General features: G+C 40.8%; 14 protein-coding genes and 2 long non-coding RNA genes across 28 annotated transcripts; 10 read left to right on the top strand and 6 right to left on the bottom strand.

The window, feature by feature from the left end:
- Window positions 1–218: 218 nt before the first annotated feature.
- On the top strand, window positions 219–2992 carry LOC143904557 (tetratricopeptide repeat protein 5). The gene is made up of 8 exons (XM_077419350.1): window positions 219–547; window positions 679–1029; window positions 1148–1390; window positions 1511–1564; window positions 1646–1831; window positions 1968–2140; window positions 2235–2379; window positions 2461–2992. Exons 1-8 carry the CDS (start codon window positions 464–466, stop codon window positions 2578–2580), a joined length of 1356 nt encoding a protein of 451 aa, XP_077275476.1. The 5' UTR covers window positions 219–463; the 3' UTR covers window positions 2581–2992.
- Tsl (membrane-attack complex domain containing protein torso-like) lies at window positions 2674–24205 on the bottom strand. Of its 2 annotated transcripts, none has more exons than XM_077419352.1 (4): window positions 23441–24205; window positions 6485–6822; window positions 5924–6259; window positions 2674–4994 (listed from the first exon to the last, which is right to left on the bottom strand). In XM_077419352.1, exons 2-4 carry the CDS (start codon window positions 6791–6793, stop codon window positions 4599–4601), a joined length of 1041 nt encoding a protein of 346 aa, XP_077275478.1. In that variant the 5' UTR covers window positions 6794–6822; window positions 23441–24205; the 3' UTR covers window positions 2674–4598. The 2 variants fall into 2 exon arrangements, with proteins under 2 accessions (XP_077275478.1, XP_077275477.1); XM_077419351.1 differs by lacking the exon at window positions 23441–24205 and adding an exon at window positions 6991–7766.
- Window positions 24206–24294: 89 nt separating this feature from the next.
- LOC143904559 (uncharacterized) lies at window positions 24295–28334 on the top strand. 5 transcript variants are annotated; one of them, XR_013258966.1, is made up of 5 exons: window positions 24399–24600; window positions 24771–26391; window positions 26795–27069; window positions 27356–27469; window positions 27537–28334. It is a non-coding gene; the product is annotated as an uncharacterized LOC143904559 (long non-coding RNA). The 5 variants fall into 5 exon arrangements; XR_013258965.1 differs by having other exon boundaries at window positions 26795–27052; window positions 27356–28334; XR_013258968.1 differs by lacking the exons at window positions 27356–27469; window positions 27537–28334 and having other exon boundaries at window positions 24295–24430; window positions 26795–27326.
- Window positions 28335–40400: 12066 nt separating this feature from the next.
- LOC143904592 (uncharacterized) lies at window positions 40401–50649 on the bottom strand. Its single transcript, XR_013258976.1, has 2 exons — window positions 50231–50649; window positions 40401–45089 (listed from the first exon to the last, which is right to left on the bottom strand). It is a non-coding gene; the product is annotated as an uncharacterized LOC143904592 (long non-coding RNA).
- Window positions 50650–50983: 334 nt separating this feature from the next.
- Window positions 50984–86120, top strand: Toy (paired box 6 protein twin of eyeless). 2 transcript variants are annotated; one of them, XM_077419393.1, is made up of 10 exons: window positions 50984–51734; window positions 56902–57211; window positions 65139–65391; window positions 65907–66087; window positions 69500–69776; window positions 71904–72068; window positions 72477–72547; window positions 77146–77369; window positions 77697–77959; window positions 80851–86120. In XM_077419393.1, exons 2-10 carry the CDS (start codon window positions 57199–57201, stop codon window positions 80937–80939), a joined length of 1536 nt encoding a protein of 511 aa, XP_077275519.1. In that variant the 5' UTR covers window positions 50984–51734; window positions 56902–57198; the 3' UTR covers window positions 80940–86120. The 2 variants fall into 2 exon arrangements, with proteins under 2 accessions (XP_077275519.1, XP_077275518.1); XM_077419392.1 differs by having other exon boundaries at window positions 50986–51734; window positions 72477–72559.
- Window positions 86121–86775: 655 nt separating this feature from the next.
- Window positions 86776–94082, bottom strand: LOC143904591 (transmembrane 7 superfamily member 3). The gene is given in 10 exon segments (XM_077419394.1): window positions 86776–87117; window positions 87190–87495; window positions 88513–88670; window positions 88797–88955; window positions 90247–90418; window positions 90685–90837; window positions 90840–90961; window positions 91400–91741; window positions 93830–93878; window positions 93880–94082. Coding segments are annotated over 8 exon segments (1065 nt in total). The 5' UTR covers window positions 93940–94082; the 3' UTR covers window positions 86776–87117; window positions 87190–87495; window positions 88513–88662.
- Window positions 94083–94232: 150 nt separating this feature from the next.
- On the top strand, window positions 94233–138079 carry LOC143904589 (ankyrin repeat and SAM domain-containing protein 1A). Of its 2 annotated transcripts, XM_077419389.1 has the most exons (18): window positions 94233–94465; window positions 102875–102955; window positions 103092–103248; window positions 103509–103654; window positions 103796–103918; window positions 106656–106882; window positions 107470–107686; window positions 109568–109780; window positions 110162–110432; window positions 110781–111467; window positions 114750–114924; window positions 129387–129707; window positions 129987–130111; window positions 130196–130579; window positions 132369–132683; window positions 133346–133504; window positions 133593–133730; window positions 133858–138079. In XM_077419389.1, exons 1-18 carry the CDS (start codon window positions 94362–94364, stop codon window positions 134473–134475), a joined length of 4461 nt encoding a protein of 1486 aa, XP_077275515.1. In that variant the 5' UTR covers window positions 94233–94361; the 3' UTR covers window positions 134476–138079. The 2 variants fall into 2 exon arrangements, with proteins under 2 accessions (XP_077275515.1, XP_077275516.1); XM_077419390.1 differs by lacking the exon at window positions 109568–109780.
- A 55383-nt stretch (window positions 138080–193462) lies between these two features.
- Window positions 193463–195658, top strand: LOC143904581 (uncharacterized). Its single transcript, XM_077419382.1, has 3 exons — window positions 193463–194452; window positions 194771–195001; window positions 195326–195658. Exons 1-3 carry the CDS (start codon window positions 194224–194226, stop codon window positions 195550–195552), a joined length of 687 nt encoding a protein of 228 aa, XP_077275508.1. The 5' UTR covers window positions 193463–194223; the 3' UTR covers window positions 195553–195658.
- Window positions 195659–200622: 4964 nt separating this feature from the next.
- On the top strand, window positions 200623–201927 carry LOC143904587 (uncharacterized). Its single transcript, XM_077419387.1, has one exon. The coding sequence runs from the start codon at window positions 200635–200637 to the stop codon at window positions 201487–201489; it is 855 nt and encodes a 284-aa protein (XP_077275513.1). The 5' UTR covers window positions 200623–200634; the 3' UTR covers window positions 201490–201927.
- Window positions 201928–204754: 2827 nt separating this feature from the next.
- On the bottom strand, window positions 204755–205814 carry LOC143904585 (uncharacterized). The gene has a single exon (XM_077419386.1). The coding sequence runs from the start codon at window positions 205741–205743 to the stop codon at window positions 204997–204999; it is 747 nt and encodes a 248-aa protein (XP_077275512.1). The 5' UTR covers window positions 205744–205814; the 3' UTR covers window positions 204755–204996.
- Window positions 205815–206929: 1115 nt separating this feature from the next.
- Window positions 206930–207857, bottom strand: LOC143904582 (uncharacterized). Its single transcript, XM_077419383.1, has one exon. It carries the CDS (start codon window positions 207855–207857, stop codon window positions 207072–207074), a length of 786 nt encoding a protein of 261 aa, XP_077275509.1. The 3' UTR covers window positions 206930–207071.
- Window positions 207858–208913: 1056 nt separating this feature from the next.
- LOC143904583 (uncharacterized) lies at window positions 208914–209844 on the top strand. Its single transcript, XM_077419384.1, has one exon. The coding sequence runs from the start codon at window positions 208998–209000 to the stop codon at window positions 209733–209735; it is 738 nt and encodes a 245-aa protein (XP_077275510.1). The 5' UTR covers window positions 208914–208997; the 3' UTR covers window positions 209736–209844.
- A 926-nt stretch (window positions 209845–210770) lies between these two features.
- Window positions 210771–212506, bottom strand: LOC143904571 (uncharacterized). The gene is made up of 2 exons (XM_077419375.1): window positions 211476–212506; window positions 210771–211340 (listed from the first exon to the last, which is right to left on the bottom strand). Exons 1-2 carry the CDS (start codon window positions 212269–212271, stop codon window positions 210862–210864), a joined length of 1275 nt encoding a protein of 424 aa, XP_077275501.1. The 5' UTR covers window positions 212272–212506; the 3' UTR covers window positions 210771–210861.
- A 917-nt stretch (window positions 212507–213423) lies between these two features.
- Window positions 213424–214847, top strand: LOC143904572 (uncharacterized). The gene has a single exon (XM_077419376.1). The coding sequence runs from the start codon at window positions 213581–213583 to the stop codon at window positions 214475–214477; it is 897 nt and encodes a 298-aa protein (XP_077275502.1). The 5' UTR covers window positions 213424–213580; the 3' UTR covers window positions 214478–214847.
- A 2089-nt stretch (window positions 214848–216936) lies between these two features.
- On the top strand, window positions 216937–218390 carry LOC143904577 (uncharacterized). The gene is made up of 3 exons (XM_077419379.1): window positions 216937–216942; window positions 217155–217663; window positions 218121–218390. The coding sequence occupies exons 1-3, from the start codon at window positions 216937–216939 to the stop codon at window positions 218341–218343; spliced, it is 738 nt and encodes a 245-aa protein (XP_077275505.1). The 3' UTR covers window positions 218344–218390.
- A 3409-nt stretch (window positions 218391–221799) lies between these two features.
- Window positions 221800–227525, top strand: LOC143904564 (UDP-glucosyltransferase 2-like). 6 transcript variants are annotated; one of them, XM_077419369.1, is made up of 7 exons: window positions 221802–222053; window positions 224632–224742; window positions 225217–225703; window positions 225804–226174; window positions 226303–226522; window positions 226601–226820; window positions 226979–227525. In XM_077419369.1, the coding sequence occupies exons 3-7, from the start codon at window positions 225217–225219 to the stop codon at window positions 227295–227297; spliced, it is 1617 nt and encodes a 538-aa protein (XP_077275495.1). In that variant the 5' UTR covers window positions 221802–222053; window positions 224632–224742; the 3' UTR covers window positions 227298–227525. The 6 variants fall into 6 exon arrangements, with proteins under 6 accessions (XP_077275496.1, XP_077275495.1, XP_077275494.1 ...); XM_077419368.1 differs by having other exon boundaries at window positions 224627–224742; XM_077419366.1 differs by having other exon boundaries at window positions 224563–224742.
- Window positions 227526–243793: the final 16268 nt, after the last annotated feature.

Raw genomic sequence — 243793 nt, 5'->3', positions numbered from 1 at the left:
TGTTCGTTTAAAATGTTTGAAAATTACTCCGCCATGTTGTATACGACTAGCATTAACAGAGAGAAGCCTGAGAGACAGTGAGAGAGGCCATCCCGGCCTGAGAGAAGCTTTCTCTAGGATCTAGGATCTCTGACGTGCGTTTCAAACCGCCATTACGAGAAGCTTATAACGATTTAATGCAACCATTTGCCGCAAGTGGCGTCATCGTCACCATCTCGAAATGGCCTTGAAAACGTCCTTGAGTGTAGTACTACTCCAAACTACAAACTCCATTCATAAATTCCATAACCTATACGCTTTTGTTTTGACTGGTTTTGACAGCTCGCAAATGACACTCCCGCGTTACGAGCGAGCTTGTACGATCGCGATCGAATTATGAGTGAGATTGCCCTCCCCGGAAGGCGTGTAACGCACAGTAAAGTAAATGTTTATTTGTTGCACATTGTAATATAACTCGTAAAGAATGTCCGCGATTATCGATGACAAGGTTGTCGCGGGTGCAAAGAGTTCAAATACTGTCAAGGAAGACCCGATTGTGGCGTTAACGGTATGTAAAATAGATGAGAATTTTTTTCTATGCCCTAAGTATATTTTTTGTTTTTATTTCATTTCCGTTTAATTCTGATTGATATATATGTATTGTCGTTCTCACTTACTGATTGTAGCAATCAATTTTAGGAAAGAGTGAAAGCTCTGTATCTCTTCCGAGATCGCTATTTTGAGACACATTCTATTGATGAAGCGATAAAAAAAAGCACCGACGTGGAGAAGGAGATGAAAGACACGCTGAGCAAGTTTGACGAGTGTAAAGGTTACGAGATTGATGGCTCACGTGCCAAGTATTACTATTTAAAGGGAAAGGCTTTGAACGTGGTGGGCCACGTCATTCCGCAGGCGGAAGAACTTTTGAGTAAAGCAGTGAAATTGGAACCTAAATTTATAGAAGCTTGGAACGAGCTGGGAGAATATTATTGGAAGAATGACGACATAAAACAAGCCAAAAATTGTTTCGTTGGCGCTCTGCAACATGTACGTTTCTTTCCTGTCTCATCCAATGCAGCTTTCATTAGGATTTAAGGATCAGCTGTGATAAAACAATTATTATATTGTATTATGTATACATATTTATCTTTTTTTTTTTTAATAGGATAGGAATAAAGCATCTTTGCGAAATTTGTCGATGGTATTTAGACAGGAGCAAACTTCATCCGACGAAGAGCGGATAAAAAATATTCAGCAAGGTGTGGAATATGCTAAGGAGGCCGTAAGCCTTGACACAACTGACGGATACTCCTGGGCCGTATTAGGGACTGCTTACCTGTCTTCCTTCTTCACAGTGGCGCAAAGTCCGAGTATGTTACGTTTATGCATGTCGGCATACATGCAAGCGGTAAGATGATGGATGAAAAATATTTGTTCACCATGTGTACATGATACTTACGCATGTATTACATAGATTTAGAGAGATTTATAGTAGATTTTTTATAAATGAAACCATATTTTTTTTTAGGAAAAAGATATTATCGCAAGAAGTAATCCTGATTTATTTTATAATAAAGCAATAGTAAGTTATTTTGACATCTGCCATCTTTATTTTGATATTTCTACTTCTGCTTGAAATTCCTTTTAACCTAAAAATTTATAGGCTCTGAAATATCAAGAAGAATATAACTTGGCGTTACAATCGTTCGAAAGTGCAATGGCGCTTGATCCATTATGGGAAACGCCGCGCAGCAAACGAGATGAATTACTAAAATATCTTAAAGATATACAAAATTCAATTAATAATAATGGATATGTGAAACCAAAACGACTATATCAATTGATACGGGTATTTATATCATAGAAATTAATAATAATAAATAGTTAACAGCTAGATACATTGATACATGTTATTAATGTATGTGATAATATAACATGTGATTTTGGCACAATATACATACTTATAGGTTTATGATTAAATGTAGGCATTGGATGTTAAACACTTAGGACCATACAAAGATGGAGCATACACATATGGAGGAAAGTCTGTAAAGTTAGATTTAATTCCGTTACGAGAATTAGCTATTGGATTGAATATAGAAAAAGTTGTATTTGGAAAAGTAGTTTGTTGGATTCAAGATTCGGATTGCGTCCCATTGTAAGTATTTACTTTTTATATTGCACAAATTATTTTTTTTTGCGTCATTTATCTATTTAAAGCCGTATAATTACTCGTTTTTTTTCTTATTCAGTGCTTTTTGTCTCGTGGACGAACAGAAGACATGTATTGTTGTCACTGTATATAATCTAGCTAAAGGCCGAGGAGTTACGGTCGGGGATTCTGTTGGTATACCAGAACCTTTTGTTACACATCAGAAATTCTCTTATATGAATAATGTTAGTGTTGTGTGCACGTTACAATATAAATCAAATTTTATTGAACATATAATAATACGTTTCTCTTTCGTTCTTTTTTAGGATTTTGATTACAAATCTATTCGGGTTGAAACCCCAATTGTACTTGTGGTCAATGGAAGAAAGTTAGGTCGAGAACAACAAGCCAGCGCAAATTTGCATACTTTTAAGAAGACAGATTAAATTTGATGAGTAATACGTTGATCAATCATTGGATCACGTCCTCGGTTATCCTCAGTTGCAAATAATTTTCAATCTTACCCTTATTTTTTAATATATATATATATATATATATATATATATATATAACAGTATGTATTATTTTTATAATATAATACTCATCAGTATATTTAAGGCTTTGTGCGATTCACGCCTTTTTAAAACAAATAATTGTTTTTTTTTAACAAATAAATTTTGTTATATGCGCCAATACATATTGGCAATAATAAAAAAAAATAAGCTAAAATATACACTACGTTACGTCAATTTCGTATTTTATAATAATGTATGAGACAATATTAACGTGCACATCTAAGCTGCCGCATTTTATAAAATTTGTAAAAGAAAAGATGGTAAAATATATATTTTTCTTTAATTGTGCGATGGTAATTACTACGCGCATGGTTCGCAAAAGCAGCAAATATATCTACCATTTTATAAAATCACAAGACTTCGATTGTATCTTTCATTGAAATTTATGACTAAAGTAGAAATGCCTATAGTATTTTATTTATGTTTTAAATTGTAAAAACATATTTTAATATTTTAATTCTTTATTATCAGATATTAAAACATTCTGCAATGTTCTTATTGGTTTCGAGCATTTCTGCGAGTTTTGATGCAAACAAGAAGCTTCAAAATAAAAGGCAAAAAAATTAGAAGCTACCAAAAAAGGTATGATTCGTTACTAAGAAACAAACAAAGGAACCGCGATTTGCGATTTGCGATTTGCAGATCAACGAGTCCTGTGGACTTGTGTTTTATTATCGTGAAAATAAAATCTATTATGATGAGCTTTGGTCATTGAGGCCTCTGATTTCGCCTAGATTAGCTAAATAAAGTATATACACGAAAGACTTCGATGGCAAAAACAGCCGATACTCAGAAAATATAGAGAACGCGATATATGTATTTACCTTACAAAACCATATTATTTTTAAAAGAATAGTAAAGTATAGGATGCAAAAATAATTTTGTTACTTTATAGTTGTGTATAATTTTCATCGATATTAATTAATATGTTGGAAAATCCAGTTTGCATATGATGTTATATATTTGTCGGTATCTTCTATTATGTATTATAGCACGATGTTATACTGTTTATTCCAAACACCTGCAAATCAAAATATTAAAACAGGGCAAGGATTGTCGCGGACGCTATCATAATCATTTTGCAAGAAGGAGGCAAAGGAGAGAAAGAGAGAAAAAAGTTGTTTGTACCCAGTCAAACTGTTTTGCAATACCAAAATTGATTTGTTGAGTACTTAATATAAAATTTCTTATAATATTGATTCATAGTTTCAATATAAATTCATCTATGAATACATCATCTTTTAACAATTTGCATGAAGAAATGTATAAGAGAAAACATTCTCTGGTTATACAAAAAACAACAGGACTTATTATAGTTACATTACCTACATGTAAATTCGCATTTGAAGCGAAATAATGATCCATTGACCCGATCTGCATGTGCAATGCATATCGGGTGAAATAAACAAAACGCACAAATCTTTTTCCATATATAAAATATATATGTCACTATCTCTTTTGTACGTCAATGGATCGATTTCGAGTAAAGAACTTACGGTACTGCGATACCACGTTCTTCAGTCAGATCATACGAATAATGCTTGTGATATATTAAAAATATTTTGTATAAAGAAGTTCTCTAATGATTACAATAATAAATACTTATTTATAACAATAACAGCATTTGTGCATTATTGTATATATGTGGCAGAAGGATATATCCGTCCGAGGAACCTTTATAGTCAGGCGTCGATGAGTCGCGACAGGCGCTGGATCGTCGCGATCATTCCCAGGGACATTCCCGTGGATCTCCACACCACGCCGAAAATTATCAGTGTCACTTATACATTCTCACACTGATATACGTACTTGTCGTTCGACGTCAAGCGCGCGAGCGACGATATTCTTAAATGCTTTCAGACCGTCCGCAACCAACGCACGTTACGCCATCACATGTTTACCTCCCAGAGCTTGAAATAGTTGTCGATCACTTCCAGAAACCACTGACGTCTTTTCGGATCCTTGAAAGCGGGCGCCAATGTTCGTAATTGTAATTGCAGTAACGCTTCATCGCCCAACAGGCTGTCCAGTTGCTTGAGCAACGCCGTGTCGCCGTGCAACTTTAGCAAACTGGCGTAAGTGAAGATGTAGTATTGCACCCGAAGACGTTGCACGGCCCATGCCTCCACGCTACGATTGCCGCTCGCCGATTGTATGGAACCCATATGCTCCGCGTACCACGGCGAAAAGTAATTGCTCAGCTCGACGGCCGACAGCTCCGAGACTCCTTGTGTCTTCAACCGTTCCTTTATTCGCGAGTATACCTGAGGAGAGTACACGAATACCTGGAAAGACAAAAAAAAACATTCCGAATATTTCATCACGCGTTTATCAAACGACATCCGATCTGTGTGTTTGGGACGACCAGACGCTCGCTGAGATGACCATGCCCAATTAACGAAGAGCAGAGATTGAGACCTCTAGATTGCGGCATCGTGTATTTCAAGCAGACAGTTACGCGATTTCACTTTTACTGACATTGGCGCGATGATGTAAACTATTAGCGAGAACTAGATTCGGTATAATAAGGAGTTTCTGTGCAGTTTATAAACGAAATTAAAGACGCCACGCATCCGTTAAGCGAGGAAGTGTATGATATATAAATGAGCTCTGTTTCACTTTTATCTAGCCGAGAGACTACATTGAGACTGTATTCTTTTCACGGCGAGCCGATCGCGATAACGATCAACAAATCGCATAATTAAGGAGGATGCGCCGATGCAAAGAAATGAATTTCATGCCTATTTTTATCATCGTTACGGCATTGAACTGGTTGATCGCAATATTATGCGTAAGTGCGCGTGCATAACATACAGTGCAATCTTTTTCTATCAGAAGAAACAATCTTCTAACCATGAAAATATTAACCCATTTTCTCTTTTTGTTAGAATAAATCCCATTAATTAATGAATTATTGCAATATTGGCGCATTTCCTTACAGAAATTTAATACTGTGATTATCTGGCTATAGTGATTAATTACTTACTTTTGAGTATTAGGAGCATTAAAAACAGCTTTTAATACTTAAAATAAGTAATTAATTACTAGTCAAATAATCACTTACAGCATTAAATTTCTGTAAGGGTTATATATTTCGAATTGACGATTATTTTTATTCTATAGAATAATTCTAGTTTTTATCATTAGCAATATATCGATGCCTTGCTTTCACAATCTGACTGTTATCTTAAAATTAAATACTTCGGTCGCTTACTTGATAGAGCGAATTTCCCGTGACATAGGAAGCGATGTAGTGCGAACCGAAGTTCCTAATGAATCGCACCACGCTCGCGGTATCGTTGACCGAGACGTTCTCGGTTTGCCGCAACACGGAATCGTCGAGGACGAGAGTCTCGGCGGTGCCGGCGAGTCGTTGATTATCGCGGAATCTAGCGACGCGCACTAGGACGTAACAGTGGTCGCCCGTGATGAAGGACGAGTTTATGCCGAGGTGCCTGGCTATGGCCGTCTTCGACCAACTGCCGGTGAAGGCACGCCATGGCCTCTCGAGCTTCTCGAAAGTGAAGTCACGGAAATAGGCCTGTAGCAGCTGTCTGTAAATATAAATTGTGCGAATATAGAGAAATCACGTCATGATTTATCATCGCTGAATATACCGTCTTCTCTCAAGCTTCTACTCACAATTAACAGATAATAAACTGAATGATTTTTCTACATGAAACTCGCATTTAGATTGCGACAATAGATGGCATGAAAAGTTTAAAATCATGTCATATAGAATCTATTGAATATATAATCTATTGTAAATAGTCACATGCCTGATATTGTCGCAAAACTCCATGTGGAAGTCGCCGTCGAAGACGGCGATGCCGCTTTTGCCCGATTGGCGTAGCTTGGGCGGTAACGGCGTGGAATTCTTGAAGACGTCGAGGGTGGGCTCGCGGAATATCCAGGTCTCCGTATCGTTGCGCGGCACCACTCGCATGCTGATGCTCAGATAACCGTAACGGCTGAAGACGTTCACGGCGCCGCCGATTCGCGGACGCTGCGACCTGGTAACGCGAGTGCCGATCAGCAACGCGAGCATCGATGCCAGGAGGAAGAGCCGCGTGCGTGACCACATCTCTGGGCGGCTACCTGGATCAGCGATGTCTGAAACACAAATCGCGAATCAAAACACGAAAATCAAATATAAACAAAAATAAGCAAACGATGAATGAACTATGAAGCTCATTTATCTCCTAAAGTATTTAAGATAATCTGACAGTCTTGACGCAATGTTCCAGATCGAAAGACTGAATTAATCCTGCTTAGGCTCACCCTGTGCAAGCGTATATCTCGGGTATCTCCATAAATTAAAATGCTTTCTTGCGATAATATCCACTGTTATTTCACCGCGCCGTAGATGCGAGAGAGATATTTCTTTTGTCCCATTCAATTTCGCACCGTGAAACAACATTCGCATCTTGCGAACGTTGGGATACTGAGAAGCCTATCTCGATTTGCGCGAGGAAGCTCGTCGTCGTCGTCGCAACTACCGGTCTCCGACCGCACGTGCACATCTCCGTGCACGAAGTCGTCGTTACCGCGTTGTAACGTATCTCGTTATATGGGTCTAGGTGTGCGGCCGTCGAGGTGTTTGCACGAGCGAAGCCAGCGGCCTTCATCCCCACCTGATTTGCACCAGACGAGCACCTTGATCTACCGGTGTTCTGAACCTTCTCTCCCTCTCTACGTGCATCTTGATTCGATAATTCACTCCTTCTTGCCGATCAGGAAGGACGGCGAGCGCACATCTTCCTCCAGACAGCGAGTGGGCGACCGACCAGCCTCGGCCGTCCCGCATACGTTTCGCTTCGTCGCGTCTCGATACGGAGGCGAACACCTTGCACGTTGCACGGACATCATAATAACGCAGACGATTGTCATAATTATCCAAGCTGCTTTGACGATCATTAACTCGAATTATGCTTTTGGAATGAGCAGAGAAACAGGAGGGTCAAAAGGACAACTGTATGCCAGCGTGCACATTTTGTGGATACCAGATGACGATGTTTATCATAACTGATGACACATTGACGTGGTTCATTTGGCACGATTGAAATTTGGGTGAGGAGTTACTGCTTACTCTACAATTTGAATTTGAACGGAGAGCGCAGTTACAAGTGGTTTATTAATGTACATAATTTTTCCTAGACTACTCCTCGAGGAATGTAAAAACGAGCTGACGGTAATAATTAGCAACTCGGCATTGCGAAGCACTTTGAATTTTGCAAGATCGCACTTTTACCCACTGGTGAATCTCAGCCAGTTTGAATGCAATTTGGCGAAACTTCGGGTCTGCGTGAAACAGAGCAGAGAAAGTTACATTTTCAGGCAATAATTTTTATAAAAAATTGCACGAGCTATCCCTCTCCGTCGTTATATAAACAAAGACATAATGGGGTTTTAGAAAATATCAGAAATTATATCACTTTTCTTTTTTCTTTCACTTTTTCACGCGCTGTTCAAAAAAGAGTCACGAGCCACGTGTATAATTCATAAAGTATCAACGCTTCGAAGTACAGCGATTCCGCAACTATAATGCCTTTTTCGAGAAGACAGGGCAATATATTACAATTATAAGAGGAGCTGGATTACACCAGATAAAAGGGTAAGAGGCCGTTAGAACGGAGAAACGGTTTTCTCCTGTGCGCCTCTCACGAGAGATGATTAATCCACGTCTCTTAATGTTTTCACTCAATTAAGCACATCCGCCCGTATGTAACGTATCAGAGACATCGATGCGTACCCGCACTCTGCACTCTCTGTCACCAGAATCGCCAAAGGTCCGAAGTGCAAGTCCGAAGTGAAAGTGAAATTAAACTGCCACTTCCCCCCCCGTGTGTGTGTACAGCCGCGAAAAAGAGACTTATAAAATTATGACAGACGCGTGATGCTTGCAGAGGTCATTAAGACGACGTTAAAAGCGGAGTACACGAGGTCCACGAGGAAATACGTGCACGTATTTTGCGTGAGGCAGCATCGATGTTCAACGAAATGGAAGAAGAGAATGATGCGGTTCGATAAGAGCGTAACCCGCTTTGGAAATTTCATCAAGAATGGCCATCAGCTTTTCGAAACAAAACTCTTGCTTTGCCCGCAGAGGTACGCCGACGAGCGAGGTAGTAATTAAGTTTTCTGTCGTCCAATCGAAAAGATGAAATTACTCGGCCTCGCAAAGGGGGAACAGATTTGATGAATTAAGTTTGGCGAGAACAACGAAGTCAGCCCGACCATTCTTTCTATCTATATCGAACAATCGTTTAAAGTATCATTTGAGTATATTTTTCTTTTCAGACGACAAAGGGTAAACACGCGATATTTTTATTTTTTCTTTACAAATAACATATTTATAAATAATTTACTCGCGATGAGAATTATTCAACCTTTCTGGCAACGAGTTTCATTTATAGATACGTATCTGTGAATAATGCATTCGTAACTGACCGTGAAACGCAGTACAGCAGATATAATAGATGATCGTGATAGAAATTAATTTAACGTTTAATGAAGCTTCGTGGGAGCGGATAATAATTAAATCGGCCATCGGTAATAATTAACGGAGAGACCGGAAAGTTAAATGACGTTTATCGTGCGTTACACGAGAGCACGTGCAATTGAACGCGCATTGCATCGACGTTTAACTGACATAACGAGTGCGCGATAGCCCGATTGAACCGCGGGCCGCGATTTTTATCTCTCGAACGACGCGTACACGCCCCAATTCGTCTTCCTCGTTGTTACCAGAGAATAGAACTGGCTTGCATCGTTTCGCCGTTCTCTCGGCGAATCGATTTAAATTAATATCCCCAATGGCCAAACGGATCGCATTTTCGTCGCGCGTTCGCTTTATACAGTTTGCCGGACTCAATCGCGGATACTCTGGGGTAAACTTTGACATTCCTGTACGCTCCTGTCTTCTTTGCCCCAGTGGCCTTTGTAGCCTATGAGAATACCACTTAAGCGATTAGCGCCAAGTTATAATTATGTAACACGGCTCGGTCGATTTTTATTTTCGCGCATAGAAGAATGACTCCGCGGATATGGTGAGATTAATTGCTTCGTTAATTTTATAAGACACTCGGCGAATATTCTTTTTCTTTTATTTAAAAATATTTCTTGATTTTTTTTGATGTATTAGCACCGTACGCGTTAATAAATTGTTTCGTTGAGTGTCGACAGGTAGAGGTTTAAATACGTTACGTTCTCACTCAAAATAACCGAGAGTAAGTCTCGGTTTATGTGCGAGATCTAACAGCGCTCGATATATCAGCCGTCAGCTTAAGCCGCACCATTTTTTCATAACTGCATACTATATGACTAAACCTCACCACTGGGTCAACGCAGTGAAGGTGAGTCACACGTGTGAGTTATTTAGCGCATATGTTTTGTGTTCCATTATTGGCGCGACGCGATACCCAATGTGGTGAATGTGAAATTTATTATCGCTGTGTCTGTGCGCTGTTTCCGCAACGATAGACGAAGTTTTGCCTTCGGCTTTAAACGACATAGCGCCGTCGTCGTTTGGCCCGGCGACACGTACGAATCTCCGGGTAATTCATCAGAGTAATAGGAAGTCGTTTATCGATTTATCTCAAAAAATAGATCGCTCCATATACCCAGATTCGGCGTTACCAGCCACGAAGGAAAGTATCCATGCATATTCATGAGATTACGACAAGAGCGTCGAGACGGAGAACGTCTCGATTGTTTCGCTTACTATCGCTTCGCCCGTCGATGATTGCGTCAAAGACGCTGGTTTTTCAAGACTGATCTATCTCAGCAACAGCGACTATTCGCGTTTGCCGTTTATGTAACAAAATATTTTACAAAAGCGCTTATTTAAATGTAATCTAGTTGTGATTAGTTATTTTGATGCAACATATGTACAACGCAAAATGTAATTTTTATTCTATATATCAACTTATTAATTCCGTGTAATACTCCTTTTTGATAAGTATTCTAAAATCACTTGCAGTACTACTATGTTTAGAATTCGTATTCGGACTTTATACTATGCATTTGTATTGTATACTATATAGTATTTTAAACCTTCAACTCTAGTGCACTTGAAAAAGGCGGTAATAGCGAGACATTGAGAAAAGCTAAGTCACCAAATTAGTAAAACGGAAGGAACGAGTTCCGCTTTCGCCGTTGCTTTCGAGCATGCGAGAGTGGTTTTCCAACTTGCGTGATTAGGATTTTACGAACATTCCTGTCGTCGACGTGACGTTGACATTGCGCGTTCTTACTTTCAGTTCCAAATCATTTTATCTAATAAATTAATCTGTAAATTCCAAACGGTAGTCTTGAAAGTATAAGTAGTCGACGACGCGCGCGCGCGTAACTTTTTTTTTACGACATGATAATTGTTTATTCAATGCTTATGCACAAGATTTTTTAAATGACAGACACTTTTGCAGTGACCAACACTTACCGAGTGTAAAGTAGAAAGTTACGTGAAATTTAACGTTGGTTCACGAGCGTAAACCGGCACGTTTCTGTACGCCTGATTGCTGGTGCATCGAACGATAAATAAAATTGTGTAATATGTACGCATGAGCATCTGCAAGATACCGGATGAATAATATCCCATACGTGTCTCTTAAAAAAAAAAACTGTACAAATCTCAAGCGATTTCTTAAAAGATTTGATTTATTTGAAATAAAATAAATAAAAAATCGCAAGGCGTGAAATAATTAGTATAAATAAAGTTGGTAATCGCAATACGAAAATATTATTATAAAGTAATTTCAAGAGCTTAGCAACACGTTATAAGCTCCATAATAAGATATACAAAAAATTGCAAATTTTTTGCATCCTTCTTATTTGCATCAATGAACAACAAATTAAACTGATATTATCAGCGATTTCTGTTGAATAATTTCCTAACTGTCAAGAAAAATCTACGCAGCAGAGAGTATTTTTTAATGTTAAATATCCATGTCTATTTGCGTCCGTACATATATATGTACGTCTAATTGTGCGTTTAGCAGTATATACCTATCAACATTGCTAACGATCGAGAGAATAACAAAATATACGTCGCATTTACATTGCAAACAGGGAAAGATAAATTCAGCTGTAATATAACGAGGAGGTTATATAAACCTCGCAAAGAATAAAAGCTATTGTAAAAGATTTCTGCTGCGGTACCTTTTTGAGAAATCGATAGAACGTAAGATGCAAGCTGAAGGATACGATAAGTCGATAGGGAACTGGAAGGTTCACTTGCCTCAACTTCCTATTAGCGTATTTCTACCATTACGATCGTAGGGAATTGCCGTGACGTAAAAGAAAAAAAAATCTCGGTCGAAGGATAATAATTGAGCGTATGGCCGGTTGCGATTCGCTTGTTGCGGTGATATACAGCGGCGCAGAAACCAATGGAGAAGAATTATTTAAGTAGCCTCGCGGTTGTAACTATTAAAAGGGGCACATATACTGCGTTGTCCTATTAGACGCAGGAAACGCGATCAGGCAGCGTCGAATGATCCAAACAACCGCTTTAGATCTAATTGAGGTAGGCCCAACTAAGCAGGACTAACCAGTCCCGCGGTTAACGCGGCGAAAATTTCGAAGCGATCGAACGTAACCATCATCGAACAAAACTGATTGTAAAACTCGACAGTTGAATTTAATTTTGTGCCGCTGTCATGGAAAAAATATGGGCACTGGTTACGGGAAAACTACAGGTGCACCGAGGTAGGTGTATGTACGTTTCGCTCGTTAGCAAAACCAGTTTTATGCCGTTTTGAGGTAGAAACAATATTTTCAAATAAAATACTAACGAGATCGAGATACGCGGTTGCGAAGTGTGGTATAAGCGGACAGAAGCGGATTCTTTCTCTCTTTCTCCCTCTTTCTTTGCTAAATAAATCAAGAAAGTTCTCATTTTATTTACAGTTTCAATTTGTGATCTTGCAGACATTTCATGCTACTTGTAAAATGATTGACATAAAATATTAAATGACGCATAGAATATTTTATTCTGAGGAAGATAATAATTTTGAAAAATGTTTAAAAAATCTTTTTCTCTTTTGTTCTTCTTAGATATCTTTTTTTGTAGATATTCTTAAATTTCTTTATTGTAGATATTTTTTAGATATCCTTGTATATTTCTATAAGAATATGGACATTGGACATTTATTTGTGCAAAATCTGGTCGATTAAACAATGGAATGTTTAAAATACATTGAGCAGTATCAACGCTTTTAACTAATTGCTTATTACAAACAACGCGCGCATAATTTTTAATGTGGAAACTAAACTAGGCTGTTAATTCTGTTTAAGATAAAATTTATGTTTAATGTGCAGAACATGTGCGTGGAAAGTAAAAGACTGCGATGCCTCAGCGTCTTGATTTACCGTACGTGCACTCGGATATTTTTGAGTAATTTAGCTGCAGTTTCATATATACATTCCGTATCATATTTCGAATGCCAAGCCGTTGTCGTCAAGTCTGTTAAGCACTATCATTTGCATATAGATACGTGACATGAAAACATCGTGATCAATAATCCGCATGAAGATTATCGGAATAATTTTAAATCACAATATGCAAGACGTTCACATTTTTCATTAATTGCTTGTTAACGTAAATAATTCGAATTTATTCTCAGAATTAGTACTACATTCAAGAATTAATTTGGGTTGCAATTTGGTGTATTTTCTACACTCAATGATATGTAATGATATATAGAAATCAAGCGTAAAAATTTATCAAAATATGTCCAGAAATCATATTAAAATATATAAATGTGTAAAGATTAAAAAAGCAGAAGAATGAGCTCTTAAAAGTTCTTATTCTGGGAAAATAAAAAAAATACGAACGGCTTACCCTACCGGATCACACAAGTTTACTCCATTTCCGTTGATTGGCTTTCCCCTTCGTACAGCAATGCCTCCCTCCCCGTGATGCTAATTGTTATGGGTCACTGACTGTACGCTTGTTACAAGACACTAAAAGATAACTCGACTTTTCAACGTTACCGTTCCAATAATCAACTGTGCACTTGTTGCACTACATTTTTCCGTTTCAATTAATTCCAATTTCTCGAGTAATCACGTCTTCTCTTCATTCGTGAATTGTGTCGTGTGTTGTAAATTAAAACTGAGCTCAAATTTTTTTTACGATTTTCGGATTACCTTCATTTGAAAACTTCCAAAAACGGATGCAGAATTTAAAAATACAACGTGTATTTGCGTATGATAATACGCGAATATATATAGTCCGCAAAATACAACATTTCTCCGAATCTAAAATTTTGCCATGTTTACAATGTAAAATTAATTCGATGTACGATTTCTCGCCGCTGCGTGATATCGATAAGTATTTTTTCGTAAGCGGCTATATCGCAAAAAACAAATTTAGCTGTCGTAGCTGATTTCGTAATCTGCAACTCATTTGGATGTGGATATTCACACATTTCTGGGAACGCGCGGAGGAAGATTAAATTAAATTGCGTTTCTGATTATTGGTATTTCTAGAAAAATATACAGGTAAATTGTCGTAAATGTTTATCGACGTTGTTCTACTAGTATGATCATGTTCGTTTGCATTAATAGATGTTATCTTGTGTAACACCGCCGGATGTAGTAATAAAAACAATAACCGCACTTGTCATGGTTAATTACACTGGATAATACACCAATATAAAAATCACAAATCTAGAAAGATGGCTATTTTGGATATTATGTGATAGTGTGTGAATGTGTAAACTGGTTTAACTCGTATCTTGCTAACGTTTAAAACATGATGTCACGAGAACGACGATATTTTAATTTCAATCAAAAGTAATCAGTAATAATCACTGACTAACACGCCTTCTTACGATTAAGAAACAGTAAAATTTTCGGAGAGGCATCGGAAATTGCCTCGCTGTAGTAACAAGTAACATCAGCGTCATCAGCGATCGATGCATGCGTATTGCGCAATGTAATCATTGAATCGCGGATGCAGTCGATTACAATCTGACGGACGACAATCTGCGACTTTTGAGCGAGTTAGACTTCTGACAAGCGCTTAGCCTTCTTTTTCGCGTAAAACCAATTCCGTATCCGTCGCGATCGAGGTCATTCACTCGACTGACGCACGAATGTAAATTAATCTCGTTGTCGCGTACGGTCCTGCAAAAGCAAGAGTTTATTTTTAAAAGTGCATTAAGAAATACAATACGAAGTGATCTCACCAATCTGCCTCGGGAAAGAGATATTAGCAGACTCGGTTTAAACAACATAATTTAATAAAGACGTGCTCTTAAAAAAATGTGAGCACATTTGTTGGTGATTTCTGGTATTTTGGGATTTATTGAGAACACCAATATAGAGAATATGAGAATATGCAAAAAAGAGCAGTACGTTAAAGTACTTTAAATTTTATAAACGTCTCGTTTGTTAAAAAAAAAGAATAGTATGGCATCGAAATTATGAAAAGCCGGAGCTGAAGAGATTTTTTAATCCTAAATAAATTCCTACGTAAAACGTATGTCGTTAAAGGATTCAGCCAAGGCTCTTCTCCCCATTCAAGCTGCATTCCCTTTGTCTCGCCAAACGAGTAAAACCAGATTTTTGCGAAATTGCGCGATCGAGGGTTGTTATTTCTCGTCGCTAAAGTGTTATTATCCTATCGGATGCGCGAAAAAGCCTTTCTTTTATGTCCGCGAGGTTCCTGCTGACATTTGCATAAGTATGTTAAATGGAATGCCCGTTTGTACTTAGAATGTTATATATACATATATGTATAAAGAGCATTATATTCCCGCAGATGCATATGCGACAACTATATAGCTGTGCAGGATGTGCAAAGCATGAACCAAAATTCTATTTGGGTTGGTTTAGTGGTAGAGCGCCAGACTCGTAATCTGAGGAACCAGGTTCGAGTCCACTTAGAGCCATGTAACATGGAAAAGTTTTTTTCCGAAAAACCGCGCCCCTCCGTGCAAGATGCGGAAAAAACTGGGCTTCGTCTTTCGGAAGAGACGTTAAACCGTTGGTCCAAAGGAGGAAACAGTAAGGTAGTGGATGAATTGGAGGTTAGGGTTGGGTACGTCCCATCAAAACGCCCTTTAAGGCCCCTTGGGGTATATAAAGTAAAATTCTTTATCTTATACACTTATTGTTAATCGCATAAAACTGCATCGCTCTTTGAATGCAGAACTTGAATATTAAACAATAAGTGCAAGTAACAAACTGAATCTGCTAAAAGCTCCGATAAAAACGCATCAATTTTTGGCACGTATCGAGAATATGTAGATTAAAAGTTTATAAATAGGTTCGAAATACGCGACATTCCAGTTATTACGTAAAGGTGATTGATATGTATATGTGGATCATATTTCTTATATAAGTCTGCTCCCTTAGTCGCACTATTATTATTCCTGTTTTGTTGTCATTGCATGTTACAGAACAATTGGTATCACCTAATTTTCCACCAAACTAAAGTAACACTTTTGACACTTCTTTACACCTGCATGCATTTCTACGAATCAATTTATATCCCTTTTCTTCAATTAAATATTTTTTATCTTCTTTTATTATACCAAGAAAATAAGTATTTCGAAATTTAGGTTTAAATTAATTTAAGCCTAAAATTGATCAAACATTACAAATAAATGTAGGATATTTTTTATTTTTATCCAAGTGTCCAATTTTTATGTCTTTCTGTTTCTTATTTTTCTTAACCGTACTGCATTTTACGTGTTCATTTACATTGTCTATTAGGTAATATAACGTCCGCGACATTATGGCTGATTACAAATGTTTCTCTAAGGATCCTCTCCGTCTATTATTAACTCAAAAGGAGAATATCACGATTTTATGGCGTGCCAATATACCTTACATAGAATTCCCCGTGACATTTACGCCAGAAGCGGCGACCGTATCTTCGCGAAGCAAAATGCCCTACCAGTCGGTGGAATGCATCTTCTCGACTTGGTCGTTATGGTTGCGACACGAAGAAACCCTGTGCAACATAGGGAGCCTATATATTCGCGAAGATCTTGTCGATAGTCACGTTTTTGTTAAGAATGTGTAAGATAATTTCGTAAATAGTATTTTAATTCTCGAAAGGGGATCGATTCATATAAATAAAAGTATTATTTATCGCACTAATTATGCGCAAATAGATAAAAATGGTTGACAAGTTGATAATTTACTGAAAGAAAAATATTTTTGCATGCAATCTCGTCACGCCCGTAGACTTATTAATAAACTGCCAGTGTTGGTAGGGAATAAATTCTTTCATTAATATGAAACTCGAGAACACAAAAATATCTTTGAGGCGTTAACTCTAAGTCACGAGGCACAATTCTTCGACTCGATCATGATTCTCCAGCCGTGATCGCTGACGATGCAAAATGCGAAGCGTTCGGGCATGAACCGACAAGTACTCTCGATGAGGCAAGTCTCAGAATTTCGCTTAGATAGATCGAAATTTTGCTTGCGCAAGAAACGCTGCGGTTTGACGTTCCGATACGATATACGATATATTGACAGAAAATCGAGTAGTTTTGACGAAAAGTAACGACTCGTGTTTCACGGGAAATGCTCGAGTTCACGTGTCCTCGCGTATCGATCTAATTCTTATCAAAATTGTAAATCGTTCCAACCCGTCGCGTCATGTTAAAGTTCACTATAATACAAGTTGTTGATGGCATATAATTAATATGATCAATATAAATCACGTATCACAAGCGACATGTCAAAGTCAATATCTCTAATATTTATGCTTGAGTTTTGTCCCGACACGATTCTTAGAGACTCTGCAGCCGCACGATAAGAAAACACGATAACATAATTGTTTGTAGAGCAGATCTTGCTAAAAACTTTTTCAAGATATTTTTAGATACATCATTTCCGTCTCCTTCGTGGCATTAGTTTCCACGTTGAGTAACTCGCAAATAGAAACGTCATAAATATAATTACCACGTTCATTAATATTTCGTTATCTCGGTCAACCCAGTGTCAAAAATGTAATGCACATGCACGTAGCGTGAGGCTTTAACTTTAGCATCGCGACAATTCTCGCGTTATCCCCCGCTGCGTTCGCGATTAATGAATAAAGATATACAGCCTGCAATCTGATTTGTGATTTCCTGGTGGACAGTAGGTAGCGTGTTTGCCACGATAGGCGCTATTTTGCGTTTCCCATGCAACGGCACATTACCGTCGCGTTAACATTTACATAATAGCGGAGTAACGTGTGACCATCGACGCCATACAAATGCGATAATACTTATGTCTCAGCGGTGCTTAAAACGAATTATTTTTTTATTCTTTTCAGGCTGCTTGATATAATCTGAAAGCTTAATCATAATTTTTATGCAGATTTGCCTTTGATGCCACATTGCGTAAAAACAAACGTATTTATTTCCTTGACGGGGCTTTTTAATATTTTTTTAATGTAATCAGCGACTCGTACGCTTTGACGGCCCATAACCGTTATCAATGCGGAGGAATCGCGTGCCCATGCACCTACGCACGGAATAATTAAAATAATGATAACGTGGGGACAGACGAAGGCGAGCCGCGCGCGCTGAGGTCAGCGAAGTAAGCGTAATCTACGAATGATCTGCTTCAATAACTCGAAAGTGCACACGCGGCCAGGTAGGTATCTTGGTCGCGAAGCCGCGTAAACGCGTATAGTACTACTGTATTACAAGCCTTGTTCCTGGTTAAAAATGTAGGTAACTGGCATAAGGACGGTCACAGCAGCGCGTTCGCGCGCACGTGTGTTATACGCAAACGGACCTACCGAGTCCGCGAGTCTCTCGCCATTTATTCCGGGTGCTGGCTGGCGTGAGATATCCGCGGCGCGGTATGGTATCGCGTGCGCGGCACGGTATCGCACCAGTAGAGTGTGAAAGTGCGTGCATGATGCGGGTGATAGATGTGGTGAAAACCGACGGGTAAACTCTTAAATGGCGATAGTCGGGGCGCTTTGTGCCCGTGCGCGGAATACCGTTCCCCGCACCTGCGAGACAATCGATTAGATCTATGAGTAATAAGCTGCTCGTAATGAACTCGCGAATAGCAAAAGCTGAGTCAGTCTCGTCACCCGACACTTTGTTGCAGCCGAAGATTAGATCCGTACGGGCAATAGGGGTTTCGAAAGCTAGATCTCTTACTACAATACTTAGAAGGCTGACTAATCTTAACTGATGACCTTTGAAGCTAAGCGTAGAGATAATCGTTTTTCTTCAACATCCTAATTTGCATCGATTATAAATTTGTCAAATATGCTTGTAGCTCTGTTAATATTGAAAAGAGTTTATTATTAACGATGATCACAGCATGTACGACAGCGCGATTGTACACGCGGATAGAAGTTATCGACGAAATTCTCGGGCAAATAATAAAATACATCCCGGTTCTAACAAGTGAACGCAAGTACATGATTTCAATAATGACGTGCAATCGTAGTTCGCAACAGGAATAAAAAAAAAAAACAGGAATAAAGAGACAGCCAATGGGAAATAAAAGAGTACGAATGTACACATCCTATCGTTAACTATCTCACTATTAATCTGATATAGATCTATAGTTTTCACATTATATTCAGCGGACTATGACGGCGAGAGATTGCAAGTAAAATGCAACATATAATTGCAAACGTCGAAACATAAAACTGTACAATATATATCGGCGTTAATTTAATTAATAAAAGTTAATTTTTATTTTGATAAAAAATATATATTTTGAGAGAAATATTAAGAAATAAAAGTTTTAACATATTTTTTTAGTTACATCAGTAAATTTATTAAATCTACATTGCAATATTTATTACTCATATAGTTTTGCAATATCCTTTTATACTTAAAAGTAGAAGAAAACACGTAAAGAGATACTTGTGTTAAACAACGATCAAAGTAAGTCTAGCGTCTCTATAATTTAGTAATAATTCATGTGCTTTTTGTGAACAACATATATCCTTATGTCTGAAGGTTTTCATCAAGGACGCGGCGGGCCGTCGTTAATTAACTGTAATCAATCAGGTGAGCGGCATCAATACCATGACCTAAATATTTCTTTAACACTTATATAATATAAAAACGATTGTCTTACTATGTGTCACAAACTATTAAGAAGATATTTAAGCAATTAATATTTGTTAAATTTCCTGAAAAATATTACACAAAACATTTCAATGAATATTTTTACGAATTTAATCAAATTTAGTGGAAATAAATAGAAGAATAATAACGTAAAAATAACTCGAGGATTACATATTTAAAAGTATTCACATTTCGTACAACGATAGAATATTATTATTCAAGTATATAATATTAATACTGATTATATTATCACAAATCTAACGTGTGCGAGCAACATCTGCATTCATTACCTCGATCGCGATGAAACAGAATTGCTTACGCGATGGTGAAACATCGATCCGATTGCCACAGAGTGTAAACTATCGCATTGAACTTGCGGTCCAGCGACATCAATGATGCTCGTTTATTATTCAAGGAGAATAGCTCGAATAAAGTAGACACTCCTATCGAATTTACATAATAAGATAACGTAGAAAACCACGTGGCAAATCAGCTGTTAATACGCAATTCACTCGCCGACGTTCACTGTGCCGCGGGTAAACGAACCACTCTCTTCGGCGTTGTCGAAAGTAGTTCAGCAATTTCTGGAGCAAATCAGGTGCAACAAATGCATCTTTTTCACACAGTTCTTTCGTATCGTTACGTAGACGCGCGGTTGAGACGACCGTCAAGAATATAGACATAACGTTGAAAGTGATTGTTTGATTGTCACGTAATACTGATAGAAACACAATTCGCGTATGTCAAACTGTAATAATATGCAAAACTAATTCAATTTACCTATCACGTACGTAATTCACGTTAACTGCGTTTAGCGTTAACGTTTAAACGTGGTAAGAGTATGAGCCAAAATGCCACGGCTTTCTTACGTAACGAAATATTAAGTACTCTTTCGGAAGAAGCAGCTATTAAATCATACGCGGTTAATTATACGCGCTGATGCGCAAGCGAGAAACGAATCTACGTACGAGTGAACGCGCTCGCAGAAATCAGAATCCGAGCATTCACGTGTTCGGCATGTGCAATCGCCGGGCGATGAAGGGGATATCCCTTCGGTAGTAATTGATCGTAATAAAAATCTATGGCGCGTAGCTTTTTGCGCGAGTTTATAAATAAATCGCTCTCGGTGTTCCTGTCTGGACCGTTTTATTAGTCTGACGCATAAATACGTGCGAGCCTTGGTGCGAGCACGTTGTAGACGAACAGCCGGCATGCTGCTTTCACCCGTCGAAGGTTGCATTCGTAATTAGATGGAGACGCGCGTGTATTCACAACATTTCTATTCGCTCCTTAATTTCTGCGTCTGATCCTTCGGCTCTCTATAAGCTTTCCCAGAACGAGTCTGACAAGGCTACCACATAACGATACCAGTACACAATACGTACCTCTCTGTTATTTCAGATTATTCGGCAAAAATAAGCGACTCGACGATAGCGACCGAAGGTTAATGTTTTCACGGCGCGGATATCGTGCATTAAAATTCTTTTGAGATCGCGGCAAGTCATTGCGGATGACTAGGACAAACTTCTTCGGCTCCCTAAGTACAATGAGTCCAAGGCTGATATGCTGCAATCTAACTTTCTGTTGAAGCTCTGCCTGCTCTCTTCGGCCTACCACTGATTGCTAAATATTTTGTGCTTTATTTCTCCTCCTACGTACCATATCTCGCGATAAAATAGGTGCAATATCTTATGCACTCCTGTCACCATTAAATTATATTATTTATGAAGATATATCCTATAAGTGTATCAGTAGATATTTCATCTGAACGTCATACATTCAAAATACAAATAAATAAAGTACGTTACATAATTCGGTAATTATCATTAAGATTCTTACTGTCAATAATTTGCGTGTTACGTGTCCCGATGTGATATATTTAATGAGACAAATTAACCGCGAGGTAAGCATTCGTTTTGTCGATCTAAATCTATATGACACTTACTACACGATAGTGCAAACATATATGGACGATCATCATCATTTTAAATTGTAATTTACTGCATCGTGAAGTCCCTCAAACATTGCAACGCACTCAATTTATCTTTATTAAATCTTCATTAATTCGAAAACGGAAAACTATAATATATAGCAAAATAGAATCTTTCAAGTACGATTGCATTGTCTCATTATCTTGTACCTCTTTTCTACAACTATGCAAGTGATATATACCTCTGAATTTTTATTTTTTAATTATATTACCTCGCCGCGATTTCTAGATTTTACATTACAATCAAATTTTAGGTAGATAGGTCATCCGTTGTGATTTTCATTAAATTTAGGTGCTTTGCGATTGCATAATTACAAATATATCCTATATTCGTCGAACGGTGAAATAAACGAAGCACACTGAATCGCGATTAGCGCAACTAATCCGGATAGAATTTCGATCGATTCCGTGCAATGGAACGCGACGCCAGCGTTCGGGGAACGATGTTAAATAACGGCGTTGGGTAATATGCAATATTGGAAGCAGCGCGAGTTCGCACATGCACACGTATTTATTTTCGACGCGATAAGTTTTCTTTCTGAAAGGAGGCCTAGTTTGTCATACCAGTTCGCGACAGCGACAGATCAGGCCTGTCTCTCAATCGCCGGCTACACAAAAATAAAACGTAATTTTAACATTTTTTGCATGTCCTAGGAAGTCCACTCTAAATTTTAAGTTAAAATTACTCATTTATCGTGTATGACTTGTTAATAAATTAGAAATGTTAATTAATTGACACTATACTTTACATTTATATTTGTTCTTTTGACTTTATTTTTCAAGTTATATTAACATACAATATTAATTATTTTACTTGAATTATGTGTAATAGAAACATTTAACATTAGTAAATTTAATTATTTTGTATAATGTCAAAGTTTACGATTATTTAAAAATTTACTTTATGTGCCAAATTAGAGACATTTCGCAATGTTGAAACGTCGTAAAGAACGTTTGTCTTAATTACTATGCCTTTCGTGGGTGCTTAACCAATGTCATAAAATCTGGTCGGCTTCTACCAATACGTTTCAGTTACACAATGTTTCAGTTAACAAATATTAAAAAAAAAAACGAAAAAGTTCCTTGCTTTTTCGCATAAAAAAATTTGGAAGCAATTAAAATAAAGAAATTGTTCTGATATGCTTTTAACTTTGATCTGCAGATCTTGCAGATATTTGTTTCGATTATAAACCTGAAATTTTGCATAAGAAACAATCGGACCGTAAATACCAGACATAAATTGATCAGATACGGTCTTGAGATTCGGCATTATCGAGAGAAAAATGTGAGCGGAAAATGAAAGCCGATTTTTACACAGGATAAAGAACATTCTTACGTATGTAAGAAAAGTCTTTCGACTATCTTTACATGATAGATGTAATGATCATGTAAAGATAATTGTATTACGTTGGCATTGTTGGCATTGTTGATGATTATGTCAGCCTCAATGTCTCATTAAAAAAAACATCTGTAACTGCATATTTTTAATCAATTATCTCATTCCTTAATTCTTATTAGATTCGAGGTTTTAGATATAATCGTTATCGTAATTAAATTTATTATTAATATTAACGATAAAACCGATTAAATGTGCTCTGCAAATTAAAAGTGCAATTGCGATTTTACATAGGAGCATTTTCCATTTAATCTTAATAATTATTCAAATCATGAGATAAAATCTTACCTGAATACTTTAAGGTTTCCCCATCTTCGTTACTTTATCCTTTGCAGCAGTCAAACGTCATACGATATAATTCGGAGCATTAATGATCATCGCTATACTGGCTCTTCAAGTACCCTCAAGTCAAGTGGCTTCTTCTTACGATCTTTGTCACGATTTGGCACTTACAAACATCTAACGAAAGGGTCACCCGAACTCCGAAATCGGCCAAACCTCGCAACGCAACCTCGATCGTTCTGTATGACGAATTCTGGATCATCCGGCTACCATGTTGCAGTGCTCACACACAGCCGATCATCGCGTACGATCGTACACCGATCGATCTATGCCGGAACGAAATCTCGTCGGCGATCTTTTGCGGCTGCATCCATCTCCCGAGAACCTGTCGGTTCTCGGACGATCGATAATAAACCGGGCACCGTGTTTCCGTCCACGTCCTCGTCTCCGTCACCCGTCTCGATGTCCGATACTTGTTCTCCCCTTCTCGCGGGGGATGCTGTAGGGGTTTGATCGCGGCGACGCGCTGGATCGCGATTCGATCGATCGATCGATCGGCGGATAACGAAACCGTGTCTCCGTCCACGGGTTTGTGCGGGCACGTGTGCGCGCACCTCGTCGAAGTGCTGGGTTTTCCCGATCCAACCGAGGTGGGGGACACTTCGGCGATTCCGCCGATGCTGGGCGATCGATCGATCTCGAGCGCGATCTTGACGCGGGCTCTCTCTCGCGCGCCGGGCCCCCGATCTAACCGTGGGCACCGAACGTCTACGACTGAAATCTCGAATCCACTCGCGGCGAGCGAACAAGCTGGCGAACGAGCGACCGCGAGAGAGCGCACAGCCCGTCCGTGTAAGCAGGGCTTATTGCACGGGATACACATGAAGGATATGTGCGTGTCGCGTGCGTGTACGTTAAATGTGTGCACGTGTGTAGTCACGCGCGATCGGCAAGAGAGGGGCGGTATATTTTGTTTCGCTGTGGGTGACAAATCAAGTAAGGACCTCGTTTTCTGCGGACCTCCGGCGCAGTCTCCGCCGGATCATCTTCCCCGCCGACCGCGATTATCTTTCAAGATTTGGTTGATACTGATAATTTTTAACAATTTGTATATTTGTATGCAAAACTGATATAATTACTGAGAAGATAATGGAGTATTATACGGGGTATCATTTTTTGAATATTCATTTATTTGACAATTTTCTTATCACTTGTATATCTTTACTATATCTTTTATCAAAAGGAATTAGTAATATTCTATAATTCACTAACACTATGCGAGAATATACGTTGGAATATGTTTCATAATGTCTTATTCCAATCTCTTTGTGCGTAGACCATTTCGGACGGCCTTCGCTGAGCAAGTAGGAGAGCGATGTCAATTATATCCCGGTGCATGTATGCGAGCGAAGGCGCCGTTCTTGGATCTGATTTACATGTCATTTTCCATTTTCGCTTAAGTATAACTCCGGCTGTGTCTGTTATCTTCATCTGGAAAGACTGCGCTTAAATGCCCCGGCTTGCCGGTCCATGAATGTGAAGCAGTGTTACAATGAAATAATAATTTTCTCGTGAAATAAAAAATTGTTTAGGGAAGATGGAAAAATGTAACGAAGAAAAGATAGAAAAACCTATAGCAGAATAAGACCAATAAGTAGGACGTATTGATTATCCGCTCCACTAATTGCACACGAATATTCAGTTATCTGTAATCCTGAGCTAATTAATTCTTTAACGCGGCATGAGTTATAATAGATGGCGCGCGTAATAATAATCGTTTCGCTCGGATTCAACGGACATTTCGCAAAAGGCTCGATAATGGTAAGCCGTTTCGTAATTTTCGGACTGGTTTGCGCCGTTTCATTACCCGCTAACTTCCTTCTTACGATAATGCCTCTTCCTGCCGTTCCTTAACAATAAAGCTTAATTTGCGCCACCTCTAGCGTCCGTTTCCGTTCTCACGTTCATTCGCCGGCAAATAGATTCAATTGTCTTTTCTCCCTAGCACCTTCGCTAGCACGATCGGGCGGAAGGGTATTTTAAAAGTTTGTTGACCAAAAGAGCGAGATGATTTTTTACGACCGTCTTCACCGGAGCGATTCCGGGTCCGGTTATTACGCGTTACGTGAGGTGTTACATGATCGCGAGTGCCGTCGGTGAAAGGCATTTAAATTTAACCCACGTCAAGGTACCTTGCAGGACGCGCAACTGTGTCAATGTTTCATTTCGTACCACCACGGGATGATCCAGTCTTAAGGACGCTCTTACTAAAGCGTATCACTAAAGCGTTCTACAAATTCAGTCTAGGTTCGTTTCACTCGCGAATAAGGGAACTTCTCGTTAGCATAGGTAATCATATATAATTATATTGCGATGGTAGTTTAATCTAAGCAGTCTTCTTAACGTTACTTCATGTTACAGGAAGTGTCACACATTAATATAAAAAAAACTTGATTAAACTCATCCAGGCGCGGACGAACCGGTTGCGATAAATATGACATACGTATTGCGTCTTAAAAACGAACCCGCATTTTCCATCCCAGGAAGAGAATATATGTGACCAACAAGAAAGGAATTGGTATCTCCGGAGTTAATAATTTAACACGCAACTCTGTTCTTAATGCCGCATGATCTTCAACTGAGATTGCGGTCGCCGCTATTTTCTGTCTTACACACAAACCGAACCGCAAAAGCCGCGTCTACCGCAGCGTATCGTTTCTTGTTCCAGCGGTCCTTTACACTTTTCTTACGTCTCTGAGAGAGGTTCTCGACACGTAGACCGGCTGGATTGCCGGCTCAAGACGTTCGGTGGCCATTGGGAGAGAAATGACCAGTCAAGGATGAAGGTCAGACCAGCCACGGATATCAAGTGTATACACGTGAACATGTACACGTTACTGAACGTGCGTCCGTACCTTACTCAAGATCCTGGACAAGACGTAAGGCCCTGTAATAATGTGAGCAGAGTTCATCACCCATTTTTTCTTATAAAATATCTTATATTATTGGAATTTTGTACTCTAAATTTGAACTGACTTCTCTATCAAAGAAAATAATTTCATTAATGATTTTATAACGATTTATTTATCATTAATAGCAAACAGAGTTGTAAGCAATTAAAAAACTTTTAATCATTTTTATCTGGAAGTATATATAGGATGATCGAACCAATTAGGTTTAATTACACATTTAATTCCAAGTTAGTTTCAATTTGCCCGATTTTTTATATGTTAGTTGCAAAGACATTGTAAATTAAATGTTAAAAATACATTAAGATGGTGAATAATTACGATTTTAGTAGATTAAATTATGATGTTCTATCTTAATCTTTTTCGGGTTTTATATTTTTTTACTTTTAAGGATGCTGCGTTAAACCCTCAATAAACTACCACTCGGCTTTCTTACGTCCGCGCGAGATAAGTGCGCGCAAGATTTCGCAGCTGCGACCGCTGCAAAATGATGCGGTAATTACCGGGCACAATGGCGAGAAAATGAGCGTGAAGAGGTCGTGTATAACGGACTGGACGGGAAGAGCGCATTCTGCGTGAAATTCTTTTCTTCGCGGCGTATCTTTACATCCTAAGCAACCTGAGAAGCGCACGGAACCGATAAAATTGTGTAATTGTATTCCTCGGGTAATAATTTTCGAAGACTTTGCCTTTATAGAAAACCTCTTCGACATAATTAGCGGCTATTACCAAACTATTTAAGTATCTGTTTCTCACGTATTATAGTGGGAAAATAAATTCCTTGAAGATAAGATGTTTAATTTTTAGATAATTGCAGCAAGAATTGTTAATATATTGCCTATACGGTATAAAGTAATTCATTAAGACAATATAAGATATAATTGATAAATTAGCCAATTTAAATATTATAAATATTTAATTTAATCAATCCTCATAAAATTTAATAATTTAGATTAGAAGATTGCTAATTCCATAAGAATATTATGGTGTGCAGCCAAGTGCACCAATTTACCAGATTATGGAGGAACCTAATGGAACCGGTTGCACGGTCGAGAGTCGATATTGTGTGAGTATATGCAGCCTTGAAAACGGGTGTTATCATAAGTGTAGTATCTGACCACATTATGTGCTAGTCCATAGCTTCTTCGATATATTCGTGACGGCGTGTTGTTATTACAAACAGAAGTCATTTCGTAATAAATCGAAAGTCCGTGTTCGATTAGGCGTGTTTTCCGAGGTATATAATATGGTATCAACATCACGTCTAAATGGTGTTCTCGAATAAATATCAAAATATCATCAAATAACAGAATAATCAATTTCAAGATAAAGTAACGTTTCGTATATCCTTACACTATGTTAGCCTGTGGCTCCTTCTTTTTCCACAATGCCGTGTAACCGTGTAAGAACTTGCGTGGCGCTACATAAAAATTTATCTAACATATTTTGCTTTCTCTTCGGTGTAACAAATTTATCTCGAGTGTTAAACAATAGAAATATTTATAATTCAGAGAGGCAGAGAAAATAAAAATAATAAAATTTTCTTTTTAAGAAATTTCCAAAACTTATATATTTTTAAACTTAATTATAAAAATATTAATTATGATTGAAGATTTCATTTATCGGCAACTATCTATATTCTCCAGTTGCATCTTCTTCTGTGATCTTGCCACATATTCGGAGTTAGAGATTCTTTCTTTATCAGCGAGCGGTTAAAAGCTGGAGATACCGAGAACCTGTTCTCATCTCGAACAGTTATCTGCTGAGTCGTACATATATTTCATCTCCATGCACCACATGCAGTAAATATCAGTATTCATGTTGTCCACGTTTGATATTTACAGAAAATGTATTATCGCTTATCCTAATGTAACATCAACCAAGATTTTGAAATAAATTTTTGTTTCAAAATTTATAAAATTGATTTGCGTGTATTTTAAATTATACTAATATTTATTGCGGTAGAAATGGAGTGTGCAAAATGTGCTTGAAGATCAATCTCCGAAATGTCTCCATCCCCAAAACCCCACGACCGTGGCCAACCCTCATGAATAAAAATTCAGCTTTCGCATAATAAAGATATTCTCGCGGCTCGGCCACTTGAGGTCGACGAGGAGGGTTCACGGTGTGCCCAATGTGAAACACGAAAGTCATCCATATAAAACATGTATATGCACGATGATCGACCTTATACGCTCATCATCAACGCAACGCGAGCATAGGCGTCTGTACGTGTTTCTTTCGCGTAGTGTTACAGAAAATCGTAACAGTTAAGTAAAAATTGAACTATCTAGCATTATTCAAAATATTTATTGACAGATACAATATTAAACGTAATTCAATAAAAATATACTAAATTTAATAACGTATAGAAGTAAATAAAGTTATTCTTGAACGCTGATATATATGTTCATTCTTGCAAACGTGTTATTGTTTTTTAAAACATTGTTTTAATTCATAAGAAATTAGAAAAAAATTCTGCTTTTGTCCCGATATCTAAATCCATACGTAAACGTAGAATAGAACGGAATAAATGCTTAATGCATTTAAAATGTTGCAATGTGTTATTGCCCCCCGTGGCGAACGCCCATGTATGATCGGAAGACTTATCCCCCGGAAATACAGCGAAAGAAAACGAAGGCGGAACAGCGCGCCGCTCCAGCTGGCCGTGTCGAATCTCCTTGGCGGCGAGGGCCACGACGGGCCACGACTGTTTTCAACCCCCTCGCTTTTATCGCGGCGCAGTCCATCATCATCGTCGACGACTTGTCAACCTCATTATGCTCACCGCGTCCCTGGTGATCGTTATTAGCTGGCGCAAGTGCGGGCCCCGCGATGCAAACCGGAGGCGACGTAACGCAATTCACCCCGTGTACGCATGACGTGACGGGGGGTGTTTGCACAGGAGAAGAAGGGCTACTGCCGCCGCGTGACGGTGACGGTACGGCGCGGCGGCAGCGACGGCGGCGGCAGCGCGGCGGGCCGAAGCGTGACGCAGCGTGACTCGTTTACTCACCACGGCTGCACAATACACTCGTCAGTGGCGCAACCGGCTTGCATTGCGTTACGTTGTATATACGGTGAGAGGGTGGGGTACTGCTGTTGCGTTAGATCGCCAGAGGAGAGCAAACTTAGCAGTAGCAACTACTTCTGAAAACTATGATGGGTATCAGGCGGAGAAAACGACTTCGGTGTGTAACGTATTGCTTTGCCCGATTCAGCTTTCTGCATGCGTTCATATCGAAAACAAAATTCGTGTATTATCGCTGCTTGTCTTCAATTTTTTTCAATATTTAGTATATGATCGTGTGAAAAATTAAAATAAATATAAAAATATAAAAAAGAAATGTAAAATCTGCAGCAGTATACAAAAATGTGAAAATAACGAGACAAACTTTCTATTGAAAAACTACAGGAGTTGAAATACTTCTTATGAAATGCTACAGGAATGGTTGGTGACACAATAAAGAGGATTTCTTCTCGCAGAAGAAATATTGAGCGAGATTTACCAGACTCTGGAGACGGCATTAACGAATATTCGTAAATCGCGCGCGATGATAGGCGCTTATAGTTTTTTTTTTTTGCGGGTGCCATGCGAGAGCATCAACGCGGGGCTTTGGTGCTCCCACGATACTGATTGATTACGCGACGACCGCCCGGCAGCCTCTCCTCTCGCATCGTCGACGGCGGCGCGGCGCGGCGTGGCGGCCGCTCGTTTTGTGCGCTGGTGAAAGGGAAGCCGATGCCTTTTGATACGGACGATGTTGGCCACTTGTACGAACTCATCGCTGCCTTTGATTCCGCTCATCCAGCAATATGCTATGCGCAGACATACAACGTGGAGGAATTTCGTGCCGAAAATGTCAAAATTTTGGAATCAGCGCACGGCTAATATTAATATCTTAGCACTAAATACATCTTTAACACTGTATTTGAAAAAAAATTTATATTATCTAATTTTATTCTTGACTTTTCATGCAAACGTTGTTTAGATTCATTTCTAAAAATTTCTTCTCGCTTTTGCAAAAATAAATGGCAGCATTTTTTTCGTGGAAACTTTCATATTAATATGAAATGCTAGCACAAGAGAGAGGGAGAAAAAGAGAGGGAAAAGGAAAAACAAAAAATAGATGGAAAATAGATTTTAAAAAATGTATTGCGTCAACAAATATAATATTCTGGTTTATTCAGTTTGTTTGGTGAGACAGAAACATACGTTTCATACATTTCGTATTTGAGGGGCACAATCCGGATGATGAGATACCGCGCCGAATTTCCCTACAAGATTACAATTGGCAGAATCAATTCTTTGTGACGCCTCTCGCCATTCTGCGCGGGTCCGTTACGCGATTACAATTAGTTGCAGCCTCCCCTATTCCCTGATTACATCGGTACGAAGCTTGGGGACAATCGGTACATTGTTATGGCATCGGCGTGCGTGAGCTGCTTTGAAGGATAAACTTTGTTACTTTCCGCAACGTTTTAGGAAACGTTTCATATTATTACTGACAATTATGAATATCATCTGACCAGCATCGGCAATATTATTATTAAATCGGCAAACAATATTCAAATACAAACCGAATATAGTGGCTCAGATTGCTCAGAAGATTAAAATTCAAATGTCAAATAAAGGGCTCCGAGAGCCAACGCAAGATTTTCGTGCTTATCTCTATTTCTTTGTCTTAAACAATATTAAAGTTGCTTTAACAATTGTAAAAGAAAGAGAAGATTAAATTATATCTTGTGTGATTAATTTCTACTTTAGATATTACATATTTCCACTCTCGTGAGAACATAAAGAACCATCTCGATGCTGCATCATGCTGCAATAAATTGCATAGTCTGCTATGATCAATCGTTCCGCGGATGCCACTTTCTATCATGACCGAAATATTCACGTGTTCGTTCGGCAAATAGCCCACTAGCTCGTCGCAAGCGTGCGTGTAAGCATTGGCGAAAGGACCTGGAAGAATTGTCCGTCTCGAAAGTGCGTAATTCTGTGCGGAGATGCCGGAGATCACGAAACCGTCGGAAAATATCCTTGCGAGAAGTATTATAACGCCGTATGCTCATTCATGGAGACCTTTTCAAAAGTGCGGAGATGATTCACCCTGACTATGCAATTTTCACATTTTCAGGCAAAATTCAACGAAAAACGGATTCAATGAAATCGCTACCGTCCGACCGAATTCGACATCATTATATAGTACAACAATTTCGTGAGTGTTGCAGGTGAATCAGTTCATAGAGATGTCGTACCTCTTTATTGGGGGCAATTTCTCGATGGTGACGAATAGGTAAGGTTTCTGAAAAAGTACCTTTATAGCATTCAGCCGGACAGTTCAGAGAGGACGCAGTCCTGTGGGACGACCGCATAGATCTTTTCATTTTGCGCCCAATAGACGACAATCGATAACTGTAAACTCGAACCTATACTTACTGCTGCTTGACAAAAAGAGCATTTGTCAAGTCTGTATCGATGAGCACTTCATTTCTCAAAAGAAGATATACTCTCTTAGGTTCCATAGAATTGCACGATGTGTCTATTTATTTTGATACATTCGCGTTTCAACTTCCGAAAGGTCACTCACTCGTTGTATATTTATATGTGAAGAAATATCTCATACAGATTATCTTAACCCTAGCTAGCCACAGTTATTTTCAAGTCCTTAATTTGCCACACTCCGCTCCGTGAGACCGCTCAACTTTGTCGGATTATTATTTTCATTCTAATTAATATTTGTAAACTTGTACTGTAGAAATTGGAAATGTAGACTTTGAATGAGGTATTTATCAGGTCAAAAAAATAATTTGAATTTAAATTGAACTTATAAGGAAACTAAAAAATTATGTTATTATGTGAAAACTATAGAAAAACATTCAACGGTCCACTAGACCGGAGTGTGGCGAGCTAGAGTTAAACTTACTTGTCTTACTCAAGAATAATCAGGAAACTTTATTGAATTTATTTGTAATTTCGCTGTTAATTAATTTATTAATATCAGAGAACATTGTCGCAAATAATTTTTAACGGTTCGCTCATTGATTGTGTAACAAGAAAGAAGAAAGATTATCGATTACGAAGCTTATAAAGCATGCCTATGGTGTCCACGATAACCGAATTTTAAGCCTCAAATATTTTTTTCTTCCTTTTTGCAGTTCACCAAAAACTTAAAGCCTCTAATTATTTGTTTCTTTTCTTAAGGGACGAGAAGCTAACCATCAGGGAGCTTCTGAAAAGACTTAAGGCAAGATAACCTGCTGAGTTTCCCTGCGAACTGCGAGAGCTGCCGGGTGCAACGAGCCACCTTGAGCCAGATCATTGTCATGTCCGTTGATCTTTCAGGGGCAATAGCCGGCTCGTGGACGCCAGTCCGGGGGTTTTTCGGCCTGGACACATCCAGTAAGTAGAGACCTGCACGCTCACCGGCGGGTCATTCGTTATGGTTACCGCTCGTGGGTCGGCCCCAGTGAAATCTTTGTCCACCGCGCGATCCGATCGCCGATGTGATAAACATTAATGAGTATTGATGTTGGAGCGCCGATCCGGACCGGTCATCGTGATATCGCGACCGATGGATCTCTTGCGACACAGTGATTTCTTCGCCCGACTCGATCGCTGGCTGGTCGGTGCAATTAACTGTGCCATATCGCTCGCGAGGGAAACAATATTATACGTTTGATTTTAATGTCTTCCATGTTGTGAGTATATATATTGCAGTCGGTTGCACCTACGCACGTTCACAGAATTTAACGTTTAATTTATCGTATCACTATGCTTTCAATAGATTTGGGTATTTTATTAGATCAATATCATTTTTCTCATTTTCTTCTTTCTTATGTGTATGATCTCATCATGAAAAATTTAAATCAAACTGTCTCTACTGCTCGTTAAAGAAGTCTCCGGAGCATACAGGCTCTATCGCGTCTCACCGGCGTTCATCGACTAAGCATCAACCAAGAACGTTCATCCCGCTTCATCACCTTTTCTATTGCCAATCGACTTTGCCGCCTCCGGCCGACAGCGATTCGTATCGCGGGGGAGAATAATCGAGTGGCATTTTTACGCTGTTTGCAAACTGTATCGCCGGCGGGAGGTCGAAGGGCGCGGGCTAGAGGGGGTGTTTTCAAGGGGGGTCCGCGCTATCGTGACGAGTATCGATGCGAGCAGTCGAGTACGATAGAGCTAGGGGTGCCGCGGCATGCAACTCCACCCTCCGCGTACGATCTTCGTGCGATGGCACATATGTGTACGTGTGCGTCTCGATTGCGTACGCGCGCGCTCCCACACACGTCTGCAGGTCGGGAGGGTGCATTGCCATTCGTTCGTTCTCGCAGCCGCGGTGAGGTAACGCGCAAGATGACGGTCGGCGAACATCAAAGCGACCGACATCTTTCAGAAGACCGGCACCCTCTCTCGCTCTCTCTCTCTCTCTCTCTCTCTCTCTCTCTCTCTCTCTCTCTCTCTCTCTCTCTCTCTTTCATTCTCCGATCCGCGAAGCGTGGTTCTCTCTCTTTCTTCGCGTCTCCCCCGCGTCCGCCCTCGTTTATCTCGCTTCTCGTCTCAACCGACGTCTCGGCGGAACCCACCACCGCGTCGCGTATGTATCGGGCATTCATTTCAATAACGAAGCACGAGAGAGCGGGAAACGTGAAAGTGCGCGATAGGCCGCCACGGCGCATACCGGCACACACTCTCTCTTTCTCTCTCTTTCGTTTATTTCTAAATTTCCCGTACTTTCGTGTCCCGCGTATTCTTTAATCCACGTTCGTCGGAGATCCCTCTTCGCGATTCTTATCGCGTCAAAGACCGGCATTATGCTCGTACGGCGACAACGTTCACCGACATCCGTTACATGTAATTTCAATATTTGTTACAACTTATGCTAGAAACTTCAACGAGATTATGCTTTAACTTATATTCCGCGCGTGTCTCTTTTTTCTTTTCAGAAACCGATACCTCTTGATCAAGTAGCTCTTTTCTATTTCGATGTAGTCCGCGAAGCAGAAAATCGCGGACAGAACTTTAAAACACAACACCGAGACAATTGTTCACATATAGCTTTGTTTGCTGGATTCTTTTGTCGGAACATTGCATATACAAGTTGCGGTAGAAACACTGTGTTTCGCCCTAAATTTAGCCCTAGGTAGCATCGTGGTAATTTTAGCGGACCGACATTTCCCACCAACAAGAGGAAATCAAACGGCTTTTGTTGTCGTATAGATTATCTGACGTGGTGAAATTTTTCAAAATCAGATAGCAAGCTTTGAGGAAGATTCGACAGCCACAAGACACATAATATTATTTTTCAGTCAGGTGGATTAGACTTAGGTAGAAAAAAAGAGGATTATGCGTATCCAAATATCCAAATCTCGGCTAATAACGAGACTGAAGGGTGTACCTGCATTGTAATATTTTAGCTTCGGTTCCCTTTCAGTTCGCTGTCGGTACCTACATATCTGAAAAGCGCTTCCGAAAATTATGGTTAAAATGGTTCTATAAAACGAACCGCTATATTAAGTTTATCGGAAAAGGGATTCATTATACAGAAAGGATTATCACCTCAATTTAAAGGTTCTATAGAAGTCTGAAGAAAAAATAACCTTGTTCGCTTTTGGCTCGGTTCTTTCTAAAGTATGAAAATCTTATAGGCGTTTGTATATTGTATATGTATACAAAAGATAATCTGATATACAATACAGAACGATGCGACAGAATGACCTGATATACAATTCGGTAAAAATCTTGCGATACTTATCATTAAGTATAGAACACATCGTAAACTTTCATACTGACTATCATATTTAATTAATATCATACAAATAATATATATATATATATATATATATATATATATATATAAGTATCGCAAGATTTTTACCGAATTGTATATCAGGTCATTGTTTATGAGTTTTCTCTTTCTAAAGTATTTTAATAAAATCGATAGAATTAATAACAATCTCTTTGATTTATACTTGCTTATTGGTCTATATATACTCCACATGCTCTAAAATAATTCTGATGTGATATTCAGTATGATATCCAGTTCAGTATCTCTTCTCTCATAAAAAATTAATATTATCATGTTAAGAAGAAATGGTCCATTACATGTATTCATTTATTTAATTTTTATGAACTCTCTCTTACTTGATGCATAGATATTTTTCTACGTTTCATGGATATTATCCGTCGTTTTGTAGCCGAATTTAAGGGAATTCGAGATACGAGAACATGCGAAATGTTTCGTACATTATAATGGTCCGTTGACACGATGATGGATCGTCTACCTTGACCGGACGGATAAATGTGCTTTCACACTAATGCGCTGAAAGTGTATAATCGTTGTAGCACGCGAGTACACTAACAAGGGTCAACAACTCCATCAAATCTCGAAGTCGTATAATATACTATCATAATTGTGTGTAAGCGATATAAACAACGTAGAAAGTGAAACAAATATCGACTGTATAACATACATATTCTTCTCAATAAATGTGAAAATAAATAGTTAAAATAAAACTAAAAGGCATGTTGCAGACCTAACAAAGAATGAAAATATGAAACATGATTTAAAAAAATTTAAATGTGTATTTTAAAAAATATGTCACATTTATTCAATTCTTATTTCAAATAATTTTTAAAAATTTGAATCTTAAGCGTATAAGAATCATGACAATCAAGCAGTGCAATTTGTAATCGCGGTTGTCATAATGGTTATTAAATTGATAGTCGTGGGCGTGTTAGGAAACCCCCGCGTGCCAGATCAATTCGTACGAAGAAGGGTGAGTCGCCACAATAAAAGGTCTTTGCACGAGCAGCTAGGAGTTAAGTCGTGGGTAATAATTACCGATCCCTCGTTAGCGCCACCAATAGACGGTCTCGCCCACCTGCCCACGTTATAATAATATAAGCCGCCTCTTTTGCGGTCGGTAGCCCTCGCACGTGCCGCCGGAACCTCTTTTATTCATTTTCTGCCCTTCGTTTCTCACCCTCTCACGCCCCCAGCTGAGAGCGCTCTATCGAGTCCCGATTCGTTTCCGAATATTCCAACATTCGGGCGTTAGAGATCTTGCAAGAGAATTCATGAATTCTCATATACATATATATATATATCATATAATGTGCATTTAATCTAAATAATAGTTTTGAATATAATTCCTTATATAAATAATATATATATATATATATGTATTTGTGTTTATTCATTAAACATGTGTAAAACTCGATAAGTTTACTCCTTATATCGCCATCGATTTCAAAGGTTTCGTCGTTTATTTTTTTATGGGTATCGATTATTCGTAACGCAAATACAAACGATGGATTTACGGATAGCCTGCATAAGTGTGAAAGTGACGAAACTATCGACATATAAAATACGTATGAGGATTATGCATAGGAATTGATTATTGACGGCTATTGCGGCAGCCTCCTGTCTCGAGTCGTCGGCTTAAAGCACCCTTTTCGCAATCCGCCTGATATTCTCGTGCAATCGCACAGGCTTCTCGCTCGGTTAATTGCGTTATTCAGAAACGATCAATCAGCAATTAGCGATCCACTGTCCAGCAGAGGACGCCGGACCGCTGCTATCCGCGGCATGAAAGACCGCTTCGGGCATACAACATAGAATTATGAATCGTACAATCTGAATAAGGCGCGTTAACCGTATCATTACAATTTCTAATCAAACGTCGGTGCTCGCGGCCTTAATTTGTAAAATTCGATTGCGAAATAACGAGTACAGAAGAGCGTATCAATTTTTTCCTACTAAAAAAAAATGGTGATTTCCTGTGATATTTTTCAATTCTTTATCTAAACGTGTTATATGATTATTAAATATATTTATAATACAGCCAACGAAACACTTGCTTCTTCACTTTACTGGAAGAAATCAGAAATAATTTTGCGTATAAATCTTCCTAGGCGCCCAGGAGCACGTGATAAATATACGCTTTGTTTCACAAAAGTTGTGTGTCTGAGAATAGTGACGTGGTTGGCGCAACCAGTTCCGCGCGTTCTCCAGCACCAATTTGCGACGTCGCGAGAAAGAAGACGCGGTAGAAAAAAAAAAGACCTAGTAGACAAGAGAAGCCCCGGCGGGGACCGGCGGTGAACGAACACGTGATAGCGCATGACGAAGGCATGATGGATGAGGGGGCGGCTAGTTTACGTGATCGGGACATGATCGCTCGCAGGCGGGGTGGTCCGTTTGTCCACCGCTACTCCCGTGTCCGTCTTTTCCCTTTCTGCCTCTCGAACGTGTGTCCTCCTCTCCCTCTGCCTCCCGTTTCCTCGTCCATTCCGTCGTCGTATTCCCTCGCATGTCGCATATACGTCGCGTCATACGCCGGAGCGCGGCCGGACGCACCCCTGTCACCGGACTGAGCGATCTCGTTGTCGTGTTCGGTGAATGCGACTATAAAAAGGACACGCGTACGATCTCGCTTGCCGATATCTCGTCGGGAGACCTTCGAGGTAACGTTTTCGCGGACTTTGCCCGCATCGACTCGCGCGATATCATTCGTGGATAGGAATCGATCTCGCCACCATTCGCGGAATCGAGACCCATACCTACGAATGTTTTCAGTGAGATAGGTCGTTTGAAAGTTTAACTTTACGTCCATGCATTTCGATCGTCTTCAGCTCTTCTTTTCCTTCAAAAATTTGTAAAAAGATTAAACTTTCCTTGACTTATATTACAATTTAATACCTTTGAACCGAATGATACTATTGGCTAACTGTGGGTCGGTTTTCTTTATACCAATTCAGGTCTTAAAATGACCTGTCTTATTTCACATCCAGCTAATACCTTTTATCGTGATGTCAGAAAAAAAAGTAGATCCTCTCTCTTTCTCTCCGTCGCTCTCCGCGCTCTCCCTACGACCCGCGAAGTCACCGCTGAAATTCGTGCGGACGTTGAAGACGGACATGGAGTTCACGCTGAGACGTCGGTCGTCCCGTAGACGAGCGCACGAGCTCCCGAGTTTGACGAGGGCACGGACAAACGGTCCGGATAGAGAGAATGCATACGAAGCGCGGGGCCAAGAAACCAGTAGCCTCTCGTCGAAGCGCCCCGCTGACCTCGTCCGACTCCCTCCGCGCCGAGAATTAGATGCACAGCGATGCTCTGACATGAGGAATGCTTTGCCCGATGCCGAGAGTCGGGAACGAGGTCCTTGCCTCCTACTACCATATCCCACGCTCTTTTTTCCATTTTCGATGATGTTAATTCTCGATATATCTGTCACGGCGGGAGAGAAGCCCCCGCAGGAGGAAACGAGGCATCTAATTTGAATGCTACTATATTAGTCGCTGCCACACAATGATTATAATGTGGATGAAACTGCGCCAACTTACCGCGGCGGTTTGTGAGCAAATCGAACGAGATGCTTTGTGTTTAGATATTATATAATATAACAACACACACAGAGAGCCTGAGATCGCGTCATTTCAATAAAATTCAGATAAAATTCAGATTTGTATTTATTGCGATGCTATTTTTCCATATACAAAAAATGAAATTTTTAGCTAAAATAATTGAAAGATAAATTATTCCTCAACATTACAATATCAAATTGTATAATATTTCATTTTTATAGGAACTTTACAACATTTGCCAATTGAAATAAAAAAAAAAAAATAACATTCTAAACCTTTCAGGTCAATTATTTTAATTTGATTTCGAAGTATTATTTTACGATAACAATAGCTGATAGAGGAAATTACGGGAGCTAAGGATATTAAGCTGAGATTCCGTTACGAAAACAAATCCCGAGACAAATATGTCTACGAAGGAAGAAATCCCGGGGTCATCGATTCTGCCTCGGACATTCGTTACTATCCAAAATCTAGTGAGATTAAGGGACGCGGCTCGATAAACGGGACGACCGCACAGAGATTGATATACGGAAGATTCTCACGAGCGGCTTCATCAATCGTGGAGTTACGGAAAAGGCGAATCGTTGTCGGATTAATTTCGTAGCATGTATTACAAACGTCACGATCCCGTAATGACCGATCAGAAGTCCAACTGTTTCGCGAAGGGTTGGAAAGTACAAACGGCCGCACTGTTGTCGTCAGTCATACACCGCGATCAAGAGAGTGTGTGCGCTCTGTGAGATTCTTTCTACTTTCAAGTCATCCTTTATTTGGTTATCGTTTATCTTCATCATGTGGAAAATATTTCAACATAGGGAATAAATAAATCTAATATAGAATTTTGCACACATTTTTATAATCGGACCAATATCACAAAATATCTTTTTCCTTTTATGAATTTAAATTAACACCTTTTTTATAAATAAAATATGTAAAAATATATACATACTGATGCTCTCTCGTTCTTTAAAAATAATATTAGAAATTTTAATAAAAATTTCAAACTTTATATTGCAAAAGTATTCTCTACTATTTATTTCGAAAAGGCGTAATCCACTTCGATCTTAACATTTTGTACAAAACACGCATATACACCGTAATAAAATTAGGATTCTTAATAAGAGCATAGAGGCTGAATACATCTGTGCGTATAAAGGAACAAAGATGTTTATTCGCCTGTACATATCGAGAATCGTAACGATGGAGGAAGAATACGGGTACACCCTATGTATGCATATATGCGCGTTGGCATATCGCACAAGTTGAGATAATTGGTCGTACGATCGAGACAAATATTATTTCTCTCCGGACGGAGTCGAGGGAGGATTATATTTGTATGATAATACTTCACACTCGGCTGGCTCCCTATAATGGAAGAGGGAGATCTATGCATTGGGGGAGCGCGCCCAGTGATTCGACTTGCTATTATACGATGTAATCAGTACTCCATAAATATCGGCGTACTCACCCACTTAACGTTAAGAATTCGGATAAGTGTTATGTTTTATAGGCGCGTCACTCCGATCATTTTAACGGACAATAAAAGAGATAATTATTCGACAATGAACATTCGGGATCGTTATTTCTTACGCATAAATCATAAATAATTACCTGTGTTTCAAAAATAAGATTTTTATTGGTATTGCATATTTCTACAAATAACAATAAAATATTTATCATGCTAGGAGTATTTAACGTAAGAATATAAAAAGTATACAAGAATTATTGTTGATCAATTCATTTTTTGTATAAAGTTATATTTTAGCTGCCTGGCAAGTTCATTGGAAAGAAAGAAGCAACAGTATCACGTAATTCCGAGTTCTTCGAAGATGACACTAGAGACGTTGCGTCTTCGGAGTGCCTTTGTACGGCAGGGTCGCAATCTGCAAGCAAGGAACTCTTGCTCCAAGAGATCGGATAAGAAGAAGAAACAAATCCGCTACCTTTGGGTATGAGAAAACGTGCGACGGCCGACGCGGTGTGTCTATCCCAGTAAGCCGTCTAGGAATGCGTCCTTCTCGCTTAGTCTCCTATTCTATTTCAATCAAGTCTCTATCTTTCTCTCTCTCTCTCTCTCTCTCTCTCTCTCTCTCTCTCTCTCTCTCTCTCTCTTTACCTTCTTTGTTTCCTTTTCCCTCTTTTTCTTCCTTTCTGGTTGCTCGCTGTCCAAGTCCAACACGACATTTGAGAAGCCTTCATCAGACCCCAATATTCAGGGCATATCATTTCGCCTGCCACCCTGTCGGCGGTAGATCAAATCAATCTCGATCGCGACGCGTTGCTCGACCCTTTTCCAACTTCTTGAGACGCCCGCGTTAATATTATACCGCGTGAGGTAATATTACTCATAGTATAATGAGCTCTCTCAGCTACCAAATCGGCTCAACTATACGGCTGCATTTCTAACAGGCTATGCTATAGTAGAATATAGCTCAGTATACCTAGAAACGATGAAACTAAAAAGAATTAAAAAATATACATTATACACAACAGCCAGATAATTTTTTATATATTCCACAGCGAAAAATAATTGCGGATGTTATCTAGTTCGTTGAATTCTTTAATCAACAACAATGGGTAATCAACACAATGCTAATTATTTTTTTGCGTTATTTATTTCAACAATGCGTCAGGAAAAAAGTTTAAACGTTCGCCAATATAAGCGCGCGACCGTGAGTGCAGATTTTCGAAGCTTGACGCGCATCGCTCAACATCTAGGCATCTAGGCATCATAGGCGCACGCATTTCTGCCGATGCACCTAAATCCGAGACAAATTGTGTCGGCAAACACAGGCATTGTTCGCGAAGAAAAAACCGCCGGAGCGTGTTTACGTCACGCCGCCCATTCTGAAAAGTAATCTACACCGTATTGTCGCGCCGGCGGTGTGCGCGCGCCCGGCCATCCACGAAAGACTTAGTGCCCTCCCTCCGCCCCTTTTCGCTCTTTAGTACGGGCTTTATAGTCCCCGCGATATTCACAAGGACGCCGGCCGCGGCACGATCTGTCACGGGCATCGAGACTCGCGGTCGGATGATCGCGCGTAAGCGCGTTATTCGCAGCGGCCTTTCAGACCTCGGCGGTATCGTTGCCTCTTACTCGAGGGGTTGGCACTCCGCGCGAGGGGTGGGGTAAGTCCCATCACGTCGGCACCGGTCGCCATCACCGTCGGGATTATCTTCGGGTCCTGGTACCACGCTGCTCTGCGGCTCTTCTTCTTCCCTTACCTGATCGCACTCTCTGAGAACTTAAGCGCTAAATTGTTACTCGAAGTAGCGAGACGAGACCGACAGAATGGAATTCACACGCATCCTACATTTTTGTGCCTAAATGCGACCCCGTTCGGTTTACAATTCAGTTTGTTTAGTAGAAATGTTTCACGAACAAGCATTTTTCCGCAGGGATTATTCGGTTATAAAGATATTGAGATGTACAAAGATTTATTTCGAGAGTTGCAGAACTGCAAGTTTCGACGAAAGTTCTGCAGAAAAAGTTATGGGCTTTCGTCAACATATATTCCAACTGCAAAAGGCTGAGCTTGCGAAAGCTCTCTCGTTTATGTTTCGTTTTTGTAAAGTCAGTAATAAACGAAAATATAATCCGACTTCGGGTTTATGCGATTCTTTTTATGAACTGCTTGATATTTTATGTGAGATACTTTTTAAATATCTTTTTAAAGTTTCTATAAGCTATAATTATATACGTAATGTAAAAAATTTACTATTCATTAATTCCTTTAGATTGTGTTTTATTAAAAGTTATTTTAGATATATATTGAATCGAGTCGGACATAATCTTAAATACATTTCTACGCTTTAGATTCACAGCTAAACTGCCAGAATTAAGAAAATACAATGAATACAATGACTAAAGCAAAAGAAGGACAAAGGTGGAGACACGCGCGGCTTGCTGGCCGTTTCTATCCCGTTGCAGCTGTGAAACGCGTACCATCGGCTTTGGTATCCACGATACCTAATTTTTAAGAGTATGTCCGGAAGGCGGGAGGGGGGCAAAGGAACCACCTGGAACCCCCGGATCAAGGGAGTGGAGAGACTATTCGGATGCGCCGATCCGTGCAACGAGCCGCCGCGAAATAAGGGATGCTCTCTCTCCTCCACCCTCCACCCTGTCCCCGGCCACCGACGGTTTTCGACAGTGCCGTAACGCGGTACCTCCGTCGCGTACCGGGGCCCTCGACCACCGCTTTTTGCGACCGGCGCTCTGTATACGCGCTCTATATACCATGTAACTAATACCGATGCTGTGTTTGGGGCAACCCTCGCCCGAAGGGTACGCCGAGACTTGAGCACGAGCATACTTACCGCATGTTGCCATAATGAGTCGCGGGGTAGAATGCGCGGAAGAGGGAGAGATATAGGGTGGGTTCGGGTCCCCTCTCCCGCTCCTGTTCTCTTTTCATTCAATGCCGCAAAGAGCGGCCGATGCCTTCAAAGGAAGATTAAAGTGCCGCGATCCTTGGCAGTTTGTTTATCGGCCAGCTTTCTCTTTCTTGCTCTGCCCGCGTTATCCTTTTTTTTTCTTCCTTCGTCTTCTGCTTCTCTTCTTTCATCCTTCATGCCTTCTTCTACGTGTACGCGCCGGATTCACCACGACGTATTATGAACCAATGGAATCGAAGAGCGCTTTTTTTCGCAGACAGAATTTTTTGTTTCAATTAAACGCGATGATATAATATTGTTATTTTGTGATCGAAGTCATCACTTGAAGAATTGTTATCTTATTGTCCGGATCATTTTCATTTCAAGCATTATCATTCAAAGCATTACTTTATTTAAAATATTACTTTTCGATCTTCATTTTTCTTCTTTTTCTCTTTTTTTTGGACGATGATCAATTTCTATCTTCTTTCTTCTATTGAAAAATTTTAATTTTTATCAATCACGTTATATATCACATATACAAATGCGCAGCTTTTCACGATGCACGCTGCTGATCTTTCGTCCCCGCTTTAAAATCATTGACGGCAATCCAATTTGTCAGTGCAATGTACATTTTCTGTAGCGTTGCTCGATAACTGTAAAAGTTACCCATCCCGCCGCTCAAAAAGCGCACGTAAAATCACCTCTGGACTCCGCAGTACGCAGTATACGCGCTGGATGTACAAGGGTTCAATCGCGGTTTTGCGAGGGGTTGGAAAGTCGGCACACGGAGGGACGCGGCACAGGGGATGTTTCGGAGAGTAGGGCGTACATACACCGGCGGAGGGAAAACATGGTGGCCAACTGGTTGCGGCATTCATCAGAGGCGGTGCTCCGCGTACCTTTTGAGATCTCGTCTTTTTTATCGTTCTCCGTGTACACGCGTACATCGGCACGAAGGGGAACGGCAGAAAAGAGCGAGAGCAAAAGAGAGAGAGAGAAAGAGAGAGGTAGAGTAGGGGGGCGACTGGCTCTATGAGAAAAACTCTCCATTGAGACTATCGACGAGAAAGGAGCCGCCTCCGTGTCGGCTCCCTTTGCGCGATCCGCTTCGATCCTACGAGGAATCATCGGGAGGTATTTACACCTTCTTTACGCCGGAGAACCGCACGCAGCGCATTATCGCCGGGCTCTGCTTAATCATGCGTGGCGCGCGCGCCCTGCCATTTACAAAGCCGCACGTACGTAATTGTAAACGTCGTCACAAAGAAAGCGCGCGCTTTTCTCTCCGCAGCCACGTTTCGTAAGATGGTCTCTCGCGTAAATATAAAATATCTTTGAAGTCGCATAAAAAAGATATAACACATTAATAATAACCGGAAAACCGCGTAATTGTAGCGCATATTCCGTGTCCCGCTTTTAGCATTAATTGCGATCGTTTTTAACCGGCGATAATGTCGAACGTGATTTTCCAGCATTTAGAATTTTCATCGAGGATCTTTTTTTTTTTTTTTAATAGTCGATAGCATCGTGAGATAATATTTTTCCCAGGGAAATGATACATTCCCGTGAATTGTCCGTTGTCCGGCCGAGAGACGCGAAAGTTAGCAGATAGAACGCGAGAAAAAGCGGAGATATGGCGCTTGCGTTGCGTTACGGCGAACGGCCCGAAGGGAGAATGGAAACAGGCGAACCGCGCGGCGCGGCGTGGATCAGAAGCGTGTGGCGAATCTCCCTCTCGGATGTTTCCAATTACGTTTACGTCTCTCAGTCTCTGCTGCGTCTCTCTCTCTCTCTCTTTCTCTCTCGCGCGCTCCATCCCCCTCGTACCGGTGTCTGATTACACCGCGATGTCGGGCAACGCATTCGCCGCAAAAGAGATGCACTTGCTGCCGCACCCGCGTCGTCCTTCGTCGCCGGGCGCCGAAGCCTGAAATCAGAGAATAATAAAATTCACCTAACGCCGTTTACGGCGGGATACGGGCGCCCCCGGACGCGCTTCCGCGTAGCGAGGCGCAGCTCGCAGAAAAGGGCAAATGCGAGGAGTAATCCGATACGTTACGGCGCAAGTTTCGCGAGGGTAACTATACGTGCTTCGACAAAGTTGGCCCTTTAAAGAGTGCCGATATATCGAGACGCGCTTTATACTCCTTTTCGTGCACATGTGGGACACGAATAGTCAATGGATACTGCTGGCATATTCAAATGCCCTGCTTATTCGCTTCCGTTTTAGAGGAAATGTTGCTGAATATGTGCAATTTACATGCATGTATTGTAGTTTATATATCCTCAATATATATACATTTTTTTTTTAAATGATGAGTGCAGCAGAAGCCGATATCGCATTTATATAGCAAATCGCTCGATTGCTACCCTCCCCGTTGTTATTATACGTACATGGCTAAATCAATTACTCGCAAATTGTAATTATTATTCTCCGCGGCGCGGCGGCGTATCTTTGTCCCGCGTTATTTTTTTTTTGTTCCGATAATCACATTGCGCCGGTCTCTTTTTGTCGCGGAACGAGACATTTAAAGCCCGCGAGCGCATAATCCATTGTTCACACGGATAATTTTATTAATGTACGTTAATCCGCGTGTTCCATGCGTTCAAATGCCCGTATTGCAGTTCGTTAACTTAATGGCGATTATCAGGATGAAATACAACTCGTAAATGCGCGAGGCGCAATCCGGATAAGCCGAAAGGCAATAAAGAGGAATTGCAAATGCTTCGGATGAAAATGCTGCCAACAATGCGGCCCCGATAGTATTCTATTCGTGTTAAACGTTCGAATAACACCGTTGCGCATGAAATCGGTTCGATTAAAAATACCACTAAGCGTCGGGTTGTTTTGCGGAATATTCGATATACAATAATAGGTCGAACTATAAGCGAAGCGTATACAAGTTTGCGAACGATACTGCGAAAAATCTATAATGCGAAAGAGATATATGGCGCGAGTAACCGGTACGATGTTCCAATAAGAAAACCTATGTAGCTATTGATTAATTTAGTTCTGCGCCGAGATAATTAATCCGAAATGTCAACGTATCGCGGACAAGCGCGGCATATGGGATTCGTCGCGTTTCGACGTCGACTTGATAAATCCAATTGTACGCGTCTGCTAAAGCCGAAAGGTACACGAAAGCCGAAAGACGCGCTACCGAACTTGGACAGCAACTTGCTGCCGCGTGTTTCACGGCTATCAGCCGAGAGCGCTGCCTAGCTGGAGGGCAATATTAGCGCGGAGGCCGCAGCGCATAAAGACGTTATTATCCTGACGGCTCTCGTTCGCTCGCCGCATTCACTCGCCGAATGCGGCACCGCCGTTTGTGAAACTCCGCGAGGCGGCTCGGAAAGAGAGCGTGTATCAGCGTCGAAGAGATATCTCGAGAAATTCCGCTTCCCGCTGAAACGTAATGTATTTATCTTGTAAACGGTGCGAATCAAGTTTTCAAGTATAACGAATTTAAGCAAAATATTGGTACAAGCGGATAAGCTAATTCGGCGGTAGCAAAGCTAAGAATCTTCGCAACTTGTGTCTTCGGGATTTGGCTTGCGCCTGCAGTTTCAAAATAAAAACAGACGCGCGAGGAGGCAAGATTGACCAACGAATAAGAAGGGGAATCATCCTCGCCGGAGAGTTTGGTCATTTTTCTCTAATGATCTCATTTCTTCCGCGTTAATCTGACAATCTGCCAATCGTCCGCTTATTTCAATGCCTGCACTTTGCAATTTTGTAACTTTTCGCCAAATCGACTCTATTATCATCTTCTGTTAACTGTAATCCTCTCCCTTTCGAATGTTACGAAGACCATTCACAAGTCTCATCAAATTTTCGTCAAACAATCCGCGTGCGTCGACGTGTTCGGCGTGTTCGTCGATTTTTGTTTTCTAAGCACGTCTGGCCGATTAATTGCGTATCGATCGGATGCACATATTTAGTGCCGATAGCGAGAGATCATTTGTACTTTGTGGATACTTAGATCCCTCTTGACACTCCTTGTGTACATACTCGCGATGAAGTCACGCGAATGTTCGCTTTAATCGAACATTCATTACTTGATACGATACACCGAAGTCTAGCCGGTTTTACAAATGAATTGACTTCAAGTTTTATTCTCGCCATATGTCATTATGCGGAAAAAGAAGAAATCCACGAAGATATATTTCGAGTCTTTTTTTTTTAAGTAGAAAACAATTGCGCATTAAAAGAAAAAATATTTTGTATACGATTTCTAATTCTGTTATTATACGACAATTATGTCAAGCCGACACAGTTTTCTATTTTTCACTCGCACATTATACTAATGGCAGGGAACAGCGTGGAACAAATCGTATTGTAAAATCAATTTCTCATCGTACAATACCGCTAACGCGAAGTTATGATTGGTGCGAATAATTGACAGGCATATATGCGCTTTTCAAATATAAAAATAATTGGCAGCCGACGAGTTTTTCGCGGGCGACGGACTTCATACGCTGCGACGAATGATCGAAATAATTTACGCGTCCGTGTCGGCTGCATTGCATCCGCGCAACTTTCTCGACGGCTCACATTGTATCTATACGTTGCGTTTTTTTTTGCCGCGTTATTTCTCCCGAGCGCGTCGTTAATCGCGCCGATTGCCGGCACCAGCGAGAAAGAGGCTAGGTACGCAGGTAATTGGCGCTTAATTGAACCCACCTGTTCCATCCGGCCGGGCAAAGGAATCTCGACTCTCTTATACGCTATTTATTTTAAGCGAAGGGGTTGGCCTCTCGATTACTTAGCACTTGTGTCAATTCCCTTAACGACGAATTACGGATTTCATAAAGATGTTTCTCTTTTAATCCCTTATAAAAATCGTTCTGCGCCAAAAATGCGTTTAAATTTGATAAATTCTATTTATCAAAAATGCGTTTAATTTTATAAATTCCATTAATCAAAACTGGACCGTCAAAATGGATTCCATTTATCTTAATATATGTGCTTCATTTTTATTGTATAACCATAATCAGAGCGAAGCATTTCTTCCATATAATCCTTTTAATTCCTGCAACTTTATCTTTTATAAATGTTTCAACTGCAAACTATAATTTTTACAGTACTGTAAATTGCACCATAAACACCACAAAATAAGTTATAAAGGAAACACCATCTTTTTTTTAGCGTCAGCAACCATCAGCAAACGTCATTTGTCAGATACATATTTCGAAAATGCATTCGCTCTAATTCCACGTTAATACGCCGTTTCGTGTGACTTGCCTTGTATGCGAAGTAATCGCTTTAAAACGCTCGCTAATTCTCAAAGAAAGAGCAAACGCCGGTTTTTATTCGCGGCCGCCATTATCTCTCATTAGAGTGGGCTCTTTTAGCGGAATCCCGTGGCGTCGTCCCTCTTACGTCAACCCGCGCTCATGTGTGCTGGGCCGAGAAAACGTGAAAGATAAAATAAAGGCAGGGGGGAGGGGATTCGAGAAAAGGGGTGCGACAAAGAAGGGTTGGACAAAATGTACCGACACGCTACTCGCGCATGTATGCGATTGCGCATGCAGACGGACTCGAGGAAAAAAATCAAATAAAATAAAATTGATGGGTTGTCGAAGGTAGATAAATCAAAAGGTGCTACGACGGTCGTGATGGACACTGCGTGTGAAAGCGACGTCGGGATGTCAAACTCTACGTCCATCCGTGTCGGACCGTTCTCGTCCGCCGTGCGAACTACTAAGTACGCATAAAGAAAATTACGCGTAACCGATAAATTAAGGTAGGCGTCTCGCTACGTGCTAGTCATGTGACTGTTTGTAGGTTTTCACGTTCAGAAATATATTTCAGACAATTTTTGCTAAGGGAAAATTAATTTTATGACGTATGGTGTAAAATTTCATACGTGACAAAGTATGTTACTTTTTCCAAATTATGTGATGTTTCTCATTTGACTCCGTTTTGATCAGCTGATCATGCGAGTCGTCGAGAAAGGTTACAAGTGAGGTTACATCTCCTTTTCGATTGAATTTTGACAATTACTGAGAAAGGGTTTCAAAACGCATGACAGGGGTGTCAATCACTATCTACGTCGGCTAAGAAAGACGAGCCTCATAACCTGCAACTACAGTGATTAGCCAGCGGCGTTGCCAAGTCTTCCCAACTTCACCTCGACCAAAAAATGTCTGCTCGATTACCGCATTTTCACTAAAATAAACTAAAAAATTAGCAGCGAAATTTCCGGTAAACTATATATTTTATGGTTGCATCGGATTCTTCGAAATCGAATGTACAAAAACAATGTTTTTTTCTCACTTCATCTAATCGAAAAATGCGAAAATATGTGATTGAAACCGTGATAGAGCCTTCTTTTTCGTGCCGTCTGTATATGAAGTAATGCAAACGTTGTGATTTTCGAGATCGATTTTCTAGAGTGTAAATAGTCGGTAAGGAGCCATAGAAAAAATTGACTGCAAAGCTGATCATATAATTTGATATAAAATCCAAAATCGAAAACTTTATCTAATACATGCCCTGACGAGACAACTATACCTTAAAACCTATATCCTATATTATCTTATAACGCTAAAGAAGTGAAGGGACGAAGATTGACACTATGAAGATAGAAAAACTGATTTCACACGTAAATCTTAACTAAAAAGGCCAGTAACAATTAATCATTCGTTTAATAACTCACATTAGAGTGAGTAGAGAATGATGCACAATTAGAGAACCAGCAAAAAAATAAACTTTTATTAGATATAATAAACGACATTCTCAAAATAAGGACTATAAAGTAAACTACGATACAGTAAACTATGCGCCGATCAATATGTTTTAATTACTTAGGACTGATTAATGAATTACAAGGATACTTTGGGGTCTAATTAGCGCTCTCTAGTTCTTATTAAAAAACTTGAAGAATTATGCTTCACGTTACTGTCGCGTTATGAAGAATTATTCTGAGGGAAGAAAAGTGGAGAAGGACTACTGAATTGAAGGCGCGGAAAGAGAGAAAATCCACGCGAGACTCAACCAGTGTCGCAATTTAGCATTTTTTTCACACACTCACGCGTCACGCGTGCACACAGTGACAAACTTACCTCGGCGACGTGAAAAGATCCGCGGGGAGCAGCTCGGCGGCGGGCAGAGACAGGGAAAGAGACGAGTCTCGTTGAACGACGACGGGCGAACGACGACGACGACGGCGTCGGCGACGGCGTTGCGTGCGAGAGTGGCGTCGCGACGCCGGGCGTCGGCGTGGATCTCGCACGCGCGCCGTGCCTTCCGCGTCGCGCGCCGAAAACAATGGCGTCGTCGGGGTTCTCCGTTCCGAACGGGGCACGGAACACCGCCCACGGCAAGCGCCGCCCCCGTCCGGCAACAGCGATCGGTGCGGCGAGGCCGCGAAAGCCTTCTTCGGGGCGCCGCGCGGAGTTGCGCGATGCCGCGCCGCGCGGCACAATTGCGGTTTATCCCCACCGTCGACGGTCGGCGAGCGCGACGGGCCACCGCCACGCCATCGCCGGCATGGCTCCACCCAGATACACGCTATGCCGCACTGATGGTCCTGGCCGAGAAGCCTCGTCAGGGACAACGTTGCCCGGAGGCAAGGCAACTGCCTGGTCGACTCCGCTCGCGCCGGCCGAAGGAGTGAGCAAGAGCGAGAACGGGGGGAGAAAAGAATGTGGAACGGAGACGGCGTGAGAGGAGCGACAGGGGAGAGCAGGGGGCAACGCCAACCGAAGGGAGATGGTGTATACGTTGTGTAGGGAACGCGCTTAGGGGTGGGGGCACGCCAAAATCGTGCGCCAGGGATCTCCGCATGCGGGAAGGCAGACTCTGGTGGTCAATCGGGCGCCGCGCACCGTAGCAGCGACGCGTCACTGCACCCCTGTTTTGGGAGTCGGGCACGTGCTTCTTTCCTCTCCACCGACGCCGCGCGTTCAACTGCATTCCGGTTGCTCGCAGGCAGAGCTCATCCGCAGCCAGCCAGGCGCGATAAACGCCGATAAACCGCGAGAAGCCGCGCATCCACGCCCGTGCCGAGAGACACCGCTGTGAGAGACACCGCACAGCTCCTCCTGGATATTCTTGCCTCCTTTGTAACGCGGTGTACGGCGTATTGATAACGTCGTTCGCGCCCTCGTCGCAACCTGACAGATAATCTCGCGAGCATTCCTGACGCTGACCCCGGTCTTTCGTCATCCGAGGATCCGTGTCCCGGTCTCGGATCCGTCGACATCAACGCGGTATATCGCGCTTAAACCGAAGAAAGTTGACAGCGCATCAATCGGCGTTAAATCAATTGCCAAATAGTGCGTGGATTCCCCGAGGTGGCGAGGTTCGATGTACTCTCGTTAAACTGTGCGATTATATTTAATTATACAGTGTGTCAGTGAGATCGCGGCAGTTGAGTCGCGGCGCACTCACTCGTCGGCAGCTGATTTCTTGAGGTTCCTCAACCGCGGGCGAACTGAGGAGCGTGTGGAGGCTCCGATCAACGGAAGCCGCGCCAAGAAAGTGCTGTGAACGGAGCAACGCCGTCGCGGATTGTGCTTTCAGCTGGTGGCTGGATCCGGCCTGACCACGGCCATTCTCGACACGGTACGTTCGCATTCAGTTTCGCGATGAAAAGACGATTCGCCCAACGGGACGTCTGACACATTTATTCGACACTACGAGCTCGAGAATCTCTCGCTTACAAACACGAGCCCTTTCTAAACACATGTAAAGCATTAAGAATAAAGCTACAACAGCTCACGTTACTGCTAAGTCACTGTTTAGTTTGGAGTTTAGAACTACTAGAGTTTAGAGGGCTCTTTAAAGCTTAAGTTTATATTTAGTTAACTAATCATTGTGTTTACTCCGAAAAATCGCGAGGGATTAGTTAGTATATTGCCTGTTGTGATATTTTCATAATATACCGTAGTGTTTGTGTTATTATCGTAGAGAGGAGAACTTTCACAATACTTTTCGCCTAAATTGTATATTTCTGTTTCTAATGAATGAATTGTATTCTTTTCTCATTTTCGGAACAATACAAATGATGCGAATGGCCTTTCATTCTTGATATTTAATAATTGATCAGTATGATAACAATATTTTTTTAAGAAAAAGAATTAAACTATTATTAATTTCAAAAAATGTATAATGTTTTGAGAGTATTTAAGAACATACTGAATTTAATAAATTATGTATTCTTGCAATTAGAATACGTTTCTGATGAAGAATTATTAATTTTCATGCAATATATTTTGTGAGTTTAAGCAAAGCTGTCGTCGGTTTAAGCATTTCATTCTAATTTATCAGATTACGAGATTCTCCTCCCTTTTATCTAATAAGAGCAGAAATATCTCATCTGGAACTGACAGAGAAGCGAATTTTCTCTGCGAGAATTATCTTTTATTATCTATAGAAAACTGTAATAAACCGAAATAGATGTAATAACTTGGACAGGCAGAGCACGGCGGGCGAAGGTTAGCTACAAATTGCGCGTGGCACAATGGCGTTGTTAACGCTCGAGTACCTCATTATGATCGCGAAAAAAGCTGTCGATCACAAGCGGAATGCGTCGGGCTTGTTTAACGAAAGTGCGCGAAGCATTACCGCGACGCCTTTTATTGCAACTTCGATTCTCTAATGCGCAACAGATATCCTATTCACGTTTTAGTCTCGTTCTATTTGATAGACGAGAAAGGCTCTCAGTGGACTATCTTTTCCATAATTGTGATTACATTCCACACTTTTATTGTATAACTAAATATTCGCAGTTAGATAGATGTTACTATTTTACTTAAGTTTCAATATTATAGTTTTAATATTTATTCTGTTTCGTGCGCTCGTAATTATTAATATTCCAATTTCAACGAGATAGATAAAGAGAAATATTAAGAAGTACATTGTGTATATTGCAACGTTCTTATTATTGTCTCGTTCGTGAGCAGAAAAGGACATTATGAAAGACACGCTAAATTACTTTTCATCAAAAATGCTTTTATATAGTTGCAGGAATCATATTTTACAATGTTTGAACTTCTCTGTACCGTTTCAGCTTGCATGTTTATTCGAGAAGCATACGAGATAGTTGCCATTATTTTTAGACGAAGGGAGAGAAACGAACGCGCTTCGCTCATTGAAAGTGATACAATCTCGGAAAATAACAGATGTCTCCTCGAGTGCTTAACAAAGAAAGCGTACCTCGGAGATTTCGTGAAAAGCCCTTTGTCGTGCCTGAAGCGTCGGCGGTGAACGGGAAAAAAAGGACAGGGCGGAGAAAAATCTTAGACTCAATTATTTACTAATTCCGCGTCCCTTCTCTTGTGGATATTCTGTTAAATTGATTCACGTTTTGTGTTTTGCGCAAGCCTTGTCTAATCAATTAAATTTGAAACAATAAAATATCGTTCAATATAAATTAGCTTCGCAGTAAGTATAGTCTCGCTCTGAGGCCACAGAATAATTGAAGTTTCAAATTTACGCGGAAAAAAAATCAAATTATATTGTTTAATACGCGCATGGAAATCTGATTCAAGCGGTGTTACTCGTCGGAGCACGACAGGAGTGTGCCGGGAAATTAAAAACGATTAACTCGCGTATCCGATTCGAATTAGCGCGACGTAGCGAGTACGCGCTCGCAGTTTACCGCCGGTGTCCTAATTGGCGCAAATTAATGCATCGCGCTTAAACTTCCGCCTTTCGCGCTCGACGGGATGCAGGTCGCCTGTGAGATATTCCGCTTTTGTGCGCCGAGAAGGTATAGCGCGCGGAGTCGCATCGTTTCAACGAGACTAAACGCAGCTCGTTCCTCAGATCCCCGTCGCGTTCTGCACGCCGCGCCGCCTCGGTTGTCCGGATAGCTCTGAGGCAGTTTTCGTTGGTATTTCATTCCACGCTCTGCTACCTGAAAATCCTCAAGTGCTCGCGTAAAGTACTCTACCATTTCCATGTCTCTCGAGCTTTTTATTCATTGAGTCGCGCAATTATTATAATCGCGATCAATCGTCGTTGCCGGCAGAAAATTTCGTCAATGTAAAAGAACTAAAATAATTTTGTTGCTACAACGTTTACACGCGGTATCATTAAACGCGATGCTCGTGCGAGAAATATTAATCAAAGCTTGCGCGAAGTCCACTTAAATAAATTATTTAATATCGTATAAAATAAATATAGTTTGCAGGGCGTATTCGCATTCGTCCGCGAAATACTTATGCAAATCTATCTGTTTTCATTCTACCGCTTAAGTGACGTAGATCGCCACCGCGGGGAAACGTACGTTTCTGTAATGTCAAGAGTTGCAGCAGGACATTAAGTATCAACGACTAAATTATTTATCCCTCTGCCAGTCGCGCGAAATCGCGTTTTGACAGTGTAGATCCAATCGAGATCTCGGTATAGGTGGAGAGTATAATACGGAGCTCTCTCTTTCTCTCTCTCTCACATATACTCTCTCTCATGCTATCGCTTGGAGAAGCAGGGTCTCGGGAGTGAGTCGCGACGAGACGCGGAATGATCTCGCGGTCGACCACGTTTAACGACCCTTGGCTCGCCGCTTTACAGCTTGCACTTTTCGATCCGGCCGGGCGCGCGGGTATTGATGTCCCCCGCTTTGCCGTCGGCCGTCGTGACGTTACCGCGACCGGGCTTGAAAGGAGCTAATGATCTACGAGTCTCGCCGAATGACAATTAACGCTCGTCCCGACGCACGCCGGCGTGCGATGATTAACCGCGATGAGATGAGGGGTACGCCGGAATGCGCATAGACGCGCTGCGCTCGCGGCAGCTTCGCGCGCACACGTCGGATTTCTCGATCGTCAGGATCGAAAAGGCGTTACGGCAGGTGTTCGATATAGTGCGACGGTGATTAGATGATTTCTCGTCTTGCATACTGATTTCGACGATTTCATTCTGAAAATAACTCTATCGGTTGATTTATTTGCCACGCACACGTTAATTATTTTTGTTTATGAAGAATGTCGTTCCATAATTATCGTGAATAAGCTTTGATAAATAGAAGATAGGGATATATATCGTTAGGAACGATGCTCATTTTTTATGTACATATATAATCTTCCGCGGTTTGTGCAGTTTTAAAAATAGAATAACCACTGATAAAAGAATAATGCTTTATTTCAAAGTCAACGTATAGTCTCAGAAAGTAATAACACTGTTGCGTTTACGAATACAGTGATTTATTGTCACAGAATATGAAATATTATGCAACGTATATCATCAATATCTAAAATTTATTCACGCGCTTATTGAATCACTTCTGTAACAACATCGCAAATTCGAACAACGGAAATCGCGTTTTCGGAAAGAAATTGGATTAAAATTCAATTTTCGATTTCACAATTTTTAAATTATAACGATCTTAATTGCATCAATTTTATAATAACGCAACGCAAACTTTCCTCGCGGCTTTCCTTCGCGTTATATGCATATAATTTTCGATTCGTTGTTGTGGCGCACAAAGTAATACGAACAAATTTATGCGGGACGTAATCAGCCTTGGAAAAATTCGGAAATTTACCACCGACACGGCAATGTTTATTATTTGCCCGGGCGTTATTTATTTTTTGGCGCACTTTGAAATTTGCTTTTGGCGAACCAGTTTCGACGGCGCCAATATTTGCCGCGCTTCGCGGGCGATAATCCCCCGAATTATGTTCTTTGAAGCCGCGTTATTTACGCGCTGTGCAGCGCATCGTGTCGCGTCGGCATCGCATCGCGCGACGCGCCGCGTCGCATCAGCACTGCGGAAAGGTATAAGGATCAATTGAATTTTCGTAAATTGCCGTGAATTTATAAAATTATTGTGAACGTATGTATTAAAATTATTTCGGCCGTTGCGCGCCAGCGTTCGTTGTTAATCGTTAACGCACCGGCTCGCCGTTCGCCGTCGGCTACGCGACCCGCCGTCGTTGGCTGAGTTTTTTTTTCATTTTTTGGCGTAACGCCTTTTTTCTCGCGTATCGCCAAGCAAAAATTTCGCAATGTGATTAAGAACGACGCGAAATTGTAAATCGAAATGCTCTCGCGTTTGTTAATAATCCATGCTCCCGATACGTTACATCGTTATGCCCGAAATTGGTTTTTGATCGCGCTCCGCACTAAATAATCATCGCGCAGCGATATATTCCCCGTGAGAGTTACGGCATTATCGGCGATATTATCCAGGCTCCGATAATATGGTATCCGCGTTATAACATGTTATACGAATTTTAACGTGTTTTCGATCAACATGTCGTTTTTGGGAAAACGATGGTGGATTTTTTCTAATTTTTTTTGTTCTAAGTAAAGCGCAGAGAGAGAGAGAGAAAGAGGGAGGGAAGAAAACGAGTTATTAGTACTTCCTCTTTTCTCTTAAAATTTGATCTTTTAGAAGATATTACCTGTGAAGATGTTACCTGTGGGTACAATCATAAGGATATTATTCTAATAGGAATAAGACTGCGTTTACTTTTCGAGAAAGTTAAAAGAGCAAAAACTTTTGTAAGAAAGGTTCTACAAAAAGCATTAATGCATATTGAACAGGTTTATTGACATAAGTACACCGCTTATCAGACGTATCTTCATTTTTGTCATATCAAGTAGCACAAGTGCATATTTATTCTAAAGTAAATACGTATTATTCAATCAATACTCTTTCGCTTCGATGTACGATGTTTTTCCTCTCTCTTTCCGAGCGGATTAGGCGCAAAAGCGTCTAATTAACAATAAGAGCCGATTGCAGCGGGAGAAACCTAAACCGAGCCATTTCGAATGATTTTAGCACTGTGTTAGCGTGGCCGGAGGTGGCGGCGGTGGAGACGGCGGCGGCGGCGGCAGCGGCGGCGGAGGCGGCAGTGGCACGCTCGGCGGCGGTCGGCTGAGCCTGCACCTTCGTCCTTGCGGAGGTAGCGGTGGCGGCGGCATCGCCGAAAGTGACAGCGCTCCGGAATACCCGCCGAGCGCTGCGGCAGCGCGGAGCAGGGAGGCGGCGGCGGCGGCGCTGCACGCGGCAAGGACCCTGTTGGGCGCGGGGGTGGCTAACCCTTGCTCGCCCACCCCCGAGCCGCCCTTTTGGAAGATGCCGCATAAAGGTCGGTCGAATCAATTTATTTTAATTTGCTCGCGAACGAGCGCGAGAAAACGAGGTGTTTGATGGCGATTGACCGGGAATAGTATTGACACGGCTGGTAGTCGGTAATCGACAAACAAATAGTCGATTTTCTAAATTCGGTCAGCAAATGAGCTTTGCCGGCAGCAACTCTTGTCAGTGGATGGAGTCCATTTGTGAGACCCATAGTTGATTTGTTCTGCGAGAAAACATTATCGATTGCCGAACACTTTTTGTTTAAGCGAGTGAGATAAACAAGGAAAACTTATGGCACTAGGAATTACAAGGGTGATGTAAGAATAATTTTTTAATCTTAATCAAAGAAGTAACAACCCCCCCAGTGAAGCATGCGAAATAAGATAAACAGATAAATGAGCAAATTTTTATGAAATTTGATCCACTTATTAATATTGCGCCGAGCTGAATGACGCATGACAAAGAAAAATTTGATTCTTTTTATGAATTCCCAGACTGTCGTGCGTCTTCGCAAGATCTTCAATTCTAGCGGCTTCTTACGAAGCAATCCGACTGTCATTTGGCAAGTTAAATAGAGTAAGAAGCGATTGCAGTAATCAATCTAAGTTCATTAACTCACAAGTATGCGCATCTTGCAGACCTAATTAAGTAGCTAAGAATCAATCGCATTAACTCTAACTCTAAGAGAACTCTTAGATAATATAAGATTTCTCTATATATAAAAACATATCTTACAGAAAATTTCAAGAATTACACATCATTTAACAAATATTAAAGGTACTAATGTCCTTAAATATGATGTTAAGTTTGATGTTCACAGTTTTCATACGATCTCAAGTATCAGAATAAAGTATTTTAGTAATTAATGTTAAAGGGCGACAACAAACCAATTAGTACATGACTTTGATGTTTGTTTTTGCGGCGGGTAGCGCATATTGTGTTATTGCCGCGTCGTACTATCATTCGCGGGACGATACTCGAGCAGGTAGATATATACTTGAACGCGAGTTGCTCCGTGTGTGTTCATCGTATTACCCTTCACATTACCCTTAATCTAATGGCGACAAGGAAGTCGTAACATACGCGGATCAAAGTTTTCTTAAGGTAGATGGTTTCGATAAGTTCGCAGCCCTTCCAGCGAACTCGTGATGAGTTATACGAGAGAAGAGACGAGTAAATACGCGTCCGCTTATGAGCTTAGGTGAGCTCGCGGTTACCCCCGGGGGTTAGTTGGTAACTTGACACGCCTTTGGTCGGCTTCTGTCGGGCCAGCGGCCCCTTCGTCAGCGACTCCGGCGCGGCGAAGGGTGGAGGCCCTCTTGCACCTCGAGAGATTCGTCCTCGCGACCCCCAAACGCGCGCACCACACCCGGCAACAATCGGTTAGGCTGGCACGAATCTCCCTTCCTTCGTACCCCCCGACAATAAGCGCGGGGGTCGCTTACACCGCCAATTTGTCTCGACGCAACGTAATCTTTCTCCGGTCGAGGAGTTACCCACACTTCGCTCGAGAACGCGGAGACGCGGGATCGCGTTACGCGACTATGGCCCACGCGAGATCATAATGGGACTTGTAGGAGGGTAAGTGCTTCCCCCCTCCCCCCGCTTTCTCTTCCTATAATGCCTTCTCCTCGCATTCGTGTATAGCTTCAGAGGCGGACAATGATCGCGTGGCACGAGCGCGCCCCTCTTTCATTCGTCCAACCACCAGTCTGCCTCCTCTCGCATTCTCTCTTTTTCTCCTACGCAATATATATATATATATATATATATATATATATATCAGGGAAAGAGAGAAAGAGAGAGAGAGAGAGAGAGAGAGAGAGAGAGAACGCGCGCGTTTCCTCTTACTTCGGTTCTCCATAAAAACCCCGGTAGCTATTGGAATCAAACGGCCGATTCAAGAGCGCTTTATTTCGTTCTCGTTGCTACACGAGATTTGTTAATGGTTATGGGCCCCGCGCGTTGGTTACGGGCTCTGGGATCGAATCTCACGCGTGCCAGGGCACAGCGAGAGGCTGCGGAGATTACCTGCCTCCGCTGCTTCCAAGGGGGTAATAAATGTCGGCGGCGCGGGATTATCCCCGCGACCAATCAATAGAGACCACGGCTCCGCAATACGTCCGCGAGGCACGCCGATAACTTTTGCCCGTATAGGTATAGGTATATGTAGAGGAACTTCGAACACGCCAGTTCTGCTCTCTGATCTGCGGCACATTCTGGTGGAAGATATACGGTATACGAAACGTTCCGTTAATTTAAAAATAATTGCACGCGAATTCTGGGACACACTTTGTGTACGAAAAACTATTGATCAATCATTAAATCTTAAAGATTCATTAAAGGTCATTAATTAAGCAATTAACTCTTTTGCAAGACATTCACGACATTTTTAACTCGCGATTGGAGAACGATGAAGCCAACTAGTTCACGAATGCGAAAGGCTTAAAAGTAATGTGTGACGGATTACATACGAACGACAGGCCAGTAATTGTACTTCGATGCATGATATTAAGGATTGCTGTCGCCTTTGCTCGTGTTACGACAATAGCTCCTTTCGCAATGCGCGTTTATCGAGCTGGGATTTCACGGTCCGTTATCCCGTTTACCGGGCGCAAAACTTATTTAACCGTTGCGCAAACGGGCGTCAAGATTATCGCGTTATCTCGCGTATTCCCGCGTGAGGCATCTTTGTTATCTGGTGAATAGTAACGAAGGCGCACGTACGATTACTAACCCCGCGGCCATGAGTTCGGTATTTACCCGCGAAAAGCTACGGGGAAGACGACACACACTTGCATGACTGCCTTACACACTTGGTGTCAATAATAACGGGCGCGGTAATGAGTATGCGCTACCGGGGGGATGGCGGCTGCTAATACTGCGCCGTCGCGGCGTCGCCTCTTAACACCGTCCGTAATGAATTCGTCGTCGCTCGGGAAGCGGGCGCGGGCGCTCTTACCGCGATTCAACTCATTAGAGAGCGTATGCCTGGCACGCTATCTTTGATGTCGTTGAAAGACGCATGAGATGAAGTTCTCTCACTCCGTAGTACTCGGCGAGTTTATCACGAAACGCTCGGAGGCTGTGCCCCGACTGCGCCCCCTCCCTCCCCCCACCCCGGTTTGCTCATCTCTACCGACGTGATAATAACGTTTAGCCGGTTGACACTCGACAAACGCGTCGACTTCAGACCGCCCCCGACGTTATGCCGCATAACAGACTCCGGGCTATCACCGGAAATAAGCGCGACTAGATCTTGTAAATGTTTCAGCGAGAAGCGTTAACGCGCGACGACAGCTTTGGAGTAAAATTTCTAAAGTGAACTAAAATAACTTCCGTTATAAATTATTTATCAAATTATTAGTTATTTGCCGTCACGTTTATCTTAATTTACAATGTAAATGATTGGATAATTGAGCCACGGTGAATGTTCGTTAATTCCCGATTGTACGCGCTTTTATAATGCCGTCAAAACCAGCAGACTCCACATGGTCTCTTTTTATTTTTCACTGGCAGAGTCTAATAATACGTTTTGTATTACCGCCAACCGAAATATCTGTTTTGTAATCGCTCCTATTATATCAAGCTCAGAGAGTTGGACGATTTATGTGTCTAATTAATGCGGTCGGCGGGCATAATTATATTATTTAGCGTATGCGCGACGCAACGACGAAAGGCAAAAGCAATTTGGCCGCGAAAGCGATATTTTTTATGGATGTCGACGGATAAACAGCAGTTCGTTAAATGAATTCGGACCGGCACACTCTGTAACTGATTACGTTCGGCCGGTTTCGAGTCGCAGCGCGGGACTAATTACCCGCAAACTATTATTACATCCCATTAAACAACTATTCCGCTGCAAACTTTCCGTCATCGTTGGAAATTGGAGTGGCGCATTAGCCGCTCCGTTGAGCTGTTTTGTTTCTATTATCGGGTAACGATCTATCGTTCCTTTCCAACGGGTTTAATGTTTGTTCGTCTACGAGTACGTACACAATGACTCACGAAATTGATCAAGTGTTTCGAGAATTTCGGACCGTGCCGTGCGTATACTTTCGCGACTTTTCGCGACTTTTTAGAAACGCACTTGGAAATCCAAGATCTCCAGGCAAATAAATCTTTCAGTTAACTTCCGCTGTCAAGCATCAGACCTGGCGAAAATTCCATTGAGGACCCAATTGCAAAATCGACTCGCGTGAGGTGTTACATCGATTCGCCGACGTCTCCTATTCGCGCATTTTAAATACCCGGCGATCGTTTTCGCGCTTAAAGACCGCCTCTCGCCCGGCGCGGAGATCGTAGTCCAGTCACTATATGTACAAAAAAACGGATTATAAAAGACATAATTCTGACCCAGGATTTTTCTTTTGGGGGGTGTTGGAGGGCTCAAGAAAAGCTTAATCTCAAGTCTTCGACCTCTGTTTCCCGCTTGCTTTTTCTACGGGAGTAAAAAATGTGAAAAAATGGTTTTTTTGCGATAACTCGGTTTCTAATAAAGTTACAAGGTCGAATCGGAGCTCATTTTAAAGCTTTTTTTATGCTCTACAAATTATATTGTATGACATTTTTACGTATGATCGATTGTTTTCGAGACATCGAACGAGAAAGAGAAATAAAAAAGTATGAGAGAGAGATACATTTAGTTTTTTTCTTTTTACTCATTATTGTCGTCCGAAATTGCAAAAATGCTTCAAATGAAACTTGTAGAGCGTAAAAAAATCTACAATTTTTATTTGTTATTTATTTCATTTCGTTGAAAATTACGCCTTGTAGAGCGCCTCAAAGTGGAGAGTCGTCGCCATCGCGTTAGCGGCGCGTTGGTTACGTCGATACGCGGCACCGAACGCTTTCGCTAAGATTTCCGACTTCATTGACGCAAAAAAGTAACATAATAGGTGTTTTTTATAGGATTTTTCCCGCTCTACATGTCTTTTTTAAATGTACATAGTGACTGGACTATCGAGGAGGGGAGGGGGACGTGTTTGGCGAGGGTGCGGCAAGGGGTGGCTCGACCGAGCGAACTGACGCGGAGAGGATCGGGGAGGACGAGGGTGCCGCGACGTCGTGCGCCGGGGTTGCACAGGATGGGATTTAATCTGTGTCCCGTTTTACGCTCAGCCAAGCGGAACCTTTTTGCCTCACTTTGCGGCGCGACTCGCTTTTGCGCCGCACCGCCGCGTAGATTAACGCGAAATTATATATAAAGAATGTGTGCGGCCGGCGCGGCGGGTGTGTGCACGGGTCGACGGCGTCGGGCTCGGGCGATATTCGAGCCCTCTCGCCGACATCATCCCCCTCTGTCGGGGGTGGCCGCCCTTCCCTTCCCCCCGCTCTGGGGAGGAGAGCGTGAGGCAAAAGACGATGAGCGAAAGGGTGAATCTCGCGCGCGTATACGTGCTACAGCTAAGTCGCGCACACTTGTCTCCTTTGTAACGAATTAAACTTGTGAAAAACAGCATAGACTTGTGCGCCGTCCCTTCAAAGGCGAGACGCGGCGCGGCGCGACGCGTCCTCGCTTTCACCGTCGCTTATTTTTAACACAAATTACTCTGTCGAAAGAAAGAAGTGATTCGGAAGAGTACGAGACCAAGTGTCTTCGGATAATACTTGTCTATATCTGAATAGTACTTTACCAATTATAATCTGAAAATCGCAATACACGAAATAAATTAATGAATTAAGATATTCTTTGGTATCTTTGGTATATTATATTATGACGGAATATTATAATTCGTGATGGTATTGTTGCTCTATAAACGTGACAGCTGCACGTATCCGCGGATCTAATATACGCTTTTATTAATTCGAGCAAAGGATGAATATTCATTAGCTCATCGTAAAAGAAATTGCGGAGAGTGTCGCTCTAATTGGTTTGAGGAAAATGTCTCGCTCTTATCGCTATCATCTACTTTCCGCCGTGTGCGTAATCAAAAGGGAACTTTATAAAATTCACCGAGGCACAAAGTTCGCGGAAAGCGGGGTGACGACTACGACCGACAAGTCGATAACAAAGATCAATTCCATCTCTGCAAAATCATTGATATTACATTCTGACATTCTTAATCGGTCGCCGTGTACCGATCCAATCCATTCGAGCATTTCCTAGATTCCTCGAAAACTTTGCAAAATACTTCTCAATATATTTCAAAACTTTTATCATTATTTTGTCGCGTAAAGGGGATCGCGAAATTAAATGCAGTTATAATATCGCGTCCTAAAAAAAATGACGTTATTTCTCTCTTCTTACATTCGCGAATCGCATCAGCATCCGGATGCAGGGGGTAGGATAAAATGGAGGGGTAAGAAGCATCCTCTCGAAAATTTCCGCGTTGCCTCGCTGCGGAATTATTTGTAACAAGACTCTCGACTCCAATTTCTCGCTTCTCGTTCTTCATCACCATATTCCATTCCTTTCAGCATGCTTGAAGCTCGCTTAAAAAGCTCTGGTTATAATGCAGGGACGACTGAAGCCAGGAAACCTTCCGCAATAAGTAGAGAATTGTAGTACGGATCTATTGCCAACGGAGATAGTTACGGATAAAAAAAGCCATCCGCCAGAGGTGAATCAATATAGGAATTAATAAAAAACACAAAATTCAAATTGTCAATTATAAAAGTCCCATAAAATTTTAAAACATTTATCATTAACTTTTAGAATTTTAAAAACTGTACAAGTACTCCTGTATCGCATTTACATATAAAACACAATTATTTTACATATATTACAATATAAAAACTTCACGAATTAACTCAATCTGATTCAATGATATAGCAATCATGAAGAATTATTATCTTCCGAAAAGTCGTCATGATTTTCTGTCGAAGGACCTTTCCGTCCTTCCACATTTTTACAACGTCGACTGATCGTAAGATGCGGCAATCTTCGATCCTTTCGCATCGGTGAAAATGAGGTACGACAGAAATGGCGTAAGGACAGAAGGAGGTAAGCCGAGAGGAAGGGACAGGCGGCGGGACACAGCGAGAGCGAGAAAACCACTTCGTGTCGTTATACGAAGTGGATTTCGCACAGCGACAAAGGCGGAGCGAGCCATCCAAGATTACATTCCAACTATTTCTTGTCGTTTTGCGCGGCGTAAAAGCGGGGATTAATTAAATTTGTTAATTGCAAGATGCATTTAGTAACGCCGGCTCCTCTCGAGTCTCCCGTCATTCGCGCGCGCGCGCGCGCTGTCACGACACTCCTCTCGTTGTGTATCTTTTTCCTCGCGTCGGCGACGACGCACCGCGGGAATTTAACAGTGATGAGACAAGCTGAAATTTTTGCCCGCATTAGGACATGTATATGTGAAAAGCCGTTTTGTTCACCATGAGAGATCCAGAGTCTTTTAAATTGTTTTTGTCATTGACACTGTACTCTCTGGGCAAATCGAATGCATTTTCGTTCATATACATGTAATATACATGTACATATATATGCGTCTGCATTGTAAGTTGTATCGAAACGGTATACAATTTTTGAAGCCTCCCACGTAATGATCGAATTGCACGATACCGTACCGTATATCTATTCGTTAGACCTGCCGCATTGTCCACTCGCGTCGCAATTACCGTCGTCGTCAACACGTCGCACGTATATCTACGCGATAGATTTCCGTTTCGGCGACTCCTCCGCGCGCACGTTACATGTTAACCGTAATAAGGTACACGGCAGCGCGAATTAATCGGCGCGCAAGGGTCAAACTGATCTTCGTTACGTGACATCCGCAGGGCGGCGGACCGTGTGATCGCGACGCAAACATCTCCCTTGGCGTTCGATCTGACGCTTTCGGATCCGTGCGACGCGGACGGGCGCGAGCGCTAATTAGACTAATAAGAACGCACGTATACCGGCGCGGTGTACTATCCCGCTGTTTACCAATCAGATGTTCTGGCGAGGTGACGTATACGTTTGCGCGCGTTTTGATTCACAGAGGAGGACTTGATGCACGGGGGTGGCGCGGGTATTGGCGGGGGTTCTATGGTCGGACAGAACTCAATATTTGGGTGCTCGGCTGCAGGACACAGCGGGGTTAACCAGCTCGGCGGCGTTTACGTCAACGGCCGACCGCTGCCGGACTCCACGAGGCAGAAGATCGTCGAGCTGGCCCACAGCGGTGCCAGACCGTGCGACATATCGCGCATACTGCAGGTCAGCAATGGATGCGTCTCCAAGATACTCGGCAGGTAAGTACCGCGCCGCGGATGTCGGTCTCCCTTCGAAATCGTGGGACGAACGCGTTCGGGAAATTAAACCGTTCTGCGATACTTGAGGAGCAACGGAATTTGATATATGCTATTGTCTTATATACTAGCTGATTCGATAAATCGGGTTCAATGGCCACAAGACACAACTGCTTGTATTTCCTCGAGGCAATTAGCGGCCAATCGATAAATTTGCGAGAGAATTCACAGAATTTTCTTCTATTTTTAGCGATTTATTGACGTTATAGATTTAAAAATAATTGGATATATATAATAATAAACGAATGTTACGTTGTACTTCCATTTTTTATACAGCAATATCTTCGTGAATGTAACATAGTTCCTGCAAATTGCGGAGTATTGACATAAAGCTAGCTTTCATCCACTGATTTCCCGTTTAAAAACTCGCATTTTTTTTTCGATAACTATGCTATGCTTAAAAGACCCGCTACGATGTAATACGCATTAAGCGAAAATAATAATTGTTCTTTTCGCAGGTATTACGAGACTGGCTCGATCAAGCCGCGGGCGATTGGCGGTAGCAAGCCACGAGTGGCGACGACGCCCGTGGTCAACAAAATCGCCGACTACAAACGAGAATGTCCCTCGATCTTCGCCTGGGAGATTCGCGATCGACTTTTGCAAGAGGGCGTTTGCAATAACGACAATATTCCCAGCGTAAGTAACAAGTCAGTTGTAAGATATATTTAATTCAGGAACATGCCGACTGTCAGGTGATTAATATTTGAAATCAAACATTTTGATTGATTGTACTTCGCTAGATATTGTAGACTAGAATGAAGCGAGTTTAGGTGAACAGATTACGCAAATTCCTCAAGGTTGCACGCACGATTCCCTCTCGTCTCGCGCATAAATTCGCGACGTGCGAATAAATTTCCCGCTGCGTTGGCGCCATACCATTGATTGGATACGGTCTAAGTTTACGCGTAATCCGCCGTCGACTTATCGTGGCGCGCAGCCGGTCGAGTGTACTTACCCGTCGGATCCGGCTACTCGACCCTAATCAAAGTCTCGTCAATACGATCGGCTGGGTGGGGTAATCGGTCCATTACGCGGACCTCGGCATTGTCCACCCTCTCCCGGGCGCTGATCGCCCTTCCCCGAAAACCCGAAGAATCCTCTCCGGTTGTACGTCCGTCCATCTACCAAACATCCTGCCCGCCCAACCTCCCTTCTCGACCGCGCGAAATATCCTCAAAGGTCGATCGTCCTCGTCTGGCTCCTCTGAGGACGCTCTCTCTACTGGCAGTATCCCCCCCCCCCCCCCATCCCTATCGACTGCTCGTCAGGAATACCGAGGGGGATGGCACGCGTACAAGTCGTTATCCATCGGCTTGCGGAGCAAACTCGCTTCTTGTCGGTGTGCTCCTAGGAACCGAATGAAGAAGGTTGATAGGAAATGTTGGGGGTTCCAGGATGATCAATCAGAACGTCTAGCACGCGGTCTTGTCATCAAGCGTGTAATGCGCCGAACAGTTGCGAGATTACATTCGAGAGCATCGCTCTATAATATATATATATCATCTCTTAATGTATTTAATATTTATCATATATATATATATTTTTTTTTTTCTCAAGTGACAAACATCACTCTATTAATGATAAGGAAATATATCTCACTCTTTTCAATATATTTACTAATTATCATTTTTTTGAAGTGACAAGCATTGTTCTATTAACGACAACGTATTGTAAAATTTCCTTAAAATAATGAAATAGTAAAATATAGAACCCCTATAGAGAGAAAGAGAGTAAATATTCGAATTTCTTGAAATCAGTGAACCAGAAATCAATCTAGAATTCTTTTCGAGAATAATTTTAAGTCGGAATCAAGAGAAGAGACGTTATTTGATCGACAGATCGTTGTTTCGATCGTTTCGATCTTTTCTCGGCTATACTGTTGGTGGATCGCTGGTAGCATTGGCGGTGACGTTGGCTATTGCGGCTGGTACACATGGCGTCGGGGGTTGGTGTCGGGGGTGCGCGCGGGGTTAGTCGGCGGCGAGAGCGGACGGGAGCGGGTAGAATCAGGGTGAATGGGATCAGTTAAGCGTGTTGCACAATTATTCGTGTCCGGTCGCGCGTGTAATGGCCTGCATCGACGCTGCGGCTGTTGTGCGGTGAGAGTAGAGCGGTCGCTCTCTCTCTCTCTCTCTGTCTCTCTTTCTCTCTCTCTCTCTCTCTCTCTCTCTCTCTCTCTCTCTCTCTCTCTCTCTCTCTCTCTCTCCCGGCATCCAGGCTGGATAGACGGTTTGATGACGGAGAGCCTGGTCCGGGTTAGCCGGGGCTAACTCGTCTCGAAACGTCGCTTCCGCTATTCGCCTGTTACTGTCTCATAGCGTTGGAACGAGTCGAGACGGTGGAAGTTACGTACGCTCGATGAGCTCCGGACGTGGCGAATGTGATCGATGAAAATCGACATTTCCCTAATATTCTAATATGCCATCGCGGAAGATTGGACTTAAACAAGATTCTACTTTTTCTTCGTATCTTCTAATTATTCTCATCATGCTGCGACTGCCTTTGCGTAGAAAACTATACGTTTAATTTATGAAGCTCCGGTATTACATCGAAGTGCAATATTCACTCGAATGTACCCGAATATGATCGAAGTCAGAGTTCCTCGTCTTTAATTCAGCTCTAATGGACGACTGGTGCAACGCGCGCTATTCTAACAGCGACGTTCTCTCGGCGTCACCCGGCCATTATTCCGTCGGTTTTGACTCAAACTATGCGAGAAGGATCGGCTTTGCGCACTCATGCCGTTCTCGTCGAAGCTTGTCGACCTCGTAATTAAGAAGCTCCGCTCGATATCCGACGTCCGCGCTGCATTAACGGCCATGTATATCCGGCTGCTGCATCAAGCTCGGCGTCGATTACAGAAGGGTGTGTGGGGGATGGGGTTGGCGCGTGTATGGAGCGCGCCGAGGACCATTATGTACAAGTTGAGAGCGCGATGCTTGGATCCCTGTGCTATAACGGCTGGCTCGTTATAACTTCGGAGTTAGCCAGTGGCTCGGTTGCGGGCGTAAGGTGAAGACGACAACGATGACGGCGACGACCGTCCCCCGGATTGGAGGGGGAACGAAGAGCCGTAGAGAACCGTTTTATGTAATAATAATTGGATGGCGGTGTCCTTTCATCTGGGTATGACCCCCTTCGCATTCTGCGACTGCGGGAGGACGAAAAAGAGGAGGCAAGATCCCGCGCAAGGGGCGGCGGCAAGGGACGGACAATCAGTGCGCGCGGCTACGACGACGGAAATGATTCTTGTGCGACAACGAGTGGCTGCGGTTGCGAGATTTTACAAAGAGCCTTGCCCCGATCCGCCGCGTCGGTCTCTTTTGCCTCTATCTTCCTTTCCCTTGATCAGGAATGGACGATGCGGAGGTATCTTGTCCACAGGGATACATATCGCGTATCATTAGTGCCGAAAAGCGACGCAACATTTTCTCTGAATTACTCGGTTTTTTTTCTCTAAGTTACGAATATTAGAAGCAAAATTAGAAAAATAATAATTGTTTCAACAGTTTTTGAATTATGAATTATTATTAAAGATTAATTAAAGACTAATTAATATAAATTAATTATTAAAGATTAATTAACATTAGAGAGTCAACTTTTAGATAACGCAGATTATTAACTAAATTATATATTTAGAGATATTTTCAATATTAAAGATTCTCTTAATAGAGATTTCATATTCGAGCTGTATCTTTGTAGCTTAATATTTTTGTGTGAATTTGGGAGAATCATTTATCGGTCAAAGTTTCACTTATTATTAATTAAAAATTCTGTTATCTGACCATTAAAATGCTACATTTCTTAAAATAATTTTGAATTTATAACAAAGACAGATATAATTTGCATAATAATAATTTGTATACTACATTTTTAAGACACTTTATGATGGTTACGAATTTATTTATAATTTTTATAAAAATATCGATGCCAGCAATTTGGACAAAAAAAAAACATAATTAGCGATATCTTTCATAGCACTTTTTTAATATTCAATAGGATTGAATTAATAGGCGATTCAAATTGATTCTAATTGAAAATTTCGTAGGTGTCGTCCATTAACAGGGTACTCAGGAACCTGGCCTCGCAGAAGGAGCAACAGGCGGCTGCGGTGCAAGCGCATCAGGGTGCCGAGAGCGTCTACGACAAGCTGAGAATGTTTAACGGGCAGGCAGCAGGCTGGCCGCCAGCGTGGTATTCGGCAACACCTCCCCATCATCCCCTGGCCACGGGAATTCCAACCGCGGCGACTCCTGGATCCGGTCAAACTCTTCTGCCCAGTAGTCAGCTTCACGGGCGTGACGATTCTTTGCTGAAGCGAAGCGGTAAGTACTTGTAGAAATATTAGGTGGATTCGCAGTGTTGGTTGATGTCGTATCTTAATTAACATTTTAAAGATCATGCAGATCAATATTTATTTACCTTCCTGGTGCTTTATCTTTTAATCTAAATCAAGTTTATCTCTCTCTTAAATAACAAAAAATAAAATCTATATTAAAACAGAAAATAATTTTATGTCGTGAATACGGATTATAAATGATCTTTCTTTCAAAAAAATGATTCCTATAATTTTAACATTAAAGTTCAAGATTGATTAAAACTTCGACGAACGAACATTTGTCTTTGTGGACTAAAATTTATACGATCTTGCTTTCGAAGAAATATCTTCGAACGATTGCACTCTGTCTCGTATCATCTCCCTCGATTCGCGAGAAATGTACGTTGCATTGTGCGATTCCGGATCTTCGACGCCTCGTACAATGCATGTACGCGCACATACGCGGTCGAGTAGGGAAAAAGGGTCCATCCTGCAGCGCTATAAGTCTAATAGGATCACGAAAATCGGGCCTGCGGCTCGGTTCTTAACTAGAATCAGTCTACGAGTGACGAACCCAGATGCGGCCGCTCTCAATAGGCAGATTACGTGAATCGTGATAAAGTGACAGGTAGAAAAGTGCTTTCACTGGCAAGTGTATTTCTGCGGATTTCGAAATATCATCGTCGATGCTTTTTCGCAGTCTCGGAATTCATTTCGCGGACCGTCTTTCAATTATATGTGTCAATCTGATTATCTTGACGGAATAAATATTCTAATATATCTGTATTAAAATATCTCATAGTATATCTTTTCGTACTAAATAACTTCATATGACGATAATAACACGTTAACGCTAATAAGTTAAATATAAACAAGACTGTAAACAATTTTTTTAAAAGTTGTTTTAAGGTGTATCTTAAATCGCGTCGCCACTTAGAAGGTAGTGGTTTATATGCCTTACTGAATACGTCAAAGTGCCGCTTATAGTGCACTTGGATGCACAAGAATGCATCGAACGGTCGATCGCGGCCACTTTGGCCACAGCGGGCATATTAAGCGGCCGGATTGCAGAGAGCATCGGGCTAATCTCTTCTCTTTTCTTCGGCCGGGCGTGCGTCGTCACCTAGAAAATTAAAGCCAACGATCCGTCTGCAGCGGACCGCTGAGGATCGTTCCCCGGTCTGGTCGTTACGCGCAGGGGTATTCGCGAGGAGGCTTGGGGGTGGATTCCGCGGGAAGGAGAAGAACGGGAGAGTTGATGGGTAGAACGATGAGGGAGGCGGGAAGAACCGGAGGGAAAGAAAGAGGCGTGTTTGGGGTGCCGGTATTTCTAGTCGAGGGGGTTTTGCAGGGTCGAGTCCAATTGGGGGTTGCGCGGGGGTTGAGATGAGCGAACGAGAAAGCGAGCAGCTGACGAACGAATGGTGTACATATATACATATATATTATATAGGTATTACATATATACATATACATGCAATATATATTACATAGACATGTAATACATATGTGCATACCTATGTACGCGCGAGCGTAAGGGTGAACGTATATATGTACATCTCTCCGCTGCCGTATGGAGGGACGGACACGGATAGAGCGGAGGCACGGAGGGACGCAGGGAAGGCACCGGGAGGAATGGAAAGAGACGAGGGTGTGGTGCGCGGAGGCGGAAAGTAATCGCGGCCCACGGGGCTTGACGAGGGGCTACCCTTGCGCGCGTACGAACCGACGCACCAACACGAGACGCGACCCCGAAGACCGGTCGCGCACGCCTGAACGCGCGGCGCGGTGTCTAGGAATCTCGAGAACGGCGGATCGCGTTACGGGATCGACCGATTGATGTGCTGCGGAACAGCGGGCTTTTTTTAATTAGATCGCGACGCTTCTCACAACGTGAGAGAAAGATTGCCCAAGTTTTTGAACAATTAATCTTTATTATTTAAGTTTTAGACGATGGAAAAATGATTAACGTTCGACATAGTTCAGAAAAACAGAATGACAGTTGTTATGTAAGATATATGATTGGACTTCAATTAAAACACGAAATGTCATTGTGTAATCGTAAATATGAAAGATATGTTTAAGATGGCTGAAACAATACATTTGAAGGAAAGATAATTAATTCTTGTTCCAGACACCGGATCTCTATTGTCGCATCAGCAGGAGACAACTTCGGACGGTAATTCGGAGCACAACTCCTCCGGCGACGAGGACTCGCAAGTGCGGCTGAGGCTGAAGAGGAAATTGCAGCGCAACCGAACTTCCTTCTCTAACGAGCAGATAGACAGCCTCGAGAAAGGTCAGTAGAAAATCCGAAAAAGTTATCAATCTCGATAATCAATCCTGATATTTGCGACTTGAGAAATCACGTCCTTCGACCTGGATTCTTTTTTCATTGCCCCTTTTTTAAATTTAATTGGACATAATGCTTGTTTGTTTATAGTTTTTTTTTTATTGGTACTTGAGCTTTAAATTAAAACTTTTTGTATACTCGTTTCTGATATAAAAAAAAAACTATACAGGTATATAGCTTTTTGTATATTCCGATATATATATAGAGATTCTTCCTCCATTTGGTCTCCGGCATCCGCTCGGTCGCGAAAAATGAAAATACGCGATGGCCGGCAAGCTTCGTGTATATCGCGATAATTAATGCCGACTACGCGACTAAATAACGAGCACTTGTTGCAAACTGGTTTCGTTTCAGAATTCGAGCGGACACATTACCCGGACGTGTTTGCACGGGAGCGTCTCGCCGAGAAGATCGGATTACCTGAGGCACGTATCCAGGTGAGTGTGAATGTGCGAATGCGGCGTGTGTGCGCTTCCTCTACCGACATTCGCTCCACCCACTTGTCCTCCTCTCTTCGGCCCCCCTCGCCCACGCAACGCTTTCCCCGGGCGCGTCTTTCTCTCTTCTTATTCCGCCCGTTCCTCCCGGGAGGGTCGAACGGCGTAAGTGCGACGACGCCCTTTCATTAAACGCTTTTAACGTGCGGCCACGTGGTCGTACGTGGGGAACATTAAACACCTCCGACCGGTTGAAAGCTTGATGCCGCCCGCGAGACTTCCAATGAGATTTTGTCACCTCTTTCGTCCGACTGCTTCGTCGCCATTTACGTATTCTTATGTGCGCGCACGGGACTTTTCTCGTCAGTTCTGCGACACGGGCAGAGATGCACGATTTATTTATTTGCTAGAATTTAGAAACGCGCGCTAGAACATACTAATGTTTCTCTGATAATAATGCATTAATCGTATTGAAAATTTTATATGTCACATTTTACTCTCGTCGTACAAGATTCCAAGATTTATTAGATGAGACACATTTTGATAAACAATAAAAATGCAGAAGAAAGGGAACACATAGTTATACAAATGTCTGAATGTTTTATTAGATTGAACATTGCGAAACGATAATTGAATTTCGACTGAATCCTTTCTGAAGGACTTTGAAATTCTACAAATTCGAAGAATCTTTGATTGCATCGACAAAGCTAAGAATCATGGAAAACGAGAGACAGAAATCTCGACGGAGCAAGAAATCATTTAAATTATAAGATCAGGAAAACTCACAAAATCTCGCATTTAAAGAGAGTAATATCGTTGTTCGTTTCCTTATAAAGTTTCCGCGAACTCTCTGCTCGCCATCGCTTTCCTGCAAAGCAAGTTTATATTCTTCATGTGACATGATGAAGGCTGCAACTGGTAGAGAAATTACGATAATCAAAGTAAAAAAAACGTAGATATTAACTTCCACGACAATTAAAAAATTAAATAGTTTAAAAGTTTTTAACTTTTTAAAAAGTTAAAAACTTTTTAACATCTGAATATCTAAATTGTCATAACGCATTTATTTCATTCTTATTACTTTATTTTTATGCTCTAAATGTTTGTATTGTCTAACTTCTATCTAGAATCAATGGATTATGTTAAGAGTCCTGTTTTAATTCATTACGTTATTATTCTGCATTTTATTATAAATAACTCGACAATTGCATTACAACGCTAGTTACAATTAAATTTTCGTCTCATTGCCATAGTAATCTGTTCTAACATTTATTAGCAACATGGACATGTTATTTTCAATACGATTAAGTTCTTGTTACGTATGTAACCACGTCCATAATACATGTTGATGTTGTTTAGCAACTCTCCTATTTCGATAATACCCTCTTACTTTTTAATCGTACAAGGGGTGCAAAATGCCATGTTGTATAATTATAATTAATATCAACGTCGAACCACTAATACGTAGCCTTATCGAACATTGTTTGGCCGTGTTCACTCTCCACCTCCTACCGCCTCTCACCTGCATCACCGCGGTATGAAGAGACGGAAGGGTCGACGAAGTGGCCGGTGGGGTTCTATGTGGTGGTATAGTACCGGGCGCGCTGAGCGTTATGTGGACGTACAAACAGTGCAAGACCATGTTGACGCATGTTTTCAAGCCTCGTTGGCTGGTATTGATCTTGCTAAGTGCAGGAAACCGGGAGTTCCGGCGTGGGAGGGAAAAGGAGAAGTTCGACGAGGAAGAGAGAGAGAGAGAGAGAGAGAGAGAGAGAGAGAGAGAGAGAGAGAGAGGGAGAGAAAGACAGAAAGGAAAGGAAGACCGAGCGAGACGGGGCGAAACCGAAAGAGAATGGAGGAGAAAAAAATAGTAGAGCTTGCTGGAGAGAACGAAAGAGGGAATCGCGGAGATCGCCGAGTTGGACCGATTGCCGGACGATCGTTGAACGGCGAAGTATGTGAAAGACGAAGAATGAAGTGCCGGGAATTCTAATGGAACACGGAACACATTACGCGGCACGCCGCAGCGCGGCACGGCACGGAACGGCGCGGTGCGGCATGGCGCGGCATGGCGCGGCATGTAAACGCGGCCCGCCCGAACCGCGAGGGATTGTGCAAAAGGCCTAAGAGGGTTCTCGGACGCAACCATGGCAACCATGGTCGTGTCCCCAGGGAGGTCGCCCTCCGATTGGCCCATCCCTCGCTTTTCCACCTATATACCTCGGCCATGGCCACGAGATTCGCCACGTCGCACTACCGTCACGTCGCCGGCCGATTATCATCCGCGGCATTCCCTAAGTCGACTCGTGCGAGCGCGATGGCTGATACGCTACGAGGATTAAAGCGGGATTTTTACCCCCCCCCCCCCAGAAATACCGCCGAATAAAATGAGTGCTAATAATAAATCATAAAGCTGGATATATATTAGATATCCGCGAGATTTGCCGTGATCAATATTAATATCGCCAGGCAATTTTTGCGAATAAAGATGTTTATTTTCCTCTCGTTTACATCTCTTTTCATCGGTAAAAATGGGAGATTTCGCAGCGTGACAGCGTTCGCACGCTTCATTAGTCCCAGAAAGTACCGGCGAAGCGTGTAAACGAGCGAATTTCTTACGCTTCCTCCAGTCGGCACATCGTGAATGAAGGTCGAAAGTTTCAAGGTCGGAAACCAGTGTCGGAAACCGGTCTCCGCGGCGCGTTTAGGCCGTTGACGACGGCGACGGCCGAGAGGGCTGTGTTCTTTGAGTAGGTAACACTAAGGACCGAACGCGTGTTCGGATCACGGACTTTCCCGTGAATCGATTCGGACGAGTTTTTGGGACGAGGGAGGACGATGAGTTTACGAGGGACGATAGTATTGGGCGGAAGAAGCCCGCTGCGGGCGAATGGCAGATATTTGACGGTGGGGTGGCCGAACACGATTTGCTGCGCCAATGGGAGGACAGGAGGATAGAATTTATTTTTTGATTCAATCGAGGACCCCCGTCATACTCGTAGCGCGACGTTATACGTGAGATTGCGGAAGGCTTGTATTTCTACGTTGATGACATTTCTTTCCGCTGCGAAAAACATCCCTCTTTTTTTCCTGTATATCGCGCACGCGATAATTCGTTACACCGAAATCGGACAGAAATGGAAATTGTTGTTATTGCTTTGTTCTCTATTTTCATCTCTGTGCGCACTAGTATGCGAAAACGTGCGGATTACTCTTTCGAAGCTTGCGCTGTAATCGCACGATTATCAGCTGTATTAAATATAAATTATTAGGTTTGGATTTCCTCTCTCGATTAACGATCGATTCGTTTGACTGCGTCAATAAGAATCGTACGACATTCACGTCAATTGACATTTACATGCAATATCTTGAATTATGGGACGAATTTGTAATCATAATGTTCGATAACAATACGGTTTAATCGTATAGAATAAAAGTATTAAAATACTTTTTTGCACATGAAAATAATTGAAGAATGCAACAAAATTCATATAATTGTATGTCTATGTAAAATTGACGCTACTGAACAGTATCACAATATATAGAAAAGAGAGGTGAAAGCTAAATGCACGGTTCATGGATTGCTCTAAGTGCCGGCGAGGGAAAACCGATATATCGAAGGGGACGAATCCTCTTATCGCCGAAAGGAATCACAAAAATCAGGAAATCCGTGCAGACGTAGCATATAGAGAACGATAAAGTCCCGATTTTTATTATACGAATCTCTCTATTTGGGATATCGCCTTGGTATACAGTGAAAGGACATTGAAGCCGCTATTAATACTTCAGTATTTTCATTTACACTGCCACTGTTTTTGCCATTTACACTCACAGTTTTATATAATTCTGACGTATACTCTTTATCTTCTTCTAATTATAGTTCTGCAAAGAAACAAGGAATCGATTGAATATATGCGTATAAAGGTTAAAGTTAATCGACGTTTTAAAAATCTAATAGCATCGCAGATAGAAATAATCGCAGACCTTCGGCCCGTCCCGATACTATTAATGCGAGATTGACGCAATTGTAACGATGTATTAATTACCTACCGGTACGCTCTTTCTCGGATATCGGGCTCGATGCAATTTGTAGTACTATCAGAAGCTTGAAAAGGGACGCGTATGAATTTGCGAAGGGGCGGGAGGTAAAAACATGTAAAGAGGATGCACAAGGGACCGGGGCGAAGGGCCAAGCGAGCAAGAGTAACTCAATTTCCCGTCTGACAACTGCTCAATCGTAATTAACAAATTGGAGCACCTCGTGCAAACTCGCGCGTCTGTTCGCACGAGATGCGAAAAGAGTGTCTGGGCGCTAGATTTCGCGCTACCTCGGATCGGATCAGAGGCAGAAAAAAGGGAGATAGGGAAAGAGAGAGAGAGAGAGAAAGAGAGCGAGACAATAGGGTGGTTCGGGGAGGGTGAGGGCGTTCTCTCCGGAGAGGAAGCAAAAAAGAGTCGCCGAGCGCGCGAACGAGTGCGAATGCGAACGAGTGCGGATGATGCGAAATACCGTGCCGGCGCGGCGGCGCCAAGTGTGCGGCCGCACACTTATCGTGACAAAGGCACCGTCATTGTGTCGGTTACAGGTGTGGTTCAGTAATCGCAGGGCGAAGTGGCGTCGAGAGGAGAAATTACGGAACCAGAGGAGGGCCGCCGTCGATCAGGTGGTCGCCGGTGGCAGCGGGGGTAGCAGCGGCGCCGCGCCTCCCGCGGCCACCCCTGCCACGCCACGGTTGCCCTTAAACGCCGGATTCAACGCCATGTACTCGTCGATACCACAACCGATTGCCACTATGCCTGACACGTACAGGTAAGAAACACTTTTTTACGTTAAAGCAATACGCATTGTCCCTCAAACGCAAAATTTATATGCGAAAAGAATAAATCTCGGTTCGAATTCATTGTTGTGAAAATTGAAAAAATTCTGCTGACATTTTGTTAAATTTTTTTCACACAAATCTCAACATTTCAATGTAAATATTCTAATAACTTCCCTTTTAAATCCTGAAATTCCGGGTTTTCAAATGTCATTACACATTACCATATAATTAGAGTTCATTTCGTGCATGCTAATGCATATGCGTTTGACGAGGAGTTGTTGGTTGCTTTTTGATATGAATGCTTTTATCATTCGCAGCTCGATGTCAAGCAGCCTGGGCGGGTCAATGGGTGGAAGCTGTCTTCAGCAACGCGCCGAGGGATACCCGGCGTACGTGTTTCACGAGCCTCTCCACTCGCTCACGCAGTCTTACTCTCACGCGCACAGCGCGGCCGCGGCCGCGCACTCGCAACCGCATCGGGGCATCCCGACGTCTCACGGTGGCACCCCCACAACGCCAGGGGGACAGCCCACCGGACCAGGTGGAGCACCTTACCAGCCGACGACCTCGACCGCAACCGGTGAGTTCTCGCCACGACTAATTTGCTGTGTTCCCTGCGTCTCGTGCTTTCAAGGTCACTCAAGAATAATTTAGGTAGTATTAGGAATAATTAATGTTTGCCGGAAGCAATCATCAACAACGATGTCGCTTAAGAAATGTACATGCGTCTTCCGAAACACATTCACTGAAAACAAAATATTCTCTCTCGAAAGATTCTTTCTTAATTTTCCTCCGATTAAATGCATTTAACATTACAATCGGTTATTATAGTTCTTAATTATTTCAAGAGCAAAAATTTTATATTATAATTATTGTCTAGCAAAAATATCAAAGCGTTATACTTATATATGTACCTCACATGTATGTATCTTATATCTGCAGCTATAAAATTATATCCTAACTTTTCAATTGTTTAGAGATCTTTAGATTATATTTTTAAAGTTTCATGCATTCATCGATACGAAATGTATACAGAAATACACACGTATATAGAAATACGAGAGTGTAATGATGAAACGAACGAATCCTCGCCAAAAACCAGTAGAGGTTTTCGTTTCCAATTTTCACCCAGCGCGCGATCGCCGTTTCTTCCTCGTGTTCTAGCCGGCTCAAAGCGCGAAATAAAGCGTCGAGAATTACCTGGGAGCCTCTTCACACGCAATCTACATAGTCCTGCTAACAGAGAGAGTGAAAGAGCGAGAGAGAGAGAGGGGGGGAGAGAAAGAGCGAGCGGGCAACGACGCGGTCGCGGCTCCACGCTCGCCCACGGAATTGTAAAAGGATTTTAAAACAAATCTCGCATGGCGCCGCTGGGCTGAATCGAAGAATGGGATGTTCGGCGGTTTTCCAACCCCGCCGATGTAGCTGGTGAATTTTCCATTTTCTCGACTCAACTTCTCTCTCACTCTCTCTTTTTACGTGTCGGCTGGCTCCTCTGTGTGTTCGGCTCTTTCTTTTCTCTCCCAACTCCCTTCCTCTATTATCCCTCTTCTCCGTCTATCTCCACATCTCACCCCCTCATCTTCCGTTTAGCGAAAGCCACGGAGGGTTGCGCCTCCTCTCACAGTCTTCGTCGCCTCTTCTCTCCCTTTCTCTCGTCCCCTTCGCCTCCTATACCCTTCCACCCTCGGGGGGTCGCGCTCGCTCCTTCGTGTCTATCCATCTATCCGTCCCTCTCGTCGCCCTCCGCGCCAGGCTCCCTTTCGCCTCTTTCTCCGCGTCTCTCTTTCTCTTTCTCTCTCTCTCTCTCTCGCTTCCTCTCCCTCCTGAGGATATACAGGGGTGAACAGAGGATGTGGATGGGTTGGGTCTCGCCTCGGCTGGGCGAGCGCTCAATAACGTGCGAACCCAAAGGGGAGGAAATACGGGGGTGCGCGGCGTACCTACAGGAACGGAGCGGAGCACAAGCCGGAATGGTGGAATACTGCGGAACACGCGCGCACTGTGTGTCCCACCCCGCTGTTCCTCTCGCCGTCCCGCACACTCTTCTCACGATCGTCTTTCTTCCTTTCCGCTCTTTCGCCCCCCTCCTCCTCCTCCTCCTCCTCCTCCTCCTTCTCATTTTCCCGCCACTCCTTCTGCGCTCTCTCTCTCTCCGCGTGGTCCTGCTCCTTACGTGCGGAACGAGCCGCGGGTTATCCATCATAATCGCTTTACGTGCACGAGCGCCGTAAGGACTTTCACCGCGCTCGTTAACGCCGCGCCTGTCCTGCCGGCTCAAACGGCGCCGTTTTCATAGTTAAGTAGCCGCCTCCCCCCCTGGAGTTAGCGCGGGGTTCGACCGCGGAAACGAGCGTAACCGCGCGAGTTTGCCTTGCAGTTGGCGGACGTGGTGAACGAGAAAGTCACGGATATTCGATTAATCCCCCTTACCATCGAGGTGACAACGTTTCTCGGATATGAAGTCGAAGATGGAGTTCGGGAGATTACCAAGATGCAATTGAATGTCAGAATCTAAGAAGTCGCGTGGCCGAGAAATTGTTTTACGACATCGATTGCCTTTGAATTAAACATGATTCGATATGATTGAATTATAGATTTCAGAAGCGCAAATGTGATAATTCCGCGCTTTTTTTTCATACGTTCGTGCTGTTCGTAAATTCTCGTATCGATATTCTAAATATCGTTAAGTTTCAGCCGAATAAAGGTAGGTTCCACGGTTAACGTAATTATGGCACGCGTCCTCGTTGTGACGATCGCCAAATTACCCATCTTGCATTTATGCCATAATTATAGCTCATGCGAGGAACGAAGTTACGACGCGGGGCCCCATAGAGCGTAAATGTTTTCGCGGAAGTTTATATTGGATTAGACGTAGCTCGTTAAGGTGTTTAATTCAAATTGCAGAAGTGCGCGAAGCCGCCGCGTGCTATCATAACCGAATCCTATTTATGCAACCGTCGCCGCGGGCGACACTCGCGAGTGCGTTTCATGTCGTTTCACGTAAATACGTCCTCGGTCCTCGGTTGTTTTTAGCGAGTTAGTCCCGCTGCGTTTCACGCGATTAATGACGCGTTCCGTGCTCGCGCCACGACCGTCGAGAGTCACTGGAACTGTATTTCCTTAATCACGATGATAATGAACGAAGCGTTACAAAGTGGTGAAATAAATCATTAAATAATAATAGGACGAAATTTAGGAGTAATATTTTAAGCAACAAAGACAATTACATTTTTGTTCTGAATATAACCCATCAGTTTTGAAACCGTCGAATAATACTCCTAGAAAATGAGATTTCTGTGTTTCTCGTACGTTTTAGTTCAGCACATCGTTCGTACCATTCGTATACCGCTTCACCCGTTCAGAATTACTTTTTATCTTCTCGTTCCGTTTTTCCGGAGCTTCGACAGCTCGCTCTCGTGCCGTCGTCGCAAATGCGCTCAATCCCCCGACATCTTCGAACTGTTCCAGGCGTGATATCAGCCGGCGTCTCGGTGCCGGTGCAGATTCCCTCGCAGACCCCGGACCTGGCGGGCAACTATTGGCCGAGGCTCCAGTGATCCCAGCTCTTCGGGTTCCCGCCCGCGAGCTTGCTCGTAGGCCAGGAGAGCCCGCCGCCGCCGAGCGCCACCCCGGGCGCGGTGTCACGACCGCTCCTCGCTTCCCTCGGGATACCGACGCAGTCGACGCAGCATCAGGCCCCCAGCACACCGGCGACCACCCCCGTGCACAACTCCGACACCAGTGAGTGAAACGACTGAATTTTTCGGTGACCCGTGACACCGTCGCGAGTGGATCCCTCGTCCCCGAGACAGGGCGCGGTGTTTCCTCGCGTTTGGCTGCCGACGGTGACGATTGCTGTCGCGACGCCACGTTGGCAGATGCGAGGATAGAGACGTTACGAGTTACGAGGAAAGCTCGTCCTTTCGATAGTTCGCGCGACAGCGTGACGCCGATCGCATCGAAGACGCGCAGTTAGTGTCGGTTGTGCGTGGAATGAACACAATTTCTGATGATGACCGATGCGAGTGTCCGAAAATTTTCTCCGTTGTCCAGTAAGTTGAAGAATTTCGTTAGTTTATTTTCGCGATTATTTATTTATTAACGGACGTTCTCCATCCATAAATGAGCAAGCTGACAAAGGCAGTCTTTTTATCAAGAAACATAGCTGAGAGCATGTTTGATAAATGGCAGTTGCAATTATCTTATAACGTTCCGATTGATCGAACAATTATTTAATTGTTCGTAGAGTTAATATTATTAATCGTGTAATTTCCTCGCATGTCGGATTAATAACTCGCGTCCTCGAATGTTTACGACCGTCAATTTTCTGAATGGCAATACCTATCTACGAAACTATTCGATTAGAATTAGGAGATAGGATAGGTTTCCCCTCCCTTCTTGAACAATTTGTAAATTTGCCAACGCCCGCATCGGCGATCGTAATGGAGCAGCAGCTCGTCGTAATTAAATCCTCTTTGAAATTGAACGAAAAGATTTTTTACCAACGCGATCTGATTACATAGAGCGGAAACTAGACAGCGCAATAAGTTTTATAATTCGAGCTGGAACAAATGGACTTTTACTCATCTTCCAATTCATGTCTGATCTAGATTTCGTAGATGTATACGCATGACCCCGGGTCACGCAGGGTAATTACCTATTCACGATAGTATGTGTAAATGATTTACGTTACGCTACCATTGTCATTACATCGAGAATTTTCGCGTGAAGAACCACATGTTATCATCACGTTTGTATAAAAACGGAATTTCCTTAAGACATTTGTTACATAATTTAAAAATGATCTCTCGCACGCATCTGCCGATAGCTTTGCTGCTGAGAAAGAATCTTTTTAACAAGCACGATAATGTGCCGGGAAAGTTATTTTTCACTTTGTCCAACGAAAGTGCGAATTCTCCTTTTTAGTTTCCCGAAGTCGATCGATGTCAAGAGCATTCATTAAATTTATAGCGGCGCTCTCGTTTTTCGGTATCGGGGAGCTTTATTACCGGATTTATTGGATAGCGCCGGGCGCATATTGTTTGCCGCACGTTGTATCGGTTTCCGGCAAATATTTTCCTTCGTGTAAGGGCGGCCGCGAACCGCGTGGAAATTGAAAGGGAGCCACAGACACGTAGGCGGCTCCCGCCGAAATATATTCTCGCGAGAGTTTAGGGTGGTAGGTCTCCCGATGAGGCTGATTTCGTTGCGGGAGGGAACGGTGTTGCGGGGGTTGATAGCTGCCTGGAGGGCGGCTTTTTTCAGCGAGGCCGGCCATCGTGTCTGTCGGCAGATATGGCGTCGGAAGACACCGCTCTCTCGAAAGGATGTTGCGGCCCCAGTCTGCGTCCGTTTGTGTAACAGAGTCTATCGATCGACAACTTATTCGCGAAAAATATTCCAGAGATATATAAAGGAAATAATTTGTTAATATATATATTTATATTTATTTATATAATATATATTTTTTTTATTCCCCTTATTTATATGTTTTTAAATTAAAAAAATTTTTCTGAGATAAAACGCAATTTTTTATATTTTTTTTCTGTCGTACATTTTGCTTGTTGTATCTGATAAGAATATTGTTATTATATTATTATTAATGCGAGTGGTTCTTCACGCGCAGGTTCGTCGCGCTTTGCAAATGCAACCGGAGCACACGCAAGAAAGATCGCCGCGTGTATTTCAAATTATGCTAGATTTAAACCTCATCGAGATCAGTGTGCAAGATTTATCGAGAATAGCAATATACAGTTTCAGATCCCCTTTTAACGTAATAAACGCGAATAGCACTTTCTTCAATTTCGCGTAAACTACACTCAACACATTTGCGAGCAATGATAGCAGGCCGAAATGTTCGATTTAAAAAGTTTTCATTTACACGTCTCTCCCACAATGTTCATTCCGGTCCAAGATACACGATTCTAGATTAAGACAATCCAATCCGTAGCTTGTACCATCGTTATTACCATAATGAAGGCACAGTGACGTGTGAGGTCGTGAGGAATAAACCGACGACGTAATCATAGGGAGGATTTCGTAAGTGTCACAGTAATGCCCGAAGGAGGCAAGTAGCATGGACGTTTGCGTCGGTATTTATTGCTATTAATGTAAACGTATCGCTGAGCTAAATGGACCGAGGAGGCAAATTCGTCCTTCCGAGCGAATCGCGAATATTGGTGCTCGCCGTAAACGAGAAATCTTATTGGCATCGAACTCGTTGATCGTCACCGCGCACACGATCGACGCACATTCTTGTCGATTATGCTGTATAAAGATAATTGTAAGATAGCATTTGTTACTCTCTTTAAACCAGTAAACTGTAAATTAGAAATAATTATCACTGTATATATACGTAAATAAGTTAGACGAATTCTCCAGTTACGTTCGAATCGTATCACACCTTATAAACTAACGCAACATCTTATCCGTGTATATTCAATGTTTTCCCTCACCGAAATGATGACACTCCGTTACTTACACCGTGCAGCAGCAGAACTTGAATAAAATCAAATGATCTGAGCCTACATTTATTCACCTATTCATTTCGCGAGACGTATCGAACGCATAAGCTTTTCGTTCGAAGACGAGTTTTGGAACGGATCTCAATAAACAAGATACAGTGTAAAATTAATCACCGACAAGAATGCGAAAAAAAATACAGGAATTTCGCATATAATATTTCATACGTATTATTTAAAAGAGTAATCCTGCGAATAAAGAGCGATTGCCTTTATTGCTATTTTAAAGCTTTTTACGAGCGATATATTATTACTTTACATTGTGGAGTTTCCCACAATAACAATTTCAGTAATCATAAAAATAAAAATTTGGCAATTCTCTCTCTCTCTCTCTCTCTCTCTCTCTCTCTCTCTCTCTCTCTCTATTATTCATAAAACTAGATGGTATAACTTGAAAAAAAAATCGCAAGGAGAAAATGTCAACCACCTGTGCGGCGGCCTTAGCGTGATTTCAATGGACGTGTATACGTGTGATCCATTTAATCGATGCATTTCGATCACCACCTAACGGGAGAGTAGCACGTTTTTTTAGTAATTGAGTCGCGCCGCACGATCGCGTCGAATAATTAGTCACTGATTCGTAGGTGTGGAAAAAACGGCGTGAAAACAGCGACTCGATATTTTCGAATTTTATCGTTCCAGAACTCGACGGCGGGTTTTTTCAGGAGGCATCAGCATTGTGTGTATGCCGATATTTTCTGTCGCGATGTGAATATTTGCATGAACGATCGTTTTATCGACAACGCGTGTCGTAATAAATGTAGGTGACGAACTCTCTACAATTAATCAGCAGCCAATAGATAACCGTGGACGATATATATTGTGTTAAACAGTAACGTGTGAAGTATGTGTAAAATTACGCCGCAGTCGGAGCAGCGTCGCGCGTCGCGCGTCGCTCGTTTCCCGTCGGCATTTACACGGTCACGTAGAGCTCGTGTAAACTTGTTGAACGTTTATACGTGAAGAGCACTTAATGGAGAGTGTACTGTGTACATTAGTAAATTTATATTTTTGGAAGAAAACGAAAATAAAAGCAGCGTGAATTGAAAAACGCTGATGGAAATTCTTCGGTGCCATTTGAACATAGCACTGATGTAAAATCGATCTCGCGACGATAAACTCCAGTTCGAGACAACTTTTATTTGAATCAGCCAATACCACTTCCTTGTTATAGAAATTTCATCCAGCGTGAAAAGAATCCTTGAAGAACTTCTTCCAACGTTAAATTAAACATATACAATTCTTTTATACAAAGAATCTTTCCCTCTTTTCTTGTGTTAGATTTATAAAATGTTTTATAATTTTGTTATCTGTATAAATATTACCATTTTATATATATATACATATGCGCATATATATGTAATTTCAAAAGTAAAATAGAGAAAGAGATAAACACACAAGAAAGATATAAAGCGCCCACAATTCAAAGAATTCACAGGGATCTGAAGTAGACTGGAATATCTGACATCTTTTTGTGAATAAATTTGGACATTTTGTTAATTAAATTTTTCAAATTATTATACACATATTTATACATTTATACACATTAATTAATTCTTCTTTTTTTTTAATTAAAGAACGAATTAATCTATCAAAATTCTGAATGTGGCATATGCAATTCTTCAGTACTTACAAAAATGACATAAAATCGAAAAAATAAATTGTTACGTTTATCGATGTTATTACTGCTCTACTCGAAGAAATATTCCAGAATGAATTGAATACGCATCCACTAAATGGTTGCGTATTATATTAGGTCTGCACGAAGATCCTCCGCAAACAGGCGCTGCACTTGCAACAGGCTGTGCATTTCGCGAATAGTAGATTGAAGTACTTCTCATTTATTACGTTACCTTTGTAAATCTGCGTTCGAATAGAACTTTTGCGAATTGAACGTTACCGCAATTTTATGCATGTGAAATGCGTTTCGGCGAAATTATGCTTTAATCGTTACACAACCAACATTACGCGGAAGTGGTTACGCGACTTTCTTATTATCTGTAATGATACTACTAATAACTACAATATATAAGTATTAACAAATTTATTAATGAGAATAATATATTATTGCGACAGTAATCTATGTAAGTGTTGTGAATAAATGAGATAATATTGTTGCTGTGATTAACTTTAAGATTGTAAGTAGTAGGAAATAGAGAACCACTGTTAGGTGTCACTGTCTCGATTCAATAAATGTTATTTCATTTTAATGCCAAATCATAATTCTTTATTTATAATATTATATTCTACATTTATATAATATTATATTTCACATTTTTATATAATATATTATATTCCACATTTATAATATTATATGCCACATTTATAATATTATATTCCACTAACGTTATGTAAGCTCTTATATAATAGATCATAATACATTGCACAATACTAAAAAAATATTTAAAAAACATACATATAATCACATACAATACATAATTAAATATTTAATAATGCTGCACAACTTTATGTAATTCACGACTATTAATTATAATACTTTAATTCATTTCCGTAAAAAAAAAAATTAGAAAACAAACATCGCGGTTATTAAACAAAAATAAAATTTTTATGTAAAAAATATAAAAAAAATTACATATTAAGGATCCATATCTAAAAAGTATAATATAAATGTTATGCGTCATTATTAAGCGTTTATATCTTGTTTAAAGAAAATATCACATTTTATTTTAATATTTAGAGCAACACGATAAGGAAAACAGGTTTGTATAATATTTTTATATCTACTAGAACTCTACGGGCGCGCGCTACCGCGCGCATACTCTGATTAGATAGCACATTACATTCAAAATGGATTTACTTGCCATCGCGGAAGACACAACAATAAACTTTCCATACCTTTTTTTAGAAAAACTAGTGCCTTTTTTAGATACGGATGGAATGGATGGATAAATATGGATTTAACACCGCTTCTTTATATAAGGGATACTTATACAAATACGTTATCAACTGAAATTTTTGCGACTTGAATCAATCTTTAACAAACAAAATTATATAATTACTCTGGAAACTGTAAACTAATGAATCTTAAAGACTTAAGTAATCATGACGATATGAACTTGACATTTAAGCTTGTTCTTCTTAGGCTTGTTCTTGTTCTTCTTGTTCTTCTTATGATTGGTAGGCAGCAAAGAAGCACACTGATAAGTCAATAGCAATATTGTCGGACTAAAGCAGAACAATATCAAAGTTACATCTGAAAACAGATTTGGTCAATAAAGTGTAATATCGAGTTATATTTACATGAAATAAAATAGCAAAGACATACGTGAAACTGGATGTGGATATATGCAGGCTAAATGATATCCAGGTATGGTTACCCTCCTGATTATAATAGTACTATTACTACTTTCGATATAGTAATTGTACCCGGCCATTACGAGATAAGTTCCGATGGATATCACCCAGGTAACCCTGGTACGATTATTATTAAGAAAACCAGATATGACACGGTGAAAATATAGTTCCATATAGGTCAGTGCCATCGGAATTGTGATTATTAAAAGTATAGAGATTATGATCATAATCCAGAATAACCAACGATTTCCCACGTATATGATCATATAATAATATGCTATAAGAAAGTGATAATAAATTATGCATTAGTGTACACATACATTTGTCTAGTAATTTCAACATATGTCGCTATCGCGCACGAAAATTTCGATAGTCCAATTAACAGACGCTCAGATACAACATAATCGTCCATTTTATGCTGGCGTGCGGAGTGAAAGCGGTCGGCCTAGAGTAAACAGCGATCACGATCATCTGTCGACGGAATAGAATTGGGCCCCGATTCGTCGCTCCGGTGCAGTTGCGCATGCATGCATCGCGTAATCTAAATAGGCCCTGGCGCAGAATAAATAAACGGGGACACAATTAGGTAAATGTGAATCTTCCAAGCTGGTTACACCGTAACGTGGGAGTCGCGCCGACAGGGTAGATCAGCATCGCGCGCGCGTGTGAGTGCACGCGCGTATCACGCGCGCGGCGCGGCGGCGACGGGCACATATTTTTGCGTTTGTGCCCAGGCAAGGGTAGACGAAGGGTAGTGACTACGCCGGTAGTCGCGGCGTTATGGTGAGTAAGGTGGGAGGCAACGTGAATGCGCGCCATGCCGCTTCTGCATGGGGGATTCAGCGGGCGAGGTTTCCACATGAGCGGCCAGCATTGATAGAAGCTACGGGGAGAAACTGACTGTGCGCCTCTCATCCCTTCGCCAAACTCGAACTAACTTCGGGGTGGCGGCGCAGCACGGTTCTATCCCTCCGCTTTTAAGCCTGGCTTTCATTATTTTCCTATAATTCGTAACAGCCCTTCGCGAGCACCGCGGCGTGGAGAGGCTACCTACAATTTCTGCCTTCGTTTCCCTATCCTCACGCGTCGAGTGTATCCTGTGTTGCATTTCGCGTTTCGCGTTTTAGCACTTGTGGCACTGAACGTGATAGTTAGAATGTAAATTAACTATTTGCGGGGAAAAAAGTACGAAGTGTTTTTTTTTTAAAAAGGGATTAACTGTTAATATATTCCTCATTGCAATATCGTTGCAAGCTGTGCAGTAACAATAACGCGGTTGAGACATAATACGTACCTGGAGTGGAAATATATGTAATGCCTAGGGCTATCAACATGATTGTCATATTGCGTAACCATTTCACGGTACTTCGGCTACATCGCGATAAGTCCTTCAATGAGCAGTATGGCGTGGTAATCATATCAATTACAATACATGTCAAACCTATCAGGATGCTGAAAGAGACAAAGGTCATTAAAGATCGCGCGTGTCTTCTCGAGAGGTAAGTTATAAGAGATAAGTTGTATTAAATATATATTGTTTCATTAAAATATTTCGATAAAAAACTGAAGTATGATTACTTCCATGGCTGAAATCTATGATTCTTGCTAAAGCGTATCCACCGATACCATGTAGCACCCAACAATTTAAAAGACTTATGCGACCGTATTTATGCTCTATAATAAATGACAGACACTTTAGGATCAGAAACAGTGCCAAAAACTTTGCGGCTGTGTCATCTGAAAAAAATGATGAATAATATGAACACGTGACACACATAATGAGAGAAACATGAGACATGTAATGTAACAGTAATTTTGCAAAGTTGCGATGTTTGAGAAATATTTCCGTGCCAAATTTGGAAAGATAGAGAAAAATAAAAAATAATTTGCATCTTACAATACTATCTGATTAACAGAGGCATAATTCTATTATCGTGAAATGTACATTTCGCAAAATAGTATATTGTGCACCAAGGGGCGAAAGTAGCGTTTTTCAGACGAGTGCATGTGAAGTTTGTGCTGTCACTGCTCACTGCTATCACTCGAAACCATTTTTTGCTCGAAATCCTCTTATTTTCTCTTTTCAAACAGTAAGTAACTTCTCTTTTGTTCTCTTTCCAAACAGTAAGTAACCACGACGATATATGCGCAAGCGCATTGCGGGCGATTGAGATCCATTACCTTTCTCTCTCGCACAATGTACATTTTTTTCTCGCACGATGTTGGACTCGATGGTCAATTCCCCTTCCATTTATGGGAGCTTTCAAGCAAGTGACACAAGTCGACACAAACGTCGTTTTATTTTTCTTTTTTGGCAATGAGTAACAAAAACATAAATCGACACTCTTGTGTCGACTTGTGTTAGTGTGTGTGTGTGTGTGTGTGTGTGTGTGTGTGTGTGTGTGTGTGTGTGTGTGTGTGTGTGTGTGTGTGTGTGTGTGTGTGTGTGTGTGTGTGTGTGTGTGTGTGTGTGTGTGTGTGTGTGTGTGTGTGTGTGTGTGTGTGTGTGTGTGTGTGTGTGTGTGTGTGTGTGTGTGTGTGTGTGTGTGTGTGTGTGTGTGGTTGTGTGTGTGTGTGTGTGTGTGTGTGTGTGTGTGTGTGTGTGTGTGTGTGTGTGTGTGTGTGTGTGTGTGTGTGTGTGTGTGTGTGTGTGTGTGTGTGTGTGTGTGTGTGTGTGTGTGTGTGTGTGTGTCACTTGCTGGAAAGCTCCCAATATGTGTTCTAAGATTTGCCCGTTACTTTACTTGCTTCCCAGTATACGGGGCAGAAAGTACCAATTTTTCTCCCTAGGGCAGAAAGTATATAACTACTTTCCTCCCTGTTTAGCGGGCAGAAAGTAACAACTATCCTCCGTGGCGTGAAATTGGCCACTTTTGCCCCTCTCTACAGGCAACAAAAGTCGGATTTTCCGTGGAGGTGTTGTGAAAAAATATATAATTTTTCAAATATAATTCAAACATTATTTGTTATCATTATGTTGCAACAAAATAGTGATTTAAAAAAAGATAAGACATACCTACTCGCATACCTAAAACTTGATAACTTTCCCGGAAGAGCTGAGGGTTGCAAGCGTACGTAAAGATCGGGACATAAGCTGAGGAGTAATTTTCATAAATAGCAACTATGGTATAAATGGATCCTATGCCGGTGCCGATGCCGTCGGAACGTCCCGCAGCACCACACGGAGTAGATGCTTCTATCTACCAAGAAATATTCTTAATCATACGTTAATTCTCTTTAATCATGAATTATCAAATATATTTTTTGAAGAGTAAACGAGTATCGGCAACTTTTGTCAGTGAGACCTTGCAGATAGCTATAATTACTGAATTACATATATATCAGAATAATTGAATAAATAGAATAATCAGTGAAAATAATGATGGTGCTATCAGGTATCAACTCTGGTTTATCGGTACTTTATCGAGATTGACATTTTATCTGTATGTATAATATTACGCGATACCTCGTCGCCGTTCCGCGCAATGTCTTGCGTGGTCAGCATACTTGCGATCGCGTCGAAATATGTATCAGGAGTAAAGTTCTGCCCAAGCAGATAAAAAAGACGGTACAACATGTATTGCACCTCGCTTTTTTCGCAGGAAATCGGTGAACCGCGGCGTCAGGGACGAGAACCGAGGCTGGCTCCGTGTCTACTGTTACTATTTCGTTTTCTGTATGGAGCTTTTGATATGGCGATACCTCGATATCGAATTCCATGTTACATCCACCCGGTATCGGCGCTGCGGAGAACAACAATCGGCCAATGAACGACGCAGATGGATTCTCTCGATACTCAACCAATTTTACCATCGCGCCCACACCGTCGAAAACGGTTAGCTATTCAACCCATTTACGCGCGACAGATAACAGAGATCGCGCCGCAAATTAATCGAATGCACATCTTGGTATGATTTGCGATTTATTTGTGCTATCGCGATCAACGTAACACGGCCATTTAATTTAATACAGCATATAATTTTTCGGTCTTTATCACGCAAATATTGTACTCTTGCGATTGTCCTTATACACATATAATATGGTCATTAATTTTATGTTACATTAATGGGCAAGCGTTGTGCCGCCGCCGCCAGATTTAATTCCATTAAATAAATGTTACTCTCGAAAAGGAAAGTGTGACGAAGACAGAGGTATATATTATTAATATTATTTGTACTTACCATTTTGACCGTACGTGACAATCACGAGCAACGCATCGAGATCGTTCACGTTGTAATGCTTTAAGAATACTTGTATTGGAGCTGTTGCATTGTGCGTATTTAAGTACAGACCAATGTTCGATCCGAATAAACTTCCGTTCGACACTTTACCAAGTAGCTCTTTGCCGTAAGATAACGTGGCATTATATTGAAATGTATGAATTTGTAAAATAATAAACCAAATATCTGATGGAACATCTGTTACAGTGATTTTCAAGCGATTAAATGGGGCTACATTTATTCGTTGTTTAAATGCGTCATTCTCGCTATGATTCGACAAAGATGCGACTAGCCCGACGCTGTCTGCAATACAATACATCAAACGTTGATATTAATGAAAATAATTACGATAATTACGTGCTACTTTATTATTAGAAATTAAACGTTTCTGTTATATTTTTATATCTTTAGAACTATTTATCTAATTTGCGACACGACACGAGCAAATTAATTATAGATAACCCTGTTCTAAATATAAATCAGTATACCAAAAAAATATACGACAGACGTCAAAACATTTGTATCATATATTTTGCAATAAAGTTTTAAATAAAGAATTCCACAATGGAAGCAATTCAATGAAGAGTAATTAATCGACTAGTATAAATCTCATTTAAATCACTAACTAGTATTAAATCTAATTTGAAACATCAGATCTATTTTTCCATAAACAATAGATTAATTCACATTTATCGACCGAAATCGTTGACATTATAATGTAGGAATATATTAGAGCTGATAATTTAAACTAATGAATAAATTACCCGAGTATTCAGATACTCATTATCCTAAACATAAATAATAAGCGAATATCCGAATACCCCAATCGGTATTACTTGTATTATCCATATTATTATAAGGTATTTGTATTATTTACTATTCGTTATTTGTATCGTAAAAATAATAAAGATTTGCTTATCCGTAAAAATAAGTTTTGAAATATTTAATCATTACGCTAAATAGATATAATAATTTACTTACACGTATTGAGTGTTTTTGAAAACAAATCAGGCAGCCAAACCGAGCATGCGATTTTACTAGATGAAGTACTCTCTTTCCAACGGCATGGTTGATTTTTGCTCAACCATACCGTTGTTCTTCATGGTCAAGTCTGATAGTGCGCTTGGCGATACGGTCCATTCGAGCGTTTGTGCATCGGAGATACAAACATGTTTATAATTGGAATTTGCTGGTGTTCAATGCACCGGGTTCGAAGGCTTTTTTAACCCTCCGTGCCACAGGTGGGAAAAAATAAAATAATAAACTAAGTATAAGGATCAAGAACTTTTTAATATTTACACAAGGAAAATAAAAATTTGCAATTGTCGATTTGCTATTTATATTCGTCTAGTTACTGCTCGCATACATTTAAAAAAATGCGTATACAAATGCCCGTATATGTTACTCGCATAGTTGAGATATAGCAAGCAAGTATTCGGATATCATTTATCTTTGAATATTACGTATATATTGTGAACAGCAAACGCGTATACAGATATCCGGGAATTTCTTGCACGTTTTGAAAAAATATGCGAGCATTAAATTATAAAATCGAGATTAGGCGACCCAACTGGCCAATTTCTATTTATTTGACTCACGACGTGAGTCGACGCGAGTCGACCTAATCGGGGTCGAAACGTCGTGAGTCAAATAAATAGAAATTGGCCAATTGGGTCGCCTAATTTCGAATTTGTTTTTATCTACGCACTGGCGGATCTAATAATTTATTCCATTGTATTAAATTATATTTTATACAATTAAATACTTACGTATTTCCCCTGAAATACGTATGAACAAGTATCTCGAATAGCGAGATTAGCGAGCAGGTATTCGAATACCTGAATATCATTGGCTACGTTTACACCCAACGACCTGATCGCGGCCTGAGCTATATTGTGACCCGAAGTAGGTCTAGTCCATCATTCGTTTACACCGAAAGAGACCTAAAAATTGACGGGATCGTATTTGGGATCGCCCTGAATTGCAGCGAATCCGAACAAGCAAATAAAGGCTGCATTCCGAAATTCACTGTCATCGGCAACTTTCAGTATATACTGAAAATCTATAGTATACGTGACGTAAAATATAGATTTGCAGTACTGACAGTGAATATCGGAATGCAGCCAAAGCTTTTAGGACGCGTCGCGCGTGATCGTGCGTTTACATAGCAAATGATAACGGCCTATTCCAGGTCGGTTCACTGACCTGGTTGAAGCCAGGTCGTCCGGGTCGCCTGTCAAGTGTTTACAGCAGGCGGCCTAAATAATTTAGGTTGAATAATTTGAGGTATAGGCCGCGGGCCTAAATTCAGGGTGTAAACGTAGCCGTACAGAAGATATTGCTTACAATTTCGTGAGAAGTTTGCTGAATATTGAGGTTATGTATGCTTACCAGATAATGATATACAATTCGTGTTTTCTAACATCGCCGTCGCGTTAAGTACCAAGGAACAACGGCAAACCCAATAGAAGGATAACAGCTCGTTTCACGTTAGCGTGCATCCCGCCACCACGTATATTTACTCGTCGAAATTGCTGTCCAAGTGCGAGCCGGGGTCGCGACGCAGACGCCAGCAACAGCTGTCATTTGACACTCGGCTGCTGTGTATACAGGCTCGCGCGCTCACGTTCGTGGCGCTCTTACGGCGGCGGTACGCACGACTCGCGCTCCATCTCGCTCGCTCCATTCATGAGCCGGGGTTCGCCGCCGCATCGCCGTCTCGCTCACCCTTATTACGTATTTATAGCAGAAGAGCAGAGTTTCTCCCAGTCTCCGGCGACTCGCGAGGCCGCCGGCTGGCGGCGCGTCAGTTCGCCCCAAGATGGCCACGTTGGATCAATGAAACGCGAGTAATCGTAGTGAAAACACAAATTGACAAGTGGTGCGGGCGAACACTGCGGCTTGATCGCGGTGTAAATGGACCATGGGCAAGGACCAGGAGCTGCTCGAGGCAGCAAGGAGCGGCAACGTCACCGTGGTCGAGAAGATCCTCGGCCAGCGTGCCAAGAGGAGTGGTCCACTGGCAAGGTGGGTGTCACCGTGCCTAGCCTAGACTCGACAACTTCTGCCTCTCTCGCCGTCGCCTTTCCTCGTTGCCGAGGTCATTTCCTCGTTCCCAGTTCCCGGCCCGCCGTTGCCGGACCCTCCGTTTGATGATTTAACGACCGACGACGTCTCCGTCCCCCTCCGCCCCCCTCCCCGCCCCAAGTCCGTTGACACCGGGGCACGACGTCGTCTCTCGCGCATTCCATTATCGGACCGCCACCGCACGCCGTGCTCATTTCGGCATACTCCGATTCGCGTCTCGCCGATAAGGTCGCCTCCGGGTCGTCGCCGAGAAGTTTCTCGACGGGCTTGTCCGATTTCGCAATTCTCCCCCCCCCCCTCGAGGCGGCTGATGAGGAAACTCACTCGAACCGGGTTAAATGAACTCCCACGATGAATGAACACCCCCCGACGTTCTTTTCTTTTCATTTCCCTTTTTTTTTTATGTCACGATGACGCTCGCGATGACGCTTCTTACGATAATTTCTTCACGCTCGATCGAACGTATACCGTGTCGTTATTCGATTAATCCGGTGGTTGTCGCCGCTCGCCAGGATTTCTGCCGTTAGTTCTACCGTTAATTATACGAATCATTGCTCGCGTTTCCACCTTTATTCCGACCGCCGCCGAGACGTTCGCGTTTTATCGAGATTTCCATTTCAATTTTGCAGGTCGATTAAATAACGTTTTGACGTAATGGTATTTAATATAATAATAAATATAGTTCAATATCGCTCCTCTCCCTCCCTCTCTCTTTCTCTCTCTTTGACATAGTAATTTTGTTTTATCAAGAACGTTCTATATGATTGTGTAATTGAATTATCTTGGTTATAACTGTTCTATTAATTAAAGACAAAATCAATATAACGGTTGAGTTTTGTCCTATTCTTAGAAGCATAACCATGCTATTACAGCGCACTGATTAGCAGCGTTCCGTTCGACAATTTTGTCCATTCGAACAACTCATGATTTTACCGTGACCATGAATCATATCGAACACGTACATACACCCAATGACGTTGCATGCAGATGTGTTGATACCGAGCAAGGACTTTGTTGTCAATTATCTAGAAGCCGTATACGCAAATGTTTCCCGTAACGCCTTTTTCTAAGCTCGTTAACGTGAAACAATCAGTATCGTTTAGCACTTATATCTTTTGCCATGCTACGAGGAATATGCAGCGGAACTGCACGGAAATACTTAAGGCAAAAAAATATGAGGCCTCATTAAAACATGAAGATATATCGCCTCTATTTCCGAGCGCTTCATCCGCAACGCACTTATCGAGTCACTCTGCATTCTATTTGAGGCGATAGATAGAGGGATCTATTTGGCGAGTGCAGGCATACTTCAAGGGTCATCGATAACACGTAGAACGCATAATAGGCCACCGCGAAGGAACGGAGGTCCATGATCGAGAGAGAGAGAGAGAGAGAGAGAGAGAGAGAGAGAGAGAGAGAGAGAGAGAGAGAGAGAGAGAGAGAGAGAGAGAGAGAGAGAGAGAGAGAGAGTCCATTTTATCTTCCCACACGTTGGAGACATTTAAGTCCTTCGTGAACGAATTAACGCTAATTGCAAACGATCTCGCGAACACATACATTACCGTGGGAATGTCCCCGTAATTTTCCACATTTATTCGCGAGAACGCGCGCTGACGAATAAAATCGGATAGGCGCGACCGGGCGCGTGTTTCGTCCCGACGAAAAAGTTCCACGCGGAAATAAATTAACGACCGCGGTGTGTGTACGCAGTGCCGTCATTATGGTCAAAATCGGAGCAAAACAATTGTTCATTCATCTGTCAAGCTGTCGTACGCTCGTCGAGCAATGCGATACTCGCATCGATTCGCGCGACGATAAAGCCCTAACTACACTGCTCTATTTTTGACGACGATATCATCGCGCGTCTAGTTATTTTGGACATGATATAAAGCATAGATTTCTCTTGCGATCGTCGTGAAAAGCGCATCTAGAAATAAATCGCTTTAATTCTTATTCGAGATGGTCGTCGCACGTTTGATGATGGGAGTACATTTTGCTTGATCAATAAAGACAATTTTTAAATCAATTTTATTCTAATTTAAAAATAGAAAAAAATAGTCTTCAGAATTCTTAGGACCATTTTGTATCAAGAGCAGAAGACAAATGTCAATACGAGTCCATTCAAGAGAGATTATCGTAAAGTCACGTAGTATAAAGGAGCTTTAATGCCTTGTACAAGCGTATTCAAACAGACGATTAGTTACCGGACGTGTAGAGCGAGTCGATTGAGCGCGAATGAATTTATTATCGCGCCGCGTTCTCGCCTCATTCAATTATACCGGTGATCGCCGACGGTGTCGTTCCGAACGAGTGACGCTCTCGCATAATTAGTGAAACACCGTCGTCTTACTCTCGGCGAGCGCTCTTTATTGACCCAGTGTCGCGAACTCCTCGACAGAGACGGACTTTGTCGACGCTACTTGCTCCTTCCCATTAATTAAGTCATGCCACGACGACGGCGCAAGAAGCTCACGGTTTGTTTTTCGAGAGACTCGTGCGTGCATGCGTGCGTACATGCTTGCGTGCGTGCGTGAGTGCGTGCGCACGTGCTACGAGCGCATTCACGCATTTTAAGAATGACTGCACCGTACGACGGTGCTAAGAGGCAAAAGACATCGAGAGTGAGAGAGAGCGAGGGAAAATCTGTTTATTATTCAGGGATAAGCTCTGGCCAGAACAAGTGTACATAAATATTATACACGTTATTGACAATGATATACACTATTCTGGATTATTTTTTTTCCTTAGACCATAATAGAAATCAAATTTCGAATTAGGAGGAATGATCAGTTATACATATAAGCATAAAAATAACGAGCAAAAAAAATTTTCGATTATAATATCGCCCGACTGTTTTTCTGCATCAAATATTGAGATTAAATTCTGATACAAAATACTTAATATTAGAAAACAAAGTGCTATCAACTTTTAACAACTCAATTAGTGGCATAAAAAATGTGTGATAAGTTTTTCATTATACGCATTTACGTAACAAGCAGATTTTACGATAAAAGCAACTGTCGCAACTGAAGAGCCTTGCAATTTTCCTCTATATCTTTCTCCCTCTATCCAAGGGCTGGAAGAGGGCGACGATTCGCCGTCGGTGATTCCTAAATGTATCGTAACGAACGCGCGCGCTTCTCCAACGAGTTGTCTCTCTCGTGCCTGTCGACGGCAACGCGCAACTTGTCCGTAACTACAAAGCCACCCCGCGGCAAGTTTGCCCGCGCGATTTCTTCTTCTCTCGTTATTCCGCGACCTCTTCACCGCCCGACACGCGCTTGCCTTTTTGCCCTCCTCGTCGGAAGATCACAGAAAAGCAATATAAAACGCGACCGCCCTGGAGAGAGCGTCGTCCCCGAGCTCCTCAACACTGTAGCCCGCCCGGCGAGGGAAGCTGAGAATATTTTGCGATGCTAATCGCGAAGTGGACGCACCACTTTTCGTGTACGAGCGCCCGCGAATGCGTGTTTATCCTTTGTTCGTCGTTCGTTCTTTTTTTTTTTTTTTTTACTTTGTATGTAGGTGTAATAATTTTAATCACAGCTTCGTTGAAAGACAAAGCTGGACAAAGCCATATGGGAAAAAAATCTCACGGGACAGAACGTAAGAAAATCGATACTGTAACGTGAATTATGTAATAATATCTATTTAGAGTAAAAATATTCGTACTTTCACGCGTGATATATAGTAAGTTGAAATTTGTCGGAAGTAATTTCGTGGACCAAATGTAAATGCGTATAATAATCAGAATCCGATAAATTGTAGTCGGTTGATTTGCTTGTGCTGATTTGTTTCGCAATATTTGGAACAATTGAAATATGTTTAAAATTAAATATATATATATACGTGCGCGTAATATAGGGGGAGTCCGGGAGACTTGACCATAGAGGAGAGTTGAACCACTACAAATATCTCGTTCGTTATTGTTGTATTATATAAATACAACAATATAATATAATACAGCAACTTAACAATTGCGCGCTTGGCGCAAAATTTGAACGAGATATTTGAAGTGGTTCAACTCTCTTCTATGGTCAAGTTTCCCGGACTCCCCCTATAATTTATTTTTTTTTTTTTAATTTATATTTATCGAGGAAAAATTATATATGTCTACATTTCTTAAAGATCGAAGTTCATTGTAATTACTACTTTTAGGACACTTGGCATAATTTGTACTAAATGCAAGTGTTTCGTTTTTTTCTTCACGGCACCTGTCGTCAAATATTTCCGAAGAAGGACATTTGGCTAGGTCAGCGCGTATCGTACCTCTCTTCTTTGCCGGAGGAAACTATCGATTGATGCCCCAGCACCCCTCACATGTATACACCCTCACAGCTTTCAGCTTCTCTCTCGCACGCTCGCTCCCTCTCCCTCTCTTTCCCATTTCAGCCCACTCTGCTTCTCTCCTCTTCATCGCTTTCTCTTTTGCTCCTTCTCCCTCTCAGCCTAGTTTCCCTCTACACTTTGCCTCCGGGATAAGGGTGCGTTCGCGCGCTAGGCACTCACGTTCATGCAGTCGAAAAGAGCTCTACCAAGCTCCGTTTATATCCATCCACGTTTTATATTTCTAATCCTACCCTGAAGATGTTTACGGAAGTTCCATTAATATTATGGTAGAGCGCGAATATGTCCCTCGTCGTATCATTCATTCATTACATAAATATTATTTCCGATCCTTTCTAAATATTTATAGCGATAACAAAACATTAAGATTCATGAAATCATTTTTTGATTTGTTTTACAATAGTATTACATTTATTTCATATTATAGTTTATGTAATTTTATGTTTGCATCAAGTGTTTTTAATGCACTCAAAATTACTTATTCACTTATCTCTGCATTACTTATTCAAGTTTATAATTTTTAACTTATTCAATATTTTTCATTATTTATATATATATATATATATATATATATATATATATATATATATATATATATATATATATATATATATAATATATATATATATATATATATATATATATATATATTCAATCTTTATCCTGAACGAGAGAGAGAGAGAGAGAGAGAGAGAGAGAGAGAGAGAGAGAGAGAGAGAGAGAGAGAGAGAGAGAGAGAGAGAGAGAGAGAGAGAGAGAGAGAGAGATTAACTTGCCGAAGATGTTGCTCATCAATATCATAGTTACCCTGTTTAGCCAAGCCTATATATATTTTCCTTTTTTTCGGAATTGGAAAGGAACAATAGCTACACACACACACGATTATTAACGCTGCTGGAAGCTGACCCACGATGGCCATTTCGATCGCGCAACTTCTTGATTAAAACCAACAAGAAATTACCATTATACGGTGTCCAACAGACGGCCTTTCCACCAATGATCGCGTCCTCCTCTCTGTATCTCTCTCTTGCCCCCTCATCTCATTCGTAATGTTCAGCGACGACGGGGGTACCGGACGATGTCCTTTTTGCAGACAATCTTCAGGGTTTAATTAAGGAACTTGGAAGAGCGGATGAACTCAATGAATGGGGCGGACGAAAAGTGAAAGGGCGACGCTGGGAGAACAGAGAGGGGTGGAGGGGCAGAAAAAGAGAGTCAAAATGTTCTTTACTAACCAGGATCGTAGCACGTGGAACGCTTCTCTTGATCATTCCATGGTATATGTGCAACTTGCGCGTGCACGTATGCGGAAACGCGCACGCATGACTGCACAACGCGTTCGTGTACACGGCTTTAAGAATTGTGTGCACCACCCTGTAGTGGTTGTAGTCGGGAGTCGGGACGTGGAAAACAAACACCCATCCCTGGCTCGACGATCGAAAGAGAAGGCAAAATAAAGAAAGACGTCGTTATGGGAAGACAGAAAGAGAGAGAGAGAGAAAGATAAAGAGGAAGACAAGTTGTCGAGCAATCGAGCATTACGAAGTCTAAAGCTTACAAATTACACCGTAAACGCAAGAAAAGAAAGAAAAAAAATAAAAGCAAGAAAAATACGTCGTTAGTAAAATCGATCATTAAAAATTTATTTTGCGAGAAGCTTGAAATCACTTTTTTTTTTTTAACACCGACGATGCTCGTTAACACTTGTTTTCATACCACACGATTTCCATTTTTGTTTGAGCGGTGCATACGTTTTGCCATGCCCCTGTAATATCGCTCTTATGCGATACAATTTTCTTTTTGATCTCTGCTACAATGGCATATAAGAGTTCCTCGAGGAGGCGAAGGGGAGTGTGCTCGGAGCTTTACGCCGATCGTCGCGTGCCGCCTACGAAAAGTCAACGATTTAGAGTGCGTGTATCCGAGGGGTTAATGACGACGTTAGTTAATGACGGCGTGCTTTGACGTGCCGCTCGTATACTGGAAAAAAGTCTCCCGCTTACGTAATTGTTTTGTAAACTGAGCGCGATGCTTTGACGGGAACGTCACGTGGGCGTGGGATTAAAATGTGTGTATATACGCTGTTTTAACGAGCAGGGAAAAGTTTCCTGGCATTTCCTCGCGCGAGTTTTGTGATCGATAATACATTCCAAGCGATTTAGATTGCTTGGAACTAATACGATCGTACATAATCAGTGATTTAATTATAGGTTGTCTTTTGAATCGAAATATCTCACTCGAATCGGTTGCTCGCTCGTTCTCTGCGGAACTTAATTGTCTCACGTAAATCGAATGAATATATTTTGCTATATGTATGTGCATTATAGCATCTATTATGTATTAAAGGTCATTCACATAAATTTCTGATATCCGATTTATCTTTTAGATGATAGAGGATGCAATGTACATATATATTTGTGCGCTTCAATCCTCATATCAAAGATATATAAGAGCTGCGCAAATACCGTGCTCGAGTTGTGGAATCTATTAGTCGCCTAATGTCAATATTATGCTGTCTAATAACATTTCTCATTAAGATGTACTTTGATGCGAATATACACGCATAGTATGCTACAAAAAGAGTCGATCGTGCATTGTACAGATTGTGAATTATTTTATTTTCTCAAGATATGCCACGTCGCAATATTATCATATATATGTGTCAATCACCGAAGTATTACCCTTTTTCTCGCAATCATTTCTTAAACTGACGCTTCTAACGCTTATGATGTTTTAATCGTTACCTACGAACGCGATGAGAATATAATGAGCAATGTATTTACTAGGTTAATTAGGTGTTGGCAATAAACTTACTGTTACGTGTCCAGCATTACAACAACACTACGTCGGGGATGACTATGTCGGTTAGGCAATAATATCGCACTTACAGCACGTACAATCGTCGGAACTTTATTACTGTGAAATGAAAACATTAATTGCGGCTTTTCATGTTGATCCATTATACCACGCGTAAATGCTCGGGTTTATGTCGCCAATAGATTCCTCATTACGGTCTTTCAAAAGAATTTGATCTCGATTATGCGCCGCTTAATTTTCTTTTTCACGGCGACTTAGTCTCGCCTGCCCTCGTGCATTTCGCAAAAATAAAAAATAAAAAAAGAATTCACTTTTATACAAACTTTATTCGAATCTTTTTTCGAATATTCTCGAAATCCAGTCAATTCAAGCGCCTTTGAACGCGGATACTCGACGCTTCGAGGACGGTTGAATAGCCGCCGGCTTTCCTCCCCTTTCGTTCCTCCAATCAAATCCACTTGGAGAGAGACGGGATAACGAGAAATTCCTCTATCGGCAAAGCGTTGCAGAAATATCTGGATATCCGATTCAATAAAAGGAAGCAGAAGAGGTGGCGAGGGCGGGAGTCATAAGTCGCCGAAGAGGAGCATCGCTATATAGCGCGCTCTCTTCTCTCTTTCGCTTTTCCCCGAGGGTGCTGTCGTTTACACGGTGTTTGCGGGGGCGCGACATTTATCTCCGCGCGAGCGCAACAAAGGCACATTAATGAGAACATGTGTTGGACGCAGGAAGCTTCATTAGCGAGTCTGTTCCTTTTCACGCGGCGCATTATGTCATCTAACCGTCTGCGATGCGCGGATGTACCGAGATACGCCGCGAGTCCGCGCCGCCAGTCGTGCACTCTCTTCGAATCACGAATATTAGAAATAGAACCAAGAAATATACAGCGTTTGATTCGACATCGAGTCATCAATAGCTTTTGAGTTAAAAATGATACAAAAATTTAATTCTTGGCAAATTAAACTTAGTTAGAATTGTCGCTATAAGATTGTCGCGTGGAGAGAGTTGAAGTATTTTATTTTCGATCCTATCTGGCATTTCTTTGCTCAAGTTAATTCTTGTGACTTAGCATTCAACACCTATAAAAAAAACCTTTAAAAATCCAGCACAATACTTCATACTTATTGTAAAAATTTTAATTTATCGATGTTCTGTCGTACGATTGAACGATTATTTTATTTGCAGTTTACGTCGAGGGCCAGGTGCTAATGTGCAAGACGCCAGTGGATATTCAGCTCTTCACCATGCAGCCCTGAATGGGCATAGGTAAAGTATGCGTTTAAACACTTTTAAAAAATGCTTTAGTATTTCTACTTTGTTAAAATTTTTACGCGTTTTTTCTTTTATCGAATTTAAAAATAACCATATCTTCTCTAACATTTCCTGAAACATTTATTTGCAGAGACGTGGTCAGATTGCTGCTCCAATATGAGGCTTCCACCAATGTCGTCGACGCTAAAGGTTCCTCGCCGCTTCATTTGGCAGCTTGGGCTGGGGACGCGGAAATTGTACGATTAATTCTCAATCAAGGCCCATCGGTACCAAAAGTGAATCTTGCGGTTAGTAATATAATGTTGATTTTATGAAAATTCTGTGACAATACAAACGCGTAAAACGACTTTAGGATGCATTTCAAGATTTTGTGGCACTCTCAGAATATGTTTTAAAGTATCTTCTCATTGAAATAATGTAAGAAATTTATTTTATGAATGTCAAAAGTAATATTTACTCCGTTAAGTGGAAATAGCTTCGATAAATGTCGCAAATCAATATGCAATATTTAGTTTAAAAAAAAACTCTAAATATCATTTGGTTACAGACAAAGGATAACGAGACTGCATTGCATTGTGCCGCGCAGTACGGGCACACGGAAGTGGTGGCACAGCTGTTGCAATACGGATGCGACCCTAGTATCCGCAACAGCCGCGGAGAATCCGCGCTCGACCTCGCTGCGCAATATGGCAGGTAAATCGCGCACATACGAATATATCTTTTTCAGTGACTCAACCACATATTTTTTTCGTGCGCACTTCATGATATTATCGCTTCGATCGGAGCAGGCTATAATATATCACCGATGTAAAGTAATCGTGGCGTTTCTTACAGATTGGAAACTGTGGAGTTACTCGTGCGAACGCATCCTGAATTAATCGAATCGCTTCGTAATTCTTCCTCATCTCTGATCTTCCCGCATACACCATTGCATTTAGCTTCACGCAATGGCCACAGGTAAGAGTTAATTTTTTTGGCGTATTTGAAAAAGAGTATAATTTATAATCGTTAGAGTAATTCATAAGTAAAATTGCTAGAAAGCGATAAAAATTAATTATTTAATGATACTGAGGTATCATGTATTTTGAAAATGTAGTGGCCTTATTTTCTCTTTTTATCTCGTACGAATCGATTTAGCGGTTTTAATTATATTCCGATGAAGCACGTACAATGCCAATTTATCATTGCATGTGCGGGTATTTTTGTTTATCTAAGGACCGCATATCACTTCTTCCCGCGAAATGGTCACGCTAATTATTGGATAATGCGCAACGTGTATTGTGTTCGAGTACAACAATGGATTCGTTCGAGCTAACCATAACGATGTCGAGCCATTTGCAGTGCTGGCCATTAGAGCCAATCAGAGAGCACCGCGTTGCGTAATCCCGTCGAATGCGATATATGCGTCCTACGACTGGCATGATCCGATCCTACCCTCTACTGGTTACACGTCCCATATTACCGTCCCGTCGATTGCCCTCTCGTCCCTCCTCGAGCCACGCGAATGCGTCCGATCGCATCACACCGGCAGCCGCTCTGTCCATCCGTGCGGATTGCTGACCGCCTCCCGATTACGAGAATCGTATTAATCACTGCCGCCGAAACGTATCGACCTATATTAATCGTGATGGCAGCAACGGCAAAATACTATTTGCGTCTCAAAAATATGTTGGTTTCTCGCATCACGCTGTTTATTATATCGAGATATCATATCATTGCATACACATAATGATACAATGATTAATAAGTCATCGATATTAAATTGGAGTGGAAAAACCTTCTATGTGAAATAAATAATGTCATAATCATAAATCATGTATCTTGTGCAATATTATTCAATTAACTGAACCGCGTAATGGGGTGACAAAGAAAGGAGCGGATAATCGATTACGTCGAACCCACATGATCAGATGGCGAAAAACTATAAACTGCTATATTTCTTCGATAATCGTGAAAAATCCTTTGGTCTCTTAGAATCGCGATAGCAAATATCATCTCGGTATCACACGCTGTAACATCTCCGTTATCTGGTCGTTTCGCATTTAAAATTTGGTGTCGAGCGATATACGTTCTCGTTTAACAGGGCGATGCTAGTCCGTAATCCCGCTGTGAGCTTTTTGTATAATCGACGCCACGGAGACGAGAGCGGTGGACAGCGAGGAGATGCATGATCGTAACAGTCCGGTTGGCAGTCGAATCGAATCGTGAATCGCCGCGAAACGGCAGTCACATTGTAATCGGGTATAACGCCGGTTTTTCTATGCAGCCTCGCAGCCGGTAATCGCTTTAACCGGCGTTTGCCGCTTATAATGCGATCGTATCGCGATATACAGTCCGGCGGCTGCATTTTCCGTCGATGCCAGCGCGCGAGGGTGCAGCAGAATTGGCCGGGGGGGTGCTGCTGGTGTGGGGTGGGCGTGAGAGAGAGAGAGAGAGCGTGCGGAACGTGACATTTTATCGCTCGAATTTTGGTTAAATAACGGCGCGCGAGACGTTTGCGCCTGTACGAGTGCGAACGCGTACGCACGAGCTGTTTAGGCGTTTGGGCTAGATCAGCGTTTCTCAAACTGCAGCTACAAAAAAAAAACGCCACGAGGGATGAGAAATAATGTATCAATGCATCAATAAAAGTCCATGTACATCTATTTACGTCCACAATTGATCGCGGATTGCGTGAATTTATATAATACGCATATCTATGCAATCATCAAATATCAATAATGAAGTAGTGTATAATAAAATCATATTCTTATATCTTATATTCCTGCTATATTTTACACGGCATTTAGCTAATGTATTCTTAACTATTTAAATTTCCTCTGTCCACTTTGGATCAATCTGTTGAATGTGTTAGTTAGAAGATTTTGATATTGCAAAGTTTGAGAGTCTCTGAGGTAGATGTACGCGCGCACGCGCGCACGCGAGCACGTACACGGGAGAGGGGTTGCGTACATTGCGACGGTCGAGCTCACGCACGCGTTTCACGCGCGCACCACGATATTTAGTGGATCTACCAGTGTGGGGGCTATATGGGGCTAGATCAGGAGGGGGATGGGGGGAAGGGACTGTGTGATGGCAGAGAGGGATCAGTTTGGGGAGGCGGACGCGGAGTAATGTCTATTATCGGATTCAATATCGATGCTCTCGGTAAGCCAGTATACAAATACCCCTATGCTACGGTAATAACAACATAGGTGCATGCGAATCCGATCTTCAGCCGCCAATCCTATATGCGACGGACGGCTGCGGTCACCGCAGTCGGTACACGGCCCATCCGATAGAAGGAAGGTAAAATCTGTGTTTCAATTAGGCGCCGATGGCAAATGCATCTCTGATAGTCTTAATGGCCTGTCGATGGATGGCAGTCGCGGGAGAAGCTTCGAGGTCGCTTAAATCCCCGAAGCTCTGGTTTCCCGCTCGAGATTTATTGTGAAATCCCACATGTCATAGTCGACAATTTGTTTTTTTTTTTTTCCTAATACTTTTTTTATATGTAAGCTGGACTTTATTTTCTAATTTTTTGCGTAAAAAGCATAACAAAATGCGAAGCTACTCAAAACGCAATCTCTCTTTACATAAACGTGGTACACGTAGCACGTAGCTTTGAATAATTGCAAATTTTACGAGCCCGTTACATTTTTTATTTGAAACGTAAAATAAAATGCAATAAAATGTTCGTTTAATTTTGTTGCAGAGCGGTCGTGGAGGTCCTCCTTGCCGCTGGAGTTGATGTCAATACGAGAACATCAGCAGGGACCGCGATGCACGAGGCCGCGCTTTGTGGCAAGATGGAAGTGGTACGGGCGCTTTTAGATCGCGGAGTGGATTTGGGCATTAGGGATTCTCGGCAAAACACGGTGCTTGATCTTCTGGGACAGTTTCCGCCGCATGTTACTCAAGATATCACAGCGGTGATAAAAAGTACGGCTGCATTCGCATGCAATTTATTTTCGTAGCATCACGATCGATATATATATATATATATATATATATGTGTGTATATATATCGTTTTATATATATATATATTGTATCGGAATATATATATGTGTGTGTGTGTGTGTATATACACATATGTAATTAGTGAAATTTCTGTTGAGAGAACGTACGTTTCTAGTTTACTGCAGCGTTTAATTAAATCGCTCTTAGCCACATATAAAGATTTGCGTGTATTTGCACAACGTTATATTAAGCACATGGAATTAATCCCGAAATCTGTTTCTGCACACATTACGTACGAATAGTGAAACAACACGTTTACAATTTTTATCGTTACAACTTACACATCGTACAATAACAATGATCATGACAATTCTTATTTTTTTAAATTGCTACATATTAGAAGAACATATTTAAAAAATTAATTTTGTATTTTCGCTATTTTATTTCCTTCTCATTCGCTGCTCTGCAGCTACAACGTTGCAATTTCGTTAGTTTTGTCTGAAAATATTTATAAGTATTTTTATACGGATGATTATTGTGTACAATTACAATTTCGATTTTGAAACAGGGCACCGGTCTTCCTCCGGTGTGGAAAGCGACGCCGATAGCGAGAACTTGCCGCCAATTCCGGTGCAGGGTGGCGACTCGTTGGGCAGCCCCTATGAAAATGTTCGTCCGGAGGATGATCTCTCCCCCGCGGAAGGAACGTCGCCTACTCAATGGCAGTTCTATCATAAGCCTCGGGACGACGATCGTCGCGTTTCCGGCACTTCCGTCATGTCCTTGTGAGTATTTTTCTTCACATTCATTGCATGTTGTGCGTTGCAATATTTTTTATAGCGTATATATCAAATCTTTCCCCTATTTTCCCTCATTGATTTCTTCCTACTACGATGTCGTGATAGATAATGATACATGTACAGATACATTTGTACAGAACATATAGTATAGATAATATATGTGTACGTGTGATATTAGCAAGATATTAATTCGGCAGTAACCAAATAATTTACATCATCAGCAAAATATTATGAGAAAATTTATACACATATATAATTGATATAAGATAGCATAACATAATTTAAATATTTCGACGTATAAATATTTATTAGAACGTATTAAATAATATCTAGCAACACACGTACGTGTAATAATCAAAACTATTAACAAATAAATTACATTCATTTATTACACTTAACGCAAATTTTAATATATATCAAATGTTCACATACATATATTCTCACATATAATCATTCGAGAGAATTGAAACTTTGCACGTAAAATTTAGTGAAAACGTATCCCTCTATCACTCAGACCATCTTTATAGAACTCCCTCGGAAAAAAAATAGAAAGCGCGATTGGATCGGGTAAGCGCGGAGGCTCGTAATATTTTGCAAAAAGGCTTCGTGCGCGCACAGCGGCTGCGGCTGTGCTTTAATATAGAAGATGTTGGACAAACAAAAGCGTAGACGTGGACGGAGCGCGGAGTGAATGAGTGAGTGCCGGCCAAGCACCAGGGATGATGACGGCTGGTGCTGGCGCTGCTGCTACCGTCGGTATCCGTAGGAGGTGGAGAAGGTTGTAGGTAGAGGTTCTCGAACCGAAAAGGGAACCTGGATATATGGGGCGGCGCCAGGGGGGGGGGTGAAACGCGAAGGTGGAGGAAGAGGTTGGAGGAGGTGGCACGGCCGCGTGTAGCCCCAGCGCGTTAAGCACCGCTTGGCTTGGTTTAATTTTCCTGATGTAGGCAGGCGAGATGGTGGGTCCGACCGCCTCGTTCGCCCCTAGGTCACCCCCGTTGCATCACCCCATTGGTACTCTGTGCCAGTGCTACCGCTCTAGCTGCTAAGCCCGACTGGTTGGCTCGTGGGGTACAACGAACGAGAGAGAGAAAGACGAAGACATAGAGCGATAGAGAGACGATGAAGGAAAACTCGGAGAGTAAGGGAGCGAACGAAGGAGAAAGAGGGATACGCAATATGTACGTGTGGAAGAGGGAGAAGGGAGCGAGAGAACGCGTGGGAGCTCCCGTTGATGTTCCCGCACTTCTACCATCAATGTTTGACGTCGGTAGCCCCGGCTTGGCCGCCTCGAAATGAATCTATCACGTTAAACAATGTAAATGTTAGCCCATCTCAGCATAAAACTAATAACCATTGCTCTCTCCCTCGTGGTACGAGCGCGTGGCCTCCGCCGACCCCCTCGGGGCCGCGAACTCCTTTTTCGCTTCTCTTTTCCGCGATCGTCGCGTTCCGTCCTCGTCGACGTGGCCTCATTAAAAAGTCGGCACTTGCCTGTGAATGTCTTTAACTGAACCATATTTTGTCAATGGGAGCAGCTGTCTTTTCTATAGCGCGCATACGATTTACATTTACATCCTTATACATATAATGCGATCACTCTTTGCTTTTGCGAATATTTTAATTTAAGCATTTTCGTTATTCGCGGAGCGATACGATTTAAATATTAAATAACATTAGTGTAATAAGATAGAACAATAAAACTTCGTCTAAATAAATTAAAAAATAATTTCATTGAGTAAAGCATAGCTGTATAGCAGTTATTCTAGCTTGAACGATATACGAGATTATATGTTGCTTGGCTTTGGATGTGCGGTTAATTGTTGGTAATCGATAACGGTTGACGTACCGGGGTGCGCGTTTCAGTGAAGACGAGCAGTACGGGGACTCGGTGAACGGAGTACGGAGGGCCCTCCAGCAGACAGAGGACTCCGACCCCAGTTCCGTCTTCGACAGCGTTTTTATGTCCCTATCCGACACTCTCAACTCTATAAATACTCTCGAAAGTTCCGACCAAACTCCTGAAGATATACCACAAAACACTACCAAAAGAACACCATTACCATTCGACACTACACGGTAATGACACGCAAGCATTTTGCATCACAGTTGCATTAGAAACAACATGAATACTTCATAATATCGAATCAACGTTTTCGAAGGTAGTCTTGATTAGCGTAGTTTACATGCATGTACTCGGCTGTAGAACATTTTGAAAATTATTCACGCGTATTTTGATGTTGAATACCGCATAATACTTCAGACAAATACAATTTCAAGATATGCTGTTAACGCGCAAAATGTAACGGCGTGTAGACGTGAGAAATATTTGTATTTCTTGCTGATTAATCGAGCGGCAGCGTACGTTTCCGACATTCTCGATCTATCGAGTCGATTTATCATCGACCAATAATAGATAGCCGATTGGTTCCGCTGAAACCCCGAGTTTTGGTTGTACAGGGGCTCCGACAGCGGACTGTACCAAACTCCACCCGTGCCACGCGGCACAATGGAGGGTAGCTTCGTATCAGAGGACCTGTCCTTGACATTGCCCACGGGATACGGGGGCAGAGAGTCCGACCAATTGAGCGTATCGTCATCCTCGAGCGTCGGCGGACCGAGCCCACGGGACCGTCGTTGTTTGCCCAACGATTCCAGCACCGGGATTTACTTGCCGATGGCACCCCTGTCCAGCTCGCTACACAGCCCCGCTTCCAACAATAAAGTCTCGGTAAGGTCCCCGGTTTATCTAAGTTATGAAGAAATATTCGATGACATGAATATATGTTTTCGATTAAAATTAAAGAGATAAAATTGCCTTGCGCCCTTTCTCGAATTAATCGCGAATTAAATTCAACAATAAAGTCTCGGTAAGGTCCCCGGTTTATCTAAGTTATGAAGAAATATTCGATGACATGAATATATGTTTTCGATTAAAATTAAAGAGATAAAATTGCCTTGCGCCCTTTCTCGAATTAATCGCGAATTAAATTTTTTGGGAATATTTGTGAATGTGACGACAATTCGGACGCGGAGATAATCCGCGAACGTGAAGAAATATTCGCTTCTTCTTCCGCAGCCGACACCGCCCAAGAAGCCGCCTAGACGAAATCTCTCGGTATCCCCGACGCACCTGCAAACGCAGATGTCTTTATCAGCCGACAGTTCGGTAGGGCCGAGCAATTACGAGTACTTGTTCTTGGCGCGCAGCGGTGCGCGAAGTCACATCGATCTTGAGCAGCTGCAGAAACGGCGCGATCAGCTGCGACACGTTACGCGAAGCGTGGACCAGTACGTGGAGATGAAATCGCGGCTGGTCGGGGCCGATGAGAAAGGCCGTGAGTCCGGGGTGGAGCCGGTAGCCATAACGTCCATCTACGAGAACCGGCCGGTCAAGATGCTGAATCCGCGTAGGAAATTACGTAGACACGCGTACGAGAACTACGAGCCGGAGAACAGCTCGTGCACCGACAAATCACCCTGCAGCGACGGCGACGCGGTGATCCAGGAGCAAACGTTCGTATCGAGCGCGTTTCTCACCCTGAGATCTTCCCAGGAGAGTCTCCTCGATGAGAGGCGTGAGATAGCGGACGGGCAATCCGCGTCTGAGAGTCGCGAGGCCACTGACAAACGTCTCAAACGCGTGCAAATGATGCTGCCGACCAGCCCCACGCATTACGTTCAACCGCCTACCCCCGATCATCCGCCGCCGTCCGCCATGCAAGCGGAAAAGTCCATCCACGAGCGTATTCGTCCGCTCAGCCAGGTAAGTGCTATCAGCGGCTATTACTCCACGCAGAGGCACCGGGTTGACGGATGTGTAATGCCTAAAAGATAGCGGGCAGTTAATAACAGGTCATTACGTGCAGTGGCTGATGATACGTGATAAGGTAAAAATGTACCAATGCTGGGACACTTAAGACCTATGTCTAGACATCTCTATCATTTTGGTTTTTTTTTTTTTAATGAATATAACACGAATTAAAATCAAAGATAAAAATATAATACAAAAAAAATATTTTTATCTTTAATTCTTTGATTTTAAAATTAACGTTATAACTTATTTAAGAACTAAAATAAAAATCATAAATGTCCAGACATAGGTACGTGTCCAGGCATTGGTACATTTACCTTAATATCTTATTACGAGCTTCCGCAACAACGCAATTTTCAAGCGTGTTTATTAGATTATCGAAAGAAACGCGATGATTATCTTTTTCATATATAAAAATCGGTGCCATTTTTGTAAAATAAAGCTGCTTTAGAAAATCATATTGACAAGTTGTAAATCAACGGATGGTTCTCTTAAAGCGACTAACGTAATTTCCTATCCCCGCATTAACTCGTACGTGCGTGCATGCAAGATTCTCGATTTCCCGTGAGAATTCCGCGGTTCGTTTCAAACGCAGTAGCAATTTCAAATGGGAGCGTTTCCGCGATTTGTCACGCGGCACTCGGCGAAGCGTGCAACGCCGGTTCAATTTTGCATCCTCGGCTGCTGCTTGGAAGTACGGCAATCAGTAGACGTTTATACGTATGTTGTATGTACATCCGTCTCATATGTCTCGAGGAATAGCGAGATATAGTCCCGCTAAAGACGCGTTAGATCGTGGAGACTCCGCGCGGAGAACGCGGGGGAGTTTAGAGCGCCGCTCGCGTTTAAGCCGCGCTCGTGACGTAAGAACTTGGCAACGTGCGCTCGTTAAGGGTTGCCATTAACGCTCTCACTTGACCTGGTGCCTTGGACAGTAGATAAGCAGTCGACGTCTTACCAGGTTACGTTTAATATACAAGCTGTGTTTGATCTGTGATACGATTTACAAGGATTCGTCCCTCTGCCTCCCTCGCAGCCGCCGTCGCTGCTTTCGACCTGCCTCGCTCGTTTGCTGCCGTTTGCGTGTCGCCCTATGATCGTTCTGCTGTGAGACCGACTACGTTCAATTCCCATCCACCGCGAATGGATATCCATAGCACATGGCGCAGCTTCCAGCGCACTCCTGCCTTCCCCTCCCTCTTCTTCTCTCTTCCACTTTCTCTCTCCCTCTCTCTCTCTTTCTCTCTTTGCTCTTTCCACGGTATCTCTCTGCCATCCACCCCAGCTTCTCTCTACCGTTTCCTATATGCATTCGCAATCCGTGTCTTTCAGTCGGCTATACACGCTTGACGAAATATCACACAGTGAATATATCCAGAAAGGAGTCGGTGAATGCGGCGAAGACGGCGAACTCATGTGTACAGCCGGTGGTACCGTGTAACATCGCTTGCTTGGGAGATGATCGATGTCTACATCATGCAAATCGTCTATTTGATAGACATGGATACCTTCTTCTCGTAACATGCTTCATATATCCTTTCTGGTATTCGATGAGTTATAAATCCCTTCACTCCCCATTGGACGATCAGGCGATTCCTACACATTTCCGGATTCGAAATTTAAATAAGATCCAAAGATCCGAGTCACGAGATCAAACAAGTACGTATTGGAAATTCCAATCAACGAGATATCTCGAGGATGCTATTGAGGGTTAACTTGATATCGGTAATATCGCACAATTTACACGACTAATACCGCAAGGTTCGTCGGTCGACTCGCGATAGTATCCGAGTAGCGTATTCTCAATTCGTTGAGCAGCTGATATGATTCGATGATGGAGATCGAACGCCGTTACGGCAGCCGAAGACAGCGTGTTCGGCACACGGAGGCAGAGGGTCTCCGCGAACCTGTCGGAGGAAGGACGAAGAGATGGGAGAACCCTCTATGGATGGTTGCTTCTCACCCGTCAACTTCCGCGAATCCAGTAGAGCGGCAGAATGCAAGACGCCGACACCCTTTGAATAATGAAGCCCTCGGCTTCTATGCCTGTCTGACTTCGCCTCGCGAACGCTCGTTCTCCGTTGCCGTTAGGAGAGAGAGAAATTCACGAATTTGTAGCGACGGTTTCCGGCCGTCTCCTCGAGACGCTCGCTCTCGGCGTTTTACAGATGATACCGCGGAGCGTCTGTCGGGCCACTGACGTCAAATTTTAATTGCGTTAGAGCCTTTCTAGAACGCGCGATGAAATAGCAGCTCGCCGTTTCGTGCAGTTTGCACTTAGTAAATCAAAAAGCGCGGTCTCTTTGAGTGGCGTAACGCAATTTTCGGTGGTTTAATACGCCTCGCCGTTAAACATAAATGACGTTACGTTGACCGCGTTGGTTATAGCTTATTATTAATATAACGTAATATGTAAAAATACATATAAAAATACACATATGTAATTAAACGTAAATCTGTACAAACTATACTAAGTTGTAATTTTAATTATTATCAGTATTAAGGTTATTCACATCTTCAGTTATTCATCTTTCATTTTTTAGATTAAAAATAATTTTTGATGTAGATATAAAATAATTTATTAATTCCTATGTAAACTACATCGCAATATTTGCAGCAATAATTCGTTGCGGATCATAAAATTCAGGAATGCTGGAAAAATCGTATTATATTTGTCATTTGTGACTCGCCGTCAGCGGAATCGAAAGAATTAATGTCAAAAGGTATAGATTTTTATTCGAATAAATAAATATGCTTTAGAGGTTGACCACGCGTATTTATTTTCCTTCCGATTTACATGGCATATTTCTCGCGTGCCTGCACGCGAACGTTTCGTTTCAATAAATTTTCATCGCGATAGGATTGGCTTCATTTTTCCATCGTGTGATTTGCCGCGGCTCGACGCGACGCGACGCGACGCGACGCGGCTCACAGGGGAATTTTTATATCGACTGTAAATATCCGTGTATAAAATACGAATGTTGACAATTTCGTGATAACGGCGATATATGTCCAGAGTAATAGTGGTCGCGGGCAAATTGTAAAACGCAACTGCCATAAATCCAACAACATGATCAGTATATCCGAGCTTTTCACAGCAGATATTGAAAGCTTGGAAATCGAAGCGTCGAAAATGTGCCCTTTCCCGCAGTATTTCCCTGCAATATTTGTAGCGTGTACTTTAGGCGGGAGGGAATCTCGCTTCTTCTTCAAATGGCGCTGATTTGTCAATAGGTGTACAAGCGAAGATCCCGTGACATGGAAACGGAAACGGACGAAGATCTGCTGCAATTTCCCACCGGTGGATCACTCAACGCGTCAAGCGGCTCGCTGTCCAGCGTATCGCTGTCCGACAAGAGCATGTCCACGGACAATGTCGAGGAATACTTCGGCGACGTGCCGTTCGCAGGTAAACAGCAACGCACGCTTGGCTGCACCGCATGACGCTTCTTTCTGCCCACGTGTACATGCATAACCGTTGTGTTACGTTTCTGTCTTTTTACCGTCTGTCTGAAACACCGTTAACGCGACGATTGGGACGTTTCTTGGGACATGCACTCTAAAAGCAAGTCTCTCGACTCTTTTCCCGTTTAATTACGCAATGTATTGTTGAACTCGTACTGCATTGGTGAAAACGGGGCAGGAAGCTACGAGGCGATTTGTATGTACATATGTATAGTGTCACCTAAAGGTGATGGTGTTGATGCTGAAATAATTTTATGTATTCAATTTCATGTATTAAATTACTTTCATCCCCCGTCTGTTATCGACATTAACATTTACATATTTGTGGCGTTCGTGTAACAGCACAGTATATATTTATATCACGACCCGGAAGGTTTGATAAATGGATGTAAAACGGCATAAAGACATAAATCGGTACTATTTTTATCCTTTTCATTATTTTTGCTTTCATTTCCTTATCGGTATATAGATATAAAAGAGAGAGAGAGAGAGAGAGAGAGAGAGAGAGAGAGAGAGAGAGAGAGAGAGAGAGAGAGAGAATGGATCATTGCAACACAGATCTTATTCTTACTCGTGTAATAAACTAATAAAATATACGTTTATTTTACGCAGCTGGTCTGCGTAACAATATCTAGAAGATATATTTTAAAGCAATTGTGTGTGTGTATATATATGTATATACACATTGTTTGCAATTAAAATTTATTTCCATAATAACTTGGTACATGTAACTGATTACCTAAGTTCGTAAATAAGATTGTCTTGTATCGTCGGAGAAATTGAGATAAAGAGGACTTCGTAAAAGACGTACTTTGCATATTATGCACAAACTATAAAGTATTAGAGTTATTTGTGTACCTGCCCGCGATATTTTATCCAATACAAGAGATATTTATATTTCCATTACCCATTTTAAGGAGTATTCTATCGTACACTCGCCCTTTTGTAATGCCGTACCACAAAACGAACCTTCCGAGTCTGCTCCCGAAAGAACAGATAAATTACACGGGGTGGTTTTCTCCCCACCCCTCATCCCCGCACAAAAGAAAACGTTCTGTACAGTGTGCGACGTAGATCTTCTTTGGCTTGATCGAGCCGGACGTACTTTAGCGTCAGGAACACCGAAAAAGAAGTCCGAATTTTCGTCGGTCGTGTTTCGGCAGTTCGGAAGTAGTTCTACGTAGTGGTCCATTTTAATCGAAAAATTCGCTCTATATCTTTCTTTGATTTTGGGCGGCGTCGATATGGAATACGGATCGGCGCATCTGTGTTCCCCGAAACGCGGCCCCGGTTTTCCTACGGTAATAAAATCTGTCGGTTCTGGATTTCAATCTTTGCCGACGCAAAGCGAAAGACGTGCCGCGCAAGCACAATCGTTGTAACAAAAAGCTAACGATCCGAGTTCGTTATTCGGGCTAGCTCGGTGCTCCCTGTTATCGATAGTTATTCCCGGTTAATCTAATGGATTAGGCGAAGTCCTTCGTAGCGAATGATAGAAATCTCGAAAACAGAGTGTTCATCGTATAGAAATGTTAGAAATATTAGGAATTTTACGCATGTTACGATTAGAGAGACATAAATAGTTCCTTAGATTGTATACTTATTACAAATAGCATTGCGATGTATACATATCGATAGTCGCTTTATTACATACCTTCACTTTCATCTTCGCCTCAATATGTCAACGATGTGAGCGGGACAAATCAGATTTCGATTGCGTTACATATTACTTGATATAGGTAGTAAATACATAGCTAGTCTATTAGAGAATCGTCCGCATAAATAAAATCTTTCTCTGGAAATATTTAATATAATTCCAATAATTAATTACATGCACAAAATAACATTATATACGACCTTGTACATTTATCTCGCGTTATTAGAATTTAATAAAATTAAATTATTTTATAACGTTTTTTATTTTGTATATAATGCGCCTGGTAGTTGATATTTCACGATATTTAATATTTATATGAGATATACAACATTTGCATGTCGAATGTGCAATTTAATGCAGCAAGATAATTGTAAGAAAGGCTATAAATGCGCTACAAAAGTTGAGAGAGAAACTGAGATTAAGGATTCAAAAGACTGGAAATTATATCGCAGAGAAGAGAGTTTTTTGTTATGTGTTTTCTAATTAAAATTATATAAATATATATTTAAAAAAAAGATATTCTATATATATATATATATATATATATATATAGTAGTAAATTGTTTATATATATATATATATATTGTAGGTTCAACATTAATACTGAATATCAACAATTACATAATTTTTATCTTTATTATGTACATATTAATTGATATGCATGCAGCATACACGGTTATATATATTTATTCACTCCAAGCGTAATAATTGCGGATTAATTATGAATTAATAAATCTTAAATTGTGTGATCAGTTCTGTGATTTTTTCATTCAAATATACTTAGAACATTTATGAGACGCTAAAATAAGAGACGGTGTCATCTGATACATTGAATTAGATCTGATAATATTATACCTTATTTTGCGACTGATTTAATATTTTATTTTGCGTCAAATGCTTCGTCCAAATATTATAATGGCCAACCTCTGTGTATACGTATATAAAATTATACAAATATATGCGCGATATATTTACATTTTAAATTTAAGCAATTATAATATCCTTCATGTGCTAATAAACGTTATGCTGATGCTATTGTATGCGATGTCTTGAGTCATTTTGTCGCTTATGTCTCTCCTCTGAGCTTTCGCAAAATTTTTTTATCCGTTATAATGCCATTGTAGTTTGCAGATTCATCATCCTTTTTATTATAATGTTTGTTATTCCGTAATAATACACCGGTCATGTGATCACATTTTAATACTTATTTCTTTTCCAAAAATCCCGTCCCAAATATGATAGGATATATACAAGATTTTCAACAAGATAAAATTTTCTAATTATATTTATAGTGAAGTCTATTTGAAAGAATTTTGAGTATTTTATTTCTTCGATAATGAGAATTTGTCCTGTTGCTATCTTGTATATATTCTAAATTACGCAATTATAAAAAACATGTCATATTTTGATGATAAATCCTAGCACAATTTATGGCAGTATATTTAAAGTATCATTTTTCAGTATATTTCTAATTGATCCAGATTGCAATAAGATTTTCGGATTAATCCCCAAATGTGCAAATATGGGAATAACAACTAAACACGTTTGTTAAGGGAAAAACGTATTTAATTTTTGGCAAAACTTTATTTACGATATTGTAAGGAATCGCGCTGCGTTTATATTTTACATGTGCATGTTTTGCAATTTGTTTAACTTCTATGGCTGCATACTCTGAATATTATACGTGATTTTTAGCGATCAACTGCGTGATATAGTCTTATATATCGTGTATATTTGTTATGTTCAGCGTGAGTATAAAGCGTGCGATTAAAACTCGTATGCAAAAAAGGATACTACAGTGTGTATTGTAACGAAAGATAAAAGTGGAGCAAGGTGAGTCACCATGAATAACACATTGTTTTATCGGACACACTTTGCTGGTCTATCTTTGTCACCCGTATATACATAATGACAAATTATGCAACTTACTTTACAAAGTTATATCTTTTTTCTCTCGTCGCAAGTGCAAAACAATTTGTTTGCTCATATAATGTACGTGAAATGTGCATTTTCCCAAATCTATATAAAACCGACATGACACGATTACGCAACGTATTCCCCTCACGTTTCGTGGCGAGTGTGCAGAAACTTAAAATAGATATTTAATGACAAGGCTTTGTCAGATTTTAAATGCACTCTTTATCAATATCACAAGTGTTATCCATGCAACTTTTCTCAAGATAAAGGCAAAATTCATACTTTATCAAGTAAATTAGTTGCCCTAGGTTACATGGCGAGATTAATTGCTAGACTATTTATCCAGTTTTTATTTTTTGTTTATATATTTACTTATACTATATTATTACAATATTTTTTTTTATATTATCACAATAGTTTATTATTACGACAAAATGCGTATCAAGATCAAGAAATTCATTGAAATTATAATGATTAATAATATCGTCTCCGAAATCTCTATGATCCTATTTCATAAGTGTGTTTTAAGACGAATCGCATTACACTTGATAGCTGGTAAGTGGACGATTAATATGTTGCTTGCAATAAGACGAACGATATTATGACATCCGGTGGGATACGTGTTACAGGCGAATACATGTTGACCGTGCGTTCCCAACCGTGTTAACTCGTAATAAGATACGGCAATTGCACATAGACATACGTATACGATCGTTTCGCGTGGCAATTCTAACCGCTAAATGTCGCGAGAAATTAATTTAATATTAATAATTTCTATATTACTCATGTTTCGCTTCGTATGACCTATCCGTGATTTACAAGTTGCATTTTAAAGAAACGTCTTTCTAATTCTTTTTTTTTTTTTTAACTCATTGAAAATCAGTAAGATGCTCAATTTTAATCACCGCTATCTCGTAACTTTCTTGAAATATATTCGGTGTGTTCTGTGTTAAGACGTCTGAATTACTTCAATAGCAATCTAAACTACTTCTTACTGGGAGATAAAGCAACTGGACCTTCTACTTTGTAGAAGTGAATATTAACGCATGGTTATTGCACTCTGTCTTACGGTATACAAAAATCGGCTCGTGGCTTTAACAACAACAGACAAGGTCTGTTAACAATCTCGTCGGAAGAGACATAACCGGAATGCACTTTCAGGCAGCTAGTTAACCCCGCTCGTTGTGCTCCGTTTATGACCGTAACGGAAAGTATGTGGCTGCCTTTGTCGTCGTCAGGAAGAACAGTAAACTCTATGGACGAAATTATAAGACCCCTCCCTCCCCCCTTTCGCGATTATGGATTTAGCGCTGCGAAAATAAACCACCATTGTTCTGGGATAACCGACCTCCCGTTTGCGACCCTGTTTGCCGCGGCGATAGTACGCGATGCATTCGATAACGTTCTATGTCTGTCCCGCGCCTTCTCGTAGTTCTCGTCGCGACGTGAAGGAACGCGCGATTATTAGGGTCAAATCTTTTTTGTCCGCGATGAAAAATTATGCCGGTATAACGAATCACGCGTACGTAACAAATTACGTTTCACTGGACGTTACGAAAGGTCATTCTTCATTAGTTATGTTCGCTCGTCATTGGTAATTCCATAAATTATGAGCGCTGCGCACTTTGCCATTAGCGACGCTTTCCATTCGGCAATGAATGTCTTGATCACTGAACCGATGATTGATTCGCATTGACTGTACAAAATTGTGCGTCTATACTTAACGATTAATTTAAATTGTATGTTTCAAAGCGATGGACAGAATTTGGCAATTAGGCATTTAACTTTGAAAGGAAGCTTATACGTAATAATAATATTTCCAAATAAATTAATTGAATTATTTTTAACTCTTTAAGATTACAATATAATTAAATATTTTTAAAACCTTTCATTTTTTAAAGACACATTTGCGTATTTATAAAAAAGAAGATAAAAATATAATCTGAAAAAAAGATTCCGGGAATAAAATCATATAAAACTGAAACGTAAAAAATAAATATATGCAATTAACTTCTCATATATTTTCTTTCCTTATTATTAAAATTCATGAAAATTTAATAAAAAGTATGTAGATTTTTGTTTGAAGAGTCAACAGTATTTTTTTTCGAGAAATGTATTGGCTTATCGTCACGATCGATCTCTGGAGTTAATAGAGCCACTTTGAGAGGCAACGCCAACAAAAATCGAAGGTCTGTTTCGCGGCTATCGTTAACGTGTCAACCACATCGCACGTTTAGCAGTATAACGGTGACTCGCATTCAGGAAAATGAAATACTTTGGCCGGTTTACTTCTCTCTCGGCGGCCGTTTGACCACTGCGCGAGAGTGCCATGTGTGCGTGAGAGCCATATTATGACATCACGCAGGAATGTGTGGACCGTGGGATGTGACTCACGCGATATCAAGTCGCTTCGTTCTTTTGGCGGCAACGCTTCGGTTCGAAACGATCATTCGTCGCGTCAAGAACTCGATTAATCCTGTACTCATAATTATAATACTTATAGTACAGTGATAAGCGATTCGTGCCGTGCCGTAGTCAACGAACGAAGTGTTGGGACATGGGAAAGGTTATCTCGTGGCCTTAATCAGTGATTAGTCAATCGGTAATTAGCTTCCTCGTTGTGTGAAATTTCCTGTCATTCGCGTACAGTTTCCTCTGAATTGTAATTCTAAAAAGTATATGTGTAGCTGTGTACATATGTGCGCGCACGTACGCATTTGTCTCGTTGCATAAAAAGTAAATTTAGGGGCAATTACTTATCCGGTTTGTGTGACTCTCTCTTTCTGAGACATGTGATTGGTGTCGTTGACAATATGAGTATTCGTCTGAAACCTAATTGCGGTGGGAAAAGAACGAGTTTCGCCGTATATGTGTGTGCGCGCGCGCGCGCGCGCGCGCGCAATGCGCAGCGTTTCGATGCGTGTTATACCGTTTCACCGAGTTCAGGCATTACCGAGGCCTGCATTAGTCATGACCTCCAAGAAGTCTCCTAGAAAAGCGGAGTAATGAATTTGTCGACTGCACGGCACCAGCTTGTCGCCCACGTCAGATAACGCTTCATTATGAGACACATATTACTTAAACACGTCTTGATATCAAAATTATGTACCTTTACTTCTATAAAATGTGAATCAAGCATTAAAATAGAAAATAAAATGCATATTATATAATTTCGGGTAACGTATATAAAGCTACACCGACAGTGTGACAGTGGATACGAATTAATTACGTGCGTGGAAACGTGGAATTATATCTAACAGTCTTATCTCACCTGGATCAATATCTATTTTCCGTTTATCAACATGACAATGATCGAGTCTAGTCAAGATACGACGAGACTCGACTCCTTCCATCTGCAAGTATATACATGCTCGGCGCGTCAGTATTCATTGCGCTGTCATCTTCTTGTCAGGTTCGTGTCAAGGTTTTCGAGGCCCCCTAAAGCCCGAAATAACGCGTTTAACGAAATTCATATACGTCCGCTGAATATCACCGGTCGGAGAATGTGAACCTAAGTAGAATACGAATAGGCATTTTCGACTTACGTATACATATATGTTATTCCGCAGGTTTTACCTGAGACATTTAGATGACGAACGATTCGCCGGCGTGAAAGCGCGCGAACCCCAGCGCGAACGGATGTGGACTGTCATTTTTATTGGCGTTCGGTATCAGTTACGCATACAAAGAGATTTTATAATCGCGACGTGACCTCGGCAAGAAATGGTCGCCTTTACTCAAAATGAACACAAATTCTTTTTTAAAATAACGAAGGTACAGTCGCGATTAATTGCACAATTGAGTTCGACTCGACGTGTCACGTCCGCGTAGTAAATGTACTTCGGCAAAGGCGGTTCGTGGGTCGATGGTCGATAGAAATTCCCTGACCGAGAAGTACCCTTTTCGACGCTTCAAACCGTGACAGTCGTGCAGCCAGTTTTACGTAAGCTGCTCAAAGAGATCTATTTTTATTTGCAAATTTATGGCAGAACTCTATCGTACCTCCCTATATAAACGTATAAAAATGCCGATTGGAGAAAATAAATGACCGCGTTTCGCAAATTATACGAATTTAGTGATTTAATTAATAAGTACTCCTCACGGGGTTCTGAAACACCTCGATAAACATCGGAATAACCAGACGTATGAAAAAAAATTCCTCTCGAGAGTTCGTACTTCTCCTGGTGTGTATCAGCGCACAAAAATGAATACCCCAAGCAATTTCGTTTGTTGCGCGTCAGTATCAATAATAAAGGCGAAAGGTGGCTGATCGAGTGCGGTGGTAGCGAGATGAAAGGCAAGAGATCCTCGTCCCCACCACCAGCAAGTGCAGCAAGCCGTAATTTCGGCTCGGGGTACCGGAGAATGATAGTCCCATCTCTGAGGTCATCTTTCCACGCTACGAACACGCCGGGCCCCTGCACCAACACGACCGTCGCACGATGGTCCCACTCTCGGCCCTCGCTCTCTTTCTCTCTCTCACTCTCTCCTTTCCGGGTTCCTCCTGCGGTGTCCCTCTCTCGCGTATTATTGTCGATCGGGAGTGCGGGTGGCGAGAGAGGACCGAGGTCCGTTCTCGCCCCTTTCCCCGCCGTCTTTTACTCCGCCACCACCACCGCCGCTTTGCCGTCACGACCACCTCCTCCTCGTGGACCTAACACGTTCGAATTAGTCGTCTCGTTAACCAGACTCGTGGCGCAACGAAGATCCCGGCGCGTATGTACGTATCGCCTGACTGATTTGCTACAAGCGACACGAAGTCACGAGCGTCCGAAAATCGTGCAGTTCCGACCGCGCGTTTGGTCTTCAACGTTTTTTTCCGATCAACCGAGAAAGTTCAGTTTCTCGATGTCATCGATGTGTGATGAATTGCCAACTATGCTGGTGCAACGACCATGGAACGGCCTTGAGTAGGTCAGAGTCGTGTCGATCGTAGTCGACTTCTGGTGAATTAAATGATATACTTGCGCGCGCCGGCACTTTCAATCCCGGGCGTCGGTCCGAAGCAGAATTCCCACGTTTATCGCAAATGCCGCGGTTAAAGAGAACAGCGAACTGAAACGAACTGAATCTCTGATATGCTTTCCGAGGTGGAAGATATCGTCGACGACTTTGAACTGATGAAGAGTTTTCGGTTGGAATCCTGAGGAAGCCCGGCTGGAATTCGTCGCGCCGATGAAGTGATACGCTCTGGCTCACGAGCACGAGTTCGCGCGAGGTAGTGGTGGGGAACTATCGTGATTGCCCACGATCGAGCGGCGCGATCGTTTCTTCAGTGTCGCGCCGATCGATCGGACAGGTGGATCGAGGTGGATCGTGGATCGTGCGCGCGGGGCGTGCCGCCATCGGTCAGAAAAACTGTTGCCGGCCGGTAGTCCGTTCGTCCGTTGATCAAAGCGAGAGCGCGTTTCCGAGGGGCGTACGTGTCTCTCGCGTGAGAAAGGGACGTGCATTCGAGGTCCATTCGGTGCGAAAGAGAACGGAGGATACAGACGACATTGTGAGAGACGAGGTACGAAGAACGCACATCGAAGAGCATCGATAGTAGGGAGGGATAGTGGATTTTTGCGTCCGTGCGGGTACGTGGCCTCCTCCTCCGTGTGTCTGTGTGCGAAGTATGCGTGTGTCTCTGTGTGTTTGTTGTCATGCCACGTGCACTCCGCAGAAACATTATGTGTTCAAAGTTCCTGGCGTGCCTCGCAAAAAGCACGATACTTGTTGCTCGTTACGCTGCTTGATGTTATAATAGTTTGTCCTCGGCGATTGTGTGCGTCAGGAAAAGGCCGGCTCGAAAAGAGCGAGGAATTTAAAAGGGAGTTTACACGAGTAACAAAGCTGTTTTTTTTCCAGCTTGCATTTGTCCAAGATATGGCTTTTGTAGTGTGATATACACGATAATAGATATGACAGGATCCAGTGCGGTGAATTATATACATATATATATATAACAGCTACAATATAGTGTAAATATATTTGTATTCGTATACGGCAGTATTATCTTATTGGTGTTTTTTTTTTATTTAATAATCTTTCAAATCATGTGTGTACGATTCGATTTCACTACGATAAATTCTATTAAGAAATCTAAGCACGCTCATTTGTGCTCCGCATATGGAAAGCGCAGATAGATAAAAAAAAAGAGAAAGCTAGACAAAAAGAAATCCGTTTATGTCCGTTAATGAAACAGGTTCTCTCATTTCGTTCTTATTTATGATGCAGAAAAAAATTTTATAGTAAAAACACACATCGAGACTTGATTTGAATTTACTGGCGAAATTAAGTAAATTTAGCTCTTTGCATAAACAATTTGCGTATCGCTCTTAACTCTTAACACAGTTTATGTACATCTATAAAATATAAGCTAAAAGAGAAGTTGTATTTCCATTAATGATTTAACTCTAACAATCAACACTATACAACAAGGGACTTTCTCGCCGAGTGTTATTCGCCCCGTTTATTTCAGACTCGCGATTCTGTTATTCTTGGGCGGCATTCTATCTTTAGTTCTGGCACACGTCTTGCCATAAGTGTTACGTTATAATCCCAACTTACGAGTACTAGATAAACGTGATATTAAGAACAAACCCATTATGTCACAACACCGCAGAAATCAGAGGCGTTCTATTTTTCATTAACTGTGACTCATTACGTAGTCACTGGTAAAAATTTCAGCTCGCGATATTTTGGTGAAACAATATTGTTCTGCGTGTTTTCACATTGGTGGAAAAATATTTTGCCAGTCGCATATGTAGCAAGAGTTATTGTTTCAAAAATCTGCTTTCATTGCTTAATGAGTATACGATGTAAAATAATATGCTGCTGCGCGTGCTGCGTATAAAGGATGCATGTAAAATTAAAAGTTGAATACGCCGCGACAATGAATAAAGCGAGTCTCGTGTCCGCTACCTGAAATCACAGCACATTGAAATAACGAACTCCGACAAATCACCGACTTAAATATCTGAGAGTGCATAAATACGCTTCGAGAGCCAGTGTTTTATATTAAAAATAGACAACGTTCTGGCATTCGCTCATTTTTATTTTCAACGCGCCAATGTGTAACGGGAATTTGCATCGAATATCTAAATACATTTAAGCAGTAAATTGCTTGTTTGGCTCGTCTATTCTCGCAAAATTTCCATCATGAATAATTGAGTATAGGCGATATGAAGGCGGAAACCGTCGAAGGTTTTCAGTTGAATTCACATCAATCGCGGGCATCATTCTCATTCGGTTCTCGTTCGCTTTAGCATTAGCGCTTCCTATGACGAGTTGACGACGGCCTTTCACGAAACGATTTTGCGCGCTACGTTCGTCTCAATATCAATAGCGAACGAATACGACGACACGTTGACTGAAAAGTTCGAGTAACTAATTAGCGATTACCGTGTAATCGGCGGTTAACACATAGAAAACCGCGATATACCAGCAATCGCTTGCGTTGCGGCACGCCTCTTGTTTGATGTATATAGATAACGATTATCTCCGAAAGATAATCCATGCAACGGGTCAGACAAAGAATCTCACGATTCAAGATTACTGGACGTGTATACGGTTACTTCATAAATAATAACCATAGGACGAGAAAATATATTTTGCGCGAGAGAGATAACGTTTAATTTTTAATATTTTTGAAGAGGGGATTTTTTTTTAAGAAAATTAATAATTAAATATTTTTCCATTTACTTATACATATAAAGTATTGGTTGAATATATTAGATAAATGCACTTTTGATTAAGCGTAAGAGAATATCGCCAAGAGTACACGGAAATTCCGAAATAATAATTTTCGCTACAAGTTCATATATACATCACGAAACTTACATTGCGCTCGGACGGTACGCAAGGTCAGTAATTATCTGCTGCAACCGTGCTATCGCTTGCGTAAATCGTTGGTTTCGTTGCAAGCCGCGATTTCACCGAAGTTGTAAATTTATCCAAGAATTCACATCGCACCTACGGCTAATTGAGTTTAATTGATTGTGCGTGGATTTAATTCATCTAAATGGTAATAATACTCTGTGGTATATGGCAATAACACGTATATCAATGCGTTAATCGTTTCTCGGCGTCTACGTGGTCTCATAATCGAGGGAATAATATAGTAATATTAGGAAGTCTTTGTTACTTAATAAGATAAATGAGCTGGTGGGAGATAATAATGCTGCCGAGAATTGGATGAGGGCCGAAGTAATTTATGGATGATCGCGCGGCGCCTGTGATCCGCAGAATTTCGTTCGTGATCAAGCAACGTTGAGAAACTTAATTTCGTATTCAAAGTTTACTTTAATATGAATTAGTTTCCACCTGCAAAGAAATATCAAAAACACATCTACGTTATTTACCAAAAAAATACAGACTAAAATATATAAATATGTTAAGTTCAGATAATTTAGTAAATAAAAAGAATGATTTTTATTAACTAAAGCAGCTGAAATACCGCGGGAAATTAAAATCGATTCTTGATAAATTGCTGTAACATTGAAACTAATTTGTGCCGTTTCACGGTTCTTTGCGGATGCTATCCATGACCTGTTGGCATCTGTCTACCGAGAGAACTTCGATTTTTATAATCCTCCATCCGGCGATTCGCAATATAAGATTGAACGGGTTTATTGCGGATTTTAATAACTTTCCTGATCGATCTAATAGCGCGCGGGCGGGAGTACGGATTTAAAAAAATATAATGGCATAACGTTTACGAGTTTCTTTAACAGTCATACATTTTTAATATCTCCTGAAATCCCTCTCTTTCCTGCTGAGAAGACCCAGCACACGCGCACTTATTTACGCAAGAATTACTTTAACGTTTATAGTCGATGAGAATTGTCCGCAGATTTTTCTTTCGCTTTAATGGACCGCGCGAAAATTTCCGTGGCGAAAAAAAGAGCATTACGACAAGCGGAAGGGCGGGTTTCTGTTACAGGGGCGAGATTAATGATCGCATTTAAGACACAATTAAGAATCTATACATATTAAAATGTTATTAAGTTACAAAGGATAGAACTGATTATCTTCTAATTGCTCATCATAAAATTGTATAATGGCCATTTAAATTTACATTTACTTTTATGTAATATGTTAAATAGTAGCCCAAGGATAAGTTTAGAAAATGTTCAAAAATACGATCTCCAAGTTTGATTAGTTCGTTAAAACTGTGAGCTTTTAGATTTTTACATAAGACACGTGAAAATTTGCAAAAGAATGATGCCTAGACTCGAAGAATGTTCGGTCGTTGTATCTTTTCTGCAAAGCCAAATGAACAAATCAGTTCTTTAGATAGTGGTTAAAAGGGAGGAGCTACGGAGGATGGAAAAGGCGAGAATTTATGTAGTATAATTTGTGTATATGACTTGAATAACTACCTACATAATATAACGTGGCTGAGGCGGGAGAGCGACAGCGGTAAGCGGACGACGCCCTCCGCAATGGAGTTTTAATTAAAATTACGTACGTTTGCCTCTCGGAACGTGCACACGTTACTCTCTCGCCTTCTCCTCGCTTCTGTTTTATATTTTTATGAGCTTTTCATTAAGGACGCGCGTGTATGCGTGCGCGTGTGTCTGAGCATGCCACTTGTGTCGTACGCAGCGTATTCTCGGGAGGAGCGGAGGATGTCTTTGAAAGAGCAACCGTGGCTTAAATTGGGTCCTTTTTCTTCCCTTCTCCCGTCCGGTTGGCGAATCCTCATTTACGGAATTCGTATATGAAGGAATTTCTATCGCGCGCTTTTATAGGTCGTCGATTGTCGACGACAAATAACGAATCGTCCTTGTAGAGACGCCACAACGAGCGAGCTTGTTGTAACAAGCACCTCTTTTGCGCGGGATGCGTGGGGTGCTGTGATAAATGAGCGAAGGACCGTAAAAAGGAATGAGAAGAGGGAAATTGGGAAATTATTTGCACCTGTGTGACGTGAAGAAATGCAAGTTCCTGACGAGTGCTTGAGGGGAAATTATATGAGGCGAGATCGCACGTTGAATATATCGTTTCACTGCGCGGAGAGAAAGTATGTGTGGTATCCGTATAAGGACGCAAATATTTTTTCTCCCATTCAGAGAAGTTCCTCTCTGTAACGCGATTTATCAGAAACTACATTTGAATGAGCATTATGAAGTCTAAATTTTTAATGTCTTTTTACGCTTAGAGCCTTTTTAATCGAAATAATTCGTTTATTAATTTTTTGTTTACATAAATGACAACGTATAGAGTCGTTCACAAATGCGAAATCGCTAAAGCTTCTCGTCGACATAATTGTTTAACGATCGTGATGGCACAAGACAGTCTTGATTAGCCTCCGGCTAATTCTCTCGTCGAGACAATGATACATCTACAATGAATATTCAACGTGTCTGGTGAATTCACTGGTTTGTGCTGCATATGCATTATCAAGACTTGGTAGACAATAATAATTGACATGTCCGCGAAGACTTGGAAGCTGTTGAAATCGCAGAATGCAAAACGACCAATTGGCGTAATAATGTTTGAAGTATGCTAAATCGATTCAAGATTTTCGTAGAAGTCGTTAGCTATAGAATACGACATTTGCATTTGTGCAAAGATAAAATCTTCTACCGCCGCTATTTTTTAAGTATTTTAATGCCGTGTTCCTTGTGACAAATAAAAGATTGGCCACAACATTCAAATGTTTCTCACAATTATGGAAATTGAGCAACTTGAATTTTATTCATTTTTTTCCGAGCGCAAGTGTGCGACTTAAAATTCGTATTTAAAAACACTGTATGAAATTCGTAAGGTATATAATGAACGGACGATATATCGGAGCATGGGAAAGAAGAGGGATTGCGAGGTAGTAATCGGCGTGCTGATAGGTTTGTTAAAGGGCTCCGTCACGGCTGAACGGCCGCGTACTTTGCGCCGCTTGCGGAACGTCTACGGTCAGACCGCATGCGGGATGGGAACCGGCGGCGATGGCGGGGGTGGAGATCGTCTCGAGGACGGCGAGGTCGCCTTTCGGCTTACCGGTGACCGGGATCGCGACAGGGACGAGAAGTCTCTCAGCATAATGAGCCCGTTCGACGAGCAGGAGGAATGGGCTAAGATCTCGGAGATCATGGCGTCATTCGGAACTGGTCTTGTACGAGAGTCGGTGTTTGTCAGCGAGCTCGAGAAAGAATTCCAAACGAGGCTAGGTAATCTTATCGCCATGCACGCTCTGCTTTTGATTTCGCCAGCAAAGGCATTGATCTTGAACGATTTCTCGAACTCAAGTTCATGTAACATATATTGTTTTCGAGGAATTATTATTTTAAAAAAATTATTTTACTTTATTTTTCACATAACTAATATATACTTCTTTTAACAGCGCGCATATTTTAACGTGTTTTAATATATCTTTAAAGCGATTGATCTGACAGATTAGCGTCACGATGAAGTTATAGAAAAATATTTCTTCATTTCCTGTATCTTAGGTTTAAGTTCGGACAGCAACAGTCCTATCGTTTCCACAACTGTGGGCCAGTGGCTGTCCAGCTTGGGCTTCGCGGATTACGAGTCTCTCTTTGTTAACCACGGCTACGACGATCTCGAGTTCATAGTGAGTATGTAGACAATGCGTCACGCATTGTGCGATTGCGATCGAGAGACATGCGGGAAATCGTTTAATTGCGCGCGATTGCAGAACGGGGTGTTGGACGAGTCGGATTTGTGCGACATGGGGATCAGCAGTGATCAGGAACGGGCTGTGATCATGGACGCGGTCGGTTTGCTGAACAAACGAGTGGAAAAGCGTAGCGGCGGCGGTCACGGCCAATCGGTGGAGGAGTGGCTAAAGAGCATTCACATGGAAAATTATGCGGAGACGTTCAGGAAGCACCTGTACACCGATATGGATCGGGTCAAACGGATCTGGGAGGTCGAGCTGGCGGCAGTCCTCGAGATCCAGAAGCCGGCGCATCGCAAACGCATCCTTGCATCCGTGAGTGGTCCGAATAGTGCACGCGCGCAAACACGAAACGGCACGGGCGCGAACTTGGAAGACTTGAATAAGGACCTCAACACCCTGGTAAGTGGGACAGATTAATTTGCTTCTGATATATAGTATCGTGATTCGCAAAATTAATTCCTTTTTCTGTAAATAAAACGCTCTTGAAAATATTCCATGTTCCTTTAAAACAATCTACGCACCTTTGATACAAATAATCGATAGAGATCAGCACAAATCAAAATTACAAAAAGTTAACTACGCTTATTTATTACAAAATATCGAGAAATATAGCATAAAACGTACATACAACGCAGAAAATAAATTTTTCTATCGATAAATTAAGTAGCAAAATGTTTAGTCGTCTTGCGAATCGATACATTGACAGGATTGGTGAACGAAGATAATGCGTTCAACGGGGGTGTCTGACAAGAGCGTAGACACTTCGCCGGCGAGAGTAGGACGCAGCGGAGTCGAGAGCGGGCGGTGATGTGGCAAGCTCGATCGCGTCATAATGTAAATATCGTGGCTAATTGGAGGCTCGGTATTGTGATGCATGCGTATATACATGTGTATTTTCTCCGAGATGATCGTTCGAGCGCCTCTCAATGCTTTTTGTTCGGGTGCCTTCACCGTGTCAGGCGTCGATAAGCACATCTCGCTGTTCACCCGCCTCTCCCCCACTAGCATTCTCTTAATTAGTTCATTAAATCTCGTAAACGTGTCCGGCAACTGGATTCGTTCGCGTCATCCTCGCATATCCTCGATAATCCCGACAAATTGGTCTCTCTCCTCTGCCTTTTCTGCCGGTCTCTTCCTCTCCCGTGATTTTTCACAGCTATCGAACCCGACGAACCATAGTTTGACTCCGACACTCTCGTTGGTAACGCCCGCGGATTTTCGTGCAGTCCATACGCTCTCCGACATTCGAATTTCACATGTTCTCTCCCTCTCTTTCTCTATCACTCTATCACTCTCGTGCGTTTTCATTTCACCTCTCTTTCGCTCGAGTCTTCTGCAATTTGTCGCAATAGCAATACCCGGAATTATATGCAGAGGCCAGATGGAGCGAACGATTCGGGTTGTGTAATCCGAATTCGAGTGTCGCACCCGCCCGACTCGAATCCAATTTGTTTGCAATAGCTGAAATATCGCGACTATCGATGCCACATGATGCGGCGTATTTTGGCACAGCCGGTAAAAGGTTTCTTTCTGGTGTAATGGTTTACAACACAATGCGTTTACGAAGGTAATTACACGTTGCACAAAGGAAACTCGGGACGAATTTCGGGACTTGGTAATATGGCCGCGTGTAAAAGTTGGATGGCACAATATTTTTTCCCTTTTTTTTTCACATTGCACATAGCCTAGCGTTTCGTTAAAGCCAGTCGGTCCAGCAGATTCTTGTCATGATAAAGCTTTAAAAAAATATCTGCCAGAGAAATTGCAACCTCGGGGCAGACATGGCAGTCTCTATTCGGAATTGCACGGAAATTGGTATTTATCTATAAGAGCAGGGAATGTAAAAAAACTCTGCTTTGGTATGCAATTTTTTGCAATGATTGCACGAGAGAGACGGTAAATTCAAACAATTTGAATATTTTTCTGCAATAATAAAAAATTTGTCGAAACACACATATCTGCACTTGTTATAAATAACACAGACGAAAATTTATTATTATCTGTTTTATATATAGTTATTGCGTCGCAGTTCACATTTAAAGCACAAAAGATTACGTATTTCGCGAACAAACGGTCTAAACTACGCGTCAACCCCCCGAACAAATTCAGGATCGTCGGCCGGATGATCCGTTCGGATGATGCGAGGATCGGCTCTCTCAAATCCGGTTGCGCGATGTTATTTCCGTAGAAGACGAACATACAGCAGCTGAAGGAGGAGATACGGGAGAAATTGCCGGAAGCAACGGCGGAGGGTAACGGAGGCACGTCGATAACCAGTGGCACGAATTCGACGGCCACGGGCACATTGAGGCACCGCAAAAACAGGCCGGCGCCTCAACCACCCCAGCGACCCAGTTCGCATAATGGGGCGATTTCGGCGCCGGAACAGCTCGAGATCAGGGCTCCGTCCGAGCTGCTCTTCGGGGTGCCTTCCACTCTCAAGACACAATGGAGGCATCAGGCGAAGGCTCTGGTCACCGGCTGCGTCACGTACGTCGCTAACGTAAGTTTTGCCTCCCGCTTTTATACGTTGCCTTTCCGTCATCGGTATATTGATGAAAAAAAAAAGAAGAAATATACATTTCGCTATTTATTTTCTAAACGTAACGAGTAGCATTCACTTCCGATATATGCCAGATCGATCAATCGTTAAAACTATTTGAATGGCAAATTTTCTTCAGCAACTATTACGAGAAACTTTTGTATATATCGTATCTTTTGTCTTTTGCTATGCTATAAAAAATGTTTTATTTAAAAGATTATATTAAACTATACCATCAGCATTTTTTTAAACAAGTAAGATATTATGAGTTTCTATAATTTTATGTCTTTATAAGGTTCTCTTGAACTTGCCTGTTGTCTTACTCTGTTAATTATGTATGACGAGTGAATTATGACACTTGTTAAATAGCTTCAAGGCCGACCGTGATTATAGTTAATTCGTAGGATGCGGTAATAGAGGCTTCGTGCAGAAAATTGTCCTGTCTATTAATTCGTCGGAATATTCCAATCCAAGAGAGAATCCATTTACATGCAGAATTGTATTCAGAATATTTAAATAGTAATTTCAGAACTTTTTTGTAAACCCCGTGATCCCTAAAAACGCCTAAGTCATTTGTTGTCTTTCTTGGGGAAAAAAGCTCTTTCTGTTTATAAATAATACAGTATCTGGGCTCCACTGTCGTCAAGGAATTACGCGGCACCGAGTCGACGAAAAAGTCAATACAGAAGCTGAAGAAGACCTTTCGAGAACCTAGAATCACCCCTGACATTATGCTGGCGATTTCTTATCGTGGCGTTCGTTTTCTCAACACGTTAACTAATGTAAGGTTCTTTTTTGTCATAGTAAGCACTTAGTACGTGTAAAACAAAAATATAGAAGGGCATGTTTTTTTTACAACTGATGCTATAGGAACCGATATGCGAGCACGAGATACGTAACATTCACTGCGCCTGCCAAGATGCTGACGATCTTACTCACTTCGCGTATATCACGAAGGACCACGCCAGTCGCACGCACTTTTGTCACGTATTTTGCGTGCCAACGATGGTAAATATCTATTTTATCAAGAACTAAGGGAAAAACCGCTTAAACTTTTTGCATATCTTGTTCGCATACAATTGTCTACGATTTTACTTGACGCTCGGACGTACGAAGCTCCGTCATTCCGTTACAGGATCAAGCGACAGAAGTCATTCTGACTCTGGGTCAGGCTTTCGAGGTAGCTTATCAAATGGCATTGAAAGACAAGCTCGGCGGCCACGCTATTCGGTCCCAATCTGCCAATCAACTAGCAACGCTCGCTGGATCGTCAAAGTCAACGACGCCCGCCAAAATGTCCGTGTCTCCCGACTCCACGTCCGATCCCGCCGGTCGTGACACGGATCACACCATGATTCTCAATTCCACGTCGTGCGCGAATCCCAAGATGAAATCGAGATCGAAGTCCATACCCAATCCAAATCTCCATACCGTTAATCCAAATCCGACTCAGGACAGTAACTCCAACTCCAGTTCCAGCTCGACGACGACCACCGCCGCGAACTGCAATCCCAGCTCGAATTCCGCCTCGACCCCCAGCGCGAACTCGATCACCAGCTCTAACTTGAACAGCACCGCTAATCAGACCACTAAGCCTTTGGTCACCCACGGCCGTTCTCATTCCGTCAACGACATCAAGGTAAACGGTAATCAATTGAAGTTAGCACCGGCGCCGGTGGACGACATCGGTATCGGAGTGAAGGACATGAAGCCCGGTTCCAGAGCTCCGATCGCGCTCTCCGAGGAGCTATAAGCTGTATATTGAGTCAAAATGCATGATACATCGCGATACATGATTGTGTGGCGTTCGATATTGATTGAAACGCGTCGCCTTCACATCGACGCACGAATGACAGAGATCTTCTAGCGTCATAGACATTGACTGTTATGACGATTTTCCAATCTTTCAATTTAGAAACATATTTAATGGCATTTACAATGAACGTGGGATGGCAATATTTCGTTATTACTCGCAAAGTTTGCATAAAGAATTAAGCGAAGCATCATGTATATACGCGTCTCTCGCGATTTTGAGATTAATATCGATTGCAAAAAATGCAAACGATATTCTCTCGATTGATTGAAGGTATTAATCGGAATTATGCGATTACCATAACTAACTAAGTATAGTTCCTTGAAGAAACGAATGTCTTTTATTATGACTTTTTATGCGACTGGATTTGGTCATTACGCCAATATGGCGTATGTGTTTTCGATGGGGCGGCACTCGTGTATGTACATTCACCGCCGGGAAGGCAGAAGCTTTTATGGAATTTCGGTATTATGGGATGACGAATGGTATATATGTATGGCCTCGAGAACGACGAAGGTAAGTAACATCGCCGTTCCTCGCTACGTTCCGCACCTTCAGATTGACATTCGACTGATTTTACAATAATGACGCTGTGATCTTGATCTTGAATGCCATGCGAGGACGCGCATTGGCCGAGGTGATTCATCGAGACAAGTAAGCGATCGTTCACTGCGCGCACTTCCGGCGGACACAATGAATCGCGTTAGATCTTTCTTCCTTAGGACGCGTCGCTAAAGTAAGCAGTATTATTACGTCATTAACGATGTAACGGGAGCGAGCGTGGATACGCTCACCGCGATATTATTTTAGCGAAGCGTAAAAATCGCTACAATAATGTTGGATGTGCAATTTTCAATGTGCAGCTTTAATCTGTCGCGGATAGGCTCGGCGGTTTCGATTTTTCGCCCGATACACGGGTGTCGGGCGTTTATTTGTCTCTTGAAAGCATGCTATTTTTGTGGCACAGAACACGTAACGTTGACATTCGCCATCGGATCACGGAAAAGGAAGGGACGCGAAAGAAAAGGTGCGACGGCGCTAATAAGCGCACCAATGCTCAATATCGATCCCTCGTAAACGTATAACGGCGACCAACGAATCCGTTCCGTGTTTCCCCCCTCCCGCTGCGCCCGTGCTCTCTTCGTGATTTTTCATTCCCCACCCGTTCCCAAGTTCCGATTTCGAGTTGCCACTGTTTCCTCGACATTTTATTCTCCAAGACTGAGAGTCCTTATCTCGTTTTATATTTCGCGATTTTAGTGTAATGTATAATATAGAAAGAAAAAAAAACTAGACCGAAAGAGAGAAGAATTTTAATATATTTACCCGAACGCAGCATCGAATATCTATCGAATTTTATTTGATACTCGAATGCTACCCGTCGAAAAGCAGGAAATAAGAAAAAAAAACGTGTCGCGATTGATCGCAACTCAGAGTATCCACCATGCATCATCTCTATTTAAGAAAAAGCATTGTTAAATGTCTTTTTCTTTTCCGTCTATGATGTAACTAGAAATCTATGATATATAGAAGAGAGAATCGAAGTTGATCAGTTCACATAAGTCCGACACATCATGGCATTATATATTGATAACAGCGTGCGCGCGTGGATAACGCGTGGATATTGTTCCATTTTTACTACGAGCGGGCCTAAAGGACCTGAGGTAGCTATCTTGCAAGACTACCTGTTAGGTAGTTTAACGATATATATATATATATATCTATCTCGTACAATCGACGACTTATAAAGAAGCTACAGCGAAACGAAACTTTATGTAGACTTAGACACGTCCTCTCTTCGTATATGTTCTCTCATCTAAACCAAAGAAGCATAAAATATAAATATGCATATACATAATATACATACACACAGACACACTCTTATATATGTGCGAGAAATGTGTTATGCGAAAAGACAGAAAATTAAACAGAATTTATCGAGCCGTCGCGAGGGAAGTAAAAACTGATAAACTGCCAAAACGATACACCATCATCACCACCTCGATAGTACGCACACTTTGTATTTATCGCATTTACAACGTAGTCCATTATGCATTAATTGATTATAAGATATCTACGGAACAGCCATGGACATCGACGGCGGAATTTTCCTTCACCGCGATTAATGTAACTAAGTATTCTACGCATTTGATGTATTCATGTTTAGCAGCTATGTTTAGTGAGTAGTATCGGTAGGTACCATTTAAAATATATCGCGTAGAAAACGAGGAGGTGAAGCAGGTACGTAACACGTAGAAGATAATTTCGTCACTGATGTGACCGTACGAGATGGTGTTTTTTTTTTTCACAGCAGCGAGCAAATTCCATCGATTTGTTCGCCTGCGAATTCGTGCAACGGAAACGCGCAAGCTATTGAAAATAGTGCCAATGCGTGAGCCCATCGTGTATACACTCCTCGATTTGATCTCGCTGTTTGTCTTTCGGGAAAATACATGGCAGGAAGCAGAGAACAATAACTTCCCTTTTCCATTTTTGGATATAATACTTATACACTTATATGACTGACAAACGCACATTTCTCGGTAATTATGAGAGGTAAACCACCGGCCAATATATTAATAAAAAGAAATATTAATAAAAATAAAAAAATGTATTAGTATATATAGACTGCTGTTTAATACTTAAAAAAATTACAAAATTAATATATAGTGTAAGTATATATATTTGGACGGTGATTTACTCCTCGTATCGTCCTTTCTTTTATATACGCGTAATTATATCTGTCTGGAAGACAAGCTCGCCGAGACAATGGGATCAATCCGATCGATATTGATCACTTTTGGTACCACGATGGGTTTTAAAAGATGTAAAACGCAAAATAGCACACAATGATTCACGGACCAAGCAAGAACAAGCGAAAACATTTTGCTCGTCATGCACGGATTACCGTTGGGATATTAAAGGCAGTGCCTCGCCACTGCGCTTTATCACAAAGGTATGGAGTTTAAACCTTGGTGCCCGTTGGTACCGCGATAACAGTATAAGATTTATGCTGTTGATATTATATACGATTTTTAGAATGTGTACATATATACATTGTATATATAGAAATTACACGGACCACCGCGAATCAGTTTCTTCCATTGATATACCAAAGAGATTGTGGAGTGATCCCTTTATCATTGTGATTTGTATATTTGACGATTACCGTAGCATATCGATTGTTCTTTAATATAATTCGTTATTAGGAATACAATTTCTTATGATTTATATAAAGTTATGTTTTCATAAATGCATAATTGTATAATGTTGTATAATTTTAACGGAATTAACGCTAGAATTATTATTGACAGTACCGCTATTTTTGTCAAGTTTATTAATTTTGTATGGACGTGGTGTCGTGTGTAAATTACATAATCGAATGTATTTATCGCATGCACGTCAATCCTATAAACGTTGAGAGTTTCGTTTGCTTTACTCCAATCAAATTTGCATAGCAAATGCGTTTTGACACCGTCGTCGGTTAATTCCACAAAGGTCCTCGTAACAGTGCAATTCGCTAATATGTATTTATATTCTCTTGTGAACAGAGCTTTAGATAAATAAATATAGTATCGCAAGAACGGCATTCTCTAAAATTATATCATGACATCATAATTTATGAACTTATTATTTCTGTATATTTTTTGTTATTATTCATTGAAGGCTGGCAATAAAAAACATGATTTTTTTTGTTACAACGTTGTTATTTTATGTGTAATAAGGCCGACCATTCAAAAATGCGGATTATACAATACAGATTGTGACAATGGCGGTTTAATTACATGCGTAAATGCGAATCGCTGTAAACTGATTCCGGTGGTAGCGTATCCCAGCCGTATCCGCAGTTCTTTGTATGGTAAATAGAAAAGAAATCTGTGTACAGTTGTCGATATTACCTTCGTTCCGGCCGCGAGCGCGAATTCGTGCGCTTTTAAGGCCATATAGTTGGATGCATTTCGCGGATCGTTACACGTGAAATGCAACTGTTCCTGATTTTCGCGCAAGCAAGGATATTAAAGCCGGGAGTTAATATTTCGGAGCACAAAACTTCTGTACTTTTTAATATACGAACTCTCTATACGAGTTGATCTCTAGTCCCGGAAAAGTTATTAATTCCGAAAAATGATATATTCCCCGGTATTAATCCGCGTACCTGCGCCAGTAAAGGGCTCGTGAAGCGAGATGAATGTGTGTGGAGTAATGCGCACGTACAAAGATGCAGCGAAAAAAGAGCGGCATTCCTCGAAACAGATACATGCGTTTTTACGTGCGAACGCTAACTTTTTCTTTTAGCCGTTCTCCGCTCGTGTAATGCGGCCGGCTGAAAATCGCAATTTGCATCCGCATAGTTGACGGCGCGTTATCGCCGGGTGAGTGCGCGGTTAATTATTAACTAGCTTTTAGGTAATCGCAAACATATGTATACTCTCGTCTCTGGCGCTCCGTATCGGGCGCGTCGAATAATTTCGTTCGATATATAAGGTTTGAGACCGGTTATATATAATTTCGTTGAGTTCGTATTTTCACGTAATCCCTGATGACGCCGTCAACACTTTAAAAAGCCACGTCTCATCGGTTTCGTTACACTCCACATCCGATCCCAGCGATATATTGATCTTCTACACTTTTCAAATGTATATAAAACATAGATGGAAAGGCGAAGGATTTAGCGCTTTTAAGAATCGTATTCGTATTCTTCATTAATGTAACGTACCGCTGTTCGTTAGCTGGTTAGGTATCTCGCAACTATTTTCGTCGATTCTACTTCAGATCGTGATTACGTATTTCAAATCCATCCACAAACTCGGAGACTCGAAAAGATATGCGCGCAGAGATTCGCCTCGAACGCGACTATCCATTTTTGCAACAAGGCTGGTAGCAGGTGCCAAGTTAAAAATATTTTTCACTGCCGAAAAAAAATAATTATATTTGCTAATTAACGTTAATTACTCTTAATAATTGTTACGTTTCAGCTCTTCGTGCAATAATAATTTAGTCAGCCATAACGATCGTACTAATTTTATATTGGTATCTACGAAAAAGAAATGTATCTGTCGCTTGCGCTAAGACAAAAACATGATCTACCTATCTATATCACTTAAATCGTTGCGCATATACATTGAAATGACTTTTTATTAGCGCCATTCTCTATTATAGTGCTAAGCTATACTGTGTAAATTTCCGATCTTCGATAGAAATTCTCATTGAAGAGATCAAGTGTGTTGTACGGCTTGTATCTTCTAAATACATTCAAGATTGCATTAAAGGAATGCCGAGATGATATAAAATTGAATCCTTTTCGAAAGTAGACAAATATTTGTGCCAGAAGAACGAAGTGTGGAAAATAAATCTTCACATATACTCATATGTAGAAGTGTATATAGCAAGAATAAATGTAAAATAAGCGAACCAGAAGCGATTTAAAAGTTAAAATGTCACGGCGCGAAATGCCGTGATCGCTGGAACGGAAGAGTAGACGAATCTGGTATCGAACGGTCACGCTTTTCCGAATGTAGCGCGAATGATATTAAAAAAAATTGGATACGACTCTGCTTTTTCTGTAACATACACAGCGATACTCTCATAAATATTAGTTCAAGTTAACTGAAATTCGAACGATTTCTCTCTCTGTTTGGGCACAGAATCAAAAAGAGACGAAAAACCATGTTAAATCTCACTTCTTTTAGCTCAATTATCTCAAATCATTTTTATGGGAACAATCCGTATCGTAGTGCGCATTGCGCAATCTGTCAACACGTGTGTATACGGAGTGTTCAAACCTCACCGAGTAGTTGTAACACTTGCGCGAAAGGGCTGATAGATAGTCGATAGTTATACGGAGATATATATCTGTTAGAGAAGTAGAGGCAGCAAAGATCACTATCCTATCCGTCACGCCGCGCGCCATTGAAGGAAATATTATACCTAAGTTTTCCCACGAGTCATCCGTTTATCGTTACGCAATGGCATTCGACAGCATTTGTGGTTATGGCGCAATCATCATTTGCTCGAGATTTTGGCAATAACGCGAGCGTGCGAGTTTACGCTAAATACTTTTACAAAAAAAAAAAGACGATGTAATTGCATTTATGTCGCGTATCGCTGAAGCGGTCGATTCTTAGCGTAGAGGCGATAGATTTTTCTCGCCTTTTAATGGGCATAATTCGCTACCATTTGGAAACAGGACGAAAAATTCTATACTATTTGTATATACCACGGGGAACATCATTATCGTGATTTCACGATATACGCTGCAATTGGTAGAGGAAAGTAGGGATGTGTGATAAAGTGGGATCAGCTTACGCGTGTGAAATATTAAAATAATTTCCATTTTACATATAAGCATACGATTTTTTGATATAAGTATACGATATCTATTTAATTATATATGTATAATTTGTATTTTTAACACGGAAAAACGCGCAGATAAAATTTTAAACATCTAATATCAGAGATCAAATATATACATAATATAACGACCACATCACATTCCTACTTTCCCCTTCGTAGGTGTCAAAGCGCTAAACAATGATCGATCTCGGAATATTTCCGACTATATGATGTGGCAGGGAATAGTGGCTTGATCGTTGTGTATTCTGAAGATTCGCGGTTGAACAATAAAGAGGAGTATTGTATTCGCTAATCGTAGGACCGTGCGATATGCGAAAACCGACACGACATCGTGCGGTGCTCCTCGACGTCGGACCCGGCGAAGTCGCAGACTCTCAGACACCGGCGGACAAGAGTGAATAGGGTATTCGTCGGGAAAACTTCGCGCTATGAATATTTATGTACGCTTTACGATCTCGCGCGCGCACACTCGAGAAGTCCGGCGACGAGTCGAGGACAGGATTTGTGCGGTCGAGTGTAAGTACGTACTCAAATATATAGAGAAAGAGAGAGCGAGAATGAGAGCGAGAGAGAGAGAGAGAGAACGAGAAAGAGAGATAGGGAGAGAGAAAAAGACACACGAACGGTCGGTGTCTTTTGAAATCAAAAAAAGAACAAATCCGTATGGAACTGTTGCCGAGAATGCCATATAATAAATGCGCTATTTTATACCGAGCAGCCTGATTAGACGCAAACTGCCCCTCCCCCCTACGTTCTTGTATACATTATATTTATTATTGTTCATGTTTACTAGAATGATATATATATATGAGAAAGAGATTATTCCCTGGATATCTATAACGCCTTGAAGAAAATAAAACAGATACTTTGCGGAACATCGTTGCGTGTTTTCATTTGAGCCTTAGACCAGCTTCTCTCCCGATCTTCTCCTAACTGACCTACTTCAAATCTGATTGAGTTGATTCATTTAAACGTTGATCTATTCGATTACCCCGCATTGTCTCTCGCTAAATTTACTTGTTGTGTATTAAGGAAATTCATTTACGATTCTTGCTGATGAGAACAGCTAGGACGACGTTTATTCTTTAGAGAATAATAGTCGCGCTACGGGCGAGACCCTAACTTCTTCCGAGTGAAATTGGCATTGTTAGTCGCGGAATCGATAATGCAGCTTGTACTTTGTATAATTTCTTCCTTCCTTTTCCGACCGACGGAACCGGTCCGCAAGGTAAGCAGGCAGTTCGGTAAAGATGCTAATTAACCAAGTTTCACAGTCTTAACAAAGTTTTTCGATTAGCCAGTAAATTGTTATACGATGCGGGCCTCTTTTGCCATGGCAGCGCGGCGGGCAGGCTTGCCTATTATCTTCCCAAACAAACCTAAAATCGTACCGGTGAAACGCAGCAAAATAATAGGAAGCCCGGAAGTTCCGTCGTTAAAATTTGTCGAGAAAGTGCTGAGAATCAATTGGCAAGCCGGCTACGTCTTCAGAAAGTTAGTCCGCACACCCAAGTCTTGACACCTGAGACAGCGGAACTTTCCCGTGGCTTTCATCGGGAACGCAATTACAAACTGCAGTAGTAAAAACAAAACTCTTGGAATTTTCTTGGGCTATACAACAATTGCGCCAAGCTGAACTTCAGAAATATTATTTTAAAATATTACCATTGAACCAGCAAAGTACGTATAATAATGCAAATTTATCTTAGAAAATTATGGGAATATTCGATACGGGAATGAAAGAAAACGAGAAAATATCAAACAATAATTCTGAAAAGAAAAAAAAGAGAAAATCTTCGGAGCATTCCCTCGAGAATATTTCCATGTCATTATCGCGTAATATAAAGAAAATGGAGTTCGTATAGTCAAAATAAGGGTGCATGGCGATATAATTTGCGGAATTTCGATATGACAAATCGTTTTCGTAACGAATCCAGTGATATTACAGCGCGCGTTCCACATCCTTGACTTTCGTCCCGCTTATCACCGCGATCTGGCACGTCTCTCTCTCTCCGGCTGTCGGAACCACCCCCGCGCTCACGAGCAAGCACCCCTGGCTACGGGGCGGAACAAAAGAAATAAACGAACGCGCGGTGTGTGCGTGACGTTGTTATATGTATACGCAGGTGCGTGCAAACAAGCGCGCGTGACGGCTTCGATGCGCAGCTCGGGGGTCGGGGAAATCCCGAAAATCCTGGATCCGCGAAGGACGACGTGCCTGGCAAGAGAAAATCGTCGATTTCGGTGACGAGATCGCGCTCTACTCCGTCGACAGGCCTATTCTTTCGACAAATCGTGACTCTCTCCCTGTTTTGATCCCATATCCTCGCTCCTTCCTTCCTGAGAGCGATCCAATTTCGAGAAAATGCCATCGCCTCGCTATTCCATCAATCATTTCGCCGTTTCGACCACAATGCCATTCAATCCTTGGATCCTAAAATATTAGTTGCTTTCCATTTACATCGAAACTCAGATAATTCTCACTTGTGACGTCATAACTCAGTTAAATGCACGTTCTTTTTGCATACTGGCAAGTGAGATTGTGAGATTCAACTGACAAGAGTTTTTATCCACAATCGAGACCATGTGCTTTAATAAATCTATAATAAACTCACATTAAAAGTGAGACTATGGATTATTATGCCTGTATTATTATGCGATAGTTTTGTCACCAAAATAAGCAGGTAAATACAAAATGATGTATCTTACCTATAAGTATAAAATACTTACATAATTGAGTGACTCAGATCACTTGAGTGTAAATGGAGAGCAACTATTATATCACATCAATTAGGATTTTTGTTTTAATTGTTCAAGTCATACATATTTTATAGTTTTCAATAATAAATAGAGTAGGACCGTTATAATATACAAATCAATTGAAAAAAAGGAAAGAGTATATAAAATTTACACAATATTATTATTATATTACCAACATCCAACCCGAATCATAAATGGTCTTTTTTTAAATTAATTATATTTTTTATTTTGCTTTTGAAATATTTTAAGATTTTCTAAAATATTACATCACATATTATTTTAGAAAGAGCATAAATAATTCCAGTTATTCCATCGGATCAAAAAATGTTTAATAATAGTGTTAGAACGTGTTTACCGATGCAATCAATGTTCGTAATAAAAAAATAAGGTGTTCAATAATTGCAATACATTTAGCATCAATATTAACGCATCAATTTTTCCTGCGTGATAAAGTTCAAGAGTTGTCGGGCATATTTGCTTGACTAACGTGAAAAAATGTCGGCGCTTACGAGCGTGTCATACGAGTCACTGCCCCGAAAGTTTCCCGAAAGACGAGCGGAAAGCGGAGCGGAGAGCCCGGGAAGCGAAACGAGAGAGAACGTGGGTCGCGCAAATTAATTAACGCGCCCGTCGCGGCCTTGCCCGACCACCCGCCTGCTTCGATGGAGCGTAAAAAGGTCATCGGGCACGAGTTATATGTCAATCCTTACGGATCCGCGGCAAGGCGTAATATACGCAGTGGCGGCGGATAAAATGGATAGGGTCCTCGACGGTGGCGCGAGCCCGCGATACGTTATCTGCTGCGAGAGGGGCTCGGGCCCCTCTGTCCGCCTGCCGCCTGCCCCACCGCGCCATAGTGGTCCCAGGTCAACGCGAGGGAGATATATCCAGGAGGTCAGATAAATTTGCCCCGGATTACGCGCCCGTCACTTTCATATTCATTGAAATACTTCACTCGAACGAGCGACCGTATTTTTCCTATCGGACCGCCCGGCCACGCTCTCTTCTCTCTCTCTCTCTCTCTCTCTCTCTCTCTCTCTCTCTCTCTCTCTCTCTCTCTCTCTCTCTCTCTCTCTCTCTCTCTCTCTCTCTCGATCTCTCGCTTTCTTCTCGTTTATCTCGCCCGCCGACGGAACAGGCTATTATCGCTGATAAAAGAAAAAATGCTTATACGTAAGCTAAGCTATAGGTCATTCAAAAATGAGCATAATGTCTCAGAATCGAAAATAATTACTCGTGTTAGTATCTTTTAATCAGCTAGTCCTCATTTAAATATGCAGAGATAATCAGTTACACATAGTTCTATTTATATTGTCTATTTTCTTTGATAGATAATAAATTGGTAATATTGGGAACATATACACCTTGGACAAATATATTCAGCAGGAAGTAGAAAGGCAGATGCGTTTAATGTTTGCAATCAAGAGGGAAGTCTGTAACAATAGTAACGTTCAAAAACCTCATCAAAAGTTACTTTATACAAATCCCTATTTTAGTCGCAAGTTCCCCCCGGAGGCGATACCATTCGGTCTCTGTGACAATATTTATGTAGGATACATCGTTTCTCTTTGCCGTTAACTCCATGAAATTGTATATTCGATTTTCGAATTGCCATTTTATAAAGTTTCCGAAAGAACCGATTTTTCGCGACGTCATTGCCAGAGGATTTTACTTGATGCTTAAAGAATTATTATGTCACATATAAATACAATGGAAAAAGCAATTACGCGCGCCGGAGTAACTCTTTGGATGTATCCTTTTAATAGCGACGACGCGTGTATCTCCTGCCCGAGCGTGACAAATGCTTGTACAGACTTCGAGACAAACGATACGTGGCCAGATTTGTTACGTGTCACTGCGATGAAGCGGCATTGTGTCGCGCTGCCACGTGGCTGAAAAAAGGCCGAATTATGTTTTTCACCGTGCACACGTAAGAAAGAAGAGGGGGGAGAGGGGAGAAAGAGAGAATGGAAGATGACCTTACTCGCGAACGAGATTGCTGAGAGATGCAGGGGAGGGCGTTCGGCGAGAAAACATCCGCCGGGATCTACGGGATCGGCAAAGAGTGGTCCTCGACGACGAGGACACTCGGGGACGCGCCTGCACAGAAACGTCAGTCAGGCTTAGGACGGGATCTAGATGTTATCTAAGAGATGCGGCACACGGTTGTGCACACAACGGGGACGGGACGCGACGCGACGCACACACGACACGAGTACACGGATGTATGTAGTACATACACCCTACGGTACGTATATACCGTTAACTAATTATTCCGCATCTCAAGCGCGGAATCGAAAGAACGCGTCGAACTGCGCTCGACTTTCGACCGCGTGCGAATCGAACGGGCCCGGCAAGCCCGATCGGTTTTCCGCGCCGGTGCCCACGATGAAAGTAAATCTTCAACATATGGTTGCCAATTATGGTACAACATGAATGCCTCGCAAATGGAACAGTTTTAGAGTGTTTGAAAGAAAATGTTTAAAAGCATGCCTCGGTAAATACAGATCGCCTAAATCCAACTATAAAAAGTACCTGAAAAAAATCATATATACAATTTGGCTAATATTTCGGGATGCGATAATTTCATATTAAAACTCACAATAAACTATTTTGCAGAGGCTGCATTGATTACATCAGAGAATAGTCTTATATTTCCTACGCCATTCCCTGACGATAATTACATAGAAAGGACGTTAGAGTCTGGGTATGTTCTATCCCGAGGCATTCTCGTACCTGGATAAACACGGATACATCTAAGACCTTAGAACGGTGCCAGTAATTTATCACATACCTAGAAGAAAAGATAAAAAGTCTTTTAATTATCCTAAGAATGTAAATAGTATAGATAATAAGGAACAGCTAAAACATAATATAGACTTCAAATAAGATATCAAATTAAAAATTAAATTAGATTAAATTAAAATATTGTTACAGATAGGATATACCTTTTCTTCGCCAGTGAGTAACGGTAATAAATCAGCAAAATCTTTTTCTTCAACCAAACTGGCAGTCTTTATTTAAAAAGCACAACAAAACGCGTTTGCCAGTTTGATTGAAGAAAAAGATTTTGCTGATAAAATATTGTTTATCAAATTTTCTTGACAACGAAAAGATTACTAAAATTGTGTTGTATATATCTTTCAATAAGATAGAATTGAATATTAATTTTAATTTAATGAAACCATCGATGTTTGAGAGAGAGATACTAACAGCGCGGTGTATGTATGTACATGTTCGGTGATGGATTTAGGATCGTTTTGCTATTTAGTTTGCACGTATTAGCTGTCCGTCATAGAGGTCCCTGGAGAGTGGTTACTGACCTTGTTTTCATTAATGAAGCAATATAGGCAAACGGTAACTCAACGATGAAAACGTGTTACAAGCGTTCTAGTAACGCTTTATTATGAATCTGATTATGATTACTTGATCATTGAGATTAATTCCAAAAATATTGTTAGCTAATTACTTCTAGGTATATGTTCCAAACCGCTATTTTGCAAAATTTCCCCAATATATTTGAGAAGCAAAAATTATCGAATCAAGCTTTTATACACACATTTTTACGTATTATTTACATATTATTAGTTACAAATAAAACAAGATGATAAACTTTTCATTTGATATTTTAAATATGTGTCTAACGCACGTTCAAGCTGTCATCATCACCGATATTGGCGATATTGACACTCGCCGTTAGGCCTGACGCAGGAATTGCGCTTTCCGTGTGGCGGCCACCTGCATACGCCATATTGGCAGTATTCCTCTCCGTTTCGCTCCTCGTTTCATCCTCCCTTTGGAAATTCACCGCGCTGTCTCGCAACGGCTGCAGCCGATACTGAGATGAAGAGACTATGAGAGGAGGAGGGAGGGAGGGAGGAAGGGGAAGAGAGAGAGAGAGAGAGAAACAGAGAGAAAGCTCCCGGGTATCTATCGGATAATTAGCTGATGATTACGTGGCAGTCATTTGGGCGGATATCAGTGCCCTCGACCTCATCCCTCGGTCTCATACCCTCAGGGAAGAGGGTGGACGCCGAAGCTCGTATCAGTCCTGCACTGTTCTCGTATGTATGTCTCTCTCTCTCTCTTTCTCTCTCTTCCTTTTTCTCCAGTTCTCTTTTTTGTTACTCTCTCGATTCTCGATTTGATCTTTTTTTACTTTCTTCACTTTTATTCCCTTTTCTTCCCTATATTCTAATTCTCTCTCGCACATCCTCTTTTTCCTCTGTTTCTCTTTTCTACCTCTCTCTCTCTCTGTATTTCCATTCCACTTTCATCACGCTCTCTCTCAACCGTGCACCGCATGGGTGGACCACCCTCGCCCGCACTTCCTGCATCTCGTTACTGACGCCCGATGCACCGCTGGCGCTTGCATTATAGTCCGTGGTTTCGGGTGTGCGTTTGTATATGCCCACATGCATAGGTGCACGTAGAGAGAGAGTGGCAGGAAGCTGTAGAGTGTATACTACGCGCGCCGAATAGTTCGAGAATAGTAGCCCCCGGCGATGACCGTAGAGAGAGAGAGAGAGAGAGAGAGAGAGAGGCCCGGCGAGGCGCACACCCGACGCCGTCAAACAATCTCATTATCATTCGATTCACGGTAATAGAGAGAGCCGATGTTCCCGCCCACCAAAGGCCGACGCTTACATCGCCAACGTCCTTCCTCGTTGTCGCTTCCGGTGTACCGGGTGACGCGCCTCGTCAAAAGAGGAAGATGGCTCATGCTTTAATGATAGCCCGTGCCTTTAATAATGTATGATTGGATTATAATTCTAGCAGTAAATGACCAAATAATCATAATGATCAAATAACATAAGAAAACTGAAGTGTCGAAATGCAAGGAAATTACAAATATGCTATAAATAATCAGCGCACATGGCTGATTATTTTATAGTATTTGTACTTCCGCGATATAAATTCCTTGCATTTCAGTTTTCTTATGTTAACAAATTTTCCTAGTACTGCCTTTTAGTTTGCGTTGCGCTTTCCAATGTTTTTAAAAAGATTTCTGACTAGTTTATTGTGTTACGTTGTGACGTAATAATTTTTTTTTAGAGAAAAAGAGAGAAAGGTATTCGACGCAGCAGTAGTGGTGTTGCTAAAAAATTACTTATTTTGTAAACTGTGGAAAAGGGCATTTCAAAAATCAAATGTAGAATTTAATAGACGCAACGACAGAAAATGACTGTAGTGCCCTACGTAAAAATTGTCAAGGGTCGAATGAGAGCGCCTCCGGAAATTCGCGACTAAAATAGAAAATAGCTTTCAACGAGATTATTCAGTATTACAACAGCTATATGCAGCTTACAGACCTCTGTTTACGAGTGTAATATAAAAAAAATCCATCAATTTTTCATTGTGTACTATCAATCGGCATTGAACGTTTAATTTATATTCCTATTATTTATTTCGGTCGGCGATCTAAAGTCCAGACGGTTAAGTCCGTTTGAACGACGCACGAGACGGGCACAAAGAAAGCGCGGCGAGAGAGCTATGCTGTGTAGTGCGGGGAAGTAACGCGCGGTGCAATTAAATAATTTAAGAGCCGTATAGCCGAGCGCACGCGACGCGGACTTCAAGAGTGGTGCCACCACATGTGGGCACGATGTAATCAGGGAAGTTAATTGAAGGTTCCTCGTCTCTTTCTCTCCCGTCTGCGCTTTCCTATCCGGCCTCGCGCTCCGGCGAGACGCGGGCGGGCTCGTGCGTATAAGGTCTCTGGGTGATACGCGCGCTCTCGAGTGGTTCTCCCATTGGGGGCACGCGCGACTCTACGCGCGCACTTATGCTACGCGGTCTCAAAGTCGAGCCGATTGAGTCATTCACCGGGAATAAAAACACAACAAACTCGACGGCGAGAGCTCGAGGGGGCGAAGGACGTCGAAACGCTTGACAACACGAAACGAGAAAGAGATCGGGAAGAGAGAGAGAGAGATAGAGAGTGAGAGAGAAGCGTCCAAGAACGGCAGAGTAATCGCGCGGTTCCGCGTGACGTCACGAGCAGAAGGCATTCAGATTGAAGAGCGCTCGATGACTCTCGAGATTTGTATTGCCATTAATAACGAGGCGGGGGTGAGCCACATTCGCTTGCCCTGTCGCATGCTCGACGTTTGCGTTACAGACACAGTGTGTATCACGCGTCAAACGTTACATAATACTGTTCGGATATGTCGAAAATATCGTATTTTTTAAAGGACATCGAGACATCATAATAAAATCTGATTTTCGTATCATCCACCGTCGAGGGCGTTCGATGCATCTGGTAGAAACAATGTCAGCAACGTCATCGACGGCACACTTTCCGGCCGTCTTTTCATTGTCGACTCCGCAGCCTCGCTATCCAGCCGACACTCACCCGCAAATATAATTACTGCCGTTTAAGCCGCTTCCATTGTGTGCGGAACGCTTGACTTACCCGACGTCGCGCACAACCGCCGTAGGATGCACGGAGGAAACACGACGGCGACGGCCAGGGGTTACGACGGGGGTGGAACGAAGTTTCGGCGAGAGAGTGAGGGGCTTTTCTCGTTTCTAACACTCGTAGCCACGTGCATTGTTCGCCGAAGTTGAAATCGATGCCGTCATGGAGTCGATTCTCACGTCGGTCTTCATGGCACCAATCAACTGAGAGACGCATTCGTTTCGCGAGAAAAGAGATTATAAAAATCATGGGTCTCTAGGTCTTCGATCAAAGAGAAGCGCGCGATTAGATTTATTATTAAACTAATCTTGACATATAAACTAGTAATCTTTATTCGATGCAAATGTTTTAATTGCAATTTTAAACGAGACTATTTTTCCTATTCACTTGTATATATGTCGATCATTTTGCATTTAAAAATTAACAAAGTGATATATTTTAATCAAATAATTTTAAGAGAAGTGTAAAATAATAAAAAGCCACCTTGAAAGCAATCGGTATACTAAGATGCGTTCGAAAGCGTTATGGAGTTCTCTGTTAAAATAATAGCATGGATTTCTTCTTAGACGCCAAATTGTTTCTGCGGAAATCCACAGCCGTCATTTCGCACGTTCCCTGGTTACACCGTTCGTGCATATCTCTCCTGCTCCCCATTTTTAACGCATGCGTGAACATCGTATGTCATTTCGCAGGCTGGACGCGGAACAATACGATGCCAAAAGGGCGGAAGAAGCGCGACGTCATACCGACAACAAAATTATGTCATTATCGCTATCGTTGAAAGCTTTGACAACGTAGAAATATCATTAATTTCTCATCGGATATTGTGTGGGCAAGCGCATCCAATTCATACATTTCTCTCGCGTTTATTGCCATAAAAAAGATTTGTATGGGGATATGTAATTTTAGTATAATAAACATCCGCTCTGGTTGTTAATTCACAAAGAATTTTTCAGAGAAACAAATAACATTTCTACAGCTCTACAAGCTTGATAATAATGATAATCAGTCTTTAAAGACCTTCGTTATTAAATGCTCTCTCGAAAGGAGTTCTCTCTTTTCACATTTGGACGTGAGCTTCATTTACTGACTGTCAGAGATTAAGCAGAAAAAAAAACCTTTCGCGAAGAGAGAACTCGGAGCCGTGTCTCTGCTGTCAGTCATTGCAGGGGTTGGCTTCAAGGGGGTGAAGCCAGGCAACAAGAATGCAAGCATCTGTTTCTGTATCCAGGTTTCTCATCCGCCTTATTGCCATCACCATCCTTTTTCCCTCAGTATCGCTCTCTCCTCCGTCTCCTTTTCCTTTCCCCATTGCTCTTTTGTTTCGAAACTGCGAAGTTGCAGCCTTTGTTTCATCAACGAAGAATAAAACAACAACCATACCGCGCCATTATATTATTAAGAGAACATTTAGAAATACATTTTTATAAATGCGAGTTTTTTGATAAATAATTTTTCTCATAACATAAAATTGTAAATTTTACATTTCAATAAAATCATGAAAAATATTACAAAAAAGTTAAATATTTGATTAGGTACTTTTATCTGACAAACGCTTTTGGTTTTTAGAACACGAAAAATGTTGTTTACCGCACATTTATTTTTTTCGACTCACATTTGCTATTATTTTGATTGCTACTACTTTGATCCGATATCCTCCGTGTTGCAAATAGTGATTAATTAATCAATTTTGTTAGATAGAAAAAGATCGGATATCGAAGCAATGCAATATAGAGGCAATTTCTATCAATGATTGCAAAGTCACGGTAACGCCGAACATAATAGCAATAAAAGAGCAATTTGCGTGCAACGGAATAGTAAACAGAATTGCATGAGAATAACAACATAATTATTCGCATATTCCTAATAGGATTTTGATTTCAATTTCGTCTAGAATCAATGAGGAATGTTTGATTTAATCTACCGAGTACAATTACGCTGCGCAATTTAACGGCGTTTTACAATATGACATAAAGCAGCTTCAGGCGTCGAGTACTCGAGAGATTGATGAAATACGGGTTAAATAATTAATAGAATTGTCCAATCCACTGACATCGTTTTATATAATATCACGTTATGGCGATTGATTAAGCGAGACTATCAACAAAGTTACACGACTTGTTACGTTGCTGCATTTCATCATGAAACGAACGTTTTACTGCACTAGGCGATACTTCAAGGCATAAATATATATTTAATTTTAGAATTATTATTTTCTACGTACTTTTCTAAATACATCACCCTCTACTCTAATAATAATAAGTGCATACTGAGAGAATATATTCGTATAATTACGTTATAAAACTTTTACGGTATTTTCGCACAGTTCTCTGGTTCCCACTAGTCAAACTTCCATGAGCTTAAACTTTTTTATCAGTATTCTATAATGCTTTAAATTTATCTACTATGTCTCTCTCTCTCTCTCTCTCTCTCTCTCTCGCTCAATCTCTCTCTGTCTCTCTCATTTGCATTAAGCAAACGCAAACAACGTCGCTGCAGAACCAGAAGTTTATTGTTTGCAAAATTGAACGTGGGTCCCTCCGGCGCCTGCAAGTCGTTCGGGACGTTCTGATCGGTATATCGTCTGGGTGATCGGTCAGGTGAACGAAATGCTTATACACAGTTACACACAGGGACCCCAGGAAACGAGCTTACTGGTGCATTCTGGCTCTTTGGCGAAGGCAGGCGAAGGTTCCTCTCGCGCGCGTGCAGCGGCTCCCGCGCGTTCGTTCGTCTGACGCTTAATACCGGTTTCACGGCTTGATAAGCCGAAGCGTGTAATTTTGCAGCGGCTCCGGAGTCGGATAAGCACCAGGTTTTCTAGTTAAGTGGACCACAAAATTCGGGGAAGCCTATATAAGGCTTTTCGAGGTAGACGGCGATCAGTTGAGCCGCGGAGCTCCGCGGTACAACATCGGTATATATCCGAGTGGATTTCCGACGTATTCTCGCGGTTTCTGTATCCTCACTTAAAATTACGAAACTTAAACAAAATAAAAAAAAAGATTATTAGTGAATACAGCATGCCGTCCGATTAGAATACGCGCACTTATAACTTAAGGATTTCATTATCTATATCTGATATATTTGTTATATGATATATCAAAGATGGAAGAGCGCATATTATCGATGGATAGAAGGACAGAGAGCGAAAGGAGCGAGGGAAGAAGCGCGCCAGAAACGCACAAGGCAAAGGCATTCCGCCGATTCAGGGATGTAGACAGGAAGGATACCGTTCGTCGAGTGCCATCAACTTAACTTGTACCATGGCAGAGCGAGCACGTTCCCGGAGCTCCTTGGACGAAGAGAGCCAAGCCGGCATAATAAGCTTTGTGCACCGACTACCGGGAGGGATCTCTCTCACCGGGAGGGCTGAAGAGCTAGCAAAAGCATCGGCGTCGGCAGCGGCAGCGGCAGCGACAACGCCGAGGAGCGGTAATAAAAGAAGCCTTTGCCTCCTTTTTCACGCTTCTGCTCGTACTCGCGTGCCTACGTACGAGCAGTCGAAAGATCGAGGGTTCTTCGGTCAGCCCAGTGCGCGCATCATGGATCCTCTCGACCGAGTATTTGCGCCGTCATCGCGACGCACGCCGTCAGAAAATGCGGGAAGTTAATTACGACCTTGCCGTCTACGACGTGTCTCCAGCTCGACGACTTTTAAGCCGACGACTTATTGCGCCACATATAAAAATATTATCTCAAGCATAAAATCTACGAAGAGAACACTTACAATCTTACAATTAGTATCATAACATCTCCATTATTTTGCGAGATAATTTTTTCCAAGCTATGGAAATTACATCAGAACAGGACGCAAAACTAACATGTATCTTATTTATCATGCCGTTTCCTTCATTCGCGTGATAAGCTCTAAAAAATATTCTGGCAAAATTGAGTACATTTCATTCCGTTTAACTGCGGATTTTGCTTTAATCGGCGCATGTATAGTAACTATCAACGAAACTAAACATTGTTAATTACCGTTCGATCGATGTTACTAGTATATAATTAGCTACTATAACAGTGAAATAAAAAGAATATATATATACCGAGAAGTCTGACGTAAGAGGTTATCATCCTTTGCTATCGACACGATGCGCGATGTTACGAGAATACGCTCTTCTTGTAACTTTCTGCGTTTTATATATGACATGCATGTTACGTATGAAGACGTGGTGAAATGATGCGAAGGATTCCGATATCCGATACACTTCTGGCTAATCGAATTTTTTTATTCACGTGTATATATATTTTTCACATACTAACGGATAAACCGCTTTGCCTACGTGGGATGTGCATCCGCTCGTACGTTCGCATAATTCTGCATCGCGCACGAACGAGCTAAATATTACACGATGCATCATCTATAGGCCCGGATTAATCGACTCGAGCAGACTTTGGGCTGTGGAATATCTGTCTACGGCATGTTGGGGCTGTAAGTGGGTTAAAGGCACCGGTAGTTGTTCAGAGGATAAAGTGCATAGTTTGCTTGCGCTTTGGAAACAACGGGAAGTGGTTTCCTTTAACGAAGTGGATTCAATACGAACCCCTCGCGAGCGGTACAAAGAAAAGGCATAATCTAAGTAAATCATTACTGACCGATACACACATATATACTTTTGTCTCTTTTAGAAATAGATCTTTTAGAATAGATAGACAACAAGAGAAAGAACTAATTCAGTTTACTGAAGTTAGAGTTAATCTCAATGTTGGTGAGATTGATCCGATGTGTCGTCTTTGAAAATACGTTCAACTATTTTTTTTTAGAAGACCGTCATCCGCAAGTTTCGCAGACATAAAAAGTTACAATACAAAGAGATCGGGGAAACAAGCTAGCGTGTCTGTCTATAAATATCATCGAAAGAAATACGTCCACTAATTTGGTGTGCGCTCATCAAATCGAGAGCTCGTTGCGCCTCATCATATTGTCGAAATCTTCAACGAAACCAATACTCGAGCGGATACTTTATGCCTTTTCTCCCGCGCGCGCGTTTCATCTTTCGGGCTATCATTTCTGGTTAATTCGACAAAGCGCCGAATCGACGGGTATCCCAACTCGGATCAGTGGCGTCAAGCAGCAAGGACGGCTGAAGCACTCGTTGATTTCCCGTTTTCATATTCGATATGATCTGCCGCGGCATTGTATTCATTGAAAACGAGTCAACCGCACGCAAGATCGGGAGCCGGGCACTACGAACGAGAGTGGATCATGGAGGCTTCGGCGCTTGTTCGCAATGACGCCGCGCCACCGGGTAGTAGTAGTGGTGACGGTGGGTAGGTCGTTGCGGTGGTTGGATGTATGGTTAGTTGGCAGGTAGGTAGGTTGGCTGGTTGGCTGGCTGAATGGTTTCCCACTCCAACTAATGAAAGGAGATTCGTAGCAGGGTCTGGAGGTTGCCCGTTTGCCCGAGGTTTAAAGTCGATGTGCCCTCTTCATCGTGAATCACGACGAAGATACGAAACACGGCGCGGAGAACGGGGTGAGGGGCGAGTCATGGAATCATCCATACCTCTTCGTATTAGAATGTAAAAGGAGATTCAAGTTTCTCGGCATTTATGATTTTGGTTCACGTAAAGTCTGCTTCATTTTCATTTGCGTAATTTATGTCAATTGAATACACGCAAAAGAATGTTATAATTATTAAATGTAACATCGCTGCAACGCAATTGATGATTTAAGAAATAAAAAAAAAACTAAAATACTTTAATATACTTAAATAATTATACTTAAGAGCAAAATTATTCGATTAAAATAAATTCAATAAATTAATTATGATAAACATTATCTGATTATGAAATCTTTGCATATATAATAAGTTTCCAAAATAATTTCTCCGCAATAGATATTTTGCCGATGTGTAACGAATATCTGTGATGTAAGTCTAAAACTCAAAAACATACCTCAACAATATGCAAATTAATATATCCGCAGCATTTGCATTAGGGTGAATACTGATTCATGAGAACGCGAGCTTCGAGTATTTGATAATGTATTTGATGAACAATATATATAGAATGAGAACAGTACAGCTGCCTGTGCATCAAACAACTTGTGAAGAATTATATTTGTCAGTAAAAGTGTATTGTCCAGTAATACATGGATTAATAAAAATATATTTTATGTCATTTAATTGAGAGTCGATTTATCCTTCAACTATATAGATTAATAATTTTAATACTCGTTTTAATATCTCTCAAATGAAGAATAGCGGCACGTAAAATTGTAAGGACAAAAAAAACAATCAGCTGAATATGGCGTATTCTCTCTGGCGTGGATTTAATGTTTTAGCTTAAATCTAATTTCGAAATATATTATGCGCAAATTTTTCTTTCAAATATATACATATATTGAGTGTTTAATGCTATTATAAGTCTAAAAAGTCAGTTAATGATAATATTTAACAATAAGAATTATTGTTTATGGTACGAGTCAAGCCTTTCATGACCTGTCAATTAAATATGATATGGAAAAAACAATTTTTTAAATTATGGTAAGTATAAACGAATTCTTCATAAAATAAGATTAGACATTTAATGACAAACGACCTAATAGACGAAAGAGTTCTCTTATTTTCACATCTGTGTATCTAAATATAAATATAAACGACGTTTTGTGTGTCGTGTCGTTCACGACCTGGTAAACAAAGGAACGAGTAACACTGTATTGCTGGAGAAAAATGGAAGCTACAGGCTTGAAGCTTGAAAGTTTTGAGCCAGAGAGGAGGGTGGAGGGAAGGGTGGGCGAGAAGAGGAGCATCCGCGAAAAGTTAGTATCGTTGATTTGGAGACGACGAGTTCGCATCTGCCGCGGCGCGGCGGTTGAGATGGATGGGACGGAACGCAGATCGTCGAGAGGGATGCGGATGGACGAACGGTTGGACAGACAGTCGGGCGCATCGTTGAAGGGTTGCACAGAGTGAAAAAGGGACGCGGATCCCGATGGCGTTGCACCGACGAGAGCTGCAACCTCATAGGCGACTATGCGCACCAGACGGCTCGCGGGGTGCAACGAGAGTGGTGGCAGGAGGCGGAGCGACGTCGATAGGAGGGTTGCTACCGGTCGTTCTCGCGATGCTCTTGATGGAGGGTTGGATCGGCGCGAGGTTCCATGCGCAGCACCGCGCACGGGCCGCATGCCACACGCGGCATGCGGCGCGACTACGCGCGCGTGCGATTTTTATACTTTTGCGTTCGGCATTTCCTCTCCCGGTATTTCCCCGCTCGCGAAATTGACATCGTGAATCTTGGCTTTTAAGATTCCGCGTGATTCGGTGGAGATTCGCTAATTGTCACGATTTTTAATTGAAAATTGTTTCGCAAGTGAACTTTAGAGTCTTTCTGCCTCTATGCTATGGCGGGACAAATCTGACGATGAAAATACTTTGGAAATTTTCAAGAGAAACACGTAATTCATTCCTAATTCGTTGCTTCGTTATTGTCGTAACTTTAATTGTTTTTTTTTCGCAAATTATTTTTATATTGTATAATACCGCACTAAATATTCCTAACAAATCGTGATTTTATTAACGTAATTTTTTATCGATTGCATTGTATGCGGAACACTATCTCATTAATTATTACATAATATTGAGAAGAAATATATTTTAGTTGTTTACGATTTATTTACGTTTATTATAACATCATTGAATAATCATGCCTTCGAATAGATGAGTACGTAGTATTGAAGTGGCTTTTGAATGCATTAATGAGAGAAGAGGGTGTGCGTAATTTACTGACGAAGAGAACAGGTAAAGAGGGAGCACAAAGGGGAAACCTGTAATAGGCAACAGGCATGCTACATACCCGATATACGCTGGGGTGTCTCGGCGCAATTTAATTTGTCGTTTAAGTGCACATATTACATTGTGGTGCTCGAATCATTGCAACGCGACAGTTAATGTTGCAATGTTTCGATACGTTTTGTTAACACATTGAGGCTTAACGATCAATTTTCTCACAACGGAGGACGCATTGTTATTGCTAATTATTGTAGATAAATAATAGCGCGTATTAATTTATTTATTACAAACGCGTAATAAATTAATTATATCCAAGTAAAAGACCAGCCTAACTCGAATCTTTAATAGTTAATAATATATTAAAATAACTGTTTGGTTATCTTTTTCTCCCACGCATGTACGGTTAATTATAATTTATTCATTCATATACGAAATGTGACGATGCACGATTTATAACTATTGCATGTCGGACATGTTGTCTTCGCAAACGGCAGGCATTCGATAAGCACGTGCGGAGTTGTTGATCTAGAAGAAATCCGATTCGACACGAATATGTTTTGTTCACTGCAGGAACCAAACGTGGACAAGCGGACAGAAAATGTGTCTTTTAAAATATTGCCATTTTAGATGCATGTCAAGTCATATAGCGATTAAAAACGACGCGATCGTGTAAAAAACGCTGACCGTTTTTTATATACGGTTCAAAAAGATTTAGAAAAAAATATCAAATATAAAAAAGTATTAAAAAACTATATACCTTTGGGGTTTCCAGCATTTATGCGGTCAAAAATTTTAGCGTGCCGCAATCTCTTCGGTTAGCGAGCGTGTCGGGACGTCGTAGTCGGCGTTGACGTGGGCGTCGCGACGTCGCATTTCTCCTCGGCAGTTTCATAACGCGGAAGAGAACCGCGCGATTCGCTTCCGCCTGATGCGAATCGCGCTCCGCACGCGTTCCCGCGCGGAGTCAACCGCGACGAGAGGAAAAAGAAAGAGAGAGAGAGAGAGAGAGAGAGAGAGAGAGAGAGAGAGAGAGAGAGAGAGGGAGAGAGAAAGAAGACGCGCATCATCCCCCGAGTGTGTACGCATGTAAATGACAGTGGAGGGGTGTGCGAGTCGGCAGCGGGTGATGATGAGCGAGAGGAAGAGAGATATGACAGAGAAAAACGGAGAAAGCACGCGCGGAGCGAAGGAGGGTGGCAGCAGCGAGATAGACAGCGGGAGAGCGAGACGGAGACGTGTTGTAGGCAGTAGTCGCGTTACTTCCGGTCGAGCGGGCGCTGCGCCTGGCAGCTGCGGAGTTTGCAAGAGGCTGGGGGGTTGTTGTTGCACATCCACGCGCCCCTTTTACGTGCCCATCCGTCCACCCCGGTCTCCCCTCCACTCCCTCGCCTATTCGAGTCTCAGCCACGGTCCCCCGCGCCCCCCCGTCCGCCCGTCCGTTCTTTTTTATCGTGCCGTATCGTCACATCGGTTCATTCTCTAATTCGATTAGTTTAAATGGCATTAAAACAATCCTGTTGCGAGTCCGCCTGACGCGGACTCTCTCGAGCGCAAGCCAGCGTGATCGCAGCTGTTCGCTTTCCTGACCGAAGTGTCCCTCGCGAGACGAATCTCGGCTCTGCGCCCCGATTTTTGTAATCTTGATTTCGTTCCGATGCTTGATATAAGCCATGTTCTGGCAAAAATCCAGTAATTTACTCATTATTATAGCAAGATTTTTTTGTATATATATTTTTTGTATATTATATTCATTATTCCTTTCCGATTCAACTTTATTCAGACTATTAAATCAGACAACTTTAGTTTCGATCTTACTTTAAATTGATGTAAATTTATGCTCACGCGCCTCGAAGATGCAAAAGATTGAAAATAAGCTCGCGTAGAAAACGTATTAGAAGTATCCAAATCTAGTATTTGCCCGGTCGTCTATCCTCGAGCTGCCGAAAAAATATCAAGGCGAAAAAAATAGAAGCGCGGCGGACAAAGTGCATCAGAGCGGCGGACCGACATATATCCTCCGTCGCGTCAAAGGCAATACGCAGCGTATCGCCGAATCGCCGGGTCAGAGGCCATTAGGTCCGTGAGTTATGAGACAAGTTCTAATACTCCAATAATCCGGCTGTCGATCGCTTAGCTCGCCTGCCGTATATATGAAACGCGCGTGTGCGTGAGCGGGCACGCGCGCGGATAGCGCGCGACCCAAACTTTATTCGAGCCGATCAGCCGCACGCCTCCCTTCCATCTCGCCGTTCCCCCCTTCGAATCTTTTCGCTTCCTGCATGCCGGCCCTCGGTTTTACCCGGGGCGTCCCTTCGGACCTCCGCCGGGCCGCTGCTCGGGGGTGGTTTCGTCGCCGCGAAAAACCTTCTCCCGGCCCGGCTCCGCCAAGTCAGTGTGAAATTCGGCAGCCCTTATTAAAGCTCGCAACCACCCTCCTGACGCCGATACCGTCGTCGTTCCCGATGAACACGAACAACACCCGGATCATCGGCCTCCTCGTGATATTATCCCACCGACTGAGCACTACTTCGGATATATATATAGTCCGTTTAAATATATAAAACGTAGAATATACCTACATTTTTGTTTATTTTTTTGAATATTAATAGATTTAAACATTTAAAAAAAAATAAAGACATGCGCAATATTAACACGCTAGTTATGCATTTTGCGAATAATACGTTTAGCAAAGTTCTCTATACTTTCTATTTCAGATGTTTCAGATGTATATTTACGCGCGAAAGATATATTTACGATGCTTTACCAGGGGCTCTTGTCTCACATACGACGTCTTCGTTATCGTTGGCGTTTACGTAGTCACATCACTATTATCGACTCGCTGACTCATCCCGTTCCGCCATACATTCGCGGCATTCGCATAAACCTCGGCGACGATGACCGAGTCGGGGTCGCGCGCGAGAGCTGTGTAACTAAATTTAAAATTTTTACTTACTTCCAGGCTACTGCACACCCCTCGGGCCCCGTCATTACTCCCTCTGCAATCAGCGAACCCCCGCGCTATCCGCCCCGCTTTTCCCTCTTGCGATCTCCCGCCGCTGTCTTCCGCCGCCTTGCGCGGCCGCCCGTAACCAGATTAACTGCAGCTATTTGATAAACGGCCGATACAACGGCCGGGGAGAGACAACGGGACACATTCGAACACTTCGCACGAATTTTCGGGCAAAGCACACGGTGGAAACGCGCGCGGGTCTCGTTGATTTCGCGAATCAGCGGATGCTGACAGCTGTGAGAGACTTAAGTAAACTTTCTATTGTTGGAAATGCACGTGCCCCGGAAGCTAAAATCATCTCGCCGAAAATTGAACATTCTCACGTTTCAGGACAATACAATAATAGTTACTGTAAGATGCCCGAAAATAAACAGACATATTTGAAGAGCGATTTTCACTATTCACGGTGCGCCAAATGTAAAACCACGAAGACAATAAGTGATATTTCAAAACGGCGCCTACAGCACAATTAACACACGGTATTCAGAGTCAGAGCGTATACTTAAGATCGTCTTAAGTGTATCTTAGGATGCTGTACGACTCGTGTCATTGGCTATACGGAGTATCTAAAGATAAACTTAAGACGATCTTATTATAAGATCTGACTATGAATACCGGCCTAAGAATAACATTTAAAAAATAAAACAACAATAAAAGTATCGCGAAAAATACGAGTATTGTTTATAACATCTCCGAAATGATAAGGATAAGAAGGATAAGAAAAACGTCATGTATCGTCACGTTTTACATTTTATGTCGTCGCTACGATTAAGACGGTTACGAGGCCGATCGTAACGATTTTTCCATCGAGCCGGGAAATCGTACGGGCGCTTCGTCATGCTCGATCGACGACCGTCAGAGCGATTTCCTTCCGACGGACGCTATGGAGTATGCAGATCGACTTTTTTTCCGCGCAGCGGGTATACATCGACGGCAAGGATTCGCCGTGGATCGAGGAGAATAGAATTATTCTGCGAACGCGTTCTCGATTACCATACGCGTAACTGGAGATTTTTGCATTTATGCCCGGTCGTGTAACGAGCTTGCAAAATGCGCTCTTCATGCTGCGCGGTCATTCTTCATTTTTGAAATACGAATATTACTTTTACGAGCGCCGCATTCGATAATACGCCAACAATTCATACGGCAATTTGCGCTTCTCATTTTGCACGCATTTTAATCTAAAGAGCATTTCGTAGAATTGTTTTATCGTGACCATTGCCGCGATCCCGATTTGCGTACGGTATCCTTCCATCGCCCAGATCAGCCAACGGCCATTCGGCGTTTTTTCCCCCGCAATGTGATTTATAGCGGGTGATATTATTACGTTCCGTTTATACGAAAATTATTAATTTTTCCATGCTTTACGGCTTATTAACTAACAATTAGGCGAAAATATTTATCTGAATATGGAGATTGAAACGAAATGCGTTGGAAAAAGTGGTCAGTATCGGGGGGAGGGGGGGTTTGCACATAATTTATTAATTCGCATCGCATAGCCCGCGGATATTCAAAAGAACAAAACATTTTTCATTAATATTTTTTCGCATCAGTTTTTCGCATCTCACATGAGCGATTGATCAGAATGGTTCTATATAATTTATATGAGTAAAATATAATTTCAGCATCGCTATGAATACACTAGATTCTCTACATTAAATAATACGACGAAATCTTCACTGAAATAAGGAAAAAATCTTCTACAGCATTGTTCTGCTCGATCTCGATTCTGTCGCGATTGCGGCATATCGGAAACCGCGTAACGCGATTTGGCATCTTACCTCATAAAAGTTCATCGTAGTAATCTAAGAAACGTTTTTATTACGGAATGCACGTTTCAAACATATGGCTCTCGCTCGAAAAGTTCGTCGGATGGAGAAAACCGGAAAAGGAAAGTAAGTCGCAGCACTCTCGGGACTGAGGCAGAAGGACCGAGCGAGATCGCCAGATCGCTCCTATATGGCGTAGAAAAGTTCGTCTTTTTGTTCTGGCCAGATAGACAAGTTCTTGCGACTGTAACTTCTCTATTGCTGTCTCGACGAAATGAAATATCAAACGAGCATGTTTCCCGACGAGATTAGAAATTGATCATCTGTCGCGATGGGGAGCGGATGCTGAGGTCATATTATTGTAATAATTTATAACAAGAGATCTCCAGTATTTTAAACGCAAAAGTAGAAGTATTAAATATATACCTATATATCGTACGAATATATTTTTGTATTAAATATTTGATAAAATGTTTACGGTTTTACATTTAGGAAATGTTACCACTTCGTATTAATAAAAATAACGCAAATTATATTAGAATATCATTTAAAAACTTCATATAAGTAAATATAACGTCCGGTAGCTTACGAAACAAACCAAGCTCATGGCATCACTGTCACTTTTTGCAGACGCCTCACGATCGTCAAAGTAGGAACGTGAAGTATGATAGCATCGTTGCGATAATCGCGAGGGGGAAAAAGCGACGTCCAAGTGAGCACGTGTTTCGGTCCTCGCGGTTATTAGATCACGATGAATCACAGAAGAGAGACGATTCTCCCCGCGCGAGAATCTCTCGTCGTCCTCAGAAAGATGGTAGGGTCCGCACGACACCACTCGACTTCTACATCGTCCTCCCGCTCCACCACCATCACTACCAAGCACCACCTTATCCTCCTCCCTTACCTCCGCAATCCTCATCGAGCCGATGCTAACAATGTTTGCAGATATATTGCGTCTCACGCATCACTTGCTCCGCAAATTGTTTTATAAACAGATTATAGCGACAGCCGGGTCGCTACTACCGTAACGCTGGTAATATACCCCGAGACCAACCCCCGCGCGGTCCTCCCTCGACCGCTACATCACACGCGGACCATTTCGTGCTTGCGAGAACGACGCAGCAATGACAGTCCTCAGTGACGATCTTCTCCACACAATTGGAGAGAGAGATTATATTCCCTCTTGTAAGAGAATCGTGATCTTACAATTAGACCTGTATCTCAAGCGACCGGCTCGGGAAGTTCTTTTTGAAATTCTTTCCGTTATGAGCTATTCATGTTCATGTGTAATACATAGAACGTTTGTGCAACGTTTACATAGATTATACGAGCATTAACGTTGTAGGTTGTAAAGCTTATTACACCGAAAAAATTTTTATAATGTCGCAAAATTGAACAGCATGTACACTCACGATCATTATCGAATAAGTCGCTTTGCGTATGATTCGATGCTATAAACATACTCGACGATAATAGTACACGGCAATTTACGTTAAAACGAGTTTAAATTGGATTAATACGTATTGTAACTCTTGCGCTCAATGCGGGTTACATCGCGTGGCGCACGAGGCAGAACCTTTAATAGCGGAGTATCGGATATCGATAACGCGATACCAGTTTCACGAAAACAAGCAGCTGTACAACGTGCAAAAATTTCCATCGGCTCTACATGATATATAAACCAATATGGTTGTTGTATCTCTCTTACTGACAAGGAAGATCAGTTTTAAGTTAATTTATTCTACTTTTGAAATTTTGCTTAAAGAACAAGAACGTTGGAAAAATTGAAAAATTAAAATTATGAAAATAACATTAAGAAAATTCGAAACTTTTTTCATATTTCTAAGTACATATGGAGGGGTAAAAACTACAATAGTGTAAGTCAAATTTTTAAAAATATTTTATCGTGTGCATAGATGCAATCTGTACAATATATAAATTGCATTTATATGCACACGAAAAAATATTTTTAAAAAATTGACTTACACCACTGTGGTTTTTACCCCACCATATATTCAATATATTTTGCATTTAAAAACGTAATTTTAAATTTACATCCCCAAAACAATAGAATAAGTTAGACGAAAATATTTTTAAAATGGATACGAAAAATATTGTAATCACTAGTCAATATCTTCAATATTTTTGGACGATTATTAAGAGGACGCGATCGTAGCTAGTTAGGTGCCGACAAGAGCGCATCGAATTCCTAGTTCCGGGAATGGGAAAAATCTGGCGGAATCGGTAAACGCGGCTCATTGGTTCGGTAATAGCGGTTACCCGTGGCACGGAGCGGAACGCGGTCCTTATTGCGGTGAACCTGAGACTTAATGGCCTGTGACCCGAGTACACCGAGTCGCTGCTTCAGTATACAAGGCGTTCACTAGGAGAGAGTGCACGCCTGAGAACTTAGTTATTCCTATAGGAAGCCGGAAGAGCTAACGTCTCCGGCAGCGCGACGCGCCTGCCGGGCGTCTCCGGTCGCGTGGCTTTACGGTCCCGCATAATCCTCCCTTCGCGATCGAAATGGCTGTACATCCCTTGCGTCCGTATATGATGACTCCTTTGGCAAGGAGCAGTCTTTTCCCGAGATATCGCGACATGTTTTGATAATATAGTGTCTCTTTTGTGTTAAGCTCATATCCCTCAAAGTGAATCGTGCTGTACATTCACGGTGAGTAAACAGTATTTGACGCACGCATAATTAGTAGTCAACTTTTACGTATCGGCGATCAAGTTTGATTATCTGCACTGTGTACAAAGTCACGTTAAAGATTATAAAAGCTACGTATGATATTATAAATAAAAATATTGTTTATTTATGTCACTAAAGAATATATTTCAACTCGGAACAATTAGTCTTTTATTTTATGAAGATACATTGATTCTTTGTTACTTAGTGGCAGTTTACATAATAAATTTGAAAAAATATATCAAGCACATAACGATTGCCCAGAAAGATTAAAAAAAATTACCTTTGTAAGACTTTCTTAACGTTTGTTTTATGAAACTTTTTCTTTGTATCTTTCAATTAACGTACCGATATTTATGCCACATTAGCCAGATTTTCCAGCGCATTCGGTCTTTCTTTTCTTACCATTTTCCTACCGAAGGCAAAACTACCTCTTCGAACCGATCATTAAAGCGACTACAAAAAAGAGAGAGAGAGAGAGAGAGAGAGGCGCCTGAGAGCGCGACCCACGAGATGCGCCCTGCACGATTACCTACCCAATTTCGAATATAATTTTCTTATTAGCTATAAAATCCAATCAACGTCGACGTTGCCTAGCCGCACGTCGAGTTAGCCGACCCTTCGTCGTTTTCCTTCTCTCTCGGGATTTTGCGCGCGAAACAAGCGAAACAAGGACGACGAGGAAACGTAGGAAAACGCGATGTGAGAGAGAGAGAAGAGAGAGAGAGAGAGAGGGGAGAGAGGGTGACAGAGAAGCGGAGGCTGGCCTCGGAAAGGCAGAAGGTCGACGTAGCAAGGGAGGAATCAAGTTAACCGGGTCTACCGCTCTTTCTCACTTATTTCGCGGGCCGCGCATAATGCGATTCCCGCGACCGTCTCTGATGTTGTGCCGTGGCTGCAGCCAACCAACCCCCAACCCCCAACCCCCGAAGGCAAGGCCGCTATGAACTGGCCCTGCCCTTTGTTTTCTGTGCGCGGTCCTTCCAATTATATCTAAATAAAAGAACGCATAGGGAACAGACCATCGTTCTCGTTCTTGCCCTGTTCTTCTTCTTTCTACTCCTTCGTAGTGCTATCTCATCCCGTCGTTCTCCCGTAGTTTTCTTGAGTTTTGAGACTCTTAGCCTCTTCATTATACCGTCGCTCGAGAGTTTTACGATATGGTTTTTGAGTGGGAAAATCTCATAGGCAGAGTCTGGCAAAGTCTATAGTGAGAGTACAAGACGCTGCAGGATAGAAGTTAAGATGGAACGTCCACCTGACATAATTTTCGTAATGAAATAATATTAGATATGTTGGATACCGTGCAAAAATAAGAGGAAAAGCAAAATTACAGTTATTGAAGTAAAGAGCAGAAATAAAAAAAAACAGAAAAAATATATTAAATATATAACTTTAAACTTTTTTTTAAAGAAACAGAAACTCGTTTATTGAAGAACATTCAAATGTAATTACATAAAAGTAATAAAATTAATGTACAATTAGCTTTAATATACAAATCTAAAAATATCTATATACATTGTATATTTCAGTATGTGTCGTTATTCGTAAAAACGAGTGTAGCTCGACCGAGAAATAAAAGTATTGTTGATTCGAAAGATCGTCGCGCGCGCGAGGAATACATTCACGGAATAGAAATTACGATGGGCGATGAGTCCGAAATTAAAGCGTTGTGCGGTACCCTTAATAAATGGCAGAACAAATATAAAACGTCATTTTCGACCGAAAGAATAAAAATTTCACGGCAGAATAAAAATATCTAGTTCCTGAACCGCCGAAAACGAATGACAATGTCACGGTCTTTGCCTCTACGGTTTTACCCTCTCTGCCCTTCTTCAGAATTATTGTATTCTTCTCGTTCACGTTGATGCGTTTCAACCGGCCTACCGCGGAAGAGAATAATGGGCGCATCCTGCTACAGGACATTGAATGAAAGAAGAGAAGGACCGCCGTACCTTACGCCAGGATCTCCGCTAAGGGAGAGACAGCGCCTCCCTCATTTTCTATGCGCCTCGCTGGGTACGGAGAGAGAGACCACGAACTTGAATCAATTAAAGTTTAATCCGGAACCGAGATCGCGGAGAAATTTGCCCCCTTGTCCACGTTTCTCGTCTTTCTGTTCCGTTACTCTTTTCCTGCGTTTTTCCATCTTTATTTTTTTGCTTTTGTGCTTCCGCATCTCTAGAACACATTAGTCGACAATGTTAAAATTGCGACTACTTTAGTGCGCTTTAAAAGCCAATTGTACACGTAGCAACTAGTAAATGATATCGAGAATGTTATTTTAACATCATTAATTTAAATTTTTGAAAGATTACATATTTTTATAAATATATTTGCAGATATCAAAAATAAGGTATTCTTACTAATAAATACTAATAAATACTAAGCAGCATAGTTTATTATCTAATATACCTAGAGGACTAAAATAATAGAAAATAGTGAGAGATGTGTAAGAGGGAAAAAAAATAGAAAAAGAGATGTGACAGAAAAACGGAGAGAGGACGATAGCCGAATCGGAGAGCGTCTTTTCTACGAGACACGAGGGGATCTGCATGGCGGGGGGCTCCCAAACTGTATCGCTTACGCGAAGGGATCCCTTGACAATGGGAATTCGCAACGAGCGGAAAGAGTAGTTATCCGTAATATGGGGTGACGCGTGCTGATGAGTCGAGCCGGAAGTTTCGATCGTGCCGTCGAGAAATCTCCCTTGGCCATCTCTGTTCCCTGTTAAAAACGACCATGATTCTTCGACTACGTATTCTCTGTTTAATTATATCGACCCGAGATGTTATACATCGTAGATTTATAATTAAAATACAAAGAACGTACGAAACGTATAAGTAGGCGAACGTACATTTAGGCGAACATTGGATGCAATAGGGGAGTACATTTAAATGCAATATATCCTATAACAAAACGCTCGTAATTGAAACGCGAATTTTCTCGCACACTTTATGGAACATGTACATTTTTCGCATCCAATCTTCGATCTTGATGCCTCCGACTTTCCGTTCGTGCAGCGTAAAACAATAGATGCTCACGAGAATGCATCCGCTTGACCCGTTTGCCTGTAAATACACCAAGTACCATCGCTGTTTCAATAAGCGACAATATCTCATTTTTCCTTCCCCCCGGACAAAAGTGCGCTAAATCTTATTCTTCTTATGTCGGTAATTAAGGTTAAAGAATTAGCCAGCAATTGTTCTCCTCGCGGTGCCGCTGGATTCGCAAGGGTAACAAATAAAATTTCTGAGAGAATTCTTCTTTCGACCGCCGTTTAACTGCATTTTATAAATTAACAAAATAAAAAAAAAATGTATATATCACCTTAGGTACTGCATCTTTTTACGATGCTAATAAATTGCTATTGTAACGATTTTTGCATAATGCCGACAGCAATTGTTTAAGTCTCTTTTGTCTTAATATTACCGAGATGTGACTTTAACTTTTTTCAGACAAATACTTATGTGTTATTTAATTAACTTTGAGCAGAGAGTAACATTTTTGTATGTGCAATAGATAAATTAGCAGTACAATTACATTTTTTTATTGTATTACCTATTTTACCTATTTGGCAAAGTTAGTTGATTAGTTTGACAGCCAATTTATTAAAAGCTGATGGAAACTTCGCGCCGAATTTTATCGTATTGTAACGACGAGGCTGGGTACGTGACTGCTTCTCCCAATTGATGTTTCATAATTGAATCGGAATTTTTCGCAAAGCCACCAATGCTATTAATACGCAATAACGCAAATTGCATCGCTCTTGAAACCTGCTGCGTATAAAATAAAAAAAATAAAAAAATTAATTTCATCTCCGACGAACATTTTAGCGGGTATTTATTTCAGGAGAGCGCTTCCGGAAAAACGAGAGCGAAAAAAAGGGGAAACGAGGGGGGAGGGGAGGGATGACCGGGGAGGATGAGGCGCGATAGGAGACGATATGCGCTTATATCGGCGCACATGCACATCCTGCCGGAAGAATTCCAAGAGCTCGTTTTCTCGGAGCGGCGCCGCGCGTCGGCCGTTTTAATTAATCGGATCCGAGATTTCGTTATTACCACCGATTAGCACACGTGCCAATGCGCATATTTTTTCGAACGTAAAAAGCGAGCGCGGACTAAAACAACGACGCCCCGATGGTCCGGTAGCCGATGACGGACAAAACGCACATCACGGGTAGCCCTTGCGCAACGATGCACCAACCCGTGTCCCAACCCCCCGGTCCCCCTGGTGGCCAGCCAGCCACCCCTCTCCTCGTCCCGTCCTCCTCGTGCGCCGCTCCGAATAACCGTCATCCTTTCGCACGCGATGCAACGCCGCGCCGCGCCGGTGCATCGGTGTCCTGTATGACGCTACACTTCACGCAACAGTAATTTCATCGTTATTTTTATAAATTGGGCGCCCGAGGTTAACGCTCCAGGTAGTTCGCTCGCCGGATTACAACTTTTTGTAATATTAAAGTTCAACGGCGCTGGTCAGCGTCAGCGTGTCCGACTGCGCGCGCGGCTGTCGCGTACATTTTTCGCATTGTCCGCCCGTTGACGCTTGCTTATGCAAACGACGGCGGAACTGTGAGCGACGAAACGATCGGGTTGGTATCTCTCGTCAAACGAGACCGCGCGATAAACTACCCGTGGAATGATCCTTGATCGAATTGATCTCAGCCACGCGAATTTTCCGCGTCGACATTCTACATTATAGTCTGCACAAGAGGTGTTCGCTTTTCACGACTTTTGCTTGAACGGCATTAGCAAATAATTCATTTACAAGAGATTCTATAGATGTAAGAAGGTATAGGTATAGAATTCTCGGTGTAGTTATTGCTCTTAATTTATGTCTCACACATTTGTGTACTAATATCGTTATGTGTCACGTTTGAAAGGATTATTGACATCGCGCGGTATCGTCCAGCGACAATTTCGCGCCGAGGCAAGTGACACACGCCGCGTCCTCGTTCGCGCGGTGTCGGGAAGGTAAGTAGGTTTTTATTAAAGTGATGGACGCGCGCGCTGCATCAGGAGGGTGAAAAAGAAGGACCGAGAGAGAACATAAAAGCGAGCGAAAAAGCTCGTCGCGGAGGTGACGAGGGTAGGTCGGGCCGGAAATTCTCTCGGGGGCGTCTAAAGTGGGTGGCTTGGTGACAGGGTGAACTGGGGTGGGCGGGGGTAGTTACCGGAGGCACGTGACCGCTCGTGCCGTGCAGCAGAAGGGCGACACGTAAAAAGAACGAGCCGGTATGTACGCGCGCGTGCACGCACGCGAATACACGCGCCAACGAGATCGGCTCGACGACGATCAACGGCGGCTGCAACGGCGCGAAAACGCATTATCGTCCGACGCGCGTGCACTCGCGTGCGCACACAAGCGTGCGAAGACGTCCCCCCCCGATGGCCCCACCTCCCTTGCCCGATTGATCGCCCGCTCATCCAAACTCATCCGGCCAACGATCGCCGTGTAATTCGATTCGATACCGAGACTCGGAGTTATGATTCCGTAGGAATAATATACGAGCAGGTCTTACTGTGAGATCGCGCGCTCGTTGTTCCGGCACGTGCCGCGCCAACGTTCCAATTATAATGCGCGATTTGATACACTTTGTCCTGAAACTGAGAACAATGATGACGACTCAATCCGCTGAGATTTTCCTATCCCGTTTGGCTCATGATAGCTTATGGTGCAAGCAGCGATGGGCGAGTGTGTCTGAGTGATAGGCGCATGTGTCTCTTCTTGCAGAAAGATGCAGTGTTCGATATTGCCTGCACCAGTTGTGAGAAATTTTGAAATTTAAATAATATAGATTATTTTTTCTTTGCAAATTAAAAGGCTAAATTAATTTTTCTTCTAACATCAAGTTATATTATACGTATCTATTGCTCCTGTATTAATAAAGCTACAGATTTTGTTGGTTCAAGGCATCAAAATGTCTCAAGATTAAAAGTGCCAGTGTCCGCGATTATTTATTCTTCTCGAGTTTGAGTTTGGCTTGAAAATCAAACGATCTTCACCGACGATACGGTTGTCGCGTCACAATGTTCCTTCAGCCAGAGTCTTTTAATAGATTCTGCTAAAGACGTCCCCCGGTGCTGTGGATTTAATGGGACATTAGCTCCGACGGGTTGCTACGAAGTTGCCGCGAAGTTGTTCCCCCGTGTATTACTTCTTCTGGATATTATAAACGCTGATAAGCGCGCCGACGCCCACGTGAAAGGAGGGTGGTTACGTGGCGTGGTTATTAAAATGCGACGAGGAGGAAAAAAAGAGCCTGATCGACACGGCGTGCAACGAGGCGCGTGTCAAGCCGGGTGGCGGCCGATTCTCACCCCGTTGGAGCGCCACGAACCCCTAAACGGTTAAACGGCGTTATACGCACGCCGCTTGCTCGCTCGCTCATTCGCTCGTTCGCTCGTGGGACACCGTGCAAACTCATCGATCGCGCCAAACTATGATTTGCATTCAGTAATGACCCTGCTTGTCGCCGTTGCTTCTCGCCCGTCCTCGCCAGTGACGACATTGAGAGTGGACCGATCGATGTCGTCATGCACGTCGACTTGTGGCGCCTGGCGCGAATTAACTTGCGGAAAATCGGGGCTAAACGAGGCAAGAACGTCTGGCGAATTTATAAATCGCTCTCGGACCCGCATCGACGCTCGAAGCATACGACCTTTTTCCCATTATACGCGATAAGAAAATATCTCGTGACATTTTAACATACCTACATGTTATGTTCATACTTAAAAATATATAATAGTTTGATAGACTAAAATATGTCTAAAATAAGATCGAGCAATTTTATCGAAATTGTTCAACACAATTTAGAAAAATATTGTTATATCGTTATTACGAATATTACCAAGTTTGATTAATGTACGACTCTGTCGCTTATTAAAATTTGTAATTTTTATTTCACAGGATGGATTATTCCAATTTTTATACGTATAGCAGTCTGAAACAATGAATAAATGGTATAATTCGGCAAAATCTTATCCTATTAGCATTCCATTGGCTTCTAAAGAACGTCGTTCACCCTATTGCGACTTGCTGTGCGATTTATAAGAAAAAAAAGGAAGGAAGAAGAAAAGGTGGACGAGTGAAGAGCGTTGCGGGAACAAAGAGGGGAAGAAAGACGGGGTGGACAGAGAGGTAGCGGGTCCCGAGGGGTAAATCACTCTAAAATCATGATTTTTCAAAATAAAAAATCGGTAGATGTTGTTAAAATAAGCGCAGCTTTATTCTGCTTAACGCAGTGTAACTGCCCGTACAATTTATTTATTATGTATAACATAAGTTTCTTATTCTATAAAATGAAATCATTCGCATACGAATAAAATAAATTAAAATCAATAGCTAAGGAAAGAAATCACAAGCGTAGTCATACGCAACGCGCCGCGAAGAGAAATAACCATGGGATAAGCATCGAATAAGGAAAAATAGCATTCGATCGCTTACTGTACAGCGTACAGTCTTACTCTTCGTGACGAGTCGGGTAAACTCGGAATATGTTGGCTACGTTCGGTTTGGGCGCTCACGCGCTGTAAGTATCATTCTATCTTCGTTGCACATCGAATATCAAACGAAGAGAGAGCGATGCTTATAGCACGTGAGCGCCCAAACCGAACGCAGCCAACGTGTCAGGGTCTAGTATCGTGCAATATAAACAACGTTTATTGTAAATACGAAACGAAAGAGGAACGTTGCAATATTGAAATACTAGACTGTGTTACTAGATGTTTTACAGATTGTTCTATGTTTCTACATTGTAAAAAGAAAAAAAATACTTTTCTACCTATAATTTGTTATAAGTGTCATTACATTATACAGAGAATATACTTGTCTACTCAAAATAAGTCTTAAGTGTTTTCTTGGAAGAAGGAATAATGTTTTCTTCGTTGTACAGAGAGAATTTATAATTTTGGAATTAAATTATAATTGAAATTATAATTTAAATACAAAATTATAAATTATTGACATGAAATGTCCAAACTTTAATTTAAAAATAACAATCAATTACAATTGCCAATATTGCATACAAATTACGTATATTTAAAATTCTTCGAATTTCCAAGAAATTCATTTATAATAAATTTGGAATCCGTTAGTTTTCGAAATTCATTTCAATCGAATAAAATTAATAAAAACTTAGACATTAAATTTCTCAAAAAAAAACTGAAATTAAAAGTTCCAGAAAAATCCACTCAAAAATGATTAAAATAAAAAATCTAAAAATTGGACATAGATTTGATGAAAAATTCCAGAAAATTGAATAAACTTAATTAATTCAACTTACACGACTATATTTAAAAAAAATCCCTCGAGATCCAATTGCCTGTAACATATTAACTTACAAATCGAAAAATTGATGAAGCCCAAATGCAACTGTCATAAAATAAATGATTATTCTTCATGATTCTTCATTGATTGGTTATTGTTTTTCTTTTAATCGTAAATAAGTAGCGTTACACTTGAATCATAAATATATTCGGGCGCTTAATATTATGAAGGTATAATCTATTTTATTGTTATACACTCAATTTTAATGTATTTAATAATCAACCCCTTTCAGTTAATGAAACGCATATTTTTATTTTAAACCAAATATATATAAAATAAAATAAAAATATGCGTTTCATTAACTGAAAGGGGTTGATTATTAAATACATTAAAATTGAGTGTATAACAATAAAATAGATTATACCTTCATAATATTAAGCGCCCGAATATATATATATATATATATATATATATATATATATATATATATATATAGAGAGAGAGAGAGAGAGAGAGAGAGAGAGAGAGAGAGAGAGAGAGAGAGAGACAGAGAGAGAGACAGAGAGAGAGCATAAACTTTTTGTATATAAACCAAGGTATAAATATAGACATACGGAAGAAGAAAGATTCGATTAACGTCAACATCGAGGTGTTAACGAACCTGTAAGGGACGGCTCTTAGTTGGTAAGAAAAAAATCATCCGAGAAGCTACTGGACTAGGCTCTTTTAGCGCTGCTAGCGACGACGAGCTTATCGCTAGCTTACAAGAAATATATAGTAACTCCGACGTTAAGAATAACGATCGCCTATTGCATTGATGCTATTCTAACAGACTCATAAGACAAATTCCTTACTTTAGCGTCACCGATATCGAAAAAACAGAGCACAACGTCTAAATAACGCTGAACGTTGTCTCGCTGATTTTAGAGTGAGTTACCCCTCGGCGGGTCCGCATAATATAATTCAGTAAGTTTATGACTGGCCCGGAGGGAACGATGGCGGTTTGCATATAACCAGGGGTAAGTTCGCTGCGGGGTAAAGGAGCAAAGAGGAGGACGGGAGAGAGGCCACGGAAAGAGATGGAGAAAGAGAGGAAAACGGAGGGAGAGAGGCCGGTTGGTTGGCCGTATTTCTTGTCTGGTGAGCTTTACGGTGCCGGGCTCTGCGTTATGACCGCCGAATGGATTATCATTTCTCTCTCTCCCTCTCTGTTCCTCTTTTTCTCTGCCAACCCCCTTACCGTCTCCGGTCTCCCTCCGGTCGCCTCTCTGTATCCTGCAAGGAAGCTCACCCCGGCCGAGTCTTTTACTCTGCAAAGACATGCAAAGTAGAACGGTGAAATTCGACGCGAGAGAAAAGGACGAACGAGCGAGCGAGTGTAAGAGCAAAAAAGAAAAAGCAAGCACGAGAAAATTCTCCTCTTTCCGAAGCTTCTTCACGGGAACGTTGTTACCAACACGGTTCCGAGTCTCCCCGTCGTATATGAGACCGAGAGATAGGTGGATGGTCGTCGCGTGGCGGGGCAGGCGACTAGAGCGGCAAGGAAAAACGAGCGCGAGAGAGAGAGAGAGAGAGAGAGAGAGAGAGAGAGAGAGAGAGAAGGAAGCGGCAGCGGCAGCGGGAGCGGGAGAAAAGGGAGCACCGACGATATATACAACGACGAAAGGGGTCAGGGGGCTGGTCTTCGGCGTGTACGCCGCGGATATGTACACCGACACGGCAGGTACATCGAGAATACGTACGTATGTATGTACGTGCATATACATAGGAGATGCGGGGGATCACGCGTGTGCACGCGCACACGTGCGCGGTCGTACGTGAGTAGGTTCTACCATCATCCGCGCACGGACGAGACCGGCGGGGTCTCGTCTTATGTTGCACAACATTGGCCGCCATCATTGGAACAAGCCGGGCGGAATTAATTTGAATGTTTTTTGAGCGGCGCACGGCCCGGGGGCCTCTCCGTCTCGCAAGAAGCGTTGTCGACCATCTCCCCGAACCGCCGCCACCGCCGCCGCCTTTCTCAACCCCCGCGTCGCTTTCTGCTCCGCCGCGACCCGCCATGGCACCCACGGCTCGTAAATATACACCGATATCGCGTCCGTGCTATCCAAGAATACCGCAATTTATCTTTCCCTGCGCCGATCCGCGGGAATCTCGTTTTATTGGCCGACGACGCGAGTGTCCCCGGCTGCGCGCACGATCGCCCGATGGAATTCCGGCTGATGGAACAGTGTACTTGCTTTCTCCTTCGAACAGCTTCTTTCTTCGGACGGTTCAATGAAGATGGGCAAGAGGTAGTTCAAAGGATTACGAATTATTAAACGATCGTGCGATCAGTCTTCTTCGTTTTTGTTCATGAGCTATAAGTTTTTTTTTTAACATGCAGAATTTTATTTGCAAATTTCTTATTTCTTAATTTCAATATATTATCGCTATTTTCTTTTTTCTACAATATCTATGTAAAAGTTTAAGATATATGTATATATATGTAACCTATGTTAAAAATGCTAAGAAAAGCATTTGTAAAACAAGGGAAACAAACACATTTCGGGCAGCCGCTAAAATAGTAGTATAGTAGGTAATGAAGTATATGTCGGAAGTGAAGATCTATTCCCTACTATGCGAGAAAATTATCTTGACACTAATTACGGCATTCATAAAAATTAATTGTATTATCACCGAATGCTGCCCCAAAGATGAAAAATTAATACTTTCAAAAATAACGTCGATCAACCAGTAAACCAACTTTACTTAATAAAAAGTCATATTTACGTCATGTAATTATCCAAGCACCATGAAAAGTAAAATACCACAACCGAGAAGATAAAATTGAACACGCTATATGGACCTGAGGAAGCCAGGTTGTTCCATGTTTTCCTCAAGACGCGATCGAGATGTCTCGCGCGGTAATAAAGGAACCATATTCGAATGGTAGCGCGACACTCGATTGAACGAGCGTCGCGCACCATTCGCGAATTTATCTCCTCTCCTTCCCGTTCTCTCGCTTTCACGTCCCGAATGCCGCGCTCTCGTGGTTTCGCGCGCGACCACCACCGGCGTCGCACCCCAGGGTGAGCACACACGGCTATACGGGTTTATGTACCAGAAGTGATGGGTACATTTGTTCGTTATTTCGTCGTGTTTTTGTTTTTACCGGGACTTTATTTACGACCGGATAGCGGAGCCACAAATATGCGACGAGATCGGCTGACGCGTTTTGTTCGCCGGCGCACGTATGTATATGTACGTTTGCACCTACGTTCGTCCGTCCGTCTGTCCATCCGTTTGCCGGACCCGTTCGTTCGTTCGTTTATTCGTTCGTTCAGTAGCATCATTTTTCGCGGCGCTTTTATATTCACTATAATTTGCGGGGGATGGCGGCGACGTTGTCATCCGCCGCGCTTCTACCATCATGTGTCGCGTCACGCGAACCGCGAGTAATGATAATGAACTCGGGACCCGCTGGCTGATGGCCGATTTACACTCGTCATATATTTTTCTTTTTTCTATCGCCGCTGGCTCTCGTTTTTTATTGACATTCTTCAAGAGAAAATAAAAAAAGTTGCGACGTCGCGCGTTAAAGTTTGCGCTCCCGTTTGTAATCAATTTTCAATTTGGTCGTACTACTCGAGACGATTATTAAATCGGGGTAACAGCGGACGCGCTTATTAGCAACTTTCAACGCTGGTTCGCTGAAACCGTGGCTACTCTTTCGTTTAGTATTATGAGCGACTATCAACAAATATTGATTTCTTTTAGAAAGAAATATATTTATGTTTTCAATTTATTAAAACACCATGCTTTTTAAAATGATTTATTCTAAACAGCAAGTATGAATTGCGTGACGCGATGGAAGAATGCGATTTTCCCGAGCAAAATTCATTATCAGATTTGTCGTGAACTTGAAAAACCGAGCCGGAGCCTTTCTCGCAGCGTGTCTGCCACTCTCACGCACGAGTGCGCACGAAAGAACGCCAATTTTTTGCTCTCGAAACTTTCAGGAACGTAGTCGCCGCGTGATGGTGTGGCGCGGCGAGGTCGGGGTGGTTTCGCATAATAAATCTAGGAGATATTTGTTAGGGTGGGTAGGAAGCATTTGTCTATGTTAAGGGGGTTGAAAGGGCGCCGACAACACGGACGCCTCCATCTATCAGCGACTCCAGCAAACACATCAATCCACGACTCACGCCACGATGGACAATTTTAAGGGTGAGATAAAAATAAATGTCGATCGGTCGAACCGATCGCCTTTCCCAAATGCCGACCATTTTTCACGCGATCTCAGCGATCCATGAAAATATAGGTGAATATCGAGATATTACTGTATATATTTTGTTATGCCGAAGAGAGAAAAGAATAGAGTGTAATAAAATAAAATTCTAAAAAAAGGCATGTTAAATCGATACTCGCATCTCTCGAAGTCTTCTCGAAAGTCTCGACGTGCTTTGTTGGCTCTTTTCCGCGATGCTGATTGATTCTGTTGCTGCGCTAACTTCGTGAGCGGTTGTCATAGCATATTTTGACAGTTGTGTGTAATATTAAAGCTAAATAGCGCGCGCGAAGCGCGCGTCTGTGATGTCTGGTAGAGTGTAAAAGGTCAACGTAATAAATTCATGTAATAAAATCATACTGGTATTTTATTTACTGTGTCGATTTTGTGTGTATAAATTTTATATGTATAGATGTAGTCCATTACTTATAAATTTTTATTTTGGAAAAGCAGAATTGTGTGCGAGAAAATTATTAAAATTTTGCTTCGCTTAATAAAAAATTAATAATTGTCGGAAGCATAAATAAGAAGGAGACTCTTGCAAATGACATTATGGAAATAATAATAATGCCGTTTGGCACGTATCGAAAGTTAGAGTATGGTTGTAGGCTGCTGGTCGTTCTGACCGCGAAACTGTGGACAATAGGCAATTTCGCGTTTCAGGGGGACGGTATAGGTAGTCACTATGATCAGCATGTAATTAGGCGGCGGTACGTGGGTAGACACGTGCGGACAATTCATCAGGGGGCTTTTCCCCTCAACGCTGTTCGACCTACACCATGCCATTTACGGGTGTTACAAGCACGCGGCATTTTGCGTAAGTTACCTAATATTAATGCCACGATTTCACAATTGGCAAAGTATTAGTTACACCCTACTGCGTCCATAAGCGGCGCGAAAAGTGCAATATAGCATTAAACGACAAAAAGAAATAAAAAATTGTTTAACGCAAATTGAAAGTATTATGTTTATTGTATGTGTATAATTGTATATATAAGTTAGTACAATATAACCGCTTATTATTTTATTCTATTATAAATTTATTATTTATTATTAATTTTTACTATCTTACACTTGTCAAATGCAATTAAGTATCTTTTAATTAATCTTAAAAAAAAAGTTTAGTTGCATATAATAATTTTAAAAGACATATTAATGTAAGAATGCTAATATTGTATATGCACACAAACAAGGCACTTAACGTAATTAAAATTTTTTTTGTCCGTAGATTTTTCAAGATTACACGGTAAAACCATTGTCTTTATGCTTTCTTCATATTTCACACAACGATTTCTTAAACTAGGCCATTCCATGCGTAATATCCAGTAAATAAGTGGACGCATGCTCCTAACTATGTAGATGTGCGTGTAAGTAATCGGTCTCTTTTATCTGTCTGCGGGTTGCTATAGAGACGCGCCGAGACGCGTAGGTATCTAGCGCAGAAGTATGGAACAATGGCGGTAAAAAAAAAGAGACAATAAATAAACAAGGGAAAGAGAAAACCACCTTACCGGACAATAAAAATATCATCCTTCCGTCGGCGCAATGTACTTTACGTTGAAAACAATCGTATAATATGTTGCCCAACGAATACAATCGCGAAGATAGAATTTTTATAAACTGCCACCTCTATTATTAGATACGAGAAATTCACATAAAATATTGTCATTCGGTTGCCATGAAATATATAAACGCAAGTATTATTAGTGTTGGCCTTTAGATGACAGGTAAGCAACGGGGCAAAAGAGCGCTCATATGTAACCCGAGCAACCTCGTCCCTCCGTAAGCAACCTCGACTGTCCCTTCGAAATGGCTCACTCACGCAAAAATACGACACCCGCTGTCACTTATCGATGGCCTCGTTACGATAGCGTCGTTGGTAACAAGTCATTAGACAAAGTCGGCGCAATTCAGGCTCGCCTGCTCTTTCAAGCCCTCTCTCGTTACTTTCTCTTCTTTCTCATCGCCGTCGTTACCAACTCGCTAACTCGTCGTCGTCCCTTTCGTGTTCGCGTCGTTGCCTCTTATATGCGTGCCAACCCTTTCGCACCGAAGATATTAAAATGCCACGAGAGTACTCGCGGAATGCCATGAGCTAACTTGCCGGGAGATTAGCTCACGACCTACCGGACGTCGCACGTTCTTTTCTCGAAGAAGTTAGAAATATGCCACGAAAGCGAATAATGCCACGACAAAAATAAACTCTGCGCGATTTACAGTTACCTATAGTTTATAGTTTAATAAATAAAAATATAATTAAACTATATAAAAAAAAGAATTTACCTGGCTGATATTTGTGATATAACAAAAGATTATATAATTTATTGTTGCAAATATTTGTTGCATATATGTCTCACGCATTCTATAGCGTCGATTTATCTAATTATAAGAGAACAACGTATATAAAGAAATTTTAAAAAATTTTAGTTTAGTCTTTAAATATTATATATGCAGTTCACAAATTTATAGAATTAATACAACTTTGCCACTAATAAATTATGATAATAACGTTATTCATTACTGACATATATTTTCTCAAAATAATGGTAGACGTGAAATTATATATCGTTAAATAATACTATCTTAGTGCCGCGCCAATCTAAAGTTGCCACCGTCTAAGAAGATTTTGAAGCTGCGTGCTTCTCACACGGCTTTTCCCGTGGACTACTACTCGTTTCTCTTCCTTCCGACGGCGCACCCGCCTCGTGGAAAACCAAAATAACTCAATTAAAGAATTTCCATGAATTTAGGGAATATACAAACGGATACATATTTATGATCCGATCGTGTCCCCGTCGAGGAAATTTGAATCGAGCGGAGAGAGCGCTCGGTTTCCAGCTTTAGTCCGCGAAGTAACTGCCGACTTTTATTGGCACGCAACGACAACGACGACGACAACGACGACAACGACGACGACGACGACGACGATAAAACTTGGCGAATCTCCGTAAGATTTTTTTACGTAATCGAATTATCCGATAAACCGAAGCTTGAAAAGAATATTGCGCCACGGAATGGATTCGCAACGGGTATGCGAGGTTTCCGCGCGACTGCTGTTTTCGAAAGTTAGCGGATCAAAGAACTGCGCTCCAAACTAAATACGAAAGTATCAATTCGATTATTCGGGTGCGCTTTCGAGAGAGATAATTTAATATTATTACGGTAACGATAATATTGCGACAAAAAACAACTTGTAAAAGATATCAGCATTGCTTCGTAAAAGAAAGGACAAAAAATAAGACGGTCTTCTTTAGAGTCTTTTTAAAAATATTGTGTACTTTAGTTTATCTTTTGCTGTTTGTCGACGTTATAATAAAGAGAACTCGCGCGTTAGTTCAACGATCAAAAGTACGAACATATACGATTAATTACTCTGCTCTCTGCATGCCATCGCAAAGAAATATGAGCGACGCCTTAGAAACGACGACGTTGAAATTGCGAGAGGGATGATGCTCGCGCTTCACCGTCCTCCGCTTCCCTTAAAGGGTTCCCCCAGTCCCTCCCCGCACTCTTTCCGGTCTTACCCTTGCTTTCTCCGCCTCCTTTACTCGCTCGCATCGGGTTAGAGGTGGAACGGATATGAAGTACCTCGCGACGGAACGCGAACAGGAGAGAAGAAGAAAGAAGGAGAAAGAAGGAGAAAGAAAGAGAAAAGAAGGAGCCAAAGGTGAAGGGATAAAAAAGGAAGACATTGCGTCGCGCGCGCGGGACGAAAACTCCGAGGAAAGGGGAAGCGAATAAAGGAACGGGAACGAGAACACGAGGAGAGAAGATTCTCCGTGCGGGGTGGCGACGGTTGGATTTCATTTCGTCTTGTCGCTTTGATGTCCCTGATGCGTGCCGCTGGCCCGCTTCTGCCTTTTTAACAAACTCATCTCCTCGGCGACCCTTAATCTCCGCCCTTCGGCCTGTTCCGGTACCCATCTTTATTTCTCTGCCCCTCTACTCGTCTCTATCCAGCCACGCGCAGACGGGAGCGTGTGCGCGTGTGAGCGCAAGTATACCGGCGAAGAGATCTCTTCGAATTGTCGCCGAATATCTGAAAATGGCGGCCGTTTACACGCTATCCCTATGGCCGTGAGCCGCGATAAAAGAGATTTGCGATGTGCTTTATGCATCTAATCCTATATTCATCCTGCACGGGAAATGCCGCGTAATAATGCATGATCTGTAAATAGCTTGACCTTATTTTTGGTTACATGATGCGGAAGATATTTGCGATGGGACTTAGTGTCGCAGTTCTGTTAACATGAATAGAAATTGAACAAATATATACTCTGAAATAAGTTCTTGAAATGTTAAACACCATCGCCCATTAGAAGAAATCTATATTCTAAACACGCAATTAATGATCTTTCATATAACCGATTCAGTTTCGTTTGATGGATTCAGTGTCAAAAGACCGTTATTACGAGACTTTATTATTTCATAATGATCAACATCCCTCTAACTGGAGAGTCGTTCGTAGAAAGGGGTCGCGTCTCGGGCTCATGAAAATTAAGTGATTTCCCTCGCCAGAGTGTCCCCTCGTGTCGTGACACCGATCGTCGTCGTAGATCGTCGCGGCTCGTCGACGACCATTACGCGACGAGAGGGACGAAACGCGAAGTTACGTTTCGGTACGACATAATTATGTCGCGGAACGACATCGCCCGTGGACATAAGTCATATTGTGGGAGGAGAGGAAGTGTTGTAAAAAGGGGTAAACGGAGGGTGCGACGAACACGTGGGTAGGAAAGCGTGGTGATATACGCAAGGGAGGAAGAAAGAACGGGCAGAGAGAGAGAGAGAGAGAGAGAGAGAGAGAGAGAGAGAGAGAGAGAAAGAGGGGCCCCCCGTTTTCTGTGGGAGCAGCCGCGTGTTGCTCGTACTATCAACGTGTTATTAGCATTGAGGTGAGACCGTTTTCTAGGACCATCGATACGAATGTAGGGGTGGTCGGCCAAGGGGTTGGACACAGGCGAGCCGAGGGTAATCGTGAAGGCGAAAGGGGGTTGTAGTTTAGCGTGGCTGATACGTGGCCGCTTCTACACGCAACGGGGGGCCTTGTTAGGGCGAGGAATGATGGCACGCACCCGCGTTCCCCAGGGTCTTTTTCTCGTCCTCCGACAATGGTTATAGCCTCACGGTCGTTACCACGTTACAACCATCTTCTGATTCGATGTTTTGTAACGCTTGCGTCGGAAATGGGCATCCTATACGTTCTCGCGAAGCGATTATCTTTACACGTCTGAAGACATTATTTCTTAACGGGCTAAAAAAATCACCTCTTTATCGACGTTATGCGCTTTAATAAAAATCAACGTTCCATCAAACCGATACATAAAATGCCTGTCGATTTTTTATGTTCTCCGTACAATTTTAATTATCTAAATTATTGCCACATAAAAAATGGTGAAAATGACGATTAACTTTGCGCTTCTACAAGTCTTTTCAGCTTCCTCCGTGTACTCGCGCTCGTAATCGCGAGATAACGTCTGTTTTACAGCGTTAAATTCGAGTCCGCGCGTGGAATAGCAATCGGCGCTGAACGGGGAACGAGATATAGGCGTCTGCATGCTCCCTAAATCAAAAAATCCAATCCCCTCGAAAACACAGATCCGACAATACTGGCGAGCAGGCGGGTATCCAGTATTTCGCGGAGATCCCATGGACCGGCATCAATCCGGGTTATACGTGCTCGTAACGTGTCTACCTATCTACCGTCCGACGGCGTACATCTATATACACTCGATAACCCAAATAACGAGTTTCCAGAGAAGGGCAAATAGAGAGCTATCTTACTCTTTGGGGTACACAAAGTGCAATAACTATGAAGGAAAGATCTGTATACGAGATTCATACATTTTACTTTACGATACTGCAATATTGTATTCAAACACACAAATATTATTATATTAAATGTTGTAATGTTGTCATTATAATCATTAATTATATACAGAAATTATATTATTATATACTACATATATAATAAAAAATATATATATCATTATTGCGCGATTTGTTTCCGTCCCTAAGATAAAGAAAACAGAAAACGAAATTAATGTTACAGAAAATTGGCCGAAAAGAAGTATTGAATAAGCTTATCAATGCTTTTTTCGTTCGACAGTCTCATTCGTTTAGACATTAGTAGCTTCGTTGTTACATCTATTCTCGGCCCGATCTTCCAATCTAGCGTTATCTACACATACGCGATGTTAGACGTGAACTCGTATGTATTCGCGTAGATGCGAAATCCGTCGAGATGTGACATCGGCACCTAGTCAATCCGTCCGTCCATCCGTCTCGCATGGATCGCCGGATCTATGTCTCTCTGTCTCTCTACCAGAGAGCACGGAGAGATCTATCGGAGGGGATCGCTCTCGGAGAGGATTGTGCGCGAGGAAACGCGACGACGGCAGTGGATTCGGTTGGTACGTATAGGCAGGCACAAGCACAGTAGCGTTCGTGGACGGCCGGGCTCTCTGTCTGTTAGGCCGTTTGGCTGCCTTGCTGCCTGACTGGCGGGATGGCTGGCTATCGAGCGACGCCGATGCAATTCCAATTCCTGGCTGTCAGCGGCAGAGCTGCGGGAGACGCGTCCATTCGTGATCAGCCTCCCGTGAAATCCCGTGCCTCCCCCCTCGACTCACCCCGAAACGAAACCCGGTCTCTCGTTCTCTCCCTCTCCTTCTCTCTCTCTCTCTCTCTCTCTCTCTCTCTCTCTCTCTCTCTCTCTCTCTCTTTCTCTCTCTCCGTTTCTCTCTCGCGCTGCCGTTTGCCCTGCCTCGTTTCTCTTTCCAATCCTATGTCTTCCTCTTGCTCTGATCCCCGTCAACCGCCTCCAACCTCCCGCCCGCCATCCACGATTCCCGTCGAACATCGAATCCCCTTTCGCTCTCCTCCTCTTCCCTTTTGCAGCCGTTTCTACTGTGTTAATGCGTCAAATGCGTAGCCCTCTCGCGATTTCGGTTTAGCCGATCCCTCGAAGTTATACGGAGGACATATCAGTGATTAATTTTTGCTCTTCCAAATTAGACCGCAAGGTTGCTGAATTTGCGATGAGTTTAGTAAACTTATAATATGTACATATAAGGTTTCCGTAGCTTTTAAAAAAGATTAAGCATTTGAACTCAAACTGACTCTAAATATTTAATTACTGTAATGATATATCTCGCGGAGTGGAAATCTACGAAACGTAAATTTCTATCACGCGCGCACGCGCACGTATGTGTGTATACGTGTATATGTGTATCACTTTGTCATACCGTCCTTTTATGTGACAAAAGTTCGAGCGACGGCGACAGAGCAGAAAATTTATCAGCGTAAGTTGGAATTTATCGTCGCGCAACGATGCTCTATATAAACCGACCGAGAGATCGGTGGATCGACAGATAGGATGCACCAGGAGAAAAGATAAATTGTCGTTGTACATATACCGCAAAACGCATGTACAATACATATGTATGTACATACATGTCGTAGACGCATCTTTTTCTCGCATTGCACCTACATTCGCACTGAACATCGATGTGTGACGGTATACCTCGTCGTCGTTGGATTCTTCTCGTGTATAAGGGTTCGGTCCGTGAGGAAAAGTAAGACAAGAAATGCGGCGGCGAGAGAAGAGCCGAGATAGCGGAAGGGACATCAGGGGCGAGATAGCGCTGGAAGATGGTGAAAGGCGGGAAAGAGATGAGAAGCTCCTAACACACAACACAATCCGGCGGCTTCGTCTGCTTCGATGGATTTTAAAAGATCCCGGAGATTATTACTTTTTCGTTTTCTTTCATTTTCATTCTTCTATTATTATTTCAGAGGAGCGGATAGATGCGCGCTCGCGCCCATCTCCGCGCGGGTGTGCGCGTTCACCACACGTGTGCACCGCCGTTGTACGTGCCTATACGTCTATACGCGCGTAAATGCCTCTGTATGTGTTCGCTCGGTCCCAGGTTGAGCTAGGCCGGGCTTGGGTTGGGTTGGATGCGTGGAAACCATGGACGACTTTGGGTAGGCTCGTTGGTTTCCCGCCGCGACTATCGGCGCGTATTGAAGCTCATCGTCACGGAAGTAACGTCGGGACAACGGCAGCGGCCTGAACGGGAGTGACGACAGAGACGAAGTGAGCCGAACGACAAAAAGAGAGCGGGATAGAGTGATAACGATGAGCGAAAGAGAGAGGCCGAATTGATTGAAGAGGGATGGCTCTAAAGTGAGAGAGACCGCAACGTATGTTACCGCTCTCTCTCTCTCTGCCATATCAACGTTCCCCGCGTTCGCGTGTCTGTACTTCTGTTTTATGTCGATGATCCGCAGCTTTTTCCGTCTTCGCGTCAACGAAGGGTCGGCAGGTGAAGAGTACACACGATAATATGTAGAAGTCGATCTCAATGGGTAATAGACCAGACAGCTTCGCGCGTGGTAACTCCAAGAGTTAAAAACGGAGTTCGTTACAAAGTTCATCGCGTGGAGCATTAATAAATTAATTGGAACGTAATTGTATTTGAAAATGATAACTAATGCAAATACACGCGTAGTCTGAAACGCGACTACGTGACCTTCATTCTCGATTCAAATCTGCACGTCGCGTCGTGAGAAATATTGATTGCATATATCCGTTGAAAGCGTTTCATCCTTTTTATCAAGAAAGTATATTATAGCTCTAATAAACGGAAGCGAGAGAGAGAGAGTGTGAGAGAGAAAGAGAACATTCTCCGTTATAATACGAAAGGGCACCGCTCAATGAACCCTATCCAATCTCACGCGCGCCGCGATCTCCGTGCCACAATATGGGCCGCAGACCACAAAAGCAAAAGCCGAATGCTATTATTAACTCCGACCGATTTCTTACAATGGTGGATTTAGTAAGGGTTGTCCCATTACATACAGTTCATCTCACTTGAGGTGCAGGTAAGTACAGGTGTGGGTATCGGGAAGTTAAATCCGGTGGTGAGGTAAGAAGGGGACGGTTCATTCTGTAACAATCGAGACGCCTTTGTTACTAGCACGTAAATAGTAAGTAGGTGGATCAATATTATCAGCACGCGGCGCGTCTTTTATTATCGCCGATAGCATCATGGTATTTACCTCGCGGAGGCACACAGTTAAATTTGCTATGCTATATTTAACGGTGTATTTCAATGTAAAGCGTCATAATCGCTGGTTCCGCTACTAATAATTGTATGAATGAGTCGGTTACCGGAAGCACGCGTTAGTGCTCTAAAAAAAAGCAACACGTGCCGAAGTTTTTATATAAAAACGTCGTTGCATCAACTTACGCTCACTTAATTCTCCCTGTTAGTTTTATTCGTTTAGAATCTTTACGAGTAACGTGTGTGTTTAAAACAAGATCATTTTTACACGAAGAACAAAGAAGAAAGACGCACGCGCATGTTAAATATTAAAGTACTAATTTTAATTGGAAACTGTATTGTATATTAGTTATGATATTTATATTCATAACTCGTATTTATTCGGTATCTAATGACGATCGTAAAGTCGGAAAACGTGGCCAAGCTAATTCGCCCAGGTCGATTGGAGAAATTCACAATGGCACTTTTGAATCAGGACAGCGTAATGATTCCACAATATGACCGAAATAAACTCTGAAAAGCCGCGGTTCATATCGATCAGTCTTTCTGCACACTAAACTAGGGCTTCTTCTCGATGCTCCGTGTTCCGTAAAGCTTTCTGAATGTTACGCGGTATTGTCATCGGCGATGCTTCCACGTTAAAAATTTCAAAAGAGACGGATCGCCACGAGCCATTCTCGATGTACATCTGTTCCACGTTTGTGCCCGTGGCGTACTAACCCGTAAAATCAATAGATATTCTATGAAACACTCAATAGAATTTTGATGACAATGTGATCGAAATGATTCTATTTAGAAGGTAATAGACCTTAAAAGTAACATATAGATATAACTTAAGAATTGAGCGAAATAAAATAAAAGATGTATTTTGAGATTAAAAAATGCTGAAATTTGCACTAATTGTAAGTGCTTTTTTCACAAATTTTTGCGTTTCTAAAAATTAAGGAAATATGATTCACATTTGATGTCTTAAGCAAAAGGAATTAAATTCGTAAGGTTATTTTTAATATTATTCTATATTGCATAATAACGTAATAACTGATAAAAATATGTCTGCATTCTACGATGCACAAAAATTTTAATTAATACATCCCCTGAAAATTGGATTGCGAAGAAATTTTATTCGACACGTTACTTTCAAGTAATAATATAGCGCCTATCATTGCACATCAATATATTTAGCACGTCCAATACATATTTCATTAGCTGGGTAATCCTGTGGTGACAATGACACAATTGCACGCAGGTGTCAAGTCCATACGCAGGCAATCTCCTAAACGTTCGTCGCAAGCTGTCATTGACCCTCGTGCCTGACATTTGCACCGTATCACCAGCTGAGATACGGGCGGTCCTCCGGATGTCTTCGATGGCATTCCCAAGGTATCCGGTGAAGGGTGTAACGTGTCCAAGAAACAAAATGGCGAGTCTCGTGCTCGATCGTATCACTCCACCATCGAGTATCGCCACCATCGAGTCCTCTTCTGTGTTCACGCGTACATACACATATACGTTCTTTAAGGGAGGGAAGGTCAAGCAGGACCACCGCCGCGTCGACCGGCTCTCGGGTACGTATACGTCCCGCGGAACCTACGATACATCATTTTCGGCTGGGATGATCTTACGGTAGATTTACCATTTGTACAGTTTATGGGCGTCGGTCTGGGCCATAAACTTGGTTGGCAATGACGGCGACCCACGCCACCGCTGCCGACTAAGTTAGGTAAGCCCGGACGGTGGCTCGTGTCGACGTCGACGGTAGTTTGGAGGCAAAATCTCGGGGAGGTGGTGCGGAAGTGCACGAGAATCCTACGCGATATGTATGTTCCACGGTTATAGTGGCAGCGAAAGTGCCGTCGACATATTGGCCGTTCGTGATTCGCTGAGAGATAATATATATCAATAAAATGGTTCGCTGTTACGAAGCCATAACTGCTAATAAGAAAAAAATAAAGATAAAGTAAATAAATTCGTAATATCCGTTAATAAATAAAACGTTGCGTAATTAAGCAACAATACAAAATGTACATTTTAGATTTTAGCATTACGCGTTAAAGCCTGTATATGACGTTCAAGAGTGCAATATACGTCACTATTGAGTAGTTGGAAATTAGGTACTTTTAGATGTAAGTAACATCTTGTACCGAGTATCGTGTTAAAGGGTGATCACATAAAAACCGGCCGCTCATGCAAACTCGAATTACTATACGCATCGCATGCCTATCGGGATCGCGCCATCGTCGAGCTCGTTACGGGTCGCGCAAAATCCTTTTTACGCCCCGTCGTCCGTTGCGTTTGACCCGTTTCGAGAGATTCCACAATAGAATGAGTGGTGAGCACACGGGGGTATGCGGGATCGAGATATCGCGTGTGTCTACGGTGGTAGCAGCGCGCTGTGGAATCGGCGAATCCCACTCGATTAGAAGCCGAATGGAAATTAAATGCTCAGTCGACCGTTATGCTGATTGATTTGTATTCTGCGATCTGCTGGCATGGCGAGGAAGTGTGCTAAACTGCGGGATTTATGTTCTCTCCTAATTGCGTCGCTCTTCCCCCTCGCGTCTGCCCATATCTCGTCTACCCTACTATCCATCCCTCCACCCGCTGAGCTAACATCCTTGCTAGATTAATCCGACATTTGATGTGAAACGACATGTTTTTATGATGTAGAGTATCTTGCTTGACAAAAATGTTCAATTAAAATAATTAAAGTATGTTTAATAATAGAAATACGCGCCTTTGAAAGTAACATGTTGAATAAAATTTCTTCGCAATCTAATTTATAGGGAATGTATTAATTAAAATTTTTGTGCATTACAGAATGCAGACAGATTTTTATCAGTTATTACGTTATTGCGCAATATAGACTAATTAAAAATAACTTTACGAGTTAGATTACTTTTACTTAAAATATCAAAAAATGTATATAAAACAGGTATAAAAGATTTATAAAAAAGAACATCTCTCTATGTAGTATTTTTTTTAAAGAATATAAATAAAAAATAAATTTTAACTTTTTGGGATATTCTGATTGACCTATATTAAACACGCATAATAAAATCGTTTTTCTTATTTGATCGTCTTAAAACTTTATAAGAACTAACATTCAGAAAAAAGTATGTAGATCAGAGAATATACAGTACATAAATAAATATTTGTAAGTATCCGCGGTGTAAGCTCGATTTTTTAAATTAACTAAGCTCAAATGAGACGGTGCGGTGGTTCAGTCATCCCTACGGGAAACACCATGCTCTAAAGCGAGTATGGTATCGACATCTCTTGGGTTTATTAAGAAGTACATATGACATTATCGATTTACGTATAAAACTTTTTTCAAGATTTTTAAAATCTGGATATAAATGTAGTTTTTAATTACTCAATACTATATGAATTTGTATATGTAAATACAAATATTAATATACGTCCATGTATCCATTTATCTTGTATTTATTTATATAAAAAAAATAGGTATGTTTTATTTTATACATACACATTTTATATTATTGATTGATTGATATAACATCATGTACATATAATACTATTGATCTTATCAAGAACTGTAGAAATTATCCGATTTACTGACGTATTAATAGTGATTTTTAGTTTACTAACAGCAAGTCTGTTATCGATGGTCAATAGTCGAATGTCTTGTACGAATAATAACTTACTACATATCCAATATTAGAGAACCAAAAATCTGTATCAAGAAAATTGCTATACTTCCTATCTTATTATTTGCTGATAAAAGCAATCTGTCGATCACGATATTGGTGTGTACTCTGATAACATATTTACACAAGCATTCCAAGTTAAAATCAATATTTTAAACTCCATGGGTATGAAAGACCCTTGTACCAACGTTGGATTAACTATCATTGGATAACTATCGTTTATATGAAGCTTATTAAGCGTTACCGTTTGAGGATATCTACATTTACCTGCGTTTTACCTTGACTACTTGCCACAAGAACCATACATCTAAGTTTCTCCTTTCAACTATAGTAGGCAGTAAAGAGATTCATATATGAATTGTTTTTCGATATAATAAAGATATATTGGAAATATTGAGAGAATGTGTAATTTTTAATCGTATTTGTTTCATTATTTATAACTTTTTCTGTATTATGAAAAATATATAAAATATTTAAAGCTTTATATGTATATCTCGTGTACGTCAAATAAACAAATAATTTACATTATAAAAATATTAAATATTTAATCAGAATCAAATGCTCAAAAAGTCGATTTGCGAATTTGTTATCCTACATTGTCCGCCACAAATTCGCTCATACATAATGCGATATATTTGTATAAAGAGGGTACTGAGTAAATCGCAGGGATTGGCGAGTCTTGCATACCAATGAGACTACTCAGATTTCTCCTTTTACCCTAATCAGGATGCAACCCTTGACGCGATGCAACCCCTCCGTCTCGGCTATTTCTGGAGCCACCGGCTTACTTTGCTTCGAGGGTTGCGGCTCGAAGCGCGCATTTGGCCGACTTGGAAGGAGACGGTGATGCAACAGGGGTTGTCGAAACGAGGATCTTAGCACATCCTAGACGGTGGCTGGTACGAGGTGTTACATTCCATCCGAGATTTTCAAATTACCGGATTATGCCAAGAAAACTGGCTGGCGCAGCAACTATCTAAGACGCTTAACGTCGTCGACACGGGTCGCATGGTTTTAAGTGACGATCATCTTAACACCCCCCTCCCCCCATCCCACGACTCCTCTTGCCAAGTAGACGAATGAAGTTCGAGATTTAGTAGCTTCTTGCACAGACAGCGCCTGACGAACGGTACTATCGATTTCAGCAATCCTTGGATATCCACTTTTGTTTACAAATTAGATAAGTACGCATCACATATTTGTATTTTGTATTAATATAGTTTAATACAATTTTGATTACACTATTAATATTAAATAGTACGTTAATATTAATAAATATTTAAAATATAAACATTAATAAAGAAACTGGTTCCACTATTGACATGAGACTACATAAATTCACTTAAAATTTTTAATAATAGAATAATTTAAATTTAAGCAATTTTTCTCACTTCAATAAGTTGATATAATTAAAATATAATTTATGAACTATTGTATTAAGTTGGTCAATAAGTCCGTGCGGTTTTTTACTTATAAATGTTACTTATAAATAACCGCACGGACTTATTGGCAAACCTAATAGATAAATTTACAACATATTTTTATAATTTGTAGATAAAGATAAATTGCAATTAAATAATAAAAAATAAATTTTCTTTGTATATGTAGATATATCTAAATGTACACGGAGAATTTTTTGTTATATTTTACCCTTAAATTCACTACAAACTTGGGACAACTTGGTAACCAAGGAATTTTTGAAATATACAAAAGAAATTTTACAACGTGATAAAAATTTTTTATTAAAAATTACCAAGCAGATTGGTAAATTTAGAAAAATTATTGAAATTTTCTAGATATATTTTAGTAAAATTAATCAAACATATTTTATATTTTAATGTAATAGATATTAATACTTTTTATTATGGTAGATATTAATCAAAATAGCTCGCATAAAATTCTTGGTAGATACATGTTGTCCCACAACTACCATGATTTCAGAGTAAATTCTAAGAAAAAATTCTCTTCGTGCATGTATGTGTATATACACATTTTTTTTCGTCGAAAATAATTGAGATAAACTTTTATTTTTTCCAAAGCAAACTATCTTGCAATTAATATAAGATTTAGTCAGTGCAATATTTTTGTAAAAAAAAAGAGTGATTAATTTCTTACTAAAAGATACAATGCTGTCTCAAATTGATGTAAGTGAGATATTTTTCCACTCCGTATTGATTTCTCATTTGTCCCGGTAAAAATTTCATCTTTCTTATAGTAAAAACTTCGGAATAATCATTAAAGTGGAACAATCGTGCAACAATCGTGAAATAACACGTCACAAAAAACAATTCAACATCCTCTGTGTTTCTGAATTATTCTAAACTACTTAGGTATATGCATTCGTGCGTAGACAGCATGTTGCAGCTAAAATACGATTAAAATACAGTTTTCTTTCGTGTTACGATTTGAAAAGCGAAATATTCATCTCGCACCATTAGGAATACCGTATAGTAACGACACACACATCTCAGAGTTTTTATTACATCCAATACCGAATCGAGTAATAATTATTACTGGGATATCACTTATACCGGGTCGTTAATATATAATATCGCCCTGGCGATAATGATTCCGAACTAATTGCTTCTCCTATATTACATTTCATGTCGTTATGTTAAATATTAATACGGATCGAAGTACAGGAATACATGCATAAAGTTAAAACCAATAGAACGTATATAAATGCGTTTTTCCATCATATTCTCGATATTAAATACAACTGAATTTAATCCTTTGCAGATCCTATATCAAAGTGAATTCAATATATGATGGTTTACGGTTTACGGTTTAGTTTTTAACACGTCTTTTTTTCAAAGATGCTCCATTCGTTGAAATTAATTTGGAGCGCAAAGTTGGATTCTAGTTTTTATATTTGTACATCAAATGCAAACATTCTACGAATACAATACATCAATAAAATTCAAAGAAAGAAAGAGCAAAAAGAAGAAGGGGGAAAGAAAGAACTTAATTTCAGCTCTAAATAAACTTTTACAGCGCGTAGCGCAAGTGGAATCGTATAATGTTTTGAAAGGGCAACGTACCAGAGTTCGTTATGTCAGACAATTCTATCAGCTATCGGCAACTCGATTCCACGGTTTTTACGCTCGCGATCGTGGAAAGCGCGAGATCACTCATGCGATACGCACGGCACAGATAATATCGCGCCAGTCCGATCGACGGTTCGGCTTAACGGCGAAGCGCAATCGATCAGTTGCCATTGTCGACGAGCCCGATCGACGAAACCCGGCGTGACTTCCTTGATGACGAAAAGATGCCTTTACATAAGCCGACAGTGAATGACACAATCGTCGGTTCTTTCTAATTTCTTAGATAGATAGATCAATAGATCGACCGATCGATCCGGTCTCTAAAATCTTGGACAGGTATTTGCACGATAGGATTCGCAGATCTTTTCTTTGGTGCAGACAACTTCTACGGAAGATGTTGCGAAATTAGCGAAACGCAAGTCAAATTGCTCGTTTAAGTGATTGGCCACAGCGACGACTTGCAAGATCGATACGAATACACGCATTGCCTACTGCTTTTGTCAGAAGGATTTTACTTGAGAAGGTGGGAGTGTTATAAAAGATTCAGCGAGATAGATTGAACGGGTAAGGAATCATTGAAACCGACAAGATTAAAGTAATCTCCCGCGAGATGTATTGGAAACTGTTTGTGTCACTGCTCCCGCACCTGCTCGTTTGTAACTCATTGGCCAGATCTGTTATTTACGAAAATGTCGAGGACGACGTCGTCGCCGTTGGCTCATTCATTCGCGAGGTACGCCAACCGGCGCCGTTAAAAATCGCAGCGGAAGTGAGGGACCTAATGAGCGCCGGTAACGCACCGAAAAAGGATACTAAAAAACACATGAAAAACGCATCTGGTATGTTCTTTATAAACTAATGTTTCTAATAGAATATAGTGTACGAAAACATATGTAGTTTAGAAAACCATATAGGCAATCTTAGAAATATAATTTATCATATATTAGCATGTGATTTAAATAATTATAAGAAAATCAATAATAAGTTAAAACAAGTATATTGTATCTAAAACAATTGGTTGTAATTTATATTATATCTCTCTCTTTCTCTGTCTCTCCCTCTCTTTGAGATATGTCGGATTAATGTTTATCGCCGAGTGTTGAATGCGTTAGATGTCTTGTTGAGCGTAACAAGGGCGGACAACAATGTGGTTTTAGGCAAATCAGACGAGGGTGGTTACTACAGAACCTACGGGAGCGATGCGGAGGGCGAGAAGGGTTACTTGAAGGAAACCTACGGTAAAGGTGATCACGGCTACAAGACTTTCGACACCTTCCACAAACAGGATGGCGACAAATACGAATTTGAGACGCAAACCACTTACGGCAAGGCTCATGACGATAAGAAACGTCACAACGAGAAAAAGAATCGTGATCACGAGGGCGCAGGTAAAGAATCGTCAGGCTGTAATTTAGAAATCGATAGCAGATACTAACGCGAAAATCTGAAAAGAAAATAAAGAGAAATATAATTGATAAAAAGTTCAGATTCATATTTTATGTATATTCGATTTACTTATCTCGCGAAGAATATACATGTATATGTCGTTACATGATTACCTTTGTCAATTTAATGATAAAATAAAATTTAATCAAACTGTAAAAACACGATATCCACCAAAGCATCAAAAAGCGCTTTGAAATAAATGTTGCAAATAAAACGAAATTATTCTTCATAAGTACTTAGCATTTAATACGATATGAAAATTGTAGGTACTATGATCGATACGGAATACGCCGCTGACTCGAGTGAGGGAAGCGAATACTATACCGGAGGCGATGATGGAGATCATTATAGTAGCCATTACACCGAGGAGAAAGAGCCGGAGTCTTACAGCCACAACGAGAAATATTCCTCTGGAGATGGTGACGACGGATCTTACGAAACGCATAGCTCTTACAGCTCTGATGGGGAAGAAAAAGAGGGAGATCATTATTAATTTTATCAAGTGTATACCATTTTAACGTGTGGTTCAAATTGCAGCGTTCTCTTTTCAATTTCAACCGCAACCTGTTATTATTAATATAAATATGAATGTTTTGTTGCATATACGCGTTATCATTTTGAAATTATCAAAAATAATAGAGTATATTCGTGTACATGCATAAATACCTTTTTAATAAAAACGATATGACTCGCGCGCATGCATACGCACACAAACATTTTCTGCTATTTTACAAGCGATTAATACTCACTTTGCAAACAATAAATTTGTAACATAGATCGATTGTAATATAATTTATGCTTAATAGCCAATAAAGTATTATCGTCATATGTCATATGTCAATTTTAATTGGTTGTTAACTTTAAACTTTTTGTGCTACCTACATAATTATAGCGGTATATATTTATTCGTAATTAACGTAATTATTCCTACGCAAATGGTTTTTCGATAACTTTAATTAAAAGATGCGAAAATCTTTTGCATCGATGCGTTGCGTTTTAAAACAGTCAGTGTAGAGTAAAGCACGCCGGCGGCCAAACTGAATGCTATGTATTAATATTATAACAACGTTTCCATTATGAAATTTGCCTTTACGCTTTCGCGTTTGGATCGATCGCGAAAGTACGAGCGTACGCTCGAAATTACCGCCCGGCGAAACTTGTTACATTAGCAATGTCCGTGCATGATCGATTATCAACAGCTAATCCATTCTGGGGTACATTTCGCGTTGCATGCAAATAGTTCGTACTCACGCGGTATATATGGATACGTATCTATTCGTCGAAACGTTAATCCATTAAGTGGTATATTTCTTCATCAAAATTGCACATCCCTGATGTATGTGCAATTAAAGATGCGCAAGAATGAGTATACGCGCGTTTTGCGCAGAATAAATTTCGCCGCTGATTTAATTATACTCTGAAAAATGGAAACATGATGGGAGAGGAGGACGAGAATTTTTCTTTCTCGTATAAAGAAGAAATAAAGTTACGACTTTTAATACCACAGTGGCCGACATGCCATTTATTCTTCGAGTTAACGCGATTCAGCTTTTACTTACAGTACGACATTCACTTAGGATAAAGTATTTAATTCGAACAAATTACGTTGCACTATAGCAACGTTTACGCGCTATAGTTACACTGGCTAATTAAATTGTCATTTAATTTCTTCGTGCTGTGAATTTACGAATGTAGTTTGGTTTGTTGCGAAGAGTATAGTTTTAATTTCTAATTTAACATCACCCGAGGGTCAGAAGTAATAACTCGTTCGCGGTCTTTGTCAAAACGCTTTGAATCCATGCCAGTATACGCTTTATGATTGCGTTAATTCATTCAAAAAGCAAATAGGTTTTCAAATCTATTCTACCACTGATTATAGATTCAATTTAATTACGCGCTTTAGCGAAAACTTCGAAACCGTGCTAGATCGCAGATATTGCCACTCGGTTGGCAGTACAATGAACGCGGCTAATTGCCGACGAAATACAGTTCTAGCTGAAGGTGAGTACAATAAAAACGTGAGTTTGTTAAAAAGTACTTTCCATCACGCAAGAATGTGTCTCATTGCACATATTTCAGCTATGGTCATTGGTATAGGTGCGTTACATTCACGGGCGACTTGCATTTTGCAATTATTTATAACGAGGAAACTTTCCAGATGGTTGCCCATCCCCGAGCGGAAAATCAGTTTGTTAATTGTGCGAGATAATTATCGTTAAACGCTGCACGTGACAAAGAAATATTTTGTTGTCATATCGCTTCACTTTTCCGGAGCCTATGCGCAATCTATATCAAACGCGGCTAACAAAAAGAAGATATTTAAATTTGCTGACTCTACAATTTCGTCTTTATATCACGCCGTGCGTATAATTAATTAGAGGCATTAAACAGAAAATATATATTTATCCATCATTAACGAGTTAAAAGACATAGCATTATTAAGCGAAAATAATTGACTTAATTCAAAGAGTGGTGTATGCAGGCAATTAATAAATTATTTGACGTTCCGATCAATAGATATTTAAGGTATGCAACGCTCTTTGTTGATATATTTTATTTAAACATTTCGCCGCAATATGTTTCCATTATCGCGTGCAATCAAAAAGAGAATATCGTGGATAGTGGATAGTGGATCAGCTGAAAATACCAACTGTTTGTTTGCATAAATGAGTTTAAGAGGTGAACAAAGCGAGGGGGCGCTCAAATTAGAGACTATCACTGTCAGCTCTCTCGCGGCTATCGTCGGAAAAGCTTGTACCTCGAATAGGGCTCTTGACCGTAAAATGGAAGCTATGTCGGGTGGTCCCTCCGGGTTTAAATTAGAAAACAATTTCATTAGCAGCCCAGGAGCCAGCGCAAGGTCCTTTTGTTCGCGTCGGCGTATAACCCGACGGTTTTATTCAACATGCGAGAATGCGCCACGGGAGTGGTAATGCGGAGAACAGACGGGAAGGAAGAAAGGAAGAAGGAAAGATGCGGTGCGAGGGTAAGACTTGAATGTGAGAGACAGTTTGGTCGTCGGATTGGGAGGGTCGGGACTCTAACGGTTCCATCAACTGATTGCACACCTCACAATTTAGCGGCGCGGAATAGACGACGTCGGCGACATTCGCTATTTCTTTCATTATTAACGAAATCGATAAAAAAAAAAACGTATTCAACTTCAATGACATTATATCAAACAAAAGAGTTTTCTTAATTTTTGTGATTTTCTCGTCTTTGCTAAATCTCGAAATTAAAAAAAATTATTACAGATACTTACTAGAAATACTTTTTCTTTCAGTACTAGGACTAATATTAATATGAATAGGATTATAATTGGAAACGCACGTCAGGTTTAATGATATGGTTGAGTATTCTAATTATGAAAATTACCCCTGGAAACTTTTCAAATCTCTACTTGTTAGCATTGCTATTCTCGGGAAACGGCGCAAATCGAGTGAGAGTAAAATGCTTGATGAGTCAACGAATTATGCCGCGATTCATGAACGCTTCGCTATGCTAGCCCGTGCGTAAAGATTTCAATGACATTTTAGATTTTAATTAAAATCCGCGCGTCGAGCTGATTGGCCAAACAAAGAGGCGAATGATCTGGATGGTCCGCCTCGGTTCTGCTTACAAAGCAATCTTTCCATCTGAGTCGAGATCTACGGCGAATGCCACCTAATCTAATCTCCGTCACGACGCTGAGTCGAAATCGAACTTGGCAGAACCCCTGGTCTTCCCTCTGTCTGAGGAATCCTCTGTGGAAACTGGGCAGTAACCAATCTTTATCTTGATTATGCAGCGCCAATACTGAGCGAGAGCCAATCTCCAATCGAAAGTGGTTGCAGCCAAGTAAGATCGTAAAGAATCAGAATCTATCGAGCGGTATTTCAGGCTGCGGAACGAGCCGATATTTCGGATTTGCAATGGAAATCAACATCGACGATCATTGTATCGCGATTTTCCACTCCTTGTATTTGTTATCGTGTACGTGTACATTGTCACTATAATTTTTTTATTTCATTTTGACATAACCTACCATGTTAAAAATTTTTGACAATACAGTCTGAATTATAGTCTGCAAATTTTAAAATTAATTCTGATCTTTGTTGTGGAATAACGTTAGTAGAGAATATCCCTTTCTGATTCATTAAATAGCGTCATATCGAGTTTCTACTTTGGCATTAGAATTAGTGAAAGATTAAGACCACGGACGCTATTACTTTTCCCGGGTTTCGATGGTTTTTCGCGAGATCATCTAATAAAACCGTCAGAAATGCCGGAACAAATGGGTCAACAGTTAGCGAAACGACCCGCGCAACGAACGCCGCGCATGATATACGCGTCGCCGACGTCTGTAAAATTCAATAAATTGTTTTTGGTTTATGACGTTATATAAATGGCGCTGTGTTTACGAAAGGCGAATTATTTATGTCGCAGGTAATAGAATTAATGATAAAATTAGACAGCTTATCGATGAGCTAGCGAGCGCAACGACGCACGTGCTGTGATAACAAAACGCTTCTAGGGCATTCAACGCGACATATGCGCATATTCTATATTCGTATGTCATGACGTTAATTAAAATGATTGCGCGAGCATCTGGTAGGGTACTTAACTTCAAATATCGATTGAGGTCACGCCGCCGGCTACGCGACGTGTTGATCGGACGCATGCACGTGTTGGACAACGGGGTGCAACTTTGATTCAATATAAATATTTGGCCATTCGCGACCGAGTTCTCACGTGTATTAATTAATCACCGTCTCGAAAAAGCGAAAAACGATCAGTCACATTTTACTACATCGTCAGTATTCAATTACTTACTTAGCAAGCCCTGAAAACAAGCATAAAATTTCTTTTTAAAGAAAAAAGTAAGTAAAAATATAAATGTATTATATTCTAATTATATTTATATTCCAATTAATTACGTCAAAGTCTAAAATGCAGATGTTGATTAAAAATGGAAAAAGAAGTACATCGATACGAAGACGATAATGCGATTTGCTGCGGTCTAGAAATTTCCGTGGTTATTGTTCCAGCGGCAAACCGATGCTCGCGGAAAAAGTATAGTAATGGAAAGTTCTTCCTGACGCCGGATACAACTTTTTGCGGAAACATTGCGTTCACGCAGTGTATCGAAATACGATTAATCAAATAAAAAAATTTACATTGTTCGGAACATTCGTTGGGAACTCATAATTTTACAAATATTATTCGGAAGAGCGTTAACGAGTCAATTTGTTATGTCACTTCGCAAGCAAGAAATCGCAATCGAGGACCGACTCGACTATTATAATATTTTAACACCCGATTGAACTCTGCGAGATAGCGCGACGGAATATTCTAGTAGAATAAACGCCATGCGCAACGATGCGAGAAAGTGTGAAACCATGTGCTTCCCCACCGCATCGGTGTCAACGGAGATTGGAATGAAATTTAGGAATACTTGCGGTTGTGCGGATGAAAGTGGACTCGGCGGAAACAGACAACCCGGCGCCGTGACGGAAGTAGCTGCAGCATCGATATTTAAGTGTCAACCGTTGTAACATCGACCATCAGTCCGATCGAAACGGAGAGCGCGATCGAGATGGTGCGAAGTACGATGTTATTTCTGTCATTCATTGCAATATGTTCGCTCACGTTGCACACAACGTGTCACGCCCGAGATCTGGCCAGTGCGGAATCGCGCGTCAGCCGGCGCGATGTACGAGAAGAGAACGATGACCGTCATGTAGATCATTTGGAGCCCATCGTGGTGTCGTCACCGCTTGCAGAGATAGGTGAAACCGATCTCGAGACGGCAGCGACCAAACACAAGGGTCATCACCATGAATCTGGCGGTGGTCACAAACATGAATCTCATCATCACGAAGAGCACGGCGGAAAAGGCGATAAGGGACACAAGAGTCATCATCATCACGACAAAGGTGACAGCGGTAAGCACGATAAGCAGCATCACTCCGGTCATCACGAAGAACACGGAGGCAAGAAGAAAGGTCATCATGATGAGCACGAAAAATACGGCGAGCATCATGAAGGCGAGAAAGGTCATAAAGGTGGAAAGTTCGGTGAAAAGAAGGGCCACAAGAAGGGTCACAAAACCAAAGGTTATCACAACAAATTCCATAAAGACGAGTATCATAAAGAACACAAATTTTACGATGACTATCATAAGGGTGGACACCACGAGAAGCATGGTGACTTCCACGGTCATCACGAGAAGAAGGAAGGCCAGCACAAGAAGGGCGGTCATCATCATTCTGGTTACCACGAAGATCACCACGGCAAGAAGGGCCACCATGACAAAGGCCATCACGACGAGGAACATAAAGGTCATCATGGCAAGCACGGCCACGAGAAACATCACTCCCATCACGATTCGCACGGCAAGAAAGGCGATCACCATTCCGGAAAAAAGTATGGCTATAAGAAGGGACATTAGAATTAGATACGTTTAAGCATTAAGTATCAAAAAGCGATAATTCGTAGTACAGTTACGGCTTATGTACCTGCTTCGGACAAAGTCACGCGACGAAGTCGCGTGGCTGTTGTATTTTGTATCATTCTTTATATAGAGCGAACACTAACATAAAAGAAAAAAATTGTTTGGAAATTGCGGCTCGTTGACTTTTCTTTCTCCTTCAAGTCTTAATGGGGCAAATAAGTTTCTCCCCTTCCAGCTCATATTTGTCCCAGCAGCTACATTATAGTCAAGACGGCAACGTGATATTACGCCTTATCGATTCTTCGCGATTTATTGCCGCCGTTTTTCTCGGCGGCCTTTTGTCACTTCCCATCGGCAAACTAAAGTAATTTTGCCATTTCTTCTCGCCTTGTGCCTTCGCTTATTGACACAGATCAAGATGATAATTACGCGAGAACGAACACAATATTATTCTCAAATCATGCGAACAGAATTTTTACTCATTACAATAAGTTACTTTAAAAAAAAGAAAAAATAACCAAGGCATATTATCGTGTTAATGTCGGGTATCATTATTATCAATTCGGCTAAAAAATTGAATTTAAATATTTGTTTTGCAAGTGGTATATGGTCCGTGTCGATAAAACTTTTTCTGAAATATAAAACGACAGTTTTATTGGTTCAAGCTGGCGTGAATTAATTTATTGTAAAATAAAAGTATTTTTTAGCGCCGCGTCTCTATTGTCGGGCAAGAGTAATATATTAGCAATTTTGCAGTATGAATTTTAATGTCACATATAGCACGGATCATTAATGCACCAATAATTGAGGTTAATCGATTGGCCAGCTGATTGAATTGATTACCGGATATTAATGTGCCGCGGGAACGCATGTTGCGAGTTGACACCGTTAAATTTGCAGGTAAATACCGCATATGCCTACATGCTACAGTGTTATCTGTAATAGTGTGCAAAATAATATTGTATTATTCATTGTAAAACATCAAAATAAAAATATACCTAGTTTTATAATATAATACAATCAATATTATCGCATTCAAAAACAAAGTCAAATCATATTGTCTAAATTCTATAATAATGTTTTAGAATAACTTATTAGTGCAAATTGTGTTTTCTTTCATACCATTAATTTTTTTTCAGATTAAATTAAAACAGTTTAAATATTACATAAACGGTTAATTATTTTCATAAAGAATAATGTTGACGTTGTTTTTGCATAATTGATTTTTTGTACATTTATTTAGTTAATTACTTTGCTTTTTATTTGTCTTATATTGCCGCATTATGACGACTTGACCATTGCAGCTAGCGCGTGCCGTCGAAAACATATAATCGCTTAATCGCTGATATCTTCTGCAATGTACATATATATGTATAAGCTCATTATTCATGGTTAATTAATGATTCTAGAAAACGTTATTTAAATCTAGTTGCATTATGTATATGTATAATTTATAAGTCTACGAATTAATTGTTTGTAAATAATAAAAACTCGCAATCTCCATACATAATTAATATTTTTGCTAAATAAAGATGTTAAAAAAGATAAACTAAACAATTAATTAACATTAAATTAAAGATAAACTAAATTTTTCGATCTATTTTGCTTTGCTTCTGTTTGCAGATGTTTTACATAAATTATTAGGTTAAAACATTTACTGCCGCTAATAGTATAAAGCTTTGATTATGAACATACTTGATTATATCCGTTTTTAGCGTGATACAATGAATACACCAACAAGATGAGCTTAATCCAAATATTTAATTTAGTAGCTTACGTCAAAGGATTTCTTGCTTGGCCTCATGATGCAATTTTCATTATACGACTGTAGCAGGCAGATCATTTATTATTCGAAGGGTTACTTCAGCTTCGTGAAAATTTTATCAAAGATACGGGAGAGCTTATTTAACTAGTTTTCAACAACATTTTATTAAACAACTCTTGTTCTCGGTTGTGTTTATTTCATAAAAAGAAGTTTATTGTTCTATTTTCCGCATGGATAAAAAATGCGACGTAATAATGTGAATTTTATTTCGTAAAAAATAACGACTGTTCTTTTCTGTTAAAAGCTTCTAATCCGGCAGCAATTTGGCGAAAATACAATGCAAATGTCACGTGTTTCTGAGTCTTCGTTAATTTGGTCAAATGGCACGATTATTTTTGGCTTCGTGAAAGCACGCGAAATCGCGGAACACCGCGGTAGTACGTACTTCTTCGAGCTCGCGCGTTTCGCGCTTTTCCTTTTTTTCCCCGTACACCGGAGCCACTTCAATTACATTAATTGAACCACCCACACGTGCACGCATTACAATCCGAAACAATAGCGGACCCTTTCGACGGCCGCTGGAATTGTCACACAGCGGAGCATTTCAAGTAGGTTCGTTGCCGCGTGCACATGTAATCTCCGGCGCGGAGATGGAGGCAATGGTCTCGCGCAACCCTGGCGAACACCGGCTGCATCGTACGTGGAAGTAAAGAAGTGCATAAAGTCCCGTTAATCCGTGTCCGGAGTGCCGGAATTCAATTGGGACGCACGCCGTAGAAGTAGCGATCTCATTTGCTACAGGGTGAGATCGTTAATCAAATCGGCGGCGCGATGAATACGATAGTAGACGCCGCTGCCGTGCGTTCTTGCTCCACCTGTTTTTACAACGAACGACGCATACGCAACGCGGCAGAAAGTGGTCGTATCGTCCAATATTATCTTGCAAAGTAAATTGAGAATGTGTGCGCTAATGAATGACGAATATTAATTAAAAATTACATAATGTTTTTTGTATATCCCCTATACGATTTTCATGCATATTACAGTTACAATGGCGGTGTTTCTCTGTAATTAATTATTATTTTTAAGATAATGAGCGTTCTAAACCAGTTATAGAACAGCCTCAGAAAAGTTCGCTAAACTAAATATTAATATCACGGCAATACACTTTATTTATGCTGCCCGATAATGCTGATAACGGCGGATTTAATGCTGTTTATTAATATCGGAATTTGATAAATAGCTGGAGCATAGGAATTTTTATTAAAAGTGAAGATCCCCCTCTCTCTCAGGCTTGCCGATAATTTACGATACTCGTACTTCGCTGATCAATAACGCATATGTCTATTTAATTGAGGAAATATGCGTTTCTGATAACTGCGTGGAAAATTTTCATGTTAAAAAAATATAATCAATTATAAAAAAGATCTTTTTAAATTTTATAAAATAGTCATAATTTTGTAACCATTTACTCAGCTACGGTATTGGAATTCTGTAACTATTTAGATAATATGCATAACACGTAAATTGCGTGTATTTAAAAGAGACATGTTAAATGAGTTACTTTATTTCATATTCGATGTATGCATGATTAACAATTAACGCAGATGTAAAGTATATATTACTGAATTATTACATAATATGAAGATAATAGGAGGAACATGAGCAGTAGGAACAAAAGCGAGTAACAGAATTCTATTTAAAAGCAGCTGGTGGTATCTCCTGAGTAGCAAGAAATTTCAATGTCCCTTCTTGTAACCCCAGTGCTTATGATCTTCGTGGCCGCCCTTCTTGCCATGATGGTGATGGTGATGATGATGCTCATGATGATCGTGGTGACCTTTATGTCCCTTATGATCATGATGATGGTGGCCTTTCTCATGGTGACCCTTCTTACCGTGATGATCCTCGTGATGATGATGGTCATGATGTCCTTTCTTAAAGTGGCCACCTTTCTTGTGTCCGTGCTCATGATGATGGCCACCGTGCTCATCGTGATGACCATGATCGTGATGTTCGTCGAAGAATTCTTTGTCTTTCTTGTATTCGTCTTTCTTCTTCACTTCGTGATGACCATGAGTGCTGTGGCCTTTGCCATAGTGTCCCTTCTCGTGGAACTTATGACCCTTCTCCCCTTTTTCGCCATGATGATGCTCCTTGTGATGACCATCGTCATGATGATGATGCTTCTTATGTCCTCCGTGCTCATCGTGGTGCCCATGATGATGCTCCTTGTCATGATGTCCTTTTTCACCCTTTCCGTGATGATGGTCGTGCTTATAACCCTTGTGACCATGGTCGCCATGTTCATGATGATGATGAGAATGATGCTCCTCCCCGCCACCATGCTCGTGATGATGACTGGCGGCTACCTGAAGATCGTCGTAATTCCTGGTAATTTCACGTGCGGTGGTCACGCAATTAGTGGCAATATAAACTGCCACAAGAATTGTTATCAGTGGCAATGCACGACGTAAAGGAAACATGATAACAATTTTATTTTAATACTCAATCTATTAGTCTATCGCATTAATAGATCTCAGCGTTTTCTAGCAGTGCAAGCTGTTGTGAAGTAGCGATTCGTGGGGTGTTATTTATATTACAATTCTGGTGCAATGAGCCATCAAATTCGGCAAGAAGAAGTATATATTTATAGAAATAAAAGGTGGGGCGGGAGAGTTCCATTTCATTTCCTCCGTTACGGTAGATTATATAGAGTCTGTTCTATTTTGTAATCTATCACTTGTTTAAAGTTATATAAATTAAATTACGTGATACTGATTAAACTTCCTATATTGATTTTCAATTGTTCACTGAACCTATGATAGAAAGTTATACTGCGTCAACATTGCCTTTTATTGTGTAAAATCAAATATAAAAGATTAAAATATTTATATTAAAACAGCTCTGTGAAAGAATTTTTATTCTTATGATTCGATTCAGATTCATACATTATTTATTCATCCTCTGTAGTCAACAGAATATGGATTATCATATATCATTTTATACATATCTATAAATAAAAAATGTTTTTTTAACGACTTTATAGGTTTTAATTCCAAGTGCATAAAAAAACTTTGACGTTATATTGTTCATGTTCCATTAATTCTTTTAAAATATTTATTTTTAATCAAATATTCGCATTTAAATTTGATATAAAAATAGATGTGCATATAACTGTCTTCCATAATGGCCATAACATATGTTATTATAGAAGTTAAGACAAGATATTCATAAATATTTTTCAGGATGTTGAAAATATTAATCTCTTACGCTTATCTCGATTTATATATTTATCTAGTTATATATTTATTAAAAAAAAATTCATACGCAATAAACTTGATTTTAACTTTTTAATATGCAAATCACATAATAATTTCTGAATGTGAAGACTTAAATAAAAAAGTATATTGTGCTAATAATGAATATGTATGTATACAAATATTATAGGCATTATAAACAGTTTAAATAATTATAAAATACGATTTATATTTATGACGTTTGTATATATGAAAAACATTTCCATTTGATAACATATAATACTGTGTTTTGATATAAAAAATCGTAATATATTTATGCCCAATATAGTGAATATATTTAAGGTAAACATTATAAAACTTCTCTAACGGGTGTACACAGGAATTATTAGGGGAAATAATGCGTTCAATCATATTTGGTATAGACATTTTAATTTCTCAATAACGAAATAAATCCATTATTCGACATCCTAAAATTAATCAACGAAAGAGCAATGAACAAATGGTGCAACAATTTATTCTGTTTGTGTCGCACTAAATTGTCAAGTTTCATATCATTAATGATGATGATGGTGACCGTGATGACCGTGACCGCTCGAATAACCATGCTTTTTGCCGCCATGATGTTCACTCTTCTTTCCATGATCTTCGTGATGGTGGTGGTGCTCTTCGTGACCATGTTTGCCATGATGACCATGGTGATCTTCATCATAATGTCCTTTATCATGATGGCCCTTCTTACCGTGGTGATCTTCATGGTGGCCAGAATGATGATGTCCGCCCTTCTTGTGATGACCTTCCTTGCCATGGTGATGCTCATGATGATCGCCATGCTTTTCATGGTGACCACCTTTATGATGATCATCGTAGAACTTGTGTTCCTTATGGAATTCATCTTTGTGGGATTTATGATGATAGCCATGGGTCTTCTCGCCTTTCTTGTGACCCTTTCCATGGCCGAATTTCGACTCTTTATGGCCGTGTTCGTGCTCATGGTGGCTACCATGCTCATCATGCTCGTCGTGATGACCCTTCTTATGACCACCATGCTCGTGATGATGACCCTCATGATGTTCTTTACCATGATGGCCGTGTTCTCCCTCTTCATGATGATGATGGCCCTTATGCCCTTTATGGCCCTCCTCACCGTGTTCTCCGTGATGATGAGAATGATGCTCATGACCTCCGCCATGTTCGTGATGATGGCCATGGTGATGATGATGAGTACCGGCCACCTCCAAATCTCCTCTCATACTCCGAACATCTCGCGCCAAAGATATAGCGATGACCGTGCATATCACAGCCAATCCCAGAAACAAGCATGGACCTACGTATTTAGCCATGTTGGAACTCTGTATAGAACCAACAAGTGCAATTGACTGCCAATAATCTTTAAAGCAAAGCTTATATACCTGCGGTTCCACCAACGCTTTGTACGTAATCGCTTTCGTTCCTCTTGTTCGAACACAATATAGCACTCGTATTTCGTAAAACATTTGTTCGTACTGTGTATTATTGCTTGAATGCGCTATTAGTTATACAGAACCATTGTCAATCTTGGATTACTTAACAGACTCGATATTAAGTAGAAAGTTAGAGAAAGAGAGAGAGAGAGAGAAAGAAAATAAAAAACTAAAATATATGCGATTATATCGTGTTATCTAATTTATAATTTAAAACTATACCAAAATTCGTTAAACAATATAGAGTAAATTGCAAAATATGTAATATACATACGTATAATGTAAGAAAATATTACTGTCTTTTATAAATATGTCTTTTAAAAACAAAACTTTCCAATTCTAGAAATCAAATTAGTTTAAATATAAATAATGCGTCTATAGTTAGACGCACTTAAAATAATCGAGTTAATGCAGAATTTATCAATAAATAAACAAAAACTATCTTTCAATTTAACGGTTGATGACCAGTGAAACAAGACGCACAGCAGAACAATTTACCGTCTTTTATTCATAACTGTTCAATTTATTTCCGGCATTAATCGAAGCATTTTTTTTTTATTGTACTTCGCTTATACTCAATGGCAATGTCCGGTCATATATATTACACCCCCTTGCGTTTATCTCCAAATATATTAATCATATAAATTTTCGCCCGTCGAATAAAAGCTATTGAAAATCACCGTGTCGCCGTTCGGTTAAAAAAGGATAAAAACGCGTTATTTAGGCTCTACAAACGCAGTTTGGTAAGCAGGGTAACGATTTCAGTAATATTACATAACGACCTAAGCGACTGTCGCGAACTCACTGAAATCCGCATTATAATTTAAACAGGTTAAGGAAACATTACTTTCGCAACGACCTAATGAGCCAAGAAAGAACTCTGGCTACTCTCATATCGATTATCCTGCGGTCGATATATAATCCGAGCGGGGCGACTAGCTTAATCATACCTACCGATCACAGCGACCAAGTCAAATATCTCTCGTTGATACTGAATCAAACGAGAATAAACACGGCACGATGAGCAGATTGGCGGCGATCTGCCTGCTGGCAGTATGTATCGCCTCTCATTGCGTGATCTTCGCACGCGAAATCAGCAGGACACATTACGACGATCTACAGGTAGCCGCTACTCACCATCATCATGAAAGCGGCCATGGCGGAGAGCATCATTCCGGTCACCACCACGAACATGGCGGGAAAGGCGATAAAGGCTACAAATCGGAGCACCATCATGAAAAAGGAGAAAAGGGACATCACGATAAAGAAGGCCATTCCGGACATTATCACGAGGATGAAGGCCATAAGAAACATCATCATCACGATGATGGCTATTATGGCGAACACCATAAGGGCGAGAAAGGAGAGAAGGGTCACAAATTCCACGAGAAAGGGCACTACGGTAAAGGCCACAACACAAAGGGCCATCACGAGGTTCATAAACTCGACGAGTTTAAGAAGGATAAGGAATTCTTCGACGAACATCATGATCATGGTCACCATGAGGAACATGGTGGTCATCATCATGAACACGGACACAAAAAAGGCGGCCACTTTAAGAAAGGGCATCATGACCATCATCATCACGAGGATCATTATGGCAAGAAGGGTCATCATGAGAAAGGACATCATCATCATGATCATAAGGGTCACAAAGGCCATGGCGGACACGACGAGCATCATCATCACCATCATCATCATGGCAAGAAAGGCGGTCATGAAGACCATAAGCACTGGGAATTCAAAAAGGGACATTAACGAATATGCGGATATGCGGAGAATTATAATTTCGTTGCTATTACTTGTTGAGATGCGTTGGTTGACTGCCACGTTGCATTAATTATATGTACGTTACGACGGACAAAATAAATATTTTTCAGTAGACATATTATATTTTTATGTATTATCTCATATATGTATTATGTCAATTCGCTGCAAAATGCGATCTGTGTTTATTAAATCATAATTTTTTTCCACTACGTTTTCTGTAAATGTGCAATAGCTTGCATTAATCAAACCCTTATACCACTATAGATGTATACTGGACGTAAAATAAAATTTGAATTATTTCTGCGACCGTAACGTGTGTCGCGAAATCAGTAACTGTCGTAATAATTCAGTTGAGTTTCATGTTTTGTGCTATATCAGTCACGCTTCTGCGGTGTAGCAGCTGTCACAAGAAAATATGGCCGCTCGTTACATACTATTTCCATAAAACAATAGTATCGGCCAGTTACTGCATTCAGTGGTGCAATTGACACGGTTTTATATCTGTTTTATCAAGCGTTACTTGAGAACTACAAATTTTTAATATCAACGATCTAAGTTAAAATAATTGAATTAATTCCTGATACCTCTATACTGTTAAATATTAAAGGATAAAATTTAAACTTAAGTTAAATAATATTTTGTTATTCTTAATTACCATGTGTGTCGAAATTCATTATTTTAACACAAAACAGTAGATACTATTTTAACTCCATTTGGTTTAGTTAAATTAACGACATATTGAGCAAGAGCAATGACAACTAATAGGAATAATAAAAAGTAACTGAAATTGAGCATAATTTGACACTACGAATTTAACAGTATATTGCATAACTTGATTATGCAAAAAATATAAAAATTAATATTATAATAACTAATAACCACGTCATATATATCATCAAATAATTACATTATTCTTCGATGCTAGTATTTCAATTATGTTTTTGATGATAATTCTAACTATAATATAACAATATAATTAACGAATAATGTTACGTGAAGTAAACATTCTAATAAAAACCTGCATCATAAAAATGTAATTGCATGTTATAAATGACAATTAATATAAAAGAGCATATAAAACTACATTAGCATTAAATACATGTTTAAATTAATGTCAATCAACTTTGTCGTACTCATGCTTCTTAATTAAACGCGTGCCTTCGTCGGAGCCATAATTTTTGTAATTATTATGAAAAGAATTTTCACCTTTTTTTTTATTGTAACCCTGATCGCGGTTCTGTATATGTCCTTTATCGTAAAACCCTTTTTCTCCATTATTTTCATTATCAGACCCGGATTCGTGATGTCCACCTTTTTTGAAATTGCCCTCGGCAGCGTTGTGGTGCTCGTCAGCAATGAAGTGCTTGTCGAAATAACCTTTCTTGTGATTCTCATCATAGAAATCGGTATGTTTTTTATATTCATCCTTGTGGTAGACTTTATGAAAGCCACTGGTCTTTTGTCCCTTTTTGTGGTACGATGTTTGCCCATAGCTGCTACCCTTCTTACCACTCTCAGTTTCATCGTAGCGTCCATAATTTCCGGCTACGTCGCTGTGCCCTTTTTTGTGCCCAGTTTCGATGTCATAATGTTCTGAAAGATCCAGCAAAAAATAACATCTCACTTGGAATAAATACATTTATGCAAAAATATACATGCATGTTTAAACGCGTATCGAGGAAATCAATGAACAATAAACGTCTGTTGAAAAAATAAACAAAGCTCCACCTTGCTGCCTGCTTTTATCGTGCTGTCCGCGTTCACCCACGTCAAATTCCACTTGTTTGTTGTACCCTTTGTCGCCCTTTTCTCCATGAGCGGAATTCTGTGCGGCCGAATACTTTTCACCATGTTCGAACGAAACGTCGATATCTGAACGAGATTTGTCGAGGCCGTGAATAGGATGGGTTACTATAAAATCAACTGCTTTTTCGCGACTTTCAGGCACATGACTTTTTCCCTCCTTTTTATCGCCGTCCTCATCGTTGTCATAATCGTCGTCCTCATTCTCCTCATCATCGCTTCTTTTATCGACATTTTTATCCGTTTCGCGTGGTTTAAGTGCTTTAGGCGCATAATACGGTGCACGTGCAGCTAGTTTAGACGGCTCAAGCGGTTGCGCGTATTTCGCTAATTGGCCCACGCCATAATTAATGAATCCATCGCGCTGGTAAGGCTGGCGCGTTACGTACGGTACAATTTCGTGCTTCGCAGTCGCATACGCGAGCAGAACGGGTTCGTGCGACGACGCAGTTTCAGAAACGGCGGGCGCAACAGGTGCAGGACTACCGACGATGTAATGCACTGGCGTCGGTGCATGGTAGTAACGTCCGCTTCCGTGATTGGTATACCGCATGTACAAGACCGGAAGATCTTCCTGCTGTTTGTACGCATACCCGCTCGCAGAGGTCTCAAGATCGGCCATTCTCATCTTAGAGACCATCATTTGTGCTGTCCTCGTCGATGACGCACCATTGCCGGGTATACCGGCGAACAGCACGGCCATCACCAAACTCGCAATCATGTTAACGCAAATCCCTCGCCCTCGTAAACACACCACGCCGGATAATAATCGTTATTACGTCTCGTGGCCGAATTGTCCGACACTGTTGTATCCGTTTGTCAGCGTTATCGCTTTATATACGCACGCTAGAAGGACAAGTTAATCCTGCCATCGTGTAAGTGTCACACTGTTTAACGACATCGACAGTTTCATGGTCGCGTCGGTGCTTCAAATGCAGAGCGCATTATTAACGGTGTATTTCTTTCGCCACGACATTAGTCAATATCCCGTTGGGGTTGCGTAATAATTCAATGAAGAATTCCTCATCGATCGAATCCACGGAAGGTATTCGGAGCAGTTTAAGTTGCGACGTTCTCGGCCGCAAAAAAATAAAATTACGAAACTAACGATCATTCGATTCCTTTTGTACAAATTGCAACACTGTTGAAAAATTTTTGTAGGTTTGTCAAAAAAAGTCCTTGTTAAAATTTTTGTGTAAAATAATCAACACATACATGTGTAGATTTAACATATGCCTGCTACTTATGTTAATTGAGCTTAACAAATTTAAAATGTAAAATTATTAAAATAATTCAAAGAATATGTTAAAGTAACACAATTTGAACGTATTTATTAAATGTGTTAAATTTTACAGAAAAAGAATGTTTATTTTACTCTATAACAGAAGTGGGAATAAAACATTTACAGAAAAAGAGTGTTAATTTTATCTTACAATCTTAACTTCAACATAAAAGTTATGTTAATTGTACACATAATTAACGTCAAATTACGATCAGAATTACATTTCTTTTCTGTTGAAATATTTTAACATAGTATTGGTGGTACCATTTAACTATTTAACACATCCACATTATGTTAAATTAACACAAAAATTTGAGTGGACCGTTTTGGACAGGCGATTTATGTTACATTTAAACACAAATTTTCCAACAGTGAAGGAATATCTAGTATTTCACAACATTTCTGCTCTCTGAAACTGCGATCTAATCCCACGAGTTTACTTTGCATCACTGATCGACTAGTACCGTAAACCGCCGTTGATCTTGAATTGTGGCTATACGCTACGCTAGATACGCTAAGGCCATGTGAAATCGATGGTCTTCGGTTCGGCCGAGCGATTGTCGTGCAATATAAAAGAGCTGGTATTATTGCGCGATTATTACAGTACATGCCGGCGCGTTGCCACATTAAAAGCCCCTCTGTCTCGTGCCTGGTCTATTTACCGAAGTAGATACATATAATTCGAACAAATTCGTGGACTAAATTGGACTACCCGGGCTGCTAAGCAACGGGGACATCCACAAAACAAATGAAGATCTATGCAGGATGGTATGCCGCTTGCGCCGTGCTCTGCGTTTGCGCGTATCCGTCGAGGGACCGACTTAACGAGATGTACATTAGCAGCACGTTCAATCCAAAATCAATAGCTAATGGCTATGGCTTCGAGGAGCAGCTATCCGCGACTAAATTGTTTGAGATCCTCGAAGATAGTAAAGAGTTTGAGGAGAAAGGACCGTCGACGATGAGAGCGATCGTTACGAGGGCAAAGAGCAACCCGGTCTTGCTACCCTTGATTATAGAACCTGAAGCGGAAATGTTACCGGTTGGTTATAAAGGCGTTAAGTCGCCTGGGGTCACCCACATGGAGTTTGCGTTTGCGAAACCGCAAACCAGATTAAAAGGTCGCAAAAGTGCGACATTAAGAGCTTCGGTGACGGACGACGGGAACTCCGGTAAATCCGGCGGATTTAATCGAGATAACGACGCACATTACGCCGCGTCGAAGCACGAGACGCAAGTCGCAAGAGATGATCGCGGTACCGACAGCCTCGTCGTTTTCGAAGTAGGTGCAAAGGGCGACACGAGAAAGGAGAACAAGAAGACGGAACATGCCGAAGACGCCGGCACGAGTAAGAGCCATTCCAAAAACGAGGATCGTGCGAAGAATCATAAAGAAGAAGTCGTGAAAAAGAACGGAGCTACCCACGAGATCAGAGATGGTCGTGAGAAGGCTCGTAACAACGCCGGATATCGCAACGTTTATCATAAAGATGAGTTCAAAAAGGACGCTGATATCTACAGTAACGGGCGTCAGGGTGGACACTTTGAGAAGCACGGTCGTTACGGCGAAAAACACGCCGCTGCTGAAGGCAAATACGCGAAAGGCAAGACTAATGGTTCCAGATTCGAGGTGGAAGCCAACTAGCAGAGGAAGTTCGAAGAAAAGGCGAGAGACAACCGAGAAGCCCAAGGTCACTCTAAGACGGACTCCTCGGGAACTTGAGTGGATTCATAAAGCAGACAGGCTTAACGAAAGGTTGAAAGTTTGCTTTCAGCAACGACGGCCCAAGTTAACATATATGATACCCGCGTGAGTTACAATTGTAGTCGTTAATTCAGAGATAAATATACAAAAATATTCGGAAAAATGTACATTATTCAAATATTTAATGCGCGTGCATTTATTCGTATTTTACCTCATATTTTTCATATTTGCACACACACGTTGTGCGTTTAGTAAAATATATAAAATTATATAAACGTAAATTCTGTTCTTTCTCTCATTTTTATATTTACTCAGTTGATTTTTTACAATAAATCGATTAAAGACAAACATATTCTTTGTTATTTTAATATTACCGCAGTTTTTTATAATTTCTTTTCCTAGCTCGATAATGTTTTTATTACATTTATTATTTTGCCGATTTTTTACCTCGACATAAAATTTTTTTAATTGGCAATCATAATTGGAAACTCGACAATTTTAATTTTCTGCTTTCTCAAATTTATCATAACGCCAGCGATCCCAGTTTTATTTACGCAACCGATACTGATGATCGAACATGACTCAACGATAATCGCATTCGGCCCAGCGGACGGTTAATGGATATTAAACAATACTCGGATTATTGTGCCGATAAATTGCAATCTTTCGCGAGTGGTCCTGCCGCAAAATGAAAATCAAGGCACATAATTGATACATATACGAGTCGTTGTATTTCCCTCACATTCTCATTGCGGGCGAGCGCACACCGAGGTCCGCGAGGGCATTCCACTTCGGTATAACGTATACCTATCGGTCTCGTACCAACTCCGCTGTAGTCTGACTATACGATATATGTATAAAGCCCGCATCCCCTTCGTGGCTCAGTGAGCTCGGGTTCCCCGCATTCATCAACAATAAGCCGCAGCACCTACCGTCCTCGCATACGTATCTGCGAGTACCACCTTATATACGTACGTGTGTATATTCGCGCGTAGCTACGACCCTTTCATACACACGCCGCCGTCAATGCGTATATACGTGCACGCACGCGATGCTTGTATTATATGTATCTGCCGGTTTATGTACACGTTGTATATAAAGGTGCATGTATATCGGAAGCGCGGTGGAACGCGGAGCAAATACATAAATCAGATGCCGCTCTGCAGGCTGCCACCCATATCACTTCGTACAACGGCCATGAATGAATAGAGCCGTGTTTGAGTTATCGTCCGACCTGGTCTTCCAGAAACTGCGGAACGCCGGCGTTAAGTTTTACCGCCCGGAATGCTTCTTAATGGAAGTAAAACGCGAACCCGTTCTCTTTTAACTGTTGCATTGAATTCCTGAAGAATTTGACGTGAAATTCAAACAAAGTAACAATGAACGTTATCCAATTACATAAATTGTTTTATTTCGGTATTTTGTTCGTAGTTCAATAAATGTTCTCGCGAAACCTCGACGCGTATACGTAACGAACGTCAGCTCTCGGATAATTTACGTCAAAGAAGTAGATCTGACAGTTTGCCTCGACGGCGACGTTTTACCCCGAGAAGAAATGCAATTTATCTTCTGATAATCTCCAATCCTTCGAAAGCGGACGTTCGCTTCGTATCTTGCTCTCCTTCCTTTTTATTTGACCGTCGCACGTCCGATGTGCTCGTGCGATTCTCCGAGAACGCCTGATTTCGGGGATCTGATCGCTTTTCCGCGATAGTTTATTGTCACCCGTTTATTTTCACTGTGAGAAAAACCTTAGCAGTGAAACAGCAGGAAAAGTCTACCAAAAACCATGCACATTCGGGAGGCGTTTGTTTTGCAATTTGTAAATAACATGAAGTACGCAATTATCATTAAAACAAAGTGACAGAAAAGCGTGGAGTATATCGTAGAGAAGCGAAGAAGACGTAAATAATATATTTAATTTATCATCAAACACGTGTGTAGTCTTACGAGTTATCATTTATTATTAACGTGCCAAAAGGATCTAAATAAAGGGCTTTCGATTTTATGCCGCTCGTATTATATTTCATATCATACATAAATAAACGAACCTAAAAATAAGGAAAATAAAAAAATCACACGTAAAATATCAATTGACGTCAATTCGGCAAATCTATTGTGGAATGTATACAGAGACGAGGTGTGTTGCATAATTTAATAAAGAGTTTGCCAAACGGAGTAGGCATTTACGGAGTATATATTTTAAGAGAGGTCACCGTGTGGCAAAAATATGATATCGATTTTGTCAAGATTGATTTGCCCAGTTGCAAGATGCATTATATACGAATCGCACCTTAATAACATATTTAGAAATCGAAAATATTATTTGCGCATTGCGAAGCGAAATTATACCGTAAGTGCTTCATGAGAAATCTATATTTCATAAAAATGTCATAGAAATGACAGTATACGCTATAATGCAAATTTTAACAAACATTTGCTTAATCTGCAAAATAAATTGTAAGTTAAATTCTACGAGTGTTAGTTTTACATTTTCTACAAGATACTCATTAATAAGGCTAAATACTCAAATTCTTCATGTCTGATTTATTATTTACTATCAAAGCAAAATTTCATATTATATATACATATACATATACATATATATATGTAATAGAATCGACCAGATGCAATTTACAAGACACGACTAGCTTTTCCGGTGGACTACGACAGAGTGATGACTTTCATGAGCGATGCGTTCTATAAGGACGACCCAACCATGGTGAACATTGGTTTGGACGAACAGGAGCCCGCGCCGTCATTGCTAAAACTTATGTACAATGAGCTCCGAGAGGGTATGACGATAATTGCTGAGGGAGAGGACAATTGTATCGTAGGTGCCGCGGTGAACGGTGGCTCCTGTCCTTGGGATCCCGACAAGTTCGTCGAGTTCGCTAGATGTTGCGAATGCGGACCGACCCGCGACGTGATCGAGTTCGAGGCTTACGTGACCAGCAAGCCGAATCTCTGGGAGCGCTATTGCGTTCTCAAGATCTTCGAGTGCAGCTATCTCGCGGTCAGGCCGGACTTCCGGAACCAGGGTATTGCTAGAAAGCTCGTGCTAGATAGCTGGTATCTCGCGCGCGATTGTGGCTATCGATTGTTCCGTGTTGACTGCAGTAATAGGTGAGTCCAACTGGCTGACCGTGGAATTCTGGTTAGGCTACAGGCGCGTAAGGAATGCGAGTCGTTTCGGCGCGGTTCGCTCGCCTCGGCGGAATTTTGAGTAATTTTCGCGACGGGTCGCGTCAACGAGAAAGATCGCCCGACTATATCCGTCCGTATATCACACGTTCGGCGTAACTGTTACCTTGTAATTCAAACTGCCTGGAGAGCTCGAGACGGCTGACGTATGGCTTCGTGTCGTATTAAAAGAATAACGATCGCATTAATTAGGATTATCATAGCATGCGATGATTTGAAGCATTTCTCAGCGTATGAGCGTGTTATTCGATACGAAACATTATCTATCGTCTCCTTGCAGTCATACGTTACGCGAATAGGATCGCAACGTACAAAATTAAATTGACAGATTCACACAGATATTAATCTGAAGTCTGATAGCCTATCACATCCATTACAGATATATCGCACAGATCGCGGAAGGTTTTGGATGGAAACGAGTATGCACAATACCTTTTCATGAATATGTAAAGAATGGCAAACTCGTTTTTAAGCATATTAAGGAGCCACATACCGAAGTGCAAATTTACATTGATCAAGTTACATTTTGCAAGGATTATTGTCCACCTTACAACAAATGTAAAATAACATCAGCGCCAAAAATATCTAAAAAAAATAGCTAATATTGCCTTGACAATTATACCTGCATAAGCTTTAGTCGCCTCATCAATAAAACATTAATAAATATTTTATAGAAATGTCATACTGTGTATGTTTATATCATAAACCTAGCTTTTTGTGTCTCGTGCCCTAGTCGCATTGTGAGAATAATTTGTAAGGAAATTTATACATTTTAAGTATAATGTACTATTTTCTTCGTACGATATCAAATTGCTAAAGTAAATGTTTATAATCCGGTAGTTAATTACGTAGGCATGTATTCTCTATTTTTGCGATATCGAAACAAATAGAAAATAAATTATAATAAAAAGGTACATCGTGACAATAAAGCGCCAGTATACCTATGCCTCCGTAGTCTAAAACAAAGTTTTTCTTTACTTTGATGACATACATCAATTTCACAAGTACTAATCCCGACAGTTGAGCTTATTGGAATAGTCTGTCAGAGCCGAGAACAGTGATTGATGAGTTCAACGGTAGCTTATCCCGCGAGGAAACTCCTTTGAGTACGATTGAATAATACATAGCGGCGCGCAAATGAAATTCCCGATATTTGACTTCTAAGCTCTACCTCTCGAACGAAAGCCCGCCGGCTAAACTTCTGCTGCCTACGAAATTACGATTGCTCGGAGTTGCGAGTGTACCGTACTCGGTTCCCAAATTTAAGCGGAAAGAGACGGATTCTCTTTTGCGTCTGGAACGTCTATCGAGTCTTCCCGAAGGGGATTCTATAGAATCCGTAAATTGCCTGCCAAACAGGACTAGGCCATTCACCGATAAACTACCGTCATAAAACACTAATGATCTGTGGAACGAATTCTATCGTGTGTACGCAAGGTAAAACTGAAGTGTGTTTGAAAATGATAATCAAATTGTCGGCCTAGGATAATCTGTCGTCAATTACGCCAACTCATTTGTGAAACAATTTAGGACAGACATTGATCATCTGTGGTTACTAAACCTATGTAAAATAAGTAGACTAAAGTATTATCCTCAAACTCCGAGCAATAATAACAAACCAATGAAAAAACAAAAATTTAGACAATGCAATATTCATAAATGTTTCATACATTCTCATGACTAATCACAAAAAAAATTATAAACTATACATATGATTATAAGAAATTTATAAAAGTATATATATATTGTATAAAGAATCTAAATTATATAAAGAATCTGCTATTATTTGATCGTTTTTCTATAATATTTCACAGTTATGTTCGATTATACTTAAAAAGTTACAATTTATATATCTTTCAATGTTTCAATTGTCAACGTAAACGCGTAATATAAAACTTGGATTGTTAATCTAACTAAAGAAAACAAATTGGAAAGTTCATAAATACAATACAACTGTGATAGCTTAAAGTAATATTTACTTTTAAAATTATTTCGCTAATTTCTAACTCAAATAGAAACTTGTTTCCACCAAGCTCTCTAATACATTCGCAATATTGTAAACGATAACGTATTATCATAATACAAAATGCCTACAACATAATTTGTTAAGAATTCATGAAAGTTAGATACATCATCATCCTCGTACAGACACACACACAAATTCGTTTTCTATAATGCATATGATAAGATCGCTACAACAATTTGTTTCTATTTGAGATTGAGTTTCGTAATTATCGTTCACTGCATTAATCGTTATAAAATTAAATCTTCCACGATTGTATCATAAATTGCCTTCAGCATTAAATGGAGATAAAACGGATAAATTGCTGATAAAAAGAATTCTCGTCCCAGATTTCTTGTCAGACCAGTTTCTTACGTAACATTCCGATTTTTAAGTCAGAATTTATATAAAAATTGAAATTTTTGAAAGATTTAAATATCTCACAATGCTATTGTGTAAGATTTTTCTTTCAAATGTATTCTCCTCTAAGCGCATCTATATGTGTGAAAAAAACATTTCGTCAAGTATAACATTTATTTTTACTAAAATAAATACAATATATGTATTGTATAGTAAGCATAAATGCCATAAATATAAACCTTGCAAATTAGCCAGTATTCTCTGTTGGCATGTTCACGATAATCCATATTCGCATTAACCACGCGCCCTTATCAGAGGCTAAGAAATGGATAGGACATGGCCAAGACAGATTACAATTCAAGTAGAAACTGTTCGAACCTCTCAAAAACGATCTTGGGCCGATCCCGGAGCCGTAATGATTAATGGAGTTAGGGAGCTACGCGCAGTTTCGTAATACCGTGGCAACTATCGAGTTGAAATTACAGTTAAGAAACTGTGCGGGGTGAGTTAGCGGAAAGACCGTCGTTGTCTTGGTCGAGAAAAGATTTCCATCGTCTCTGTTTGGTTCCGCAGTCTTCCCCGATCACGTACCAAGCTCGATTCGATTTTTATTTGACGTGCACTAGAAATGCATTTAATACACGTGCTCGATGCGTGCCGAGCGCTCGTGCATCGACTAAAGATAAACGTTTTCCATTGACCATTACGGCGATATAAACTCGTCCTTGTGTTGTCATGCCATTATATCACGTGTGCCAAATCCCTATCTGTAAAACTAAAAAGTACATTTGAGTATATATCTGAACGCAGATTCTGATTGTTACATTCATGTACTTTCTTAATTGCTACCTATAGCAACTCTTAATTGCTGTTTAACAGAATATTTTTTCCCTGATATTTTAGATTAATATTCTGAATTTTCGTTGACACCCGGGTTCACAAGTCGGTGAAGAATCTAGTGAATATCATATTGAAATCAAGTTGAGATCATATGCAAATCAATAATCAATTTAATATTTCGAAGATTTCATCGCAATATTTGGAAAATATTATATAGATGTCGACGATCTAGTCATCATTCAACTGATATCATACTGAAACTGAAGTCGAATCAACTTCTCCATATATCGACTTGACTTGAATATGATATCTACTAAACATCATCTAAATCCCCAATAATTGATCGACACTTATACGATATCTTCTATATGTCAAATCGATAATGTATACTTCTATAGATGTCGATTATACGTCGATAAGTGATCGACAAAATATCATGCGGATCTGTCACCATATTTCAAGAGACTGTATTCAAATAAGATGCGACTATGAATTTTTATATATTCCTTGTTCTTTATTCCTCTCATTGTGCATAGGCCCTTACGGTACACCATCTATCTACAATGGAATATCTACTAGATATTACTCATATATCAACTAGATATCGATATAATATCGAAGATATATCTTCCTGATCTATCATTGGTTGTAACATCAATCCAGCGTTGATACAGTGTCGATCCTCGTTCAAAGATCAATAGAGAATCTAGTCGTTATCAAATCAAACGGTTCGAAAAATCATGATCGACATCGATTTGATATTCGACTTGTGAACCGTGAACCCGGCGGGCAACGATACAAGAGAAACAGTTTTGCGACGTAATATACGTACTATTGCATCAACCAACGTTCGGCTAGGCTCTCAGATAGAGTGAACTTAATCTGTATACAGCGCGTGCACATACGAGTAGGTACGTCTGTACACGAAACTATGCGTTATCGTAAACACCACTTCGAGTAATTCCACTAATCGCAGCAATTGTGTGTTCGCCGAATTGAAATAGTTCGATATGAGACTTCCAGTCTTACTTCTTCCGCGATTGTAACCGTTTGTGTCGGCGTTAATCTCTTATATCAAGGATTCCATAGCTGCAATACCTCCACGTTTCGGTACTTTCTAGTCTAACTTTCAGACGGGATTCAATCATGTTAACCAACGTTTATTTCTAATCAAATTCGTGGAAACGTATAAGTTATACTCACGACGATCGTTTTCAATATATCGTTCTAGTAGTCCGCGCAATCTTTCGCATTATATACGTTTTTTACTTTATAGACGGCAATTTCAAACGTTCGATAATTTTTCAAAATATTATGCAAAATATTATATACGTAGAAATCAAGAGACACGGTAGTGTCTCGCGTCAAGTACACGCGGAGCGAGACCGACCGTGACTCTTTTACGCGACACGCAACGGGTTGCGATGAGTATATTATATACGGAGGAAAAACGCACAAAACGCATTCTGCGTACAGCTATATAGGGCCAGATTCGTTGGATATGCGCGATTCGTAATTCGTATATAGAGATTCGTTGGATATTCGGGAAGATTCATTATATATATGTATCTCTCATAATAATTTCAATATATACAGAAGAACCTTTCTCTCTAGATATATTAACAAATTCTTACATAGTAATAAATCATAAGTATGTGTATACTGCGATTAATTTATATGTGATTTGCTTACAGTTTAAATTAGTCGTTAAATTAATTCATATATGTGTATAACCGTGTATAATTTCAGTGGCAGTGTTAAGCGCGATTCCATTATTCTTAATTCGTAGATACGAACTAAATTAAAATCGATCAACCTTGATCTTTTAAATACTTAAAAACGCCGGCATTATGCGAGACGGAACGAAACAGCATCATATATATATATATATATATATATATATATATATATATATATATATATATATATATATAATATTTTGTTCTTTCTCTCTCTCTCAAATCGTATTTTTAATTTCAATGCTTTTACTATCAAACTTTGGTAAATATTACAGATAAGCGTTGTAAATTGACAAATAAATCCCGATCTACGGACACAAATCAGTCTTTCCTTTCACGCGTCGAATATATATAGATACTACCGATGCACCATGTTCGCCATGTTTCCAGATGCAACAGACAATATTAATCGGCAAAAGAATTGGATTTCGCTGTCTCGCAGTTCGCTATCCTTCTCCTACTTCGTTTGCTCTTTTTCGTTGTGATATATTGAAGTCTAGATGTGAAAAATGCAAGTAGCCTGGATTCAAAAAGACGGAATTTATTAAATCGAAATTGAAATTCATTAAAATTGACGTAATTCCAATAAGTTCAGCTTCATAATTAAATATATAATCGAATATACAATCGACATAAGCACAATTGTGTATTTTTATCTATCACAGAAAAGTTGTAGAAAACGTTATCAATTTTGCAATCCCTTATTCATACGTATCAAGATCTGTTTTAAAAAATTATGCATTTGTTACTAATTCAGTTGTTCACATTTCAAAAATAACTAAAAAAATAAATATATATTTGCGTCGTAAAAACCTCTTATGGTCACGAATTATGCTTACATATAGTATTCTTATCACGTCACACACTAAATCTGAATCAGTAAAAAGTCACTGAAGTTGCTTTACTTATCATTAAACGCATCAGTGACTATCATTCACTCTGATATCAGTCTAAAGTATGCCATTTCAGTGACTCATTCAAATTTAGAGAGTATACGTGTATTTGTAGTAAAAATAGTCGCAATAATGTTATATTACATTTAAAATAGTAGCAAAGACGAGATATTTGATATAAAATTTTTTCATTTTTTATGTTTTGGTTACGCTTGTATAGTAATAAAATTCGAAATATCAAGTTATTTTTATATTTGAAACGGAAAGAGTCAAGAGAGAGAGAGAGAGAGAGAGAGAGAGAGAGAGAGAGAGAGAGAGAGAGAGAGAGAGAGAGAGAGTTTAAATACTAGTATTTCATGCAACACAAAAGAATAATGTATAAAATTTTGTTTTGCAAAATTGGAAAAGAGAAAAATGCAAAATATCACGTTGACCAGTTACACGTTATTTTACTTACAATGTTAGTCACAAGTTATATGCATTGTCTCAAAAAAATTATATATAATTATGCAATTATATAATGACGTAATATATAATAATCATAAGAAAGACTATAACTTATGCTTGTTATATGACAATGTAAGCTTGTAATTATATAATGTAATTATATAATTCTAACAAAAAAAATTTAGTTATGTTAAAAAATTTTTATTATGTTAACCAAATTTTGTGTTATATTAACTAAAGAATTTTTTGCTCATATTCAACCAAGACTTTAGTTGATTCAACAAAATGGGTTTCTTAGTATAAGCTTATCTAATTGTAAGGAATATTATTCCTTAGATAGCTTTCAGACGACATTATTTAGTAGGTATTAAAGTTCTCCTTGAAGAAAGTTTTCTTTGTAAGTAATTATTCTAAAGTTGAGTTCTCTGGTTTTAATATCACATTCTTCTTCTATAATTCTTCTATACATTCCTCAATATATGTATACATCCTATTAATATTCATGCCGTTAATACTTGCCGCGCAACAACATAAATTAAGACAAAAATACGAAAACATTCCACTTCGACGGAATCTACATAACGCCATTCGTGCGTTTACAAAGTTCAGTCTGAGCACATCTCTTCTTCGGGCAAAACCGTGCACCACATTGTCGTTATTGAATATTAGTGATCCTACTGCGGAGGATAATTACAATAATTTATATATCTTATTAATAACGTAAGTATATATAATCTGGTTTAATCGAGTGCTTTATAGGATAATTAAAATAACTTGTGTCTTTTAACAACGTAATCTGCTTTAGTCGAAAATGCTTTATAGAATATAAATAATCAAACTAATATTTCTTCTTTTATACAAAAAGGAAATGTAATTTTACGTGTGTATTGTATATACAATATGTAAAAAAGATATTAATTATTGTAATGTCGATATTTTTATTAATTTCCGTGATCTGATTTTTTCATACAAAAATTGATTTTATATTATTTCAAAAGATTATGTCAGAAAACAAAAATATTATTTAATATATTATTGTATTATATTCAATACACATATAATACCTATTTTGCAATTTTCCAAGTGTAAAATAAATTTATTGTGCTTTGTCGGCATGCATATAGTATGTACATATTATAGTAGCCAAAAATTAAATATATATGTATATAATCAGTGTTTTTCTTGTTCTACAAGATGAGACTGATTGTCGGTCTCTCACCAGTTATCATCACGATCCTATGGATTTTGATTACGAGTAATCTAGCATGCAGCAAAAGACTATTGGTCATTGCTCCAACTCCATCCTACAGTCATCAGATAGTATTTCGGACAATATGTCTTGCTTTGAATAAGCGGGGACACGAGATAGTAACATTGACTCCTAATATTTTAAATGATACTAGCGTGACCAACTATACGGAAATAGACTTCGGTTTTATATATGAAAAAGTTGATGACACTGATATAAGTCAGACCCGTTGGAATCTCACACAATTGGCAGGATTAAAAATGAGATTACTAACACTGGGCCATAATATCGCGGAGGACGTCCTCAGCCATCCTGATCTCGTGGAATATTATAAAAATGGAACCGATGTGCAATTTGACGCGGTAATAGCGGAGATGATTATGACTCCTGCAACCTACATGCTGGCGCACAGATTTAATGCACCTTTAATAGGTAAGGTTAAATAAAATTATGCCGTTATTATACTTAATCATGTCGTGTATTATGTAACAGCTATACGAACGGTGTTACTCAACGAGTTTTATAACCTCAGGTATCATGTCTATGGACTTGCAAAACTGTCATCGTTTCATTCACGGTAGTCCCGTGCTCCCATCGCATCCCTCGAATTGGGAGCTTGAAAGTTTCGCAGGATTAGATAAACCATTTTGGAGGCGATTGGTGAATTTCATAAATACTTGGTGGAACATATATTCATGGTTTAATAATTTCGCGAACAAACAACAAAAGATCGCCGAAAAGTATTTCGGTAATGATATACCGCATATCACCGACGTTGAGAAGAATATGAGTCTCATCTTGATCAATCAAGAACCTTTGCTTGCATACGCCAGACCCGAAATACCTAATATCGTTCACTTCAGCGGATTGCACATCGCAAAGACGCCACCGTCGTTACCAAAAGTAAGACTTTATAATAATTATTGATTAGTATTAAAATTCTATTTCATATCAGTCAATCTCGCTTTAACGCTTTAACGCATTAAACGCAATTAAGAAAAATATATCTTCATAAAATTTACTGTCTACAGGATTTAAAAGATTTCCTGGACAATGCGACAAATGGTTTCGTTTATATGAGTCTGGGATCAAACACAAAAAGCAAATTATTGCCGAAGAAAATACTGGAGATCTTTGCGAACGCTTTTTCCAATTTGCCGTATAAAGTACTGTGGAAATTCGAGAATGATAGTTTTCACGTTCCTCCCAACGTTTTTATCTCGAAATGGACCCCACAACAGGGCGTGCTGGGTAAATTGAAACAGACAAGCCGGCATTTTATAAAAATTAATACCGAGATTAATAATCGTTTCTTTGTCCTTATTTCAGCTCATCCGAACATCAAGCTCTTCATTTATCAAGGCGGACTGCAGAGTACCGAAGAAGCGGTTCATTATGCCGTCCCGCTCTTAGGACTACCGTTTGTCTTCGATCAGGTGTACCAAGTTACGAAAATGGTTTCTCTGGGAGTTGCAAGATACCTAGACATAGTCCGGCTTACGACGTCGGAATTGCACGACGCTATACTGGAAGTTGCCGATGATAAAGGGTAATTACGATGTCAATTATTAGTCCACGCGCCCGTACTGTATGTATATGTACGATAGTAATCGTTTCGTAATCGTAATGTGGATAGAGAGACGATAGTGATATTTACATATAATAACTAACATGCATATATGTATATATTTGGTGCACTGTTTGCAGGTACAAAGATAGAATGTTGGCGCTACGTGCTCTCACAAAAGACAAGCCTTATGATAGCTTAGAGAATGTTATATGGTGGATTGAGTTTGTAATGCGTCACAATGGCGCACCTCATTTACGTTTCAATGGAGTCGATACCGCGTGGTATCAGCAATTCGATTTAGATATCATTGTATTTTTGACGATAACATCATTTTTAGTTTTATGCGTTATTTTACGCATTGTAAGATGGATTTCAAAGCAGTTATATACAATTCATATAAACCATTGCATAATACGTAAAAAGATACAATCGTATAGAAAGAAAAAATTGGCGTAATGAAATTGTATAAATTAAAAAAACATTTAAGCCATTATTATGTTTTTTTTTCCTTATATTCGTCTGTATATGAGCTTGAGCATAATTTGATTTAGCAATAGAATTGTTTTCAAAATGCCCAAACTATGCGAAATGGTCATGGAAGTGTACCTCTTTTATCCCTCGAGCATTTGCATGTGAATTTTACAGTGCTCATTTATACGAAAAATAAAGAAACATGGAAATCGGGGCAAGTGAGAGAAGGTAAATTTTGGTATAGAGGAGAACGTGAATATAAAACTTGCTGATGCGTTGAGTGAAATGGATTTTGTAAACGCACAAAATTGCATCCCGAAGTCTATTATGATCATTTGCGCGTACTCATAGAATTACGAGATATAAAAAGTAAGGGAAGACTGATAAAAGATTTGAAAAAAGAACAATTGCAGAGGCCAATAATTGCATTTTACAATTCTATAATTCTATGCAGATATATACACATACACAATCATCGTACATTCGATATATTCTCCCAATTGTCCAAATACATTCGTGACCATGTAGAAATTCAAAACTTAATTAGTTTCGGCGCTAAGTGTCAGATGTTATTGTTAACATGACCGATGCGTTTCGAATATCCGGTTAATGAGGCTCCCTTTGCCGCAGGTCCGCGCATCCATTTGGCAGATGGACCTAATTCAGAGTGCAAGGATCCATTAACACGTATATTCGCCCCAAGGAATGTACATAGCACAATAATGTATACGATGCTAATATCGCGCACATACATAGGGCCAAACACCGTCGACCAAGCATACGTATTCTACGAACATTGTAGCAACAATTAGGAGGCCCCTTTGCCATTGCGGAATACATATCTACGGCTATTTCAAGTGTCTGTGTGAAACCTACGCGAATCGCGAACACGTACACAGGTACACAAATACACGTGGCACCGATGTCGGCGCACATATATATACGCTACACTATTCCTGTCTCGAAACATTGACTAATCAAGATATCGATTAGATATTGATTTTTTAATTTATTCAACCCTATTAATCAACTGCGATATAAAATTTAATTTATCTGCCTGTTCCCAATGTTAGCTAAATTTATATATATAGAAGCTTTTAGCGGCAAGAAAAAATAACTGAGGAAATAGATAATTAACGCGCAGAATGGTTTTTATAGCCTACACGAATTTTCGGTCGATCTGGCGCGATTAACTCGAAAATGACGAACTCGGGGACCAAAAATGGCACGGGTTACGTAGCCCGCCGTAAATAACATTAAAGTCTATTTAAACTTTTTCAATTATTTTGATATCTTTTACCGACAGCGACCCTGAGACCGGCATCGGCCGCGTTATCGAAGCCGGAGGAGCGACGGTCTCCTCGTCTTCTCTCCGTTCATCTCTCGCGCGCGGCGCGTCCCGACGACCGTTCGCGCTCACTTCCACTCTTGGCGAACGTTTCATAAATAAGCCTTTGTGCGACCCATCTGGAAATTGAATTGAAAAGTTCGTCTCGCCCACACCGTGGGAAAACAGAAAACGACACCGCGGCGCAGATCGGCGCGCACGACCGTCGACAACGTCAATTTTCTGGACAATTTTTCCCTTCGCCTCGCGCCGGTCCACCATCATCGTGGTGCGCTTCGTTTATTCGCATTCAACCGGTTGAAATCTCATTTATTACCCGTATGCAATTTTGCCCCGATGCTTTGCCGCGCCGTCGAGCTACCGCTGCACCGGTAGTAGTAGTCGGTCGGCTTTTGCAACCGCGACGCGTCGTACGACGACAAAACCGTTCGCGAAGCGCGACGTAATTTCTGACGCGAATAATCCTCGTTCGCTTCAATTCGCTGTAGTAATATACGGAGTGATCCGGCCATTATCGTCAACACGACTCGGTGTTTATTGTATTTGTCGTCGATGCTGCATCGCGCGCGACGATGATAATGCAATTCGTGATGTGGATGCAACGCTGACGAAGGCAACATCTCGCTTCGCGGTATGCGCCTCGTTTGCATTATACTTGTCGACTGTTAATGTAAATCTGATTTTCACGATACAACTGACAGATCGTCAGACGCATTGTGCTAAAAAACGATGCTGATGTACACCGATAGAAATTGTGTTCGAGCACACACACAAATTTTAATTATATAGTTTAGTTATTTATTTCGAGATACACTGATTCCGTAACTAAATAAGCTTAGTAAAAAAAAGTTATGTAGGTAGGTAAAAACTGGAGACACATACTTAAACTAAATATAATTTTTTCCAATTAAATATGTATATTTTTGTTATTAATTGCAGCATATTTAAAAAACGGGCTAAATGACATAATTGCAGGTTTTTATTATACGGAAAAGAGAGTTGCGCTTTCGGTGCAGCTACTAAATTATCTCGAAGTTTCGGTGTTAATACGGTCTCCACAATGCGCTTTCTTATAAGTCTATTTTATTCCGTTCCACCTACAACGGCGAAGATTAAATGGATTCGCGCGGCAATTTGTGGATCGATAGATTTTAACGCACTTGGCAGACCTCGCCGAGCGGCATTGGACTGTTTCCAACCGGAACGTTCTGGAAATGTAGTTAGCTCGGTACGTAATTGGTATTCTTGACGCAAAAATTCATTTACAAAATCACTGAACATAAAAAGAGAAACGGAAGATATCTCAAATAAAAAGTACGAGTATTTAATTTCGTAAGCCGTCCTAAATAAAAATCTTGATGCTTCGTTCAATTTTAATCCGATCATCTCTCACGCTCGTTTCTATTTACATTTATCTCAGAATAAATATTTGACGTGTAACTAATTAAAAGATGTATCTCGCAATTAACCCTGACAGGGAAAGGCAAACAATCGAGAGGAAGAGAGAAAGAGAGAGAGAGAGAGAAAAGAGAGAGAGAGAGAGAAAGAGAGAGAGACTAAGCTTAACGAAGATAGCATAAGCTTCTCTACCACTGAAATGCTCAAAGCAAACTTTATACAAAATAATATAACAACTTACACTCAGTATCTCATTGGTGGAAATGTTTATGAGAGCTATGCATATGCTCTTCTATCCATTTACATAACTTTTAACTTTGCGGACTGTTCCAAAGTTAAAGACTCTCTCCTGTCCCTCTTCCTTGATTTTTTTTTAAATCTACTCGCCAGACGAATGTAAATCTCTATCATGCAAATATAATTACGACCTGGTTCAGAATTTACCTTCACCGCACTAACGCAGGAGCAAATATTTACGAGCAAATCACTCGAAGAAATTATCAGCCGTAAAGAAAGTGCTCCTTCTTCCCTGCATTTTTGTCATAATTTATTTATTTTATACACTTTAATATGAAAAATATTCTATTATTTTTATTCATTTTTTTCTCTTTCTAATATCGAATATGTTCTTCTTTCTTTTTTTAACTTGCACTGCCCCTCACTTTTTCCTCCCTAATCAATCTTCTTTGTGTTATACTATCTTTTCATCACGAAGGAAATAATATAAATAGAAGTGAGTAACTGTAAATACGACGCATTTCTATATTCTCGCTCCCTTTCCACCCTCACTTGTTCCTTCATAGTTTCAAGACGCGTAATACGTAATACCCCGCGTACGCACATGGCTTCTGTGACTCTGACAGAGTGCCTTGTCTACTATCTGTAATTATACTGAACTCCGTGCCGAGACTGCGAGAACCTCCTATTCTGAGAACGAATTAAAATAAATCTCAGAGATAGCGCGACTGCTGGCTTAGCGAGCGAAAAAGATCTTGTTGGCCAACATAATAAGGGCTATTTATAGAACACTTTATGACTATCCTGGGAAATGCGAGAAAAGAATTCATATACGAATTGTAAAAATTCAAATATTGCGGTTGGATTCTGTGAATGTTGAATCATTTAATTTTCTGTCATATCTATTTAAAACATTTAAAAATGCTTCTTTTCTTTTCAGTTTTATAAATCAACATAGGTGCATTATATTTATACTTATATATATATATATATATATATATGTATTCAATTATTTTTATAAACATTAAAAACATATTTTAAAAGCTGTTTTTTATTCTTCTCTTTTCTACACAATTCAAATTTGTAATTCGTTAATTTAAAAAAATCGTGCTACATTTTGTACCTGTGTTTTATCCCACGTTGCAGCTAATGTCATTTTTCCGATAATTGCGATTAATACGTTTTACTTTTATTAACATTGATAAAAACTCAATGATGTATTCGTTAGTTTAAATCTCAAAATTAAAGTCAAATCCGGCTTTCAAGATGAAGAACGGATTATACTTCGTTTTAGTTTGACTCATTACTGTTTCACGCCGAGTTTGTAGTACCGAACGAGAAATAAAAATCCGGTTTAACGTTCCGAGCGGACTATTGGTTGCCTGGAGACAAATTTTTGCGCGATATTGAAATTCTCTTTCTTTCTTCCTCGTTCGGCTAATGCGATCTCGATAAAGAGAACAGAGGCAACGTTCGATCAAAGAGGTAGGGACGCGTCCCTTTGCCGGGCAGAAGGATGGGGTGCGCAATCAGAAATCCTTTCACTGTCACTTACAGAGATATATAGCTGTCTCTCGTGTTGTATGCAAATCCATCTGTACTTGATTATTTCGATTCATCGTCGACGGACTCATCGACTGATCGAGCCGATCTAACGGAAAGCAGGCAGAAAGAGAATACTATAAGTACGCGAATGTTGCCAACGCTCTTTCGTCGTTAATAAAAGTTCGCAAAACGATTGCCACAGTAGAATTTGGGCTTTTCAAATTCACTCTAATGGAAACTCTCGGTAAGCTTACACATCACACGTAAAGAGACACTTACTCTAATTACATCCTTTGTATCTTAATATCTTTCGTCTTTTTCCGCGACATAAAGTATATTAATATATAATTTATTTGCTACTGAAAATCCTAATTCAATTTACAATAAAATGTCGTAAATTCGTTACTACGACGATCACCTTTGATACGGCATACGTTCACCTAGATTCCGTCTAGAACGTTGCAGATTGCAAATTGTAATTGCAGAAAGCAAACAGAACAATAACAATAAGTGCTATAAGAATATACGTGGCTTGAATTCGAATTTTTGTAATTGAACAAGCGTATGTCAACCGGATGGGACAGTGGACGCGACTTTTCCTTTGCGTCGCGTGCATGCGACGACCGATTTCACCGGACTCAGTATGCGATTCTACACGGTTGTCCTTTATTGGCGGCTACGGGCCGCGGCTTCGTCTACGAGAATCGCGCACACTCGTGTCGACACTCGCTCGTTGTTGTGCACCGTGGGAAATTGAAAATACTCGAAATTCCGTTGATGCGGTGAAACGTGATAACGTGTCTCCCGAATGCGAGAGTGATCCGCTTTTGGTGGCGGCAGGCTGCTAAAGTAACGGCGAAATGGCGCAATTGCGCGCGAGGGTCCCCCGTCCCGGCATTTCCGTTTGTATTTTTTGGTCATGCTCCGTAACGCGCCCGCATCCTTTATCGCTTCGCTCGGGCGTCTGACGCGCGAATTTGTTGCATTTTAAATAAAAGTCGTCGCGCGCCTGCGAATAATGCGATCCGCTACATTCATTGCCGAAGAAGGAATGCGCATCGATCAGCGCTAGAACGCCGAAACTTGTAAGAGCTTAGAAGCGCTGGTATATATAGTCGAGATATATCGCATAGCGCGCACGTTTCTCGATTGGACGTTTAGACACGTTGAGTGGCAGGGACTCGGCTGAGGAACGATCGACGGGAAGGAAGGATAGAGTGAGAAATAGGCAAGAAGTAATTCGGAGACGGGGTAACCCGGAGCCACTAAACTTTCTCGATTAAAAGTTAATTACCTTTCGGCTAAGACCGCAGAATTTCAATCGACGGACGAATAATTGTTCCACTGTGGATGAGAGCTACCACAGCGAGGCAATTAGCAGAATAAACATTTAATCTCGTCCCGCTCTGAATTTCTTGATGACGCTAATGTCAACGATAAATCGCGCAGCGCGCTGTGTCGAGGATTGCGGTTCTTCCGTATGTAAGCTTATAACGAATAAATATTGTACATATATCTAGCGCAGATTACGCAAATCACGTATGCTCGAGCGTAATGCGTAAATTCTTAATTTACGTCGTAATTCTTTCTCGTACTTTTGACAGAATTGAGTGTGAGATTAAACCTATATATATATTTTCGTGGTAAATATACTAGTGTTAGCGTGTTGTCTCGTCTCTTTCAACACAGGACCTGCTAAAACGCACTTCTCCCATGAAATCGCTCTTTGCTTCGAGAAACGGCCAGGATAAAGAGCCAACCAAAGAGTTTTGCGGAAAAAGCTCCTCTTATTCGTGCAAACGCTTTTTATCCTTCGTCCGTACGAAAACGACACAAAAGGAGCGGGTCTGAAAAGACCTTTCAGGAAAAGCTCGGTGGTGGTGGGCAAAAGAAACGATAGGTGCCTAAAGGGCGGAATAGTGCGAATGGGCGAACGAAATTCGTAAGATATAAAGAGGAAATTAGCAGATACTGCTCGGATACGTTAAATTGAATAGGAATACCTTGGACGGAGCATGGAGTTCACGGAGGAGACATAACTCACTCGCAACTCCGGCTGGAAACTCATAGCCCGTACCATTTCCACCGGGCCGTCTCCCCGTCCCCTCTCCACCATTTCACAGAGCACCCACTGCAACACCCCTTTACGAACGGACCCAGCGAGACGTTGAAACACGTACTGAATTCAAGACGGAAATTCGCTACATGCATGCGAACGATGATGTTGGCGGAATTATTTAATTAACAGCTGCGACAAGGTCCGCGTGTCTTAATTACGACGCGGTCAATTATACAATCGTCAAAGCGCGACGGAATTGCGATTGAATTGCTCCGTCGAATTCGCCCTCGAAGATCCTTACTCGCGCCACTCTCATTCGGTCTTTCCTACAACTCGGTAACTATTCCTCTGGCTTCTTTTGTTACGAAAAAGTCTGTAAAGAAACAAGTCTTTTTAACTTCCAAGTCCCGTGATTTTTTCCTTGCAGTTTCATACAACGTTGGGCGATTTTCATCGAGCATAACAAAAAGAAGATTGTAGATCGCGAAATCACAAGGTGCCACAGCCACGAGGTACGTGCGGGTAGGATTCGCAGAAGTTCCCCAGAAATCGTCTGCTTTTGCTGTCAGTTGCATCGCGCGTCGACGATGTTGAACGAATATTTGCTAAGGCTGGTAACTGAAATTCGTTCCGCGCTTTCCGGGTGGGCGATTTAAGAAGGGGATGGTGTAATTCCGCGGAAAGTGCACGTTCGGAATACCGGTGTGGAGCGAAATGTTCCGTGCGATGTTTTGGGTCGATGATGAATCGGTGCTCGCGCGGTTGTGGGATTGCCCGTGTAAACGATGCACGATGTTATTCGTTGTAAACGAGCAAAATTAATAGTACGCCAGCGGTCGGTTGTCAAAACGCGCGACGTAAAAAAAAAAAGAAAAAAAAACACCATAACCCATATTTATATTCTTAATGAATGAAATATAAAAACGTAATTTTTCAAATCCATCCAAAAATAAAATGTTCCCATATTGTGAATATTTGCCACGCGTTTCAAAAAATAGACAATATAAATTTAAAATATATAGAATAGATGTTTGTAACATTGATGAGATACACTTTTTTCTCGAAAAGTATAAAAACAATAAGTTTTTGGCGGTGTAATTTCTCTGAATTATAATAGTATGATATATATTTTTAAGTAACATCATCCTGTAATAATTATATTAACTTATATTATTATAAGGAAGACTATATAGTTTTTGCCGCTTCGTCAAGCAAAGAGGGTTGTTATTCTTGGGAGCAAGGAAAATATCAAAGCGCGAGCGAAAGCAAAACGCGTCTATATGCGTAACTGAAATAAAGTGAAGCGTAAGTATAGAAAAACGAATCCTGGAAAAGAGACGTGAACGCGGAAGATTTAAGTAGGATTCTTATGTCAATCGGATTCCATCGGAAGTAATAAAGAAAAAAGATCGAAAGGAATCAAACGCGTCAGGGACGCGACAGAAAGGTTGCAGAGCATTCCGACGCTTAAGGGAAGAACAATAAACAAATCGATGTGCAAGCATTTCATCTTCACCCTTTTATATGACTTTTACTCGCTGTCGAGAAAGATTTAAGGCAAACTTGCAACGCGTTTCTCGTCCGTTCCATCAATCTGTACGAACCAATCGATATTTTTCACACGTCGTAGTTATCGTATTATAAATCGCCGGATTTCGACGCTCGTTAATTCAAGTATAATCTCGCGATCAGATCTGTCATCTTCATAATCCCGACGAGTTATTTGCTTATAACTATTTGTATATGCAAACTAATAACATAATAAAAATTTATTTTACTTTATAACATGATTTATAGCAAACTATTGTTGCGACATTTTCTAAAATGAGCATAAAAAAATAAACAAGCTTAACTAATGAAACGTTTTCGAGGTTAGTTTGCTAGCGAACAAAAACAAATTTTTATACCAATGCCCAGCGTCGCATCTAAAAACAAATCTATTTTTTTACATAAAACTATTTTATTTTTTAAACAAGCGCAGTATCAAAAATGCTATGCTGTTTAATCAATACAATAAAAAAACAACAGTACATGTTGCTTATTCATTTTTGCAGCTCTTTTGTAAATAATCTAATTTATTTCAGCATGTCTTCCTATTTGCTAGCTATATTCGCTCAATAAATTTCTCATTTAATTTTTTTTTAATTTGTGAGTGCGTTTGTTACTCGCGAGCTCGTATAAGTGACAAATCGGCCGATTTAATAATTGCGATATAAAAATGTTAAAATCGTATACCTACTCGCCGGCTATATATGCTTCGAAAGGTGAAGTGGCAGACGAGAGTACGGGACAAATGGTGAACGAGAAACAGAACAAATATAATAGAAGATAGAAAGGGTGGAAAAAGGCAAAATCTAGTGGGACTGCTCGGTGGTAATATGTTTTCACAATTATTCTCCGGCAGTTAGTGGAGAACAGAGGTAGAAATAAGGATGGATAAGGATGAGAGTAAGAGCGAGTAAGGAGAGCGGAAGAATTCGAAGAGAGTCTCCCTCCGAGATAGGGGTCGGGGGGCGACGGGTAAAACTCTCGGCTAGCACTTTTGTTAATTAAATGCCGTTGTTCAGTTGGACCGGGTTCTTTTGATCGAATTATCGTTTAAACAGCGTTCAATTAACAAAGAGCCCAGTAAGCGGGCTGGACGTAAAAAGCAGCCCATGCCGTGCAAACGTATCAAATCGCCGCCATCTTTTGCTAATTAGAGCCAATTTCCACTTCCGCGCTATCGCTTCGACATTCGTTGGTATAATATCTGTTGCCTGCTTTTTGTACGAGCAGAATAAGTATGGCGTTGTGTTCGAAGCGTTATACATACGTACGTGTCCGTGTGTGCTCGTCGGAGCGATCATGCGTGCCATGCCGTCAAAAGAGTTAACTTAGACGTATAGCCACGCACGCCGTCACCGGCGGCATGTTAATAAATCGGTCGATTTTTTTGCAGTCCTTTCTTTATGAAAGGGCCGTCCCTCTCTCTTTCGCGATCGTTCACGCCGCCCCCATGTCGCTTTACGGAAGTCTTTTTCAGAAAAATAAAAAAAAAAAAGCTCAATACGTTACCATCGGTTACCGTGAGATATTGCTGCTCGCCGAAGCATCATAAAGCTATTCCCGACCGATTACTGTTCCCTCGTGTTGTACGGTTTTTTACGGACACATTAAGAGGCTTTCTCCATTGCCGCCGTTCGTCCCTTTGCATAGCTGTCACCATTTCGCAGGCGATAACGGAGCGCAATCTTGGCCGACACTTTCTCGCGCGAGTTTTCGCGCGTCGAGGAAAATATATGATAATCCTTAGGCAACGCCGGTATAAATCGCGTCGTGCCAGGCTGGATTTTATGAGCGATCTGGCGACTCTCTTCTACGTTAGTTCTGAGGAAACAGATGAGACGCGGCCGTTCTTTTACTCATTAATTTTCCCTGCACATTGTAATACTTTTAGTCTCTTTACCTCATTGCGAACATCAAAGACTATTTTGATACGAGAGAAAATTTCACTTGCGAATGTAAATTGTGCGAATGTAAAACGATTTATTTTATTGCTTTTCCATTTTTTTTGTGTGAAATTTATAAAACGTATTACATGCACGAAGTGTAAAAAAAAATTACTTATACTTTTGCTAGTTTATTGAACACTTTTTCTTATAGCTATTATTATACCAAGAATAGAAAAAAAATAAGGAAAATGTAGAATTTAAAAGATTTTTTCAATATGCATTTTTTTTAAATGTTGAATTCTGTGTCTAACTTGTTATTTAAAATAATAATAAATTTTTTCATCATCGTTCTGGTTAAATTGATTCGTCACGTGATCGATTGATCGTTGTAGAACGATCCCCTTCTCTAATTCTCAGAGAAAGGGTCGACACACACACACACACACACACACACACATCGTAAAGTTGTTTCGTGCCTACGAGTCGCGCGCCTACCACCGAATGCGAAATCCATTTCCGTCTAACCAGGAAACTTTTAACAAGCCGCATTGAAAGTATGCGTGTTCCGTGTTAAAGTTATCCGAGTACACCGACAAGTACATATATCACGCGTAGGTGAAACATAGCGGTAATTACTTCGTGCCCAGACAAGATTTAGGAAAATTGTGGTTATAGTTTTAACGATCCTGAAAGAAAACCGATTTGATGAAACGATATTATTTGTCATTCGTCACAGATATCAGGCAATATATCAGGTAATAATAATATTTTTCGATTATCATTTCAAATGTATGGAATTGATGGTAGAAGAAAACTCGCTCCACAATTTTACTTAACGATAGTGATTTAATAAATTATACTTCTATAATTGATCGGACGTTCGCGATTACTCGACCGTCTTATTGTCACGTTGTTAACTAATGACCGTCTATCTCCTTTACATCTCTGTTCTAACGACATTTCTTAAATCGCTGATGTCAAAGAGATAAATAAATTCGTCAATTCTTATTCTTGGGCTTGTAAACAAATTAAAGGTCTAACGATATTCTCGCCAACATCGAACATCGACGACTTTTCTGAATTTGACATAATTTTCCGCCAAATTTGACATAATCTCGGACAATATATATAGTGACGAGATATATGGATAAAAAGAAAAATCCTATTTCTAGATTTTAATAAAGAAAGGCAACTTCTGTGCTAGAATACCATACCCAGAGAAAGTCCATAGTATCGCACGCCACAATTGTCAAGTCCATTTTAACCGCATATTGTTCCCGTCGAGCGCGGCCAGCTTATTTGAGCATATCCCGTTGATGAAGTACAGCGAGCGAAGCCAATAATGGTTAGCCTGTCTACGCGCACAAGTGGGTCAGTACCAACGTCTTGAAGACACTTAAACTTGGTCCCGACTAACTCTCCGGGGAGATTCCCGTACATATAGTGTCTGCTGCATGTTGAATACACGATTTCTGCGAAGTGGTAGAAACTTTGGCTAGGACTGATACGCGAGATACATGGAAGCGCATCGTCGCGATTTCCCAAACTGATTGCAAACTAATATTCCGTTAAACTCGCTGCGAGTTATATGGCGGGCATTAATGACGAGTAACGTTACCATATAGTTATCCAATTTCAATGTCAAACTAATTATAACGTTACGAACGCGTTCGCTGCGTGAATATATACAATTTGCAAAACGCAAATCACGAAATTTTTGTTACCTGTGGCTTTGTTTGTACACAATTGACGCGGTAATTACGCAAATGCAATTATCGTGTTAAAACTTGTTGGACTGTGAATCTTCTATTTACGGAAATCTGCGGTCTTGAAATATTTTTTTATGTACGAAGAAACATTACGCAAGTATGGTACACCGCGTTTCTGCCAAACATCGAGTTTATTTATTTATCTGGTCGACACGTAAAAAGTCGTGAAATCACTAAATGTCATATTGGCTTAATGCCGAAGCTATAAACGGAGTGAATTCAGCCATTACGTACAAAGGGAAAACAGAGCGGACTGTAATTAAATGTGAATTATTTAGAGTACGTTTTGTGCCGAGTCAGCTGCAGATATCGCGATTTCCCGTCGGGCACCAACGTCCAAGAGCCGCGATACCTATAATGGGACAGAGTTCACTCCGGCTGTGACGAAATTACGCTATGTACACATCCAGATATATGCGCATATACGCATGCACGCATATGTACACAGTGTAGCAACTGCACAAGGCACGCGTAAAGAGGCAATTAGTGAGTTGAGCAAATTTTGATTTAATATTCCAGCAAGCCTTTTTTTATCTTTCTATTGCGATACGTTACGTTGATCGTAAGCTCACACAGAGCCCATATATTACGCATGCTGTAACGGAGCAATTTCACATTAAATTTCCCATTACGTTACGCTAAAACAAACCACATTTTTCGTCGCGAACGGTTAGGAAGAACAGCGATCAACGTACGACCGAGAGGAAAAAGGCGGAAAAATTCCGAGCAGGAAATGGCGCGTACGATAAAAGATGCATGATAAGCGGCTGTTTCGTGCGTATAGCTTTCCCATAGTATGAAGGGAGGGCTTAATCCAGAAATATGAAGTAATACGTTGTAACGCGCTCTCTGCTCTTCTGACACGAGCTAATAATAAATCTCAATTTTGCCGAGTCAAAATAATGCGTGCGTGGCGAGAGCGCCTCTTCACAACCAACAAAACTCGTTTTAATTAATGCTAGAATCGCTACAAAATTACGAGGGATGAACTTAGTTTGCCGTGTAACGTATTCAGCGCAGTGAAGTTATAACGCATCAAAAGCGCATAAATGACATCTCTTTTGCATATTAAACTGATTATCAATTCATTATAACAAGTCGTAGAGATATCATCTTTGTAATAAATTATTCTTTAAAAAAATTGGTTCGGATTAATTTCAGACAGAACGAGAGACAAAATAACCATGAAGTCTGGTCACGAGTCTTGGAGAGCATTTAGCATAGTTCGTTCGACCATCAACTATACCACTTGACGCGAGAGAAAAAATTTCACAAGGGCGCCGCGCGATTGTGAACAAGACTATTCCATGAAAGAAAGGTAGAACTCCGTTAACTTTTTCGCTAGCCACTTCGTTCAAATCACTCGGCCAGCAAGGGCAGGTGAGTACAATATTTTCCACTCGAAACTTTTGGCCGCGAATCGGAAAAAACTTCTTGTTCAACAACGGTCGCTCAGCAAGGCCATTCGAGCATTCGTAATCAGTATTTATTGGCAAGATCGTTCTTCATAGTCTTTTGTTTTCTTTACAGATCAACAAAGACCGAATAATTGCCGAGTACGGACTCGTCATCGCGAAAGAAGGCACTCCGATTGTCTCTCTTCAAATCATTAATGTTTGTGACACGAAGCATTAAAACGCTATCGACGATTATACTTCAACTAAATGCAACATCAATTTTTGATAATTCTAAATTACTTAAACTCCGTTATCTTTATTCTGCAAAAATATTGATGAGAGAATATATATCCTATACAATACCCCTACGATAATTTCGTAAAAAAAACTTTTCAATAAAATTTTTTATCAAGGTCTCTTTATATCAATAGATGTATTTTCGACCAATATTTTACAAAAGTTTTCGTTAATATTTTAAAATTTCCTCTAAAATTTTAAAAATTATTTAGCATTCACAAACCAGTATTATGTATAATTAAAATAAATATGTAAAGTAAAATTTAAATATCTATATAAATGTTTTTTTTAATTTCTCCCCCAAATTTTAATCCACAAATATTCCGTTAGTCAAGAAAGAATATAAAACATCGGTCCGCGCTATAAATAACATTACGATAAAAATTGGTCTATGTACTACGAAAAAAAAGAAAAGAAAAAAGCAATGCTCTGCCTTCATTCGCGATGCTTCTTCAGCGTGGAGCATTTTGTTATCGCACTTATCAACGCACTGGGATACGTAACTGGGATTACGTGTGTGTTCGTACAGAAATCGACTGCGAGCATCGCTGGGGGCTATTAATCCAATTGGCAATCGATTCAGTTGGCCGTGTTCAGACGCGAACGTACGTCCATGTTCGAATAGATTTTTCATTTACAGGTGCTACCTACAGTTTGCTGCATTCAATTGATCGTCGATCGAAGAAGTCAGTCATTAAGATACGTCCGTGATACGCATGTAACGATATATGTGAAACAAAGCATATATCTTTTCATATCGTAACCATCTTTAAGTCGTGCATTTGTAAATACTTAATATCCATATATTTCGTTGAGTATAGTAAAAATAATTAAAAGATTTATTATTAACACTAACAAATTAACCATGAAGATGTTAAAATATGTGTGAACAAAAATATCTCTAAATACCATTCAATTTTACTTATATTTAAGGATTATAGTACGCGTATATAGTCGCAGTAAAAACAAATGAAATAATGGTGCAATGGCACGAGTGCTTACAACATAGTGCTATAAATCCGAGAGCTATAATGCTCATATTCGATCGTACACGTTATATCATCATAAACGTGAACAAACTTTAACAGAGCACAGTAGTCTGACCACGTTCTGTGCCAGACAGTAATACATCCGACTCACCTAGTAGGCAATGCGTTAGGCGAACGTGCCTAGTGTCTAAGCCGAACGGCTTCTGGAAATTATAAACTATACGTCTCGTCACGTACTAATAAATATTTATACAAATCCTCTGTGCCAGCACCTAAATCGTTTTCTCGCTAAGAAAAAGCTGAATTGAAACAAGTGTGGACGATAACGATACCAGATCCTACTTCAATCACTTAAACTTTGATGAAATTTCATTCCTTCTCTAAACAGATTTTTCATTAAAAAAAACATTGAGTAAAATAAATGTACCAATGCCTGTGGACAGTCAGTGGACACGTTCCTATGTCTGGACACCTTTATCATCTTATTGTTAGTCTTTTATAGCATAAAAGCGTCCATTAAAGCTCATTTTTGTTCACGGTTAATCGATCTCAACAGTGCCGTGTAAAAATTAACATTATTAATCATTCGCAAGGATGACAGCTTCCTAGTAGACGTCATAATTATCAACTTTGCGGAATAATTATCGCAAAACACGAGCCCGAACGGATATGCGACGCCATGAACGGGAGGCGAATTGTTCCTTTCGTCGCGTCAACGTTACACGACCGCGCGACTGTTTGGACGTTTCGCGAAATAACATCGAAGGCTGGTGGGGGATGAAGGGATGCGGGGAATAGGGTGCGTAAATTACGAGGAGCTTGTTCGTGCCGGCAATAAATCATACGGGAGGCTGACAGGAACCCGGTCGCGACACCGTTGCACATCGTCCGTCGATTTAAAGTGTATACGTGTGTGTCGCGAGTATTTCAGAATTCGAATTTAGGAATGTATCGGTATGGAACAGACGAGGGCGAGCTTCGCTTGTCAATTAATTCCATGGCTTTCCGATATCTCGCATTCGGTATGCGCATTGAAAGTGCAATTTTGCCGATTAAAGCCGATTCATCTCATTGAATTCGAAAGAATTCAACCAATTATCATCGTGTATTATTCGATGGTTTTGAGTGAATGCGTTTCATGGTAATTTAAGTAAATTAATAATCTAATTTGAAACACAATGTTATTAATATAAAAGGTTTTAAGGTTCTCGGACAAATTTAGTTAAAGCCGATGATTTATAGCCACACCACATTTTCTAAACCATCAATATATGTATTTTTAATAGCAAGTAACTAAAAATAAAATCGAGATGATAGTTAATGACAAAATGGTAAGTAATGAGTTTACAATTATTATTATTAATGAAAGATCAGAAATGATTTAATCTCAAATTTAATATCTACAGTTAAAATATTTTCGAAGACAATCGTTAAGTTTGCCACGTTTTTATTAAAAATTATCTCAAACTAATTAAATAGGATATTATACCATTAAAATATATAAGTATACGATTTCGGCGAAAAAAAAATGTAGATTTTATAATATTAGTTCTATGAAGATCAATCTGAGGATTGTCAATTACTGTCACGTTCTATCTGTGACAGTTGCGTCATCTTTCGATTTTACCGGCTCAGCCTAATTAATGAAAATCCTCGGAAAAATTGACTTTCACCCTACGTTCCCCCCGGTCGTAAAACCTCGGAGACGAAGGATCCTCTCGTAACCTCAGCTTGCTCCCACCCACGTCCGTTCTACAATCGTATCCAGAGAAGAAAACTCGAGAGAAATTCAATCTGGTCTATGTGACTAATGAACGAATAAAACACTTCTGTCTGTCGCGTTTCATCCTCTTCTAGCTGTGTCTCTTCAAGAAAAATATACGCGAGAGAAAAATTGATGGATTTTGAGCAGCGGGAAACTAATTCGTCGCAGCGCATTGAAATAGCATTATGTCAAAACTTAGCCTTAATTTCTCACTGGTTATCATTAATTATCGCGATGTCGTTC

The sequence above is a fragment of the Temnothorax americanus genome, unplaced genomic scaffold (assembly GCF_048541705.1).
Source record: "Temnothorax americanus isolate GAGA-0224 unplaced genomic scaffold, ASM4854170v1 Scaffold54, whole genome shotgun sequence".
In the NCBI taxonomy this organism is placed as follows: Eukaryota; Metazoa; Arthropoda; class Insecta; order Hymenoptera; family Formicidae; genus Temnothorax; species Temnothorax americanus.
Note: the sequence above shows the minus strand (reverse complement) of the source record. Positions and strands in the feature narration are given on the sequence as shown.

What these genes read in the sequence shown, in the direction of transcription:
- Toy (XM_077419392.1), top strand. An exon ending in GTCTCCAAGATACTCGGCAG is followed by an intron (nt 65,392 to 65,906) that starts GTAAGTACCGCG and finishes TTCTTTTCGCAG; the next exon opens with GTATTACGAGACTGGCTCGA. An exon ending in TTCTTTGCTGAAGCGAAGCG is followed by an intron (nt 69,777 to 71,903) that starts GTAAGTACTTGT and finishes TTCTTGTTCCAG; the next exon opens with ACACCGGATCTCTATTGTCG.
- LOC143904571 (XM_077419375.1), bottom strand. Translation starts at nt 212,271, where the DNA reads ATGATTGCGAGTTTGGTGATGGCCGTGCTGTTCGCCGGTATACCCGGC. An exon ending in CGATAAAAGCAGGCAGCAAG is followed by an intron (nt 211,341 to 211,475) that starts GTGGAGCTTTGT and finishes TGGATCTTTCAG; the next exon opens with AACATTATGACATCGAAACT.
- LOC143904583 (XM_077419384.1), top strand. Translation starts at nt 208,998, where the DNA reads ATGAGCAGATTGGCGGCGATCTGCCTGCTGGCAGTATGTATCGCCTCT.
- LOC143904585 (XM_077419386.1), bottom strand. Translation starts at nt 205,743, where the DNA reads ATGTTTCCTTTACGTCGTGCATTGCCACTGATAACAATTCTTGTGGCA.
- LOC143904582 (XM_077419383.1), bottom strand. Translation starts at nt 207,857, where the DNA reads ATGGCTAAATACGTAGGTCCATGCTTGTTTCTGGGATTGGCTGTGATA.
- LOC143904581 (XM_077419382.1), top strand. Translation starts at nt 194,224, where the DNA reads ATGTATTGGAAACTGTTTGTGTCACTGCTCCCGCACCTGCTCGTTTGT. An exon ending in ACACATGAAAAACGCATCTG is followed by an intron (nt 194,453 to 194,770) that starts GTATGTTCTTTA and finishes ATGTGGTTTTAG; the next exon opens with GCAAATCAGACGAGGGTGGT. An exon ending in TCGTGATCACGAGGGCGCAG is followed by an intron (nt 195,002 to 195,325) that starts GTAAAGAATCGT and finishes TGAAAATTGTAG; the next exon opens with GTACTATGATCGATACGGAA.
- LOC143904557 (XM_077419350.1), top strand. Translation starts at nt 464, where the DNA reads ATGTCCGCGATTATCGATGACAAGGTTGTCGCGGGTGCAAAGAGTTCA. An exon ending in TATTTTATAATAAAGCAATA is followed by an intron (nt 1,565 to 1,645) that starts GTAAGTTATTTT and finishes AAAAATTTATAG; the next exon opens with GCTCTGAAATATCAAGAAGA. An exon ending in AATTCTCTTATATGAATAAT is followed by an intron (nt 2,380 to 2,460) that starts GTTAGTGTTGTG and finishes GTTCTTTTTTAG; the next exon opens with GATTTTGATTACAAATCTAT.
- LOC143904564 (XM_077419370.1), top strand. Translation starts at nt 225,217, where the DNA reads ATGAGACTGATTGTCGGTCTCTCACCAGTTATCATCACGATCCTATGG. An exon ending in CGCCACCGTCGTTACCAAAA is followed by an intron (nt 226,175 to 226,302) that starts GTAAGACTTTAT and finishes TACTGTCTACAG; the next exon opens with GATTTAAAAGATTTCCTGGA. An exon ending in CCCACAACAGGGCGTGCTGG is followed by an intron (nt 226,523 to 226,600) that starts GTAAATTGAAAC and finishes TCCTTATTTCAG; the next exon opens with CTCATCCGAACATCAAGCTC.
- LOC143904577 (XM_077419379.1), top strand. An exon ending in CGTGTTGACTGCAGTAATAG is followed by an intron (nt 217,664 to 218,120) that starts GTGAGTCCAACT and finishes CATCCATTACAG; the next exon opens with ATATATCGCACAGATCGCGG.
- LOC143904587 (XM_077419387.1), top strand. Translation starts at nt 200,635, where the DNA reads ATGGTGCGAAGTACGATGTTATTTCTGTCATTCATTGCAATATGTTCG.
- Tsl (XM_077419351.1), bottom strand. Translation starts at nt 7,135, where the DNA reads ATGCGAATGTTGTTTCACGGTGCGAAATTGAATGGGACAAAAGAAATA. An exon ending in TTTGCGACAATATCAGGCAT is followed by an intron (nt 6,260 to 6,484) that starts GTGACTATTTAC and finishes ATTTACAGACAG; the next exon opens with CTGCTACAGGCCTATTTCCG. An exon ending in CGGGAAATTCGCTCTATCAA is followed by an intron (nt 4,995 to 5,923) that starts GTAAGCGACCGA and finishes TTGTCTTTCCAG; the next exon opens with GTATTCGTGTACTCTCCTCA.
- LOC143904589 (XM_077419389.1), top strand. Translation starts at nt 94,362, where the DNA reads ATGGGCAAGGACCAGGAGCTGCTCGAGGCAGCAAGGAGCGGCAACGTC. An exon ending in TATCACAGCGGTGATAAAAA is followed by an intron (nt 106,883 to 107,469) that starts GTACGGCTGCAT and finishes ATTTTGAAACAG; the next exon opens with GGCACCGGTCTTCCTCCGGT. An exon ending in GTATTCGTCCGCTCAGCCAG is followed by an intron (nt 111,468 to 114,749) that starts GTAAGTGCTATC and finishes ATTTGTCAATAG; the next exon opens with GTGTACAAGCGAAGATCCCG.
- LOC143904572 (XM_077419376.1), top strand. Translation starts at nt 213,581, where the DNA reads ATGAAGATCTATGCAGGATGGTATGCCGCTTGCGCCGTGCTCTGCGTT.